We start from the raw sequence: 211,643 nt of genomic DNA on the forward strand, positions 1-211,643 counted from the left end.
CTCTCTTTCTCCCTCTCTCCCTCTCTCTCTCTTTCTCTCTCTTTCTCCCTCCTCTCTCTCTCTCTCTCTCCTCTCTCTCTCTCTCTCTCTTCATATGATGGCATTTTGAAAAGTGTGAGCCAATTAGCTCACACCTGTAGAAGGATCCATGATGCAGACTTGTCTATGTCCTCATGATCAGATTGACATTTGGGGGAAGGATGTTCTGTAGGTGACACTGGGTCACTCCATCAATGCAAGGGGCACATAAAGGTGATGCTAAGTCTGACCACTTGGTTAAAATGCTTTCTACCAGATCACTCCATCTGAACAGTGTATTTTTCCCTTGGTTGTTAATAAACGTCTTCATAGGTAGGGTGATTCCTTGAAAACTCGCAAATTCCCCGCTCCCAGTGAATGCTGAGAGGTTTGGGGAATGCTTTGATGAGCCTTAAGGAAGTATTTTGTTGGTAGTTGAAATGGCGATTTTCTAACTCTTTCATCTTCCTTCTGTTTCATTTTTATTATTGTTGTTCTAATTAGTCATACATGACAGTAGGATGCATTTTGACACATCATACATAAATGGAGTGTAACGTCTTCTGATTGTACATGATGTAGAGTTACACAGGTCATGTAATCATATATGCACACAGGGTAATAATGTCCAATTCATTCTACTATCATTCCTTCCCCCATCCCCCCTTACTCCCTCTGTCTAATCCAAAGTACCGCTATTCTTCCCTAACCTCCCCCTGCTTATTGTATATCAGAGAAAACTGCATATCAGAGAAAACATTCGGCTTTTGGTTCTTTTGGATTGACTTATTTCGCTTAGCATGATATATTCCAGCTCTATTCACTTACCATCTAAGGGCATAATTTCATTCTTCTTTAAGACTGAATAATATTCCATTGTGTATATATACCACATTTTCCTTGTCCATTCATCCATTGAAGGGCATCTAGATTGGTTCCATAGTTTAGCTATTATGAGTTGAGATGCTATAAACATTGATGTGGCTACTTCACTGTAGTATGCTGATTTTAAGTCCTTTGGATACAAACCAAGGAGTGGGATTACTGGATCAAATGGTCGTTCCATTCCAAGTTTTCTGAGGAATCTCCATACTGCTTTCCAAAGTGGTTACACCAATTTGCAAACCCACCAGCAATGTATTCCCCCCACATCCTCACCAGTTTATTGTTACTTGTCTTCTTGATTATTGCCATTCTGACTAGAATGAGACAGAATCTCAGTGTAGTTTTAATTTGCATTTCTCTAATTGCTAGAGATGCTGAACATTTTTTCATATATTTGTTGATTGTATTTCTTCTTCTGTGAAGTGTCTGTTCAGTTCCTTAGCCCATTTATTGATTGGGTAATTCATTTTCTTGGTGTTAAGTTTTTTGAGTTCTTTATATATCCTGGAGATTAATGCTGTATCTGGTAAAGAGTTTCTCCCATTCTGTAGTCTCTCTCTTCACATTATTGATTGTTTCCTTTCCTCAGAGGATGCTTTTTAGTTAGAAAATACTTGGGAATCAATCTAAAAGAAGAGGTGAAAGACCTCTACAACAAAAACAACAGCACACTAAAGAAAGGAATTGAAGAACTTAGAAATGGAAAGATCTCCCATGCTCTTGGATAGGCAGAATTAACATTGTCAAAATGGCCATACTACCAAAGTGTTATACAAATTTAATGCAATTCCTATTAAAATCCCAATGACATTCTTCATAGAAATAGAAAGAGCAATCATGAAATTCACTTGGAAAAATAAGAGACCCAGAATAACCAAAGCAATCCTCAGGAAGAAGAGTGAAGCAGGAGACATCACAATACCAGACCTTAAACTATACTCCTCAGTCATAGTAACAAAACAGCATGACATTGACACCAAAACAGACATGTAGACCAATGGTATAGACTGGAAGACACAGAGACAAACCCACATAAATACAGTTTTCTCATACTAGACAAAGGTGCCAAAAGCATTCACTGGAGAAAAGATAGCCTATTCAACAAATGGTGCTGGGAAAAATGGAACTCCATATGTAACAAGATGAAATTAAACCTCTATTTCTCACCCTGCACAAAACTCATCTCAATGTGAATCAAAGACTTAGGCACTAGAACAGAGACCCTGTGCCTAATAGAAGAAAAAGTAGCCCCAAATCTTCACCATGTCGGCTTAGGAACTGACTTCCTTAACAAGACCCCTAAAGCACAAGAAGTAAAAGCAAGAATCAATAAATGAGATGGATTGGTTGGCTCGTCTCTTTCTTTCCCTCTACTCCCCCTCTTTTTTTTTTCTACTCCCCCTCTTTAAAACACTATCACCATGTACTTACAGATGCTTTTTAAATTCAATTAAGATGCATCATCCTCATTATTATCATTGATACTTAAATTGTCCCAGATTTGGCCAACGGGAGCCCCTTCAAGCTGTGGCTGACCCTGGCCCTCGTGAGCGGCAAGCATTCTTTGCTTTCTGGGGCACTGAGCTGCTCCAGTCTCATCTGACCCCTTCTTGCCCTGGACCTGGACCTGGACCAGCCATATCTGCAACAAGCCAATTGGTTCCTTTTAGTGGAAAATGATATTTAGAATCTCAGAGCTCAACGCTGGGCCTTCTGTACAATGTTTAAGTTGCTAACCACCATGTTTAATTGCTTCATGACCCTCCCATTAGGTGGTGGGACACTACAACTTCGTACACCTTCAGTGCTGACTTTTGTGGCTCTGCAGAGGGAGCCCGAGCCTGGCTCAGGCTAGGCAAGTGCCCCGCCATTGAGCTAGGTCCCAGCCCTGTAGTACTAGGCACTTGGAAGAGAATCTTTCACTATTCAAAACAATACCCCAAAGAAAAGTTGTGTGCACGGTCTTTCTTTTGTCTTGACTTGGGAACGAGTGCCTCGGAAATGTCCTGGAGCAGGGTCGCTGGGTTGAAGGGTAGAGACACTTTCCAGACTCTGTTTCCGAATCACCTAATTGCCCTCCAGAAAGATCGTGTGAACTTACCCATCCTCCAGGAGTCTGGTTCTTAGTGAGCTCTAAGGGCAGAAGTTCTAGAATTTGAAAAAGAACAGCTTAGCAAATCAGTGGCCTGCATGGCAGCTCATGGGCTCTATATTCATGTCTTTGATAACAGGTCAGGCAGAATTTTTTCATGTTTGTCTTTGAACATGTTTATAAAATCAGGTCATTTTAACCAGAAGACTCAGCAAAAGAGGAGCTGAGAGAATCCTGTGGATATTCTCATGAGGTATAATGAACGGGAGGGGTTGGAGACAGCGAGGTCTCCCCAGCGTGGACCCTCTGAAGCAGGACACTGCTGGAGTTGTCACCTGCAGGTGAGGCTCCAAGGCCCCACAAGCCTGCAGGCACGGCAGCCCCTTCCCCCGCAGCAGGGGGCTCCCAGGGGAACACGCAGCCCTCCAGCCGCGATGCGCATGGTCACCAGCCAGAGGAAGGACAGCCCCACGGAGAACTGGACCAGGCAGCTCTCAGCCCTCAGGACCCAGAGTATAAGCCACAGCTGGTGGGACCCCACTGGACCCCACCCCAAGCTGAGTCCTTCATTCTGAGGTTTAGGATGACTGTCGGGAGGAGCAGCCTCGGGTCTCGGGGAGAGACAGACGCAGATTTCAATCAGATTGGTCGCAGTGCCAGTGAAGGTGTGCTGCAGAGAGAAAGGGACCCCGCTTCTCGAGCCATCTCCCACCAAACTCCCTCCTCACTGTTTTGTCCCCTGTCCTAGTCCGGTTGCCACCGTGGCCACCCCTAAGCCCTAAGCCCTTCCTGGCATACCACACCCACTGCAGGCCACCTCTGCCCTTCGCCAAGCTGGGTTAGAGGCCAGCCCTCTCTCCTTCCCTGGTTCTTTCATTCACACTTTATCCAAAAGTGTCCTGGTGACAAGGATACCCTTACACACAGCAGCCTCTCGCCCGCCTCGGGAGCTCACAGCTAGGGGAGTCCCCTGCGACTTCAAAACCATAGGACGGGAGACTCAAGTCAGAGGACAGGAGAAGCCACAGTGGTCTGCTCCCCAGCCAACTGCCCCTCCTCACATCGTCTGGGTCAGAGCCCCACAGCCTGGCCACACTCTGAGGACTCTGTCCTTAGTCTCAGCTGGTGCCTGCAGAATGGCCTTTCCTCCACCATATGCATGTTGACCACAGTGGCAGGATGCACATTCGGGGGATAGTGATGGACAGAGCTCAGTGAACAGCTTTCAGAGGTGGTGAGACCACCCACCCCCCCAGCCAGCACCAGAGGACAAAGTCTCTCCATGCCAGGAAGAGGTGGGAGCTTTGGGGAGCACCTTTCTCAATTCTGGGATGCGAAGAAAAATTCTGGGAACATTCACTTCCTGTACCTCTGATGCGATCCCTCGAGAGGTCCAAGGTCCAGACATGGGGTGAACTTCCGGGCTGCAGAATCCTGCTCCAAAGCAGAGCTGGTCTCATGCTCCACAGGAAATTAGAACTGCGGTCATTTTGGATAAAACCCTGTCTTCCGGGAGCTTGTGGGAATCCGTTAGCATTCAGCAAGACCTTCCCTGAAACGGGGACCTGATTAGAAGTAACAGAGGATGGAATTTCAGAGCATGAGGGCCTCTAACAACAATCTGGCCCAAATTCCTTATTTTCCAGGCCAGAAAATGGGATTTCAAAGACACGAAGCCCTGTCTTCTTGTCCTGCTGCTGGCCGCAGAGCTGAGCTGGCCCAGGATGGGGACAGCCCGAGACCCTCAGCTCAGACCCCTTTCCACACTCCAAGGAAGTCCTGCTGGCTCTGTCCCTGCAGCTCAGCCCAGGCAGGTCTGGGGTCTTGCTTCCAGGACGGGTCTGCTCAGATACCAGACGAGTCCCACATTCCTCCCTAGCGTCCCTGGAATACGCATGCCAGCTGGCAGAGAGCAATCCTGGGTCTCTGCAGCTAAATTTGATACCCTGTGACATGTCCCGGGCACATAGGGAACACGTTTGAGTTTGGGAAGCAGGTGGGGCGCCTTGCCTGAAGCCTCAGGGTAACAACTGTCAAAAACAAGTCTCTGCTCCCTGCAACCCGTTTGTTTGGCTTCCAAGCCCACGTGAGATTCATCCCTAGAGAAACAGGAAACCACACATGGGAAGCATTTTGTAATTGCTCAAAAGAAAACCACCCAGGCCAGAGCTGCTGGGGTCAGGGACACTCAGCTGGGCCGCTGGGGCTGACAGTCCTGAGGGAAACCGAGTGTCTGTGCAGCCCGGGAGCAGGTGTGAAGGGCTGATCCTCGCCCCAGCTTCCTCCAGCTCACCTGGGCCCCGGGTGCACACTCCAGCCCTAAGGCCCCTGGCCATGCCCCTCTTCTGCCCAGACCTCGGGGCTCCCCTGGTTTCAGATTGGCACCAAAGCCACCTGTGGCCTGGCCCTGGCCTCCTCCCGCTCCCCGCCTGCCTCGGCCATTCTGACCACTCTCCAACCCTGTGAGACGGCCCACCTGCCCGGGTCTCCCCTGGGCCTGGAGAGAGCCCCATCTTGGGCTCCTGAGTACCCGGTTCCAGCTCTGGGGACCTGGATGCATCACTTGACCACACGGAGCCTCACCTTCCTCCCTGTGCAGACGAAGTCTCCAGGACCACAGGTGTGGCACGGAGCCTTCTGTGGAGAAGGGTCCTGCCCCTCACAACACCCAACTCAGCTCCACTCTTAGGGTACATATTAACTCATAATCACCTTGGTGTTGTCCTTGAGCCGGTACAAGTGAGCCTCTGGGGCCTCAGTTTCTGCATGTCTACGGTGGCTTCTTCCTCGCTTTCCCTCCCTCCCTTCATTGTTTTGTGAGACAGTGTCTCACTAAGTCGCTGAGGCTGGTCCCAACTTCAGGATCCTCCTGCCCCAGGCTCCCAAGTAGCTGGGATTCCAGGCACATACCACGCCCAGCTCTTCCTCTTCTTGTAAGACACAAACCCCACCAAGAAGACCGTTACCTCAAGACCTCATCCAAACTTAAGCCCCACGGCCAAATGCCATCACTCTGGGGAGTAGGGCTTCAACGTATGCATCTGGGGAGGGCACAAGCTCTCCGTCCATAGCAGGATATAAACTGGAAAAGATGTTCAGGAAATGTAAAAATCAAAGAGATGGTCAAAAAGAAATTGGAAAAAAATCAAATGGGGGCTGGGGAGATAGCTCAGCTGGTAGAGTGCTTGCCTCGCAAGCACAAGGCCCTGAGTTCGATCCCCAGTACCGCAAAAAAAAAAAAAAAAAAAAAAAAAAAGAATCAAATGGAACTTCTAGAAATGAAAAATATAGACATTGAAATAAGATACCTAATGGAAAAAGAAACAAAAGTCCAAGAAGGGAAGGAGAAAAAAAAGAAAGAAATACAAGACAAAAGTGCATCACTGTGGGCATGTTAAAGAACAAGAAAATTCATTTAAAAAGTAGACAATTGTTATTTCTCAAAGACATGTCCCGGTGAAGTCTGCTGTTGCTTAACTTGTATAAGGACTATAAACAGTGGTCTTTGACTCGCTTCCTCTTCCCTGTACAGATCAACAAGCCATCATGGAGAGGGAATGCAAGAAAGTAGGGCAGAGGGCGAGATCAGCAACACGAGAGCACACAATGCTGCCATTCTGTGGCTCAGTGATTACTAGGTACATAGGTCCCCAGTGGTGGGTCAGCTACTTCAGACCAGGCATCTATGAGGCAAAGCCTTCAATTATGGGCAATCTAAAGGGGGCTCTGGAGAGGGCTTTAATACTACCATAGTCTAAACACAGTAAATGAATATAAACAATAATTCGAGATGCCAATGTAACATAAAAATATTTGTGACTTCCATTGGTAATAGATTCACGAGTATAAAAATGTGATTTGTTGTCTACATTATAATTAAAGAAAAGTGCTAGATTTTACAAAGAAAATAGCAATGTTGTGTTTTCCCAGTTATAGTTAATGGATTCTCTGAATTGGACCTCTCAGGGATCCAATAGTGGACCCAAGCTACTACATAAATGAAAGGGTCTAGGCCCTGGGGCCTCTCCAGAGGGAGTTGCATGAAAGGCCACCAGATGATCTCCAAAAGAAATCTTCTTCCACTAAGCCGCTGAGATTTGGAGGTTGTTTGTTCTAGCGACTAGCATTTCTTATTCTAACTAACACAGAAATCAAGCCTTGGATTCAAGAAGTCCAACAAAGCCCAAAAGGATCAAAAACAAATTTACACATATACAAATCACAATAACATTGCTTAAACACACAGACAATGAGAACATCTTCAGAGCAGCAGAGGAGGAAATAGAGACTGCTTTCCAGGAGCAACAGTAAGACTGATAGCTGACTTCTCATAAGCAATAACAGGATCTGGAAGGTAGGACATGATTACTTTTCTTATTCTGAGAAAACATAACTGTCATCCTTGAATTATACATTCAGCAAAAGCATCTGTTAAAAATAAGGATGAAATAAAGACATTTTCAGACAAAAGAAAATTGGACTTTTGAATTGAGTTGTAACAGGTTCTGGGAAAAGTTGAAGAAGGATACATCCTAGGGCCTGCCAGTAGGCTGCTCTGAGCCGTCGACTTTTGCTCAAACCTGAGAAATAGGAAGTGGAAAATGGGGACCATACTGTATCCAAACACTATTCTTTTCTGAGAATAAGTTACACAAATGACTGTAATTGTCAGCTACTGCTAGGTAACAAAACTCACACTCAAAACTTGGTTGCTTAAAACAATATTGTTACCCATGAGTCAGTAGGATGATCTGCTGGTCTGGATCAGGGTTGGCTGGTCTCAGCTGGGCTTGCTCCTGGTCTGTAGTCAGCTGGCAAGTCTGCTGGCTACCGGCTGGCCTACATGGCTCTACTCTACATCTGAGCTGGCCAGCTATCAGCTGGTGTGATGGGGGTGTCTGGGCTATGTGTCTCCCACCATCCAACAGGCTAGCTTGAACCGGTTCCCACGACGGTGCAGGGGCCAAGGGAGGAGCAACACTGCAAGACCAGGTTCAGAAATGGTGCATGATCACTCTCTCCTCATTCTGCTCCTCAAAGCAAAGTATCAGACCAGTCCAGCCTCAAGAGCTAGGGAAACAGGCTCCACCCCTTAGTGGAGAAGCTTAAAAGTCACATTAAAAAGGCAGAGAGGGAAATCCTGCATCACAGGGGCCAGTTTTTCTCGTCAGTCTATCAAAGTGACTGAAAGGAAAGAACAAGCTAGTGTGGCTCCAGAGGAAGATGTCTTGGGACAGTGACAACTCCCAGACACCAGGCCATATGCCAGGGACCTTTCATCAGATCCGTGTAACTAGCCGGTCATGTACCACTAATGGGGAAAGCAAGCAACCTGACCAAAGTCACAGAGTCAGGAGGCAACGAAGCAGACAGATGGACGCCAGGGCCAGCCCCCCACCTGCCCCCCCATGGCCTTCCTGACCTGGGCTTCAGATACTAAACCACAAACGTGGGACTAACAGTAAATAGTGCTTGTTAATGCTTGGGAGAAATAAAAGCACTACCCAGATTCAAGTCTAGAGTATCATGGAGACTCTCCCTCCAGTACCAAGTAGTGATTAAGTGTGAGCCTCTAACTCACACAAACCTGGCTCTGCCAGTTGCTTGGCAAGTCGCTGATCTTGCTGAGTCTTTGTTTTCCCATCTGCAAAATGGGGACCCATCTTGATTGCCAGGATTAGGGGAGCTGATGTATTCTGCAATGCCTGCTTCCAGCCACACACAGCAGGTGCTGGATAATGCAGTTTCCCTCCCCTGGTGTCTCCTTCTGTTCACTGGGCTGGGGGTTGGGGGCTGAAAAAGGGCCTTGGAGCAGCTTTGCCAGGCCACCCGATAAGAAGAGGGCACGCTCCGTGTCCTTAGTCATCTTATGTGGATTGCTCCTTTCTGCCAAAGCATAATTAAATCCTAGAGCAGCGAGCACAGATAATTAATGGTGAGGCTTGTTAGGCGTGACTTTGGTTAATGTCTAAGACTGTGGAAAAGCCTCGTCATGGGCAATTAGTCTTTATCGCGTAATTACGATGCTCAGTTGGCAGGAAGGGAGTGAGCAGCTTGCGGATCTGTGGTGGCAGATGGAGGGCTGTGCATCACAGGTCAGACTCAGGCCAAACAGGGACAGGAGTTCTGGGACGAGGTGGTGGCCCAACTGTCCCCCGTGCACAGAGGCCACTGACCTGCCTGCAGACGGCAGGCTTTCAGCTCTGGGAGTCAACCTCAGAGTCCCGGATGGGGCTATTTGAAGTTTGAGTTAAAAGAAAATGGAAAATGAATTATTTCAATTTTACCTCGTATTCATTTATTTGCCTTCTGAATAGGCAATGCGTTCCCAGGGTTCTAACGTTGGAATTATGAAAAGGCCAACTGTGGAAATCTCCTTCCCACCCTGATCCCCATTATGTTTATTGGAGAAAATCCAAACGTATGTTCTCTCCCCGACTTTTTTTTTTCCTTTGGTGCCAGGGATTGAACCCAGGGGTGCTTAACCACAGAGCCACATCCCCAGCCCTTTTGTGTATTTTATTTAGAGACAGGGTCTCACTGAGTTGCTTAGCGCCTCGCTGCTGCTGAGGCTGGCTTTGAACTCACGATCCTCCTACTTCAGCCTCCCGAGCTGCTGGGATTACAGGCGTGCACCCCGACACCCAGCTCTCCCCCACTTTTTTAAAAAACAAAAATTTTAGTAAAATTTTATTTATTTATTCATTTATCACAAAAAGCTTCCCTCCAGGGCAGGTGGCTACCCTGTGTGATACTACGCTGGGTGGTAAGTGTCCTCATACCTCTGTCCAGCCCCACAGAGCGCACGCAGCAAGAGTGTACCCTGTGGGTGACGCTGGTGCCCCTATAGGTCCATGGACTGTAATGAGTGGACCATTCTTTATGACCTTTTGGAACAGGCAAAGCTACAGAGGTGGTGGAAGGATCAGTGGCTGCAGGTCTGGGGAGGGATTGTGGTGGCGTGCAGGGGACCGTAGATCAGTGAAACCACTCTGTATGTAACAGGACGGACACATGTCATTTCACTGTTGTCCGGATCCCAGGAGTGAACCCGTGGGCAGTTGCTGTCAGTGGCCTCAGAGTTCCAGTGTGGAAGGTGGGCCGTGGCCATGGCTGCAGAGCATGAGTGTTCTCGATGCCCCAGAGACATACATCGAGAACTGTTACGTCGTGAAGTATGCTCTATGCATATTTTACAATTTAAAAAGAGAGAGAGACCTTGGTATAGACCTTAGGCAATGGTCGCGTAAGGACACTGGCCCGTCACTTGTAACCAATGAGCAGCCCCAGAGCAGGGCGTTCTTGGGGAATTGTGGGAAGGGGGATGGTTAGTGTGCACCTGGAACTGTCTGTACTTCCTGCTAGATTTTTGTGTAAACGCAAAATTGTTCTCAAAAAATAGTCTATTAATTTTAAAAACCCCAAAGCCTGGGTCGTGTCAAAAACCGTCTTGTGATGAGTAAACTGCAGGCTGTGTGTCTTCCCAAGGGATCTGGGCAGGCTCTTGTGCTGTGAGAGGGGTCAGCTGTGACTCATCCCCTGGGTTGGAGAAGTGACAGGTCTCCACCAGAACTGGAGGGCCGCTGTTCATCATCCTGGCGGGGAACCTCGCTCTCCAGGGCGCTCGCTGCGAGTCCCACCTCCCAGGACCAGGCAGGTCCCAGTTGGTTGGAGGCAGCGGTGCCAGGGCTGGGGGAGGCTCCTGGGTATCAGGCCAGGGTGGGGCAGAGATACAAGGAAAACCTTCCATAGCCCCGTCTCCCACCTGCCGGCAGCACCACTGGCTCCAGCCTCCAGACCTCAGCCTACTGTCTGTCAAGCGGAGACACTAATCCTCCCTTCCCCATCCTGCCGTCCAGGCCCTGCTTGGAGGGGAGGGGTGGACCAGCACAGGCTACCTGCATCCAGTGAGGAGAGCAGAGCCCAGGGAAAGTGCTGGAAAGGTCACGGCCTCTCCCACCTCCATGAGACTGATGACTGGAGAAATTTCCAGGTCGTTTAAGGTAACCTCGAACTCAATTCCGAAGAGCCTATACCCAAGGGCCCTAAGATTGAGGTTGCTTTTCCCCCCTGCTTTGTATTTATTGTTTTAAATAATTTACCATGGTTTTAAGTAATCGCACATATTACTTTAACTCACAATCACTTTAAATAATTGCCTTTGTTGTTTTATATACGTCACTGCAAAGCTGATCAATGTTCTATGTAGAACATTTAGACCAAAAGAAAGACAAAAAAGAAAGAAAGGAAGGAAGGAAGAGAAAGAAAAAGAAAATTAAGATACATGCATTCACACCACTCAAAAATACAGCTGTGGGTTTTTTGAAGTAAAACCCCTGGTTCTTTCCTCTATGGTCTTCACGTGTTTGTGAAACAAAGCTTCATCCGTGCTCACTGGGTGGTGGGCACTGTACTAGGCACTGGGAACATAATGATCAATATGACTTGGTTCCTAACCTCTGGAAGCTTAAATGGACACACCAACTCAGGTTCCCAGGCTCCCTGTCTCCCCGTCTCCCTCCCAGAGTTTGGTTTCTTGATGGTACAGAACATTAAGTCTTGGAAACCTTTTTCTCCCTCTTAATGTATTCCCAGGCCTTTCCCATGTGGTGAGACATCCTTCACATTCTAATTTCAATGGTGACAGAGTGTCCTGTTCTGTGAATGTGCCAGAGCTTATTTAACCAATCTATTGTTGCATATTTAGGGCTTCTATGAAAATCTTTCTAGCTGGATCTTTGAGCACACTCATGGTTATTTCCTTTATTTTTTTTTTATTGTGGTAACATACATATACTATTAAATTGACCATTTTCGCCATTTTTAAGTGCACAGGGGCATGGGTGTATTCAGTTTTGCAAACTTTGCCCGCCTCCGCCTCCAGAACTCTCTTCAGCTCTTGAACCTGAAACTCTGTAGCCATTAAATGCTAACTCCACACTCCCCTCCGCCCACACCCTGGGAGGCAGCATCCTGCTTTCCACTGGTCTGTGAATTTGAGACTCTAGGTGCTTCACGTCATGGGATTGCACAGTGTCTCCGGCTTGTTGTACTTAGCCCAATGTCCTCAGGGTGCATCCACATTGCAGCCTCGGTCAGAGCTAGGCCACAGGCTACTCCATCGCATGGATCTGCCACATCTGACTCGCTCATCTATGGTTAGTTCTTCAGAGTTCAGTGGCCTTACCAGGTAAAATCTGCACTGTTTCTCCCTGATTCTTCTCCAGAACTCCACCAGTTCTTTGCTCCTTTGTCAGCACTGAGCATCATGAACTTTTTAAAAAAATTTTTTCAAAACATATGATTTCAAATTTGCAGAAAGCTTGCAAGAAAAGTGCAGAGAACTCCTCACCCGTTCTCCTTCTCCAGTTCCTCCTTCACCTCCTGCCTCCATTGCACTTTTTATTTCTGAGCCTTTTTTTTTCTTTTTCCCATTGGGAAAAGCCTTTATTTTAAGAAAAAAGTTTAGTTAACAAAAGAATTAACAAGTTTCACTTAGCAAAATACACCCCAAAGGAAATCACATCAGGAGAATTATTCCTTTCTATCTCCTTTTGTGCACGGCCTGGGAGTGTCCTCTGCCCCTCTTTTGCTCCTGGATTTATCCCAGCACTTGAGTGCTCAGACTTGACCTTCCCTAGAGCTCCTGGCCTGGAGGAAGATTCAACCTGCCGACCCGGCGCTGTCTCCTCAGATCTGCCTCTGGCGAGCCTTTTGAAGCAGCACAGTTGTGTGCTCAGACCAAGGACACCCCATCTGTCCTTCCAAACTCCAGCCAGTACGAACGAGTGATTCCTGTTTGGGTTCCATGTTTCCTGCAGGATCTGACCCTCTGCCAGCCGCGGCTCTGTTCCCAAGAGGCCACCTGCTGCGTGTCAGTGGTGGTCAGTGGCCCCCAAGGTTGCTATTGATCAACGTCTGTGCAGGACGGTGCTGGCGTCCAAGGCCTGGTCTGTGTCCTGGAAAAGGGGATGTGGTGCGATGGAAAACTCCAAGGGGGACTGTCAAGCACAGGTTGGGGTCTTAGCTGCCCAGACAGCTCAGGTTGCTGCCTGGACACCACTTATTTAACCTGGATAAGTCCTTTAACATGGCTGAGCTTGGTCCCTCTCCTGGGAAGATGGAAATGCTGAATCTCATAGTCAAAGCCACCAACAGGGAAAGAGCTGCTACTGCCACCAGGACACAGTGCTATCTTTATTGTTGAGGATTGCTATTTTCTATGAAGATTTTTATTATATTCTTCTGTGTCATCATAAAGAGGAAAACATAAGAAAATAAACTTCGGTATTCAGGGTCTGACTCTTTACATTTTTTTTCTGTCTTAATTTTTTCTAATGAGGGAAAATTTAAACACATAAAGTTAGTGCAAATAGAATATCATAATTCCCAGGTAATGATCATCACTCTGGTCTCAGTCACACCCTTAAATCTACACCCCCTTCCAGATGATTACGAAAAAAACTTTAGACATCATTTGCTTTCCTCCGTAAACTCTTCAGTTTGTATCTGCAAAAGGTAAGTTTTCTTTGTTTTAACATTATCTTAATATCACACCAAAAATTAATAATGATTTCTTAATATCATGGAAATATCTATTCAATGTTTAATTGTCCTCAGTTTTGGGTACACGTGTGTTTGGTTGCCATGTGCCATGATCTGAGTGTGTTCCCCAAATTCCTTCTCTTTTTTTTTGGTACCAGGGATTGAACTTGGGGCACTTCACCACTGAGTCACATCCCTAACCCTTATTTGTATTTTATTTAGAGACAGGGTCTCACTGAGTTGCTTAGGGCCTGAGCTAAGTTGCTGAGACTGGCTTTGAACTTGTGATCCTCCTGCCTCAGCCTCCTGAGCTGCTGGGATCACAGGCGTGCCCAGTCAAATTTCCTATGTTGAAACAATCTCCAATGTGATAGGGGACTTCAGGAAGTGATTGAGTCATGAGGACAGAGCCCTCATGGATGGGATTAGTGACTTTATAAAAGAATGGGAAGGAAGTAGACTTCGTCCCTTTTACCCTCTGCTTCTGCCAAATGAGGACACAGGCCCCTCTCCTCCAGAGCATTCGGCAACAGTGCACCATCCTGGAAGCCTCACCAGACCCTTAGCCTATTGGCACCTGAACCATGGACTTTTCAGTCTCCAGAACTGCAAGAAAATAAATTTCTATTGTTTATTAATTTCCCAGTCTTGGGCATTTTGTTATAGCAATTCAAACATACTCAGACAACAAGTCTCTTAATTTCTTTTAATCCATATGTTATCTCTCCCTCATTGTTTTCTTTTGCAATCTATTGGTAGAAGAAACCAGATCAAATGATCTGAAGGATCATTTGTCTGAAGGGGGACTCAAACCCAGGTCTCTGATTGGCTAATTCTGTTTCCTGGGTGCTGAATCGGAGTGCTTATGTAACGCTGCTGTTACATAAGCATTTGTTTGAAGGACAAATGTCCTTCAAAGCGCTTTTTTGTTTGTTTGTTTTGTTTTGTTTTGCATTTTACCAGTGGTGTTTTTAGAATATAATTTAGTATTTGTCTAATTCCTGTATTTTCTACAAACTAGTAGTTAAACCACGAGTGTTTTGATAATCCAAAGAAAGACTATTACTGAAGTACTTCTCTTAGTAAATGTGAATTTCCCTTAAAGAGGGCTTGGGAGAGAATCAGAAATGATTGAGGAGACCAGGACAATAGGGATGGTGTCCACAAACCCATTGTTACTGATCCGTGGGGCAAGCACTTTGGGGTGGGTCATGGGTTCTTGTTAAGTGGAAAGGGGTGGGGGAGATGGACTGAGGTCTCAGGGCTCCTCAGGGGACAGGCTTTCTGAAGTCAGTTAGGTGCCAAGGCCTCTGAAAGGGCATCTGGTTGGCAGTTGAGCTCAGGTCAGCCTCTCCAATCCAAGAAGTGGAAGCAACTGGTCTACCTGGTAGGAGGAGGCCCCGGGTCTCTGCACAGCCCGCTGGACCCTGGAACAGGTCTTGGAGTAGAGGCTGGAAGCTGTCCTGGTTTTCAGATTTCCCAGTGGGGTTAGATCCACCTGCCTCCTGCTCACACTTACTGGACTTCTGTCCCCAAAGTCCCCACTGAATGCTGACTCCTATCTGCAGTAACACCAGGGCAGCCACAGTAGGTCTTCAGTGCACCCTTCCCAGCTCCCAGAAATGGCCGGAGTTCCTTCCCTTTTCTTCCTTTTCCTTTCCTCCTCCTCCTTTCTCTTCTCCCATCCCCAGGCTTCTCATCCTGGTTTTTGTTTTCTTTCCCTCTTTAATAATCAGTCTAGTTTTTCAGTGCACTAGAGGGAGCTGTTATTTAACGAAACCTGCAGGGCCCCAGCAGGTTAAGAAGAGCCAGGGCTCGGAGCCCTTTGGGAAGGATCGGGTTACAGCAGCGTCACATAAGCAACTCCCTCCGACTCAGCACCCAGGAAACAGGAATTAGCCAACCAGAGACCTGGGTTTGAGTCCCCCTCTGCCATCACCAGCTGCAGAGACCCCTGAGCCCCACCTGCCTTGGTGTCCTCTGGGCAGTTCCTCAGGTGGTTAGGCATGTGATTCTAAATCCCAGCTCTACCTCTCAGCTGCTGTGTAACTCGGGCAGCCACCCAGCCTCTCTGAGCTTTCCTCAGCAGCGTACCAGGGCAGCATCCCTACGTGCTCGCAGCAGAAAGCCCAGGGGACAGTACATACTCAACAGTATTATTACGCACAAGATAAGGTTGGCCTAAGGCGAAGTGTGTTCTGTTTGTGCCTGCAGCCTGGCAGGCCTTCCTGGCTTGAGAATGTCATTCTGTCCTGTGTTGACATTAGTTTTCCTAATGAGGTAACCTTCACTGACCTCCAGGTGACACAGACCTAACAAGTCCCTACAAGGTGGCTTTGCTGTTCTGCCAGAAGGACTATGTTGGGGCGGCTGCGCACACGTCTCCATGGCGACCTCTCAGGGCAGCCTTGGGTGGTCCACACTGAGAACCCCGCTGCTCCTCTCAGAACGAAGGGAAGTGAGCAGACTGCATGGCCTAAGCAGGCCCAAGTCAAAGCCCCCGCCCCAAATGTCTGAGGGACACAGGGCCCAGCTGTGGGGGCTTGGTGTGCTCCTGTGGGGGGGGGGCACGTGGAGGGGCACAACAGCAGTGACAGTGGGCGAGGCTGCAGCAAATGGACTCCGAGTGTTTTCACTAAAGTGGGAGGAAATGGAACTCTGGCGGCCTCTGCCACGCTCGCAGAAACAGTCCCTCTCCTCCGGCCTCCGGTGTGGCTGGGACGTCCTGAGCCCTCTGCTTATCCCCACAGGCCCAGGCCTCCTGGGAGACCATGCAAGGAGGGGTGTCATCCCCTGCGGGCAGCAGGATCAGGGTCCCCTGGAGCTGCTGGCTTGAGGGACCCTTGCCCTGCCTGGTGGGGTGATTCAGGAAAGTGAGCCGGGAGGATGCTCAGCTCCGCACAGTAGGATGCACTTCACCATCAGACCAGGTTAAAGGTGTGGAAAAGTTAGAGATGAGAATTCGAAGGAAAGATCAGAGGCCCGGGGATGGAATGGGAAGGAGAGGATTCAGCCATGGGGAAAGATAACACAGGCAAGGCAGTGGCTGAGAATGTTCCATCTTAGAGAAAAGATGCAAAACTTATGTTGAAGAAGCAAAGTCTTGGGCAGGACAGAAATGGTTCCCCAGTCAGACACCTTGTGGAGAAACTTCACAACCCTAAAGCAGAAGAGAAGATCTGAAAAGCTCAGAGAGAAAAGTCAATTACCTGCAAATGAACATGAACTCTCAACCACAGCCATGGGTGAGGAGGCAATGTTTTGTAGAATTATAAATACGTTGTTTGATGACATTTTGAAGTGTCCACCCAGCACATGCATCAGTTCAAGAATGAAGGCCGCTTAGAGATGAACTACGGGAAAAGAAAACCAGTCCAGGAGGAAGGAACGACTCATTCAAAGGAATCTTGAACAAATAAATTGGCAAACATGGATGAACTTATATAAATATTCACTAGAGAAAATAATCATAAAAATGATTTGAGGACATTTAAAAATAGAAACACTGATCAACAATAATGATTTAAGGTCCTTTTATGCTTTGGATGAATGAGAAATCCTGATTAACCTTAGCCTTTATTAAGTCAAGTGGATTAAAATTTTAAGAAGGAATTAGGATACATAATTTCACACCAGAAGAAAAGCAAAAGGAATAAAGAAAAACTGACCAATTCAAGACAAGATAAAGAAGAAAACTGATGAAAGAGTCAGGCAAATAGAAAACTTAAAACACAGGGTCAGGGATGAACCCCAGTGGTCACTAATCACAATAATGGTGAATGAACTAAATTCGCCACTTTCAAGGAAAGGACTGTCAGATTGGGCTTCGGAAAAACACCCCTGTCTACCGATAAGAAGAACTCAGGCTCTTAACCTCGCCCAGACCCTGACCCCAAAGTGCTTAGTGTTTGTGGTGAGTGCTTTTTTAATCATTTAAGGTGCTTTCATCATCTTCCAGTAGTCGGATAGGATTATCTCTGTTGCAGAGATGAGGAAACCAAGGCTCAGACAAATGAGGTGACATTCCCCCTTCTTCAGTTAGGACTGCGGCCTGATCTCTTCACTCCAAGGCTGGTTCTTGAAAGCCCCCCCTGCTGTTATTTCTTCTTACTTGGTTCCTGTTCAGGGGTTTCCATGGGGTCCCCAATGGCTGTACATCATCCCTTACAGTCTGTTTCAGGGACAGACGTCCATTCTGGCCTTAGGTCTGTTGACTATGCAGCAGTGCCAACTGTCTTATTTATTGCCATATTATATTTCAGATAAGAGAAGGCTCGTTTCTGTTCTTGACTTTCAAATTTTGTATTGTTATCTTTTCTCCCATGTTAACTTTAAAATATTTATGCTCAAAATTTGAAACACAGAAACTGGTATCCAATTTGATTTATTCAATATTCTCATTTTCTTTTATTTCCCTCAGTCAGTATTTTCAGACAACAGGTCTGTTTTGTGGAAATTCTGCAACACTCTTTCCTAAGGTGGTCTCTCCCACACAAAAGTCCATACCATCTTTCCACAATGTTACTTTGTCCATTCCTTTCTGAGAGTTATGACTTGTATTGTCCTAACTTTTCAAATAAGGATAGTGACTGTGGTGGGCACTGAATTGCTTGCCCACACCTCCATCTGACCTATGCAATGACAGAATTGTAATTCTTAGTTGAGTCCATTGCTACTCAACTCTCTGCAGCTATGTGAGGCCGCGTATCTAAATTCCAGCCAATGAGACGTGTGTTCTGTGGGGCTTCTGGAAAGGCTCTCCTGTGGCTGAGTGGAAGCCTGGCTTGATGGCTGGAACTCCAGCTGCCAACTTGGACCACCTAGTGAACAGAATAATGGCACTAAAAGATGTATATGTCCTAATCCTCAGAATCTATAATAGGTTAGGTACAGGGCCAAAAACAACTTTGAAGTTAAGATTAAGTTAAAGACATTGAAATGAGGAATTACATGGCTTATCAGAATGGGCCTGTTGTAATCTTAAGGGTCCCCATAAGGGAAAGAGGAAGACAGGAGAATCAGAGGGAGAAAAGGCAATGTGCAAATGAAGTTGGGACGATGAAGCCATGAGCCAAGGAATTCGGACAGCCTCCAGGAGCTGAAAAAGGTGAACAAATGGATTCCCACAGTTCTGCTGATACCCTGGAAGACCAATTTTGGACAACTGGTTTCCAGAACTGTAAGACAATAAATGTGCACTTATTTAAATGACTAAGTTGGGGGTGATTTGTTACAGCAGCCAATAAGAAACTAATACAGACCTAAGTATTAAAGTAAAAAACTAGCATGGTGAAAAACATAGAAAAGAAGTTTGTTTCCTAGTAACAATGGAGTTACCCAGGGTTTTTCTATCTCCAGACTTCTTTTGCTTAAGAGAAAAGAGAAAATTTCCTGTCTTTCAATGTAAGACATTATTTTTCAGGTCTTTTTTGTGGGGTGGAGGGTACAGGGGATTGAACTCAGGGGCACTTGACCACTGAGCCACATCCCCAGTCCTACTTTGTATTTTATTTAGAGACACGGTCTCGCTGAGTTGCTTAGCATCTTGCTGTTGTTGAGGCTGGCTTTGAACTCGTGATCCTCCTGCCTTAGCCTCCTGAGCTGGCCACAGGTCAGTTGACTATGCAGCTGGGATTACAGGCATGTGCCACTGTGCCCGGCTATTTTTCAGGCTTTGGTAATTCATAAACTTAATGCCTAAAACGATGATAGAGACCATTTCATTTTAATCTTAATTGTAGAGGAATTCCTCTAATGTTCCAATGTAAAAGATAATAAGAACATGTAATCTGAGATACTCTTTATTGTATTAAGGCAATCTCTTTATATTTTTAGTTTTTAGGGCCATTTAAAATAAAGACGAATTTTATTGGATGATTTTGGAGTAACTGTTGAGATAATCATACATCTTATATAAATTTGTACAATACTTGATGTGCTTCATTTATAGATTTCTGTTCTTGGAATAACTCCTACTTGGTTATGTCACTTTATTCTTTTAATATACAAGTGAATCTTTACTGCTGAGAATCAGGTATCACTGTGCCCAGGAGAGACCAGGGCTCTATTACTAAGGGGAAGGAGAAATTGAATATAGCTTTGTCTGCATTCAAGCCTGTCTAGTTTTTGTTCTGTATGTTTCAGACATAATCTAGGGTCCTGTTGGCTTTATAAAATCATTTGGGTGGCTCTGTATGTTTTTCTGTGTTCCAAAAGAGTGTGTATATTCCTTGGGATTTTTCATCCCTTGACTGTTTGGAAGAATTCACTGATGAAAACCATCTGACCCAGAAACCTTTTTGCTGGGAAAGGCGATCTCGTGGGCGAGCCGTTGAACCCCCTCAGCTGCACACGAATGGGCCTTGGGCCTGGAACATTCCTACCAAGAGATAAGAGACCTCATGGCCTGTGCTGGACTCTCGCTGTGGGGAAGCACCAGCCTGTCCTGCTCAGCGTGTCCTCCTGAGTCCTGTCTAAGCTCACGCACAGAGGGACACTTGGCTAGCTCCACCCCCACATCTGCCAACTGCAAGGAGGGCACAGGGCACTTCCTGCTGGGGTGTAAGGAGGGTGCTTGTGGGCCAAGGGCCTCGCGTCAGTTTCTGGGAGGTGCCACTGACTGTCTGTGGCACAGGCTGGCTTGGGTCTTCTGAGCGAGGTGCCCGACCTGGCTCCACTGTGCGCGTGCCTTAGCGACTCTCCTCCTGAGAGGCCCTGGGCGGAAGTGCCCTGCCCTCTCCCGACGTGACGGCCGGCCTCAGTGCCCGCTGTCCCCACACTTTGGTTCACAATGACTCTGCCAGCTGCTTGGCCATGGATCCACACGGGCCGGCTATGTAAGGAGTGGGCCTGGAGCCCTGACTTAGGGCGTGGGCCTTACCACTGACCGGCTGTTGGTTCTTTAGATGGTTCACCTGTGCCATGGAGGCTATCGATGCAGTTGCCACGTGCTCAGTCGAACTCTGGAACTACGTGGTGGACGAGACAGACGAGGTCCCTGCTCTCAGACCCACACCTCCAGCAGGAGAGAGGCCCCAGACAGGTAAAGGAACAGGAGCTGAAACACAAGTGGTCATTTGTCAGAAGCCAGGGGGAGATTGAATAGGCTGCTGTCCCTGGTATGGCATTGTGATGGCCGTCCTGGGACGCACTGAGCTCTGCCCGGGCACCCTCAGGCCCCTCGACCTCAGCTCCTAGGTGTCCATCCCTCTGCCCAGCGCCCTTCGCTCCCTGGGCTCAAACCTGTTTCCTTAAGGGAACTGCCTTTGGACATTGGAGCAGGAAGAACTGGGGGTCTGTCACTCGCTTGCTTGTGTGGGGCTCATAGCCACTGACCACTGCGGGAGTGAGAAAGCCCAGGTGGAGCCCAGCTGCTGACCTGGAGATGGTTTCAAGTGTACCCCAAAGGCTCACGCGCTAGAGCTTGGTCCCCAGCATGGCGGAGTTCAGCGGGTGGAGACAGGCTGCTGGGGGCGCCACCCTCAGGAGGGATCAGTGTAGTTCTCTGAGACTCCTGTTAGTTTCCACAAGAACTCGTTGTTTTGAAAGAAAACAGCGAGCCAGGTCCCTGGGTCCGTCTCCTGCTCTGCCATTGCAAAGCCAACCATGAGCCAGAAGCCAAACCCATGGGGCTGCCCCTTTCAGCCTCCAAAACGATGAACAAAATAAGCCTCTTTTCTTTGTGCATTACCCAGCCTCAGGCATTTTGCTATAGCAAAAGGAAACAGACTAATACACCTTGCTTGGGGTCCAGAGTCATCTGAGATATAATTTACTCTTTGGAGCTCCCTGTGGGGTCAGGCTGAGTCTGGGACTTGTGCTGAGATCACATGCCTGCTTGACCTCTCTGCTTCACCTGACCTGCTTTCCCTTCTCCCTTCTCGGTGTCTCCCTCCCATCTGCCCACCCAATGCTCCTTAATAAGCCACTCACCCATGAACCACCTCAGGTGGGTTTAGTGATTCTGACCTCGGGTGACCTTGGTGAGGAGATGAGTCTGGGTGAGGGACTGCATTTGGAGGAAGAGTGTGAGGGATCGGGCAGCGGGGTGGCCTGTGTCTGAGGTCAGGAGGGGCTTGCCACCCTGAGACTTGGAAGTGCGTTCTGCGTGGGAACTGGGAAGTGGGCCCCCTGCGTGGGTGGGGGCGTGGACCAAGGTCAAGGAGGAAAGGGCTCTGAAGGCTGGAACCGTGTTACATGTTTGTCCTGGAATGTCCCCCAAAGTCTCATGTGTGCAGAGCGGGGCCGTTTGGGCAGTGCTTGGATCCTGAGGGCTCTGACCTCCATTGATGGTCAAATCTATTGAGAGCTGTGTGGACCCCTGGGAGGGGGCCTCACCGAAGGAAGCAGGCCCCCGGGGGGTTCTGGAGGGCTCAGCTTCTCCCCCGCTCCACCTGCTCCTCTCCTCGGCCGGACGCTTCCGCCATGATGTTCACCCACCTCAGCGGAGCCAGGGGACCATGGGCTAAAATCATGAAGCCATGAACCCACACGACTCTTTCCTCCTCTACGTTGTTTCTCCCATATATTTTGGTCATAGCAACTAAGAACTGGCTGACACAACCAATGTGCTGAAGTTTTATTCTGCAGGTAGTGGGGAACCACAGAGGATCCTGACCGGGGGGCAGAACACGCCAGGGCAGTGCAGCCTGCTGGTCAGGCGGCCCTCTCCCCCCAGGCTCCCGCAGGGCTCCCCAGTCGTGGCAGGTGATGGGCGCCACTGGGGTTTTCAGCAGGAAAGGGATTTGACCAGGTCAGCTTTTGGAACCAGCCTTCCAGCAGTAATGCAGTCAAACACAGAGGACATCAAGATTGGGGACAGAGAGCTCATAGGGGCAGGGGTGGGGACAAGGATTCTGGCACCATGTTATGCGGGCTCACGGGGTGAGCTCGGGAGATGAGATGAGGGACTCAAGGCTGGGAGCACGGAGGGAGGGGTCTTAATCACAAAAGTGACTATACACCAGACGCAAAAGGAAGCAAAAGCGTAGGCGGGGCCAGTGTTGAACTTGAACTCTGGCAAGGAAGCGCGGCTTCCTGGGCGTCAGGGAGATAACGGGTCCCTGCCCCCACTGCCAGGAAGAACAGGGGAGGAACAGACCTCCTGGCCCCCTCGCCCTCCAGGCTGAGCCAGGAAGACGCTGAGACTTATCACCCCACAAACCAAGTCTGCTGGGCGCCCGTAGCTCTGGGTTTGGGGGAAGCACACTTTCCAGGTAGCAGAGACCCGAGCCACCAACCTTAGAGTCTTCAAGTGGCTCTAAATGGTGACAGTGTGATTCAATTTGCCACTTGACCAAGTTGCTTTCCGTTGCCTGGATCAGGGGCTGGGGCAGGAGGCAGAGCGGCTGATGTGACAAGCGTGTCTGGCCTGAGTGGCAAATTAACTAACTGCTCCTGCCCCACAGCCGCTGGCCAGCTGACATCTAGCCCCTGGTCTGTCCTCTCTCCTGGGTGCCTCTCCCTGGATGGCAGGCTGGGGTCGTGACACCACGTGGAAGGCCAGCTTGGCCTCCCCACCGTGGGAAGCCATGTCCCTGGGATCCCCTCCCCTCCTGGCTCTTCCAGGCCCTATGGACACAGCTGGGAACAAGCCCTCAACCCTCCACCTCCAGCGGAAGAGACGCCAAAGTATGAACAGGTGACGTCCAGCCAGTCGCAGGGTCATGGGGAGAGGAAGAGGCAGCAAGGAGCTGGCCTGGGTCACAAAGGTGACCAGGGGGACCTCACCAAGAAGAAATGACCAGGTGGGACCTGGGACGCTGCCTTCCAGGGAGAGGAATACTGAGGGCAGGTCTTGCACCGCGGTGGGGGGAACAGGCCCGGCACGTCTGCCCAGCAGCGTGAGGCCGGAGGGAAGAGTGGGAGATGAGGTCAGAGAGGTGACGGGAGGAGGGCTGGGACAGGCAGGCCACCTGAGTGAGGGAAGATCCCACTGGCGGGTTAAGCACGGAGAAGCAGCAGGGTCTGAGTGAAGTCCTGCAAGGCTCGCCGGGGCTGGGCGTCAAGGGGAGGCCGAGGAGGCCAGGACACCGTGGGCAGGCGGGCAGGCGGGCAGGCCTGGGTCCACGGTGGCCGTGGCGGTGGGGAGAGGCGGCTTCGGCACACCGTGGGAAGGCAGAGCCGGCAGGACCAGGAGCAGGGCGGCGTCGGGAGCGAGAGAGGTCAAGGGCGGCTGAGACCTTGGCCCGAGCACCTGGAAGGGTGGCGCTGCCGATTCTCCAGTGGGAGAGTGGCAAGGGGCCACATTTGGAGGGAAGGGAAGGAGTTTGCCATGAAGCTGATGCGACCCTCCAGGAGCCAGCACTGATGCAGGGGGCGTGAGGCTGAGGGTGGGAGACCAACCAGGAGCAGCTGCTGGGGTGGAGGAAACCAGCAGAGGGAGGGTCCTGGAAGCCACGGAAGAGTGTTTCAAGACGCGGCCAAATGTCAGCTGATGACCAAGGTTTTCCAGTAGATCTGCCGATGCGGAGGTCATGGTGACCTTGTCCAGTAGAGCGGACAGGTGGAGCCGGGAGAGTCTGCGGGAGAAAGCCAGGAGGAGCGGAGTGGGGTGGCGCAGCTCCCCCAGGAGCCCTGTGAGCCCTGGTCACCTCGGTGCGAAGGTGCTGGAGCCGGGTGGGAAAGGCCTCCGCCTCCTCCTTGCAGATCTCAGCAAGAGAGGGATGGAACCAAGTGTCCTCAGGGTGCTGAGCAGGGCGAGGCCAGGTCCCTTGGTGACTGAAGCCAGGGTAGGAATGAGACCACCCAGAGGAGGATGTAGATTGCTCAGGTAAGAGAGCCCTGGGTGGCCAACAGCCTGGGGGGAGCAGCTGCAGACGAGGGTGGGCCTTCCGGGCTTCAACCCCCAGTCCTGACACCCGACCCGCCCTGCTTCTCCTCCCTCCGTCCCCCCCTGCTGGCCTCCAGCACAGCAGGATCCCCTCCTCAGTGTCCCCCCCCCTCCCCGCTTCCCCTCGACACCCCCACCCCAGGTCCTACAGAGGGGCTCGCTGTGGGGAGGGGGCAGCCTCCCTTCCTCTTGCTGCTCCCCAGCTCTCCCCAGGTGGCCGTTGCTGCCCGCCATGGTCTGATGTCTGTGTCCCCAAGGGTCCTGTGCCGAACCTCATCACTAGGCCTTTTGAAGGTGATTAGGTGGGGGGGGGGGGTAGGTGGCGTATTAGCACCCTGACAAGAGGTCCGCCTGCTGAGGAGGAGAAGGCGTCGTGTGCCCCAGGAAGGGCCCTGCCCAGACACCCATCTGAGGACCCTTGGGCCTCCAGCCTCCAGCCTCCAGGGCTGTGGGAGGCAGGCGCAGTCTGCAGCCCCTGCCATAGCAGCCCACAGGGACCAGGATGCTGGCCATGCAGTCTCAACCCTCACTGGCCCCTCGAGCGGCTGTTTGTGGGTCCCCAAAGCTGCAATTCTCCCTGTGAAAAAAGAAATGGCCTTCCTGTCTTTGCAGGTGGAAAAAGTGACACAGGCTCATTTTTTTAAAAAAATTAAATAATAAAGTTAAAAAGGTTTTCGACCCCTTCCCAGCGAGAACCGCATCCTGCCCAAGTCCTTCCACGATGTCCGTCAGGCGCGTTTTGTTACAACACACATTTGCTCTTGTGAAATAAAAATGGCCACACGCGCTTCATGCGGTTCCGGAATCCTCTTGTTTTTCTCTTATGCCACAAGGCTGTTTCCTGTAGTGCCCCTGGGTCTCCAGTATCGTTTTCATTCCCTGCAGATCTTCTGTGGGAAGAAAGGGCCTCTCTTTCATCACACCCCTGGCGGACCTTTCCGTTCCGCACCCCCAAACCTCCCCTGCTATCATAGGTACCAGGTCCCGGCTTGTTCGTGGTAACTGCTCACACCTGGGGCTCGTAGGCCTCTCTGGTTCACATCACAAAGGAAATTGATTTTTACGTTCAAAGTCAATGGCGATTAAATGAACAATGGTTGCTAAGAAACATGCAAGCTGGACTCTGGGGGAGGCCAGAGCAAACAGCCTCCACCCCCACCCTAGCCTCCCTGCCTCTTGAGTCTTGTGCTTCCAGGCACCAGCAACCACCTCCTCACCCGCTTCACCACCCAGCTCCCGCTTCCTCCAGGCCAGCCTCCTGCCTCGACCCCCCAGGCAGGAAGCAGAAGCAAGGACGCCGCCGTCCAGGCACCCTTCCCCAGGGACTTGTGTGGCTGTACCTGGGTGGCACTGCAGAGCTGCATGTGGTAGTCCCTGTCCTGCTCGGAGCTTGACCTCCTGCACTCTCCAAGGTCAGGCCTAGGAATTGGGGCATGGAGTCTTGAGGCATGGGAGGTGAGAATCAGTGGTTTTCAACGTACTTTTGTTTCCTTCCTGCTTTGGGTTCCATGAGGAGGAAGACGCACTCCCATCAAAATAGGTGTGGGGATGGGGAAGGCCAGAAACTCTGGGGGCAAGTGGAGTCTTAAAGAGGTCCCGCTTCCCGGAGCCTGGGACTCAGGAGGCCCCTGCCATGGCAGCGTTGCCAGCAGGAGAGGAACAGAAGTCAATCACAATTCCACGCCTCTCCCTCGGGAGTGGAAGGACTGACGGACGGGACAGGAGCCCTGGACTTGGACGTTGGGAGGGCGTGGGGAAGAGCCGAGGGCCCCCCGAGGAGGCGCCCAAGAGGGGATCAGGAGACTCCTGCACCCCTGGGGAAGGGAGCGGTGACAGAGTGCAGCCCACAGCCACTTGTCTCTCCCTGTCCTTCTGTCGAGGATGGAAAGCACAGTGGAAGTCGCCAGAGATGCCCTACCCCTGCCAGCTGTGCTGGATCCCCCGGTTGCCCACTCAGCACTGGAGGCAGGCCCTGTTGGACTGAAGCCCGGGAGGCCTTTGTCGGGCCGAGCTCCTGCCCCAGGCCCCAGCAGACCAGACCTGAGCAAGATGGAGTCACTCATGCTAAATGCCATGTCACGGAACTGGAACTTCCAGAAGCAGGTAGACCCCACACAGACCCGTTTTCCCAGAAAACAGGAGATTCCGATCCACCTAAGTCAGCATAGCAAGAAAGGCTCCGGTGCTTCGACCGTGCCCAAAAAATGACCCAGCGTCAACCAGATCCTTCCTTGTTCCCGCCTTACAAAGCCCACTGTCCTGCCACGGCCGAGGGGAGCTCTCTCTGTTTAAGGGAATGCAGGACAGCCCCCCGACTCTCGCAGACAAAAGCCAGTTCAACGGGTACCTGAATCTGCTGAAGTTTGTCTCTGGACAGCATTACCACTGTCCCATCTATAGAGGCAAAAATCGAGGATCAGAATATTTTTGTCCAAGGAAATAGGGCGAGTGATGGCGGAGAGGAGTGGAGCCTTCTCTGTCCCTGTTCTTCCCTACACCACTTTCTTTAGAGCAGCTTTTAAAAGGGCCCTGGTTCCCGACATTTGCTAACTAGGGCTGGCCTGTGTGGAGTTATGGGAGACGACTTCTGAGGCCAGCAGCCCCCGATGGCTGTGGGTCATTCTCCCTGGGGGAAGCCATCTCCCTGCCAGGAGGACCCTCCGTGGCTGAAGGAGAGACCTGTGCAACGAGGAACTGGCTCTTCCTCCGACCAGCACTGATTTCCCCTTTATGTGAGGACCCCCTTGGGATGGACCCTCGGGCTCCAGGGGAGCCTTGTACTGGCCGCAGCCCTGGTCAGCACCCTCAGCAAGGCCCCCCCAGGGACCCTAAGCCACTAGGAGATCCTGGACCCAGAAACCGAGGTGATAAGTGTCAAACGTACTTTTGAATCACTATGATTTCAGACGAAGACCTGAGACTGAGACGGAGCCCAGAGGCCCTGGTGTAGTCTGAGCGCCATGAGGGTCTGGGCGATTCTGGAAACAATCTTAAAACTTAAAACAGCTTCCAGCTTGGGGCGGGTTGGTAGGAATTCCTTCAGTTAGAAAGGATGGAGACTTAAATAGAGCTTAAGCGAACAGAAGTAAGGAGGAGCGTCCAGGGCCTGGGAAGGAGGCTGTCGGACTAGGCTGGGGGCCAGGGGCTGGGGTCGGCAGGACCCGGAACAGGAACCTGCGCCTCTGGGCCCCAGAGCAGCGGGCCAGCTCACCTGGGCTCCTCCGCCTGTGCCCGCGTCTCAGGCTCCTCCTCCGCCTCGGGGCTGCGGCTGCACCCCCTTCCACATCAACTCCTCTGGGCCCTCTGGTCAGTGCCACAGTCCTGGCCACTCGCCAGGGCCAACGCTGCCCTTAGTGGTCCCAGCTTGCTGCTGCCCGTCTGGGTGGCAGCAGGGGCAGCATCAGACACCCGAGCCCCAAGCAGAAGCGTCCTCCGCTCCCGCCCTCCACCCCATCCACAGGCCCAAATCTACCCTCGCTGCCCATTCCCTCTGCCACCAGCGGCTCCAGCCATGGCCCCTCCTCTGTCCGCCAGCTGGTCTCCCTGTGGCCAGTCCTGCCCACCCCCCTGCTCCCTGTCCCCATGTGCTACCCTGACGACCTGTGGAAACAGACATCCGATTCCAGCATCCTGGGTGACACACTCGGGTCAGCCCACCTCCCAGTGACCGCCCAGGGGACCCATTCCCAGGGCCCGCTCTGCCCCAGTCCATCCCCAAGCCACGGCTCCGCCTGCGTGCAGGGCGCCAGATGCAGCCGCGTCATTACCAGTCTGTTTCTTCTGAATCAAAATCCGAAGCAAATGGCAAAATGTGAACTCGTGTTCTTTTCTCCGCTCGGAAACTATTTCATGATTTTAAAATGCATTTTCTCCATGTGGGGGAGGCGGAACAACCCTGCAAAGGAGGCACTGTCCCCGCTGTAAACCGAGGCACAGAGAGGCAGTCACTCCACCAGAGCCACACAGCTGAGAGGAGGTGGAGCCAGGATCCCACCCAGGCAGTCAGGGTCCCCCACGGGCCCTGCAGGGGCGTCTGGCCAGGCGGGGAGGCAGACCCGAGGGGTGCAGTCAGGGGTGGGCGGGAGTGGGGCTGCACAGGGCGCAGGGGCTCGGGAGGTGGTGTTTGTGGGGCACCTTCGCGGGCCAGGTCTGGGCTAGACCCTCACCTCAGTGGGTATTGGCGACAACCCCAGAAGTGGTCACGTTTGCAATTCAGGAAGTGAAGCACAGGGAGGTCACGACCTGCCCAATGTCACTCAGTTAAGAGGGTGGAAGCAGGATCTGGACTCCACTTCTGTAGGAACCCCATGCCTTTTGACTCTGGCACGCTGAGTCCCGCAGGCTCAGCTAGAGGGCCCTGAGCTCAGGACCAGGTGTCCAGGCCCTAGGCGGGGAGCACAGCGAGGACTTCATTGACCTGACCATGGTGGGCCATCCCCTCCCTTATGTTGAGTGATAGACTTCCGGTAATACAACCCACGAGGGTACCGGCTGTGGGGTCTCCTCTTCCCACTGTGGGATCCACCCGAGCCTGGTTTAGCTCGAGGTCAAGGCAGGACACGCCCTCCCAGCCGCTCTCCACATCACAACTCCGCAGTCGCTGGTGATCGCAGGAGCCCAGGGCACCTCCCCTGGTTGGGCAGCACGTGGGGCCCGGCAGCTGTGGCTCAGGTGCTGGAGGATGGTGTGCCGTGGGTGGGGGCCGATTCCCTCTCTGGAGACAACTTCCTCTCGTTTCCGCCCACCTCCAACCTCCCTTCCTAGAACCGCCCTCTTCCGTGTCCTGATTAGATGCATGGAGTTGGAGCTGCCGCTGAGCAGCAGGAAGTCTGCCCGGGACTCCAGTTAAGCGAGGAAGCCGCCTCAGGGAAGAGGGTGGGGGCCCAGGGCGGAGGAGGGCAGAGAGAAATCGTTGATGTCCCAGAACTTTCATCCCTTAGACGCCCCCAGGACAAGTTCAACCCTGCAATAAACATCCAGTGAGCACCTGCGGCATACACATCCATATTTTGGACAGGGCAGTAATCCAGACGGACGAGGTCCCTGTCCTGTCCTCCTGGGGCTGATGTCCTAGATAAACAAAAATATTCCACCAGACAGAGAAAAATGCTATGGAGAAAGTTAACATTTGAGCCATCGTCCCTGCTGGAGTTCCAGCGGTGTGAAGCCAGCTCTGTGTCCTCTCTAACTTTCCCCTGCAGGCAAAAGCCCCCTTCCCGCCTGCTTCTGCTCCTGTGTGGCCTGCTATGACTGGTGCCATCAAAGGGTGACAAGGTGAGCCCAGTGAGCGCGAGACCTGGCCGCCCAGCCCCCAGACCTGCAAAGGAGGCAGAAGAACACCACGTCGCCATCAGCCTTGCATTTGTTGGGCTCACGGTGACCGTGCGGGTGCCCTGTAGCGGTGGGGACTCCGGTCTCCTGACCCCTTAGCAGGGACTTCGCTGCCGTCCTCTCCTGGCTCTGCCGGTTCCATGGACGCTCCGGTCTGAAGCAGAGCCTGAGACAAGGACTCAGACCCAGGCAGTCTGCTTGGGAGGAAGTCCCCAGGGGCTGTCGGGAGGGAGCAAGGGTCAGGAGACCCCAAAGCAGAAAGCCACTCAGGTGTGCACTGCTGAGCCGGGCCAGGCGTGGGCAGCTGGGGCTCAACTCCGCCAGGGACCCTCTGGGGGATCATGCAAAATGCGCCTCAGAATTGCCCTGAATGACAGGGAGCCGGGGCCTGACCTCACTGACCACCCCACCCCCTGACTGAGGACTGACCCTGGGGACAGGAGCGCCCACCCTTCACTGGGGAAAGTTCTGAACGGGAAGGTTGGGCGGAGTCCCCAGCAAGCAAGAGGACCGTCCGCAAGGCTGCAGCCGATGTCAGAGGGGGCGGAGGGGACCTGAGGAGCGGGCGCCATGGCACCTCCCAGGGATGCAGAAAAGGCGCGCCTGCCAGGAGCCAGATGGGCGCCCAACACAAACAGCTCCCCGCGGCCCAGCAGAGGGGGCGACGTGGCTGGGACAGCTGCAGAGCTATTTCTTCTAACCTCCTTTCCCGATTCGGAAGGCAGTGCCTCCTCCGTGTGAAAACAGCCAGGGAAACAGAAGCCGCTGGTGCCAGTTTCCAGGCACGGGGACGGGATGGTGGCCGCCGCAGCTGCAGGGAGGGAGGCTGCTCGCTGGCTCGGCACGGCCTGCTAGGAAGCAGGAAAACGTGAATGGGACAGACAAGGACACAGAAGAGCTCCTGGCAGGCACCTGCAATCAGATGCCAGCACTCCCAGGAGATGGAAGGGCCACTGGCCTGCGGCGCCTGCAGCCTCTCTCAGGACCCCTCCCCGGTGAGAGGCCAGGAGGTCAGGCGGAAGATCCCCGCCTTGGAGGCAGAGGTCTCCGGTTCCAATCTGGATGCGCAAAGCTGGCTGCATGTCCCTAAAGTCTGATGTAGAGATGAGGACACGGCGAAGAGCCCAGCTGAAAGGAGCAGGGGTCATAGTTATCACGATCCCAGAGCTGGCTCCGGATTCCCCGGGGCCAATGAGGGGCCTGAAATCAGACGGTAAGCCACCTGCCCAGGTCTGTGCCTCCAGCATCAGACCCCAGACTTGAACCAGCCCCTCTGAGTCCCAGACCAAAGCTCCTCTGATCCCACATTTCTGGAAAAATCCCAAAGGCAGCTGTCTAGGCGCAGATACCCACAGGAAAACCCAGCCAGGATGGCATGAGCTGGTGAAGGAAGCAGGCTAAAGACAGCCTGGGGGTGACGACATGACCCAGCCTTTCCCGGAGAAGTGCAGAAGATTCCTAGGGCTTCAGACGGAACCAAGAGAAGGTCAAGGCCGAAGGGTGCCAGGGGTCATGGACTGCGGACTCTAATCCTGATTCTGCATGTCCTTGTGCTGGTCTGGGTTTTCCATGACAGGGATCTGTCTACAAAGGGTGCCTTTGGAGTCAAAGATTGTGGGAGCAACAAGTTCTGGAAGGTCAGCGAGGGTGCAGAGTCAGGGAGCTGCTCTGGAGCTGCATCCGTCAGGAAAGGGGAGCATCGCCGGGACTCCAATAAACTCTAACGAACGGAGATGGCCAGGCTGGATTTCAGCAGTGCTCCTGGACTCCTGCTGCCTCTGGACAAGAGCTGGGCTGGCCTCGCACCCTGCCCTGCTCACGAGCCGGCAGCCTTGACTTCACACCGCTGACTGTGAACCAGGGCGGGGCTGGGAGGAGGCTGGGGAGAAAGGGGTCACGTGTTTCCCCAGTACTGCGCAGAGCCTCTCTCCTGTCCTGGAGCCACTGAGTGGGACAGGATCATGGGAGGAAGACCCCACACACCTCCATTCTGAGCACTCAGATCAGTGTGGCCTGTGCCCCGGAGCCAGCTCGCGGGCTCTCACCTGTGCTCCTGTTCCTGGAGACTTTATATACAAGGCACGGAGGTGTGAAGGATTGACACTGGACTCACCCAGGGAGAGGAGCTGCGGCCTGTTGGGGGGGCAGTCTCGACCCTCAGATCTGGGTCTGTTTGCACCGCTCAGCAATCAGATGAGATGGACTCTTCCCAGCACTATTTTTTCAGTGGGCAAAACCCTTATGCTTTTTCACTGTTTCCTCATCCTGTGTCAGGGACAATAAGAGTGCCTCTCTCAAAGAGCCGTTGTGATTTGAATAGTGCCTGGCGCACACGTTCTCAGCAAATGTTAGCTGCTTTTCAGTGTTATGACCATGATATTAATGCATGCATTCAAGTACAGAGCCTGCAGCCTCCGGAGCGTCGTAGCAATGCACAGGTGTCTAGAAGGATGTGGGAGGATGACATTGAAGATTGAGACAGGCTCGATTTACACCTGCTTGGTCTAGTTATTGGGATCTGGTGTCCATGGAAACTGCCGAATATTGATACTCAAAACAGACAGCTTTTCTCTGTGCTGAGTGCAGTGAGGGATGGGAGGGGCTCTCACTCTGCCCCCCAACAAAGGTGGCAGACTTCTGGCCCACCCTGTTCCTCTCTCTCCACCAGACAGGAAATCCTTCAAGTGCAGTCAATGATTAAAGGACATTCAGCAACCAAAGGTCCAGCTGGTTGCTGGGATGCAGCAAATGCTACTCCATCTTATTTGTTGAATGAATGAGTGGACGAATGAATGAATGGATGCTGTCCAATCAACACAGGAAAAGGCAGGACTGACCCGCCGAGGAATGACCTCAGAGTCCTCTAGGAGGGCCGGGGAAGGCAGACTTGGTTATCACCTCTTGCTTTGGGCTAACACAATGCTCATGGGGCAGGACTGGGTTCTGTAAAAGCCACAGTCTAAGCAGTAAGGAGCTGGAGATTTGGGGTCAACCCCACCTGGGTGGAAATGCTGGCTCAGCTGTCACCTTGCTTTGTGAACTTCAGCAAATTCTTAATTTCTCCAGGCCTCGTTCTATGCTCTGCAGATTAAATGGCGCAGTGTGCATGAATGTGCATTTGCCACCGGGAAGGAGGCCACGCCATCTTCCCAAAGGGCTCTGGGAAACAGGAACGATAGTCAGTCCCCTCTCGCGGGGGAGTCAGAACCACTAACAGGAGAGGCCGTAGACAGTCGCGTGCTGTGTGTGAACAAGCACTCACAGGACGGCTTGAGTGGCGGAGGAGGAGGGAGAACCGGAACCTCCAGACAGCAGGGAGGGGACCAAGCAGCAGAAAGACCCCAGGAACCTGTAGGGAGTTCCATCCACAGGTCGTGCACGTGGAGCAGGACTGCCTGTCTCTGCCTGCCTCTGCTCTGTGACCTTGGGTAAGGGGCTTCAAGTCACGCGGCCCCATGTTTTGGTCACTGGTGAGGGTAATGGCAGGCCCTGCGCAGGTTGTCATGAGGGTGAAGCGGGTTCAGCCTGTAGAGCGCTCAGCCCAGTCCCCGGATGCAGTGAGTGCTCAGTGAACGCGGCTGCTCCCGTTTCTCGGCATCTTGCTCCCACGCGCCCTGTGGGTCCAGGCCTCCTGCCTCAGCTTGTCCCATCTTTTCCCAAAGTTTAGGGAGAAAATGAAATAGAAGGAGAGCACGGTGTACAGTTGACCCAGCCTGATGTGGCAGGTCGTTACCACACGTGACAGGGACCGCCGTTGTGCCCATTCCATGGTGGGGTTCCCGGCCCAGCTGCCGCCTGGACACACAGCAGCTCTGTCCATGCTCACCGGCCTCTTCCAGGATCCTGTTTCTGCTCTAACTCTAAACACTCTGCGGGTTCCCAGAGCTGGGCCCCAGCCAGGTGGGTGCTTGGGCCCAGCCTGCACCCCCACCCCTAGCCATGCCCGATTCCCACCCATCTTCCGAGCCCTCCACCCTCCACTATGACCCCTTGTCTTGGGGCACTCTCCAGGGCTGGTGGCCCTGGAAGTCTCTCCAGGAAGCTGTGAAGGGGCGAGAATCATCAGTGGGCCCTGCAACAGATAACAGCATCATTAGGTAACTGCAGTTGTCCCTTATCTCACCTCCCGGGGGAGATGCTGTAACCACGGCTTCTCTCTGCAAATTAAGCTGTTCTGCTGCGAGCTGGGCACGCGGGCTGAAGGACCGCTACCAGGGGAGAAGAGTGGAGTGGCAGGGAGATGACATCTTCGGCAGCAGGGACACCCTGTCCCCAGACCCGGGATGTGCTGACAGGCCCTGGGTGGCTCCTGGGAGCACAGCCAGCGCTTGCAGAAAGAGCACTGGATCCGGAGGAGGGAGGCGGCTCCTGCCTTGCCCTGGGCTTTGTGCAGGACAGCAGAAACCAGGGCTGCATCTCCTGGTCCCAGCTTCTTCGTGGGTCAGACGGGCACACTGGCTCTTTCTCCCAGGATGACCAAACCAACTTGAGACTGGGAGACATCTATATCTCTTATCCCTGGGTTGTGGTGGCCTTTTTGAAGAAAAAAATAAAAATCGCTTTATTGCCCTTCCTTTTCCTGTAAGGGACCTGAGGTGATCTGTGGAAATGGTTCCCTACTCTCTTGACCCAGACAACCTCACAAAACCATGCAAATCAAGAGTCCAAACCTTTGGGTTCACTTTAAGACCACCTGAGAAACTGCCCAGCCCACCAAGAGTGTGCATATCTGAAAAATCACCAAATATCTGCACGGTGTCACTTTAAAGAAGTTGTGTGTGCCATTCCAGCGTCACAAAGGCGGGGTTAGGAGGTGGGCCCAGGCCAGGCAGTGGGGCTGGACACAGGGCTGGTGGCCCAAAACAAGAGTGCTGAAGTTTTGCTGCACACGCTTGAAAGTGCAGGGAGTGTGGCTGGACCTCAGGGTTTAGATGTAGGTTTCCTGGTCACGGGGCACATCCTGGTGAGCAAAGTGTCCCCGTGTGCCACCACACTCACAGAGCTGAGGACGGATTACCCCACAGGGGAGCTCCTGCCGCACAGGGGAGGTCCTCACTGAGGAGGAACAGATTGCTCCTGAACCAGAAGAGGAGGTTGTGCAAAAGAAGAAGCCATCCCAGAAGAAACGGAGAAACAAAAACTTACAGCAGGAAGTAAATTCAACATCAAATAAATACAAATGAAAGTTTTTATAAACTGCTTTACTGACATACATTTGAACATATTTCGATTGTACAATTTGGTAAGTTTTGACGGGTGTATGCCTGTGGGAGGCCATCACCAAAATAATGAACAGATCCAAACTCTCCCCAAACTTCCTCTTGACCCTTTGTGATCCCTCCCTCCCTCCATGTGCCTCCCTCAATCTGCTTTTGGTTAGTTAATACTGTAGACTCATTTGCATGTCCCAGAATTAGAGATAAGTGGATTGATACAGAATATGCTCTTTTTGTCTGACTTCTATTCTGAGATTCAGCCGTGTTACTCTATATGTCAATAGTTCACTTTCCTTGAAGTAGTCTCCCGATATGTGGATAGATCACAACTTTCATTCTCTTACCTGCTACTATATATTTGGGTTGTTTCCACTTTGGGGATATTACAAATACCAACGCCTCAATCAACTTCCGTGTACACTGTTGAGATGTTTTCATTCCTCTTGGGTGAATACCTCGAAGTGGAATGGCAAAGTCATATCGTAGGTGTAAGTTTAATTTTTAATGACACCAACACATTGTGTTCCAAAATGACTGTACTGCTTTACATCCCCACCAGTAGAGCAGGAGTTCAAGTTCCCCCACACCTTCACAAGCAAGAGGTGCCCTTAGTCTTTCTAATTTAGCTCCTAATTTTTTAATTAACTAATTTATTTATTTATTTATTTAAATTTTTCTTTTTTGCAGTGCTGGGGATTGAACCCAGAGCCTTGGGCTTGCAAGGCAAACACTCTACCAACTGAGCTATATCCCCAGTCCAATCTTCCTCATTTAGACTTTCTAATAGGTGCATGGTGGGATTTCATTGTTTTAATTGGCATTTCCCCAAGAACTAATGATGTCAAGCAACTCTCTAATTTGTTACAGTTTTTAAGAATGTTTTAACTCTGTAAGTAACACATATCTCCTTTAGAAAATACCACTAAGCATAAAGAAAAAAAAATTTAACACCCTTAATCCCACCACTTTAAACATCTACCGTTAACATGATGTGTGTCTCTGGAAGTTGTTCACATGTGTCTGTGTGTGTGTGTGAGAACACACTCACATGAACCACAAGCATCAAGTAAAATGCCTGCACAATGTTTTGCTGTGTATACAAATTAGTTGAATTCATTGATCTCCAGCAGCTGGACATCTGCAAGTTTTCCATTTGGGGACTTTTGTAAACAACACTGCAATGAACATCTTTTGTATCCACATTAAGCATATTTGCTAAATGTCTGGGTCAGAAGACTTTTTTAAAGACTTTTAAATTCATGTTGCTGACACGTTTTGGCTACTTTTCAATCCAAGTGTGTTAGCCTGGATAAGTGACATTGATACACCTCTCCCTTCCACTCTGGACGAACAGGCCAATGCTTTTCATTCATTCATTTACTTCATCATCCTTTTTCCACATCAGCATTTGCCTCTCCCCCATCATCCTCTACTTCTTTCTCTAGGGTTGGGATGAGGGAGACCCCGGGAAGCCACCTGGCTCAGTGCCCTCCATGGTCTCTCCTGCACACCGGAAAGCAAGCCCGATGAAGAGGGGCCCTACTGTGTGGCTCATTGCCGCTTCTCCAGCACCAATGCCAGGTCAGTCACATAGACAGTGCTTGAATAAATCATTGTTGAATTAATGAAACAATCACTGAACTGTGTTCTCGCAAAGCCTCTCTGGGCAGGGAATATTAGTTCCAACCAGCAGATGAAAAGACTGAGATCAGAAGGGCTTAAGAACTATGCCAAGGCTGCAGAGATCTCAGCTCAGAGAAGGACTGGATTCCCCAGGCCCCTGTCCCAGCCTTTCCTCACTCTTCATTAGGAGGAAGACTGGTCATGCAGATCCCTGGGGTTCTCTGTGTGCATCTTTCATTCTCCCTTTCCATTACCAGAGAGGCCAGTAGGGGCAAGGTGACCTCTCCCAGTCCTGCGACTCCAGGTCAAATGTGCGTGAGACCCAGTTCTCACCTTTTGTGGAGATTCTCTGACCTCCCACGTAGGCATTTATTACTTGCTGGTATTCAGTCCTCCAGAAGGAGCCCTCTCACTGGGATCGCAGGATAAGGTGGCCAAGTTGCCTGGGAAGGTTTTCATCCACTGGTCCTGAACCACTTGTCCTGAGCTGGGAGCCAAGAGGGCTGGGAGGGGAGGGTGCTGTGACTGCTGAGCCCCTTAGTCAGGGGCGTGGCAGCACCCAAAGGCCTCTGAGGCCCTCCGAGCTGGGAGGCTCTTGCTCAGGCACAGGTCTTCTCTGGAAAAGCTGGTGTGTGCAGAATACAATTCACTGTTTACATTTGGGGTTAAATGCTTCTCGCCAAGTGATAGAGGAAGCTGAGAACTTGTTAGTCACTTTCATGTATACGGGCAGACGAACGGATGTCTGGATGTCCTTCTAAGATGGAACAGGCTGTCACAGGCAAAGCCCTCCAGGCGTTATCTGCAATTGGACCCACAAGGAACTGTCTTCTGAGTGGGATGTGAGAAAAGTCCTAGATTTTCTTGTTTGCTTTAGAGTGCTCCTGGAGATGTGGGAGACAGGCCAGGGAACCAGAAACCACCATGTCAGCAAGGAAAGGGACCTCCGAGATAATCTAGCCCCAATCTCTCCCACCATCTCTTTTGACATTATAGAAGGGGAAAGCAGACCCAGATAATTGAATTGACTTGTTCAAGGTCATCCAGTCAGTAAGAGTCAGAACTTCAATGAGGTTTACAAAATGATGCAAAGAGGCTAGTTCCGTCCTCTCCACGGAGTGAGGAGGGCCTGTGGTGGGGGCACAAACAGCTCCTCTATCCTCCAGTTCTGAGAAGTGGAAAATGACTAACTGCTGGAAATATGATAAAACTCCATGAATTAAAAACAACAAAAAAGCCACGCTTTTCCTTACCTTGTTATGACTTAAACTTTTAGAGTTTAAACAGATAGAAAAAAGGGCATAGCTTAAAATGATCTCCTGGGATCTGTCAGACAAGTCTCCAACCCCTGCCTGCGCTCCCCCGAGGGCGGGGGACGGGTGCTGTTTCAGCACCACGGACAGCAGCCCAGCAGCGGCTTTCGCGTCTCAGCGAGGCCGGCCAACCAGGCCCGCGCTCCACCACAGAGGAACGAAACCGCGGGGCGGGGCTTGAAGTACTCACCCTTACCTGAGGAGCCAGCGCGAGCATTTTCACAGGGTGACACACAGATGTAGGGCCCCAAATGGTCCCATCCCCCCTCAAATATTCCATTCGGTCCCCCACCTTGCAAAAATTCCACCATTGTTCTCATACTTGGGTTAAGCAATTTATAAATTTTTTTATTTTTTTTAATTTTTACACTCTGCATTTTGATTCACCATTCACAAATGGGGTACAAACTTTCATTTCTATGGTTGTACAAGATGTAGATTCACACCATTCGTGTAATCATACAAGTACACAGGGTCACGATGTCTGTCTCAGTCCACCATCTTCGTACCCCTGCCCCTCCCCCCTCATTTCCCTCTACTAATCTAAAGTTCCTCCATTCTTCTCTTACCCCCCCCCCCATTATGTATCATCATCCACTTATCAGGGAAAACACTTGGCCTTTGGATTGGCTTATTTCACTTAGCATGATATTCTCCAACTCCATTCATTTACCTGCAAATGCCATAATTTTATTCTTCTTTATGGCTGAATAATATTCCATTGTGTATATATACTAGAGATTCTTTATCCATTCATCTGTTGAAGGGCATCTAGGCTGGTTCCACAATCTAGCTATTGTGAACTGAGTTGCTATAAACATTGATGTGACTGCATTACTGTGGTATGCTAATAGACAGGTAGACCAATGGTACAGAATAGAAGACACAGAGACAAACCCACATAAATACAGTTACCTCATACTAGACAAAGAAACCAAAAACATACACTGGAGAAAAGATAGCCTCTTCAATAAATGGTGCTGGGAAAACTAGAAATCCATATGCAGTAAAATGAAATTAAACCTTTATCTCTCACCCTGTACAAAACTCATCTCAAAATGGATCAAGGACCTAGGAATTAGATCAGAGACCCTGCACCAAATAGAAGAAAAAGTAGGCCTGAATCTTCATCATGTAGGCTTAGGACCAGACTTCCTTACCAAGATTCCTAAAGCACAAGAAATCAAAGTAAGAATCAATAAATGGGATGGATTCAAATTAAAAAGCTTTTTCTCAGCAAAGGATACAATCTATAATGTGAAAAGAGAGCCTGCAGAGTGGGAGAAAATCTTTTCCACACACACTTTGGATAGAGCACTTATCTCCAAAATGTATAAAGAACTTACAAAACTTTACACCAAAAATACAAAGAACCCAATCAATAAATGGGGGCCAAGGAACTGGACAGACACTTTTACAGAAGAAGATATACAGGCAATTAGCAAATATATGAAAAACATACATCTCTAGTAATTAGAGAAATGCAAGTTAAAACAACCTTGAGATTTCATCTCACCCCAATCAGAATGGCTATTATCAAGAACACAAGCAATAATAGGTGTTGGCGTGGATGTGGGAAAAAGGCACACTCATACATTGCTGGTGGAGTTGCAAATTGGTGCAGCCACTCTGGAAAGCAGTGTGGAGAATCCTCAGAAAACTTGGAATGGAACCACCATTTGACCCAGTATCCCACTCCTCAGTTTATACCCAAAGAGTTAAGCAATTTTAAAAAATTAGTCCATGAATGTAGAGTCTGGACTGATTTGAAGCAGTGTCTTTCCTGCAAAAGGCTTGAAATCCAGTTGAGTAGATAAACATTTTGCAGTCACCAGTGCAAAGGGTGACAAGTAGCTGATGGGGTTAGTGGAGTGTGATGGCCAGGAGACCAGGAGAGTGGGAGGGAGAAGGTGCGCTGAGGCCCACCAAGAAACTGCCTCGGGTGGAAATTACTGAGTGGAACGGCAGAGCCCTGAAGGGTGGGGAGCAGGAGCAGAGGCACTGTGGTCAGGAGGCACGGGAAAGAGGAGGCGGGAACGTGTCCCGCCTCCAGATGCCGAAGGGAGGTGGAGGACAGTGGGGGGCCTGGGGTGACCAAGGCAGAGCGACAGGGGACAGGGGAGGGGGACAATGAGGAAAGCAGAGGAACCAGGAGGTGACTGTGGGTGTAAGCTTCCCATTTTTCTGGCAGGTGCAACTTGGCAGCCCCTCCTGTCCTTCTAGTCCCTTGGCCACTGTACCTCCACGTGATTGCTGCCCTGTCCCTCCACTTGCCTGTGTCCCCCACACTGCAGAGAGAGTGACTGATAATGCCCAATATGTGGCACCTGCTGCTGGGGTGCGGGGGTCGTGAGCACAGGGAGCCAGCGAGGAGGGCCGGACGGGGGAGGGGCAGAGGCGGTGTCGTGGGCAGGTAGATGGAGCTGAGGCGCAGGTGGGCGCCCGGACTGACCTGGGAGCAGGCTGGAGGAGGACCCCATGGAGGCCCACGTGGTCCTGGGTTCTCTGCCAGCCCTTCCAGGCTGGGGAGGAGGAGGAGGAACAGGAACCCACTGCTCAAGCTCCGAGCTGGGGACTCCAGGGGAGACTGGAAGTGCCTCAGGGGAAGAAGGCTGTCAGCCGACTGGTTCTGGCTGGCAGGGAACAAGTGACCCCAGCACTGCTCGCAGGCCTGGCCATCTCCCCGAGCACCCCTTCCAGGCCGGTCAGTTCTCCCCAGTGACCTCTCTGCCTGGGCTCCGGACTCCCAGCTGCACTGGGAAAGGGCGGGGCCTGAGGGCTGAGGGCTCTGCTACCGCCCTCCCCTCAGTGGGGACCAAGATGGGCAGCCCTCGTGCCCTAGGACCAGCATCTCCTTTCCTGGGGTCCCTGCACAGGGAGCTCAACCCAGCTGTGGGGCTTGATCACCCTGAACGTCGGTCAGCGACGTGGACTGCCCTCACCAGGGCCAGGCCGGACACCTGACAACTCCATGCCCCTTTCAGGAGCCCTCGGAGGTGCCACCATCCGGGCCCTGTCACTCGGATGCAAGTCGGATGTTTTCTCAGAAGCCAAGCACCCCGTCCTGCTGACTCTGGAGCTTGCAGGGCCTGGGTCACTGGTCAGCATAGACAAGGGTGGTGCCAGAGCCCGCAGCCGGGGCGGGAGGGAAGGGACAAGCTGTGGCGGGTGTGGGCACTCACAGTGCTGAGCTCCCAGAGGCCCAGAACTGGCTGTTCCTCCTGTTGGCACCCACGAGCGGGCTCCACGTGCCAGGCGCTCAGTGTTGGCGAGACTGGATTTTCTCGGTTAAACTCATAGAAATCACACAAGGAACCACTTTGGTCATTTTTCTAGAACAGGAAACGGGCTCAGAAAAGTGATTTTCAAGGTCACACAGGGTACTAGGCAGAGCCAGGATTTAAAACAGGCCTCCCTGGCATCAAAGGGCAGTTCTTTCCACCTCCTGAGCTGCTTCTGCTGACCAGCAAGGGCTGGGGGGACCTGGATCACCCCGAGGTCATGAAGACTCCTGCCGTGCAGGCCCTAAAAGTCTGTGGAGTTGAGGGCCTGCGGCCTGAGCAAGGGGTCCGCCTCCCCCAGAGACCTAGCTGCCCGCGCTTTCTTAGAAGCTACTTTGGCATTGCTTTGACCTGTCCCTAGGGGGTTGACCCTCCTCCTTCCCCACCATAAGGCCATGTCCAGCTGTCAAGCCGGCCACCTTCCTCTCTGCTGCCTGAACCTAACCCCCATCTCTGCACCAGGCCCGCAGCTTCCCGAGTTCCGGGCCACTTGGCGTGACGCCGGAGCTGGCCTCGCTTGGCAGTTCACCCGTGGAGCCTCTGAGGTTGGCCCCCCTGCCTTGTCCCTCTTGGTTGCAAAAGTTTCTGACGCAGGGGTGTCGCCCTAGAAAACATCATGCTCAGGGGTGGCCCTGCTGTGGGTCCCGGGGGGAATGTGGCCCTGGGGAGGGGGACAGGAGGCGGGGCACAGGGACGTCCCCCTGCCTCTCAGCAGCCCCCTGCCTCTCAGTGTGGTCCTTCTTACCTACCCACAGTACCTTGTGTCCTGAGCGAGGAGGCCTGGCAACTGCTTTGTTAGATTAAAGCAAACATCTGCTGAAGAAGAAAAGCAGAGCCTTAATTGGAGGCCCCGGGGTGTTTGCAGAGACAGATGGGCGAGGAGCTAATGAAATCGCCTCGCACTGGCCTCTGCGCAGACCTCGGCGATAAAGCCACATTGCCAGGCAACGGGGCTTTTCCACCTGGAGGCCTGATAAGGGGCTTGGCGGAGCCGCACGTTTGGAAAATATGATTTTGTGAGCTGGTTTGAGGGCGTGTTGACTCTGCTGTCCAACGGCCCAGTCCTCACTCAGATAAGCAGGTGCCACTTTTCTGGGGCACCAGCACGAGCTGTCCCCTGGGACCCCCTGGCAGGGCCTGTCCACGTGGGGCATCCCACACACAAGCCAGAGGAACAGACTGGCAGACCCTGGGGCCTGATTCTACTGAAGGGAACATGTCTGGTCACCAAAGGCAGGTGGTAGCAATGGCTTTCTCTCCTCCTCTCTGACTCTGGTCCAGGCCCCCTGGAACAGCGTGGAGTATTAGGACTGCAAGAACTAGCTGGGTCAGATGCAGCACCCCAACATCCCAAACCTCCTGGGGCTCCTCTTCTCCTAATGACTCCCTAATCTTGGCGTGACAGCCAAAGTCCTCAAGGAGGTCCCTGCGGTTTGGCATCTAGCCTAATGTTGTCTCATTGCCTGCCACCCATTGCCTGCTGTTTACTCTCTTCCAGCCGCCTCCGCCTTTTCGCTTTACCTCAAACCTGCCACAGGGCCTTTGCACTAGCTGTTCATTCTGCTGGGAATGGGCTTTCTGTATGTGTCTGCCCTGCTCTCTCCCTAGATGCCTCACTCAATTTACCGTCTCCACAAGGCCTACCTGACCACTTACACAGTGTGGCCCACAGTCCGTCACCCAGGGATTTCACAGCTCCTTACCCTACTCAGCTCTCTCCTTTTCCCACGGCAACTACCACCTTATACCCTACTATATGATGTGCTTATCGGTTATGGTTTACTGCTTGCCCTGTTTCCTTAGTCTAGAGTACCAGCTCCTAGAGGGCAGGAAGGCTGCGTCTGTCCTTCTCTCGCATACTCCAGGGAGAGAGAGCAGAGCTAAGAACACGTGGGTGCTGTCTGTTGAATATGGAAATCTCTCCCCTTCCCAGTCCTAAATGGCTTTGGTTGAACTGGTGAAGAAGAATGCACCTCTGCCAGGTAACTTCCCTAGGAAGACCTGGAGCCCCAGCACCTGGGACTTTGGAGAGAAGGTGACCTTGTCCAGGAGGGAAACCCAGGCCAGTGTCCCATGAACTTGGTTCTTGTCCCAGCCCTGCTATTAGTTTTCTGTGTGGCTCAGGACAAGGCACTGTCCATCTCCAAGTCTCTACCTCCTCTTTCGACAGGTACTACCATTCCCCCCTTATCTAATGGCAATTAGCTTTCACGTTAGGAGTCTGGGAGCCTACAGCTTGAGGTCAAATCCTGCTCTGCCCCTTCCTAGCTCTGTGGTGTTTGGCAGTTTAAGCAACATCTCTGAGCCTCCACCTCCTCATCTATGGTATGTGCCCCTTTTGCTTGTGTTGGCCACTGTGCTCTTTGCTAACTTCTGATGTCCTTGCTATCATTTGCCTCCTATGGGAAATTGTGGGAAAGTGGCTAGCAAGGGGCACTTGGCGAGCTGACCATAGCTCTGCCCCGGGAGGTCTCCCCTGACCCTAAAGCTCCCCCAACTCCTCCTGTGTTGCTGCAGCATGGCTGGTGCAAGCCCTGCCCGTTTTCCCAGCCTGGAGGATTCCGTCCTCAGCCGGTCCTTGCCTTTTGGGCCTCTACCTTGGTCAGAGGCACTGCAGCGGCCTGGCTGAAGACACGCGCTAGGTAGGCGGGGCGTCTAGAGAACCGCCCTCCAAATTGACAACGAAGAACAGTGAAGCCTCGGAGTCAGGGATGGAGGAGAAATCTGCAGGAGACCAAGAATGGATGAGGCCTCAAGGACACTGGGCCAAGGACAGGACCTTTCAAGGAGAGGGACACTGTCACCATCGCACCCAGGCACAGTCAGAGCTGGCCAGCACCTTAGCATGGGGTCCCTGAGGCACAGATTTGAGGGCATGTGGCCACAGGAGTCCCCAGAAGAGGAGTGGAGGACGGGAAGCAAGGCTCTGGTTGGCACACGTTGGCACCAGAGTGGGTGCCCTGGAGCCAGATGCCAGGAGGAACGGCTCAGTCTGTCAGGAAGCTGCCTGGAAATGGGATGAAAAAGCCATCCCCCAAACGAGGCCCCGGGTGCGGACGGCTGGGCGATGAGGAGTGAGCAGTGAACGGTGGCAGTCAGCTGATAGGTCTGCCCCCCGGAGGCCAGGACACCCATCCTGTTCCCTGCTCCCGGCCTGCCCGGCAAGAAGGCAGCCCCTCCTGCAGTCAATAGAAACTGCAATCCCTTTTGTGGTGGTGAATTAAACACTCCATGGATTTCCAGGAGCCCAGCTCAGTGGCATTAAGTACACTCGCATTATTGTGCAATGACCACCATCATCTCCAGGGCTCTGTCATCTTCAACTCTGCCCCTGTGAACTCCCATGGCCTCCACGACCCAGCCTGGGCAGCCACTGCTCCACCTGCTGCCTGAGAATCTGATCAGAGGTGACACTCTGTGATGTGCCTCCGTGTGCTTCTCACTGCTCAGATCTGGCTCCCGGACTCTCCTGGACTCTGGCGCGGGGCCTGCCAGTCTCGGGGGTCTCTTACTTGTTTATGAAACAATTAGAAATGCCGTGGAGGTTTGCGGATGAGATTGCTCTTGGTAACAGCAAAAGCAAAGTAACTGGCAGGTGCTGCCAGGGAAGTGTGTGTCACCAAGCCAGACGCCGTGAGAGCCGGAGAACACCTGCGGGAAAAGCGGTTAAATTCCAGGGCGCAGAAATTGTGGTAGACGACGATGCTGGTGACATGGGTAAATCCTTATGAGATGGGGCTCGGGAGGCGGCACCCACCTGCACACATTCATGGTGACCCCACGCCACCAGGGCACAGGGCACTAGTTCTTTCACTGGTCCCCTAGAGTCCTCTGCTGGGAACTCGAAGGAATGGAGTCGCCGCAACACAGACGGCAGAGCAGATGCTTTAGAACCACAGGCACTTGTCGCAGGTGGTGGAGCACAGGTCATTTCCCGGATCTGAGATGGAATGCGCGTCACTCTTCCGCTGGGTCCCACGGTCCTTTGTGCCCTGCTCTGTTGCTATTCCCTGAACGTGCCAGACACGTTCCTGCCTCCAGTACTTGCGAGGGTGGTTCCCTTTTCCTAGGCACAGGCTGGCCCCCTCTTGCCAACTCCAAATGTCACCTCCTAGGTGAGGCCTCTTCAGTCCACTCTGTTTAGTTGTGATCCGGTCCCTCCCCAGCACACCCTTCCCACCCCTATTTGTCCATTGCACTTTGCTTCTTTACTTACCCATTGGCTGTCTTCCTCCTCTGATGTGACCTCCACAGGGACAGGGCCTTCCTTTGTTTACTGCGGGTACAGCTGAGTGCTGTTCCAAGGTGCTGTAAGCACATAGCAGGTGCTAACTACTGTTGATAAATAAACGCATGAATGGGGTCATTTCAGTCCAGTTTCTCATTTAGGGACAGGAAATGGGCACAGGTGTGGGGACAAAGGAGGAAACAGCAGCAGAGGAGGGGCAGGAAGGAGGAGAGGCTCTGGAGGATGCCAGCCAGTGCCAAACTGTCACGCAGATGCCAGGTTCGCGGTGTCGCTGGCCTCAGGTAGTAGTTTCCAGTTTGGCATCCTAGATGAGAGCAGCAATATGGCCAGAGCGTCGAGGGTCCCAGGGCAGAAGGAAACCAACCAGAAACAGAACTTCCCACAAAACATCCAGGTTGGAGAACAGGCAAGGAGAGGTGAGCACTCTCCAGAATACAGCTGGGCGGCAGCATGAGGTGACCCCGAGGGCCTGGCCTGTGGCTGATGAGCGGATGCTACAGGGCTCCTGTTTGGGCTTGATTGTAAAAACTGGAGCCCGTGGCGCCCTCGCGACCAGCACGAAGGCTGTCCAACAGTGGCCTAGCCTAAGGACAGTGAACTCCCGGACCACTCGCCTTCCACCAAGGCACGAGACTGTCATCGCTGAATTGCGGCCACTGAGCCGGAGCGCCAGGCACTCGCCCTGGGAAAACAAAGGCGAGAACCCTTATTCAAAACCAGAAATACGCACACAATGATCAACTGCGAAGGCACAAAACTGGGATGCCACAGGAGGCCTCTCCAGGACCTCCCGAGCATCTCGGGAGCCCTGAGTCAGACCATGCCTGCAGCCGGTGAAAGCGGGAGATGCACGCCGCGCAGTCACCTCGGTGCGCAGCGGAGGGACGCGAGGCTCGGGTTCGGGAAGCGACAGCCCGTGGACGCGCAGCAAGCCGGAGGAACGGTCGACGGAGGGGCCGGCGGAGCCCTGCCGTGCCGCCTGGGTCCGCAGCCAGACCCCCGGCGCGGCGGCGGGGCAGCGAGGGGCGAGGTTGGAGGTGGAGCGAGCCGGGCCGGACCCCGGGGGTGGGAGTGGGGCGGGGGGCGGCCCGATGACGTCATTTCCGGGGTGGCGGGTATAAAAGCGGGGCGCCGGGCGCCGCTGCTGCCACTGCAGTGCTCCAGCCCGGCGCCCGAGGCTCGCGCGCCGACCGGCCAGCGGACCGACCAGCCGACCCGCCGACCGACGGACGCTCGCCGAGCCCCGCGCCCCGCCCGCCGCCGCCCGGCCCTGCCCGCGCCGCCGCCCGCTGCCATGCGCTGCGCCGCCGCCCTGGCGCTCCTGCTCTGCGCCGGGCAAGGTGAGCCCGGCTCGGGCGGGAAGGTCCCCGGGTCCCCGCGCCGCTCCTCACGCCCCCTCGGCGCGCCCAGGTTTCAGCACCACGGACAGCGCCGCCTCCTCCCGCCCGCCCCGCGGAGTGGCCTTCGCCCGGGCCCCGCGGGACGCCTGGCCTTGACCACCGCCCGCGGGACCCCCGCGCCGCCACTGCCGCCCGGGGCTCGGCCCCGCGCGCTTCCGGGCCAGCGCCGCGGCGGGCCTGGCCGGCCAAGGTCACGGGGGGAGGGGCGGGACGCGCTGCCCGGCCGCCCCTCCCCTCCTCCACCCTCCCGGCGCCCCGACTCGTGCCCCTCGCACAGCCCCTCCCCAGCGCCTTCCCCCTCGTCTCCCCGCGTCTCCCCGCCCGCTCCCGCCGCACCGCTGGCCTTCTTTCCGTGGCACTTGCCTTCCCGGCGCCCTCTCCAGAGCAGCCTCCCAGGGAAGAGCTGAGGCCCTGCAGGGCAGCCTCTGGGGGCCACCGCTGGGCAGCCCTGGGTGGGGCAGTTTTGAGGGGGCGTGCTGGGTGAGTGGGCCCCTCTGAGCCCAGTCCTTCCTGACTGGGCTCCCCTGGGCACAGGGGAGTGACCCCAGTGCGCTCTTTCTCTTCCCAGTCACTGCCCTCCCTATCAACAGCCCTATGGATAAAGGGGACACGGAGGTAAGGAGGGTTGTGGGGATGCCTGGGATGGGGAGAGAGGTTCTGGTGGACACCTCACAGCCAGTTCTTGGGCAGCTGCAGGAGCGAGCCTGGCACACAGCCAAGAGCCAGCACTGCGGCTGCTGAGCCTGGGGACAGCTCGCAAAAGAAGATATCAAAGATCGCTGGTTTCCCTGCTGTCCCACCGCAGGGACTTCCCCAGCTTTCTCTGAGTGGTACCCATGGGGTCTAGGTGCCAGGCCACTGTCCTGAGCACCTGCATCCAGCAGGCCCAACAGGGGTGGCTGGGTGGCATGGCTTGGTGGCAGTTGTCCACAGATCTGCAGGGACAGCCCTGCCTCCTGGCTCTGGGCTCCCTGTGCGCTCCCTCTCCCCCTCAGCTCCGCTAGCACCCTCCACTTCATAGGCACTCAGCCCGGTGCTCCCCAAGGGCCCCGGTGGAAAGATTCCTAAGTATGGCTCCTTCACCCAGGTCCCTGCTGGCTGGGGCCGATGGTGGAGGCCACCCAGGAAAGGGCCTTGGGGGTCACCAGTGTGGGTTCCTATGGCAGGAAGAGACACTCCACCCCAGAAACATGCTTAGAATTCATTCTCTTCTGAGCCAGGGCCATTTTTCCAGACTCTGGGACTCATCTCCACTTGAGCATCGAGAAATGTCTACTTTTCACTTCCCAGGGTCCATTTTCTTCAGAGGCTACAGTTAAAATCAAAAGTATTTCAACCTCAATGTGCCCAATTTTATTTCCCTTTTTTCCCCCAATTATATAGAAGCCAGAATTTAAACCCGTATTGCTCATTCTAGCTGTGCAACCTTGGAAAAATTCCTTAACTTCTCTGAGCTTCCCCTTTCTCTCCTTCCCCTTGAGGGGAGGTGTGTAGTGCCCAACACATGGGTCCTCAGAAAATGGGCACTGGTTTTCCTACAGCTTCCCTTTTAGACCTCCCAGTCCTCTGGGACCCCTACCCAATTCCTGTTCCCCAGAGTCTGCCCTCACAAACTGGTAGTTAACTGCTATTCCCAGTGGGAGGTCTGGGGTTGCAGGGAGATACAGGGTTCAGGCTGCTGGGCGCTGCTTGCCAGATCCCTTTTGGGGGCCCACTCGGGTCACTGTATTGTTCCAGGGGTGCAGGGTCATGAGCACCAGAGCAGCTGGTTGAGACCTGAATGTTCCTTTGGAGGTGGTGACGGCGCCCACTGTGCAGTGCTTGCGGGTGCCATCCTGCTTCCTTGGGCTGGTTGCCTTGGCATCCCGTAGACACAGCCTTCCACCCCCTCACTCCCCACCAGCGTTGCCTCATGCACGTCTGACACCTGCTTCTCCGCCCGGCTCTAGGCTGTGGAAGCAGGTCTGAGGCTGCGAGTCCACCCTGGCTAAGTGACAGTGTCTCCCACATGTGCCTCATTACCCTAGAAGGGTTGTCCGTGCTGGGAAGGCACCCTCACTCCTATTTACAAATGAGGAAACTGAGGCTCAGAGAGGTTCAGTGACTTGCCCAAGATCACACAGCCCGGATGCCATGCTACAGTTGGCACCATCATCAAAGATCGTCTAGTTATCAGATGCCTAGATTTGCACAGCATCTTGCCGGACACTGCCTTCAGGTATAGGCTGCTGTTGGCCTGGGACGGGCACTCAGATGCAGCTGATGTGTGCCCCTTATCCAGCTGGGTAGGTGGGTAGATGTACAGCCAGTGAGGCTGATAATGCCTATGTATGACAGCACCGCAGGTGTTGGGATGGAGATCTGGTCCTGTTTCCAGACAAGGGAGAGCCAGGGGAGGGCTCTGTTGCCTCCTGCAATCCAGGAAGACTTCCTGGAGGAGCGGGCCCCTTGGCATCTGCACACCCACGGCACTTCTGTAAGACAGTCTTCGAATTCCCAGAAGCTGTCCTTCACCCTTAGGGAAGCACCCTGGGACGGCAGGTACGAGTGCCCTGGCCCACCCTGGAGAGCCCGGCTGGCCTGGCCGTGCAGCTGGAGGGCCCGGCACAGGGCAAGCACCGCGGGAGGCCTTCCACCAGCACTGCCGTTGCCGTGGGCCATGATCAGGGCTGCGCCCGAGCCAGGCCTCCCCGGACCCCTGACGCCAAAGCAACGGTGCTTCTGTCCTCAGGGGCGGGGGCTGAGCCGCCCGCCTGCTCTCTTCCCAGGTGATGCGGTGCATCGTCGAGGTCATCTCCGACACCCTGTCCAAGCCCAGCCCCACGCCCGTCAGCCCCGAGTGCCTGGAGACTCTCCGAGGAGGTAGGGCTGCCTGCTGCGCTGGAGGTGGCCTGTGGCTGGGGCGGACTCCTCTTTCCACCCAGCCGTCACCCAGCGAGGACCTGCCTCGGCCAGTGCCGCGCTGGGGCCTGGGGTGCGGGCGAGGAAGAGTCACAGCCTCGGGCCTGGAGCCTGTGGGCTGCGGAGGGGACGGATGTGGTCCTTCGACTTCTGGGCAGAGTGCGGCCAGGTCCGGAGCAGCAGTCCCGTGGGCTGGGGCCCCCGCGGGCTGGGGCCCCCGTGGCCAGGGTTCTGTGCTCTCCCAGGTCGGAGCACTTCCGGCCGCGGTCTCCGCCCATGGGGCTGTGATGAAGGACGGGTTGCCGTGAGGCTGAAGGGCCCAGTCTTCCTTGCCCGGCCAGCTTTGGCCAGCTCCTGGGAGGCACCTGGAGTGTGGAGCTGGGGGCTTTAGTGGCCATCAGGAGGTGGACAGTGGAGGACAGGCATTCGGGTGGAGAGGCCTGGAGCGAGAAGCGTGTAGAGTTGCTGTGCATCCCCAGGGCCTGCCGCCCCTGGGCTGAGGTCTGCTGGGACCCTGGCTGGCCTTTCCAATGTGCTAGAACAGCGCCTGGCCCTCGGCGTGGAGGACATTGCCACAGTGTTGCCTCAAGATCCGATCTGACTGCTGCCGCCCATCTGGGTTTCCAGAGGAAATCCCTAGTGCTCGGTGAAGTGCTGACGGGCCTTTCTCTCGACTTGTTCTCTAAGCCGCTGTAACTGTGCTCCTTCTCTAGATGAGCGGATCCTCTCCATCCTGCGACACCAGAATTTACTGAAGGAGCTCCAAGACCTTGCTCTCCAAGGTACTTTGCAGCCGCGTGCCATGATTCTGGGTAGACTCCATCAGCTGAGAATCAGAAAATCCGGAGGGAGGTTGGCAAGATGCTCTGGGGCACTCACTCACTTCTTTTCAATCAGAGCAGAAAGGTAGGATCTGCTCTGACACCTGGTTCAATTTGTTACTGGCATCGTTAAAGAGATCAAGGTTCAGGGAGGTCGAGTGGCTTGTCCGGGGTCACACAGTACATAGGGACAGGCCCTAATACCCCATGACCTATGGAGTTCGACCATGTCAGGAGGTTGCTCTCGAGACTAGAATGCAGACAGCTCTCCTTCCCTCTGCAAACCGAGAAGTGACCGGTCTCGAGAGAGGAAGGGCTCTTCCCCCGCAAACTTCTGCCCCGGGGACAGTGGGGAGGTGGGAGGGCCTTGCCTGCCTCAGACTCCGTGCGCTTTGGAGCAAGGCGGGCTAAGCCGCGCCGTCCCGAGCTGGTACTGCCAGAGCAGGGGTCCTTTTCCAGGAGAGTAGGAGTCCACAGCCACCGTCAGGAACAGGTGACCGAGCCGTGGTGGGCGCCTTGTCCCTGAGGGTGTCAGAGAGGCTGGGCAGCGCGCTGGGATGGACAGTTAGGCTCTGCCACCCCGGAGGCGGCCCCTCAGGCTTGATGGAAGGCACCACTGGCCGGGCAAACTGGAAAACCTGGGTCCTGGCCCGGCAGCTCCTGGCCGACTCCCCGAGAGACTCAGTAGAGCAGGGCCACCGGCACCCCGGGCACCTACCCAGCGACTGCTTCCGGCGCGAGGGCAGGCCCTGCCTCAGGCCTGGGCTCGTGTCTGGTGGGCTGGTAGGGGCAGGAAGGCTGCTGCAGCTCGGGAGGGCCCGCTCAGGGCTCCGGGGCAGACCCGGCCGTGTGGGATCGAGAGCTCAGATCTGGGCAGGAGCGATACCCACAGCGGCCCCAAGTTCACGTGCCTCCTCTGGCTGTGCCAGCAGGTGAGGGCGCAGGGAGGAGGGCAGCGTCCTGGCTGCAGGCGGCGCTGGGCGGCCCCGGCTGTAACGGCCTGTGCTGTTAATTTGTCATCGTGGGTTCCAGGCTCGGATTTTTAGCTAAACGATACACTTAGGATTAAACATTGATTAACGTTACATTTAAGTAATGAAATTTAACGTCCTCAGAGACTCAGAGGGAAATGGGTCCTGAAATACCCGCCCCCAGGTACCCAGCACACACGGTCACTGCCAGTGACCTGGCGCAGCCTCCGCCCACCGTCCCCCCTTCCTCCAGGCCCCGTGCTGTCCTAGCGCACCTGCCTCTGCTCGGCACCCACCCGGTGTGCCCTGTGTATAGCTGCCCGAGCGAGGAAATGGCCCAGAGAGGCCGGGGACGCACACCTGCCCGGGCCAACGCTGTTCCCTGGTTCACAGCTGCCCTGGAAGTCCCCACAAGAGGAAGGGCCACTCCAGCTGCAGAGCTGGCCCAGCAGAGGGGCCAGCGCCCAGCGCCAGGCCCAGGTGTGGGGACGGTCAGGGAGGCTGTGGCAGCTGGGCCGGTGCAGGGAGAGCAGGCGCTGGTCACGGTCACAGGTGCTGACCCTGGGCTCAGTGCTGGCCTCCTCCTGGGGCCTGGAGCAAGAGAACCCAGGAGGATGATGAGCGGTCACCGCTGTCCCCTGCTGCCGGGTCCCTGAGCTTCCAGCCTGACCCCGCCCCTGCAGCCCTCTGCCCCATCGGGCCTCGCTGGCCCTGTGAGGCACAGGCAGTGCCCGCTGTCCTCTCCCAGTGCAGGGACGAATCTGCAGAGGCGGTGTGGCCCCAGATGGGCCCTTCAGCCCTGCGTGGGTCCCTCAAGGGCTCCCGCTCTGCACGGGGAGGTGGCAACCTCGGTCTCCTGGCGGCTGGGACCCAGTGGGCCTTTCGTCCTCCTCGCCCCAGGGGCCCAGGAGAGGACGCAGCAGCACAAGAAGCACCGCAGCTTCGAGGAGGAGCTCTCGGAGGTCCTGGAGAACCAGAGTGGCGAGGCCACGTCCCCAGGTCAGTGCTGGCCCCGCTGCCCAGGGGCGGGGAGGGGAGGGGCAGCAGCGATGGCCAGGTCTCCATGCCTTGGCTTCCCAAGAGCCAGGAGCTCCTCCTGCAAGCCCCGGATGGCAGCGGGGGTCCCCTTGCCCTTACCATGGGGACCGAGGTGAGCCGCACAGCGAGGGCGTGTCCCCCTGCAAAGCCCGCAGGTGCTCAAGGTGGTCCCGACTGCCCACCGCAGGGCTGGGGCTCTGGGCTGGGAGCTCTGCGGCCTGGCAGGTCGGCAGTGTCAGCTCTGGGCCTCCCAGTGGCCCCTGCAGCAGGGCCCCTGGCCCAGCCCCCGCCCTCTTGGGACTTGGTGGCTCCTTAGAATAGCCAAGTCGCAGGAGGGCGTGGGGGTGGCTGACAGTGAGGAAACCGGGTCACCGTTCTTACACCCAAGATGCCTCACGGGTCGAGGGTGTCATGGTGAGGCGGGAGCCTCAGGCCACCTGCACGGGCCGCTCTTCCCACGGGTTAGAGAAGGCCAGGTCCTCGAGTGCCGGGTCCCAGTGGCCCTGCCCCTGGGGCTGGAAGGGAGCCTACCGGTCAGCGCAGCTGCCCAGACCCTGGCCCACCTGTCAACCTGGTGCTGTGGGGTGCTGCTCCACCCCCGTCCTGGCTTCCCGGGAGTTTGGTGGCCACGGGCGCCTGCCATGGCCTGGGAGGGGGCAGAGCGTGGCATCTGGAGTGAGACCGGGCCAGCTCGTGGCCCGCAGCCGGCACCAGCACTTTCCGCTGCTCAGTTTGTTTCTGTGGCGGGAGTACCGAGCGCCCAGCACCTGGGGTCCTGGCCAAGCTCCATGGGGAGTGTGCTTGGGGTGCTTTGCTCAGCAGCGCTCATTTTAGCAGTGATGGGGTTTTTTACTGTTAAAAGCTGTCCTGAGGAGACGCTTGCAGAAATACTGAGGAACCGAGCACTCCCACAGGGTACAGAAGGCGGCCAAGCCCCATGTGGGGGGGAGAATGAAGTTGCAGTCTTGGTGCCTCTTACACAGAGAGGTTAAGTGATTTGCCCCAGATCACATAGCAGTTCAGCCAATGTCCTAATTATCATGTCAGGGTTCTTTCTTCTGGGGTCATTTTCGAGGTCTGCTGCTTTGTTTTGTTGTAGATGGACAGAATACTTCTATTTATTTATTTTTATATGGTGCTGCTGAGGATTGAACCCAGTACCTCACACGTGCTAGGCAGGTGCTTTGCCACTGAGCTACAGCCCAGCCCAGGGTCTGTTGCTTTTTGTTTGGGGTTTTATTTTTAGATTTTAGTCACATCCTGCTTTAAGAGGCAGAAATAAAAAAACACAATCGAGTTGTGCTTGGATGGAGCCCAGACGTGGAGGAGAACCCTAATCCTCGTCTGGGGCTCAGCTTCCTGGAAGCCAAGGCACGTGACACCTGGGACCTGCAGCTGGTCCTCAGGGCCTGACTTCGCCCTGTTGTTTCTGCAGAGGTGACAGAAGAACCATCCTCTAAAGATGCTGCAGAGAAAAGAAGAGATGCCACAGAAGGAACCAGGCCCCAGGCCCTCCCTGAGCCTGGGCAGGGGCACAGCCAGGCCCCTGGAGAGGAGGAGGCCCCCAGCACACAGCCACCAGCCAGCCCGGCCGGCCAAAGGCATCCAGGCCCACAGGCTGTGGGGGACAGCGAGGGCCCTGCCCAGGGTCTGGTGGACAGAGAGAAGGGCCTGAGAGCAGAACAAGGGCAGCAGACAAATCAACAACAGGAGGAGGAGGAGGCAGAGGCTGCAGAGAAGGCCGCCCCCGAGGAGGAAGGACCCACCGCAGCCTCTGACCCCCCGCTGAGCCTCAGCTACAAGGATTCCCAGAAAGACGAGAGTACGTGTGACATGTGACGGGGCCTCAGCGGGTGTGTCTGGGAGAGGGGCCGGGTGGGAGGGAACTTCAGCCTTAATCTTGTCTTCATAACAATCCTGAAAGGTGGGCGTTGCATCCATTTTGCAGATGGGCAAGTGAAGCTCAGAGAGGGACTTGCCCAAAGTCACACAGCTGACTTAAGAGTAAAAGTTGAAATTCCAGCCCCAGTGTGACTTCCATACTCCCCCCGGGGCCCCAGGGGCAACAGGGGCTTTGCAGGGGGGTGGGCAGCTCTGAGGACAGGGAGACAGGAGGACAGGTGGGAGCAGGCTGGTCTGGGGACGGCGTTGTCTCCGGTGATGGTGTGGCCGGCTTCCCGGAAGCCCTGCTGGGAGCCTGCTGGGCTGGGCTGGGCTGGGGCTGAGGGGCCAGAGGAGGAGGCAGTCTGCCCACCCGCCCTGGGGGCTCAGAGAGGGTCTTGAAAGGCACAGCATCAGGGTGGCCCTGCCCTCCAGGAAGGCCGTGGACAGGCTGAGGACCCTGGGAGGTAAGCACGTGGCCCTGACGGTGGCCCCGGCGGTCGCTGGGCAGTGGTGGACGGCATGCCCGCGTGCCCTGCTCACCCCTGTTCTCGTCCACCCCTCAGGTCCGTCTGAGGCTCTGGGGGTGGATGGAGCCCCGAAGCCGGAGGCCGAGGAGACCCGGCCCCCCGAGGGCAGGGGAGCGCGGGCGCAGCCCCCACGGCAGCAGGAGGAGGAGGAGGACCTGGTGGGGACCCCCCAAGGCCCGATCCGGGGCGGGAAGAGCGGGGAGCAGGAGCCGGAGCAGCGGCTCTCCAGGGAGTGGGAGGAGGCCACGCGGTGGAGCAAGATGGACCAGCTGGCCCGGGAGCTGACGGCCGGCAGGCGGCTGGAGGGCGAGGACGAGGAGGACGACCCCGACCCCGACCGCTCCATGAAGCTCTCCTTCCGCGCCCGGGCCTTCGGGCCCAGGGGCCCTGGCCTGCAGCTGCGCCGAGGCTGGAGGCCGACCTCCCGGGAGGACCTGCCCCTGCAGGCGCGAGGCTACCCCGAGGAGAAGAAGGAGGAGGAGGGCAGCGCCAACCGCAGGGCAGAGGTCGGTACGGGGCGGGAGCGGGGCCGCGGGGACAACCACACTCGGTCATCACTGCCCGCCCAGGGACAGGGGCCCCTTGAATCTAGACGAGGAGTGGTGCTCGGACGGGGCTCTCGGGCTGGAACGCCCTGGCCCCCGTGGGCAGCGGGGACGGTGCCACAGCAGGCAGGAGCCTTCAGAGCAGCCCGAGAGGCGCTGGGCATGGGGTCTGTGAGCAGGTCGTGGGAGTGACCAGGCCGCTGGCACTTCCAGTGGAGCAGGGGACAGAAGGGCCTGGCAAGACTGGCCTGGGGGTCCAGGCTCAGGGCACCCCGGGCCCTGAAAGCTTGGGAGGGCAGTGTAAGGGGACGCTAAGGGTCAGGTCGTGCCCTGGGAAGACAGTGCCCTTGACCTGGCCGTGTCTCAGCGCCCAGGAGGCCCTCTTCCCATGAGAGCAAGGGGCAGGCAGGGCAGCTGTCCCGGGGCCTGTGTGAAGGGGAGTGGGGAGACATGGATGTGTGCCGCAGGTCTGGCTTAGCCCTTCCTGGCTGTGTGACCGTGGGCAGGTCACTGCCTTCTCTGAGCCTCGCTGTCCACCCTCCCCTCTCTGCTCACCTCGGTGTCACGTTAGAAAACACACGTGCTTGGGAAGTCGGGCCTGCCCAGGGCCAGGGCCACTTGGATGCGGAACAGGGTGGCTCAGGGTCACAGCCGCCCAGGAGGGTGGACGCTGGGTTTCCTGGCAGCCAGGCAGTGCCACCTTGGGCTGGAGGAGACCCCGGGGTACTTGATTCAACTCAGTGCTCTGGGGACCACAAGGGACCAGAGTCCTCTCCCCACCCAGAAAAGCAGGTGTCCCTCTCTCTGGGCCTGGGTTCTGCTCTGGTAACTGGGCTGGGAGGGGCATGTGCCCATGTCCCCAGGACTGGGCAAGGGCCCCAGGAACAGCGCGTCGCCCCACCTCCAGGACAGGAGAGCAACCCCGAGCTGCAGAGCCATGTGGTGCTGGAGGTGCTGCCAGCTGCCCTTCTCCACAGGCAGAGGGCCCCAGGGTGCGGGGTGGGGCGGGGACCCCGAGCTTGTGGACAAGGCGGGGTGGGGGCCTCCTCCCAGCCAAGGGTCTTAGAAACCTCTGCACTGGCCGCCTGTGAACCCAGGGACTCGGCAGGGGGAGGACGGGAGCAGGAGGAGCACGAGTCTGTCACCAGCCCGGGCAGCTTGGTGAGGGTGTTTCAGGAGCCGGTTAAGGCGGGGTGCTGGATGGCCCCGTGGTGGGCACTCGCCCAGCGCGTGCATGGCCCTGGGTTCCGTCCCAGCACCGCAAAGAAGAACAAAGACCCTCAGCATCACAGTCACCCCCAGAGGCCACTGAAGGTCAAGGGGACTCTGGGTCCTTATTTCCAAGGCAACAGTTGTCAGTATGCCATGAACTGGGCCCAGGTGGGGCTGTAGAGTGACCTCCAAGCTGGGCCTGCCCACAGCAGCCATGACTCAGCAGGGACCTTAGATGTGCACTCCCAGGCCAGGGTCAGGAGGTGGCTTCCCTGAGCCCGGCTCCGAGTTCGAGGGTATACTGGGGGGGTGTCCTGCTGAGAGGCCTGGTGGCTTTGGGAGGCTGGGCCATAGAGCAGGGCTCGGAGGGTCCCCTGCTCCCCTGACCACCCGGCAGCCTGAGAATCAGGAATCACCTTTGCAGGTGGCTATGGGGCACCTGCCAGTGTCTAGCTCTGCCGCAGGCCCCGTGCACCCCAGGTATGGAGGCTGTGGAAGACAGACAGTGCCCAGCCTGGCCACCCCTGAGGCCATCGGCTGTGGGCTGGGCCACGGCAGGGGCGCTGGAGGGAACCAGGGGCTTCGTGGCCCACATACCCTGCAAGAACAGACTTGTGCCTGCCCGGACCACAGAGGAGGCAGGGCTGGATCAGAGGCTCCGGGCTGGGTGCAGTCAGGGCCTCTGCTGCCCGCGTGCCCGCTGGTGCACGACAGCCCTCAGGAAGGCCCCAGGGTGGTGCCATGTCCCCATGGGACAGGCGGGGCTGCAGGCAGAGCCACTGTCCAAGGCCACACAGCCGACCGGCAGGCCGGCCAGCCTGGCTGACTGTCCCACAGATGCCACCAGCACAGGCTGGCTCCCAAGTGACCCTTGGTGCTCTCTCCTAGGACCAGGAGCTGGAGAGCCTCTCGGCCATTGAGGCGGAGCTGGAGAAGGTGGCGCACCAGCTCCAGGCGCTGCGGCGGGGCTGAGACGCCAGTGGCATGGCCGGCCAGGGCCCCTGGGCACCCTGTGGTCCTGGCTGTCCGGTCCCCTCTGCAGGTCCTGCCCAGATGGCCTGGGCGCTGCTTCCAGTGGGGAGGCGGCTCCCAGCAGCCCAGGCGCAGGCCACCCTGCCGCCCACCCTCCTCTCCGCTCCCGCAGCCCTGCCTTGGCCTCTCCTGCGCAGGGCGGGCCCACCACTCCACACACAGCATCTCCTCTCTGAACACAGGCGGCTTTCTAGAAGACCCTTCCGCCCGCACGCCCCCCGGGCACAGCTGCAATAACTTCTGACCTGCCAGTGAAAGCTGAAACTCCTGACGATAATATATTCTGTACAAAATTTATCTAAGGAAAATAAAATCTGCTCTGGGCTCTTTCCTTTTTCTTTGAAATTTTTTCCCTTTCAACTCCCAATGGACATACTGGATTTGAGCAAAGGGACAGGGGGGTTTCAGTCCATCTGGGCATTTTGGGGCCACTTCTTAGCTGTGGGATCTTAGGCAAGTGGGTTTATACCTCTGGGCCTCAGTTTCCCTGTCTGTAAGATGGATCTGCTGATCTGCCTCAGACGGGGGGGGGGTGTATGGGTGAAGTGACCTGTTACTCCTGTCTTGACCACCTGGTGAGGCCAGGCTGGGACACAGCCTCTGCTTTCTGAGATGGCACCTCCAGATAGACTGGGTGCCCCAGTCACCTGTGGGGCTGGGTAGAGACCCTGACAGCCCCCAGATGGTACCTGCCACAAGCCACAGGCACCAGGCCAGCTTGGGACTTCCCGCAGCTGCAGGCCGCCCTTGTCCGAGTCCATTCCTTCCCCGCCATGGCCACTGGCCTGTCATGTGCATAGGACCCTGGGACATCTGAAGCTCTAGTGCATTTAACAGTTCACTAGAACACAGCAGGCCTTGGTCTGTTTCAAAAATGAAGAAACCGAGGCAGAGAAGGTGAGAAGCTCCCCAGAGTCACAGGCAGGGACGATGCCGCAAGCCCTGAAGCCCTGGCCGTGCAGGACTGACTGCAGGGCCATCCGGTCGCCTGTCAAAACGCGAGCACATGGCTGCCTTGGGCCGAATGGGCCTGGCATGAGGAGTTGACCAGGACGAACCCTGGCTCCGAGAAGCCCACCACCCAGCAGGGAAAGCCAGACCCTCCCCCAGCCAATGTCACCGGCTGGGACAAATGTGTGCTCAGCAGGAGGGAGCATATGCCCACGTCCTCCACTGGGGCCAGCCTGCAGGAGAGGAGGCCAGGTTCGAGCACGGTTCTACTTGACTGGCATTGGTCTTGGACAGGCATGTCACCTCTCCAGGTGGCCATTCTGGGGCTGAGACCCCTGGTCTGTGCACATCAGGTGAGACCAGGCCAGTGAGGTGATGCTCAGGTGGGGTGACGGGAACTTTCAGCAACCTTGGCAGGGGCCTGCCTGGTGCTTTCCTGCTGGGGCTGGGATGGCCACACATCCAGGGGAGGCTCAGAGGCATAACTCACACCCACGGGGACCCCAGCAGCCCCCTCCCTGCCTGTGCTGCAGCATGCTGGCCCTGGGACCCCAGGGGGCCAGCTGGGATTTTTCCCCTGGTACTGGGACTGAACCCAGGGGGGCTTTCCCCTGAGCTACACCCCTAGTCTTTTTTATTTTGAGGCAGGCTCTTGCTAAGTTGCTGAGGCTGGCCTTGAACTTGTGATCCTCCTGCCTCAGTCTGAGCACTGGGATTACAGGTACAGCACTGTGGCCAGTGCTGGGTGAGATCAGGGAGTCAAGTTCTTGGTCCAGTCTGAACAGGAGGGTTTGGTGGTGAGAACTCCGGTTTTGGCCTCAGGTTCCAGGGAGCATCCCCAGTCCGATCATTAAGTGAAGAGCTCATCAGGCCTGCCTGGGCTCTCAGAGCCTCGGTCTCCTCATCTGTAATATGGGGATAACACCTGCCACCTCCTTACCAGATTGCGCCCAGGGCTGGAGGGGATGGTCACCATGAACCCGAAAAACAGTCCTATGTGGCATGCGTTGTCGGGGGGCAGCTCAGGAAGCCAGCCGCCCACTGCTGCTGCTGCCCATCCCCAGGCACAGAGGCCTGCCCTCCACACGCTGCTGCTGTTCTGTGTTCATTCCTTCACATGTTGCAGAGCCCCCCGCCCGGCCATGATCACAGAATGTCACACGCAGCACTAGCTCTGTTCCTAGGCCATCAGCAGTCAAAACACACACTACCCAGATTAGCTGGTAAAGAGAGAACATGGGGACTCCTTGTCCCCAGAATAACCATCCTAAGGACCAGCCACCTGCGTCACCATCACACAGAGCAAACGTGCCAGAGCCAGGAGGCAGAAGCCTGGTTATATAGAGCACCGCACCCGCTCTGTGTTGGGACGTCACAGACCAACCCGGGCCCTGCCTGGGATTCTGGTAGGGTTGCTTGTGAACAGTTGGGTTGGAGCGAAAGCAGAGGTCACATGGCATGGGTGGGGGCACTACGGGCGACACCTGGTGAAACCCGGCCTGAGCAGCTTGTACAGAGTGTGCTAGAGAGGCATGACCCTGCACACCTGCAGGGTGCTCGGCCCCTCCAGAGGCCAGGTCACAGATGTCCTGGCAGTGAAGAGAAAATGCAAGGGTTTCTGGAAAGGCCCTGGGTGGATAAGAACCCAAGCCGCAGAGGCCATGCTGCCAGCGGGAACCAGCTCCCCTCTGTGCAGAACGTGGGGAGTCGCCCCACGTCCACACTGGGATGGCTGTGGAAAGAAGCAGAGGCACAGACCCCGATCATGAGGGAGGACCGGAAGTCACATCACACTGGCAGGGCAGACGGGTACGTCTGCAGCAGGCGTGGGCAGGCGGCCCCAGAGGTGGGGACCTAGAGCCCCCAGTGGACGAGGGTCGTGCGCTGGTCCACCCAGGGTAGCCCACAAGGAGCTTGCTCCTTCAGGACCCGGCGCCCAGCTCCAGGGCTCTGGAGTCCCAGGGCCAGCGTGCTGTGGCAAGGCAGGGAGGGGAGCTGCTGGGGTCCCACAGGGTCAATGATCAGGGAAGACCCAAAGCCCAGGGACATCAGTGAAGCCATCCAAGGGCTCTCTGTGGCCAGTGGCCAGCAGGAATGCCCGAGTCAAAGATGTCTTCCAGGTCGAAGGGACACAGGCTCCCTTGGTCTCAGAGTGGCCGTCTAGCTGGCACTGGTCACTCTCTGCAGTTGTCCAGAAAACCAGCTTCCCGTGAGGGTTTCCAACCTGCCGTGAAGCCCCCTTGGTGGCCTCTGAGGACTGCTCCTTCAAGGTCATTTTCTCTTTCACTGCTAGGATTACAGACATGGGCAGGCCAGTACCAGATGCCCCACAGAAACCCTTGAGGCCTCAGTGGTGTGACACTGGGGACCGATCAGCCCTACCCACTGCGCACTGCAAAGCCACACTTCCAGGACACTAGGGGTGAAGACCCTGATCCAGGACAGACTCCTCTGCTCCCCTGGTGGGGACAGACACCAGCAGATGGCACTTGGGGTACAATGTGTATGAAGTCATGTTGCTCTACAAAGTATCCTCGGCCACAGCTGGACCCAAGGCCTCTGGTCCCGGGAACCCAAAGCAGACTGTGCAGGTGACCCTCTGAAACCACCCGAGGCTCAGCCAAATTGTGGTCCTGCCACTTGCTCCTGCTGCCCCTCAGCAGCCCTGTTCCCTGACCACCAAGATGGGATGCCTCAGTGCCAACATGATGGCCAAATGGGCAACAGAAACATGGGCACGGGCCAGCCTCCCCCGGGACGCGGGCAGGGCTGACTGTCTGCTTAGCAGGTCTTCCGGTGGGCTCAGTGCCTTCGGCAGACTGTTCCAGGGGACAGGCTGCCACAGCTAACTTGCCTCAGAGGGCCCGTCTCCCTGACACCCACCCCCAAGGTCAAGGCCAGCGAGTCCTCAGGGACACCAACTGGGGGAAGCACCCTGGGACCAACAAAGGTCAGCAAGCACACAGGGCATTTGGAGGACAGGGACTCCCGTCCTGGCTGCTGAGCCCCTCAAGGGGTGGCAGGGGCCCCATCACCACCCACAGTGCCTGTCCATGAACCCATGGTTGCCAATGGCATCCACCAGCCTGGATGGGCTGGTCCTGTCCTGTCCCCAACAGCTGCCGGGCAGTCACGGGACCAGCTCCACTGGGAAACCTCTGTCCCGGTCATCACCGCGAGGCTGGTGGAAAGGTCACGTGGCCAGAAGGCAGTTCCCGGGTACCTAGCCCTGGACCCTGCCGCGTGTGACCCGGGCTCGCCAAGCAGGAGGAACGGAGGTGCCAGGCCACACTGCATGCGGCTGCTCTCCAGGCCCTGCCCGAGGCGAGGCCAGGCGGGTGACAGAACAGGAGCCACACTGCAGGAATGCGGGTTGATCTCAGTAGTTTATTCTGGAGACAAAGCAGTGCAAGAGGCTGCCCCGCGTCCCCATGCCCCGGGCTCAGGGTCAGGCCCAGGAGGGTGACGAGCAGGCATCCATCAGGGTCAACACTCAGGTCCTGTAAACGCGGCCAGTCCTGGGCCGTTCTTTCCAAGGAGGCCAGGCAGTCCTGGTGGCTTCCGGCCCTGGTGCTGGCCCAGTTCCTCCTTGTCCAGAGGAGGACCCCACCCCGAGTGCCCGGCTCAGCGGCTCTGCGGGGCCTTCCGAGGCTCCCTCCAGTGTCCTCCGTCCCACTGGGCCGCGCAGGACAGCTCGGCGGCCTTTTCTCTTTCCGAGTGAACTGCATTTCGCAAGATCACACTGGGCGGGTCCCTCACCTGGCCTGTGCCCTCGGGGGCCCCTCCTGCAGACTTGGGGTCAGTGAGTGGTCAGCCTGCTGTGGCAAGTGGGTCTGGGCAGGTGTGGTGTCTGGCGGCTGGCTTGGTGCCTGCCGTGCACGGGAGTGAACCAGGGGCAGCCTTCTCTCACCGGAAGAGGGACCTGCTGGCCGTGGTTCCCAGCGGAGGCGCCCGCTGTCCTCCAGGTGTTGGGGAGAAGCAGGTTGCCCCACAGGCAGGGCACTGGGCACCAGCCAGCTGCCCTTCTCTGGACCTGACTGCCCTCTAGAGACCAGGGGAGGCTGGGAGGAGACTGGGAGAGTGGTCCAGGGAGGGCAGTGGCAGGTGGGAGCCACGGAGGGCCTGGGGGCCCAGGGAACAGTGAAGAGTGGCAGCAGCCAGGGTCTGGGCCTCGGCCCACAGGAAGCTTCCTCTCCCCGTGGGCAGGGCCGGGGCCTCACAGCCTTCTCGAGGAGCCGCTGTCCCTTGGCTTTGGGGAGGGAGGGGTCAGCAGCTCCCCTGGGGGGTCGGCCTGGAAGGGCCAAGGTGGGCAGAAAGGGTCAGGTCTGGGGCATGGGTGGACCTGGCAGAAGGGGAACCGTCCTCGGCGCTCTCTGCTCAGCCGTGGACAGCCCGGGGGAGCGGGCCTCCCTCCAGGGTCCAGGAGCCTGGTCCACAGCAGCCATGGGGACAGACGACAGACGTGCACACACTCCTGGCACCACCACCCACACGCACACACACCCACACTCAGACCTAGTGTTGAGACGCGCTGTGTAAACTGGGGAGGTCACAGGCAGGAAGCAGGCAGTCCCTGTCCCCGAGGCTGGGCCACTGTTCCCTCCATCTCCCCACCCCTCGTTTAGACCACGACGCCAGAAATCAGGTCAAAAATTAAAAAAGGAAGCATCAGATCCTCGGGAACTCCTAGTAGCGTCCGTTGGGAGCCGACGGCCCAGCGGTGTGCTCGCGCCTCGCGCCGCCCTGGGTCCAGGCTCCGTGGCTACTGTGAGGAGGCCTTGGTGGCCAGGGAGGCCACGCAGTGCTGCTGGAAGCTGGGCGAGACGCCCGCGGTGCAGCCGAGTCTCTGCTGCGGCAGCTTGGTGGCGCCGCCCGCGCTGGCCTCGGCCTCTGCCGTCCAGGGCGCGTCCTGGCCCAGCACGCTGCCGCAGCAGCCCGCGCTGGCGCCGCACGTCCACTCGCCCGCCAGGCTGCCTGCCTGCTCTGCTGGGAGCCTGCTGTGCCTCAGCGGGACCACGTCCCCCGTGGCAGTGCCCGTGCTCTGGCCCTGCAGGACGGTGGCGATGTGGTTCAGGAGGTCCGAGAAGAACTCGCTCACGCCCTCGTAGCCTGGGATGGGGAGAGACAGCAGGGGTCAGCGGGTGCGGGGGGCAGGGGCAGGCCCTGACCCCGAGAAGCAGCGAGCGCCACTGACTAAGCACCTGTCCACCCCCTGCCATGGTGTGGACAGGGCCCCCTGCAGTGTGCAGAGGTGTGGCCCCAGTTAGGAGAGGTGGTGGGACCTTTAAGGGGTGGGGCCTGGCGGGAGGCCTTTTGGTCACGGAGGGGGTGGGGGATGCCCTGGAAAGGGGTATTGGGACCCAGCACCTCTTCCCTGCACTCTCTTTTCCAGGCTTCCTTTGCCAGGTGCTCCCCGCCCATGATGTGCTGCTTTGCCACAGGCCCAAAGCCACAGGGCCAGCTGAGCAGGGACTGAAACCGCCAAAACTGAGAGCCAAAACAAACCCTTCCTCTTTTTCCTTTTTTTTTTTTTTGTGGTACTGAGGATTGACCCCAGGGGCACTCTACCACCACGCTACATTCCCAGCCCGTTGTATTTTTTATTTTGAGACAAGGATGCCCACCATAGAAACAAAAATGGCAAGGTTGGCCTGGAACTTGCAAGTCCTCCTTCCTGGGTCTCTTGAGTAGTGGGGTACAGGTAGGAGCCACCATGCCCAGCAACCCTTACTCTTTTCATTATCTCACTTATTTTGTTATAGTCACGGAAAGATGATGGACACACCCCCCTGAGGTGGTAAGACGTACGGATGGGGTGGCAATACCAAAGCCGCTTCCCCGAAGGACGCACAGCCTCCGTGGGGTGTGCCTGACCCTGCCTCAGGCCTGACTCCTGCCACTGCATCTGTCCTGAGCCTCAGCGTCCTCAGCTGTCCTCTGAGAGGACACCACCGCTCCTACTAGAGGCTTCTACGGGCATCACCCAGAGGGGCTGGAACGTGGGTGGCGTCTGCCCCAGAGCAGCCACAACCCACACTGAAAGTGTTCCTTTTTCACCCTAAAACACAGGGCGGCCCCGCACGCTGCTCTGAGTCTCGGCACTCGGGGAGACTCCAGGACCATGAACTGCCTGTGTCTGCCTGGGTGATGCTCCCCAACCAGAGGCCAGCGGGGCAGCAGCGTCCTCGGGAGCCTCAGCAGGTTCCGACCGGGTGAGGGCTCCCGAGGCCACCACACGGCTCAGATGTGCCCCTTGTGGGGGCCTCCGCCCGCCTGGGCCGACGTGGAAGGGCGAACGGGCCGCAGCCCGGGGCCGTGGCAGGCAGGCAACGCCTTGCGAGGGGTCGCAGCGTGCCAGCCTGGGGTCAGGGCGCTGCCCTCCCTGCAGAAGCTGCCACCGCCGCCGACCGCGCCCTGCCGAGGCCACGGGGCACTGGCACAAGCTCTGGATGGCATTCCCAGCCACTGTCACAGCTGGGGGCAAAGCTGGGACAGGGCACCGTGCCACCTCTCACAGAGAAACTCCAGGGGCTCCTCCGTGTCCAGGCAGCCGGGGAGCAGGGAGGCCACACGGCGGGTGTGCAGGGCCTCCGGGACCATCGCCTTCACAGACCTGCCCCGCTTGACAGAGGAAACGTGGGACTGCTAACCACAGTTAGCAGGTGAGGCGTCCCTGCCAGTGTTCAGAGGGCACGCACGCAGTGCTGGCCACGCGACTCTCAGTTCCTGTCCCTCGGCCTGCTGCATCTTTGCAGCCTCCATTTTATAGAGGAAGACACTGAGGCTCAGAGAGGTCCAGAGTCACAAAGCTCCTCAGAGGCACAGCTGAGACCTGAGCTAGGCCCTCTGGTCCTGTGTCTTAGAATACTGCATGGTGCTGGGAGGCCCCACAGGACTGGGTGCCCCGTTGGCCCTGAGGCTAGGGGCGAAGGGCAGGGCAGACCTGGGTCTGAGATGCCCAGGCTTGTGGGCCTAGCTGTTGGGAGCCTGAGTAGGAACAAGGGAGACCCTCTGTCAGGCCTCCAGGGAATCCAGGAGGCTGTTCCTCAGCAACCACTCTGCTTTCGTCCCCAGACTAGGCCCAGAGGCCCCAGGGGAGCCAGCAGGGGTGGGGTGGGGTGCAGAGGCGCTGCCTCCTTGGAGGCCTACAGATGAGCAGGCGGCGGGGTGGGCTGACACAAGCAGGGGCAGACGGGTGGCAAGGAGCAGACAGCTCCACATGGGTGCTGGGCACACCCGTGGCCTCTGTCCTGCAGGGTGGGAGGCTGGTCCCACTTGCAAGGAGCAGACGGGCAGCGACCAGGTGGCCTGAACCGCCAGATTGTGCAGGCAGAGCCTGGACTTGAACCCAGGGCTGGGCTCCAAGAGGCAGGAAGTCTCGTGGTCAGAGTGCAGGCTCAGGGCTGCCGGCCCCGCCCTGGCCCACCACTTAGGGACCTTGTGACCTTGGACGAGTCTCTCAGTGCCTGGCCTCATCCTCCTTGGTAAAAGGTGATCACAGCAGTCCCCCCGGGCAGGCAGCGGGAGGAGCAGACTGGCTGCCGCCTGCCTCCACAGGGGCCTGGCTCGAGGTGGCCTCTGGCAGGGCTGCTACTGCCCCTGAGGTCCTGAAGTTACCTCCCCTGGGGTGCAGCCTACCCAGGGCCACACCCCTGCCTGGCCCCAAGGCTGCGCGCAGAGCCATCTCCCAGACACCAACTCCCCCAGGCCCAGGCCTGCGGGGCCGCCTCCTGCTCCAGGGCCACCCTCAGGAGCAGACTCCACCAGCCTCTGCCGGGTGTGGCCTCCACCCTCCTGCAGTCCTAGGGCCCCGCCCCCCACCCAGCCATGCTGGGGTGGCCCTTCTCTTGGCTCCCCTGGAAGACGCCTCCCTGTCCACGCTGGCTCAGCGGCTGTCCCCTGGACACAGCAGGCTCTCAGGGAAGCCTCCCACGCTTCCTCCTGAAGCCCCACGGTGTGGCCTTCCCTCCCACCCTGCCCGGGCTCCGCGCCCCCGTGGTGCCACCACACCCCTGCCTTGCTCCTCATTCCCAGGCCCTCTGGCTGCACCCCCAGCTCCCCAGCTCCCTCCCTCTTGCTCCAGTTGACCCCAAGGCTCTGCCCAGGGTGACCGACACAGACCTTAGATGCTGCTCCCAAGTGAGACCCAGAGTCCTCGCCCCGCCGCAGCAGGCTGCTGCCCTCTGACCCGTTTGCTGCCGTCCTGTGCCCTCAGACACGGGGCCCCAGAGGACACAGCCTGGGACCCCACTCCACCCCTGGTGGGTCTGCTCTGGTGTCCCTGCTTCACAGAGGCACCACCAGCCACCCCACGCCTCCGGCCCCCGCCCTCCCAATTACGGCATCGCCTAAGGCTGGACCAGGGGGCCCCAGGCACCCGGACAGCGACAGCTGGGCGACAGGAGTCGTGGCCTCCGAGCCCGTTTCCTGAGGGAACAGCAGTGCTGCCTGGAGCAGCCCCTGTGCCCAGGCGGAGCACGGCGTCTCCGCCATCACCAGGATGCTGCCTGGTACCACAGCGCGGAGCTGGAGGCCAGGAAGGAGGCTGGCGTCTCCTCCCACGAGGCGCTACAGAGGCAGCAGGGAGGAGAAGGGCCAGCGGGCTGGGGCCACGCCTGAGGCCCCAGCTGCTCAGGAGCCTGGGCTGGGAGAGCGTGCGGCCTGTGGGGGGACAGGTGGAACCAGAATGGACGCCACCTCTAACTCCGTGCGAGGGTGGCCTGGGTGAGCACAGTCCGGCTGTGTGACCCTGGACTAGGTCTTCCCTTGGGGCCACCACGCTGTCCCTACATGCAACTGTGGGGAGCTGTGGCCCCTTCAAAGTCCTTGAGCCCCTGAGTCTGGAAGGGCTCCAGGGCTGGACTTATCTGGCGGCTCAGGTCAGCTGGTGAGAGGGCGCGTGAGCCACCGCCTGTGCCCAGTCCTCCCACGCAGGACGCCCGCCGTGGGGAGCCCTTCCTCGGGTGCGGCAGAGGGGTCAGAGGCAGGGCAGCACCTGCCCAGGCCCCGGTCAGCGCCGCTCCTCTGCCATCACCCGCAGATGCTGGACCAGACTGCTGGCGGCCGGGCACCAGCCTGCCCGCTGCTCACCTGGGAAGGCGTTGATGTCGATGACCGCGTGCTGCCCCGTCTGGTTGTTGATGATGATGTCAATGCCGAAGAGCGACACGCCCAGCGCCTGGCGCAGTGCCCGGGACAGCTCCCGGATGACCTCGTCGCTCGGCCGCTCGAACACACCCTCGATCTTGTCCAGCTGTGTGTGACACAGGACAGACCAGGGTGAGGAGGTGGCACAAGGCCCTGCCGCCCTTCACACCCACCGCAGCAAGCAGCAGGCCAGCACCGTCCACATCCTGCTGCGAGCTGGGCAGGTGCTGGGTGCTGCGCACCGTCTTGCTGCTTGCCGGCTGGAGACTGAGGTCATTTTACATCCGGGGAAACCGGGGCTCAGAGAGGGTCAGGACTGGTCCATGGTCACACAGCTTGAAAGCACAGGGAAGGATGTGGACCTGTTTTTTAAGACTCTAAAACCCACGTCTTTTAGCAGGGAAGAAGGTAGAGGGCCACTGTGAACCCAGAAGACATCCGGGTGCAGAGACCACTGGATCCTGACCTTGAAGGCAGGGAGGATTTGGGTCCTTGGGCAGGATGGGAAGGGGGAGGGACACCTGGGGAGGGCGGGAGGTAAGAAGCTGCGGGAGCTGCCAGGATGCTGGCGTGCAGTCAGGGCAGAGGCCGGGAGTCCTCCACACCTGCGAGCTCCTCTGTAGACTCGGCCCAGAGTCGAGGGTTCTGGGACCGGGTCTTGTTACGGAAGGGCGGGCAGCATGTCGATCTTGACTTTCTGGCCTGCGGCTACAGGGGGGTGTTTCCCGCCTCTCTCCCTTCCCCCTTCCCTGGGGGCTGCTCAAGGCTGCTCCCACTTCATGCCCGGGGTCCAAGTGTGGCTTTTGGGAAAGCTTCCAGGGGTGAGTGGGCTGTCTCGGTTCCCAGTTCTCCTGCCCTTGACCGCCCGGGCGCTGCTCATGTTCTGCTCTATTCCCAGGGACCTGGGACAGGCACGCAGCCTTCTGTGCTCAAGCTCGGCCCAGCAGGAGCCTCCGTGCACAGGAGGGCTTCTGGAGCCAGGGACTCAGAGCCAGGGACTGGATGTGAATCCTGCGATGACCTGCTAGCTCTGTGGACTTGGAGAAAAGCTCTTGGTCTCTCTGAGTCTCAGTTTACTCTTCTGTAAAATGGAACCAATGGAGCCTCCATCCTAGACTTGCTGGGAGGGAAGAGGTGGGTGGTAAGCAGGGACACCATGGGCCTGGCTGGCAGGAGGCTATCTGATTCAGGGCAGGGACTGCCTGGGGTGACTTCAGGCAGCTGAACGGGGCTCAGCTACTGCCCATGAGATACTGGAGTTCTGGGGTTGCAGGCTCAGAGGCCGAAGAGGAAGGGGTGCAGACGCAAGTACATTTGGGCCAGAGAGAGAAACATGGAATTCGCAGCCGGCCCGGCAATTCTGCTCCTGGGGACCCCCCAAGGGCTGCAAACCAGGGCTCGGGCCCTGTGCACCAAGGTCCACTGCAGCTTCCTCTGCCAGGCTGCGAAGCCACCCACCAGCATTGGCAGGCGAGGCGGGACACATGCCACGGGTGTGGGTGCCACTAACCCCGTTCATCTACAGAGGGATACGATTCTGACACCTACGATACATGTGAACTTTGAAAACGTCACACTAAGAGGAAGAAGACATGGAAAGCTCCTGTTACATGATTCCGTTTGTGTAAGATGTCCAGGAGGGGACAGGAGTCAGAGCAGCAGTGGAGGAACGGGGAGTGGGGCTCATGGTCCAGGGGATGGGAAAGTTCTGGAAGGAAGCAGAGGTGCGCTGTGGTTGGGCCACACTGTGAACCTACCAGTTGCACTGGATTTCTCTTTAAAAGTTAATTTTATCCGTGCAACCTCATCTCGATGTTTTTAAAAAGTGAGGCTGGGTTAGAGGGATGAGCATAGAGCCCTGGCCACCAAGACAAATGGCCTTTGGCCCTGAAGCGGACAGTAGGGAACTTCCAGACATGCACCGAGCAGGGACGGAGGCCACACCGTCCGCGTCATGCGGTTCATGCCACTCCTGCCGGCTCTGCAGGGCAGAACAGCAGGCCCATCCTGCCCACGACCCCAGTGCCCTGGGGAAATTCTCCTTAGTGGCAGCGGCAGCCTGGCTCAGCGGGGTGCTCAGCACCTGCCTGAGCTCCTTGGGCCACTCGCAGTCAGAGGTTGAGTCCGAGGAGGAGCTCAGCTGCTGGTCCCACAGCCCAGCGTCCTCACCAAGTCAGAGACCCAGGTGGACCCCTGGGACTGCCCTGGCTGCACCTGGGAAGCGGGTATTGAGAACGCCTCCACCTGGGATTCGGGCGAGGACCAAGGGTGACGTGGAGGCGGGGCCGGGTGGCAGGCGGCCTGTCTCACTCTGCGTCTCATGACGCGCTGTTTATAAAGGCACTCGCCCGGCTCAGCTAGGAGCCTCAGAAATCCTTTGAGGATTTGACATTTGATTATCCAAAACCAAAGAGCCAGCCTGTGACAAGGTAAGGGTGTGCGGGTCCTGCCTGGGATTGAACGCAGACCACCCAAGGCGGCTCTGCCAACAGAGGGCAGGAGCAGGGAAGGTGCCCTGTGGGTGCCCCGGGTCCAGCCCCGCTTGGCCGACACTGAGAACTGACTGCACAGCTGGCCGTGGACACCTCTCCTCCAGCAGTGGGAGGAAAGCCCAGATGTCCCCTGGGGCAGGACGAGGAGACTGAGGCGCAAAGAGGCGACAAGCCCCGGCAAAGCAATGCTTTCTTTCCTCCTGGGGTGCCAGGAACTCTGGGCCCTGTGCAAGCTGGGCCAGCGCCCCATCATGAGCTGTGCCCCGAGGTCCAGGCTCCTAAGGACACCCTACCAGGGCTCTGGAAGTAGGAGGGGCCCGGGCCCAGGGCGGATGGAGCTACCTCCCATCAAGGGCCTCCTGGGGTAGGAGGTGGGGCTCCGAGGTCAGTGTGGGTCACTGCAGGGCACTCTTGGGAGGCCGAGGGGAGGCCAAGGTGGGGCTGGCAGAGCCCCAGGTGGCACGGGGCAGGACTGGTCAGGGCATGTTCTGAACACCATTTCTGGGAATGGAGCTGACCCAGACGGCCTGTGGGCGGCCAGGAGAGGCGACGGCCCTTCAGGGAGGCCATGCTGCCTGTGTTGTCTCTTTTTTTCTTCAGAGCGTTAGTTCTGGAAGATTCCTGACTAGCAGTTATGAGCTAAGGTGGAGGCAGGGACCACCACAGGCCTCAGAGGCGGGGGCCATGCTGTGACTCCAGGCTGATCCCTTCCCATTTCTCAGATGAGGAAACTGAGGTCCACTGCCAGTAAGGGTTATTCAAGAAGGTGACTTCCAGGGGCCACTGTGCACACAGCCCTCGGTGTCCCCTGGCATTGGTGAACAGTGTGAGGGCACTGGGAGGGACAGCTTCTAGGGAAGTCTGCGTGTGCCCGGGCTGGCCAAGGTGCCGAGACGCCCAGCAGGTAGGAAGCCCTGAAGCTGCTGGAACCTGGAGGGAGCAAAGCTTCCCTGCACAGAGCACCCACTTACGCCTGCAGTGACACAGCCCTGCCCCGTGCGTCTGGTACCTGGGGGACAGTTAGAGGTCCTGAGGGACACTGCTGTCTCTCTAGGTCCCTGTCCACACCAGAAACAAATGACAGCTGGACAGGCTGCCCAGGTTTGGGGGCCGGGAGCATGAGGCCAGGGCGAGTCCCCAGGGTCAGCTGTGGCTGCTGGTGGTGAGCCCAGCCCTGAAGAGGGAGGAGGACGGGAGAAAGCGAAGGACACCCAAATGGACGCTCCCGCGGGGGAAGGGACCCAGCAAGGCTCGAGTGCAGCGGCTGTGAGAGCAAAGCTGCTGCCACTAGCCCCCTGTGCCTGTGGTGACCTCCGTCTGCTTCAGAACAGTGCTCAGTGGTCATTAGAGTGGAAGGAGGTCCTGGGTTCCTGGAAGACCCCGCTTTGGAAGCAGACCTGGGGTCAAATCCCAGCTCTCCTGGCGTGAACCAGTCTGCGAACCTGGCAAGTTCCTGAGCCTGTCCCAGTTGCCTGTCCCACCCCGGCGAGGCTGCACGGAGGCTGCTGGGCAGCCAGCTGGAGCCTGACACGTGGTCATCCTCACTGAACACCAGCCGCAATGTTTGCTGCCATGGCTTCAGGCGTGGGGGTCACACGCCACCCTAGCTATGCAGAAGCACACGGCAGGCGAGGGACGGCCACGAGTGCCTGCCTCGGAGCCTGTGGGGGTGCTCACGGTCCTTCCACCCGGGCCCCGCGTGTTCACCGCAACGTGCACACGGCTGTGATGCCCGCCAGCACAAGGGCGGGAGGCAGGCAGGGCAGGAGGGACTCAGGAACTGGCCTGCGCCCTGGCGTGGGGACAGGGGCCTCCCACAATGCCCAGCCCTGCCACAGCGCAGCTGGAGACCCCATGGCCAACAGCACCCCCACGCCCAGGCCTGGGTGAAGGCAGCCTCATGCCAGACCACCACGGAGGTGATACGTACCTCCGTGAGGACGGATGAGGACTCCGGCTTCGACACGTTGTGGCTGTTGAAGAAGATGGACTCTCGGTCTGAAAGAGCAGACAGGAGCGAGGGTCAGAGCCTGGGGTTGTGATTCTGCCACCTGACACCAGGGGGCAGCACCACCCCAGCCAACGCCAGGGAGTCTTGGGCTCCAGGCCCAGCAGCAGGGCCCTGGCTCTGGGGAGCTGGGCACCCTCTCCACATAAAGCTGCACCAGGGATGGACGCGGTCCAGTCAGGGCCTCAGTTTCATTTCCCACACAAAGTGACTGGTTTGCTGGGCCACATCCACCACCATCTCGTGGTGGCACGCCTGGTTTCCCTAACACCTAAGGGTGCTGCAGAATCATCACCAAAAGGGCGCCGGGAGGAAAGGGGGCTGAGGAGGCGGGACAAGCCATGCACCGAGGTCGGAGGCCTCTCTCGCCCGTGGAACGCTTACAGAGGAACGGCCGGGCTGCCTCTGCCACGTGAGAGCTTAAAATACAAAGGTTCTGCTGTTTTCCAACTATTTAGGGCAAAACCAAAACCAGAACATGGGCTTCCACAGGACCCATCCAAGAAGCTGCTCAGAATGACCTGCTCACCATGAAACCCGCTTCGCCACATCCAGCTCGCCAGTCCGTGGGTGTCCGTCACCATCAGACCCACCCCTAACGCCCACTGGACCCCGGCAGCAGACCAGTCTCGGGGACGCTGAACCCAACACACTGACGGTGCGATCGTTCACCCCAAATGTAAATGTCCTTAGGAGTAACCAAGGTCACCCTGAGGACCTGCAAGTTCGGCTGGCCAGCCAGAAACGTTCTCAGGCACTTGGAAGCGCAGGCACATCAAGGCAAGAATCACAAAACCAGGAGCCCAGGGCTGGGTTCTGGCAAAGCTGTCACAATCTCGTCACCTCCCCCACCCCAAGAACGGGCAAGACCACATGAGCTAGGAGCCCCTAAGGGGCCTAGCCCTGCTCGAGTCCTTCCAGGGTGAGGCACAATGGCAGGCCCTGGGACCCAGGCCCCTAAGCTGAAGGACAGGAAGGGACCGGCTGAGGGCCTGTGTGCCAGGGTGGGGGGCCTGCCCTGGCTGCCGCGACCCCACCAGCTCTGGGACTCTGCGGCGCCACAGCGATCATGCAGAGGAAGTGATTGGGGCAGAGGCCAAGCAGGCAGGCGCTGAGAGGTACCTGGCATCCTTCCCGCTAGTGGGGCACAGAGGCCCCTGGCCACCCCGGTGTGCCCGACAGTCCTCCCGCTACTCCGACCGGAGCCAGTCCAGACAGGGGGCACGAGAGACGGTCCTGGGGAGGAGCCTGAGGAAAATAAACACCCTGCGGGACTCTGCCACGCAGGCCCGCCAGTCCACTCCCAGCACCAGGAGCCGCGGAGTGGCAAAGCCCAAGGGCCAGGGGCTGGAGCTGCTGCCAGCCTGGAGGCACTGCCGTCTCCTCATCCTATAGCTCCAAGCTCAGGGCACCTTCCCACCTGTACCCCTGCAGGTCCCCAGGGGCAGAGCAGGCCTTGGGGGAGGAGGTGGACGCAGCCAAATCCAGAGAGGCTGGGAAGCCTGTAGAAGCTGTGAGGACAGGTGCAGAGGACACCGGGCTGCCCCAGGGGCCGGCCACGCCCCCGGAGCTGGACAAACTGTGTCCCCCAGTGGCTCCTTGTGGCAAGACCAAACACATGGGATCTCAAAGGGGGTCCCCCACACACTGCCACTTCTGGCCTGGGGTGCTCTGGTCAGAGGAAGACTAGGCAGGGAAGCCAGCGATGCCCCAGGTCCAGCACCTCTCCACATGCAGCTGAGGCAGGGGGGCGGGCGGGAGGGAGGGAGGGAGAGCAGCTTCCAGCCACTGCCTGTCACCAAGAGACCATGGGAACCTGTGGGGACTCGGGTGGGTCAGAGGGGTCTGAACTCCAGGACAGAGCCCTGGCACCCAGTTCCTTGGGCATTTTTAAGACAACCTCTGTTAGGGGGACAGGGCCAGGGCCTTGCTGCCAGAAGCCCCTTGAATTTGGAGGCCCCAGCCAGTCTGTTCCTAGACTAGTCCAAAGGACACACGGCATGAGTGAAGGGCCCCCTCAGCTCCCTGCAGGGTAGGAAGGCCAACAGGACTGGTCTTGTTCTCAACGTGCAGATCCAAAAGAGGAAGAGTAAATGACCAGAGTAGCTCCTCCCAGACTCCGGCGACTGGGGAGCAGCCCTGAGCTGGGTCACACTGTCTTCAGCTCCTTCGCTGTTTCCTGTCTTTCCTGGGAAGTGCATGTCACGCCGCTGTGGGTGGCAACTCGAGTCAACTTCCAGTTGCCATTAAATGCCACCTCTGCAGAGGTTCCTGCGCCTACTGCACCTTTTCCAAGACACTCCCCTTGCTGGGTGGTGTCCCAGAGCCCCTCATCTCAGGTGACCACGGACTCCGGTCACTCTTTCCTGTGTGCTCCCTCCCACTGGAATACATACTCAGGGAGGCAAGAAGCCTGTCTGACGAGGCTCTGGCTGGACCCCCAGCGCCTGCACAGGTTGGCCCATGGCGGCTCAATAAGAGCAGCATTGCAACGACTCTTCAGAGGCTCTGAGTGGAGGCCAGGCCACCTGCATCTGCACAAGGAGTTTCCCTGGAGCACAGCCCCGCCCACTCATTTACATATCTCTACAGCAGCTCTCATCTTGCGACAGCAGCAGTTAAGTAATGGGGACAGCACTGGAGATATTCACTCTGGGGACTCCAGCAGGAAAAGTTTGTAGACCCTGCCCTACATGGTAGGAGTACCACTCTTGTTCCCTCAGGGAGAGGCCCAGGATGGAGAGCATAACAGGGCCCCTGCACAGGGCTGTGTCCTCAGGGTCAAGCTAAAGGACGAGATAAGCCCACTGCACAGGGAGAGGGCACAAAGAGAGCTGCCCCACAGCAGCCCCGCGTGGGGAAGAGAATGTGACCGAGGAACATGGTGCGTGCCTCGTGTTCCTGGTGGCCAGTGTCAACTCTCCATAAGAGCTCACTTTGGTTCCACTCCAGGTTATCTGCAGGATGCTGTGGGCTGTGTACGTCACACACCTGATTTTGGAGATGTTGACATGTGAAAACCAAAAATGTACCTGAGAATCAAAAGCAAATGTCAGCTATGGAGACGAGTCCTCGTCTTTTCCAACAGGACCAGAACAACCTGCAGCAAGGAGCCCACCTCTCGGCCTGGACAGGAAGCTATAGGACCTGCCACCCGGGTGGTGGGAACCAGACTGGGTGGGTGCTGCAAAGGGGCCAGACCCCCAAACTACCTTTCAACAGTCCATCGTACAAGGCTGCAGTCACTTAGCCTAACACCCCCAAAGAGGCCTGAATGTGAGCGCCAGGCCCCATCCACTTCCCTGGCACCCCGAGACAGCAGAAGAGTCGGAGGGGGCACGCTGGAAGTCACTGGGTTTTCCCGTGTGTGTCTTTACCGTTTGGCTCAGGTTTGCATCTCATGGCGAACAGCATTTCCCGGCCGAGACACAGCCACGCGGAGGGACACACAGAGAGGAGGCAGCCTCAACCTCAGGGACCCTCGCTCTGAGGAGGGAACTGGGCCAGCACTTACAACCAGGTAGGAAAACGCCAGCAGACACACTTTTGTGAGGATAAGAAAGGAGACCTGGCAGTAAATTTCTTTTAGAAATGAAGTGATTTGGGTGAAAAAAAAAAAAAAAAAAGGCAAGAGAAACAGGAGAGAGCGCTGTTTGCGTGTGGTTCTGCGGGTGAACCCAGGGCCACAAGCGTGCTAACAAGTGCTCTCCCACTGAGCTACAGTCCCAGACCTAACTATTCGTAAGTTAATAGTCACACATTTTTCATAGACTCAAAGTGTATATTTTTAAAAATCAGGAAAATGCTACAGACACTGTGTAAGACGTCAGCCTCTTCAGGTCCCACGTGGAAGAATGTCTCTTAGTGGACGTGTTCACTGACCTCCCAACCCAGACCATCCCCTTGTCCCAGGGTGGGTGCTGGACTGGCATCAGGAGGGGGCTGTCCCGAACCCTGGCTGGGAAGAGCGCTGGGACTCGGGAGGGAGAGGAAGACACTGCACACTGCTCAAGTGTCCACTCTGTTAATGAAAGGGAAAAAAAGTGACCCCAGAGAAGAAGAGCTGGAGGGGGTGATGGGCAGCTGCTCGGGAAGACCAGAGGTGGGTGACAGGCAGCCAGGCCGGCCCTCAGGAAGCCTGGGCAGGCTGGCACCCCTCCTGCGGACAACTCCCTTGAGAGAGAAACGTGCAGTGTGCTTGAATAGCTGCGCTGGGCAAGCAACGTCCTCCTAGGAGCCCCTGGAAGGCTCTGCTTATTCTGAAGGCTCCACTGTGATTCTGGAACTCACCTGAGAGAGGCCTTCAGACCAACAGAACATGCCTTACGGCAGCCCTGATGCCTACAGGTTTTTAACTCTGTGCCAGGTGCCAGGCCTGGAAGGAGGTGAGGGCTGAGGGAGCCTCAGTGGAGTCTTGAGGCTTCTCCTGGAGGCTGCCACAGGGGCCCCGCAGGACAGCAGCAGCATGCTAACGCCACCAAGGGATGCTGAGGACCCACATGCATCGACTCAAAGCACGCTAGCTGACCAGGTGTGCACCTGTGCAGCCTGGTGCCACGTGTGGGGTGTGTGTGTGTGTGTGTGTGTGACTGTCCCAGGACTTGCCCAACACCCTGCACTGGGAATCCTCAGGACCCGGCAGGTGTGGCCTGCTAAAAGGCACCGATTCTCCTGGGCAGCTGCAGAAGCAGCTGTGACTGGGGCAATGGAGACCGGAGTTGGGGGAGGTGGAGGACCAGTTGGTGCTCCGCCCCTGTGCTTCCCTGAGGGGCTGCAGGAGTCAGCTGGTCATGCCTGCCCCAGCACCTTCCTCCCCAGCTCATCACTGTGGGCTCCAGGAAATGACATGGGCACACAGGGGCTTCCTGGAGCTGATGGTGGCCCTGGGGGCCCCACAGTGGCCTGCTGAAACAGGGGTCTCCTGTTGGCGCTCCAAGATCCCTTTAACCACCTGCTGCACACAACTCTGAGCCTCAGGCCATCTCTTCAGCCTCCAGAAGTCACATGGGTGGCAGGGGAAGTGGGAGGAGAGCCAGCTGGTGCCCATCCCAGCCGTGCCCACACGAGCAGAGGAGCGGTTACCTGACGTGCCCGCAGAGAAGTTCTTGAGTGAGGGTCTCTGCACCACCGTGTAGGACTCGCCCACCACGAACACCTTGTACAGCACGGCATTGTGGTTGATGAAGTTCTGGACCACACATGGGGGCTGGATGGCACTCAGGCCCTCCTGGTTGAACACGATGGCCATCTGGGGAGACAGGGCACACGGGCCGCATCAGCGCCCCACCCTCCTGCTGTGAAAAGGACCATGCATCCCCTTCCGGGTCCTGGGGTATGAGGACTCTCTAAGAAGAGTCTCAAGCCAGGGACGCGGATGGAGAGTGATGTGGGCAGACGGCTGCAGACCAGTTCCCTCCAGCAGGAGTCGGGATCCTGCACGCACTGAGCTGCTGCAGAGCACGATCCCCAAGAACATTCCTCACACTACAGCCCAGGGAATGGGACCCCGCGTCATATGCCGCTCAACCCTTCTGAGATCCTGGAGGCTCTTCCATGAAGAACCAGGACAGGGAGGCGGGGCACAGGCTGTGGATGAGGAGCTGAGGACCTGGTCCAAGCTGGCCTGTTGAGCACCCATGGCAAGCTCCTGTTCTAGCACCCACGTGTCACCTGGTGTAACCCTCACGTCACCATCCCCGTCACAGATGAAACAGCAGGGTCTGTGATCTGCTGGAGGCTGACAGCCTGGAATGGAATCAGGTGTGCCCAGCACGGGCCAGCATGGGCCACATAGGGCTCCAGAAACAGGCATGTCTGGGTCCCAGTGCCCGCCTCCCCTGGGGCGATCATGCCTGGTTGAGGACATGGCAGGGGTGGTGGCAAGGGCAGAGGGGCTACAGACATCCTCTCAGCTCTGATGGAGGCCAGGTCTGCAGGGGCCTAAGGGGTCTGTCTCCTCTAAGGACCATGGGGCCCACTTGAGCCAGCCACCTGTGCTGGGTCACAGCTAATCCCTCCACCCACAGGTCCCTAGGAGGAGGCGGTGGCAGCTGCTGGTCAGGGAGCCCAGGGCCTGGACAGCCGGCCACCTCAACAGCTGTCACCCCTGCGTGCCTGGTGCTCAGCTGGGCAGGACAGAAGTAGAAATCCAGACCACCTGGGAAAACCAAAGTGCACGTGTGTGTTGGGGTGGGGCAAGGACGTCTCCTGAGCCTTGGGACCACAGTGACAGGGCTGGCAGCCCTGGAGCTAGCTGGGCCCGAGGCCCCGGCACTTTGGGGTGGGCAGAGGCAGGGCCTTCACTCTGTGTGAGGACCGGTTTAAAAACAAGCCCAGTGGGCTGGGGTTATGGCTCAGTGGCAGAGCGCTCGCCCAGCATGCGTGAGGTACTGGGTTCAATCCTCAGCACCACGTGAAAATAAAATAAAGATACTGTGTCCACCTACAACTAAAAATATGTATTAAAAAAAAAAAAAAAAACAAGCCCCCAACCCCCAGAAGTTCTATGAACACACAATGAGTACAGTGCTTTGGCCAAACCAGCCCCCTCATGGTCGAGTGAGGGGCTGGGAGATTCGGAGCTGAGGCGTGGGCAGCTGGGATGCCGCAGCAACCCCGCCAGAGAGCCCGCCCATCACGTGCACTGTGGGATCCTGCATCCTGGCACCCCTGGATGACGGGAGGCAGGTGCCCACTGGCCCATCCTGTGCAGGGCATCCATGCCTGAGGGAGTGACCCTCTGAGGCCAACTGGCCCCAGGCAGAGTCCCACTGCACACACATGGTCTCCAAATGCTGACGACAGGTGGACACTGCTGGTCGTGGACCGGGACAGCACCTGGGATGGGGGCCGGGGCTTCCCTGCGGGTGAGGCCCCACAGCTGGTGGTGAGACCTGCGTGACCATCAGGGCCTGCCCCGAGGAGCCCACCTGGATGCAGATCTGCCCCCAGGCGCTGGTTCCACATCAGCTTCCTAACAAGCCCCTTGGGCCAGGTCATGGCAGGCCCTGCAGTAACCTGCATCCTTTGAGGTCGCTGGGAAGTCCCCCTGCGTAAACGCAGGACAGACACTCAAGGCACCGTCATTTGCCCAGCCTCACAGCTGGCAGCGCACAGCCCAGCAGTGGTGGTGGATCCCTGTGATCTCGAGGCTGGAGCCGGGAGCCCCGTGTCAGGAGTGGCTGCTCCCCACCCAGGGACCTGCCCTGACGTGGGCTGGTCCACCCACACAGTCAGACTTGTGGGTGCACTGAGGCCTGAGGACCTGCCGACAGAGGGCCATCCCTGGCCTGCTGCATGCAGGTGCCCAGGCGGGCCATGCATGGAAAAGCGATGCCCAGAGGAGGCTCCTGGTCTGAGGACACAACTGACCTTTGCAGCAGGCGAAAATCTCCTTCCCACGGGCAGAGCCAGCCCCCTCATGGCACGTCCCCCACTGACACTGTTTATAGACATATCCCCATAAATATCTCCCAGAAACAAGGAGCCCGATATAAATCCAGAAAGGTCGCTGCTGCCAGGGCTTCCATTTTTAGTCATGCTGGTGGGGAACACGCTGGTGACAGGTCTTCCCTGCAGGCCCACTCTGCACATCCCGGCAACTGCCTGAGGGAAGGCCCAGGCTGGGTTGTGCCCAAGGCCTGAAGATGGCATCCCCTGTGGTTCCCGAGGCTGGGAGGGCAGCAGAGACCTCGGGAGCCCTGCCCGCTGCCTGGTCCTCTCGCCCCAGTACCCAGCCACTCACTGCCATGCCTGCCCCACAGGCACTCACTGTCTCCCTCAGGGGCAGGAGGAGGAGTAGCCTGCGCACCTGTCCCCTGGCACCTGTGGGAGGCTGGATACAAGTGCACAGGGGAGGAAGGACGGCTGGCGAGCTGACAGGCATGGCCTCCTCCTCAGCACCCGCCGCATCCAGCAGCATCCACAGACCCTGGTGGGCAGAGACAGCCTTCCTGGCCCAGTGCCTGGCGCTGTGGACCAGAGGACATGCAGCTGGGGACAGGTAAGGCTGGATGTGACTTCTCTGGGCTCCCCTGGGGACAGCATGGTCCTCCGCTTGGGAACTGAAGCCCTGAACCCCGAGGGCATCTGAAGGGTCGGGCCTGGGTGAGGTCTGGGCGGGGCCTCGCCTTGGGATCAGCACCCTCTGGGTGCTCCCCACTCATGCACGAGGGCCACCTACGACAGTGAGAAGCCAGGAGCAGCCTCACCAGAACCCGGTCCTGCGCCACTTGCATCCGGGGCCCGCAGCCCCACAGCTGTGAGAGTCAGGGCCCATGTGTGAGCTGCCAGCCTGGGTGGCATTCTGCCATGGCAGCCCCAGCACGTTAAGCCAGGCTCCCAAGGACAGGCAACCCTGACACGCTCCCAGCCTCAGATGCAGCAGGTGGAAGGAGGTTGGAAGCGTCCCGCGAAGCTGCGGTGTCTTGTTTCCTCCACGCAACTCCAGCGGAGCCTGGAGGGAGCTGCAGACCAAGAGGCCATGGCCACGAGCTTGGCAGGGTCCCAGCGAGGCCCACTGGGTGACGGGACCAGGGTGGCAGGTGCAGGGAGGTGGGGACGGGGACGGTCAAGACTTCACTCACCTCGTGGGAGTTGGTGCCGTGAGCCACTCTGGTCTTGCAGACTGCGGGTTGGAGAGGAAAGCAGAGAGCAATCAGTGGGCCCCGAAGCCTGACGGCAGGCGCAGGGCACCGCCCCGGGGACCCTCCAAACTCCTGGACAGACGCCACCAGGACAAACATCTGGGCCGTACCCTGAGGCCCCTGGGGCTGTGCCCTTGGCAGGCAAGGCCTCGGCCCCTTCGCAATCCAAATCCTGCAGGGCCCAGAAGACCCAGCCGCCCACGGCTGCAGGCCAAGCCCAGCGGGATACGTACTGAAGGGGAAAGCCAGGCCGTTCTTCTCCAGCAGCCTCACGGTGTCATCCCCGCACAGGCTGGTGAGCTCCATGAAGGGCGGCGAGCAGATCCTGTCATCTAGGGCAGAGGGGGAGGTCAGCGCCCGCCTCCAGGGCCGCCCGGACGCCCGCCCTGCTCCCCAGCCCGACAGCCCCTGGGCTCTGCGGTCCCGTGTGTGTGCGTGAGACAGGAACAGCAGCATGTCCTCACCTACGTTTTCCAACGATATTCTGTAACTTAAAAATGCTTACATGCTAACCGGGAAATCTGAAGAGCACAGAAAAGCAAAGCACACACGTTGCTACGACCTCGCTGCCCTCCGTCGAAGTCCCCTTCCCCAAAAAGGCCATGAGCCCCCGAGGTGGGCCACCCCATGCCTCTGGCACAGGGGCTGGGAAAGACTGCGCATTAGCAGGGCAGGGTGCCCTGCCCCCCCAAACTCCAAAGCCAAATCCAGAGCAAATCAGCCGAGCGCTGTCCCCAGAGCTGCTGCTCCCTGGATGGCCAGGTCAGCACACTGAGCCACTCAACAGGAACTCATGGACCTCGGCAGTGATGCAAGAGCCACGTGAGAAGGCTTCCCACCTCGGTGTCTCCCCTGCCGGGCCAAGTCTGGACTCCCTGCAGGAGCTCCTCTGGGGGCCCTGGGAGGGTGGCTGGTGGCCAGCATTGGCCAGGCCCCAAAGGGGTGGTCAGGCCCATGGCCCAGAAAAAGAGGCCCAGGGGTGGTTGTTGCCCGAGGTCACAGGACAGTCAACCAAAGAGCCAGGACAAGGAGCCAGGCCTACCTGGCAGCCTGGCAGAAGAGAGGTGAAGTCGGGGAGATGGGGGTCCTGGTGCTCACTGCCAACACGACCCAACGAGGCCTGCATCCACCCCACCCGGAGTGAAGGACGGGGCCGCAGGCCCTTCCAGCTGTGCAGGAGGCTCGCCACCCCCGCTCCGCTGCAGGGCGCACGCTCGCTGAGTACACCGCAGGATCCGCAAGGGGCAGGCATGAGACGGGAGCTCGCCGGGCCTGGCGGGGCCTGGCGCCAACTCTGGCCAGGTTGTGGCCCAGCTGCTCCTCTAGGAGCTGCCAGGTCCAGAGGTCAACTCCAATAAGAGCTTCCAGACCCCCCACCGGAGCTTCCGAGCAGGCACATCAGTTTGGATTCTGGCCTCTCGGATGTCACTGCTGTCCCCACCCCACCTTTCATAGGCCACTGATGATCGTCCACATGGGTCCACTGCCCTTGTTCCACACGGCCACACTGCTCAAAGACTCTCTGAGGACGCACCACTGTCACCCGCTTTCCAGACGAGGAAGCGGGCACCACGGAGATGCTCCCGCGTGGAGCTACCAGCCAGCGAGAGGTGCTGCCTGAGGGCACGCTGGGCCATCTGGCTCCAGCCTGCCTGCTGACCACAGGCTGGGGCGCAGGGTGTTGCTGCTCAACGGCAGTGCCGACGTGGCCGCTCTGGCACGTGGAAAGCACAGAGGCGGCCGCTGCCGTCCAGCCCTAGCCCAGGGTCTCACTGTCCACGGTTCCGCCACCTGCAGCCAAGGCTCTGGGGGCGCAGGAGCTTCAGACGCGCCTCGAGAGCAGGGTGAGGGACTCTCCAGCCTGCTGCCAGGGGCAACCGACTCAGCCTGCATCCAGCACGACACCACAGTCACGGCACGGTTACCAGATCGCTGCCCTGGAGCGCAGGTTTGTGTTCAAGTAACCCTTGTTTTACTTATTAATGGCCCGAAGTGCAAGAGCAGGGACGCAGGCATGGTCCTATCTTGTTATAAGCTTGCTGCCTGAACCTTTCTTCAGTGCTGGGCACTGACCAAGGCCTCCTGCATGGCGGGCAGGCAAGCGCTCCGTCACTCAGCCACGCCCCCATCATAGGGACGTACATATAGGAAAAACACAGCCAGGGAGGGGCGTGGCACCAGCGGAAGTTCCAGGCTCCCACTGGGGGTCTGGGCACGCATCCCCCCTGGACAAGGGGGCTGCTGGAATGGAGGACGAAAACCCCAGGTAATCTCAGGATGCAGAAAAGCATCTGATAAACCTAATACCCTTTCTCAGTAAGACACTCAACAAAGTGGAAAAGAAGGGGTTCCATCATCCTAAGAAAGGGCATCCTCGAAACCCACACTTTGAAATAAGATCACATTCACCAGTGAAGGTCTGGGCATCTCCCCCTAGGATCAGGAAAGAGACAAGGATATTTGTTCCGGCCACTTCCAGTCAACACCTTGCTGCAGGTTCTAGCCAGGCCCACGAGGCAAGAAAAATGAAATAAAAAAGCATCAAGATTGAAAAGAAAGAAGTAAAACTATGTCCATCTGCAGATATTAAGATATGTACACAGAAAATCCCAAGGAACACACACACACGCACACACTCTCCAAGGGTTGCTGGAGCTAATAATAAACAAATTCACCAATGCTGCAGGATACAAGGTCAATACAGGAAAAATAACTGTATTTCTATACCCAACAATGAACACGCCAAATGTGACATTAAGAAAATAATTCAATTTTACAAAAAAACATCACAAAGAACAAAATATTTAGGAATAATTTAAAAATGAGTACAAAACAAACTCTGAAAACTACAAAATATCACTGAAGGAAATTAAAGAACACTTCAATAAGTGGAAAAACACACTAGGTTCATGAATAGGAGAGTAAACATTATTAAGTTAGCGATTTTTTGATCTGTGAACTCATTATAAGATCCATCAAACTACCAACTCTTTTCGTTTTCTCAGAAATTAACAAGCAGATCCTAAAATTCACATTAAAATGCAAGGGACCCAGAACAGTCCAATACACCATGGGGCTAGGGTGTAGTTCACTGGTGGAGTCCGTGACCGCCCTCGAAAACAAAGAAACAAATGAAACTTACTACAAAGCTACGGTCATCGACCCAATACATCACGAGCGCGAGGAGAGACATGCAGATCCATGGAACAGAATGAAGAATCGGGAAGAAAATCCATTCGCTTGTGCTCAATGGGTTTTCTATACATTGTCAAAAGAATTCAATAAGGGAAAATTAGTCTTTTCCACAAATGGTGCTAGTACCACTGGCTATCCACATGCAAAAGACTGGAATTGCAATCCTACCTCACATCACATACAAAGTAATTCAGAATGGATCATGAACTCATATAAGAGCTAAACTCTAAACTACAAAACCCTTAGAGGAAAACATCAGTGTGAATCGTGACCTTGGATTGGGCAGAGGCTTCTTAGATACAGTACTAAAAGCACAAAGAACTAAAGCCAAAGCAGATCAAACGGATACCATCAAAATAAAACACTCATGCTTCAAGGTGTACTACAAAGAAAGTGAAAGGAAACCCAAAGAATGGGAGAAATATTCTCAAATCATATATCAGGTACTGGACTAGTATTCAAAATATATAAAGAACAATTAAAACTAAACAATAAAAAAGAACCCAATTTTAAAATGGGCAAAGGATTTAAATAAGACAGTTCTCAAAATAAGACATAAAAATGGACAATAAGTCCATGAAAAGATGCCCAACTTCCTTCACCATCAGGGAAATGCAAATCAAACCACAAGGAGACACCGTGTCACACACACCCAAAGGGTAGAAACGAAAAAAACAGCAACACGTGTTGACGATGTGGAAGAATCAAACCCTCGTGCATTGCTGGTGGCGATGTAAGCGATGCAGCCACTTTGGAGACGTCTGGCAAGACCTCGAGCAGCTAAACAGAGTTACCTCAGGAGCCCCAGCAATCCCTCTCCTAGGAATGTGAATTATGTCCATTAAAAAAACAGTCAGTAGTGCCACCCACTGAGTGCTCTCCAAGGGACAGTGAGCTAAATAAAAGCTTTACCTTCCAGTAAACCTGCGGAGTCCTGTCCCCACTCATGTTGAGTCCATGGTGAAGTCAGCGAAGGGATGGTCCCCCCAGGGATGACGGGTTCAGACGGACGAAACATTCCCAGTGAACCGGCGGCGCCAGCACTAGTCTCTTACTGGACATGTGGTTTGCAAATATTGCCCCCATCCTGCGCCTTGTGCTTCCGTCACAGTACTCTTTGAAGCACAAAAGGTTTCTATGCGTCAGACTCACCTAGCCCTCTGAAACCTTGTACAACATGGCAGCCTGGGGCCACGCAGGCCAGGACGGGGGGCACATCCACAGTCACGCTCTTACTTGTGTATCCTAATCTGCAGCTGCATGCCGGTTGGGGCTGAACCTGGCCCCTCCCATGGCCCGGAGGGACTCATGTGCCAAGCTGAGGCCCAGGGAACCAGTCTAGGGTGAAGGCAGCCCAGAACCCACAGAGCCGATGCAGGGGAGCAACTGTCCCTTCCTGGGCTGCACACCACGTGGTACCACTGGTACGACTGACCACATCGGTGCTGCCCGCAAGCCATCCTGCCTGCCGTGAACTCACCGGTGACTTGGAAACACCTGCTGCTCTTAGGTAGCCACCACACCACCAACAGTGCTCAGGGCACTCCTGGACTCCGAGCTGTGACAATACGTAAACGTGCCACCCCTCCCTGCAGGGGGCTCATTCCAGACCAAGGAGCTGGAAACCAAACCAAATAAAGACGAGAAACATGCCCCTGGATGAGCCGCCAGGGAAGCGTGAAGTGCAGGAGGGGAGCGCTGGGCTGGCAGCGGAGGTGGGTGCGCAGCGTGGCCTGGCTGAGCAGGGGCGGGGGTGGAGGACGGCCCAAGGCCACGCGTCTGGGGAAGCAACCCGCGCCAAGGCCCAGCGTGCCGCTGCAGGACACACGCCCGGACCCAGCCCCTGCCATGGGTACAGCAGGTAGGCACAGCGGCTGCTCAGCTCAGCGGCAGGCTGGAGAGGGAACCAGGCCCCACAGCATTGAGTGGCAGCCTTGGCTATTGTCACTGGCTGGGGAGGGGGTGTGTGCAACCACCTTGTGCCAGCTGACACACAGCAGGGCCCACATGAGGGACGGGGACGCAAGAAGCTTCTCAGCTCTTCCAGGGGAAGCTCAGGACAGCCCCGCCAGCTGCCCTTCTCCCACGCGGCGACAGGGTAGATGCTTTGGGTGAGTGAGCACTGGGAGTCCGCGAGGCTATTTCTGGTCCCTGGAAGGCCGCTGCTATTGCTTATTTATCTGTCATCTGTATTTCTGGATGGGCGCTGGGAAGAGGCTTTTTTTGGTTGGAGTGGGCTGTTTTCTTCCGAGGGCTGTGCCATCAGCCCCTGGGAAACCACACGCGCCTGCCTTCCCGCCTGTCTTCCCTCTCTGCTGCCCAGGCAAGCCGCGAAGCCGGAGGGGGCAAGCCCAACCACAAGCCTTCACAAGTCCAGCCAGGGAAGGAAAAGGGGCTCAAGGCCACCCTCGAGTTCCCAGTGGGGCCAGGAGCAGCACTGGCATCCGGTCACACATTACTGTCCTGTCCACTCTGTGGGTGACATGTTTCTCATGACAGCAGCAGCTGCTACAGCACTCGTAAAAAAACAGGACCAATGACAACAGCTGGGCACAAGGGATGCGGCCTGCACTCAGGGGTGCAAGCCGCACAACAGGGTGGCTCTGAGGCCGGTCCGCCTCACTGACCCTAGGACAAGCCACTCACCACATGGAACGGTTGGTTGCGACTCCACAGGGCTGAGTTTCGCTCTCCCTGCTGTGGGATGGTTGTTGGGGCTGGCACACGGCAGGCTGGGGACACCCAGGAGAGCAGGCAGTCGGGACTGGCTGGCATCCAGGTCGGGTCCTGGGTCTGCCACGTGCCCAGGGCTGAGGGCTGCATCCTCAAACTCACTTGTTGGTTTTCTTACTAAGTGAATTTCCCCCACTTCTGTTTTCAGTGTCACCTGTTTCTGCTGAGGTCCTGCATCTCCTGGCTGCTTGACTGGCGGCAGCACTTCCCGATGAGACAAGTGCTCTCCAGCAGGACTCTCCGGCCTGGCTTGCTGACTCCCGTCCACAGCTAGGCTCCCAGAAGTGAGTTTCAGGGTCCTCAGGAATTGAGATGTCAGTGGTTCTTGTCCCCAAAAGGACTGAAGGGCTCTGCTGAGGTGCCAGCAACCAACAGTTATGACCATGCCTTCCTTGGCCTGCTGGTCCTGTGCTCAGAGAGTTGGGCAGTGCTTTCCCCGAGAGAGGAGGGTGAGCGGCATGGAGAACAAGTCCATCCCCTACGTAGGGTCACTCTGGGGTCAGCTGGAGGACAATAAGGCCAGGCAGGGCACTCAGGGGCAGGCAAGTGCTTAACAGTGAGCAAAGTCCTGCACTCAGACCCAGGGACCTGGGTGCGTGTTCTGCAGCTTCCCGGTCCTGGGCAGGCCTGGCAGCCTCTCAGTTCCTGACTGAAGAAGGCCGTGGCAGTGAGACAGTCCTGTCCGTCTGCCCGAGATGCTGTGCTAATCGATCAAAAGTGTCGTGGAATCTATGAAATGCCAGACAGAAAAGCAGAACTCTCAGGGGTGACAGGAGAGCTCGGTACTACTGTCTGTTCACACCCTTCTGGAGGACACAGCAAAGGAGGCTCTGGGCCCCCAGTTGCTACCAGGAGCGAGGCCAGCAGGAGCAGAAGGGTCCCTGCAGGAGCAGGAGGGCAGGTGATGTGGGACTCCAGCCAGCAGCATGAGGCTTTCCGCCCCAGAAGAGCAGCTGGCCAGGGCTCAGGCGCCACTACACCTGCACTGGAGGCCCACGAGGGCTGCGGAGGTGGCGCCCGACAGCCTGGTGAGGACACAGGATCTACAGGGACCCCCCAGCCTCGGCCAGGGAGCTGCTGACCCACTAGGTAGGACCGACAGAAGGCAGGCCCGTGAAGGCAGAGGGCTGGCAGATCAAATTTACAGCTGCGCCTTTAGCAAACGAGTGAGGGAGGCAGACACCAGCCTGCGCCCCGTCTCCTGGTCTGGAGCAGGAGGTCCACGTTAAAACTCAGGTTCCCACGGGGCACAGGGCAAGCTGGCAGAGTGCCGCAGTCGCAGTCCCCCAGACCGGGCTTGGTTCTGCTTTCCGGGGCCACTCCCCATTCCCAGGGCCCTCTCTGTATGGCAGGAAGTGGCCTTATTCACAAGGGGGAGGTGAGATCCCCATGGGGCAGCAGGCACAGGAATGGGGGGGCGGGATGGGGAACGCAACAGGATGCAGGTTCTCACCAAATCCCTCGAAGCAAGAGCTGAGGCAAAAGCAGCCCTGCCTTCCTGGCCCTGGAGCCTGTGTGTGCTGATCCCTCAGCCCTCGGGCCCTTTATGCTGGCCCCTTTGTGGCCTAGGACACTTCTGCTCTGAGAACCCCTTTCCTGCTTGCCTGGGAGCAGCCCCCTCCCCAGCTCATCTTGTGACCATTGATGCCTTGGCATCCGCCACCCAATGGAAGGTCCTCCAGGTCCACAGGGGACCAGGGTGCCCAGATTTGATCGTGACACTTTACAGCCAATGTGTGGCCCTGGCCGAATCGCTTCCCTTCCCCGTGTATCAGTTTCCTCGCTTTGAGGTGACAGCGAGGGAACCAGGTCCAGAGGGCCGCAGTTAAGAGAACGCATTTCCAAATCGAGGAAAAGTCTAGATTATGGAAATAACACACGTCCACATCTCGCCCTGTTTGCTTCAGACTGTATTTAATAAGAAACGAGCTGTTAAGGTCAGGGCCAAACCCTCCCACCCAGCATGGAGGGCCTGCCGGGCATCCTCGGGGCAGCCGCCTCCCCTGGGGGCTGAGGACCGCCCTGTTTATGTGCTGGCACCTGGTAAGTGCGCACCAGGGGCCACCTGCACAGGCATCGCCACCAGGGCTGCCACGGAAGTGGCAGAAGTGAGGAGTGCAGGAAGCTCCGGAAGCAGGTCAGATGCCAGCTACACACCACAGGACAGGGCCACCGGGCGATCCAGCACCGACAGCCCGACCCAGGGAGACTGCCTGGAGCAGCTGTCACAGCAGAGAGCCACAGACCCAAAACGAGCAGAGACGACGGGCTCACCAAGGCTCAGAACCAGCCCAGTCATGGCCGCTCGTGCCACTGGCCGGGCTCCCAGTGCTCTCTGGCCTGACTCCTCTCCTTGTCCATAAAATGGGACAATAACGCTACCTGCCCCAGGCTGCTGCAGAGACGAGCGAGCCACACTCATGAAGGGCATTTGGAAACAGAGCCAGCCTGTTGCTGAGGACACACACCCTCCGGGGGGCAGTGGAGTGCCCAGCCTGCACAGCGTCCACGCCTTTGGCCTGCTTTCCTGGAACTCCGATGGCACCAACACTGGCCCCAGCACTGGGGTTTCTCCCCAGATGTCCCCAAGTGTCCCTGGAGTTCCTAGAGCCAGGAAGCCCCTCCCAGGGGCCCTCACCCTTAATCATCTCTCTACACAGGCCCCTCACCCCCAAACACAGGATCCCTGGCATCCAGCCCCTTCCCCACCATCTGACTAACCCGGGCTGCAGGGTCCTGGCTGACCTTCCCAAAGCTCTGACTGCAGCGGTGGTTCCAGCTCAAGGACTGTGTCTAGGTCCCGAGAGAAACTGAAGGTCTCTCCAGGCCTCCCTAACCTGCCCCAGGTACCTTCCCACAGCGGGTGAGCCAGGCCTCCCAAGTTTACATCAAAGTCCCAATTCCTCAGAAAGGACTGCATTAGGAGAAAGGGTCTTTAATTAATTAATTAAGGTGAGATGAGGCCACTGGAGTTCAGCAGGATAGGACTAGTGTCCTTGTAAGTGGAGACAGGACACAGACACACAGTGGGAGACTCGGGGAGAAAGGGGCCGTCTGCAGCAGAGGAGAGTGCCGGAGGAAACAGCCCTGCCCGCACCGCGATCTCGGACTTCCGGCCTCCAGGACCGACGGGAAATTTCTGCTGATGACGACCCTCCCCTGTAGCAGTTTCCCAGCCACGTCCTGGCTCCAGGCAAAGCAGGCTCCTTGCTCTTCAAGCATCCCCAGCTTGAAGGCTCTCCCCAGAGAGCAGGCTGGCTGTGATGCCACCTCCCTAAGGCACTGGCCTGGTACCTCCTGCCGATGGGCACACCCTTCCCCTCTTCCTGCACTGCCACCGTGCGGGGTTCCTTCTCTCTTGTACCCTATTAGATGCTCACGTGTCTGGGTTCTGATTCAGTGACCAGGTAGTTAGTACGCTCCTTGGGGACAAGAAGGCAGACCCCAGCCTGGGCCAGCTCTCTGACAGGTGTGACAATAAACTGACGACAGAACTCAATCTGTGAGCGCTGGAAACAGAAGCGCCAGCTGGTGCAACCAACAAAGGAAGAAAGGAGATGGTCTACAGCCTCACCTGGCCACCATGGGGTGCTGTTGGCCTGGAACAGCCCTGGGGACAGTAGCGGGAGGATTGGCAGCCACCTGGCAGGCCCATCTGTGAGCTCAAGTGCTCAGGACTCATTTAGGGCCCTGTGTCCAAAGTCTTCCCTCTGCTTTCAGACGGCAGAAGCCACGTACTCTTCAGTCCTGGACAGGAAAGACACTGCTTGGGGTAGACTACCCTTCAACACAACGGCAGCTCCAAAAACCACCAGGATGGCTTTTGTGGTGACAGTAATGATGGCAGCCACCCAGCAATCAAGTCAAGTCACGGGTGTGTGGGTGGGAAATGTCACAGGCCTGAGCCAGGCGGGGAGGCCAGTGAAGGCCTCGAGAGGGAAATGAGACAGCACAATTGGCCCCATCTGAAAGGGCTTCCAGGACAAGTGAGGGGCCATCCTATCCCTACCACCCCAGTCCAATGCCCCATCCACCTGGTGAAGGGCACTGGGCATCCAGTCACAGTAACCATGAGCCCTTCCCCATGGGTGCTCACTGCCTCCGACCCACCCTCCTGACCTGCAGAGACCCTGACTGCCTGCACTCCGCACCCCTCTGCACCCAGTTTACGGCAAGTGACTCAGCTCTCCCTGCAGCCCCAGGGCCCCTGCAGGCAGGGTCCAGCAGGCCCTCAGCATGCTAGGATTTTAACAGGATATGTCCCCAGAAAAGCAGGAACAGCTGAGTGGCAGAGGCATTACCCTGTGTATCTACAGGCCCGTTAACATTCCTGGATGAGATAAAATGGAAATAGCATGTTTTGTTTTGTTTAAGACATTGAAAGTCCCAAGCCCTGAAGCTGGCATGCCCTGGAGGAACGGACTCTTAGAAACCACGGAGTCTGCTGCAGCTCCGGGTTGGCTCCCAGGAGCTGCAGATTGCCACCCATTGCCACCCCCACCCCAGACCCACGGAGGATAAGGCAGCAGCCCCATCAAGGGCAGGAAAGGCTCAAGTACTAAGCGCCAGGTCAAGCCTGGACCCGCGGTCCCATAACCTCTGGTCTGTTTCCCCACCTGCAGGGGAGGGTCCACAAGAGCAGCCCCAACAGGGGCTGCTGTGAAGACAGCTCAGTGCATGTCAGCTACACACTGAGCATGTGTGTAACACAGAAAGCCCGAGGCAAGGCTTCGCTGCTACGGTCAGGCGGAGCTCGGCTTGCCTCCTGCACTCCCTGAGGTCTACCCTGCAGCCCCCTGGACCTATGAGGGGCCAGAGGCTACTCAGGAGCTGGCACTGCCTGTGAGTGTAGAGGATAACTAAGGCTGAAATGATCTCAGGCAACCCCAAGGGGTAGGGATGGGAAAGGCCCTGGCTGTGCCACCCAGGCTCTGAGAAGCTCATACAGAGCTGGCAGGTTCTCAGGACCAAAGGCAAATGGCCCCTGGGGAACCCGGTCACTAGAGGCAGCTGGAGCACCCACTTTCCAGGCAGGACTGGGTGCTGCTCACCGCCCCGGTCACCCAGAACATCTGAGGGCCTGAGACCTGGCAAGGCCACACGAGACTGGGGGTGTTGGGAAGACCGGGGCTGCTCCTGAGAGGTCTCCAACCATGTACAACAGTGGTGACCCCATAGCCTCAGCCCAGAGGCCAGGCCTTGTGTTCCCACCTCAGACTCAGCCCGGGCAGAGGGGACGCGCCCCTGCAGCAGGCAAGGGAGCGGTCCAGTCTGTACTAAGCCACCTGCTCCACACTCCTCCATGGCTCCCTCTGCCCTGGGAGACTCCTCACAGCCTTCAGGTCCCAGGATAGGGGACCTGCCTGCACCACCAGCCCTCCTCCATGCCCATCGCAGTTCCCAGACGTACCACATGAGCTACGCTCAGGGTCTCAGCGGAGTTCCCACCACTGGAGGCTGGCTCAGTGCCCTGGCACCTGGTCACCCCTGTCATAAGGGCTACTTGGCACCTGTCTCCCTGACGCTCCTGGGAGGCTTGCTCGCTGCTGTATGCCGGGGCCAGGCACCAAGCTCAGAACACAGGCAGGGTGATGGGAACCTGTGCCAGCTCGACCGGGCCACAGGATGCCCGCGGGGGAAACCTTGTTCTGGGTGAGATAAGCATCAGAACGAGCAGGCTGAGAAAAGCCTACCACCCCCGCAGCATGCTGGGCCTCGTCCCGCCATCTGAAGGCACGACTGGAAGGCAAGGTGGGTGAAGGAGAATTCCTCTCGGCCTCCGCTTTCCAGCTAGGACCTAGGCCTCCCGGTCCACGGAGTGCCGGACTTGACTGGAGCTGTGACCCACTCTCCTGGTTCTCCACTCTCCAGCTGGAAAATCCTGGGGCTCTCAGTCGCCCCAAGAGCCAATTTCCATTTCTTCCAGTGAGGTGGACTCAAACTCCTGAGAGCCGTGGGGAGAACCAGGACATGGCCTCGGGAGGCAGGGACAGAAGGGGAGCTCTTTCCTGGGACACATGCCCTGGGCCCTGAGCCATGGAGCTAGCAGCCTGTGAGACTGCAGGGCAGAGCTGCCTGGCTGAGCCCAGCCAAGCCCCAGGTTTGTCAGCAAAATAAACACCTGTTCTTGTCTTAAGCCATTGTTCTGGCCTTCTCAGTCACAGACCAGCGGGACAGAGGCTGACGGAATGACGTGTGTGGGGCACGTTACACAGCGCGGGCAGGGCGCAATGCCAACTGCGACCAGACAGTCCTGTGCCAAATGCTGGAGGGCATCAGCTCCCCGGGTCCTTGTTGAAAAGCCATAGGGTAGATTATATAACCTCTGCCTGGCACGTGAGGAAGCCGAGGCCTTTAAGATCAAAGCCGACAACAGGAGGCAGAGTGGGAAGGGAAGCTCACTCCTCCCCACTGATCCTTCCCAGGAAGAACACAGCCTGGAAGGCTCCCATCCCCTCCTCAGAGACCCAGAGACGCGGGTGTCCAGCCAGCTGTGCTGTGGCCCCTGGCACCTGGCTGCTCCACCCTGCTGGGGTGAGTGTCCCCCCCCTGAGAAACCTCCTTCACCTCCCCAGGCCTCAGTTTCCCGGTCTGTGAATGGGAGGGGCGGTCCTAGGTGACTGAGGATCAGTGCTTGCAACGGAAGCAGAGGTGGCGTAGAGGACCTGTCAGAGTCCTCCTTCCTGCCCATCACAGACGCTGTCGCTGTGGAGAGCCTGTGCTACCCTGCTGGCACGATGGCCAGGCTCTGTGTGTGGAGGACCTCACCCTCTGGCTACACTGCTGACCTCAGAGCCAGGAGATGAGCTGGGGCTGGCGTGGCCACAGGAAACTTCGCTGGGTCACAGTGTCGGCCATGTGGGAGGAAAGAGTGGGGGCGCCTACAGGCGCCGACAGTCAGCGAGGATGGGACCTCAGTCCCACAACTACCAAACTGAATTCTGCCCACAAGAACGTGGCTGGAGTGGATTCTCGGGGGCCTCCAGGTCAGCACCCGCCTGGCTGGCCCCTGGTTTCCGCCCACGACCCTCTGGGAACACAAGTGCGGGGAGGGAACTTCTGGCCTCGCCAATGGTGCCATGAGAAGTGGGCTGTTGTGGCCACGCAGCCAGTCACTTGTTATGCAGCAACAGGGAACCAGTGTAGCCGCTATCGCGCATTTCCAAGGGGGAAATGTAACGGCTATTTGAAGCTTGGGACGGGCCCTGGGTCCCTGCTGCCTTCAGGTGAGCTTCCTGGGGACACACTGGAGGCAGGGGACCAGCCTGCAATGGGGGTGGGGTGATTCTGGGGAGGGACTGAGGGAAACAGTGCCATGAGGGACACTTCCCAGCAGGGCAGGCATGGCAAGGTGGGTGGCGCCTGCTGTGGTCAGCCGGGTGAGCGGTTTTCCTCCCGACTGACCAAGTTAGTGATCCATCTCATCTTGTGCGGCCAGACAGCCACTTGCACCTGGAATGTTCAACGCCCAGGAGCGGAGGAGCCAGACACTGGCCAGGCAGAGGCAGACATTCCTGAGCTGACTGGCTGCTGGAAGTGCGGGTTAGCTCCATGGCAGCTGTTCCCAGTGATTCAGTCTCTGCTGGACCCCGGGCCAGGCTCGCTGACCCCACTCAGCTTCAACTCCCAAAACGTAGCAGACTTTTTGTTTTCAAGACATTTAAAAAATAACATTTGGAGTGCTTTCTGGCATAGCATGTCCTAAAAGCAGGACAGAAAACGTGCGCCTGGCCCCACGTGAGGATGAGGCTGCACTGATCAAACTCCCTTTTTTTTTTAACAATGGGACAATTTCCTTCACACAGAAAGGGCTCTAATCAATCAATAAGAAAAAACCAACAACAGAGCAGAGATGGGCAAACACCATGAAAAGATTCACTCTTAGAAGAAACATGAATAAACACAGGAAAGAGCAATTGTACCAGTAACGACAAACTAAGACGAGTTTGAACCATGAGCCCCCAGGCGACTGGCCCAATCAGGAGGAGAGCGTGTTCGAACTTTTGGAAGGGCAATCCAGCGAGATCTGCCGACATGAGCAATGTTTAGAATTTTTGAATGAGAAATTCCACTTCTAGGGATTAATTCCACAGAAATATACAGAAGTCTGTTTACTATAGGCTGGTCCTTTGGGGGAAAAAAAAAAAAACAAATCCAAACAAACCTGGAATAATGCTATGAGCCCAAATAATTGACTAAATTATATTCCACTCACTCATATGCTGAAATATTATGTTGCCATCAAAAATAGGCAAAGCTCATCTCCCTCATCTTTATGCGCTGACATGGAAAGCAGTCAAGATGAAATACTGAGGGGGATACAAACTGTACTAGAAACATGTGACCTGACCCTGCTTCTATTTATTTTTTCAAATGCACATATATTTCTGCCAAGTACCAGAAGGACGGATTACCAAAGTGAACAGCAGCTGCCTCTGAAGATCCGAGAGTCCCAAGCAGTAAGGGTCCTATAAGCTAAGGATACGATCGAAGGGAAGTTGTGTCCACTGTTTGGGGAGTGCACCAGAGGCACTGCAAAAGGAGGTGGGGACCCCGTGCAGACTGGATAGTCTTTTTTTAATAGTTTTATTTATTTATTTCTATGTGGTGCTGAGGATCGAACCCAATGCCTCACGCGTGCGAGGCAAGCTCTGCCCCTGAGCCACAACCCAGCCCACTTCACTGATTCCAGGGCCGTTTCTTCCCATTTCCTCAGTTGGGATGTCTCAGAATCAGTGGCAGGTCACAACCCACTTACTTGCTGGGATATGAAGCATCAGTGCCTCCGACAGCTGGTGGCAGAACTCGGAGTGCCTGCTGGCACACTGAAGCCTCGGGGAAGCCCAGGAGCAAGCCACGGGGACCCGTGCACGGCCAGCACACCCGTCCCGGTCTGTGGTTCCCTCTGTGGATGAGCTCGTGCTGGGGCTCCCTGAGGTGCCACCGGTGCCTTAAGGTGGCTGTGGAGCTGCAAGCTTCCTGTCACTTTCCAATTCAGTGTAACGACCACTTGGCAAAGGTGGTGGTGGCGAATGCCCTGGCCAGCGCCCTGGATGGGCGCTGCAACGCTGGGCGCGGCGCCTGCAAAATGGCTCTCGCGAGGTACCCGCCAGCTCCAGGTGGGGTGTTGGGAGCACACAGCGGGAAGCCTGGCAGGCCGCAGCCAAAGGATCGCTGTCTGGCAGACAGGCGCGTACCACCACGGATGGGCGTGCCGGGGGCTCGGCACCTCAGGGTGGCGTGGTGCAGACCAGCGCCAGGACCCCGAAAGCACCGGAGACACCCAAATGGAGGGGTACTCTGTAAGATGAATGGGTGGGCTCTTCCTAGGTGTCAAGGTCACAACAGACAACCAGAGGGCCCCGGCACACTGTCCCCCAGAACGGCCGTCCACTGAGGAGTCCCTGTGGCATGAGGAAGGGCCAGCCACCACCGTCATCCGCCCCGGTTCACAGATCAGAAGTGGAGGCTGCATGCGGTCCAACGACTTCCCCAGCGAGAGAGCTGGGCCGGCTGGGAGGGCGCCGGGTGCCCCTGCACCGCTCTGGGCTCTGTCCCACCTTGAAAGACAGGAGAGGAGCAGCGGAGCTGGGCCCCGGGCACCCAGCAACCCGCAGCCGCAGCCCAGGGCCGCGCTCACACTCAGGACGAAGCTCGTCTGTCAGAGGCTCTCGCCAGCCCACCAGCAAGCAGGTCAGGGTCCATCTGCCCAGCTCACATCTCAGGGAGAGACATGGAAACTCTCACCCCGGAGCTGGGAGACTCTGTGCAAGGCAGGGAGGGGGCAGTCCTCAGAAATGTCCCTCAGGAGGGGCTGGTCCTATGAGGGAAAGGAATTTGGGGAGAGGGAGCTAGAAGTCAGCCCACAGCCTGGTGGGATCTCCGGGGGAGTCCCCCCAGGGGGTGTCTGTGGCCAAGAGAAAATGGGCTGGCACGGGGCAGGCCCCAGCAGCCACTGGTGTCAGCAGTGGGCAGGGGGCCTGGCAGGTCTCTGGGGGGAGGAGGAGGGTACCTCATCTGGAAGCCGATGAGCTGGGCGGGGCTGGGAGGAGGCCGTGGGAGGGGCTCCCGCCATGCTGGAGGGCCCGTCTGCACGGTCCTGAGTCAAGGCTGAGCTTTCCACGAACAAAGAGAATGCTCTCCCAAGAATGGACCTGTGGTTCCCTGGGGCTCCCAACCGATGGCCAGGAGAGCTCACCTCCTTCCTGGGACTCTCCTGGGGGCCCAAGACTCGTGTGCCAGGTACGCCAAATAGGCTCTGCCCGGGCCCTGCTGGCGGGCTAGACCCAAAGGCCTGCATGGGAAAAGCCAAGCTCAGGCTTCACGAGAGGACATAGAAGGGAGGCCACCAGAGTGGGGCAGGAGGTCTACCCATCTCCCTCCAGGAAGCCCCATCTTCCTTTTCAGCTAGGTCATGGTAGGTGGACACCAGGACTAGGTCCCTGGGCAGACCTGTGGGCCTGGTGGGGAGCGGGTGGTCTGGGGCCTGTGGACAGGTGGCAGGGCAGGCCTCGGGATCTGCTCCCAGTCGCCTGGAGCAGGGCCAGCAGGGCGGATGCATTCGGGGTTCCCGGGCTGAGTGAGTCAGCAGGGCGGGGCAGGGAGACGGAGACTCCCCACGGGCAGGATGCCTGGGCGGCAGTGGATGTCCCCTGGCTCCAGGCCCATGCGGCAGGTGCGGCCTCTGACCTGGAGCTGGGACAGAAGCAGCCCTACCCAGGGGTTGGCAGAGAGTGGGGAGAGAAGCAGCTGCTAACTAGACAATGGTGACGATGACGAGGAAAGCAGGCGGCTCTGGCACCCTAAGGGTCCGGCATCTCCTCTGAAAGGGGGACACCTGCTGTGTTGGGGGGCCGGGCTGGGGCTGGGCCTGGCCCCAGGGCTCACAGCCCACTTCACCCTCCCCTCAGCTCTCCGAGGGAGGACACTGACCGGCCCCTGAGGTGACAGGGTTCACGTGGGCCCTGGCGCGGCTGGATGCCTCTTAATGCTGGTGTGGCACCAGCCTGGCCTCGGGGGGAGCAGGGCTGCCCTGGGGGCCGTGCTCCTGGGCCCACAGGGAGCCAGCAGGGAGCGAGCACCTCCTGCTCTGCAGACCCGGGCCTCCGCCTGCACCTGGGGCCAGACTGGGTGGTGGAAGGCGGCCAGTGTGCAAATGAGGAGAGTGCTCAGCCCAAGGGCCCTGGCTCACGGGACCCACCTGCTCTGGGTCCTGTCCCAGCCTGGCCCCACCTCGCCGTCCCTCACCCCAGAGCCCTGACGGGGCACACTACTCCCTCAGTCGGCCCTGCAGCTGAGGTCTGAGCCCAGGTCCGCTAGTGCACATGATGTGCTGCTGCCCTCAAAAGAACAGACGGGATTCTGTTCCAATGACCACGTGGGGCAGAGGCCTGGACTACGCAGCAGAGCAGTGAGTGGGTGCCACTCCTGGATACCAGAGCAATGCCAGCTGGCAGGGCCTGTGACACGAGAGCCCGGGGGCCACTCGCCCACGGGGGGCCGTGCGCCAGGGCATCGGTCTCTGCCTCAGACCCTGCCAGTCAGTCGCTGGGCCCGGGAGGCAGTCACATGCAGGTGAGGAGCTGCGCTCAGGGACCACCGGCTCCCATCGAGGACCCTGGCCCGGTGGCTGCGGGACCATAAGCAGCTTCAGCTCAATGCCCTCAGTGCTCATCTCTAAAAGGGCAGGAGAGTGCACACCTCCCACGGCCCTGCCTGCTCAGTGGCTGCCTGAGAGCTGCAGGGGGCTCAGAGGAGCCCTGCGAAATGGGGCGGAGGACGGTGGGGCCCGGTGTTACTCCAGCCCCTCCTCCCAGCCCCCCGCAGTTCACCCAGGTGGACAGCCAGCCTCAGTGTGAGCCACGCACAGCCCACGACAGACACCAAGGCCAGGGCTCTCGGGATCATTTCTCCTGCTCTAAGGTGCGTTCTTTCTTTTCTTCTGTCTAAACCGTTCAACTTCCACCAGCTTCCAAACCACTTCCCAGTTGAACTCTGATTAAACTCTCATAAAACCACAGGCAGCAAAGCTTGATCTGTGCTGTGCACTGCCCCCGCCTCCCCACCCCACCAGGAGGACTGGCATCCAGGACAGGCCATCTGCCACCTCCAGAGCTCATGTGTGAGAGATTCTGGGAGCAGAACAGAGAGCTGTCCCTCACCTTGAAGTCACCAGAGTGCAGAAGGAGCTCTCAAGTCATTGCCCGTGGCCCGAGACCCTCACATCTGCTATCCCTAGGGACAGGACACAAATTCTTGCCATCCAATTATGGTTCAAGTGCCTTTTACGCACAGCTTTGGTCACTTGGTGCAGCTAGAATCTTGCCCACAGTTGCTCAGCCTGGCGTGGCAGGGCCAGCCTTGGCCTCGTGGGTGTTGTCTCTGGATCCTGGCCCCATGTGGCCAAGTGGGCTGCCCCAGCATGAACTGGCCTCCAAAACACGCAAGGCAAGCCATGGCCTGTCATCAGCCTCCTCCCTTGGTCTGAATCGCATTCAGGCTGGGCACTGCCTGTGTCTTTGCTGATAGGCTGTGGATGAGGGATGGGTGTGAGGTGGGCCCAGGTGTCCCCAGGTGGCTGCCTCCCCGCAGCAGTCATCTGAGGGAGCTCTAGGCAAGTCAATGGAAGACTACTGACCTCATGGTCTCAAGCTGCTACATGGAGGGGACTGTGCTGAGGTCACAGGCTAAGGCCACACTCCTGGCTAGCCAGAGGAGGAACGGTCATTCCAAATTCCATTCACCCATGGGAAAAGTGGGTTCACAATGCAGGAACCCACATCTTGGACAACTATGTGGCAGACCTCTACTGTATCCTCAAAATTCAATCTCATGCTTCTTCCGTGGTGAAATTCCAAAATTTCAGCTGAAAATGTAGAGCAAGGATTACATTTCCTAACTTAGCATGTGACTGATTCTGTGCAATGCCTCAGAAAAGGAACATAATGTTGCAGCTTCTAGAACCTTCCTTAAGAGATAACTAGGGCTCACTCCCTTTTGCTTCCTCTCCATCTTAACATCTAGATCGTGGATGTGATGGACGGAGGTTTAGCCACCCTCATGGACCATGGAAGCAGTACGGGTCCCCACTGTTGCACGCCAATGCTGGGCAGGCTTCCTCTGGGCCTTTACCTAAGAGAGGAAGGAAGTTCTATCTCATTTAAGCCACCGTCTTTTAGGTCTCTGCTATTGCAGCCACTTGCATGCTGAGTGGGTGGCTTGAAGCTGGCAGATCTGAGGCAGAGAAAGGGCCCTGCTTCCTCTCCTGGCTTTGAGTCATAGGAAGAGCTCTGGGCATATGGCACTGGGATGGCAATGACCACACACAGGCTGCCAGGTAATCACACAGGTGAGGCCAGGGATGCTGAAGGGAGAAAGACATCTGCCTGCTATCCCTGGTGACCCTCCCCATGTGCATGGCAGAGTCAGGGCCCCGGTCTTCTCCAAGCAGCCCTGCAGCACCCACGCTCTCTCTTCCCCACAGCCTGGGTTCTCTGAAACAGGGAGTGCTGCCTCTGCCTGGGGTGCCAACAGCTTGGGAAGACGCGCCACGCCCTTCTCCAACACAAAAGTGGTGTCACTGGGATGGTTATAATTATCTGAGGGAACTTCAAGAGCAATTAAGGTCACTTACAGTATGCCTAAAAGGGCCGCATGCCTCCAGGAACAGCAGGGAGCAGGGCACAGGAGTGCCAGGGACACCTCCCCCAGGAAGGCCCTGCTCTGCCAAGGGTAGGAGCAGGTCCAGCAGAGACCCCGCCAGAGTGCTGGTCCGCTGGTAGGCAGGAGGGCGCTCCAGAAAGCCCCAGCTTCTGGTCACCCTCCTGGAAGAACACAAGCCAGGTTCAGCACACACGGTAAGGAAAATCCAGGGTGCAGTGTTCACAGCCCCTGCCCACGGGTCCTGCTGGATTAGCCCTCTATGGACGACCCTCGCAGCTGGCCCACCTATGGTTCCCGAGCAGACCGCATCTGGGGTTGAGGGCTTTGGGTTCAGCAGAACTGCCTCCATTGGGTGCTCTGCCCACAGAGGTCTGTCACCAGCCCCTCAAGCCTGTGGCTGGGTCCAGGCCACTGTCCAATGTCCCAGATCCAGCCACAGGAAATGGCTGTTAAAAGCTTCTCCAGCCATGTCTGCACTGATCTGTTTAAAACCTCATCTCTCACTCACCAGCTCAAGCATCTGCAATGGCTGCCCAAGAACGAGGTCCCTAGCTGCAACCTCTGGTTCAACTGTCAGTTCCCCACAAGGGGCCCAGGGTCAGCTCTTCTCCCTCTGTCCACCACACTGCCCAGCCTGCAGGCCCACGTTGGCATGGTCCCAGTCCTTGACCACCAAGGCCCCCACCCATCACAGTCCTGCTCCATCGGCACCTGGGGAGAAAGTTCCCCAAAGGAACGGAGCCCCATTTCATTCTGGATGTGAGTCAACTGAGTCTGTCTCACCTCCACCCCAGTACAGACTCCCAGGACACGGTCAGGTCTCCATCTCTGACTCCATGAAACAAGAACCCCACAGCCAGAGAGTGAGTTTTGGCCAGAAGGCCTCAGGACTGTCCTAACAATCGGCTTGAGGGGGGCTCAGGCTTCGGGAGCCCTTTTGTCACTGGGGCCCTTGCTGAGCCTCAGTGGGCAGACTAATTCACACAGAAGTGCAGGCCAGCAGCCTGAGTGCCCCCCCACTGCTACTACCCTGTCTCAGACGGGGGCCAAGGGCAGCGAGCAAAGCGGGACCAGGGACAAAGTGGAGTTAGGAGAAGAGGGACCTCACTCACCCCTGAGAGGAACTGCAGATAGAGGCTGCCCAGGCCTGGAGAAGCCAAGCTCAGGGGCCCTGCTAGGAGTGCCCCAGGCCCCAAGACTTTTTGGAGTCAGCTTTCCCATGGGGCTCAGGGAAGGTCCAAGGAGCAACCACTGAGCCCAGGGGAGGCAGCGTCACCTGGGTCTTGGCCCCCCTCCCTTAGCAAATCACAGCTGGGGTGGCTGCCCTCTGAGACAAGCCCTGAGCAGACCTCTCCTCAGTCTCCACCCCTCACTGGAGGACACTGCCACCTATGCCCAGGCTCCACCCTGCAGCCGGCGGGAGTTTTCCACTGCAATGCTCACAAATTCCAACATGATTCTTTACCGTCCCAGGAGAGACCAAATTCCAGAGCCAAGCAAGCACGTGGGGCTCCCCACTGCCACCCTCCCAAGTTGCCACTTGGTATGCTCTTTTCTGTGCTGCAGTCCAGCCTCAACACCAGGCTCCTGCTACTTGACCGCACTGTGCACACTTGTGGCCCAGGTCCTGGCTCACCCTCCCTGTCCACACCCCATTCCTGTCCTGCTTTGCAACTCGTGAAAATCTGTCTTAGGCTCTAAGACATAACCCAGGTACCTGGGCCCTGCCACTGTAGCAGAAGCAGAGACCGAAGCATTCCCAGGTGACCCCACAGGCCACACAGCAAGCCAAGTCTCCACAGACGCCATCCGTCATCCTAACCTCGGACCCTAGGATTGAACCACTTATCCACGTTTTCCAGAACACAGGTAGGGTCAGGCCAAGGGACTTGTCCAAGAAATCAGAGCCAGCTGAAGCCCAGCCTGGGGCCCAGCTTCACTCAGTCTCCCTCCAAAGCCTGCATGTTACTCCAAAAGTCCCTCGTGACACCGTCCCCAAACTGCCCCCCAGCCCATCACGTCTACAGGCTACTCGTGGACATCAGAGGTGCCACAGACTGTCACCTGCCCCCTCTAGCGTGGCCGTTTCATGTCAGATGCTCTTCTTCTGTGTCTTCACCCAGTGTCCAATAATCACGTCTTCCAGAGAGAGGCTGATTTCCTCTCCAAAACCAACCTCCCTCTTGGTTTCCAGAGTCATCCAGGAAAGGAAAGTACTCCAGAGCCAGGGAAGCGAGGCTGCGGGCATGCTGGGGTGCCCTGCCTGTTTGGGGGCCCCAGGGACTCTCCGCATGCTACACATCAGGCGTGAGTGACAGGCACCCAGGAATGGAGCTTCCAGACCCCTTCAAGGACACTGGGTCCTTTCTGGGCATGCCCTTAGAGAACCGAGGATCACAGCACCCTCTAGCCACGGACAGGAGGAAGGAGCTGGAGAGCCTGGCTAGAGGCTGGCCCCTACCAGGTGACGACAGTGCCTGCTAAGCACTCAGCACCTGCTATGGGTGGGATATGGTTTGTGCCCTCAACTCCCACCAAAGGTACATGTGATGGAGGCTTGGTCCCCGGAGTGGCAGTTTGAGAGGTAGTGACCTTTAAGATGGAGGGCCTACAGGAGTCCTTAGGTCACCGGGGTGTGAGCTAGTCCTCCTGTCACCCCTGGGTAATTCTTGTGCGAGGGTTATTATGAAAGGAGCAAGCCTGACCCAACTCAGTTCTTCCTGCTCCTGGTTCAAGACGTTACCACCTGCTTGCTCCTGCCCACTGTCACCATTGTTACCTACCATGAAGTGACACAGCCAAGCCAGAACCTGTAACATGCTGGTTAGACTTTTCAGTCTCCAAGACTGTGAAAATAAACTTCTTTACTTTTATAAAGTAAAATACCTGTCTCAGGTATTTTGTTACAGTAATAGAAATCTAACTTCTACAGCTTCCATGACTTGTGTGAAATGGGCAGGCCCACCAAAGAGCACTGAAAGAGACAACATAAGGAGGACGCCAACCCCACAGCCACAGTGCATAGCCAGCAAATGCCACCCCCACAGTCCCGTGACAGTCCCCTCACAGACAAGCTGTCTCCAGTCCTGTGAACCACACTGTGCCTGCTGGTCCCACCATCATGGGACACAACCAGGTCAGAGCTCAAGGCAGCCAAGGCACAATCAAGGTCTGTGTGGCTGTGGACAGGGGACCACCTCTTCCGATGCCAGGAAGAGTCCTTACGTAGCCCCAAGATCAGGCAAAGCACTTTTCCTTAAAAATTAAACAGAAGTCCCAGCAGGGAACACAGCCCAGAAGAGAGAACTTTTTCTTCAGAAAGTCCCTTGCATGCAGACACAGCGCTTTAAGAGGCAGTCTGGGCTTCTCTGGAGCTGCTCTGCTCCCTGTGGGGTGGGGATGGGAGACGGGTCCTTGGGGACAAAAGCCTGCAGCTGGAGAAGCTCCACGCCCTGGAGGGAGGCTCCCACCCAGGAGAACAGAGTGTCCCCATGAGGTCTGGCAGCCTGTTACATGTCTCCATGTGCTTGGTTAAGGCCCCTCATTTCTGTTCGAATCCTTGGCCAGGTTGCATAACTCCATGGCCCTGGACTCCTGCTCCCTGATCACAGCATTAAGTGAACTCCAAGGGTTCAAAACTGCACAACAGAACCCCCTCACAGTGGCCAGAGCCTTTCCCAAATAGCACCCTGAGTGAAAGCAGGAGAGGAAGGACCTCCCCAGAATGACCACACCTGGGGAATCAATGCTTCCTGTGCCAAGTGCTTAAAAAGACGCGAACCTTCCCCTCCCACGCAATGGCCACCTGTAGCCACAGAGGAGGGCTGTGTGCCACAGATGCTGAGCACACATGTCTGTACCTTTCATGTAGGCCTCAATCTTCCGGATGAGCTCGTAGGACTTGGAGCGGTCAAGCAGGGTCCTGATGGCAGGGAGGGGGTCCAGGACAATGGTCTCAGGGTGGGCATCGATGTACTCCTGAAAGGAAAGGGGACTCCTGGTTAGAGAGGAGGCTGGGGCTGACACAGGGAGCCCGGTGTGAGTCCACCCACCCCCGGCCCCAGCTTGTCCCTCCTCATATTACATGACTTTGGTTTGACCAATCAGTGCATCACAGCTTGGGGCTGCTGGCTCAGGAGAGAACGGACAACCCTGAACCTACCCAATCAGAGGCAGGCTCAGGGGTTTTGCTGGGAATGCTGGGACAAGAATGTTTTCAGCTTTGGGGAGAAGGGGGACATGTGGAGACTGGGCAGCTGTGAGCACTCACCATGGGAACCGAAGGCAAGACCTGTTTGAGGCCTAAGCTCAGAAAACAGTGGAGGATAGAAGAGCAACCAGGTCTGATTAGTCTGATCCCTGGATAAAGCCTCACCTAAAGCCAGATCTGCTCCCCGTGCTGATTTACTCCACAGGAAAGCCAGCCCAGCACTGAGACAGGGCCACGGGGAAAGAGAAGGGATGCCAGCATTCATGAGAAACTGTGGGGAAGCGTGATGGACAGAAATATGCCCCAGGGTGGTACTCACCACTCAGAGACTTCCCTCAATACCTACTGCCTTTGTGGTGGCACTATGGAAATGCAAGAGTAACTGACAAAAATCTCTCCCTCTCTGGCTCTTTAACGCCTTTGATTCTGAAGACATCACAGAATGCTGGAAACGATCAAGGGTCTTGGAAAAGGCTGGGCTTGGAGGAAGTCCATTTCCCCTGTGGTGGGTTGAACAGTACCCCAAATACATGTTCTAGTCCTAGCCCTCTGGGACCTGTGAATGGGGCCTTGTTTGGAAACAGTCTCCAGACATGATCAAGTTGGGATGTGGTCACAACTGCACATGGTGGCCCTGACCCCTGGCTTCCTTAAAAATAAGTGGAGAAAAATCGGGAGAGAGAAAGGCCACGTGAAGACAGACGGCTGGAGTGACGTGGGCCTGTGTTAAGGAGTGCCAAGGAATGCCCACAAGCACCCGGAGAGGAGTGGACAGGCCCCTCAGAGCCTCGGGACAGACAGTGTGGCAGCCTCGGAGCCCAAAGCCCCCGCACACAGTGCTTGGTCACGCCACACCAGCTCACTTTGCCCCCTGCCGCCCCGCCTCTCTTGGGTCCTCCCCGCAGCCCACATACCAGCCTGAAGGGTCAGCAAAGATCAGATGGGAAAGGTCAGGTCCCTCTTTACTGGTAAATCTTACCAACAAAGAGCAAGATCCACTTGGGATTTTTTTCCCCGTGAACCCTTTTGGTTCCCAGTAATCACTGTGAGAGCACCTGACTCAAAAGACAGCTCCGCGCCAGAGGAGCGGTTCACGGGCTGTCTTCTGTCCTCTTCTCAGGATGCTACAACTCCCTCGGGCCTCGGTGGTGGCCAAGGTTCTGCCTGGGAGGCCTGGCGTTCGTCTCCCCTTGCTTTTGGGTTCCTCAGCAAACCCATGCCGCAGACCCACGTGCAGAACACGAGCTGCTTCCACTGCTTCCTCCTCCCCAGAGACACCCTCAGCAGGTCAACTGGGCCACCGGCCAGCTGCTCAGACAAGGCAGGCCAGGCAGCTGACGTGGGATGTCCACGTCCCACCAACATGGGGTACGGGGACAAGCTGAGCAGCGTCCTAGGGAGGGATTTACCCAGAGCTGCCCTCAGGTCTCCCTCCTGACAGCCTCGTCCTTGCCCAAGGGCCTGCAAAGGAGCCCCCGCCTCGCCTCTGGCTTCTCAGGGCACCTATCGCTCTGGGCACCATCCTTCCTCAGTAAGCTCTTTAACCAGGTCTCAGCTTCCACAAGAAGCCTGTCACTTATGAGACATACCTTATTAACCCTGATAACACCCGAATGTGAAAAGGCTGTCCCCTCAGCCAGCCTGGCAGTGCCCGCAGTGCCAGGCATCGTGCAGGCTACCGCGGACACACAGCTGGGTGAAAGTCTTCCACGCTCGGCACCCACTGGCTCTGTGATCCTGGCCAACAAGGTCATGTTCTGGCCAGGACCTGGAAGCATGCAGTGGCCCGTCCCCCAGGAGCACATTGCCAGGAGCCAGAGACACAGGTTCCCAGTGCTGGCCCCTCTGGGAGCGACTCTGGGCAGGCTGCTGGGCTCCTCAGGCCTCTATTCCTCACAGTGACATGAGAAGTTACTGCAGATGACCTGGGAGGTTCTTGTAAAGATGACTGGAGCGGGGAGAGCCTCTCACTGGAGGAACCCCAGGAACAGGGTCCTGAGTGAGCTCTGAGGCTTCGGGCTGCTCTGGAGCGGGAGGGATAGTCACCTGCTGGAGGTATCGCGGGTGACAGTAGCGTCACACACGTACTTGCCACCCTGCTCCACCTGTGGGGCAGTATCAGAAGCTCACCATGCTGAGACAGCTTGGTCCTCCCCCAGGACGCTGTGAACAGGCAGGCGAATGCCCTCCCCCACAAAGAGCCCCAGAGGAGTGTCCGCCAGCTGCTGAGAAACAGCGCTGCCGCTGGCCCCACGTCATGCACAGGGTGGTGACCTTTCGAGATTCAAGAGAGAACCCAGCACAGGATTTAAGCTGGACTGAGTGGGGAAAAGGGTCGCATGAAACCAGAGGGAAAATATCTGCCAAGCAAGCGCCCGTAGCTCTGGACCTCGCATGAAAGCATCAGGCTAAGGAACCCTCCCGTGCCACCCCTCCCCGAGGCCCGGAAGGCAAGAGGCTTCTCGATGGCCTGCCTGGCCTCGGTGGACTCTCTCCCAGGCTCTTCGGTTTGTCCATTGTACTGAAGGCCCCATGCATTTTTCACAAGCCTCTTAGAATTACCAAACAAATTGCTGGAAGAAAAGGCCCAAACCGTTTCCATGGCAAATGGTAAACAAGCTCCTCCAGCGCCAGCCTGCCAAGGAATCCCGGAGAGGCTCCTGGACGCGGAAGCGCGGCCCTTCACAGGCATGCGCGGCCTGGCCCGGCAGGACCAGGAGGGGCAGTGGAGGACGACTGTTGGAGGGGACAAGCGGGCAGAGTCCAGCCAGGTGCCCCCAGACTGCAAGGTCCTGGGGCCTGAGGTGCGATGCCAACACGGGCACGGGGTCTCCGTGGGGCTGGAGGGTCAGGCTTCCCTGCGGAGAATCAGAGCCAAGTGAGGGCCGAGAGGAACATCAGAGAAGCCCTCCTCTGTGGTCCTTGTGGGCAGGAAGTGAGGAGGGCATGGAATGCAGGCTTTATTCTCATCTAACAGAAGATGCTGTCAAAGTCCGGAGTTCAAATCCTGCCTCTGCCACTTTGTCTGGGAACAAGATGATGAAGGAAAGACTCTGAGACACCTTAGGTAAGCATGAATCCAGATAAAGCCACCGCACGCAGCACTGTGGGTGCTGAGGACTCACGAACGTGGAAGGAGTGGGTGGACACAGGATTCTCGTGGTTCTGCAACACATGAATTCTTAGAGCCACACCTAAGCAGCAAACGGAAGGGCAGGCCAGCTCTGCCCTAGGGACGGGAAACCTGGCTGTCCTGGCCTGTGCCAACCTCCTGCTGATTCCTGGAGCACACACAATCCCAGCCCCAAGCAGTCCAGACTGTGCCCTCCAGGGACAACCTGACCAGGCAGAAGAGTCCCCCAACCCCCCAAGTCTACCATATGGGCAGGAAAGGTACTTGCTGCGGGTGTTTGCCCTCCAGATTCTTGGGCGCAGGGCATGGAGGGAGAAGCAGGCAAGTGCAGAAGGAAGGGGCCTGAACCCAAGCTGCCAGGCTGAGTGGTCACTGGCGCCTCACAACACACTCTCCTCACCCACTTCCGCCCCTTTTATAATATGAAGTCTGCAAAAGCTGGGCAAAGGTCAACGAGGTCCTCCCTTCTTCTACCCCACACCCCTGGTTGTGCCAAAGTGGATTTGAGCACCAACATTATCTTTCTAGAAGGAACAAGAGGCAGCTACCCAGACGGGAAGCACAAAAGGACAACAATTATGGTAAAAATAATCATGATGATAATCATTAATAACAACTTAAAAACAAAAGCAGCTGGAACTTATGCAGGACTTGCTATGTGCACCATGCTGGACAAAATGGTTTTTGAGCACCATTTCTTTTAATATAAAAATCCTATGATTAAGAGCTAAAACTATAAAACTCTTGGAAAAAAAACAATGGCAACGATCTTCGTGACCTTGAATTAATCAATATTTTCTGAGATACTATTCTAAAAGCACAAGCAAGAGAAGGAACAACTGGACAACCAGACATCACCAGAACAGAAGCTTCTGTGAGTCAAAGGTCTGACATTGACCAGCAGGACTTGTGTGTGGCCTTGCCTGGCCTGCAGCTGGACACAACTTGAAGTCCCTGCAGGTCTTGAAGCTCCTCATACACCTGTGGGTCCCTCGACAGCACTGTGAGAGGGACAGCATGTCTCCCCGCTTCTCTCAGCACCCTGAGATGCTGACAGGTTTTGGCAGGAGACAAGATCCCCAGCTGTGATTCTGCTCAGCCCTACTGCCCACTCCCTTTCGCCAGTGGCAAGTTCCATCTTACATTCGTGATCCTGAAGCAGAAAGCCTGCCCCTGGGGCTTTGCCCTGAGGGCCCGGAAGGTTCAAGCAACCTCCATCAGAGCTGGGAAGCTCTCCTCTGGTGGAAGGGTAAGCTGGGATGCAGGAAAGGGTCACCTCCCTTCTCTGCTGAGTGCAGGGCAGTACTGCCAGGAGTAGACATGCAAAGGAGCTGGGGCCACCACCCTCCCCACCAGTCATTCTGGGTCTCCCTAAGCTTGGGCCTCATCTGTGAAATGGAGACTGCAATAGTTCATACCTTCCAGAAACTTAATGAGATGTAATTCACATGCCATGCAATTTACCCACTTAAAGTTTACAATTCCAGGGCTTTTGGCATTTTAACAGAGTTGTGCAATAATCAGCACAATTTAGAACATTTTTATTATCTCAAAAAGAAACTCCACACCCTCTTGCTATCAGTTTCAACGTCTGCATTCCTCCCAGCCCCGGAAACCATGGATCTACTTTCTGTCTCTATAGGTTGGCCTATTCTGGGCAATTCCTATAAATGGAATCAAAATACGTGGTCTTTTGTGACTGGCTTCTTTTGCTTTCAGATGCTTTCAAGATTCATTCATGCTGCACACAAAAAAGATCAACATCTCATTCCTCCTTATGACCACACATTTTACGCCATGAACGCACCACATTTTGTTTATCCATTCATCACTTGAAAGAAATGTGGCTGATTTCCACTTTTGGGTTATATGGAATAACTCTGCTGTAAGCAGCATCCGTAAGGGTGTGTGCAGACTGCTGCTCACTTCCTGTGAGGATCCAGTGGACCACAGAACAGCCCCTCAGGTGTGGACGTCTCGTGTGATCTTGATAATCCACCGTGGGGACAAGTACAGCACCACTCCTGGTTTCCGAGGGGCAGGCACTCAAAATGGTGCATCTGACCCTCAGAGCAACCCTGTGGTCTCACTTACTCCCATTTTACAAATTAAGAAACCAAGTCCCTGGTAAGGCGAAGTGACTGGTTCAAGGTCAAACACAGACAGCTGGGGTTTTGCCAGGATTCAAAATCAACCATGAGACATCAAGCTGAGGCCTCTGCGGTGCATCTCATCACCCACAGAAACAGGTAATGTGGCTGAGGTGCTTTTAAACCCCAGGAAGACCAAGGGCTGTTTGAAACCCAAGTGCTGAAGAACTCTGTCCACAACTAGGTCAGGCAGGTCTGCACCAGCAGACGCAGGACTGAAGCAGGGGCCAGCGGAGGGAGGAGGAGAAAGAGGAAGATAGAGCTGCCCAGAGGTCTCCTCTGCAGAGGTCTCCAGGTGGCTGCCCTGGGAGAGGTCACATCTCTGGGGCACCCATGTGGCAGCTGGCACAAGCTCACACAAGCGAGCCTGCCCTACTGCATACAGGGAGCTCCCTCTCTCCAGCGGCAGCAAAGGTGTCACGCACAGGGCCATGAGCTTAGTGCCAGACTGCTGGCCCTCTGCAGGCACGCTGCTTAGGGATATGAAGGCTGCAGCAGGTCACAGGGAAACTGAAGGAGAAATACAGGATTGGAGGCAAGTCTCAAGAGAATCCTGCCAGCCAGCAGTGATGCGGTTGGAAGCCACTGAAGATCAAGGATTTGAGAGCTTCGAGTATGTTGGAGGGAGCCTGTATGGTGACCAGCTTCCTTCCTTCCTCCAGGCAGTGGGGAGGGAGCTGGCAGCCGGAGGCCAAGGAAGGGTTTCCCTCCCGCCAATCTGTCCAGCTAGCTCCATGATCACCTGGTTCCAGAGCAAAGGTGAGGCTGTGACATGCCTCTAAACTACAGATGCTCACACTGCAGCAGACAAGACCCCATCCTCCTGGGAACAGATTCTGCAGCCAACCGTTTGCATTCCAAATGGAAGCAGAGTTCCTCCCAGTCAAGCCTCGGATGAGATGCAACCCTGGCTGGCACCTGGAGTGACCTTGGAGCAGAAAGCAGCAGCTGGACTATGCCAGCGTGTCTGGCCTGCAGAGACCATAAGACGATACACATGTGCCCTTTCAGCTGCCACATTTGAGGTCACTTGTTTCCCAGCAAAGGAGACCAACACAGAGCCTGGCTGCTGATTCTGTGCCATGCAGGGCCATGCAGAAGGCAGAAAACGCAGTGGTTCTGACAGGCTTCTCAAACTGAGGTACTGCCAAGTCCTGACAGTTTTAAAAAAAGGGAAGAAAGAAGCGAGCGGAGCAGAGCAGGGAGCCTTGAGTGGTTCTGGGGCCCCTGCTCAGCACTACCCAACCTGGGGCCGTACACAGCGGGTCTGGCTGGTGAAACCCACCACGCTCATTTAGAGAGCTACACACTTTTCATGTGTATACTATACTTCAGTAAAAACTTTTCTAAGGAAGCCCTGACCTAAACGGCACAGACTGTGTGCCAGGCCTGCTCTGCAGTGTGGCCCACACCCAGCCCCACCAGATCCCCACACAAGGCACTGCGCAAGCTGAGGCCAGACACGGGCTGAAATCCTGGAGCAGCTACTGTGCTTCCGAAAGCCACTTAGCACTTCCCTCGGTTTCCCATCTCCTACGAGGTGAGAATACTCACAACATCCTTTCTGCCTCTTACGTTCCAGGTGGTGTGATTCTGCAATGTGATGAACAAATAACAAAAAGCTCTTGGGCCCCTGAGTTGGGTCAGGCTGGAACCCTGCGGGAGACAGGGCCATGGTCTTCAGACCAGGCCAGGCATATGCCCCACAGGGAGGGCGGCAGCAAGCAGACCAACACACCCCGAGGACAGGCCAGAGCTCTGCCAGGGACGGCAGCCCGGCCACTAGCCCCGGCATGACCATCCCTGGGCTGTCCGTCCCGCATCTCTGTTCCCTGGCTTGGCTCCTGGCCGGCTGGGGCCCTTCCTCACGCCCTACTTCCTAACTTTCCTACGATAGCTCCTGGGCAGAGCCGAGATTCCCCATCGCACGCTCAGCCTCAGCCAACCTCAGCTGTATTCTGGAGAGATCTCTCTTTCCTGAGCCCTCTGCCTGAGGTCTCCAGAGCACACAGACCAGCCTGTGTGTGTGAGCACATGTAAATGTGAGCATGTGAGTGTGCATGGTGTGCAGGGGGTGAGCGTGCCTGTGAACATGCAACGGTGTGACGGAGGAGGCTGCTGAGTAGCTGAGTGGCAGCTGTACCGGGGTGCAGGCGGCGGGTGGTACAGGGTCAGGAGAGTTGACACTGGGTTGAAGGAACTAATCTGGTCATTAGCATTGGAGGGGGAGGAAGTTTCCTGAGGCCACTGTTTCTGAACCACAGAGGGTGATAGTCATGGGCCTGGAGGAGAAAGAGCATTCCAAGCAGAAGGAACAGACAGCTAAAGCAGAGGCCTGGGGAGAGGAACGCAGCATACCCAGAGACCTGCAGGGACCTCACAGCTGGGGTGGACATGGGTCTAAAGGGAAGGTTAAGTTAAGGCCAAGGGCAAGAGAAACAGTTGGAGACAGACCTACCCGAGAGCCTGGACTTGGTCCTAAAGCAATAGGGTCTTTGGCTACAGGATGACAGGGACAGCTCTGAATTACAAAGTGACCAGTCCAACAGTCCGCAAGGCCATGGGATGGAACTTGGAACAGACGAGGTCTTGGCAGCGTGTCAGGCCAGGGCTGCCTTACCAGCACGTGTGCTGGGCTTCACTGCTCAGGGAGGACTGACGGGCTGCCTTGACCTCACGCACTATCCCGCCTCTGATTTGGTACAGCCGGCGAAAAGAACACTGCAATCTCTCCCAGGACGATTTGCTTCTCGGCCCCTCATTAACCCTATGAGCTCAGGCTGCAGCGGTCAGACCCCCATGGCATGGGGTGCAGAACAGAAGGGCCAGCCTGGATGTGGGAGCACCGGTCAGGAGCAAGGTGGCCCAGACAAGCTGATGAGGCCAGCACCGCCCTTTCTGGGCCTTCAGTGTCCAGAGGTACAACCAACAGGCAAGAGGAGAGACTGTAGGATCCTGGCCCTCCCCCACACCCCAACACGTGGCAACTCCTGGCCAAAATAAGCTGTTCAGCAAGCAGACGGAGTAAGCGGCACAGGGGAGGCAGGCGCAGAGCCCACGCAGGTTCTGTGCAGGGAAACCTGGCCTCAGCCAAAACTGAATGCGCACACTCGGCACTTCCGTCCCTGGGGGTTCGCCCTGTGAATGACTCACGTGTTGCCAGGTGGTCACCATGGTGTGCTTCTAAAATGTGACCAGAGTCATGCTAAGTGCTCATTGGCAGAGGCCTGGTTGAAACGAAGAGGCAGCTGCCAGGGCCAAAACTTGGTCACAGGGGGTCTGCATGGCAAAGGGAGACCGTATTTGGTCCCCAGAAGCCTTGAGAAGGCTCATGGCCCCTGGAGCCAACAGCTGTCCAGAGGGGAACAGGTTGGCTGGGCAGCAGGACAGGAGGGGGACCCCAATTAGAAAAGTGTTCCACATCCACAAGTCACCCAACACAGGGCTGCCGAGACCACAAAGAAGAAACAGGGGAATCACCTCTAAGGAGCCCGTGAGAATCAGGGCCTGTGCAGACTCAGCTGGAAACAGGTGCGAGGGATGCTGGGGCGCCTAAGAAGAGCAGGGGCCATCTCTGTGGAAGCCCGCAGCAGCGGTCACCGTCCAGGTGGCAGGGAGAACTGCATTAGAGTAAAGGACTCAAAAAGGCCCTGGGGAGGGTGGAAAAGCAGGCCCTGCCTCCAGAATGAATGCCACCAGCAGGTGGAGAGGGACCCCACTCCAGAGGGGGAAGGTGCAGAGAGCAGGCAAGGCGGGCTGGGGTCTGAACACCCAGGAAGGCCATAGGGCCTCCTGGGCACAGGCACCACCAGTCCAAAGGAAAAGGCCAGCCTAAACTGCCACCGAGGTCACCACCCAAGTGGCTTGAGGCATCGCCATGTCACACACCCCTCAGTCACCTGCGAGCTGTGTGGGCTTGGACTGGGAGAAACAGGGGCTGTTCAGCGAGAGGCTGCTATTCAAGAGCTGGAGAAAAGTCCAGGAAAAACGCTGCTCCCGCTGAAAACCAGCCCCGTGAGCACCAGGGGAGGCTGGGCGGGAAGTGAAGGCTATTATTTTGGTCAGCAGATCCCTCTCCAGCTCCCAGGCTTCCAGTGAAAACAATACCTCCCTTCTGCCCCCAACCCCAGCCCTGAACTTATAAGCTGCTCCCACCCTCTCCAGCGGGAGGTGGGCAAGGCGCAGGCCTGGGCTGTTCCCCTGACCAATGTTGAGTGCCCTGTCCCAATACAGAGCACAGCTCTGATCAGGTCCTCCAGACGGTTAGGAGACAGAGGCCACACGCAGCCTGCAGAGTCTGCAAGGGCCCTGGTGCAGGTCTGGTGTGGGCCTAGGGGTGGTGTGGCCTTGCAGAATGGAGGGCCAGGCTGGTTGCTCACTCATGGACCACAGGCTGTCAGTGCTGCTGTCAGGGCTGCAAGGGTCTTGGTGGTCACCCAGCCACTGTCTCAACAAACAGCTGTGCCAGGTGAAGGAGACAGGAAAGGGCAGCCTAGTCCAGGGTCACACTGAGCAGGCCCCACAGCAGCAGAACTTCCCTCTCTACATATTCCCATGCTCGGGGAAGCCTGGACAGCCCCACCCACCCCCCAGACCCTCAGCAGAGGCAGAAGCTCCTGCCTGCCCCGCCCTGGTCCACAGCTCACATCTGCCAGTTCCCCACAGATGCCTCCTGGTGGCCACAGGCTCCCCTGCCCTATTCGCCCAGGGCTTGGGCCAGTTCACAAGCAGAACACACAGCCAGACCTCAGGGTTTCCCCGCTGGAGTCTGCAGTAGAAGAGTCCCTGGAATCATGTGCAGTCTGCAGTGGTGCTGCTGAGCTCTGGGACAGCCAGGGGTCACTCAGGCCCGAGGGCCAGGCTCAGCACCTCTGCACACAGCCACCCAGACCTCCAGTTCCCAGTAGGCTCCGGCTGATGAGACAGAGATCTACTGCGGCCAGCAGCGGCTGGAGCTGCAGACAGGAGCGTCTGCTGCCCTCCCCAGACCTCCTCTAGCCAGCAGCGGCAAGCTCCAAGGAAGGAGGCATCCTGCCACCAATCCCTGCCAGGGCCGGAGGTTTCTTCCTCCTCAGAGGCTAGAAACTAGAAAATGGCACTTTGTGGCTCAATCAGGAATATCGGAGAGAGGACATGCCATGATGTCACTTGTCCTCAAAGAGCAGCCCACAGCTCCCCAGACACCACAGTACAGTGTCAGTCTGGTCCCTGCCTGCCCTCCAACCCATGTGGACACCCTCCCTTAGCCTCTACACTCAGCCACACCAGGCCTTCCAGACTCTGGTCTCTGTGCCTTGTCCCCCATATGCTGCCCACTACACATGCTCCTAGTCTCCCCTTACAGGCCAAGCTCTGTCCTGTCTTTTCAGGTCTCAGCTCAAGTGTCGGCTCCTCAGGGAGAATCAGTGATGAGAACCTCCCACTGCCACAACCCTTGACTTGTTTCCTCCAAGTTCTTAACATAACTGAGGCTGTGTTATTTCTCTTCGGTACACTTGTGTTTGGTCTACATCGTTCCTGTCCCCAACAAACATGCACACACACACCAACACACATGTGTTCACACGTGAATACAACTCCATGAAGTCAGGGGCTACGTTCACCTGATCTGTCTACTGTTGCATCTGCAATGTCTTGTGACTCCTGGCACACAGAGCCTCAGTTAAGATCTGCGGAATGAACAACTGGATGGACCTAACAGTCACTTGATGAATGATCTCGCCAACCTATGGGGAGACTGGCAGCAGCGGGTGTGGAGGCCTGAAGCAGGGAGCAGAGACCCACTTGCACAGATGTGCAGTGGGAGGCTCAGAGGACATCCTCATGCCTCACCTGTCAGTCCTCAGAGGACCGAGGTTAGCAGAGCACCAGAATGTAGTTTACCCGGCCAGCTGTACTCTTGGCTTGAGGTGGCAATGTGCCTCATTACATGAAGTTCAAGGAAACCACACTGGGCTCCATTGTAGCACAGAGCTCACACAGGCAGCATAGAAACAAGCCAGGAAGTCACGTCCCCGACACAACCCAGGAAGAAAATGGAAAACAGGGTGCCCTTTCTGCTGCCAGTGTTAAGGATGAAAAGAAGCCTAGGAGACTGCAGTCCTCTTGGGCTAAGATCCCACGGCTGAAGACTGGACAACAGACCCGCGGGGCCTCGGTGTGCATCCTTGTGACTGGAGCAAGTCCCTGGCCCACCTGAGCTCTCAGGGTTGCTGGAGTCCTCCCTCAAGAAGCACAGAGGTGCTCAACCAGGGGTGCTGGCCAACATCCGCAGCAGCTGGAGCCATTTTTTGTCATCACAACAGAGGCATAGGGCAAGGGTACTGCTAGTTTCCAGTGGGGAGAAGCCATAGAAGTCAGCAGGTCACCAAACATCCTGGATTGCACAGGGCAGGCCCTAACAGCACAGAATTACCCAGCTGAAGATGTTAACAGCGCAAGACTGAGAAACCTGAAAACAACGTGCATAAAAGTTCTTTCTACAACTTCGGGAAATGTACTGTTAATAAACATTTGTATTCCTAAGTTCAACATGCCCTGAGCTGTTTTTAAAAACACTGTCCACACACAGAGGGGCCCTGGTCAGCATGCTGGGTCAGGGTGAGACTTCGGGGCACCCTCTCCAGCCATCAGCCACCTGGGCTGTACCAAAATCAGCCCCTCCCTGGGAAGTAATGCAGTGGCAGGTCTGCCTGGGGTCCACATGGGAAAATACCTGCAGCCAGTTGGGGGCACTAAATGGTCCCACCTTCTGCAGCAGAAAGAGCCATTCCCAGGCTCCGCCCACCTGGCTGGGCCTCAGCACACAATGGGCAGATTGTGTGGCCCTCTCCACCATCCGAGGAATGGCCTTGTGACCCAGGGCAGCAGGCTTCTCAAGACTGACCTTGCAGTCACCCCAGGACAGGGATCTTTCTCTGCCTCCCATGACACCTGACAGTCAACATTTCGTCACTGCATAACACCAGCCAGGTCAGAGGTGATTCCAGATGACAACCTCTTCCTCAGAAGAATCACTGACCTGCAAGCCAGCTACGGGGAGTGGTCCCTCAGCTGCTGGCCCAAGGCGGAGTGGGCCACATGGTAGACACTCCATCAAGGTTTCCCACTGCTCTGCAGTGACAACCCACACCCTCCACTGAGACCCACAGCTATGATGCCACCATCCCATAGGCAAACCAACAGAAACCTACTTAGACCTGGGTGTTCTATAACACCTGGAGGCTCAGTTGTCACCTTCCTAACCAGAACAACAGACTGTCTCCCCTCCCTGTCCCCTTCCCCAGGAAACAGCACCCCGCGGGCTTAGCGAGGTCCTCAGTCCCTTGCAGCGGGGAGGTCCTGCTCCACAGAGGCTGTAGGCACTCTTGGCCAGGAGGGAGGGGTGGCCAGGTGGGGTAGGAGTCCCCGACCCCACCGGTCAGAAACTTAGAGCTTCACCTCCTTCCTGACCTGCCACCGAGACCTTCCAGGGGCTGCTCAGACCCAAGTCCCAGACACCATGGCCATGAGTCTCAAGCTAGAAATGGGGCAGCACTGGGTGTCAGGAGCTGCCTCCTCCTGCAGCAAAGCCGGGTCTCGCCTGACCCACGGGCAGGAAGTGCCCGAAGGCCGTGCCCTCCACCACTCCCGAGGAAGCCCGTCCTGCAGGGAGGCGCCGCAGGCTCCTGCCCTTGCCCTGCCCCACCCCTTCCTGTCCCCTGGCTGGTGGCAATACCGAGGCTGCTTCTTTCAGGTAAACACTGGTAAGAACCAAGTGGCCAGGTGCATGAGCAATTCCTGCACCCCTGGGAGGCGAGGGACCCCTTCCAGGCCCATTTCACAAACAAATGAACACAGCCAGGGATCTGAGAGGGAGTGGGACCCTGTCCTGTCACTGCGGTTAAGAAAGGGGACACTCAGGATCATGGGACACAGGTGCTGCTGGACCACAAGGCAGGCGCTCCGGCTCCATCTTCAACATGAGGCACGGCCGGCTATGGGGTCCCTGCCTGCAGAGCTCCTCCTGTATGGCAGCTCCCCTCCCAGGTGGGTCCTGTCTCCACCAGGTACACCTGCTCTTATCACAGCCATCCTGCCCCAACTCTCCTGCAGGACAGAGGCCAAGCTCCACAGTTCTGGCCCTGCTGGGACGTCCCCATGCACACCTGATGGGCAGCACCATGTCCCTGTCTGCTCCCAGTCACCCACCAGGGCCACAACCCCCATCCCAGCCCACCAAGTGCCCTGCACAAGGCTCACCAGCCCAAGGCCAGCACCCTGCTGCACTTCTGTGTCCCCCGAAGCCCATGCGCTGAAGGCTCAGTTCCTGGTGCAGCAGTGCTCCAAGGAGGAGCCCTTGGGAGTGGCTGGGTTGGGAGGGTGTGGCCTTCGGCAAGCCTCTCCACTGGGGGGTTCAGGCCGGTGCGTGGTGACTCCTGGGAGAGGCTGTTACAAACCAACATGCTGCTCTCCCTTCCTGGCGACAACAAGGCAAGAAGCTCTGCTCCACCGCATGCTCCCTGCCACAATGTCTTGCCTCCTCGCAGGACCAGAATCAAGAGCCAAGTGACCATGGACAGGCACCTCTGAGCCTGTGAGCCAAAACAAACCTTTCCTCCTCGAAGTCGCTTTTCTCACATTTTGTGGCAGCAAGGGGAAGCCGACACATTCATGCGCCAGGTACCAGGTACCGAGGTGGCAACAGGCATGCCAAGTGCTGTGAGCGGGTGCAACCCCTGCCCAGTGAGGGACCCATGACAGTGCAGGAGGAGGAATGTGAACTTGCAAATGGCATGAAGGAAAGGCTCGTGAAGTCAGGAGGGACAAGGACAGGAGCCGTGTCAATGACAAGGGAAGACACCCCTCGGGAAGGGGCACCTGGGTGAAGGAACCCCTGTGCAAAGACACTGGGTGGGAAGGACAGGCTCCACAGCTGCCATGGCAGGGCCAGCACGGCAAGCTAGAGCAAGGAGGGACGTAGGGAGGCTTGTGGCCAGGCCGTTCAGGCCCACAGGCCACGGTAACCAGCCTGAGCTTTGGTGACACAACAGGCCAGTCCATACTGTGACAAGAGGAGGATGGTAGTTAGGAGGCTCCCCTGGAAGATGCCTTAGGCCAGGGCTCCAGGAACACTGGGGACAACAAACATCCGTCCCTCCAGCTGAGCACAACAGGGCCAGAGGTCTCTGTCTGGACTCAACCTCCTTCCCCAGGTTCTTGCCAGGAAAACTCCAGGAAGATCCACAGGCCCCACGGATCACAGTCACCATAACGACCCTTCTCGGGCAGTTCTGGGGCTGGAAGACGCAGAAAAGGAGGGGCAGCCTCCGAGCCTGTGGCCACCCCGGCAAGTGATGCTGGGAGGGACAGTGAGGAGAAGGTTCCTGCTGCCCCCCTGAGAAAGCTGCTGGAGAAGCCAGGAGGCCCCTGGGGTATGGCCAGCCCCACTCACCCATGTGGACAGGACCCCAGAGGGACCTTTGCCCAGCTCTGCACACTGATAACCAACTCTCAGGCACAGTCACGGAGGCAACAGGCTGTGGCTTCACATGAACCATGGAGCAGAAAAACAACTGAATCATCCCCGTGACTGTCCAAGCCAAGCCATCGTGAGACTAATCAAAAAAGGGAAAAAAAAAAAAAAAAAACCCAGATTGGGATGTTTCCATAACAGCGAGCTTTACGACCTGCTGCAGCACACCAGCCTGTATGTGATAACCAGGACCAGGCCCTCCACCCGCCTACCTGCGCACCAGAAAGAACAGTCTCGGCTCACACCTCCTGCCTCAGGGACCAGGGGTTTACGGAAGCATCCCACAGCGGAAGGCTCCACAGTTGTCAGGACTGTCTCAGAAACTTCGTCCTTGGCACACAGTCCTAAGCCCTTACCCAGGGACCTGGACTCTGCCTGGGAAGAAGGCCCTTCAGGCAGAGTATCCAGGACAGGCGGAGAGGGCTGCTTTGCAAACCCCCACTGGGGTCTACCTCCCACTCTGAAGTCCACATGCTCTGACTGTGGCATCCCACAAACCACACCAGAACCCCTCATTCATGTCTCCAGAAAGAACATTCAAGCAGACTCTGAAAACGAAGGGCATGGTCAAGGTCGCGGGTCAGCCACAGAGTTCATGTGGCTTGGCTCTGAACCTGCACCTCTCCTGTTGAGGGCGGGGGACAGTGGGTCAGCAGTGACAGCACTGTGCCTAGGCTGCAGGAAGCCTCCTCTGTACCCTGGCCCTGGAGCTCCTGGGCTCTCTACATCAGCTGCTGGCTCCTCTCCTCAGTACCCTCTGGAAAGCCCGGGGTGTACTCTCTTCCTCAAAGGATTGTTCTCCTCACAAAGGAGGAAACTTCCTGGTCTTATCAGATATCTGGCTTCACTGAAACCCACGCTGCAAGGAAAATTTACCCTAGAAATACTAGGGCTGGAAGGTTTGCATGAGGTCACTACCCCTGGGTGGGGCCAGCAGGGTGTGTGCCCTGGAAGGGACAGACTTGGAGACCCAGCGAACCCCCACTGTACCGGGTGGCTGGCAGCCTTAAGCCTCACATCCACGTCACCCTGATACGTGTCCTCACTCTGCCCACGGCAGGTATGCAGGAGGGCAGCTCTCACCACTGTTGGCAGTCACCTGCACTGGGCTGAGAGTTCCAGAGCGTCCAGGGCAGCAAGGACAGAGCAGCTGTTCCATGACCCTGGGCCCTGGCCCTGGCCCTTACAGAAAGGTGGTACCTACCAAAGTAACAGTGGTGTCGTCATGGGAGCTACAGCAGCAGGAAGGGCCACAAGCTCTCAGCAAGTACCAGGCACCTTCACACAGGCCGCTCACTGCCCAACCCAGGAAGGAGGAGCCACCAGTACCTCATTATAATGACGAGGACACCAAGGCAGGGGGCGCCACCCAGGCAGAGAGTCCAGAGTCTGGCATGGAGTCTAGCAGGTGGGGGAGAGCAGGGTCCAGCCACTCGCCACTTTCTACCTATGGAGACTTGAGAAGCCACCCGACCTTCCTGCACCTGTTCCACACTTACACCAGGAATGACAGCAGCTTATTGCTCAACGAGCAAATCTGTTAACAGGTACGACTGCTTCAGAACGGGGCCTGGTGCACCGTGGCTGCTCTGAAATGTTTCCTGCCATCATAACTGCTATGGTGACGCACTGCCCAGCCTTGCCAAATGGAGCTGCTCGGCAGGATTCCTGCTCGACCAGCATCCTTCAGTGGGATTCAGCAGAAATCCCTGTCCCAAAGGTCTGTGCAGCTACCAGGCTCAGCTGTGCTGCCCAAAGACTGTTACCTGAGGCAGCACTGGCACAAGAACTGACACCTGGAGGCCTCCTGGAGACAGCTCTGGGACAAGGAAGACCCTGCTTCACTGGCCACCAGCTGGGGCTACACCCAGGATGCTGACGGGGACCAGGACTCAGGAGGTGGCAGAAAAGCCACCCCTGCAGGAATGCACAGCCAGTCCCTGAAAAAGCCAGGACTGAACCCTGGCTCTGCCCGGTCCCTGTGGGTGCACTACACATGCTTCCGCGCCCCAGCCTCCGGCTGTGCAGCTCAGCTGGAGGCTCCTGCACTGAGGGGCTGCGGAGAGTGCATGGCCTCAGCCCAGCCCCACCAGAGGACCGGGGCTGGACAAGCAGTGGCTGAGCTGGCAAACGCAAGCTGTCCTGTTCGCGCCTTCACCCAGCGTGTGGAAGAGCTCATGGAGCACGGCAGGACCTCTCGGGCACAAGGTGGGCTATGCCCGAGGTGGGCTGCGCCCAGTGTGGCTTCACCTGACCAACAGGAGGAGCAGAAAGAAGAAAAGCAAGAAACTCACACATAAGACAACTGAGGCTCCGCAGGTCACCCAGGACCATGACCACACCTTTCCCACGGATTCAGCCCTAGGAGAGGACAGGAGTCCAGCACACAGCAAGGACGCCAGACTGCTGGCCGAGTAGAGGCCCTGGAGGCAAGACAAACCCTCCCCCTGTCTGCCACCCCCAGGCATGGGAGGCTGGGAGCAGCTGCCACCGTGTGCCCATCACTCCCAGGTGGGAAGGAGACTCTGCGGCAGGGAGCAGCCAAAGCAGCGGGTGGGAGCCACAGGAAGCGAGGGACGCTGAGGCCACTGACCCTGAACACGTGGAAGAGAAGAATACTGTCAGCAGGCGGCTACTATGTGACAAGAGCCCCTTTGTCCCTTGAGAAAGAAACGATGTCACCTCTCCAATTATCGCATAGGAAAAGTGCTAGCTCAGGCGCCCGTGCTCCAGGACTGGACGCCCACTGTTTCAACACGTTTATGGACAACATGACTTTGTTTCTTGTGACCCCCGAGCCACTTTCTAGAGGAAAGAATCACATCTGTCCACAAAAAAGGAGGCTGCTAAGGAAATGGGTGGGGAGCAGGGAACCGCTGAGGGGTCTCAGGAGGCACCCGAGTCGTGCTCCTCTGGGAGCACACAGGGCCAGTGACGAGCAGAGAGGGGCTCTCCTCCAGGGCAGGACTTGGCACAAAGGCCCTGGAGGCCTCCTTGCTCCCAGCGCAGCCAAGTGGGGGCAGTGTGCCTGGGAGGTGTGCAGGCCACGCCTGGACTCAAGCACTCTGGCAGCAGCCATGTCTACACAGGCAGGGGGCGGCAGGGGGCCAGCCACGCCTGGTGTCAGTCTCCACATTCTACCAGGCCCATGAGACCAAGGCCTCATTCACAGGGAAGTACCTGCCCATGAAACCACATCTGGCCAGTGCCAGTCACTTCCACGGATGTCACACCCATGGCTGCTTCGGCTCTCAGATTGCCAGGACATTCCTGGGCCTCCCTCGGCCTCCTGTGGTCCCACGGCTGCAGGGCACCGGCCTCACTCACCTGGAACCTGTGCACCAGCTCCAGGGACTGGCTGTCGTTCTGGTCCGCTTCAAGGATGACATCAGTCAGCTTGTGGATGATGACGTCCAGGGGACCCTGCTCCTCGATCGGCCGGCTGAGGTTCAGCTGTGGTGGGACACAGACAGAAACTTCAGCACCGGAGACCACTGCACCCTACTGCCCACCCCAGGCACACGCCAGAGAGGACGAAGGTCCTAAGGGGCCACGGCCAGGACGAGAGACGCCTGCAGCCCCACAACTCGTCTCTCCTGCTAATTCCGGAGGGCAGCCTCCAAGGTGGCGCTTCTGGTCCCCAAGCCCCATAGCACCCAGGGACAGAAAAGACACAGAGCCCAGTGAGGCTGTGCAATGGCCGTCCAGAGAAAACACTGAACACATCTCTTCTGCCAATGACCTAGAGACACCAGGGCTCAGAGAGGTTCAGTACGATGACAAGTCAGACAGCAGATCTGAACCTGGATCTAAGTGGATATTCCTTCCACAAAACTACAAAAACTCTCAGCAGAGCTGGGTGGTCTCGGAAGATCTCAGAGTCCCTGTCTCAACTACCCAGCAGCTACCCGCCACACACTGACCTGGCTCAGCCTGACCCGCAGAGGTGTGTGGGCTGCCTGGAAGTCCAGTGCCGCTCACCCTGCTCCCCTGGGAATGTGTTTATTTTTCCAAAGAGGACTAGGGGTTGGGAAGATCAGGCCCCAAGGGAGCCAGAGCTGGGGGCGGACAGCCAGCATCACCTGCCAACAGCCAGGAGCACCTGCCATCAGGCTTCCTGACATGCCAGATGTCTGCTGCAGGCACATGGCCACTACCACCTGCAAGGCCAGTCCCTTGGAGGCAGTGGCGCCAGCCCGGCACCTGGCTGACCCCCCGCATGGCCTCAGAAGAGGCCAGAGGAGGCCACAAGCCCCGCCCCTGCCCTTGTCCCCACCCCCAAGTGCAGCTCCCTCCAGGATGCAGGCTGAATCAAAAGACAGCCAAGGATAGTCATTCCAAGCAGGCACCACGCGCACGGCTTACGGGTTTGTTCCAGTTTATTTCCAGCCACTCCGAGAAACGATTTCACAGTGAGGAGAGCGAGGAGCAGCCTAAACACCTGCCTAGGTCAGGGAAGGAGGGGTGGTGCTGCTGGCAGCCAAACTGGAACCACAAGGGGTGCCTGACGTTCAGTCCCCCTCCCCACCCACCATCTGCTCTGTGCCCTGTGCCGGCCATGCACTGGCCCTGTCCTCAAGCCGCCACCTGGCTCCTGGTCCTCTGGCCAAGTGAGGGCACCAGGACACCAGAGAATGCAGGAGAGGAAAGAGGTCAGGTGTCCACCTCTCCGTCCCCACATGCCACCTCCAGATGCGCTCCTGGCTGTAGTCACAGTTCCTCTCCCACAACAGTCACCATCGCTTTGGCGCCAAGGAACGCTTGTTCTCCTTGCAGTCCCCTCAGCCCTGCTTCACCTGGCCACACACAGTCCCTCTGTGTCCCCTACATTAGCTGCAGAATGGGCAGTTCTTTCCTGACGTCCTCGACTCTGCTTTTTAATCTTCGGCAGGAAGGATGTTGAGGGCTCACCCTGACGTAGGGACACCCCAACGTCCTGACGTAGGACCACCCATGGTGAGGAGCCCACGTACCCACAAACATGGCAGGACTGGACAGTCGCTGTCTCCTCAGGCTCCTAGACCAGGAGGGGAAGGGGCTGGACCGAATGTCTTCTGAGACTCGGGCACACACTGGTCAGCACAGCAAGGCCACCTTCCCAGACCAGGACACAAGCACAGGAAGGAAAAATGGCCAACCCAGCCAGGCAGCTGGACACAGACAGATGCCGCGCAGCAAAGCCATGTGCCAGTCCCTGCCATGCCACCAGTGATCATCCGCAGGCCTCGGTCTCCCCCTTGGGAAAAAGGGGACTACAAGGGCCTTCCTGGCTCTGTGCACAGATCCACAGGACAGTCCCTTGATCCCTCCCCTCAGAACACCTGGATCTGAAGGAAGGTGGGGAAGCCAGTGGGACAAGCTAGGAGAGAGGGGTGCACAGGGCACCAAGAGGCCCACCCACCTCTGCCGCGCTCCACTGTGACGGACATAAGAGGCCAGTACTCTCAGACCCAGGAAGCCACAGACAGAGAAGTGGGTCACTCAAGTGATGCTGGCACGCACCCTGGGCCTGTCCCCACGCTGCAAGGAGACAGGTCCGTGTATGAGGAACCGGGGGGCCCTGACGACTGGGGAAGGAGGTGGACAGAGGGACACCCTGGCATCACCCTGAGGCCGGTAGACCTGACGACCACGGGCTGTTTGGAAAATAAGCTCTTGGCATTCCTGGCTGCTCGGCTGAAGGTAAACAGTCGAGTCCTGGAAGCCGGCCACCTTCCTTTGTGTATTTTCCGAGCATTTTTATGCCAGCGCAGCCCTTTCAGGGGAACAGCAGCTCAGGACACGCATGGGCCTGGCCCCTCCCCAGCGTGTCGGCCTCCTGCAGGGGCACGGTGGGGCTCCGGTGGCTCTAAAGACTTCTGTGCCGTGTTCCCTCAAGTGACTGGACGTGCTACGATCACCCCACTCGAGTCTGTTCCCTTGAAAATGCCTCCAGAGCTTAAATCTCTCCCCACTGGCTGAAAAGGAGGAACCAGATCTCCAGAACAGCCTGGTGGGAGAGGGGGCAGCTCTGCAGGCCAAGGACGCTGCAGCAGAGGGACCCTGAGGAGAGGGGACTCCACAGAGGAGGCACAGTCAGGAGGGGACTCAGAGGGTGCCTCTGAAGAGGGACACAGAGGCCGGTCTCCCAGATGGGTGGGGTGAGGCCAGGCCTAAGAGAACGGGGCAGGTGGTCGGCTGCTTTTCTGACGACACCCTGCCCTCAGGGAAGCAAGCTTCCCAGGAACTTCCTGCTCTCCTCTGCAGAAGGGTCTGTCCCTCTCGGTGTAGTGAGAGTGTCTGGATGACCGGGGCCCCACTGAGGCCAGAGGAAGTCTGGCTTTCGCTTCCAAGTCACGCCATCGTGTGAGGCCCACGCTGGACACCGGACAGTGTGGTGCTGGGGAGAACAAGGGGCCACTGTCTCCTTCAGCAACAAGGTCAGCGAGGTTCACCGGAGGGGGCAGGGCCTGCAAAGCCCAGTGGCCCAAGAGTCACCTCTGACTTTTAAAATGACTAACCTAATCTTTCTCCTCCTGGTAATTAGGCCAGCGACACCCTGACATGCTCGCCTCCCCAGGACCGGAGATCCACCTGGCCCTGCTGCCTCTCAGCTGGGGAAGGCTGATTAACGTCTTCCGCCTCAGTTTCCCCACTCGTAAAATGAGGAAAACACTAACTCCTCCCTACACCTCACGGGGCAAGCGGGAGTCCCAGAGCAGAAGTTCAATCCTTTACACTTCTCCACTCACCCCGCTCTCAACAGGAAGACCTAAAGACTCCTGCCTCACTGTGTCCCCGGGACCCTTGGCCATCCCTAAAGGGCGGCACCATGACTTCCAATCACACAGCGCTGGACTCGGGCCGTGGTCTCCCGCCCCACGCTGCAAGCTGCTCGTCGCCTCTGGCTTCGGAGTCCTTCACTGTGAAGCACCTGGCACCCCAGGACCACGGAACCTGCCACTTCCTGTAGAGGCCTGAAGGACCCCGAGGCACACAGAGCTGCAACAGAGCCACAGTGGGAGAGAGACAGAGGGCAGGGAACCTCAGCAGCCCATCTTGAACGCAGCCGGCCTTGCTGGTCCCTGCGCACCAGGGGCCCTGCCATTCTCACACTGGTCTGCGCCAGAGCCATGAGAGAGGCAGGGCGTGGGTGAATGCTCTGTTGGGCTCTCAGCTTCACGCTCACAGTGACAGAACCTCGCCCGGGAGTGCCGCCCACTCAGGAAATGCCAGCCACCATGCTTCCCTCTCCTCGGTATTCCCCCTCTCATGGGCCAGCGGGAGCCTCCCTGGCAACGTGTCACTGGAAGCTCAACACAGGCCAAACCTGGATTCTGCAACGGCTGGTCCTGGTACTGCCTCATGGTAGAGTCCCCAAAATGCTGCCACAGCAGACCTCTCCGTGGTGGTCAACAATGACAACTAACCTTGACGAAGGTCATCCTGGGCTACGTGCTGGCCGACAAGCGCCAACAATATGGAGTGCAGATGAGGTTATCCAGCCACAAGAGTTTAGGGACACACCCAAGGGCATGGGGTTGCAGCACCATGGAAACCGAGATCTCTCCTGCCAAAGCCAGACAAGTACCCTCCACTCCAGAGGCCCCGGGTGCCTGGGCTTTCCTTCAGCCCCCTTCCCCCAAGCTCCTCTGTGGAGTGAATTTTCAACTCTGACCTCAAATGCAAGCCCTGCATCAAAAGTGCTGCCCCAGCCAAGGAAGAGACAAGTGGCCCGGAGAGGCGAGAGGACACCGGTCTGCTCCATGCCTCCATGTCCTCCTGAGCAGCTGAGGATCGGGATGGTTTGGCCACGAAGTTGGTGTCACAAGCCGAAGCAGGTCCCTTGGGCCGGAGAGGTTGCGTCTGGGCTCCCCACAGATTCCAAAAGGGAGCAGGCCCAGAGGGGTCAGCGCTGGCATGTGTCTCTCCGTGGGCCTGGTTCCAAAGGAAGGCCAGGCAAGGACGGAGGTTTTCCTCGGCAGGCAACTCTCTCTTAGGGAGCTCCCGTGCCCCTCGGCAAGGTCAGGAGCTGGAGCTCATCTGGCCACCAAGACCTGCCAGCAGGCTGGACCAAGGATGCAGCTGGTCATCCCAGCCTCAGCCTAGGACCAGGGCAGGAAGCTGTGGAATGTGCTCCTTGACCCAGTTCCCAGTCTCTCAGAAACAGTTTTCCAATTACTAGGTAACGGGAAGAATGACAACCTGCTTACGGCACAGGAGTGGACATTTCCCCTCTGCAAGACAAGGGGCAAGGCAACTAAATGGCCAGATGACAATGCCTGGTAGTTCCAATGTCCTGGGAAGCTGCGAGCAACTTTATTTCAAAGAGCCACCCAGCAAGCATGCTCCACAAGAGCAGCACTGACCCTGCATTCTCAGGAGCTCAGAAAGCCCCGGACTGCGCGCGGTGCTAGGGTTGCAGAGCAAGTTAAAAGATAAACACCCCACACCCTCTGGCCCAGAAAGCCCGCTCCTGGACGCTGGCCTAAGGAAAGGATGTGCAGGTGAGCTAGCTTCTGGACCAGGGAACTTCTCAGAGGCCAAGATGATAAGAGGGAACACAAATAAAGACCTATGCTAGGACGGGACAGCTGGGCAGTGATGGGCTTGCCCACCACAAGGGGCTATGTGAGAGCCACCTAAAGGACAGCGAAGGGGTCTCGGTGGACGAGGTCTTGTGCCTGTATTACAACCACGTGAAAAAGCGTTTGCCATGGGAAACACCAGAGAGGAAGCACGAAACGTCAGAGAAGGGCAACAGGGACAGCAGCCCTTCTCTGGGCACATGGGGCACTGTCCCTACTGGAGCCTGGGTAACTGGCTATGACTAGCTCTAGCCAGCACCCTGTCACTTCCAGGGCAGAGCACTTAATGGCAAGTGTGAGGGCCTCTGGGGCTCTCTCCTTCCCCATCCTGGCCCAGTGACCTTGGAGAAGGCTACTTGGGAGCAGCAGAGTGGCCCTGTGCACTGTGGCCCTATGCACTGAGTGAGCAGTGCCTCAAGGGCTTAAGTGACCAGAACCTTGGGGTCGCCTGTGACACAGCTGCCTCGTCTGTCCTACCCAGACAGGTAGTTCTCAACCCCAAGGTTGTCCTCTCATTCGCTGGGAAAATATAAGTAGGGAAGGGATGGGAAATAGGGAGAAAAGGACACGCCTGCAAATGGCCCCGCTGGGCGCTGGGTCTTGCTGGGTTTTATTTCCTTTTTTCTTTTATTTTTTAATTATAGTATCTGGATGAGACAGAGGAACAGGGATTTACCCTGTGAGGGGGAGATTACTTGTCTGATCCCTGAGGATCAGAAGGCAGAAACCTTGAACACAGCCACACCACGGACCTGGCTGTCCTCCAGCATCCAGCAAAAATGGGTCCCTTGATCCCAAGCGCTGCGGCCAAGCGGGCTGCTTCATCTTTGTTACTGTTCACTGTGGTGCCCTTGGGCCCGAGACGGACAGGAAGCAAGCCCTCCCTCCGTCGCCAGACCCATCTCTTCCTGTCCTGAGGGGAAAGCACAAGTCACGGGCTGGCAAAGAAAAAAGGGAAGGAGCAGGAAGGGGACTGGCAGGTCCAGACTGCGTGGCAGGGAGTCAAAGGCACCAGATCTGAGGCACTGTGAGTGTGCGTGCCTGTGAGTGCGTGTGCACAGGCGTGGGGAAGGAGCAGGTCCCACCGATGGATCTGAGCCAGGAGCAAGTTCACAGGGTCCTCCTGCCCTCCACACTCCCATCTCCATGGAACACCAACTTCCTTGTTCCTGAGCTTCCCCAGGCACAGCATGGCCTCCTCCCAGGGCAGAGGGGTGCCAGGGATCAGAGGGCAGAGGCTGGGTCCAGCTGTGGAGGCATCCCTCACCTCCAATAAGCCTGTTCCCCACCTGCAAAGTGAGGGTAAAAAAAATCCTCCCTACAGTCACCACCAGCATGTGACAAGGGGTGGGGGTCAATCAACACTGTACTACAGAGCTGAGCCCACTGAACCCAGGTCAGCAAACAGGAATTTCTTCTGTGATCATGTGAGGCTGGATTTTTCTCCAGCTTCAATTTGTCTGTCTTGCCTGGTGTGGCCCTCTGCCAGCACGGTCCTAATGAATCTCTCCACCAGAGCGACCATAACCTGAGCATATACAGGGTACTGAACTGGGCAGCTTAGACACGTATTTCACCTCATCTTCACGCCCTCAAGAGGCTGGGGGTATTGTGTCTACTACAGACGAGGCAAGGAAGGTCCAGGAGGGAAACAACCAAGCTAAGGCTGTGCGACCAGTCAGTAAGAGAAGTGCCTCCATGCCCGGGTCCCTGTGCTCCAGGACACGGGGTCCTAAGCCCTCTGCTTTCTTCAGGAAGGGAAGGGGTTGACAGTACAGCTGACCAGATGCCTCCTATAGAGACAGGCAGCTACAGTGTGGTCCAAGGCATGGTCTGCCAGGGCCAGAGGCAGGGGTACGTTTGCCTGGACACAGGTCCCCAATCAATCCTGCCCACAGCTCAAGGAGAAACAGGGAGGGTCTGAGCCCCAGTTGGAGGGATAGAAGCTTTCAACCAGGAGGCCATCTCTGAAAACTCCCAGGGAAGGATAGCTGGGCATGTCGGGGTTTGGAACCCGAGTCAGTCCATCCTGCTGGTAGCTGACACACAAGGCATTGTTTATAGTCACTAAAATTAATAAATCAAGTCCATGAAGAAGGAACAGATTGAATCACTTATGGAAAACCCTGGAAAGTGATATGTAAGAAGGAGCCGCCCCAGGGCAGTGTGCGAGGGTGTCTCTGTCCTGCCTGGGCCTGCACAGAGCATCTCATGTGTTCCCAAGGCCTGTGTGGCAGCCTTCCTGGGGAGGGGAGGCGGAGCCTGAGGGGCAGGGAGAGGGGCCGCCCATGAAATGTCTTGCTTCTTTACAACTTACACCTTGCAGGTGAGCGGCATGTGGAAGAGGACCTGGGTTCTATGTGCACTGGCACCTACTGCACACCAGGCACAGCTCCAGGCACACCACATGTCATACTTCACTGGACCTACAGTGGACTGTGAGGAAGGGCATCTCTGCCCAGGGGCCCCAGGAAGTAGTGGCCATAAGATTCTGGTTTTGGAACCAGGAACGATGGAGGAGGGCAGGCAGTCGTGGGCATGCCTGGGTCCTCAGTCAGCAACTTGTGATGACAGCCAAACCCACATCCTCACGTGTATCGGGAGGGAGCCATGACACCAGCACCAGCACTGGACCAGAGGGCAGGTGGAGCCTCAGCAGTGATCCTGGCCCAGCGCAGGCCTTGGGCAGCTGGGCCTTGCGCAGGGCATGAGCACTTTCCTGCAGTTTCTCTGCACCACACTGGCCACAGTTCCTGGGAGAGTCCCCACCTCCAATGCCAAATGGAAACTGCCTTTCAGGTTCAGGGGCCCAGGTGCCATGGCAGGAACCACTCCACTGAGAAGAGCTAACTGATTCGGTGTCCTAGTCCAGTGGGCCTGAGCCACCCAGCCCGGCCAACCCTGTGCCCGGTGAGCTGCAGGAGAGTTCTCTTGGCCTGCACCTCTGTGCCCTGGTCAAGGCCAGGACTGTGTCCTATTCCTCCTGGTGGCCCAGCATGGCCTGGCATAGTGCCGAGTTGTGCCAGGGGCCAGTTAACAAGCACTGAACTGGTTTCCTGAGGCTGCATAGACACACACCATCCACCACCTATCTACCTACCCAACCACCCCCGAGCAAACATGAAGGCTGAGAGCGATTAGGTAACTCACAGAAGGTCACTGCCAAGAAGAGGCAGGCCCAGACGTCTTCTGATGACAGATCCTCACCCACTCCTCCCTAATGGCCATCGCCTTGATCGCCCTCAGCACAGCGCCATTCCATCTGCCCCTAGGTCTGCATACCCTGTGCTGGGCTTGGGAAGGGGCACTTCACGGGCTGCTGGAGAAGAGCCCAATCAACAAATTCTGCAAGTCCCAAGTGGCTCCAGGAATAACTTACAGACATCCTGGGCCTGGAAAGGGAAGAGAAGTTCAGGAGTTTCTGGGCCACAGGGCAAACAAGTACTGGAGCTGCCCCGTCCCAGCCCAGGACATGAGCCTTGCAGAGATGTGGCCACAGGGGACCTGAGAGGCCCAGAGGCAGTTGTGCTGTCAGTCATACCAGCAGGCCATCGTCCCTGGGACTAGAGATGCCACAGTTCTGACAAGGACCACAACAGAGGCAGAGGAAGGAGCCACTATACACTTGGTCACCAGTACAGCTTCCCAGGCTGTCATGTGCCCCCCAAGAAGACCATGAACGTCTGGAGGGACCCTGCCACTCAGTATGTGTCTAGAGCTAAGCAAACAGATGGGACAAGTCACCAGACAAGGACCCCTTTAGGCCTAAGAGTGGGCAAGGAGGACAACAGAGGCAGCAAGTGACAGTCCCCAACAGATGGGCTCCCTTGCCACCTCTGACAGTTCCAGAGCTGAACGTGTGATGAAGCTGCCACCCTTCCAGACGCCCCTGCCCTCCTCGCCCGCCTCCCATGGGGGCTCCCAGTGAGGACTGACCAGCCCGAATCCCAGTGTCCCTCCCCAAGGGACAACAGACAGTGCTGCAACTGGCACCCACAGCAGCTTCGCACAAGCCACACGCTCCCTGCCTGGCTGATGTGGCGACCACGGGCGGGGGCAGAGCCCTCAGGGGCACTGCAGTGGGCGCATTCACACTCAGCAGAGCAGAACGTGCAGGAGCAGGGGGCGCCGTCCCCCTTGACACCAAGCCCATGGCACAGCAACCTCCTTCACCTGGACCTGAGATTTAAATCCGAGAGACCGCTGCTGCCTCCGCCGCTGCCCACTGAGACTTCGGTTTGCTTTCTGCTCCAGAGGCCCTTCTTGCTCCTTTGCTCATTTATTCATTCGTTGGTTCAGTCGGTGACTTCTGGGAGTGTTGTGACACTCCAGGGAAGGTGACAGGGACCGCAGACGAGGACATACAGTAACATCAGGGGGCTGCTGACATCAACGTAACAATGGAGTAGGTACTGAGTGGCAGGGCAGGGCACTGGCCATGGGCCACCAGAGGCCTGTGCGGCATGAACTTGGCTTCCTGAGAACCAGGCGTCAGTCCCAAACTCCACGGACTCACAGCGTGACTATCTGCAAATTCAGTTCCTGCAGGTGTGACTAGCAGAGATGAGGAGGAGGGTGGACCCCTAAGCCCACGTGCCTGGTGTCCTTGTTAAAAGGGGAGACCGGGACGATACCCAGAGCAGGACCGTGCCAAGGTGAAGGTGGAGCGTGGGATGACACGTCCACCAAGAAGGCGGGCCAAAGACGCCAGCAGAGCCCCTGTGCCACAGGGCAGGCTGGCAGCAGAGTGTCCCTCACAGCCTCGGGAGAAAGCAGCACCGCCCACACGTGACCTCAGACCCCCTTCTCCTGAACTGGACACCGTGCTGTTGAAGCCCCTGGTACGTGGTACTTGGTTACATCTGCCCCAGCAAACAAGTGCCAAGACCTCTCTAAGGAGACATCTGAGCTAAGACCTGGCTAGAGGGAGCCAGAGAGACCTGGGGACATGCTCTGAACTGGGAGGAAAGCCAGTGCAGCCAGTGGGCACCCCGGGAGCAGTACAGGGGCCAAGGTGGGTCAGGGGATGCGGGGAGGGGATGCGGGTTTGGCAGAGCCTTGAACTACAGGCCTAGAAGTCACTGTTCCCAGTGTAGGAAGAAGCCCCGAGGGCTCCCAGCAGGGCAGAAGGGGTTCTTGGCTCCCTTTGAAGAGACCATTCTGGAAGCTGAACACCCTGAGACATGAGACCGGCACCTTGTGTGACGGGGCAGCGATCTCTCTCACGGCCCCGCGGAACATACGGCTTGGATAAGAACTTCAACATCCACAATGCTCTGAAGAGAGCACAGGCTGTGGGACCTGGCACTGACCCGTAGTGTGACAGGGGCCACCATCCTCCGTGTCTGCAGCCTGGGTCTAGGCTTTAAACACGAGGGTCCCAGGCCACACTGAGGCCTCTGGGTCTGGCTACAAGAACTGGTGGTCTGAGAAAGCTGCCACTCCCAGCTAGATCCCCAGATCCCCACTTCATGTCCCAAACCTCCTTCCCAACCCCGCCCACCCTGGCTCCAGGCCTGGGAGTGACCGATTTTGTGCTGACAAGGGAAAACCTCCCAGTGTCTCAATGTTGCCTTTATCTCCATGTTCCTCCCAGCATGGCAACTGGCAGGCCCACCAAAAGGGGCTAAGAATTCTCCAAGCCCAAAATACTCTCTGCGCGTCCTCTTCAACAATCAGGAAGGAACATTTTGAGTCAAATGTCTATAAAGCCTGCATACATTCTTTTTTAAGACCCAAAGTAGGATTCTTTCTATATTCCTTTCTTTCCAACCCAAAGACAGACTCCTTAGGGCAGTTTCCAATCTGGAACTGGATATAATGCTAAAATTTTATTTTTTAATATTCCATGAAAAAGAGAAGTGCAGCCTGGAACCACCCGTGAAACCCTAGGAGTGCCGGCGTGGCAGGAGTACACCGCAGGTGCCTCGGCCTCTTCAGCACCCTCCCGCCGGCTAGAGATGGCAGCACCAGAACCTGCCCTACTGCTTGCCAGAACCCGGAGAAAAAAGCAGCTCACAGACACCCAAAGACCCACCCACCACACCTGACACACTGCCAGGAAAAGTCCCCCTGGGCCACGCATACGCCATGCTGGGAGACAGCCTGGAACACCCAAATATCTTCCAGGCACCCACGTCCTGGAGGACACATGCTGACCCAGCTCCGGCCGTGGCCTTGCCAAGTCGCTACAGTTCACGAAGGGCAGTGGTCGTCTGCAGACTGCGCTCGCTCTACGGCTCTGAGAGCTGCCTGGGAGCTCCGGCCCGCATCAGGGACATGCCAGTCCTTCTCTGAAGGCCTTCAGCAAAGGCCTCAGAGGCAACATCTCCCTGGACAGTCATGAGCCTCTGAGAAGAACCTGACAGAAGAACCTCACGGAGAGCAGGTCACACGCACCCTGTGTGGGCACGAGGTGGGTGCGGGACTGGGCTTTGCCAGGTCTCCAAATGAAAGCCATGCATTCAGACTTGCTGGGTTCCAGATTCTGCTAGAGGCTGCAACTACCAGTCATTTATTATCACCGCAATCCCAGAGGTGAGAGTAGGACCCTGGGTCCTTTCACCAAGCCTGGAGCAGGAGGGTCATGGCAAGTTAAACCACCTGTGCCACAGAGCTTCTCCTCAGGGACTCTGAAGCAGCAGCAGCTGGGCCTGTGAGCCTTGGCTCTGGAGCCGGGCAATCTGCAGGGCTGCCCCGAGCGCACACAGGAAACTTCTTCATCAGACCCCGCCTCCCTCCCGCATTCCCAAGCAGTGGCCGGGTCCAGAGAACACTGAACTGCAGGACTGTGCAGGAGCACAGGAGCCAAGGGGCCAGGGTGGAGGTGGGGCTTCCTGCTGGGAGCTGGAGAGTGAGGCCACCTCAGAACCAGATGACGAACCATGCAAGAGGCCCAGGCCAGACAGGACAAATGTCCAAGGAACAGGGGGTGGCCTGCAGGGATAGGCGAGAGGAAGCGAAGCAGGAGGCTCTTGGGCAGCCTCGACAGGCAGGTCTGAAATGAGGGCAGTAATGGGGAGGGAAGAGGCAGAAGGCCCAGCACCTGCGTGGCTGGGAGCTGTGGACAGGTGGGGGACACGGTGGGGGACACAGTGGGGAGGGGCACTCACAGGACCTATGCCAGGCAAGGGGTGGGGGTGGGGCGCTGGCCTGCAGCCTCTCTCCAGAATCAGGAACAGGCGAGAGCGAATGGGCTCTGGTGCTGGGGTCCCAGCCCTGCTGGAATGTGAGGCGCTTCCAGTGGCTGCCCACCTCCTGCCTCCCTCAGCATCCTGCCCCAGCATGGTGACCCAACGGGGAGGTGCTTTCAGTCACACAGCACCTGCAGCAACCTGTGGTTCCCACAGCAACCACCCTCCTGGTCCCTGAAGGAGCAGGAAGTTTCGAGAAAGTCCACCACAAACAAGAGCAAAGCTGCTGTTCTTCAGGATGCAAAGAGGATTCAGCTTCTGGCCTAGAAACGCCTTGACCCCTCTGAGGATCCTGCGGCCTCCTCGGGGGCAGGTGCAGTTCACACCTGTACCCCATGCCCACACTTCTCAGGAGCCCTCCCAGAAGCAGGCCATCTGTGTGGGGCTCTGTGACCCGTGTCCCCTGGAAGGCAGTCATCCCCTGGGAGCCCTGGGACCTCGCACCTCACACAGGAAGTGGGACCTCAGGGAGTGCAAAAGCCTGGCTGAGGGACACGTGAAAACCCACCGGAAGGGTCAAGGGAGAAACCAGGATGAGAACCGAGAAGAGAACTCCAGGCAGGATGTGTAAGCCATGCTGGCGGTGGAGAAGTGGGCACAGCTCCAGCACGCCACAGGCAGTGGACAGAGCCAGGGCCCAGGGGCCTGCAGCCTGAGTACAGCTTCTCTGTGGGGCTCAGGCCTCTGTGGTTCCCTCCATCCCAAGGTCCCAACCCTCCTCCCGCCCACTGCCGTCCAGTCCACAGGTAGTACTGATGGCCCAGCCTCAGTCATGGCAGCCAGTGCCCGGGCATGTGCGCCTCTCTCTGCGTCCATTCTTCCTCCACTGGGCTCTGGAGTATCCAGGACAGTGGTCTGCTCTTCACTGCCCAGCATCCCCTTTGAAACAAACTGGTGGACCCGGGTGGGCTCTCCCTTCACTAGGCTCCCATCTGGGAGACCTTGGCCACATCACGTCCCAGTCATTCACACCCAGAAACCAGTGCTTAGTATCCACCTAACGCACACCAGGCAACAGGGAGGGCAGCTGGGGCAGTGAGACCAGAGAAAAGAGAGGCCCTCCCAGGGTGTGGTGGGGACACAAGGGCAGGGAGCTATTCAAGATGCAAGGCAAGTCCCCTCCGAGGAGGGGGCCGGTGAGCGGAGTCTGCCTGGAGTCTGCCACTCAGAAGTCCACCATGGGTAGGAAACCACACAATATACCATTCAGGCCCCGGGGGGCACTATGGGTGCACTGCCAACACACCGTGGGAAGGAACAGATGTCGCCAGATGGCCAAAGAGGCAGCACGGCCTATGAAGCAGGCAGGGACTCAGGGCCCCAGATGCCTGCACAGCTGCTCCTGACACTGGTGAACGGGCAGCAGCGGTCCACGAGGCACTGCCGGTGAGGTCCAGGGAGCAACACCACAGACGACAGAGACACGCCCAGAAGCACTGGCACATTCGCCTAGCCCCGCTGGGAAGCAGGACTCAGCCAACGCCAGGCAGCTGGCGCCAGAGCCTCCCCTTCAGTAACTGGTCCCGTTGCTTCCTACGGAGCCAGCAGACATGGGCCCAGGAAGGTCAGCACCCTGAGCGAGGCCCGTCCATAAGGATCTGAGGCCCAGGGCTGCAGACAGACACCTAGAGGAGCTGGGAGAAGGGTCATGTGGTGCCAAGGGGCTGCCTCGTCCCAGTTTGGCTCCAGCACTCGGATCACCAATTGAAGTTTTCTCGTTCCCAAGGAGCACCCCTAGAGGGATGGAAACGGCTGGTGGTGAGGAGCTCACGAAGTCCAAGGCCACCCCTGCCCAGGAAAGAGCTGCAGATAGCAGCTGTGGAGTCAAAGGAGACTGCACCTCCCGAGGGTCCCACAGTCAGCCACCATGGGAGCCACAGGGAACAGTGGACACAACCAATCACTGTCCCTGCCCTACTGGGAGTGGCTGCTCCTGCCCCAGGGAGGCCTGCAGAGGTGCAGTGAACTGGAATGTCCAAAGGGCACGTGGTCAGGCCACAGAGGCCGCCCCTCCGCCACAGCATGTGGAGAACTTCAGTTGTCTCACCGAGGTTCAAGGTAAAGCCACCGAGAGCACAGACAGAAACATGCCTTGGGTCCCCAAAATCCACGGCTCCTTCCACACACTCCCAGCCACCACCAAGCAACAAAGCATAACCTTCTTCAAGAACTAGCCTCGCGACCCTTGCCAATGGCTGGTGGCATCTCCCCACAGCTCCCACCAAGTCCCAACAGCTTTCTGAGATCTCACTTCACTTGCAACTCGTGGGCTCCGCCCCTGGGGCAGGGGCTCTCCCCAAAAACGTGGCCCTGTGCTCTCAGCTCTGGGGTCACTACTGACAGCTCACCGCCTGCTCTCCCACCCAGTACCACGAGCAGAGCAGGGCAGAGGCAGGGGCAGATGCTGGGAGAAACCTCCTGGGGGGTGCTGAGAGACACTGGCAGAGGCCAAGGCAAAGGTGCCTCGAGGGACCAAAAGGGACCTGCCTGCTGACAGTGTGTGGGAGCCCCTGACCACAGTGCCTCATGACTGCTGGGGTGCCAGGAAAGCCACAAACACACAACTCCTCCTGCAGGGTCCCCTCCTTTCCTCTAGGGTAGTGTCCCACTAGTTAGGGCTATTCTCAGAGAGGTCTGCACAGACAGACAACTGGACAAGGGGGCCCCTGCAGGGCTGTCCCCTGCTCCCTGGGTGGCTTCTGCTCTGGGTCTGGCCACTCCTAATCCCTAAGGCTGCACAGGAAGCCCCTGTGAGTCCGAGCAGACCTCCCGGCCCCAGGACAAAGTCATCCCCAACCCTTGCAGAGTTAACTGGACAGTGCTGACAAGGAAGGCCAGGGCCAGCACTTCCTAGACCAGGATGTCAGACCCCACCACATGCCTCCCCGGCAGTGCACACACACACATCTGCCCTTCATTGACAAAGGGCCAAGCTTACACTGACTTCTAATCAAAGTTCAAAGTTGACCAAAGAGTATTAAAAACATTTTGAGACCTGCGAAGGCTGGGCCTCACTTGGGAAGGAAATGGCAACCCCTGGCTGAAGGCAAAGGAGGCTCCAGGGTCCAACCTGATAGCACCCCCTGGGCCCACCCAGACGCCCACCTTCAAGGTCCGCCCGTCCTCACTGCACAACAGGATGCCCAAGGTCCAGATGGACTCAAGAACATCCAGCCTCAGACAGGGGCCCAGAGAGCTCCAAATGGAGCAAAGGTACTCAGTTCCCGCACACACGACCACCCATGGCTGCCCTAGCTGGCCTGGAGGTCAGACCTGGACCCTCCTCCCATGGAGCTGGAAAGAGTCCAGATGTGAACACAAAGAAATGCAGCTTTTAAAAATGCAGGTTTTTAAAATGGGTCGATTGCCCAATGGGTAGGGATGTTTGCACTCCCAGCAACCTACACACTTCTCTTTTCCGTGCTGGGGATGGAACCAGGGCCTTGCACATGTGGGGCGAGTGCTCTGCCACTCGGCTCCAGCTCAGCCCCACACCAGACAAATTTAAGTCGATCTCAGAGATGACCCAAAACATTTTGCCATATACCCCCCAATTTTTAAATACATATTTTTCCAAAATTGGAATTATGCCATGCAAACAAATTTGGAAACTACTTTTAAATTAACATGCTTCAATGATGATATCCCTGTGGCATTAGGTATTCTTCTAAAGCACTATCACTGGAAGGTCAATAAAGCATAATTTATTGCACCAAATCCCCACCATTTAACCTTTGGCTGCTCCAAATTGTACAATTACAAATCACCCGGGAAGAAGGATGCAGTAACCCATATACAATGTTCTCAGAAGGGAGAGGGGCGTGGGATCTGATGAGGTTGGCAGAGTGCTCTGCAGACCAAGCAGGATGTGCCAGGAACCCAGCCACATGGCACCAGGGGAAAGGGCACTTCAGGGCATGCCAGAAAATAACTATTCCTAAATCTGAACCCACTTCTCGCTCAATTGCTAATTTTCGGAACTGAGCCTGAAGATGTCTCCATGTAAATTCCTGGGACCACCCCAGGAACCTGCGGCCCCTCCTGTGGCTCCTTGAAGCTCTCTCTGCTCTCATGGGGTGTCCCCTGCCTCCCCTTCCCCTGCCAAGTCAAGCCAGAGTGCTGAGGCCAGGCTCCAGCCCGCTCTCATGGCTGCCCTGCCCGCCCACCTGCCCCTGCTCACGCCCCACCTCCCTGCTCTGCCCAGGCTGTCTCCTCTGCCTGCCTGAGCCCAAGGAGGCCACGCAGCTACACAGGGCAAATGCAGCTGGCGGTGGCCACGGCCTCGGCAATCTCATTACAATGTGCAGAGTGGCTCCTGATCCCAGGGACACAGGAGGCACAACCATACCTCACAGGTCTCGGGAGAAGCCAGAGGCCCTCGGCTTCTTGGCTTCTCCGGTGAGTCAGCCTGCATGCTCCCGGCCCCTGGCAGTTTCTGTGCACCGATGCAGGGTGGGTGGGAAGAGACCAATGGCCCTCTCCCTTCTCGCTTCTCCAGGACTACCAGAGTGATCTCGCCACCCTCCCGGCTCTCCACGGGGCCTCCTGCTGCTGCCTGAGCCGGGAATGCTGACCACTTACACGTGCCTGGAGCCCACAGCCCTGCCACCCGGGAGCGCCTCACCCCTGACTCAAGACAACCAGAAAGATCCCAGTGCGTCATCTGTGAACTCGGGCAATGTCCTGCTCCTTTTCGGCTCAACCGCCTTACATTATGACTACATTTACACACGTCTGGCAGGCTGGCTATGTTTGTCATTTTCTGGGAGGAAAGGTTAGCCCTGGGATTCAGACCAGGGGGCTGAGGGCTCACAGGTCCACGTGAGGGCAGACAGGGATGAGCCAGGCCCCAGGCTGTGGCTTCAGGAAGCAGGGTTGCTTCTTCCTGCACAGATGGAGCTTGGGCCCAGGGTCCTCCTGGAGTACAAGGGCAAGGCAGGGCAGGGCGAGCGGGGACAGGAACAGGGAGAGGAGGTGCCTCTAGGTCTCTGGCCACCAGGCCCTCCCCACCACTGACAGAAAGAGTTCCAGGTCTCTGACTAGAGCACAAGGTATCTGCCCACCACTCCTGCCCGGGGACATGCCCCACACACACTAGGGACACCAAAGACCTCAAGTCCCCAGCACCAATGTTGGCTCACACCTCAGCGTCTGCTGTGGCCTCCTCTTCCTTATCCTCCACTGAGCGCCCAGCCTTCTCTGAAGGCCATTCAAATGATCCAAACACTCCCTCATCGGGAAGCCACCCAGCACCCCTTGGGCAGGAAGTGGCTCTGTGCCCACCCTGGACGGCTGCCATTCTCACTCCCCATGACTGTCGTCCTCCAGGTCAGGCCAACCAAGTGGGAAAGAGCCAAGCTTGGGAGGCAGGAGAACTGGCCATGCAGTCCTGCCCGGGGGTGGCTGGCCAGCCTTGGGGAAGGGGTGAGACGCTTGCACTCACTGAGGCTGCGCATCCCACCTGACGAGATGTCCTCTGGATGAGGTAAGAGGACATCCGGCATGCACAGCTCCAAGCAGAAGCTCCACAGGAGCACTCCCCGTCCCCAGTCACGGCAGGCACGCGGGCTTACCGGTCTGACCTAACCCCGGGGCAGCAGCACACAGCATGTGGTGGGCGCCACTCGCTCGCCTTCACTGCAGGCCAGGCTCTGTCCTCCCAAAGGCCCTAGTGTCATTTATATTTGACTTTGAGGCACAAGATTCAACGAAGCCACCAGGCCAGGGCCAGGCTGCAGCTGGCAAGCTGGGGTTTGGATGAGGTGGGCACAGACTCTGTGAAGGAGTGAACGGGGTGTGAATGGAGCCCTACGGAGTGGGTCCCATGCTCTCTCCACAGATCTTTGTCTCATCCCCTCCCTCTGGGTACTTTCTCCTACAAAGTACCTGCAAAGGCCTCCTCCTCCAGGAATTCTTCCTCGGCCCTCCCTGCGGCACAGGCAGCAATGCTCTCTCCCTCCCAGGTTGCTGTGCGTCCCTCCCTGCCATCTGCATTGTTACTGTGGGTCCTGGGATGTCAGCACCAGAAACCACTTGGGGCTGACCAGAGCAGCCGATGGCCTCAAAGGCCACTGTGCAGTCAGAAAATGTGGGAATCCAGGAAAGCCCCACTCAGAAACCAGGTCCCCATGACAAAGGCTATCTGCCAGCAGCACACAAAGGTGGGCCCACCATCCAGCCCACACCCAAGCACAGTGCTCCCTGCCCCACGGGGCCCCTGCCTCTGCTGCAGAGCCATCATGACCAGCAGGCTCTGCAGGGTGAGGACAGGGCAAGGTCCTGTGTCCACCCTCCAACTCCAAATGGAAGAGTATCCTCAGATGTAAACTGGGAGGAGTCAGATGCTGGGAACTCCCAAACACAGCCAACCTCTACTGCCGCTCCTGATGGCCCTCCATCACAATTTTCTGGGGGCAAGGACCCCGTCTCCCATAGCCTTGTCTTCCAAGGAGGCAAACACCCCGGGACCACCTACAAAATGGCAATATCACACACCTGTCACATGCAGGCACTCTGCTCAGCCTCGGAGACTTCGCAGGCATCTCCCACAGGGAAGGACAGTTAAGGGCTAGCTTCTGGAGTCTGAATGAGTGCCCTGGACATCAGCAGCATGTCCAAGGTGCAAACCCAGGTGGCGCAGACTCTGCTGCCCCAGTCCTGGTGAGTGCTCAGCTGACAGCCACTCTGCTCACCTGTGGCTAAGAACACATATGAGATCCCCTTCTCAGCCGAGCAGCTCCAATCCTGACCCCTCTGGGCCCTGATGCTGGAGGTGAGCTCATTTTGAGGTCACCAAAAACTCCTTGACTCACAGCCATTTGCCAACAGGATTTGCCTGAGGCTGAGATTTCACCCATTTTGAGGGTGTTAATCAGACACTATGACCAGGGACAAAGCCAGGAACTGGGAGAAGGGTGAGCTGGGCCCCAACAGGACTTTAAGGCACAGACCTAGAACTCAGGCCTGTGGTTGGTCTGTATCTCCTGCTGGCGAGCAGCCAGGCATTGGGGCCCATGGGTAACCCCGGTTCTGGTTGCAGGAAGGCTGGGGAGCTCAGGAATAAAGGAAGGCACTAGTGGGGAGGGGGTCAGACAGCAGAAGGAAATAAAAGCTTCAGTCCTTCCCAAGTGCGGTCTTTCTTGTCCCGCCACTGCCAGCTCCCTGTCACAGGTCATGCCTTCAGGGAAGCGGCAGACACTCTTGACACTGGCACGAAAGAGTTGACCTGGGATTGGTCAAGTGGACCATTGGGGGGTTCGGGGCACAAAAGAGGTATAAAGTGTAAAGCTGGGGCTAGAGAAGTAAAAAAATTAAAAATCTCCCAAGTCGGGTGGGTGGTAAGTTGCGTAAGGCAGGAGGATCACCGAGTTGGAGGACGTCCTGTCCGAGTTAGGGAGAACCTGTCTCAAAAAAAGTAAAGCAACTTGCCCAAGATCACGTGGCCAGGGGTGGGGGCAGGCAGATTCATGAAGGCAGGAAAAGCCCACAGGGAAGCAGAAAAGAGCAGGGGTGGAGATCGCCACACCTGCATGTTTCTGGGGTCCTGCTCAGGACACTGAATCCACACATGGGTCTCTGCACTGCCCACTCTTTCCTTGGGGGCTATTTCCAACACGAAATCCCACACGTTCCTGGCAAACAGGTAAAATGCCATCCTGGGTCCAGAACAGCCCCTCCCATGTGGCTCCCTTGCCTGGAAGAACAAGGTGCCCCAAGCAGGAAAGTACACCCCGCCTGGGTGGCCTCAGCCCACCACAGGCTAATGCTCATCTGTGGCTGGATGAAAACCATGGCCTTGAGCCTGAGGTGCCTGCTGCAGGACACACCAAGGTTCCAGAGGTCACACCCAAGCCACGAGCTCCCCTTGACCTCGGTGGCAGCAGGGCTGGTATCCTGCCTGGGCCTCTGTGGGAGCTCACTCATGGCCACCTGCTCACCCCTCCCTGTTACCTTCTGATGGCCCCAACATGCACCCTGCCACAGTCCTGCTTCAACTTTGGTCCTGAGCCATTCACAGACTCAAAGTCCACTAATCCACACACCATCCCAACTCCAAGTACTGGGCAAAAAGAGCCTTCTCCCCTCAATTCTGGGGTCCTCAACTCCAATCGCCCTTGTGAATGGCCAACCAGCTGCTCACTGCTCTCCTCCTCTGTCCCACCTCCCTGGGAGCCAGAGGCAGCAGAGGAATAGGGGGCACAAGGGGGTGCGTAGGAGCCAAGGGAGAGCAACAAGCTGAAATGCCCAGAGGAGACACAGGTCATGAGGCAGGCTGGCTCGAGAAATGGAATGGCAGAACAGGGCGCCTGGCTTGAGTACTGGTAACTAATTCAAAGAACAGAAGGAGAAAAGCAAGTTGCCTGTGGGCCCGGATGTATCTGAGTCACCAGCTGATCCGACCCCTTGCACACAGAGGGGAAGCTGAGGTCTGGCCAAAAGGAAGGGGAAGGTGACTAAGGCCAGGCCAAGCTGGTGATTACGGAGAAGGCCCAGCATAAAATGAACCCGAGCCTAAGCCAGGCACGCCCCCCTGCCTTAGCTGCCTGTCAGTGAGGATCAGCAGCTGATGGAAACACTGGGGCTCGATTATCAGGGACTGGAGGGAGCCACAGGACTCTGCAGATAAAGGACTGAGAGGGGCCGGGTCATTCATAGCAGTAACTGACCAATGCCATGACTGACCACCACCCACCCAGGTGGGACCAAGGATCTTGAAGGAAGAGAAGGACGGTGGCCCAGGGCACACCAGCTCTGCAGGTTGGGGAGAGCAGTGCAGCCTGTCTGCAGGCCTGGCCAGAGGGGGTCCCTCTAGCATTGAGGTAGGTGAAAGAGGTAGGGAGAAAGAGGAAGAGGAAGGGACACACTGACACTGTGACAGACTGGGTCTAGACCCAGGGGCCTGCAGGGGGAGGCTCCAGGGCTCTAGACAGCATGCGGGCAGGGACATGGGGCAGGCTCCAGGGCTGCAGACAGCATGCAGGCAGGGACATTTAAGGCCCTCCCCTGGTAAGATCCACCCTGAAAGGCAGCCAGTCCACGTGCCCGCAGCCTGAGGGGAAGGCCTCGGCCACAGTTCCAAGTGTGGCGCACAGAGGGCACCCTTTTCCTGCACGCACAGGCTCCTCTCAGGAGGAAGCAGAGGCCAGTTACCTCTCTGGGCAAACCTCAAGACCCTCTGTCCTGGCCAGTCCCAGTTGGTGGCAATCTGCCTCTGGCAGCTCCTCACAGGCCAGCCCAGGTGGCCAGTCAGGTACCCAAGGTGACCAGATCAGCAAGGCCTTTGAGTTCAACCCTGCTGGTGACGCCAAAGTGCACCCCTGCAGATGAGGAGGCTGAAGCGTGCTGTGCCTCTGCCCCGATGAGGCTCTGCCACCAGTGGGCAGAGCAGGAAGGCTGGTGGAAAGGGGAGGTGGCCTCCTCAGTGCACAAGGGCACTTCAAAACCAGCAGGACCCGGGTTTGCAGTCACAGGAGTGATCAGAGGACCAGAAGTTAAGATTGAGCTGCACTCTCCAGATAGACATTTCTGCTGTTTCAGAACTAATTTCAGAATCCAGGTTCTAGTCTGGGAAAGACCCAATCCACCTTGAATAAGAGCTGCCAAAATACCTTCCCTGCAAGTGTTCTTCCCACTCAAAACCCTTCCAGGGCTCCCCACTGCCCTTAAATGAGCACCTGCACAGCCGCCTCAGCCTCCCTCCAGGCATGTGCTCCTGCCTCCCGAAGCAGCGCAGGGCGTCCTCCAGTCAGTCGCTGCTGTGGCGAGGCTGGCCCCAGGCCTCAACGGGTAGCACGCACAGCACCTCCCTGATCCCTGCCCCACCGCCAGGCTGTTTCTACCAAACCCTGTCCGATCTGAAGTGATCCCGCTCTTTCTCTCAGCGCCCGGGCATCTCGATCGCACCTGCCAGGCCGACCACGAGCTCCCGCTGAGACCTGCCTGTGGCCCGTGCTCAGGGTCTCAGACATGCACAAACCTGGTGACAGCAAACCAGTGGGGACCCTGCAACAACTGAAGTTGCTCTTTCCATTCTGCAGAGAACACCGTGGTCCTGAGGAATAGTCTTAACTCAGCTCCGTCTGGAGTGTGGGGTCAGCCCTGACGGTCTCCCCTCCCACGGGTCTCTTCATATGCTCTAGATAAAAGGGAACTGTGACCATATCCCTGTCATAAAGGAGGTAAGAGCAGAATGCAGGAAGTGGTGAACACAGGACGCGAGTCGGTGCACAGACCTGCCTGGGCACGAGGGCCCCAGGCCCTTCTGCTGAGGGCCAGGTGGGCAAGAGAAAAACCAAGCACACAAACCCATCTCCAAATGAGAGGTCAGTTGGAAAGCAAGGGGCAGAGCCAGGGAATGGGTAGTTTTCCATTTCTCCATGGATGGAACACCAGTGACCTTCTCCTGCCCCATGGTATTACTACCGCCTCCCACGGCAGTTAAAACCCTGCTGATAAAGAACAGCCAGTGAGGTGCCTTCTCGTCCAAGCTGCAGGACTACACCACCCACCCAGCCCACGGCCATCACTATGCTGGGAACACCTGAAGGATGGACGGGCCAGAGTCGCGTGTGCAGTGACAAGCTGCCTTGTCTCCTTGTCAGCCCAGCGAGCAGCAAGCAGGACAGCCACAGAGGAGAGAATGGGACCACTGGACCACTTGCACGCTGAGAGGCTGGGCCCGTGGGCCACTCGGTGCTGGTGAAGCCCTCGTGGGCTGCTCTGCAGCTGTTGTCTTGGGCCTGGCCACAGCGTGGTTCCCTCTAAGGATCTTTCTCCCCCACTTCTAAGCTGCACAAGGGCTGGGAATTGACACACACTCACTCCAGAGGCAGGTGATGCAGGACTAGCCAAGGAAAGTGTCCCCTCTCCCAGTACAGGGTGACTGGGGCAGAGACCTGCGACCCAGCCAGCCAGTGACGTCCTCACCCCTGGTACCTGAGAATGTGACCCTTTTGGAAACAGGGTCCTGATGTCATCAAGCCAGGATGAGATCATCAGAGTGGGCCCTAATTGAGGTGTCCTTGAAAGAAGACAAGTCACATGAAGACAGAGGCAGAGCCGGGAAGATGCTGCCACAGGCCTTGGAACATTGGGACTATCAGAAACTGGAGGAGGCAAGGAAGGACCAGATATTGGAGGATATGGCGTCTACACACTGATTTCAACTCCCAAGAACTGAGAATAAATGTCTATTCTTTAAAGCCACCTGATTGGTGGTAACATGTTACAGCAGTTCCAGGAAACTAGTATGATGGACGTGAGCTGAGCCAGACCAGATAGAGCCAAGGAGAAGCAGCCAGCCCAGGGCCTCGGCTGGATCTCGCTCAGAGACACTTGCTTCCTGTGGGGCTCTGAAGTTGAGGGCTGGTATGTCTGGCTACCATCCTCATGACTTGGCAGAAGACCAAAGTAGCTTTCCCAAGGACCCTGAAATGGAGTATTTCTGATGACATCAACTTTTGAATCTTCAGTGGCCTGAAACCTGTCAGACTATCTGTGGACCTTCAAGACTTGCATGCCAATAAAGTCTATCTATTGCCATTTCCTTAAGTTTCTTCATTCATTCATGCTGAAAATCTGCTACTTACAACCTTAAGAGCCTTCTGGTTTTCTCAGAGGGTATGATTTGTTTTTTAACATAACACATGTCCAAATGAACACAGAGCCCAGTAGTTACCCCTCAGTTCTAGACTGCTTCCACCAACAGTAATGGGACTCGAAGCACGGAGCCCTCTCTGGCAAGCAGCTTCACTCGTCCGAGTTGTTTCAGTGATGGCCGTCCTTCTCACAAAGGTACATTTGATTTTTGGATAACAAACAAGACACAGTTCCACCAAGCTCAGGATGGTGAGTGAAGATGTGTTTGACTTCAAGTGCTGACTAAAAATGGGTTCGATCATAAAAACAAAGTTTGGAGCGATGGGGGCTCCTGGGTGTTGCAACAGTTTGATGTCATCAAGAAACCAGGCTCTTTTTGCATTTCTACTCTGCAGTACTTGCCATGGGTGACCTCTGTCCTCGTGCCTGTCCACTCATGCTCACAACATGGCTGCCACTGCTCCCACACCCCCACAGGGTATCTGGAAGGCAGGAAGAAGGGGACGGGGCCAAACAGCTATCTTTCCGTAAGAGAGGAGCACTTTTTCCCTTACATCTCACTGATCAGAAATGCACAGAATAGGCACCCTTAGCTGCAAGGGAGGCTGGAGTGCAAGTATCTGGGACACCCCAACGCCACCCAAAGCAAAAGGGACGCACGGAAGCTGGAGAGTGAAGACACACTTGAAGACAACTTCGCAGATATTAAAGAATAAGGAGTCCCCTGCCCCTTGAAAGCCCTGAAAATCCACTTGGGCGGCTTCTAAGTTGGCCTGGCATAAAGTCAATAAGCTCACCAGAGTCCTGCATCAGAGGAGGCCTCCTCTGTGCCAGGTGACTTGAGGGGCCTGTGGAGGAGTAGGTGGGGCTCGGACGACAGAGCCTGAGAGCGAGTGCAGGAAGCTGGGCCAGGCAGCCCAAGGGAGACAGAGAGGCCGAGGAAATGCCCGCAAGGGTCTGAGGTGGACACGGGGTGCCGAGGTGGACCAGCACAGCAGGTACAGAGGCCTGGACAAGGCGTGGCTGGCACCTGCTGGAGTTCTCGCTGGGGAGTGGCTGTGGAGTGGCCACACAGGAACAGCCTTGTGAAGCCCTGCCCAGAGCTAAGGTCCAACCTACAGACCAGGGAAAGCAGAAGGGGAGGGCAGGGCAGTGAAACAGAGCAGCCGCCAGGCAGGTGGGCACAGGAGGGTGGGCCCCAAGGCAGGGCACAACCAGAGAGGGCTGGGGACTGCGGCAGCTGACGGAGGGTGGAGGTGGATCATCCAGGAACCTCAGGACCCAGGAAGGGACGTGGGGTGACGTGGAGGGACAGAGGCGCCGGCTGGCTACATCTGTGAGACTGGCAAGGAGGCGCTGCGTGAGGCCCCGGAGAGCAGGCAAGCAGCCTGCTGGAGGGCGAGGTGGTGTTGCTCACGGATCAGCCTGACGGTGCCAAAACGTCCTAGGTCTACTGCCCCCAGCTCTGGACTGGGTTTCACCCAGTCACAAGGACCTTGGGAGGAGCAGCCACGGCCGGGCTGGTGGAGTCCACACGGGGCGGCCCGCTCCAGAAAGTGGTGGTCCTGCTGGCTCGGCCGCCCGCGGCTTGCGCCTGTCAGCGCCTTCCCCCTGCACCACATCCAGGCAGCGCGGGTGGGACAGCTCCTCCCACTCCCACGTGCTCAGGAAAGCGCCACACGGCTGCACACGGGCAACGTGTTCTAAAGCCCCATGCCCAAGGGGCTCCTAGGGCACCCAGTGAGAAACTTCAGTCCTTTCTGAGACAGCAGAGGAACGGAGGCCGAGCCTGGGCTCCAGGACACGAGCCACCGGTGTGCAGCCGCTCAGACCCCATCCCATCACCTGTAAGGTCTGCCGTGGCTCCTGAGCCCCTCCTCTCGCAGCCCCACTTCTGCCTCCTCTTTCTTTCTTTCACTCAACCAGAAATCAAAGTCCAGGAAGTTGGGAGGTTTGGCAACAATAATTTTTAAGAGACAGGATCAGGTGGGGACTATCTAGAGACCTGGGAGCCGAGTCACCAGAACCCACTGCAGGCCTGCCACGACCTGCAGTCCCCAGGAAGGGCACGCCCACGCTGTCTTGGGAGGGCGTGGGTCATGCCACCAGCCATCCCATCAGCAGAACAAGAACAGCAGGAGTTTCTTCGTGGGAGGTTCAAATGCTAGAGCCCAGAAGGTGCTGAAAGAGACTCCAAGTCTACCCAGGACAGTCTGTCTTCCCACCAGACTGGAAGCTCCTTACCAACTGGGTCGCGGGGATTTTGCTCAGCTCTGTCCAGGGCTGATGCACGATGGGCCCACCAGTCCCCCAGTGATGGCAATACTCCACTCCCCAGGGCCTGGCAGCCAAGTGCTGCACACCTGGTAGGTAAACAGCACTCTTCATACACACAGGACCTCGAACTCCCCAGGCAGAGAGGAAGTGGGCATTGCAGGACTCTGTCCCCCACACCAGAGGCTAGCAAGCTCTCTCTGACCACAGATGTCTTTCTTGACAGGAAATCTAATATGGAGATCTAGATCAAACAGATCAAAACAGCTGCTCAGGCTGAAGGGAGCCTATTGCGAGCAGGGTCAGTCATCCCCCTTCAAAAAGCAGGCGCCCCTCGAGGAGACCCCGGGTACCTTGTGGAGCCAGGTCAGAGATTACTGTGCCATCCCTCCCTGCCAACCCCAATCCAAGGGTGTGGAAACCACCCTCTTCCCACTGGAAAGCTCTGGCCACTGTCACAGCTAGAAGGTGCTCACTTCGACACCTTGGGGCAGAGAAATGTCAAGAACCACCATCTAGTTCACGAACTGCCATGAGGGACTCTGGCACACTGCACCCCTGAGAGCAGCAGTGTCTTGGCTCTTCTGTAGCCAGTGTGCTGAGGGGAGGCCATGGGGCGGGCTCTGAGCAGAAAGCACAGAGTCCTGGTGCAAATCCCAGATCTTCACTCGTTTGTGGCTAGTTGACCTTTCTGAACTTCAGTCTCCACAGCCAAAAGGTGGGATAATCAATCGTCCCTACATCTTGTCGGACTGACTTTGGGTTTATATGAGGGATTTTTTTCAAGTGCTTCATAAACCACTCCCAAATGTTAGTTATATTTACATTGATTTTATTGCTGGGCTCCCAGGAGGCCAAGCATAGCAGGCTCAGCTTCTACTCAACGTCTTTCATGATAGATGCCAGGCATCCAGGACAGACTCAGCCTGAAGAACAGGCTGCTTCTCCCACAAGGATCTCTGGGTCCTGGGCTCTGTACAAGATCCAGGACTTGATGGCAGGCCAGGGCTGACACCCCCACCCAGGGAGGCTGGTCTAGCTTGCCTTACCCTGGGGGTAGCTGCTGTGGGGGTGGGAGGGCAGAGACAGCCTGAGAGGGCCTCAGTGGGCTGGAAGTTCACCCCTGAGCCTTACGTGGCCTCCTGGATCACTGCACTCAATATGATATGGTATGGTTTCTCCCAAACCAGGCTGCCAGGCTGGGGAGGCAGGAAACAGCCCTGCACCTCCCACAGCCAGGTTCAGTTCCCCAGTGACAGCAGGCAGCGTGAGCTGGGAAAGGGGTCGGCACAACCGCCAGCTGCCCCAGAGTTGCTGGAAGATGCTCTGGTGGCCTCTATGGGAGGACACCAGGCCCGCCACATCTTTGGCCACCAGTGTTTAAAACCAGTGGTTCTCAGATGGAGGCACTCAGCCCAAGAGCATCGACGTCACCTGGAACAGGAGAGGGGTGCACATTCCCAGCCCCTCACACCTACTGGTCCCGAGACTAGAGACACACTCCCAGGGGTTCCGGTGCACACTCAAGTGTGACGGCCAGGGCTCCAATCCAGTCGCTCTCCCTCTGGCTGCACGTCAATCAGAATCACCGGGAGCTCCAGGGCACCCAACGCTCAGGACCCACCTGGAGACCCGCACTGAAACTCGTGGCATTCCGTCAGCACTTCCTTACAAGGACTTTTAAAGGAATAGGTGCAGCACAGAGGATTCCTGGGGCACTGGAAATGCAGTGTGATCCCACAATGGTGGATATGTGCCATCAGACACCCCTCCCAGCCCAAAGGACAACCCCAAGAGTGAGCCCTAATGTAAACCGTGGCCTCTGGGTGGTGACAATGTGGCCATGCCCGTGCATCAGGTGAAACAGATGGACAGCTCTGGAGGAGATGCTGGCCCTGGGGGAGTCCGTGCATGCGTGTGCAGCACATGATGGGGACTATATGTGCCTTCTAATTTTGCTATGAAACAAAAACTTCTCTAAAAAATACATTATTTAAAAAGAAAATCTCCCCGTGGATTATATCCAGGTGGCCTGGGGAACCATGCTGTGCTTAGGAGGCAGACAGGCCACCAGGCTTCAGAGGCAGTCGGAAAAACCACCCGGGACCAGAGTCATCAGGGAAACTCCAGTGGGGAAGTCCTGCTGGTGACTGGAGGAGACATGGTGGAAGGAAGTGGAAGGATAAAGCCTGAAAGCACTTCCTTACCCCAACGATGCTTCCCACATCCCTGTCATGCAGCTGAACACCCCCAGCATGCACTGAAGGCACCTGCTGGCCTGGGACCCTCGCTGCCTGGTGTCACAGTCTCCCCTTCCTAGGGAGTGCATCTGCTCTGACTTCGTTTTCCTCATCTGTAAGTGGAGGGTACTGCAGGGCCTACACACAGCCTGGCACAGGTAAACACACAACAAACAAGGCTATTATAGAGCCTGGTAGAGACAAGTCCACACACTGACTGCCCTGAAAGTGACATCCAGACAAGATGGCTTCGTCACCTGCCAGCCTCATCTCTGGCTCGGAGGCCAGATTTAAAGCACAAGAGGAAATCCTGCGTCTCTGTGCTCTGAACAGTCCCTCTGCTTGCAAGATGAGCTAGAGCCACCAGGACGTGAACCTAAGTGCCTACTCCAAACCAGACACCGGGCCATGAGCTGGGGTGCAGAACTGGTACCCACCCTCCTTGACCACAGGGAGAGTCCAGGCAGCTGGAGGGTAAGGACATGCTCGGAGCTGCTGGCTGCCCCAAGGAGCCTGTGCCCCTCCTGGGGAGGGGCGCCTCAGGAGGAGGGGCACCAGGGCTTGAGAGCCAGTGCCCCAGAGAACCAACGGCACAGAAAACAGCACGCCCTCTGCCTCCCGCTGCTTTTATGCCTTTTATTTTTTATAAATCTTTTACCGAAGTGAAGTCTACGATAAGAAAGTAAGTGGACGGCTTGGCATCTTCACAACTGCCTCCAGTGGACGCAGGCAGGCTCCCTCCCACTAGCGCCCTGTCCCCAGGTGCCCTCTGGCCTGCCTTCTCCAGAGCACAGACCTGCCTGTTCACGACCGTCCCCTGCATGGAATCACACACCACTACACCCTCGGGTCCGGCTTCTCTGCCTGTGTGTGTATGGGACTTGGCCATGCCTTGCACTGGGCGGCCGCTGGCTCGTTTTCACTGCCGCTGATGTACCCACCCTGCGGGCGGGTTTCTGAGGCAGTCACTGTCTTGCTAGAAGATGGCAGAGGGGCTGCTTCACCAGGCCGTGCCCCAGACGCCCCTGTGCCAGGTGAACTGCAGACAGGCTCGGGGGCTCTGGGCCAGGGGCCTACTCTTCTCACAGGTGCACAGCCGGTGCACCTGTCGGTCCCAGACCACACTGGAGCCGCAAGGGCCTGGGGCAGAATCAGGAGACACGGCTGTGCACCCCTCAGGAGAGGGACCAACCGGAAACCGGACCAGCGTCTCACACAGCTCAGCCACCCAAGGCCAGCTCCTGGGTAGCAGTCCTTGTTCTTCACACAGAGCACCAATTCCAGAACCTTCCACACAGCCTCAGAGCCCCAGACCCAGGAGTCGCCACGGCAACAGCCCACAAATACCAAGAGCCCAAGCCTTGGTGTCATAAACAACCCTGACAGATTCAACAAATATAAATGTACTACAGCAATTTGTGGGATATTTATGAGAAATTAAAAATTCAACTTGGACAATAAACAACCCATTTCAGAATCTGCTCCACTTAAAGTTAAATAAACTGCATGCGAGCATTTTTGGAGCATGATGTTGCAAGGCTAAAAACGGGCCTCGCCAGGATGCCTCCCGCTCCTCCAGCGCTGGCGTGCTGGGGCGAGCGTCAGGCCGCAGGGCCGCACAGACCCGGAGCGCCTGCACCTCAACTGCAGTGCCCACCCGGGCAAGGGGGCAAGCATGAGGAGCGCAGTCGACACTCAGCTTGGCAGTCAACCGCCTGGAGCACACTAGCCCAAGGCCACACAGCTAGACAAGGTCATTTACAAGATGCCACCAAGGTCAGCCTGACTCCAAATCCCCCACGCAAACAGGCGCAGGCAGCCACGTGTATGTTCACAGAGCACAAAAATAGTGCAACCAAGGGAGGTCGGATGTGGGGAGCTGGCCGAATTCTCTGGAAGTCTGTTCTACTGAAAGATCATCAGAAGAGCTTGCTTCAAGCAGCTCAGCAAATACTCACACAAGCACTCGGCACCCGCGGTGATGGGAGGGCTCAGATCCTTCCGTTCTGCAGTAAGAACACAGCAAGATGAAAGGCTAAGAAAGGAGACAGACAAGGAGACAGCAGCAGGAGATTCCAATTCCCCATCCCTGCCCTGCCTTGAAGAGTCAGATTCACAGAGTAAGAGCGAGACGGGACCCAAGAGATGCTGTCAGCCATTTCACAGAGAAGGAAGCAAAGCCTGGCCCAAGCGGCCCAAAGCCACAGGAGGCACAGCAGAGTCGGCAGGAACCAGGGCTCCTGAAGCCCAACCCAAGGCCTACAGGGACAACAGCCCGGGCCCAATGGTCTGACCCACAGCTGAGTAGCACACACAGGACATGCCCAACAGGTGATCAATCTCACTATACTTGGCAACTGCAAGCAACTCAGACTCAGAGCTCTGAAAGGACCACCCACCAGCAGGTGCCCTCTGCAGTCCTGAAGAGGCAGAGGGGAGGCAGGAGCCTGTCCTTCTCCTCGGGTCTTCTAAAGCAGCCCTTTAGGGCTGTCTGTCTCCTGGAGCCAGACAGAGGAGGCTGGAGACATGGTCATCTTGGAGTCCCCAGAAGACAGCAAAGGGCCGGGGTGGGTGCCTAGCAACACAAGGAATGAAGGGCTCAGTCAAAAGGGCCCTGCCCAGCAAGCCAGTTGACTCCCTCAAAGGATCAATCGCAAATAACCAAGTGAATGGAAATGGGCTGGAGCAGCAGTCACAGGGGCATCTTGGAGGCCACAAAGGGAGGCTATGACACCAAGGACCCTGGGTCCCCTCCTGACAGAGGCCACAGGATGCATTCATGCTCAGCCCTGAGGCGCACAGGATCACAGGGATGGAGGAGGCCCCAGTCACTGCCCGCTGACTCCACCCCAGGTCCTGCTGCGGCTCTGGGAGGCTGACCTCCATGGAATGCATCGCTCATGACTCTGGGCTTCCAGTTGCACTGGGTCAGTGGTGGGCACTGGCAGGAGACCAGAGGGTGGCAGAGAGAGCATTTGGGATATTTATTCCTTCTCCCTCCGTGCTGGGCAGCAGTCACAGCTCACCATGACTACAACTGCCTCCTGGCAGCCCTGCCACTGTCACAGAGCTCCATGCCACCTTCCTTCCCTTATCAGCCTGAGGAACAGTGACAGATCCCACAGCTGCTAGGCTTGGGCCTCTGCTCCCCCTGCTCCCTCAGCCCCGCCTTCACTCACAAATGCCCCCCACATGAGTTCCTTCCCCAGAACCATCTCAGAGCCCTGCTTCCCACTGGGTTCCTGGCTGAAATGAAGGAGGGACAAAGTCTGGGCCACCAAAGAAGGGGACAGACTTGAGCTGGAGAGACGAGAACAGACCGGCAGGCAGAGCAGGGAAGGCATGGACCCTCTCTCCAGCAGGGAGGGCAGGCTGAAGCACAGGGCGGGTGACGACAGGGCATCCCAAGTCTGGAGGACCGACTCCCGTGCCTCCCTTGCCCCCTGGGACCAGCTCCCTCCCCAGGAAGTGTACACCAATGAGCTGCAGAAACGGTACAGAGCGCGTCACAGACCTGCCCCCACGACACGAGGACTGGGTGCTCACTGCAATACCTCTGGTAACAGTGACAACAGAGCCTTGGCCAGCACCCACCCAGAGGACCAAGTGATTGCAGCCACTACCAGAAAACTCATGCAGCCTGGAGAAAAGCGGCCCGAGCGCACACCTAACAAAGGGACACGCTCGGGGCAGCTACAGACCTCAACAAGGTCACAATTTGTTTAAAATCAAAATAAACTTTGTTTAAACATCAGTGATCAGCCGGCTTCCATGCTCGAAGAACATGTGTGGTCACTATCGCTCCCCTAGGCAGTAAGGAAACGCAATTCACTCCCACGAGCCACACAGGTTCTGGACCCTCCAGAAAGACATTTCAAACTCCCTTCCAGAGGGTCAAAAAATCAGCTGGACACAGGCCAGGTTCCAGTAGGCCAGGTGCTACAGTGCTCTGTGCTGTCCCAAGAAACAGCACGGGTCCCCACTGGCCCAGCTGGAGGGTCTCACTGGCCGTGCTCAGGGCCAAGGCCTGGCCTACTGTACCTTGAGGCATTTCATCTTTTCCCCTGAACAAACTGGACGGGTGGGGTCCTGGTCCTCCTTGAAGAGAAGACACTGAGGCCCAGACGGCAAAACAGCTGTGTGCCCTGTGCCCATAGCAGGCCTAGGGAGCCAGCTCTGCCATGGCCGGCTGCCTCAGCTAGGGGCGTGCCACCTTGATCAAGTGCAGTCAGTGTGTGCCCAGTGCCCCCCAGCATCCCCCAGCCCTCCCCTGCCATATTCCTAGGCTCTTTGCTCAGACCCAAAGGCACCCCCATCCATCCAGGTTCCTGCAGAGCCTGTCAAAACAGCCTGAATCACATGGTCACTTGGCAAGGCCTACAGCAAAATATTGCCCAGACAGGGAAGAGAGTGAGCCCAAGACTTCCTCTGCCAGGACACCCGGCCCATCTGGCCCCACCCACACGAGACGGAAGACACACGGAGTCAAGGCCAAACTCCTGCCCAGTTAGGAGGGTGGGCTTCCCAAAACTGGAGTTCTCTCAGAGGGAGAAAACCAGTGAGCTGCCGAAAGCCTCCCCCTAAGCTCTCCTGGCCTCAGACTCACTCCTCTCCAGCAAGGAGGCTCCGGGAGCAGAGCCTTCCTACCTGCCCTCGCCTCACCTGGTGTCAGCCTTGCCACCATCTGGTCAACGGGCCTTGGAGAGGCAGTGCCACTTGCTCAGGGCTGCACAGCTGCAAGGGCAGAGCTGGCGCGAGCACTGAGTCATGAGACCGCACCCAAGTAGGCAGTCTTCAGAAGAGAGGGGGCACTGACCTTGCCCTGCTCAACCCGGAACCCAGTGCCAACCGTGCTGCTGGCTCAGGGGTGAAGACAAGTCCACCTGGGGAGCCTCCGTCCTCCCACCTGGCAAGTGGGGACACTATCACTGGCCCCCGGGAAGGCAAGGCACAAACAGGCACTACCACTGCTGCCACCTGGGCTGGGTCACAGAAGCCCAGCTGAAAGGCACCAAATGCACTGTGGACGTGTCTCCTCCCAACCCAGGAGACTCCAGGCTCTCTCCTTGCAGAGACCCAGGATACCTAAATGCTCCCCCAGGACACCTGATCAAAGTGCCCACCGAGTCCCTGCACCCCATTCCCATGGGGTCACTGAGAGCCTCCAAGTGGATTTGAGGAGTGCTGGCTGAGCCCCACACCAGCCAGCCCTAGGACCCAGCGGCAGGGCTGGGCACCAGCAAGCCATCTCCTTATAGGGTATGCTCCAGGGCCACTCTATAAAGCTCAAAAAGAGAAAGTCTCAGATTGACAGGGATGCTGGAAAACAGGCCTGCGAAGAGCAGCACCAGAGCAACTGGGTCCCTGAAAGGGCTGTCTGTCTGCAGCTCACACAAGAACATCTGAGGCCTCGGGAAAAGGACGGGTTGCTTGGTTCCCAGGGGAGTTCTCCAGTCAGGAGGTGGAGAAAGGGGAGGGAGCAAGAAAGGCAGAGCCAAGTTAACAACTCTGGATTCATAAGGAAAAGCCATGAAATCGCGTGCCCAGGACTCCCGACACCCCCCCAGGCCAACGATGAGCAGCACACGGTGGCTTGGGGGAGTGGGTATTTATGGGGTAGGACCAAGGTCAGCACCCTCAGCATGTATGCCTTCACCCCAGCATGGTTGAACTCAAGGAGACCCAGACAGAGGGAGAAACAAGATCAGCCTGAATGCACCCACCCAGGACAAACCCTGCTCCAACCCCAGACGGTGCTGCAGGTCAACAGCAGCCACCCCTGCAGACAGCAGAGAGCTCAGGGCTGCCAAACCTAGACCTCACGCCACCACCGCAGAATCATCCCTGGCGGGCCTGCTTCAAGCCAACCGGAGACACAGTGCATCACAGACCTCCCGACCTCTTTCCCCACGAGAGCGACTCCCACAAGAGATCCTCTCCGTGTGGCTCGCTTCTGCCCATTACTTAACCACACCACGCCTCATTTAGATCCTATCTTCCATGGGCCACTGGCAATGACAAGGATGGTGACGGTGGCACTAGCAAACGCTGTAGACCACACTCTCCGCCTGCTGACTGCCGGTGGGTCAGCTATGACCCAGGTGTGGTAGAAGCCATGCACCAAGGGACTTCTAAGGAGGCCACCTGTGATTGTTTAGATCTGAAATGGCCCCCAAAAGCTCAAGTGTTGAGGGCTTGGTCTCCAGAAGAGCACCGTTGAGAGTGGGCCACAGGGAGGGGGCTCTGACCCCACCGACGGACTGACCGGCTCACGCACTCAGCCAGGGGGCTTGGGAAGTGAGCGCTGTTATAAAAGCACCTGGCTCGCGCTGCTGCCCAGAGCTGACGGTCCTCCTCCACTGCCTTCTTCCTCATGGCAGGTCTAAAGCAACTGGGCCAGCGACCCTGAACTCAGTCCTCCAAAACCACCAGCCAAAACAAACCTCTTCTCCTTTAAGTTGATTTTCTCAGATGTTGTCACAGCGACCAAAAGCTAACGTGCCACTGAATGAGAACAGACTCAGACGCCAGGGGCTGAGGTGCCCGACTCCCTGGCAGCCTTCCCCCTGCCTGGAAAGTGCTCATGCACGATGGCTGAAGCCCAGCACCAGGAACAGCAAGGTGGACTTCCCTTCAAAAGGCCAGAGTGCAGGGTGGGGACGCAGCCCCAGCAGAAGAGCCCTCACAACTCTGTGGAGCCCACCGAGCCCTGCACTGCCCGCATCCAGCACCTCCGGCAGGAGAGAAAGACGCGGCGTGTTTTATTTCGGCCGCTGTTATTTCCAGTTGACTCCTGGCAGATGAATACGAATCCTGCCACTCTGCGAGTGAGGGTGGTGCCACAGTGAGCTGCAGAATGGAAGCGGGCCAGGCAGAACGACAAGGGGGCGACGGCCAGGAGAGCCCAGCCCGAAGTACGATGCCCCTGCAAGAGACTCGGGGAAGATGTGGCCAGGCCGCCAGTCTGCTTCTACTACCATTCTTCTTTTCATCCCGGTCAAAACAAAGATCTCCTACTTCAGACATTGACAAGGTTCTTCAACATTTCAGGAAGAAAGGTTCAATCCTCTCTGTGGTTTTTATTGGGCCTCCTGAGGACTCAGCACGCTTCCTCACCATGGTAACTGGTCTCATTTCCCCACATGCACTGGCTGCCAGGAAGCTCAGAACCCCGAGGCACTCCCGCAGCAGAAGCAAGGGAACCGCTTCGGTTCCTTGGTTTTGACCTACTTGCATTTTACTCAATCTCCTCAGAGGAACGAGGCAGAAAGTAAAGCATACACAACACCAAAAAGCAAGGAACATCCCTAGACCATAAGAACAAAGGAAGCGACTCATTCCATCTTCCCAGGACAGTCAAATGGCAAATTACCTAACAAGCTAGCGCCTCATAAGAACAAAGAAAGAGGTCTCTGGTTCACGAGTACAGTGAGGCCCTCTGTCATTCCCGGCTCCACAGCCATGATTCAACCAACCTCAGATGGAAAACATCCGACACACACCTCCACCTGTACTGATCACGTGCTGACTTTCTTCCTGTGGTTGTTTCCCCTGCTGCATGGGCACTGTTGGAGGAACTCTAAGTATCCTAGAGATGATTTAAAGTACACAGGAGGGCACGTGCAGGTCACAGACAGACCCTGAGGATTCTACATGAGGGACCTGAGCATCTGAGAAATTTGGCACCCAGAGGGGTTCCTGGAACCAATGCCCCAGGGATACCAAGGAATGGGCCACTGAAAGTGGCACTAGGAGACACATCAACCTGCTGCTGAGAAAGAAATCCAAGCTCTCTGCCCGGCCCAGTGCATAGCACCACTTCCAAGCACAGGTGGAAGATCTTCACCAGACACAAAAATGTGATGACTCCACTCCCCCATTAATCGTGCCGTCATGTTACATGTTCTCATCTCAGTTTCAAAAGCACTAAAAGTTGTTTAAATACAAAACCAGAGAGAAGGAAAAGAATGGGCTAGTACAGGCATAGAAAAAAACAAAAGCTCACAGCAGATGCTTTGGGGAGTGGGATGATGGGAAACTTCTCCAATTCATGTATTTCTGTAATACTCAAAGATTTCTGTAATACTCAAAGATTTCTTGGTAAGATGTTTCTAAGTGTGGGAATGTACAATGGGCTGCCAAGGTCCCCAGAAGAACGAGACATGGCCTGTGGCCCAAGGAGCATACAGAGAAGGGCAGGGAAGCCCTGCAGTGTGCAGTGACACCACGAGACCCTGCCTGCCTGGTAAGTGGGGTGCGCAGGGGACGTGGGGGGCCACACCACAGGGAGCTTACCAGGCCTGGGGGAAAGGGATCCCAGAAGGCTTAGGAGCTAGTGACTGTGAGCCTGGTTTGGGCAGATCGATGAGGGTCCTGCGATTGGAACACTAGGAGGAACGTGCAGGATGCAGGAACAGGCCCTGGGGACGCTAGGGCTCTGTACTGAGTCCCTGGAGGGTGCCTGTGCAGGTGAGGCCTGGGCTGAGGCCCCTGGAACAGGAATCACTACTAAGGACTTCACGGGGCCCTCCGAGGATCAGGTCACGGCCCTGCAGCCTGGCCTGCAGCCACACAGTGGCGAGCTGGGGCTGTTTGAGAAACAGCACTTGGCAGCCAGCAGTAGAGTGAGACCAAGACACCTGGGCAAAGGAACTGCAGGGAAGCACTGGCGTCGGGACATGAAAGCCAGGGTGGGAGTGGCAGTTAAGAGGGACCCGAAGCCACGACGCTGAGGAAACTAGCCGGCACAGAGGGATGTACACCCTGGTCCCTGCACACGTGGACCCTGAGAGAGCTGAACTCCCAGCAGAGAGGGCAGAATGTGGCTACAGCCAGGGCAGGGCTGCTGAGCCATGGGGCGACAGGAGGAGTGAGTCTGAGCTCTACCGTGTGACAGGGTTACCGGTCAATGATAACGTACATGTCAAAGTAACCAGGGAGGGGCTGGAGCACTTGCCTGGCACATGGAAGGCACTGGGTTCGATCCTCGGCACCACATGAAATAAATAAAAATAAAACAAAGGTACTGTGCACATCTACAACTGAAAAAATTTCTGAAAGTAACTAGGTAAACTTCAAACGTCCCACCACGTAAAATCAGAGGTTAAAGAGGTGACACATGTTAATTACCTTCATTTAATCACTACGCATTGTATACGCACATTAAAATATCACACTATATTCCATATGTGTATATTATTATATGTCAACTAAAAATAACACAGACTTTTAAGGGCTGGCGGTATAGCTCAGTGCCAGAGCATCCACCCCACATCTATGAGGCGCTGGGTTGGAACCTGGCACTATGAAAAAGAAAAAATAAACCACAAAAAACGGAATTATCAAAAAAATCAACTGTTCAAGGAATGGACTGGGAGCCAGCGTGATGGGCTGGAATGGCAGCTCTACCCATTGCCTGCTGTGAGGGCCAGGACAGGGACTCCCTGACTCCGTTTCCTCATCTGTAAAGTGGGCGTGACAACAAACACAATATCTGTAAAGAGAAGGAGAGTAGCTCTCTGGACCCCTGTGAGGATTAAATCAGTCAATATAGCCTGGAGAGGGTCCCAAAATACAGCAAGGCCATCTTCACACCTGCTGGGGTCCCACCCACTGTCACAATGACCACTCCTAAGAAGGCCGCTAACAGCCATGCCGGAGGCCCAGAGCTCAGCACGGACCTGCAGAGCATCGCCCTCCACGCGCCCAGAGGCAGGAATCAGACCAGAAGCAGCCCCCTCACCTGGCAGCCCCACCCCTCCTCCCAAATGACCCAGCCAAGGGTCAAGATCAAGAGTCAGTCCTTATCTTTCAGAGACACATTCAGAAACATTCACAGGTAAACTGACAGAATGCTGAGACAGACCTCACGGGAACCCAGTGGGAGCCAGGTTCTCCCTGCAGCTGTCCCGGCCATGTGTGGACACACAGAGCTTTGGAAGGGCACATGGGCCATCAGACTAAGCTCTCCTGACTGGTATGTCATGTGACTTTTCATAATAGAAACCTTTTCAAATAATCCTGAATAAGCCCTCGAGAGCCCAGCAGCCTGGCTCCCACCCAGCTCCTCCTCCTCCCACCCATGCAACCTTGGACAAACTATTCACCCTTGGTTTCAACTTCCAGGTACCTAGCAGGGCGATGACAACAGTACACACCTAACCAGACCATCACAGGGAATACGTGAATAAGCATGGCCGAGGCTGGTGCGCTCAGTGGAGGTCGCCCACCATTACTGGGGCGTGTGCAGAGTGGGGCCACACCACCCTGAGGAAGGGAGAGCCTGATGTGCAAGCCTTATGCTGCCTGCACATCCTGGGTCCCCCAACCTCCTGCTTTTAGCACGAGCCAGGCATGGAGAGAACCGCAGTGAACACTGGTCTGAGACCCAGCCTAGCAGGCACTGTGGGTGGAAGTCACAGAGACAACATCTGCAAGCCCCTGGGTACCATCATATTGCAAGGGCTCAGTGCCTTAAACTCAGCAAAGTCGCTCCTAGAAATCCATCCAAAGTGAATATCCAAGGTATAATTTAGGTCCACAAAGATGAAGGACTAAGGATATCCCTGGCAGCACTGTCAGTGACGGTAGGTCGGAAATAACTTAGAACGGAGGCTCTGGGGCACAGAAATGGTTGCAGGTGCTGGGAGTCCAGGATGGTGGGAATGGAGGCCCGCACTGTAGCTGTCACTACAAGGTGTTTCAACAGCCCGAGCAAAGGTTCCTCCACCCCCACATGCAGGTCGGAAAACTAGAGACACACCACACGTAACAAAAGCATGTTTTATGTAAAGATGGAAGAAAAGGCCAGAGGAAAATACTAAATAAATGCTTTAATGTCTACCTCTTAGGCCTGTCTTACTTCCCAAGATTTCAAGAATTACACATTACTTCCTGAGCTCAAGAACAATCCAGAGTTACTTTGAACAAACACAGACCCTCAGGGCCTGCCACATCCTGGGCGCGGCAACAGCTCAGCCCTTTGTCCATGTCCAGCAAACAGAGCACACACCAGGCAGAACCTGCTGTCCTGCAGACTAGGAAGTTCTGGCCTCAGAAGCCCATGCTGACCGGCAGCTCCAGGTAGGAGAGGGCAGGCTCTGCGGGGAAGCAAAGAGGTATCACAGGTAAGACTGCACCTAAGCTGGAGAGGAGCGGCCAATGCCTAAGCCAACACAGCTGAAGGAAATGCACGTCTCCATTTCTGCCCATGACTGTCATGGCTTCAAGCCCAGCTGGGCATGAAGCACCACCCAGGGCCTTCACATCAACACACTTCTCAGAATCCCAGTTTTGGTCCTGTACTGTCCCCAAGAGGTGCTCCTCAGTCCAGACAGGCCCACCTGCTGAGGAACCCAGGACCTGCCCCCGACCTCCCTGCTGGGGTGTGTCCAGCTCACCAGCTCACAGAGAGCATGACGTGGGAGGCTGGAGGGCCACGCTTGGGTGACTACCCTCTGGACAACTATTTCCCTGTATTCCTTCCTCTGCCTTTTTTTTCTCCCCCTTTTTTTGGTTTTATATCAAGTGCTTGCCTGGCACACTCCAAGGAAGCTGTGAACTTTTCTGAAGGCCAACCAGGAGTCTGGGGTCTGGGGAAGATGAAGTCCCAGCTCAGCACAGCAGGTGGGGCAGGCCTGGGTTCTGGTTTCGTGACCATTCTGTTGCCCAGACATGGGAAGCAGGAACTTTCTTTCATAAGGATTTGCTCCCGTTGGCTCAGCACATCAGAGGCCGGGAAGGGCTGTGCCAGGACGGAGACGCCCCCACACACCATCCCTAACAGGAAGCCTGAAAGGCCCAGGAGTGAACAGGCTGACGGGAGGGAACCCCGCAGGGCCCACCCTCGGCGGCCGCTCTCCAGCACTGCCCACGCCGTCTCCCAGAATGTGATGTTTTTAATAGCTACAAAAACCGATAGGAGCAGACGCTGATTTATAGAACTCCCCCACCCGTGTGTCAGTATCATAAAAAAATACTATGGAGAGCGTGTGCACACATAAATTTGTCTGTTAACTATGTATCCTAAGTAAATGAGAGTGAAAATCATTTTCTATGTTTAGAAAAAAAAATTCTGCACTTCAAGTTTTCTTTAAAAAATAGTCTTTAAAAAAAAAAGTACTGAACTCAAGTCTGTAATAATTAGAAACTCAAAAGCAATCCACGCGTGGTGTGGAGGCCTCCAACAGTGACAACCCTCCTCAGCTCACCAGCTCGACGTGAGCCGCCTCTGCTGCCTCATGCACCACACTCGTAACAGGGAATGAGGGAAGTCACCTAATACTCACTCAGGACCTGTCAGGTCTCTCGAGGCCCTTGTGCTGAATGGCATCCCCACCTTAAACATGAGGAAAATGAGGTCACACAGCCAGAAAACAGACCATCAGAAACTCAAGCCCAGGCCCAGGGCTCCCAGGGTCAGCCCAGGACAATCTTACGTCCATTACTGGCCTTTATCACCATTTGGAAACCTCCCAACCCTTTGGCAATCTTTCCTGTGATGTGGTCTGCTGAGGGTCACTCTGGCTCAGGTGGCCCTCATAAAGCCCCTGCTCCTGGGCAGCGGCCACGTGTCTGCTTCCAGGCGTAAGGATGCCAGGCCGACGAGGGCACCCAACAGTCCCTCAGCCCTGGAGGGACCCACGTTCCCACCCCTTCCAGCCTGGTCTCTTGTCAACCTCCTCAGGCCCAAGGGCCCAGACCATCAAAAGCACTGGCCACCAACAGACCCCTGTCCCGGCCTCAGAGCGTGGTGTGCTGTGCTCCAGCTCCTCACCATTCTGACACCTACCTACCCACTGACACCTCCATCACTGCTGAAAGGCACAGCCTTCCCCAGAGGCCCACTGCCACTGCCGTGCCCAGTCCCACCCACCCACAGCACAGATGAGCCTGCCCTGCCCAATGGGCTGCCCGGGAGCTCAGGGAGGTCCTCACTGTGGCTCCCCAGCCTCAGAGGCCTAGCACCATCAGGGCCTCTACGTCAGCCCTGGACACAGGGCCTTCCTCAGAGGTGTCTGCCTGCCTGTCTCTTTCTCAGTCTTGCTTTTCTCCCTGGACTGACTATCCCCATGCACCAAGAACAGTAGCATTTCAACCAAGGGGCAGTTCTGGAGGGACTGTGACAGAAAGGGCTGCCATCACCTCTCCCTCTTGCAAGTGGGGAAACTAACTTACTTCCCCGTCTGCTTGAGAAAGAGCGGCTGCTCCAAGACGGGGATCCATGAGGTCTGAACTCTCAGGGAATCTGGAAGGAGGACAGGAAATCTAACTCAGCTACTGTGCTTCTCACACTTGAGGCTCACTCTCGCATTTTAAAATAAAACCCCAAGCCCTCTCATGCTAATGGGATCTCCTTCCCTGATCCTTTACAATAACTGGGGGAGGCAGCCCAGGAACACACTGGGGCGGTGAGGATACAGCACACTCTCCCAAGGGCTCTGGCCAGAGGCAGGCTGGGCCATGGGAGAACTGGCCCCACTGAGGTGGGCTGCCCTAGAAAGGGGCAGTAGAGCTCAAGGCGGAAACCAACTTCTGAGCTTTCCCCACAGATCAGGCCAGAGTGGAAAATGCCGGAGTCCTGCGAGGCAGATGCAGGCCCCAGGCCACCACCCAACCTGCCCAGAGATGTTTTCTCCAACAAAGACGTACTGGCTGAAAAGGCAGCGACCGCCAGACCACACCCAGCTCTTGGACACTGTAGCAGCCCGTTGCTGTAGAAGCTCAAAGGCCCAGGGAGTGAGTCAAGACCTGGGCCTGCAGGTTTGGACTGTCCTCTCAGGCAGCTCAGGCGGAGTCTCAGATGGATAAGACTCATCACCACTCGCCAGCTTCCTCCTCCAGGGAGCCCTCCTGACTGGCCAGGCTGGGTGTGGGCCCTCATCTGTGCCTAACCCATGTCCTCACCCACCTGACCACTGACAGTCCACTGCAGACTTCACAAGAGAGCTGAAGGGACTGGCTAGGCCTGTGTGAGTGCCTAGCACCTACAGCCTGGCCCATGGCAGGTGCCCAGAGAGGCTGCTGCACCACTGCTTGGAGAAGAGCTGGCCTGCCCTCTGACCCTGACCATGAGGGGCTCTCCCCTCAATGGCTGAGTGAGACTGCACTTGGAACAGTGCAGTTAGGGACCTGTGTGTCCAGCTTCCTCATTAGAGCACAAGGCAGGAAATGGAGGCAAACAGGTACTCGCAGCCCTCACTGTCATGACAGATGGCTCCTCAGGACACAGGACGAGGGAAGTCACATCCCACAGTCCTTGCCACACTTCCCCTTTGTCCTCCAGCTCCAGCCCCACACTAGACCCAAAGCAGGGCTGCTCCCTCCAGCCGCCTGGGTCCGGGTCACTGCAGCCCTCCTGTGAGCAGCAGGGCAGGGGATGCATGCCCTTCATCATCCTCACCACGTGGCCTGGCAGGCCTGGCTGAGGAAGGCCAGCAGCCCCCAGATGAGTCCACTGCCTCAGAAATCAGGGGGTCTTGGTGGGTGCATGAGGCTGGCCTGGCCTACAGAGGTCTCTCGATGGCCTGAGAGCCAGGTCCACTCTCAGAGGAGGTATCTGGTCCTGAGAAGCAAATGGCCTTCAAACCAAGCTGCCCAAAATGAGTGCCTAAAACAATGTCTCTGTTTGTACGTTTTAGAGTTGACATCTAAAATTTCTCATCCTAAGTTTAAATACTTGCAGAGGATGTAATTTCCAACATACTGTAAATATTAACATTTTAAACTAAAACTGTTACTATTTCTCTTTTAAATGGATCCAGTGGAATCTAAATACCACAGTGATCTGAGATCCACCATCATCTATTTTAAAATTATATAACCAAGCTCTCCTTGACACCTGGAAATCTCACCACGTTCCTTTTTCTCCCTGGACTCTATTCCCAGCCCACTTTCCGTTGGGATGTTTATGTGATCACGGCACACGCCAGGAAGGCTTCTGCTGATTATTCCACCACTGAGCCTAAGCCTACCTATGTACAGATGATGTTACTTTTCTTCATTTTTCATATGACCATAAGGCTCTTTAGTGTCAAAATGTTTCTTCTTATTACAATTAATACTGGCACACAAATGAAAAACATGAACATTCAACACTGTACAGAGGAGAGGCACAGAAAGCGTGACTTTGCTGGAAACACATCCCTGAGAAGGTGAATGGGACCTCACAGTCATCTCGTCTCCACAGGTGAATGTCACCTACAGCTGAGATGAAACGAGGCCCACCAATTCTGTCTTCATTTTTCAGTTCTTATGGATATGCGTTAAAATCACTTACTCAAAAAAGAAAAACGGAAAGAAATCTGCCATAGCAAATTCTTTGGATTCCTTTAGCATTATATGCCAAGAATTGTAGACTCTCTTATCAAACATCTTTGTTCTCAATGCTGCACTGTCTGGACCCAGGGGCCGCGTGTGCTAGGCAAGCACTGTACTACCCAGCAGCACCCCAGACCTCCAAAATCACTTGTGATGTGCTATCGGTTGACAACCCGATCAGTTCCTCTTCCAGTTTCGTTACCAGCACGGAACTGGAGCCACCTCCTGCCCAGGGCTACGATGATGACTGGAGGGCTCCTGCAGTCCCACCCTGGGTCCAGGTCTGCCTGTGGACGCAAGAGCGTGGCTCTGCAGACCACCAGCTCCTGAGAGCCGGGTTCAGTGCTAACTCTGTTACTCAGATGAACTGAGTCCTCACAACGATCCTGGGCACAGACAGTAGGGTTTATCTCCATTTTACAGCTGCACAGACTGACACAGAGTCTTTAAGCAACTGGTCCCAAGTCACATGGCCAGGGACCTAAACCTGAGTGGTCTTGTTCCTCACCACTCTGAACACTGTCCCTGGAGAGAGGAAGAGGAACAATGTGGAAGGGGAAGCAGGGGTGACAGGAAAGGCATTTACAAGCTCTTTCCCCAGCACATAGCTGTGGGGAGCAGCACCTGAGGAGGCCGAACATCCGTAGGAGGTACCTCCACCTGGGAAGGCTAAACACAAAGCTCCTTTAAAGTAAATGGCTTCGATGCCTGGCACACTGGAGTCCCCATAAATGTTAAACACTGGTACGGTTGCTCTTGCCATTAAACAGCAGGAAGAGGAACAACTCCCATGACCTGGACCAATACCGCAGACCTTACCAGGCTTTCAGCCATGGGTCCTGACCCGGTCCCAACATCCTTTCAGATGTAGCCAAAGGCAGTAAGCATTTAGACGGAGCAGACTGCTAACATGTAGAGGAGACCCACCTGCCTAGAGACAAAGAGGCCCACACCAAGCCCCAACTCTGCCACCAACCAGCTGAATGTCCCAAGAGGTCACATCATCCTGAGTTTCAGTTTCCTCATCTCTACAGGGGATGCACCACTGCCCACTCACTGGGTGGCTGTTCAGACTGGGAAAGTGGACCTGACATAGCAGGTGTGGGGGTGGCTGGTGCAAAGTCACCCTCACCCTCACCAACACTTGAACCAGGGGCCCAGCGCAGGGACCTGGTGCACAGAGTCCGTCGAAGCCCATCTAATTTTGAAAAACCAGACAGGTGGCATGGCTTATGATTTTTGCAAAGCCTTTCCGAAAGTCTTAAAATGTAAAAGTTCTCTAAACACTCAGAGATGCCAGAAGGAGGTGAGGGAGAGGCTTTACTCTGGGTTTTATTTTTAGATGCCAGAGTGGAAAGCGTCCCATTTGGCTTCACTCTGCTCCCCAGTCACCACTTCCTTCCCCGAGACATCATCAAAGGAATAGCAGACACATCTTGAAAGACTTCAGAGCCCCTCCTCCGCCCGCCTAGCACATTCTGCCTCTAGTCTCTCGTTCCACCCACAACTGAGCAGGAAAGGTGAGGCCCCGGTTGTGCCCCAGGTTGCCTCTCACATCCTATGTGGTGGTGTTGCAGTTTGGGATCATGTGAATGGAAGGGTCTGGAGGAGGAGCGCCTCTCTTCCTCTGTCAAGTAGGGAGAACACAGGACCTCACTTCCTCCAGGAACCACTTCCAGCAGCGATCCCCTCCTGAGCCCTTATCAGTGCTGCAGCAGACCACAGGGAGGCCCCAAGACTGTCCCTTGCACATTGAGCACCAAGTACCACCAAGGGTTCCTTGGTGGGTATGATGATATCTGCAAAGGGTTTTCAAGCTAGCCATCAGACAGGACTAAAGCCGCTCTTTCCTGCTGCTGCCAAGGTGCGCAGAGGCAGGGTCTCGGGTTGGTTTAAGATTCAGCTTCACCTATAACCCACCACCGTGGCCAAGGAAGGAATTGCTGCTGAATGGGTAACGGACATCAAAACTGCCTTCACAAGAGGTGCTGAAGACCACCCTCATCCACGATGACCTGGCACATGGAATTCACAAAGCTGCCAAAGCCTTAGACAGGCGCCAGGCCCATCTCTGTATTTGCATCCAACTGTAATGAGCTATGTCTGCTGAGTGGGAGGAGGCCCTATGTGCTGAGCACCAAACCAACCTGATTAAGGTCGATGACAAGACACTAGGAGAATGGGTAGGCCTCTGTAAAACTGACCGAGAAGACAAGCCCCGTAAAATGGTAGGCTGTAGTTGTGTAGAGGTTAAGGACTATGGCAAAGAATCTCAGGCCAAGGATGTCATCAAAGAGTACTTCAAATCCAAGAAATGAGCAAATCAATTTTTGTTCACAAAAAAAAAAAGTAAGGAAGGAAGAAAGAAAAGGAGAGGAAAGAAAAGAAAAAAGGGAGGGCTAAAGCATCCTGGAGAAGAAATGGTCCACCCCCACCTCCTCTGCCCACACTTGGGTCCAATTGCAGGTACTATCCCCAACCCTTGTCCTCACCCACAAACAGTGAGAAGCCCCAGGCAGCAGAGAAGGCCCTGAGGCATACCTCTTGGCCATTCCAGAAATGGACAGAGAAATCAAGGTCCACAGGAAAGTTCAGTGCCAGTCATGCAACTGTACAAAGCCAAGATAAGCCTTCATGAACAGCTGACCAGAGGCTTGCAGAAACTATCTCCCCACCCTAAAGCAAACCTCAGCCTTCTGGTGACAAGACAAGCCTCACACCACCAGCAGGAAGTCAGGAGGTGATGCGGCACCCTTCACTCGGGCTGTGGACAGCACCACCACTGCCCACTCTGTCCCGAAGCAGAGACAGCTGCAGGGCCTCTGCTGACCTGGCCAGGAATGGGGCAGTCATTCCCTGTGGGCCTCCTGAAGCCAACCAAGGCAGCCTCTGAGAGTTCCCCAGCAAGCTTTCTGGAAGTTTCTTACAGGGGGTCCTGCCAGGGGGCCCAGCTCTTCATCAGCTCTGATCTGGTTCCCAGACTGGCTGGCCCTCTCTGCAGGGACCATGGTCTCAGTACCACCCGGTGCAGGCATGCCTGTGGTTGCAATGCCACACCTGCCCCTCACTGCGGTCTGCAGGTATCTGTGGTCAATGGACGACAACGCCCCCTTTCCATCCCTCACGAGTCGTGACCACAGCAGCAAGCAGCACTGCCAGCAAGCACCCCAGGCTTCGCCCACCCCAGGCTCTGCTCTGACAGAGCAACCTCTGGCTTTCCTGAGACGGCTGCTGTCGGAGCCTGTGTATCTGTCTCCTGCCCTGGGAGAGCGAGCGTCTCCATCCATCTGTCCTCCCCTCTTCCTCCCTCCCTTCTCCTTCACCCTTCCTTCTCCCTCCATTCGTTCTTCTCCATCATCTATTCCATCCACCCTTCCTTCCTTTGCCAGCCAATGAGCTCCTGACCCAAGTCCACTTGGAACTGAGGCAGCACAAGGGACAGAACAACCAGATGCCTGCCTGGGTGGCTACTGTCCCCTTGGGTTTCCCACCCCCAACAAGCAGACACAGTAACTCTGTGCAGCAGCAGCCACCAGCCACCGTGCCCAGCCTAGGGAGGAAACAGCATCGCATCCTCAGGGGAAAGTTACAAACCAGAGGCGTGTGACGAGAGGGTCGAGGGCCAAGCACCCAGACTCCTACGGAGTTGGGCAAGGTGAGCACTAGAAGGTCACGCTACCTGGAAAGCAGTCGGAGTGCAGTCTGTACTCACCTGCACCACCTCTATCCCTCGCTTCCTGTGGAGAAAAACAAAGAAAACGCAAGTTACTACAGCAGGCAGGAAGCCTCCTTTCCAGAATGTTCACTACAGCTAAAGGCAGGACCTCACTAAGAGCTTCCTGGGGAGATTGGGCACCGGCCTCCCACACTACCCTAGATGGCAGAGTTTCTGAAGCCTCATGGCCACTGCGACCTAGAAGAGAGGGTGGCTCCCAGGAAGCTGTCTGCCGTCCCATAAGGAATAACAGCAAATGTCCTCTCTCTGACCCAGGGGCCAGGTTTCTTCAGTGGCTCCAGCCTGGGTGGCCCCAAGACTCTCCCACCACCAAATTCACCACGGATGCCTGCGTCTCTGCTCAGCTCAACCCCCACCGGTGGCTCCCCCTGCCTTCCAGCCTCAGGCTGAACACCTTGGCCTGGCGCCCAGTCTGCCACAACCTGCCACGTCCAACCGAGAACACTCACACATGGGAAGCCACAGGGCCCTGACCCCAGCCCCTTCTCAGGCCTACACCAATGTGTCTCTAGTGCAGCCATCTCTGGCTCCACTGACTCCCAGCCCATCCCTTGGCCTGGTTCACGCACGCCACTCCTAGTCTAAACCTCATATCCTCCCAACTTCTCCCTCTCTCTCCCACACAGTCCCAGGTCACTATTTGTCCCCACATATGCCTGACTTGGTCTACCCATTAAGAGCCTGGGTCTGGGCCTGCCCAGAGCACAGAGCCCTCGTCCTCGCCCCCACCCACGTTTCCTTCCACAAGCACAGCCAGGGCCCTGCTGTGTGGAACAGCACAGTGTCATCCCTTGCCCAGGTGGGCACTTCCTCTTAGAGCCACCTCAGATGGAGGCTGGCCCAAATCCTTCCCTAGAACCCTCCCCAACCCACCCAGCAACACTCCCACAGATGGCGGTCCATGCTGCCGCTCTCCCAGCCCTCTGTGCAACAGCAAGGACCACCATCACCCAGCAGTGCCCTGGGCAGGGTCACCAGAAGCCACAGGGACCAAGACAGCCTGAAATGGCATGCTGTGTGCCTTCTGCTGGGAAGACATCAGGGCCTCTGACAGATGCTCCGAGAAGCCTGGGACCAGGCAACAGGAACTAGAGTTGACTCACCAAGCTCCTCAAAGCAGAGATGATGCCAACTTTAAAAACTACGTGTGCCCCATGCCTAACTCTGGTGCCTGCCTGGCACATACATGCTCACGAACAGCTGCCGGTAAGTGAAGGTATAAGTACGGGAAAACTTAGCTCCTGGACCCAGCCCGGTCCAGCACTCAGAGGGCACAACAAATGACCTCTGGGAAAATCCTGCTGCCATCCAGATAATCCTAGCGCGTGGCTCTCATCTCCACCAAGCCAGCTGCAGTCATTTCCAATCAGTCCGCATTTTACATCATCCCAGCCCTTAAAAAAATTTTTTTTAAAAAGGTCCCTAACTTTGAAAACAGATGGAACACAAAAAAATAAGAAAGCAACAACAAAAAAAAAGCAATCAAGAGAAAAGGTAGGCTGAACTCAAAAGGGGCTGAGCTCCCAGGGGCCCCACAGCTCCACCAGCTCAGAGCTCCTGGAAGAGGACAAATTGGGACTTGTGGGCTCCTTTCAGTCCACTTCAGGTCATACACACCTGAACCATTCCTGCTGGCTGACCCCTGAGGGAGGACACAGGACGAGGAAGCAGCAGCAGTTCAGGCGACTGAGGAAGCCAGGAGCTGGCCCCAGAGCAGGTCTGCCCCACCTGCAATCACAGCCAGGTGTAGCACAGGTGGGCATGGCACCCAGAGGCCCAGCTCCGCCTCCAGGGTCGCATTGTAAAGGGGTGAACAGGGGACACCAGCAGACATCCACGTCCCCTCTGGCAGTGAGCCCCAAACACTACACCACCTCTTCTTGGGAAACAACTCGTCAGGGCTCATTCCTTCATTGGAAACTTCTGAAGAGCAAAGGTACCAGCAACCTCAAAACCCCCAGGAGCAGGCTCCTGAAATCCTGCCATAAACGAAAGTTCAGAAAGAGAACTGTGAAACCAAAGGGCAAGATGGAAAAGGGAGGGACGTGGGGAACAGAGAGGCAGTGATGAGCTGCTCCCTCTTGAAGACCCCAACCCCACCCTCCCCCCGTCACCCTAGACACACTCAGTACGTGAAATACTGCAGACTCTGGGATCTTGCTGCCAATCCGTCTGTGATTGCAAAAGACTGGTAGCAAACTACATGCCCCCAAGAGGTTCCACTTAAAAACCACATGCCTGAAAGAGTAGTATGAAGCGGTAGAAAGAACAAGGAAGCTCTCCCCTGGCCCAGGAGGACTTACCTTGGCCACGTGAAAAATGCAAAACCCTGTGTGCTGTACACAGCCATCTGCATGAAGAACAACAGCCAGGACGAGAGTGTGTGCTTACGTGTAAGCAGAACAACTCTAAAACAACTACAGGAAAATGAGCACAGGTGGCCACTGGGCGAGGGCAAGGGCAGTGGGGGACAGGGTGGAGAAGATGACGTCCTTTTCACTGTGTCCCTGAATTCTGGCAATGTGCCTACAATATATTCTCAAACTCTAGAGAAAGATTTCTTAGCTATCTTTTAAATCACAGGTAAACCCCTAGGTGCCAGCAGGTGTCTGGCATCGAGACGCCTGGCGAAGGCACGAATCCATCCATCAACTGAAGGACGAGCTAAGCAGAGGAGCTTGGGATTTAGGAGGAAGGCCTCCACAGACCACTCTCAGAGGAGCTGGGCAGCACCCACTGCAGGTGGACACTGGGCACAGGCTCCAGTCCCATGAGACAACTGCGTCCTGGGAACACACCAGAAGGGCACACGCTGCAGTGGGCTGGTGCCAGAAAGTGGCATGCAGACTTTCCTTTCCACTTTGCAGTGTTTTCTGTTTTCTACAAAAGCCACTTATGTTACTTCCAAGACTCCAGAAAGAGAGTAGCAATGGGAGTTAAAGTTTAGTAATTAAGATCTTTACTAAAACCCAGCGCACCTGGTCCCTCGGTTTTCTCAGGCCAGGATGTGCTGCCACCCACCCCGGTGCTCTTCCCTGTGACATGGGGATAGTCCTAGCACCCATCCCATGAGGCTCTGGGAGACCAGGAGTTCAGGCCCAGTGCACTGCCTGGCCATAGCGGGGACAGAGACTTTGTTACTTTTGCTATGCCATGCCCCCGCCCTCCTGCCCCTCCACTACCCACATGATTCTGAGTGGCTGCACCCCCACTGCAGGAGGCCCTGTCACCCAAGCCCAGCCAGTCCTGGTCCTCCTCAGGACAGGTCCTGGGGGACTATTGGCAACCAAGAGGCTCTGCCTCTAAGTGGCTGGAAACTAGACCAGAGACCAAACCAGGAGAAACAGCCAAGAGGGACCTAAGGAAGGGCAGAGCTCTCTTCCTGGAGTTTCAGGACCTGCACCTGCAGATATCTGCTTAAACTAGTTTAGGGTGAGTTTCTGTCACTGGAGGCTGATACTTCCTAAAGATGACAAAAATTATCCTGAATGACCTGGTGTAGTCCAGTGAAGAGGAACAGAAGTAGAAGTAGAAAGAGTGATGTGGGTTTGGAAAGGTGTCCACAGTGCCATGCCTCAAGGCCCTGAAAGCCCTGCTGCATGGCCGCTGGCCGCAGCAGCCAGAAGGTCAATGCAAGACACCCTGGGATGATGCAGTCCATCACACACAGCCTGCCTTGCAGCCCAGTAGGACACAAGGGCGCAGGGCCTGTGAACATCAGCACCAGCACCGGTGGCACTGCTGAGCTGAGCTGGGTCCCCGCTTGCACGTGTTCTAGCCCAGGATGGTGAACAAGGAGAGAAAGGCCAGGTGACAGCCAAGAGAGTTCCTGATACTCAGAGACAGTCACCGAAGAATAGAGAAGTTTGTCCAAAAAGGATCCCACAGGTTCAAGAACTGCTTTCCAGTCACATGCAAGGTCAGGGCCATTGTCTTCCTCCTAGGCACAGCTCAGGACTGGCCACTGCAAGCCCAGCTGCCACTGCAAAGGGCACCCACAGGATGACCCAGCTGCACACAAGGGAGGGTCACCCAGGCCTCCCAGGAGCCATCTCACAACAGGAGAAACCTACTGGAATGGCTGAGCCCTCCCCATGGGTAAGGAAAGCAGCTGCAGGCACCCCACCCACAGTAACGACCACTGGAGAAGTTAGGGTGTGCCTGCGAAAGCAGGGTGCCAGGCACCTCCCCACCCAAGCAATGTGTAACACGGCTTGATGACTGAGATTTCAGGCACCTGGAATAATAGGGCCCTTTAGCACTCCGAGGTACCAGGCACATGGGCAACAGTCCCAAGTTACCTCCCCACCATTCCCTGCCTGCAAAGGGCAGGGTCCCCCTCTGCATGCCGCCCAGAGTCTGCAATGTCTCCCCAGGACTTGGGGTTCCTGATAGGTGACAGGGCCTCCTCCCTCACCCGGAGTGCAGAGAGAATGCCATCCCACATCACCCCCACCCCTCAAGGTCAGCTTCTCGGGAGCAGCCTTCCTAGGTCTCCACACTCAGAGCCCCAGCGCTGAGCACAGAGCAGGGCACTCCCTGGCTCCCAGCACCGCCCTCCGAAGTTCACTGCCCAGAGGAAACACCAATGGTGACCTCTGATACACTCAGTGCCGCTGCACAGCACCCGCTGCAGCCCACCACAGGGCCAGACACAGTCACAACACTTGCTCTGGTCAATCACGTGTGAACAGAGGTGGCACTTCCAGGAAGCAGCACTCAAGGGCCAGTACAAGGCCCTTCATCCAGTCCTCAGTCTCGCAGCAGGGCGGGAGCCAAAGGTGCACCAGCCACCAAAGCCAGCCAGACCTACCACCTGGAAACAACCGTGGCTGAGCATCAAAGCCAGGCTGGGATCCAGAAAGAAACTAACGATTAGGAGGACCTTCAGCCAGCACTGGTTCTCAACAGGGGCAATCTGCTCCCCCAGGGACATTTAGGGAGGTTTGAAGACATCCTTTTTTTTTTTTTTTTTTTTTTTTATATTTAGTTGTAGATGCACACAATACTTTTGTTTCTTTTATTTATTTTTATGTGGTGATGAGGATCAAACCCAGTGCTCACACGAGCTAGGCAAGCGCTCTACCACTGAGCCACAACCCAGCTCCTGAAGACGTTCTTGATTGCTGCAAATTGGGGTGAATATTGCAGGCAACTAGTGTGTGGAGAACGCACAGGACAGAACCCTAAAAACAACATCATGTGGCCTAAAATGGCAACAGTGCTGAGGCTAAGAGGGCACAATACGGAGCTGCTGTGGACCAGACCACAGCCCTGGGGAGTCGGCAGATCCACAGGGACTTGTAGCAAGTTTGATCAAGCCTCGCTGTTTCAGACCTGGGGGGACATCTGCCACTGCAGCCTAACCTGGCCTGGTCTGACTATCAAGTGCCCCTCAGCGAACAGGGCTTGTGCCTGTCTATATCCCCAAAGTCTGAGCTCACCATATGTGGGCATGTGGAGATGCAGCCTATGAGGTGCGAGAGAGAAGGCAGCACCAGGCCTTCCTCTCAACCCCCCGCAGGAGGAATCCACTTCTCCAAAAACACCAGGTCCATGCCTCTGCACAAGCAGTTCCCTCCACTGAAGTATCTGTCCCCACCTAGCAAACTCTCTAGGCCACCCAAACAGATCAGCTGCAACACCATCCTCACCAAGAGGCCCCTTTCCGCCCTGTCCCCTGGCCTCAGCCATCCCACGCTGTAGATGCTACAGATGGGTGCTGTACTCAGCTGCAGACAGTGACCCCCAAGGGCAGAGACTGGTCTTTATTTCAGCTCCCCAGCTGCACAGCTGGACCTGCAGGTGCTCCCTCCGGCCTCCCAGTGCTGAGCTCAGCCCAGAGCCGCCCCGCCTGCCTGCTCCCCCATGGCATCCTGCTTCCCTGGCCGATTATTTTGTAATTTGGATTCTTCTCCTACTATCAGTGCCAGAAACTGAAATGACCCAACATAAAGACAACATATGAACAGAATTTTAAAGCCAATCCAAACATTTCAATTGTTTGGACAGCTCCAGAGTAGAACCAGATAAACAGGAAGCTGCCATATGTCTTTTATGAGGGGAGGGTCCTTCCCTTGATTGGACAGACACCCCCAACCTTAACTGAAGACCCTACCCATGCTCAGCGCCCCACCAGAGGGAGGTAGGCTGGCCCCACAGCACAGGGTCCCCTCAGTGCAGCCTGAGTCAGGACCATCCCTCAGACCTAGACAGGCCCACAGGGAGGGCCCCAAGAAGCGGCTGTTGGAGCCCAGCATGGGTGAGGGCAGCCAGTGACTCCCCTCCTGGGCCTCCTGGAGAGGTAGACAGGCCATGGGGGAATCCCAACCCTTGGTTTTCAGGAAGGAGTCACAGGTGGGACTGGGGCGGGTTACAGGCTCCCCAGTATATCAAGTGCTGCTGGTCCAAGCCAAAAGCAAACATGAAGTCTGCCCCTTAACAGTGAAGACACATCTGCTTTCCAATATAAAAATTCTCTACCTGAAATCGTTTTGGGTCTCACGGGTGTTTAATTTCTCCTTCCCCTAATTAGGGATGGTCCCTGGAGAAGGAGGCCAGGGGCGCTTGACAGCAGGTTCCAGGCCTCCCCCGCCCACTCCAACAGCCCGCCCAGGTGCAGACACAGCCTGCTCTGTTCTCAGCACTCTCTTAATCCCAAGAATGTCGTCGGCTTTAATCTCAGCCTGGCAAGGTAAGCTTCTGCAGGCAGAGAGAACGCCCTGAGTCAGCGTTTCCTCCCTGGGACTCCCGGGAAGGAGAAACCTGCCCCCGAGGCTGCGCCCAGACACTGAGCTCCTGCGCCCCTGCTGCTGCCAACAACGCCCACAGCGCAGGGTGCCCCTGCCTGAGTTCCAAGGCCCCTAGAGGACTTGCCAGCCCTAAGGGTTAGGGCTCTCTACCCTGCTGCTGTGCCGCCAACCACAGGCACAGAGATGTTTCCCTGTCTGAATTTCATCAGACATTTGCTGGGCTCCTCTGTGGAATCCTGGGCTGGCCCAGGTGCACAGGTCCCCCAGACCACAAGTCCTACCTAGAGATGCTGGAGGCCACGGGGGAGGAGGGGGAGGGACAAGCTGTGTGCTAGTGTGTAGTGCCACGGGCCCTGAATACAGCCAACATGGGGCAGCAGGAGGCAGGGGCCCAGGTTCAAAGGAGCACTGCTGGGGTGCAGCTGCAGGCAGAGGCGGGAGAAGCCAGGGCGTGACCAGGAGGCCTGCAAGTGCCACGAGGCGGGGCAAAGGCCAGGTCGCAGGCACTGAGGTTTCCTGGGCCCCTCTCAGCACCTGCCCCAGTTGGTATCAATCAAAGCAAAGGTGAGAGTCAGCCCTGCTGCGACCTCAGAAAGTTCAAACCAAGCACCCCGTCTAAATACTTCCCTCTCGGACATGCATGCACAGCAGGCAGGAAGGCCGTTTCGAGGAATGCAGGAGCCACCTTGTCCCGTAGTCACAATAAGGCAGGGAGCCAAGAAGCCTGACCTGACACCCACATGGCCACACGCACTCTGACCTTGACCCAGTGCTGCCCCCTGGGCCCTATAACAGGCAACGTGTACCAACGCTGCACGCACCTGCTGCCGCTGTCCCGGGTCACCACAAGCAGAGCACTACGACACTGCTGTCTCTTCCGTCTTGGTTCCAGTTTGAAGAGGTTGTGAGCGGCCTTCCTTTTGGTGGCCCTGGGGAGCATCCATTCTAGAGGCCCCCGCAGTCCTTGACTGCTGGCTACGTCACTCCGATTGGCCTTTGCATGCACTGCAGCATCTCTTGCTCCCTCTCATCAGGACCTGGGCGAGTGCACAGGGCCACCTCCCCATCTCAAGACCCCCATCAATCACCTCCGTGTCACACTGTGCCCTCTTACCCGTTACACAGGTGCTGAGGGCTGGAACCTGTCTGCCTTTGGTAGGGACTGGCAAGGGCCTTGTTCTGTGACCACAGTGCCAAGACTCCTACAAACCTGTCACTCCCTCTAGGTGTTCACACGTGGGAAAGGGACAGATGAGGATCTGCCAAGGAGTTCACAGGGCCTCAACGGCCACTGAGGAGGCTGGCACTCAGTCTCACATTGGTGTCTGCAGGGTTCCAGAGGGTGCTGGGTATGACCGGACACTGTCGCAGGGGACCTTGATGGTAAACAGCAGGGAAGAGGCACCATGGGTCAGGGAGGAGGGTGGGGACTGGGCGATGGATGCCTAGGGCCCCATGCCCAGGAGCGCTGGCTGTATATTGGAGAGAGGGGTGAAAATCCTGATCCTTAGGTCATCCCGAAGTCTAGGAGAGATAGCCAGGCCAATCACACCCAATCCCAAGGTCACCTGGACCTACTGAAGGGCACCTCCCTTAGCCAAGCCAAGTGCTCTGAGCAAGAACAGACTCCACACGCAAGCCTGAGCCTGAGCCCCTGGACTGAGCCCGGGGCCCAGCACTCAGGCCCAGCAAGGCCAGCAGGGGCCTGTCCAAGTCCCCATTTATAGGCAACAGGCAGCACTTACTTCATCTGATGACCCTGAGCCTTTCAAATTCATGGGAGGATTCCTAGGGCCTGAGTGTGACCCAGACAAACACAGGCTGACACCAATAATGCCGAGCTCCCTCATTCCCACCCGCTCTCTTCTCCCCAAACCAGGCAGGAGAAAGGACGAAGGAGGTGGACCTGGGGTGCCCAGAGCACAGGCACTGCACGAGCACCCTGCTCACGTTTAGCTTCCACGGCAGCATCAGGGGCATGACTGTCCCATTTTCCTGGTGGGGAGATTCAGAGCAATAAAGAATCCTGCCAAGACTCTCAGCAAGAAGAACCACAACCCAAATTCAGGCCTATCAGTCAGCAAAGGCCTGTGAGTTCCAGGGTACTGCATGACTGCCCTGCGGAAGCGGGAGCCCTGTGTGGTGGGGGCGCACCAGGTCTGCGGGGGTGCGCCCTCTGGATCTCTCGGAGAGGAACTCTTCTGGACAAAGCTGCCTCTCCTCCCTCACCCACCACTGCCCCAAGTGCAGGCTGAAATCCTTCCCTGGATCCGGGGTCCCCACAGGCCAGGGAGATGGGTGCCACTGCCATGGGTCCCCAGGAGCTGAAAGCAGCCCTTGAAAGGCCTGAAGATAAAGGGCTCCAGGGCATTTCCTACGGGGAATGTATGGCCTCAGGCATCCAGTACCACTAGGCTGTGCCCTGTGCTGTCTGAGGCCCAGTAGCAAGGAGTCTGGATCCCTGTTCCTCCCCTCCCATAGGTTGCCAGCTCCTTCTGACGAGAACATCAGACTCTGCAAGCAGAAGGGACCCTTCCGACGAAGCAGAAGGGACTTGGAAGCAGACTGAGCTAAACCTCAGGAAGAGGCTGCCAGCTCCCAGGGGAAGACTGTCAAGACAAGCAGTGAACGCCCCATGATGAGAGGCATCCAAGCAGACTTCGGATGCCCAGATCGTGGAGAGGAATCTGTGCATAAGGTGGCAGAGATAACATCTCTGAAGTCTCACTCCAATAAGAGAAATCGGCGGGATCACAGGACTGCAGCCAATGAAAATGCATGGCCAGCCAGGCCTCCAGAGGCGGTGAAGATGAACCTGGGCCTCAGAGGACCCCACTGCCAAGAGTCAAGGGTCCAGGGCCAGCTCCAAGCAGGTGGGCACATGCCCCAGTCTTGAAGCTTTGCCAGGCTCTGCAGCTGGGAGTCATGGCAACGACCCAAACAGCTGAAATAATCCCTCAGAGTCCCACATGGAGGGTCACAGTAGCAAACAAGCCAGGGCCAAGAGCCTGGTCCCTGGGCAGAAGTAGAAAATACCAAAAAGAGGAATATCTAATTCCCATCAGAAGAGAAAAGAGAAAACCGTACAAAAGTGCTGACAAGAGGCACAGACCTGCCCCGAGGCCGCCAGGGGTCTCTCTGCTGTGCCTGCACACTGCCCTCCAGTCAGGGACCTTCTAAGTTGAAAACAAGACTCAGCTCACCATCCCTGCCCAGTCCTGCCCTCCTGAGGCTTCCCCTGCCACTGGCACTCTGACCCTGCAAGAGGTGCCCACCTCCCACCAGGCAGTCCCGCCCTGCCTGCTCCTCCCACACTTGGCTTTGCACCCTGACCCACAGCTGCTTCCTTCACACCTCCAGCCACTTGGCCATGCTGATCCCTAGCCCACCATCCTCGCTTGACACTGAGGCCTCTTCCAGGAATGGCCCCCTGCAAGGGGACAGGACAAGAGAAGGGCCAAGGAGGGCCAGAAGGGCATCAGCCTGGGACCTGGAGACCAGGAGGGGCATGTTCCCCTGACCTGGGCTTTCCCCTGCCCCAGGTCTGTGCCACCCTCACCCTGCTTCCCTGACCCAAGAGCCAGTGCGTGTGCAGCAGCGACTCCAGCTGTCAGGACAAGAACTGAAGAGAAGGGAACGAACCCAGGTCCCCGCGGGCGAGGTCAAGGTTGGCCAAGGTCCTCCTAAACTAACTCTTCACAGTGACCGGCTGAGCCACCTTCTGACCCAAGGCATGCTTTCATTTGTTTCATGCATGCTTCTCAAGCACCTACTATGTGCAGGCACAGCTTCACTGCTAAGGTTCCTGTCCTCAAGTTCACAGCACAGAGGGGAGGGTAACAAGGGAACAACTGAAACAAGGACACAGTGTGGAACAGTCTGGAAGGTCTGCAGGAGAGGCTGAGGCAGAGGGCAGGGCTGCACCAAGGTATCAGAGGACAGGAGGTAAGGAGCAGTGGGGATGGCGTATGTAAAAGCTGAGAAAGAGCTTAGAACTGAGAAAAGATCCCAGTGGCTGGGTTATGTGGGGAGGGACAGGAGGGACAATGCAGGGCCTGAGGGGTGAAATTGCCTTGGCCCAGAAATTCACCCGTGCTTAAGTTCACCTGAACTGAGTTTACTGTCATTTGCACTCATCACAAGAGTCCTGGTCACTCCAACATCCCAGACTGAAATGACATATTCCAACATCTTCTCCACCAACCTGAGCCTCCTATCTTGAAAGCAGAATCTACCACCCATCCTGTAGCCCACGTCTGAGTCTAGTTAGCCTCGTCCTACATATCTCCTGTCCCTGTCCCCTGCAGTCACCACAGAAAGGGTTCACTGGGGCATCCTGTCAGTCAAGGGCTGGTGGTCCCTCTCCCAGGCTGGAAGGAAAGGCAGGAAGAGAAAAGCAGATGCCTCTCAGCTAAGGAAGGAAGGAGAATCCCCAACCAACACTGGCAGGCTGATTGCATATAATTGTGAAGGAAAAATGTTCTTTAAAATTAGCTTCCCAAATGCAGATATAATTCCAAGTGTCCCTTGCAGTGTGATTACAGCGGCAGTCCAACAAATGTTTTACCATCAGTACAGATTGCTCAGGCCCCTGCAGGCAACAAGTAACGGAGCCAACAAAGGCGCCAGGGCCAGACAGCTCGAGAGAAGAGCTTCCAGCTGCCTGGGCAGCACCAGCCGGGGGCCCAGCCTCGCTCCTGCACGTCTGGCTCAGGGCTCCTCCAGGAAGATGCCAGGCATGCCTTCCTTCTCCCATACGTTCTTTTTTAGTTTTAGGATCTTTGGCATTCAGACTCAAGAGCAGCCAGCGAGTAACAAGGGCAGCCTCACTGTGCACCCCCTGGGGCCGACCTCCAGGTCGCAGTTTCCCATCTGTCAATGGGCACTGCTGGAGGACTGAATGGTGACTGACAGAGTCCAAGATGGTCGCCCCAGTCCAACCCTCCCCCACCAAGTACCCAAGGCCTGCAAGTGGAAGTTGAAGCCCAGAGGCCACTGGGGCCATTCAGCTAGCTGAGGAAGAGCAGGGTTCAAACCCAGCTCGGCCCAAGTCCAAATTCACACTCAACACGTGGCTCCTTATTGGGCTCCAGGAACAATGAGAAAGGTGCCACTCAGGGCTTCTCGGGTCACCACCCCTGGGAAAAGCCAATGGACCAGGGCACACTCTGGCCTCAGCTACAGCTCACCCACCTGACCTCAGCACATGGCCCTCTTGGGACTCTAGAGCAGGGCCTTCATTTTAAAATGTCACAGGTGCTAGCTGGGCTGCTGGCCTTCATTCCTCCCCTCTCCTCTGGGGATAACTTCTGGCTCTGGTCCTCTCCCTACGGTCCTCCATTTTCTACAGAGAACCAAGGCTCAGAACTGAAGGGCTTTAGGAAAGTCAGGGGGAAACTGAGAGATTGTCAAAGGCATCCAGGAGCCATCCACTGGCACCCCCGATCTCACCAGCACCCGCGGAAGGTCCACCACAGCCCCATACAGGAGGAAAAATCAAGGTTTGGAGAGGTAAAGGAATAGGCTCATGGTCCCCAATGAGGGACTAGAGGGCCATGACTTTCCACCCAGGCCACCTGGCCCCCAGACACAACGCCCTGACTTGGTACCACTGAGGCCTGGGACAGCAAGCCAGGTGCCCTGAATCCAAGGTCACGTAGAGCCCACAGGCACACTGCCACCAGTGTACGTTCCAGCCAGGACAGTAAGCCAGTCAACAAGCTGGCCAGACCAGCCACCTGGACACAACTGAGGCTCGGTCTAACAAAGGCAGGCTGGAACCAGGAGGAAACTTCAGCCAGCGCTGGTTCTCAGCTGACCGACTCCTCCAGAGGACACCTGGCAATTTTTCTGGCACATGTTTGATGGTCACAGGGTAGTCCTGGCATCCAGTGGGCAGAGGCCAGGGATGCTGCCGGGCACAGCTAGAGAGCAGAGCCTGCGGGGAAACCCTGCCGAAGCAGGGTGTGCCACGGTCCTGGTTGAAGCCAGCCAGACCAGCGAGCTCCCTTTTCCATGACAAACAGGGCCCTCTGACCCCAGCCCCCTGCCCTGGGCATGCTCAGCCCTCAAGAGCCAGGACAGCCAGGGGACAGGGCAGAGAAGTGTGCACCCCTGCCTGCACTAAACTCCCACCAGCCAGAGTCCCACCCTTCCTGCCAGGGCACATGCCTCCCAAGATCCCCAGACCACAGCAATCTCCCCACAAAGGAGCGCAGCAGACCTGGCCCCAACACCAGCCCCCGCCTTTCTGACTGCTGCTTCTCTGGGTCCTCATGACCACCCTGCAGTTGACCCACCACAGTCATCACCATCTGTCCCACACGAATGGCAGCTTGTCGAAGTGAGATTCTGTTCCCATCTTTCCTCAGAGCCAGGTACAGTGCACTCAGTGCCCCCTCACCAACCCAGGAAGAACAACGAACACCAGAGAGGCAGGGAGAGCTGGCTGTGGGCACCCTCGGCCCTACCAGCCAGGCTGACTCCAGCCTCTGAAACAACCACTCTCAGCCTCGTGAGGAGGAAGGCAATGTCAACTCCTTTTGCCAGGGAGGACCAAGGGCCCCAACCCCACTCTCTGCCCCCACACGGCTTCACCTGTGTGGTCAGCCTTGGCGTCAAGCCCTCCTCTCTCTCGGCCCACCCTTGGGGGCAGCGGGTTCTCCACATAGCATCTCCTGGGGGCCTTGCAAACACACAAACTCCAGGCCTGTGACGAAGCTCCCAATGTCTCAAAAGCATGGTTGCCCTGGACCACACCCTGAATATCAAGGTCCTGCGCATCCTCGGATCAGGCCATCGGTTCGTGTCTGCTTCCTTTGCACTATCTAGGCCGCCACTGCCTGGCCTGCAGTGGCCTCCCCACCGCATCCCCCACCTGCCGCTTCTGGTCGCCCTCGAGCACGCCGCGCTACGGGGCTGGATGGCCTGTGGCCCTCAGGGCCAGGCCTCAACTCCCCCAGTTAATGATGGGCGATGGAGCCTGTGCAACAAGGACTCGCCCAGCGCTTGGCCATGGTCACCACGTGGTCCACCACAGAGGAACACCACACAACAGCTCTACTGAGGAAATACAGGAGATGGTCCAGAAGAAGGCCACAAGCAGCCAACGGCAGAAAACTGGGGTCTGGAAGCGATGCCACGCCCAGCAGCAGGAGGAGGAGCACAAGGACAGCAGGAGCGAATCCCGGTGGGAGGCTCGCCCTAGCTCCCCAGCGAACCAGGACTCTCCCAGTTTTAATGTTCTAGGATGCAGAGGCTACAGTGTTCCAACTCCTCCTCTTTCTGCTGAGGAAAGGGGAGGTGGGGTGCCACATAGGTAACCTAGGTCCCAAACCAGGAACAAAACTCCCCACCACAAGAGGCAGGGATGCACACCAAGTCCCCGTGGTCCATCACCAACGTGAGACTCCCCTCCTTAAACAGAGGCCAAGTTCCCAGAGGATCAAAACAAAGAGCACTGGGCTTGACTTGAGCACAGAGTAGGAATAGATTCAGGAACATTTTCTGAATGACAGACATTTACTTCTTATAGAGCTCACTCAAGAATGAGTACCCAGAGGACCCCAAAGTGAGGACCTCATTTTCCACCCTCTACTAGGCCCAGCACAGCACCAGCTGGGTACCTGTCGGACACTGACTCAGGAAGGGTCTACAGGTTGTCTGGCACAGGGACAAATCACATGTACTTGTGTAGAGAAATGCCCCCATGTGTGACCCCCTCCCTGCATTCGCCCTTTGTGATGACTCTGCCACTCCCCCAAGAAGTGAAGTTTACTTCCTCTCACCTTAAATATGGGCTGGCTCTGGGTCTTATTGCAGCCAATAGACCATGAGGGAGTGTTATGGTTTGGATGGAAGGTGTTCCCCAAAAGCTCAAGTGTGAGACACTGCAAGAACACTCAGAGGTAAAGTGACTGGGTTCTGAGAACTTTAAAATACACTCAGTGGACTAATCCCCTGATGGGATTAACTGAGTGCTAACTGGAGGTGGGTAGGGTGTGCCTGGAGACGGTGGGTCACTGGGGGCCTGCCTTTGGGGTATATATTCTGTATCTGGAGAGTGCTTCCTGATCATCATGTGAGCTGCTTCCCTCTGCCACACTCTTCCACCGTGATGTTTGGCCTCACCTCAAACCCCAAGGAATGAAGTTGTCTGTCCATGGACTGAGACCTCTGAAACCATGAGCCCCCAAATAAGCTTTTCCCCCACTAAAATTATTCTTGCAGGTCTTTTAATCACAGCAGCAAACAGGCTGACTAAAACAAGAAAAGACTAGGCTTCAGGAGGTCTTGGAAATGCCCAGTGACTCTCAGGCCCTGGCCTCCTGGAGAGGAACAAGCCCAGGCAGCCTGGAGGAGGACAAGGCACATGAGCAGGTCATCATCACCACAATAACCAAAAGCCAAGCCCCAGCATCAGAGTCCGCTTATCATCATACAGCTGACCGGACACGGATGGAGCCCAGCCAAGCCCAGAACCACGCAGATGAGCCCAGTTTGGAAACGGGAGCCCAAAAAATGGTGGCCGCTTAAAGTCACCAGGTTTCAGGATGGCTTGTTACGCAATAAGAACCTGTAAAAACGCTTACTGAACACACTGGAATCAGAAAAGAAGACATTTACATTCAAAGATGTCCAACGCAATGTCATCTACACCAAGAAAACATGAAATAACCTACATATTCAATAAGACTATGCTCAACATATCGGAGCACAGATGTTAAACAGACCTGTCCTACAGAAACTAGAAGTAATCCCTCTCTATTGTACTTTATTCTCAAGTGTGATAATGCCCTTTTTTTTTTAATTTTTTTTACATTTCCTTAGCTTTTAAAGATCACACTAAAGCCTGTATGAAATTAGGTATTTGGAATTCACAGGGGAAGTAAATAAAACAGCAGTCATAAGTTAACAGTGGCTAACACTTGGTATCAAGGAGCGGCTGTGGTGCTATTAGTCTTTCTTTTGTATATGTTAAATTTTTTTTCATAATAAAAAGAATCAAAATTAAACTTAAGATGAACTTTCCCTGAGGCTGGGAGCTCAACTCACTGGCAGAGCAAGTGCTTAGGGTGTGCAAGGGCCTGGGTTCAATCCTAGCACCTAAAAAACATTCTAAAGTCTATAAACACAGAGTGTTTACACTACACTGCTATGTGCCAAAAGCAGAAACCGAAATGCTACATGTACAATGACTTCAACCCTGTGACAGTTAGATACAAGAGGGAAGAGAGTCTACAAAAAGGAAATGTGCCTGGGTGCGGGTGGAGGAACGATCTGTCTTTTCAAATTTTTCTTCCGTGATGTTGAACTGTCTTTGCAGAGTACAGAACACTTCAGGGAAAACATGACACCCTTTTGTTCCTTCACGAGGCACAGCACAAGCCAGGGGCTGGCTGGGGGCCCTTCCCAGAAGCACCGTGGCTCAGAGGCACTGCTGGAACTGGGGGGGTAGCTGAGGAAATGGGACCTTGCTGGAAGTAGAGAGGACCTCACCCGCCCTCCGCAGCCACAGTTTCTCGCCCCGGCTGGCAGGAAGGCAGGGAGGAGATACTGTCCAAGACAGGTCCTTGCTGGTGTAAGGACCCACAGCCCTCCCTTTGACCAGCTGGGAGATCAGTAGTGATCACCAGCTCTAAAACACATCTTCAGCTAGGGGCAAACGAGGTAAGAGGGAAATTGATAACCAGACCATCCACACGGGCTAGAAACCATCCCCATCAAGCCGACCCTCATCTCCTGGGATCCCTCAGACCTCCTCCCACGCCTGCCCGAGTTCGGTCACTTCCCGGGCGCTAGGCTGGCTGAGCACTCCTGACAGCCTCCTCCAGCACAGCACCTGTACTGGGGGTCGCTCACACTAAGGGCAGGAGGCACAGGGACCCGTATATGCCGAAGCCCCCTCCCAGGCTCAAGGGCATGAGCCACGTGCTACTGAATTCCTCCAAACTGTCTGGATGATGTGGACTGAATGACTGTGTCCCCCCAAAACTCAGTTTGAAGCCCTAATACCCAGAGTGATGGTATTTGGAGGTGGGGTTTTGGGGAGGTAATTAGGGTCAGATGCAGTCAGGAGGGTGGAGCACCCCCATGATGAGATCAGTGTCCTTAGGAGAATAAATCTCCTTGCAATGATGTGAGGACACATTAAGAAGCCAGGAAGAATCTTCACCAGGAGTCAAATCCGCCACCTTGATCTCAGACTTCAGCTCCCAGAACTGTAGGACCTGAACATGCACGGCATATGTTACGGCAGCCCAAGCCAAGACAAGGGGACAGGGCGACCACAAGTTTGGGGGCAGGCCTAGCATCCAAAAGGAGACTGACAAGGGGTCTGAATGACCCTGAGGTTGTAGGAGAACAGCAAAGTAAAGCTACATTCACATGCTCTTTCCTAGCCAGTGACAGCTCAAAGTCATTGACAATATGGAATCATCTATAAACTCTGTTAAAAGAAAGCATAGGAGAGCCAAGGGCCACCACATACACGCAGAGCATACTCTTGCCTGTAAAAAGAAAGCGTGGGTCTGTGAACACACAAGAAGGTAGCGACACAATGCCTCTGGGGACTGGGCTGGTGTGAGGACACCTACTTTTCACTACATGCCCTTGATGTGATGTGCTTTGCAATCATGCTCCGTTTTTGTTTTTTGTTTTTTTGTTTTGTTTTTTTTTTTTTTGGTGCTAAGGATTGAACCCAGGTCTCATTTATGCTAGGCAAACACTATACCACTGAGCAATATCCCCAGCCCCTCAGTAAGTTGTCCAGTGCTATTCACAAATTGGTCATCAGCCTGCCCGAGACTTCTGCAATTTCATGGGCCAAGCCTCCCAACTTCTCTGTTTGTTTTCCAGTGCTGTTGTCATCAGCAGATAAACAGAAGACCCCCTCCTCGCAGTCCACATAATGGACCCAGGCACTTCCCTGTGGTCTTTCCACTGTCCACTAGGCAGTCCTACCAGCTTAATGGAAGTGACGGGCAGCAAATCCACTTCCCAGGGCCCCTCAGCTTGACCCTCAAATGTGACCATCAGTGCAGGCCCACAAGCTGAATGCAGAGCTGGGACTGAGCTCTCCAACCCCAGTCCCTGCTCTTGGACAGCTCCTAAAGGCCCAAGAGGCTACTCTGGGGAGGACAAAGGTCAGGACTGCCCTGCTGTTCATGGTGGCCACAACAAAGGGGAAGGCTTAGAGCAGTCCTTCCTTCCAGAGCTGTCCCACCAGCACTGCCTCTGCCCAGCTGCCCCTGACACGGCCATCACTAAAGAGATTCAAGTCTCAGAATCTGGACTAACAGGCAGAGGCACCCCACAGAGGCCAGGCAAGCCTCAGGCAGGAGGCCCTGAGCAGCTTCTCCTCACTCCTCCCACTGGCTCCAGAAAGGAACCCTGAGAGACCCAAAGCCCTGGCCAGGCCAACCACCCTGAGCCTCCTCCCAGCCTCTGGTTAACTCCCTTTGCCTGGGCCCTCATAACTGCGGCCCTGAGGATTGGAACAGCCCGGGCTACTGACCAGCAGCCACCCACTGGCCACTGCCTCCCTCTTCCAGTGGAAGCAATCTCAGGGGGTCCTCCCCACAGTTCCCACCAGGCCCATCCAGCTGCGGGAGGGCCAGGGTCAGGCTGTGCACATGACTGCAGCTGAGTCCTGGACCTGTCAGTGGCCCTCCCTGGACCAGCACTCCCTCTGGCTCCAAGAACCCCCAATCGATCAGCCACAGATGCTCCTGGCTCACAGAACCCTCAGCATCCTGGCAGAAAGAGATCTCTGCTCTTCCTGAGTGGGGACAGGGCCAAGCAGCAACAGGCTAATTGTGTTTACATAACAGGAGACTGTTTCACTCCAAAACACTTCAGTGTCAAAGCACCAAGGTTCCCCACAGGGACAGCAGGGCAGAAGACATCACCCTTCACCCTGAGCTCCAGGGCAGCCTATCCCCAGGCCCTGTAAAATGCCACCCCCCAAGGCAATGGGGGGCAGCACTTTCTCCAGGATGCCCACTTGGCTGGCCTCTGGGCCCAAGAGCCTCAGAATCTGCCTGTGCTGGCCTGGTCATGGCAATAAGCCAGAACTGGGTTTATTTGGGGAGAAAGGTAAAGCCGGGGGCCCCAAGTTCAGCTCTGACTTGTGGGGGCACTCTCCCCTTTCCTCTTGGGAACAGTGTCCTGGCCCTAGACAATACGTGCATACCCTCAGGCCCCCACCCTGGTCTCTGCAATCCCTGTAAAGAGCTAAAAGCCAGTAGAGAGTAGTCCCTGCCTCCTCCCTGACCCCCACCAGCTACTGGAACCAGAACCAGGAAGTCCCTCCACCTCTCCTGGCTGCCACATTCACCCTGCTTCCTCCAGGAACAGTTCCCAGCTTCCCTCTGGGCACCCACCTTGCCCCACACCCAGGCCACGCAGTAGGGAATGTGCCCCAGTGCTCAGCACTCCCCAGGCCCGGCCACATGTTCAGAGCCAGGCACTGGGTCAGACTGACAAATCAGGATGAGTCCAGGCCCCTGGGCACCTCGGGCCTGAGGGTACAGGCTTGGAGCCAACTCACCCAGTCCTGAATCTCAGCTCTGCCACCCACGAGCTGTGGGAACCCTGGCAAGTCTGGTTAGGAAAGTGAAGCCAAGGTGGAAGAGAACAAACAGGAGAGCACAGACACAGGTCCTGAGGGCCAGCACCTGAATCCATCTGTGTCTGAAGCCAGAGCTCTCCAAGGATTTAGCACTGACAGGAGTCAATCCATTGCCCTTTATTACAAGATCCATGTGGCTCTTAGTCTCTGTCATAACCCACCACCCATGGCTTGCAGGAATCAGCCACACTTGCCACTCAGCTGGTTAACCTCACCCTGACAACTCGCCACATCTGCTGGTTAGAGGAGAGGGAAAAGACAGGGCACAGCATGGACCGGGTCTGCAGTCCTCCACAAGGTCTCATTCTCTGGGCAATCCCAGTCCGCTGCTGATGCAGGGGCACCAGAGCTGGCCACATCCCAAAGGATACCCTAGGGAAGGTGACAATCTTCCCTACTCCCCCATCCTTCCCAGAGAGCATCCCAAATGCAAAGAATTCCCAGCAAGGTTAAAGGAAAGACCGTGGCAGGAGGGTGGGTACCGACCGCCCAGACCCACTGACCAAAACAACTTCCACCTCTTAAATCTCGCAGCACAGGGACAACTGTGCAGTCTCGCCACAGGCCCCTGGGCCAGCTCCCCAAGCTCTCCCAAGCACAGGAAGCACATACCTCACCAGCAGGGGCAACCCCCCTCCATTTACAGGCCAGAAACTGCCACCCCACCTGCCAGCTTCAGCCCACTGCGAGGCAGCAAGGGTGCTGGGCACCCAAATCTCCTTGAGCACAGCCCATGGCCTGCCTGCACAGGGTCAAAGTGAGGAACGGGGGTGGGAAACAGAACTCCGTTCACACTGGACCTCCATGCCACTACCCACGCCGCTCCAGGCCTTTCCTGGGATAGCCAGTATCCCCTTTTCTTTTCAAGGATCCTGTAACAAAAGTGAGGACTTTTAAAGTCAGCTTTAGGGTCGCAAGGCCAGGTTCAAATCTAAGCCGCCCTGCAGGCTCTACAGCTTGGGGCTGACAGCACAGTCCTCCAGAGTCACTGTTCTACTCCTGTGAGGATGCAGGGCACAGAGGAAATTCCACCCTGCAGAGAGAAGCCAACAGGCCCCCCACTTTATTCTCATGAAGAAACCCTGAGCCCAGGGTCCTGACAGGACCACTCTAGAAGACTCACCAGCTGTCCCCGACCCAGGAGCTCTGGGCACAGAGCAGGCAGTCACTGGGTGAGCACGGGAAGGAATGAGTGGGGTGCCTTTCAAAAGATACTGGGCCCTTTCCAGATCCCTTGATGGGGGTGCAGAAGCCCAGGAACTAGCAGTAGGAAAAGTGGCCCAGTGTGGGTGCCCCAGAGTGGGGACCGGATGTTTCCTCACCTCCGCAGACAGCCCTGGCTGCTAGATGGAAATAGGGTGTAAGCAGAAACGAAAGTGAAACCACCCAGAGCGTCCTCCTTGCACCCCTGCACCCGCCTACCTCACCCCAGCCCTCCTGGGGAGTAGCTGAGCTGCTCAGTGGTACTGGAAGACACCCCAAAAAAGACTGCAGGGGGGGACTACCTGCTGCCCTGAGCTGGGCTCCACCAGAGATGCCCGGGCCCCAGGCCCACACCTGGAAGGGAAGGAGGGCAAGGGATCCCGTTGCTGACCAGGCACCTGCTCAGCTCACAGTCCCAGGGGGTACGCTGCCCCGATGTTACAGTGGAGGAGCAGAGGCTAGGGAGGCGGACCACCTGCCCAGGCATCTCAGCCAGTTGGCCAAGTCTCAAGCTGAGTTTACCGCCATCTCGGCTACCCACCACCCCTCTGGGTCCTAAAAAAAGAACCTTTGATTTTCTTCTGAACATGGGTACCATTAGCTTAGTGGCTGGGTGTGAACCCACCTGGCAGGCAGGAGACAGCATAGTTTCAGGAATCAGTCAGCCCCAAGGATAAATCCTGGCTCTGACACTCACAGTGCGTCACTTTACTGCTCCCTGAGCCTTAGTTCTCATCTAGCAAATGCACACACGCTACCCATCTTGGGGAGTATGTTTCCAATCTACAATCATGCCCGGCCCACAGTGCATTCTCTGTACCTTCTGAGATCTGGCACAAGCCACTGATGGATAAAGGAACAGAGGGGAAGTAAAGGAGCCCTCCTAGACCCAGCAGTCACCTAACAAGCCCCACATCCCTCAGTCCCAGCTTGGGTCCTCCCCAGGGCACAGGCAGGCAGCAGCCCAGGAGTCCATGATGTCCACAGCACAAACTGCAGAGGACAACACCTCAGGTTGCACCAGCACCTCTTCCAGTCCAGGCCTGAAATCCAGGTCAAATCTGGACAGGCTGGTCCCAGGAAGGTTTCACATGCAAAACGAGCTCCTTTCAAGCCTCTAGATCCACCTTTCAATACTCTAGAGCAAACCAGAAGCCAGAGGCAAGAAATCTTAACGGTAGGGAGAAGGGATTTCTCAAAAGGCAGCTACCAGCAGGCGGAGCTGGGCAGTAAGTATGCCCTGCCTTGCCTGGCCAGGGGCTCCATCCAGGGACTCCCAAGTGCTGGGGAGACAGCCAGGAATCCACACTGCTCACCAGGAGCTCTCAGGACAGAAGACCTGCCTGGAAAGTTCTGCAACACCCTCCTGGAGAGTCCCTGTTCTAGAAGGCTGTAGCGTTGGTTCGGCCTTGTTGAACTCAGTGCTTCCCATGCCTGACAGTTATGGAGTGAGGTCGAGTGACACACTTAAGAAATGACAGTCTGAGTTTCCCAGAAGCATCTTCAGGGCACTCCACAAAGAGACCACAGTGCCCTTCCCTACCGAGCTTCATGTCTGAGGAGAGCTGGACATGAGGACATGCCTCTCTCACCAGTGCCCCTGGTGCCTTCTGTTGGCCAGTGGCAGACAAGTGACTGCCAAGGAGAACAAGCATCAGCTGGGGGCATCTGCCCCGCCCCCACCACAGGGCACTGAGGCCTACCCTGGCTCTGGGAAATGTCAGCTGACCTGGGCCCACCCAGCCCACCCAAGGCCCAGAGCTGCTGATTCCCCGAACACAACTGCTAGACTAAGGCTAGACTAACACACAGGGCGTGTGCATTGTCTGGTCCTCAGCCTCCAGAGCACAGCTGCAGCTCCTTCAGGAGGAGGAAGGTCGCAGGGCCTCCTCCACACTGTCAGGCAACAGGCTCAGCAGGGACACCCTCATGCCTCCTTCGACCACCAGTCTGCAGTTACACCCAGAGCTGCATGTCCTTCCCTAGGTGGCTGCCCTGAGTGCATGTGGAACTCAGGACTCAGGACCAAGGCAGCTACACAGTGGACACCACCCACCCTGTGGGTCCTTCAGTTCCTACAGGGAGCTCTCAGTCCCTCTCATTAAATGTCACCTCCTCAGAATGATAAGTGGCGGCAGCAGCCCCGCCACAGTTCTCTAGTTTGCGGGCTTCCTGGTTCTGCTTGCACCGTGAGCGTGTCCAGCACCTCTGGGGCAGCTTTACACTCCTCTCCCAGGTTCCGGAGGCAGAGGCGAGCACCCAGCACGGGGCACGCAGGCAGATGCTGCGAAGCTGCTGAGTAGCCCCCACCCTGCTCCCCCACCCCCGTCCTGGGCTTCCCTCCTGGCCCAGAGAACTCAGAGTCATAAGTGGCTTTGGCTGAGCCACAGGGACATGGAAAAGGCTTCCAAAACACCAGGACAAACTTTTCAGCTCCTACGTGCACTGATGTAGACACTGGGGTTTCAGCAATAAATAAAACTGCTCAAGTCTCTACCTTCATGGAACCTACTCTTTAAAAGGGAAACAGACTGAACACAACAAAGAGCAAACCCGGCAGCTGGAGGTCCCTAAGCTTTACCGAAGCTTCAACTTGAGAAAAAGGAGGAAAAATAAAAGACATCTCCAGAAGCCACCACTAAGAGGGTCTCTGGCCTGACTGTGCATACTGATTCACCCTCCAGGGGCAGCTGGTGGCTTAGCAGAGTCCACGAGGTAGGCTCTGCTGGCCGGCCTGCCCTGGGACACCCCAAGGTTAGCAAAGAAGGGCACCCAGCCTTCATGGGCCTGGGGGAGCCAGGATCTGGAGCTGCCTCCCAGAAGTTCCTCAAATTTCCAGCCAGTAACAATCCTGCCAAACCCTAAAAGTGAGGGGTGAAGGAGGGTCACAAGGACTGTCACAACCCTCAGACTAGCACTATGACGGCCTTCAGAGCCAGCCTATGAAGCCCTGCTGGGGAGTCACAGCCACAAAGGCTACTTTCTGAGGAGCCCCACAGCAAGACGACAAGGTCCAGATGAGATTCAAACAGCCCAACGGAACGGCCCAGCCTGCTCCAACGTGCACCCCGCATCCCACCTCCAGAGGAGGCTCTAGTCAGCAGGGGTAGGAACACTGCTCCTAGAGCAGGGGAACCCTGCCAGGTCCCTCTGTATGACGCTGGATCAGCCACTCCACCTTGCCAGGCCTGGGTTTCCCAGCCAGGACTGCAGCACCTTCTAAAGCAAGGCCGCACCACTTCAAGCCAGCTCTCCAAGACTGGGGTAGGTCCAATTCATGCAGGAAGAGGTAAGGGGCTCAGTCGGTGGCTCTGCCAGTGAAGGAGGAAGCATCCCCTCGGAAGTGAGCTTACCAGCTGAACACAAAATACAAATGGGGACAGAAACCCTACTTATGTCCAACCGTTCAGGAGCTGTACTTATGAGGCACTTCACTAGGATTTTATTGGATGCCCCAAACCTGCTAGCCCACTGGGAAAAATAACTAGTGGAGGAAGAGCAGTCCAATGGTTAGGGACAGAGGCACCCAGCCTGCCATGTCAGTAAGCCCAGCTGTGCCTGGTGCCTCGTCAGGCCCAAAAATGTGAACTCCTACATCTCACTACCAGAAGAGAAACGTAAGCACACACCTGTACTTAATCACAAACAGAAGGGGCATTTTCAGAGAGCCCAACACAGACTCTCCAACCTCCACACTTAGAAAGATGACAGTATCACCTTGCAACCAAATAATTTTCTCAGCTTCCCCACCCATAAAATAGGCGAGGGTATAAGCCCGTGGGGGTAGAAGTGGGCACCGTAAGATTCAGATAGACCATTCGTTAAAGGAAAATAGAACCATCACGCAGGGTGGGCCCCTCCTTGGCCAAGCCTGTTGACCTGAGGTTCAAGCCCACAAACCCCACACCCCAGTAGCATGATCAGCTAACATTAACAGACCTCAGGGCCACTCACAAACTATCAAATCCAAGAACAACACTAAATGGGTGTCACATGGATGGTCAGCTGCAGAGCCTGGCCTGAAACCTTTGCAGCCTCATCAAAGACATCCTGCATCCAGACTGGTATTTGCTCTGACAACAGGTCCAGTCCGCTCCCTAGGAGGCTGGCAGGAAAGGTTTATTTGCAAGGTTGAACTATGGATATTCCCCATGTACCACTGCAAAGGAAACCGAAGTCAGAACCTCCTCCCACCTCCACGCCTCCGAGATGGTGGCAAATCCTGCCATGAAAATCAACCAATAAATACCAACCCAGACCGGCATCACTGAATCCTGGAAAAGATCCTCCTTCCTCCCTCTGCAGAATCTCCTGGACGAGTTCCAGCCCAGAGTGCTAAGCCATCCTGGAACACAGTGACCTCAGGATGGCTCTAATTTAAAGGAAGAAACAGGGACTGGATTATAGCTCAGTGGAAGCGTGCTTGCCTAGCCTGTGCAAGGCCCGGGGTTCAATTCCTAGCACTGCCAAAAAGAAGAAGAAACGTAGGATCTGAGGGAAAGGGATAAGCCCAACCCTACTCTCCCTGGCACGCTATAGAGAGATGGTTGACAACAATCCCCCAGCCCTGTGAAGGCAGAGGCTCCCCCGGTGTACCCCAACCCACTGCCTAACACCAAGCCTGGAATCTAGAAGGCTTTCAGTAAACATGAGCATCAACGAACTCCGCAGTGCCTTCTGGGAACTGTATGAATGGGTCCCCAGCGGGAAAGGACAAAAAGACAATGTGGTCTGAGACGGCTCCCTGAGCATGCATCCCAAAAGCAGGGTTGGCCCAGCTCACTCTGAGTGCTCTGAAGACAAGAACTTCGCAGGCATTCTCCTGCTTTGAGCCTCCACCAGGCTGGGCCTCTGCTGGCAAGGGTACACCTAATAAACAAGGAGGCCGCACTCTAGTAGCAAGGCTCCAGCCTGAGTTCAGGGAAGCCTTGACAGGTCGTGCCAGGCCCTTCTGCTTCCTAAGCCTCAATTTCTCATCTCTCCATCCCTGGCTGCTGCTAGGACGAGATGAGGTACTTAGAAGCAACTCATTAAAAATCAGCTGCCGTTATAGTAAAGACAGATGATGTTCACCCACACGGTATACCAAAGGGCTTCACGATGCCATGTGCCTCTGTCACAACCCCCTGCAGCTCCCACCTGCTGAAAAGGAGCTGGTAGAGAGGCACAGAAAGCATGAACGAAAGGAACCCAGGCCAGCCAGCATTACCCAAAGGGGCACCAAGGGAACAAAACAAACACAGAAGCTCCCTAAAATCTCCAATCTGTCCAACTCACAGCTTTACCCCCCGCTGCTCCTTGAGGCCTCTTCTAAGCATCTTGAAAAAGCCACAGAGAGAGGGTGTGAGGGAGCTACAACGTGGCTCCTGCCTAGGAACTGGGAGGCAGACGGGAGGGGAAAATGAACTCAACCAGAGCCATGTCCTTGTGTCCCCACCGAGAGGGGAAGACACAGAGGAGGAACAGGAACAAACAGTACCACTGAAAACAAGCTGATTCAAAGGCTCATCTGCTGGCTGGCCAGAGGCCCCATCCTATCAGGCCTCACATCTGAAAGGACTGGCCCTTGTACCTGCTTAATGCAGGTGGGGAACTTCCCAGGACTTGGTTCAACCACCTACTGATGCCACCTACAGGCCCACTGACCCCTGGGAGAACAGGGCACTACACTTTCCGAGGGCACAACTCAGTCTTGCAAGGAAAGTGTCCCTAGGGAAAAAACAGCAGTAACTGGACCCCTGGGAAGAAAACAAGGGCACCTTCTGTTAGAAGTGCCCAGAAAAAAGGCTTTGCTCTCTGAGCACATCCCAAGGTCACCGGGCTGGACTCAGTGCAGAAGGCAAAGGAAAAGAGCAGAAGTATGGAGCCGCCCACTCTGGTGCCCATTTCCCCATCTGTTAATCAAGAATGGATGAGAAGATCTCTTCCTATCTTGATAAGGTTTTTATAAGGCCTGACACTGAACTACATAGCTAATCCCAGTCCAGTCCAGCAACCCTCTCTGGTGAGGGTACTGCCCCCAAACCTTCGGAGCAACATCAAGTCACCTCCAACATGGACTTTTCAGTACAGAATTCACCGACAACTGATCATCCATCAATACAGAAGAGTTGAACCCCCAGATTCCAATTGATGAAAACGCGACAACCGTTCACACTGGCACATGGACATTCACACCGACCAGAACAGCAAAGGCCCAGGTCACCATCCCAACAGTTGGAAAATTTTGCAGCCAGCACAGAAATGTGGCCACCAGAGGGCACTGCCCTGGAAGTGGAAGAAGAAACAAAAACTCTTTTTGGTGTTTTCTTTTCCTTCTTAAGTTTACCGGACAAAACATCTAAAGCTTTGGTAATGAAAATAGAGTGGGCTTCCTGGGGTTCTAGAATGGCCCAGAGGCCTTTGCCTTCTTTTTGAAGTCAATATTTGGGCAAAGGAAAGCAACCAGACCTTGAACTCAATAGCTCTTCTACAAAAATTAACACTCTACTCCTGATTTTCCCCAGAACAGTTGACCACCTGAAAGTCCTGAACCCCTACCCCTTCAAAGGCAGGGAGGCCCCAAAGGGCAAGCCTGAAGATCTGGCATGAGGTCCCAGCACTGAGTCAGCCAGGACTCTTTTGCTAGAGTCTGCTAATTGCTGGGTAAAACCTACCAATCCCAGGACAAATCGCAAGCTTTGGTTACAGAGAGTGACACAACGGCTATCAGTAAAAAAGGTGCAAAGTGTTAACTGGGATCTCCCAAGTCTTATGTGACGGCAGGGGGAGCTCTGGTGCCCCACATCACAACTGGACTTCGAGAAAATGCCACAGGGGCTTCTCCACATTTCTTCACTGTGTAGGGCACCCTTTTCACAAGAGTGTGTATCTGGGGTGCAATCTTCCAATGTCCTTTTTCAATGTTCCTGAAGCCCTACACCTCATCATCAAAGCTCTGGCTGTGAGTTCCTCCTGATTTCCTTGCAAATTCCTAGGGCCACTCTGCATGCCTTGCGCGCCATGAAAATCCTGCTCTCTCCCAGTGAAGCCTGCTTGGGAGAGGCAGCCAAACCCAACCCCGAACCAAGGGGGCAGAACCAGGGGCTGTAGGGAGAAAGTGCCTGCGCGACTTGCACGGAACACAAGAGCAGCAGGCCCTGGGGACAGCAGTGAGGAGCACACAGGTGCTGCCAGGGCTGCCAGCATGTGCCAGCTCAGACAGCCCCTTGCCCTGCACACCAAGGATAAAGAAACACAACTGTTTCATTGTCCACGATGTCTGGGGACTCAACAGGGTCAAAAATGCAACTGGGGCCATTTTCAAAAATCAAATGTACCAAGTGGAGACACTGCGTAACAAAGGTTTCCACCTGGAGTTTGCAAAAGGCTTGGGGCACTGGAGCCTCCCGAGCTTTCATTGAGATGGGGATTTAACAGTATTTCAGGGGTAAAGCCACAGTGTGGAGCAAGACAAGGCATACCTGACCCAAGACTCCATACTTCTGCAATTTACCAAGAATGTAATCCACTGAACGCCCGGTTTCCACCACTGAGCATGATAGGAGGAGGGTACCCGGCAGATGGCAGAAGGCCATGCTTTTACACAGCACCTTCTATGCACCAGCCACTCCTAAGCCAAGGGACCCCACCCCTCTAGCTGGTCGGTACCCCTTCTCTGACACGTGGCCTAGAATCACCACCCTGGCCAATTTGCAAGGCTGCTGTGAGGCTCTAATGAGACAGCAAATCACCACATCCAAGCCAAGTACTGCTGCTCGCTTCAATGGGACTCAACCGGGTGATATGCAATGACAGCTCCAGGAAGCTGAGCACACGCGGGGCACGTAGTAGGTGGCCCATAAACGTTGGTGCCCTTCTCCAGTACGGAGAAGGTGACCAAGGAAGACAAACCCGTCTGTCCAAAAGTACCCTCAAACCCCTGGGTGACAGCGCGGACCCCCGGATTGCCCAGGTCCCTCCGCCAGCCTCCAGTCGCGCTCCCAGCGAGGCTGGGGGCTTCGGGTCGGGGGCACAGTGCACCTGAAAGCCCCGGTCCGAGCCATCGCCTCTACTGGCCACCGCTCCCCTCCGACCTGCCGGCGGCCCCACAGCCACCTGGCTACGCGCACGCAGCCTCCGCGCTCACCGCTCCTTCCCGTTTAGCTCTCGCCTCCCCAGCGGCCACGGAGGCTGAGCCGGGCTGAGGCCGGGGGTCCCCGGCGCCGAGCCGCGTCCCTCCTTACCTGCACAGCTCGGCGAAGGCCTGGAAATTGAGCTTCTTGATCTTCTTCTCGCTCAGCCAGTAGCCCACTCTCTTCCCTTTGAGAAAGGTCTGCATCTTCCTCCTCGGGCGGGGAGCCTGGGTCCGGAGGAAATCGCCCACAGGCCGAGTCCGGGGCCGGCGCGCGCCGCGAGCGTGCGGGCACCTCCTCCCGGCGGCGGGGACGCGGAACGGGCTCCGGCGCGCAGTTCTGCCGGGAGGGGCGGCGGGGCGGGGCGGCCCGCGAGGGCGGCGCTCAGCGCGGCGCGCCACTGGCTGGGCCGGCGGGTGGCCCGCCCGCGACGCGCCCGCCCGCCCCCGCCGCCCGCGGGGCTCGCCGCCCGCCGCCTGCCCGCGGGCTGCGCCGGGCCGGCCGCGGAGGGGAGGGGCCGGGCCTGGGCGACGCCGCCCCGCCCGCCCGCGCCTCCCTCCCGCCGCGCGGGCCGGAGCAAGACGCCCTCCCGCGGCGGCGGCGGGCTGCGCGCCGCCCGAGCTTGTCCTCCCCGCCCGCGCCGCGTTCGGCCGCTCCGAGCCGGGCGCCGCTCCTTCCGAGACCCGGCGGGGCGCACGCGGCTGCCAGCGGTCTTCACCCGCCGCCGCCGCGTCCTCGCGCTCAGCCCGCCGCGAAGCCGGCGCCGACGCCCGCGCTGCCCGGCCGGCCGCTGCCGGAGCCCGCCGGGCAGCGCGCGGAGGAAGCGCGGGCGGCCGCCAGGGGGCAGCGCCGCCGCCTCTTAAAGGCGCAGCGCCCGCCCGCGTAGCTGTTGGGCGCTTGTTTGTGTCGCGGGTGGAGGCGAGGGCGGCGTTTGGGTTGGCCCCGGCGGAGTGCTCGGACCTGTGAAATGAGCGAGGGGGTCATGGCGGGGCGCTCTGCGCCTGTCCTGTGGGGGTGGCCGGCCCTGAGCTTCGCTCCTCGCCGGCATCCTGTAAGCGGCGTTCAGCCCCCAGGCGATGCGTGGCAACTGCAGCGGGCGCTGTAACGCTGAATGAGAGCTCCCATCCCCAGAGGAAGCTACCCGGCCCAGGCTTAGGACGTTAACCACCCGGCGACCGCCCCGGGTCCGCAGGGAGGCCAGGATGAGCCCAACATCCCAGGAGGCCCTCCCTCGGCGGGGCGAGGGGTGGTGTCTGCCTCCGCACCTGGATTCGTTGACCCCCACCCGCCTCCCAGGCCCTGTGGGTACTACCCAGCGTCCCTGCCCGCAGAGACCTCCTGGTGTGGGGGGGAAAGATGTCCAGGCAGGAAAACTGGGTTCCTGTGGGGAGCTCAGGAAACTCTCCGAAGAGACATTTGAACTGGTCTTGGAAAATAAGGAAGATTATTCAGGCCTGAGAACAAGAAAAGCTAGAATTGAGGAAGGAGAAATGAAAGAACCAAGTTGTTAGGGCGATGACGGACTTGACTAAACTTGAGCCAGTCTCCTCCGGATTCCTCTTTCTGCCCAGGCCCTGACCTTGGCCTCTGTCCTTGAGCCCCTTAGTCGTTTTATTTAGCAGGAATCCTGCTGAGTCAGGAAAATCTGCCACCTTTGGTATCAGATCACCCTTGCCTGCCTGCAGTAAGAATCCTGTCAAGTCACTTTAGGCAGAATCCCCAGAGCCTTGAGGTTTCTGCTTAGTAATTTTCCATGCACCGACCCCCTACTCTGTTCCTGGACTATAAATTCCCACTTTTCCTTGTAGTGGGAGTGGCGCCAAGTCTCGCCCCTGATGTAACACCCCGTTGGAGTAGTCCACTTTGTAAATAAAGTCTTCCTTGCTGTCTTTAATAAGTGTCTTTATTTTTTCTTTAGCAGGGGAGGAAAAGGATGGGGTGGGAAGTAGGCAAGGGTGGGAGACAGGTCCCCGGTGGGCCGGCGAGGAGGGTCTTTGCATCCTAGGCTGTGGGGGACCTAGAAGGGAAGGGGTGCTAGCTAGCATCAAGGGTCAGCACTGCACCTTAGAGAAGCTGCTCCCCAGAGCTCATGGCAAGGACACCCTCTGGCTGTGGCAGGAAACAAAAAGGGGACCAACAATCACTGACTGTCAAAGTCAATAGCAGAAGATCCCTGAACAGAGACACAGCCTGCAAGTGCCCTGCGTTCTTGGGCAGAGAGACAGTCATGCAGTTGGGTGCTCCAGGAGGCTTCCTGGAGTCCCTTTGCTCCAACAGACACAGGGAGCCCAGCGTATCACAGCATTGGGGTACAGAGATGAGTAAGACTGAGGTCCCAGGAAAAGGGATAGAGCCACTGACTAGAAACATGATAACTGTAGAGAAACTCAAGGGAGAAGGCAGTCTGTTCTGTCGACCAGCGGGGACTGTGGCACTGAGGACCCGGTAGGAATTCAGGAAGGAGAGCCACTCCAGGCAAAGGGAAGGACAGGTGCAAAGGTTCCAAGAATGAAGGGCCAGAACCCTGTGACTCATGTGGCCTTGGAAGATGGACTAAGGAGGGAGCAAGGGCCAGGGGGATTTGGGAAGGACACAGGAGAGGGGGGCAGGGTGCACATGCATGTAGTCACCTCCCAGAACTTCTCTGGGTATCCTCATCTATCAAACGGGGATAAAATGCTCCCACACGGTTGATGAGAACTGGCCTGAGGGCCCAGGGAATCTTCAGGGTTCCAGAAAGCTCTTCACTAAGGCCCAGCTCCAGGCTCCAAATTCTTCCCCTGGTTACAGCCTGCCAAACCCCAGCGGCAACACAGCCCTCTTCCTCGTGGCCTGAGTTGTGACCAGACGAGGCTTGCCCCTCTGGGACTTCCACAGACTTCCACCCACTCCACCTTATCCGGGAGCACACATTGGCTATGTGACCTTGCAGAGCACAGAGCCCCCTAGGGACCTCAGATCCCCCGTCCAACTTCATAAGGTAATCCCTGCTCCACAAGAGCACTTCAAAATAGGAACGGCCAGCAGCTGTGCCATCTACGGTGGGCCGCGTTATGAGGGTGTGCCCGGGAACTGGGGAGAGTGTCAGAGTAGTGGTGTCTCTCACAGGGACAGGAAGAAACACCTCTGGCTTCCAAAGACCTGGCCTAGGCGTCCTAGTCCAGCTCTTCTCAGGCTCTTTGAGTCACGGACGCCTCTGAGCCCCACGTAGGAGAGAGGCTGCTTACTTGGAAGAATTACAGCGAGGATTCGACCGGTGGTGTAGGTACCACAGGGAGGAGACATTCGAGCAAAAATGTGACAAGGTGAGCGAGTGAGTCAAGCCAATGTTTCTGGGCTACAAACCCAACCCTCCGGTGGGGGAATAGCACATGCCCTGAGGTAGGTTTGGGCCTCGTGTTGACAAGCGACAGCAAGTAAACCAGACCAGCTGGAGCAGAAGGAGGAAGGCAGAAGTGTCTGGAGGGAAGGCCTGAGAGAATGGCCGGGTCCCGCAGGCCTGTGGACCTCATCCTCTGACTGAGGAGGGAACCCCTCGGAAGAGCGTGGGGCCTTGACCAGTCTTACCAGGATCACCTGCTGCTGGTTCAGGAGCCCCTGACTGGAGAGCAAGAATGGAGGGGGCTGTGGCTCAGTGGAGGAGCTCTTGCCTAGCATGTGTGACTCACCGGGCTCGATTCTCAGCACCACATACAAATACAGGTCCATCAACAACTAGAAAAAATATTTCAGACAGACATTATTACCCTATATACATGTATGAAAAAAAATTAAAAATAACAGACTAGGGGAGAGAGACCACCCGCGAGGCATGGCAGCAATCAGGTCAGCAGCGATGGTGGCTGAGTCCAGGCGGTAGCGTGAAGGTGCTGAGGCGGGTTCAGACTGTGCAAAGAGCCCAGAGGAAGAGCCACAGTGAATTGCCGGGGGTGACCATGGAAGGGAGGGCGAGGGAAGGCATGCGTCCGAGGTTCCTGGCTGAGCAACAGCTGAGCGGGGCAAGACAGAGGAGGTACGGGCTTGGGGGCTCGAGTCAGGAGATCTGTGCAGGACAGGTTAGGTTAGAGGCTTCTGCCAGGTAACCAGCAGAGAAGGGCTGCCAGGGAAGCAACCGGATAAGAGGCTGGAGTTCAGGACGGTGACTCAGGCTAGAGATAAAATCGGCCGTCGTCAGTGTAGAGATGTTACTGAGAGCCATAAGACTGGATGAGATCACCTGGGACACGAAGGGAGGCGGGGGGGGGGGGGGGTCAAGGATGGAGCCAAGGGGCGTGACTGTTCATAGGTCAGGGAGGACCAGAGGAACCAGCCACAGAGAAGAACAGAAGCCCGCAGAACATATAGGCACAGTCTAAGAAGCCAAAGGAGGGGAGCATTTCTAGGAGAAAGGGGCAGTCCAGTGGGTGGAACAAAGTCAGAACTAATGGGTGGCCTTGGATCTGATGACAGGGAGGTCATTGGTGGCCTTTCAAAGAGCAGATAGGAAAGTGTCTCTCAAGAAAAGGCAAGTGTAATAGGGGGTGGCTGATGGCCTCTGCATAAAAAAATATGCAGTGATATGTTTGTGTGAACAGAGACTATCTCATCTCTGAAAAGATGCACAGGATGCATCAACCAGTTGCTACTGGGGAGAAAAACTGGGAAAGGAGTTATCTGGGGTGAGAGGAGACTCATTTTTTCATTACATGTTCGCTGGTCTATAAAAATATTTTTCATCAAGCATATACTACTTTTTCAAGTTAAAAATAGTTTTAGCAGGACTGGGGAGATCGCTCAGTTGGTAGAGTGCTTGCCTCACAAGCACAAGGCCCTGGGTTCAATCCCCAGAACTGCAAAAAAAGATTTTTTTTAAATAGTTTTAACAAGGAAAAAACACATGGCTGTTATGAAATGGGAAAAATATGTGATGTCCAAGAACAGCCAGGTCCAGTTGAAAGGGCTGTTGGCAGGAAGGGAAACCTCCGAAGCACCTGCGTGGGTTATCTTATCCTAAATGGATGAGAAAAATATTTTTCCAGTAAAAAATAACATCTTCCCACCTGGCATGATAGCACTTACCTATAATTCCAGCAACTAGGGAAGCTAAAGCAGAAGGATGGCAAGTTTGAGGGCAGCCCAGGCAACTTAGCAAGACCCTGTCTTAAAAATGAAAAGATCTGGGGACGTGGCTTGGTGGCAGCACACTGCAAGGCCCTGGGTTGGAGCCCCAGCACTAGGGGAAAAAAGAGGGGAGGGAGCTGAAGACACAGCTCTGTGGTAAAGCACCCCTGGGCTCAATCCCTGGTACACGCACACAAAATTCCACTGGAACTAATTAGCATTTTCTTACTTTAAAACATTACAAATGATTCCTTACCATTATCTAAAACATAATTTATGCTTGCTGTAGTTTGGATATGGCTTGAGTATGTCCCTCAAAATTTCACAAGCTGGAAGCTTGGTCCCTAGTGTGGCAGTTTGAGGTGGTGGAACCTTTAAGATGTAGGGCCTGGTGGAAGGTTATTAGATCTCAGAATCTCCCTTGCTTCCTGTCTCACCATGTGATCATTCCCTCTCACACAAGCTCCCATCATTATATCATCTACCATGTTGTGATGTAGCCTAGAGGCCCTCACCAGAGCCAAGCAGAAGCCAGGTCTATGTTCTTGTACCTCCAATAATATGAGCTAAATAAACCTCTTTTCTTATAAAATATCCGGCCTTGGGTATTTTGTTACAGCAATGGAAAATGGATTAATACAATATTCAAATATCCCTAATTGCCCCTAAAAGCTCCCTTTACAACTAGTTCATCCAGCCCATATCCATACCTGGCCCCTGGATGGTATCTGATTAGAGATGTCACCTGACCTCTTCTGATCTAGACCATTTTCCCTCTTGAAAGAGATTGAATTGATTATCCCACAGAAGCTCTAACTTTCTGATTTGTCTCATTACCTCTTCTTTTCTTTCTTTCTTTCCTATTTTTTTTTTTTTTCAGTACTGGGGTTTAAACCCAGGAGCACTTTACCACTGAGTCACATCCCCAGCAATTTTTAATATTTTATTTAGAGACAGGGTCTTACTGAGTTCCTTAGGGCATCCCTAAGTTGCTGAGATTGGCTTTGAACTCACATTCCTCCTGACTCAGCCTCCCAATATGCTGGGATTACAGGCATGCGCCACCACACCCAGCTATTGCTTCTTCATAGTGCCATTTAGCTTGTTCCTCTATCCCAAACATTTGTTATAAACTAGAAGTTGGATCTCAAGTCTTGGTTAGAGTCAAGTTAAAAGCTTCTGACTCGCTGGGCACCGTGGTGCACACCTGTAATTCCAGTGACTTGGGAGGCTGAGGCAGGAGGATTATGAGTTCAAAGCCAGCTTCAGCAACTTAGTGAGGCGCTAAGTAACTCAGCCAGACCTGTCTCTAAATAAAATATTTTTTCTATAAAGGCCTTGGAATGTGGCTCAGTAGTTAAGCACCCCTGGGTTCAGTCCCTGATATTAAAAAAAAAAAAAAAAAAAGCTTCTGGCTCAAATATATTATAAACAGTGTCTTATATGCCAGGAAATATATAAGGTCTAGTTTTATAAATACCTGTACATGTGTATCCAGCCACACATCTGTATCTCTATATCCCAAATCAAGATAGAGAACACTCCTATCTCCCTAGCTAGCTCCTGCCCTCTCCTAGATAGTAGCCCCACACCAAGGAAACTTCTGTTCTGACTTCAAAAAGTCACCTCTCTTGGGACTGGGGCTGTAGCTCAGTGGCAGAGCACTTGCCTAGCATATGTGAGGTACTGGGTTCAATCCTTAGCACCGCATAAAAATAAACAGAAAATAAGGGAAAAATAAAAGTCACCTCTCCTCAAAGATCACAGGCTACTTTTGCCTGCTCCCATACTTCAAACAAATGAAATCGTGCAGCCTGAACTCTCTCCCTCAGTGTCACCTGGGAGAAACGGCCACATCGCACGTGTCGAGTTCTCTCCCCTAATATTGTCTTATTTCATTATATGAATGTGCCGCAATTTCATTGTGCATGTCCTTGCTGATAGAAACCTCCTACTGACTTTAACACCAAGTAACAATCTTACCTACATCAGTCATTTCCTTGGATGTGGCAAAACTGATCAGACACTCAAGTTGGCTGATCCTAGGAAAAAGTGGGCTGGGAGAGTCTGGAGGTCTGCAGGGAAGAGACGACTCCCTTCAAGAGCTGTGCCTCTAGAGAAGAGCTGTGCGTTCTGCTTTTCAGAGAGCTCCTAAGCCCACAGCTTTGTAGACTTGTACAGCCACCTTGCTGGCCCAGCTGAAAGTGACTGGGCATGGTGGCAGCAGGGTGGGGCTGGCCTCTCCTGCCGGGCTTCCCTGCCATGCCTGTTACAGTGGGGAGAGGCAGAGGGAGGTCAAGGACCGGGCTTCTCCTCTCAAGACCTCAGGAGGAGAGAGGTGAGGAGGTGCTCCAAGGGAAGGCAGTGCAGGTGAGTTTCGACACGACACGAGCTAGCTCCAGCCACTGCCCTTTGTACAGGCCAATAAACCTGGAGGAGGGAGAAGCCTGCGGCTGCCAGCCCCGCCTGCCCTGGGCAAGACCTGGCTCCGGGCAGAGCCTCTCTCGGCAATGCCGGCTCAGCTGGCATCTCTGCATGCACGCCCGAAGCCAAAGCGGGGAAAAGGCCACGAGGAGGCCAGGATGTGGGGACCCGTCCCCATGCAGCCTCCTTCTGAGATATGTTCCCCTCCCAAGGCCTGGGAAATGTCCCTCTCGAAAGCCATCATTTCCCTCCACGCCAAACATTTAGTGACATTCCTTTAGTCCTCTGGCACTCAGAAAACATAGCTATTGACTCACTATATTAAGAAATGCCATCTACAGCCCACCCCTGGCCAGCCCACAGGCCCCAGTGACGTCCACCCTCTGGGTCATGGGGAAAGAGGCCCCTGGTGGCCTCTTGGATCCTAAATTGCTTTTCCTGGCACATTCCCACCCTCTGGGCTCTGCCAGACAGACAGCTGCTGTGGGACCTCACTTTACAAGAAATCTAGATTAAAAAAAGAAAAAGCTCGCAGCACACGCCCTTCGCGGTCCGTGTCCACCAGCACCGCCTGGGGTCTGAACAGGATTCTGACTGCGGCTGTGCCACTCAAACATCACGTTCAAGCTCCAGATGATGCAGAGAGGGACACACACCTGCACGCTACCTGAGAGCACATGTCTTTAACGGACAGGAGCGCACAGACGGTTGGGGGATCTTGTTAAACCACAGCGTAGCTCAGTGGTAGACGGTGCGCTTAGCATGCACAAGTCCCTGGGTTCGATCCTCAGCACCACAAAAACTGCAGGTTCTGAATCAAGAATACAAGCAGTAAGAAGTGTTGGCGAGGATGTGGGGAAAAGACACACTCATACATCGCTGGTGGGACTGCCAATGGTGCAGCCACTTTGGAAAGCAGTGTGGAGATTCCTCAGAAAACCTGGAATGGAACCACCATTTGACCCAGCTATCCCACTCCTCGGTTTATACACAAAGGACTTAAAATCAGCGTATTACAGTGATGCAACCACATCAATGTTTATAGCAGCTCAACTCAATAGCTAAACTATGGAGCCAACCAAGATGCCCTTCGATAGATGAATGAATTGCGATACATTTACATAATGGAATATTACTGAGCCATAAAGAAGAATAAAATTATGGCATTAGCAGGTAAATGGATGGAGTTGGAGAATATCATGCTAAGTAAAATAAGCCAATCCCAAAAAACCAAAGGCTGAATGTTTTCTCTGATAAGTGGATGATGATACCTAATGGGGAGTAGGGGACAGGTAAGGGAAGAATGGAGGAATGTTGGATTATGTAAAGGGAAATGAGGGGAGGGGAGGGGGAAGGAGGAAAGATGGTGGAATGAGACAAACATCATCACCCTCTGTATATATATGATTACATGAATGGTGTGACTCTACATTGTGTACAACCAGAGAAATGAAATGTGGTACTCCAATCAATCAAAATGCATTCTGCTGTCATGTATAACTACATAGAACCAACAATTTTAAAAAACTCTATATTAAAAAACAACTGCAGATTCTGACCCAGCAGGATTCAGGCAGAGCCTGAGACTATTTCTCAGCAAAGTGCTAGAAGTTATGGCTGCACATTAGATCACTGAGCAGTCTTAGGAAGCAGCCTTCCGTCCGGCCCCACCCCAGACCTGCTGAATCAGAATCCTTGTTGGTGGGGCGCTTGGAGGAACAGTTGGACCCCCCGAAATAAACAAGAAACAGCAGCACCTTGCATGCACCAGGGATGAAAATGTGCAATGAAGTGAAGGACACAGTTCTAAAGCCCTCTGTATCAACCTGAAGAATCACAAGAAGGAAAAGTGTCCCCCTAGGCCTTTGGGGACACAGGGAAATTGAGAACTCTTGCCCTGTACCGATGTGGGGGGAAATGAATCATGAAATTATCATCGTCATCATTTATAATCAGGCACTCAATATTCTTTTTTTTTTTTTAATTTTTAAAAATTGTTTTGTTTTAGTTACGGATGGACAATTCCTTTATTTTTATTTTTATGGGGTGCTGACGATTGAACCCAGGGCCTCGTGCATGCTAGGCGAGCACTCTCCCACTGAGCCACAACCCCAGCCCCACTCAATATTCTTTACAGTTAAAAAAGAAAAATACTGTCTACCGTGCATGCATTTATGAAGCTCCGCTAGTGCACAGCCAGCCTCCCCCCATACAGTCCTCCTGATGACCCTGTGTTTCCTCCCATTTTCCAGCCTAGGCCAGTGAGGGCTGAAAGGATAAGGAACACCCTGCCCAGCCAAGGTCACGGTAAGGGACCGGTGCTGAGTGGTCACAGTAAAGGCAGGAGTGACTGTAGGGCCCAGGCCATACACCTGGGAAAAGCAAACCACAGGCGGGCCAAACCCTACCCTCTACAGATCTGTGTGCGAACCTCAAGCTAGGGGTGTTTTCACATTTTTAAAAGGTTGGGGAAAATCTAAAGAGGAAAAAGAATTTGTAACAAGTGAAAATGCTACAAAACTATTTCAGCATCCCGGACTCAAGCCCTGTTATACCAACAACACCGGTTCCTTTAGGTTCTGTCTCTGACTTCGCAGCCACAGGGGCAGAGTGGAGAAGCTGTGACAGAGGTGGCGGCCGGCAGAGCATGACATCGTGACCGTCTGGCTCTTGCCGGCATAGATCTGCTGACCGCTGCTCTAAACGCTCTCTGTGCTCATAGACTCTCTACTTTTCCTTTTTGGCACTTCAGTGAGTATCCTGTTCTTCCTCTGAAACTCTGCTAAGGTGGAATATGTGTAAAATTGCTTTTTACAGGGCGGTGATCCAAACAGTCACTTGTCTGATATTTCTGGTAGACGGATTCAAGGCCACTGCTGCAAATGTACAGGGCATCCAGATGTGTGGTACCTGAAAACATTTACAACAAAAGGAGGCCTCGGGGGGCCCCTTTCTTGTAGATGTGGCAGCCTCCAGTATCCCCGTAGCCTGGACTTGAAACAGGCAAGCAGCTAAGAAAATCAATGACATAAAGAGGTTGAGGTGTCCCCAGCCCTGTGTTCCTGTCAGGTGTTTGGAGGATAGCTGAGGTATCAGCTTGCAAATTTCTTTCTTTCTTTTTCCCTTTTTTTTTTTTTTTTTTTTTTTTTTTTTTTTTTTTGGTACCAGAGATTGAACTCAGGGGCACTCGACCACTGAGCCACATCCCCAGCCCCAGCCCTATTTTGTATTTTATTTAGAGACAGGATCTCACTGAGTTGCTTAGGGCTTCCCTTTTGCTGAGGTTGGCTTGAACTCGAGATCCTCCTGCCTCAGCCTCCCAAGTCACTGGGATTATAGGTGTGCGCCACTGTGACCAGCTGTAAATTTCTTTTGAAACCAATTACACACTCTAGATGAACAAAGAAGAAACAGGCACAGTCTTTGGTTTCAAGAAGTTCATGGTCTACTGGAAAGATCAGGCAAATGTGCGCAGAGCCACATGAGGCCATGGGGACTGGGCATCTTGGAAGACTCCCTGGAGGAGGTGTGTTGGAGAGAAGCATCAGCAGTGGCTACATTAAAACACTGTAACCCTAAGACTCCAAAGGCTGCCTTTACCTTTCTCAGCTTCCTGTCCCACCGATCTCAGCGGCAGGCCTTGGCAACTAAGAGGCATTTATTGAATATCATTTTTTTAATTCTTTGGACGTTGAGAGACTAACAGGGTTGGTTTTTATGAGACAACCTTGGGTGGATCCTGAATTCTACCTGGCTATCTGGGAAGAAAGGAAGTTATTCTGGAAAACGTTCCAGTTTTGCCTTTTTTGTTTGTTTGTTTAATACTGACCTCGATACACAGTATTGAAGGGTTTGGGGGGAAAAAAGACTAAAAGAAAAAAATCGCCAGGTGCATTGGCTCACACCTATAATCCCAGTGGCTGGGGAGGCTGAAGCTGAGGCAGGAGGGTTGCAAGTTCAAAGCCAGCCTTTAGCGAGCAATTTAGCGAGGTCCTAAGCAACTCTATGTAAAACATAAAAATATAAAAAAGGGCTGAGGATGTGACTCAGTAGTAAAGCGCTCCAGGTTCAATCCCTGGTACCAAAAAAATAAAAAATAAAAATAAAAAATCACCCAACCTATCACAGTTAACATTTATTTCCTTCTCATGGCTTTCCTACAAAAGGTAACGCTTTAAATTTTGAACCCAGCTTTCCTCTCTTTCATCAGACCTTAGCGACCCTCTGATTCTCAACAGCTTTAATAATCATTAGCTTCAATGACAGCCTAATACTCCACCTACCAATTAGTTATGCCATCAACTCACTTGTCCCCTGATACTGAGTCCCCGGGGTTCTTCCAGAGTTATTGCGAGGCACTGGAGTTGAAAGGACTGAACGGTTCACCCAGTACAGCACTGTCACATGAGTGCTAGCAATGGCTGTAGACGGCGCTGGATGCGCCTCTTTATCCACAACGCTTACCTGTGGCCGTCCTTGGAAATGACTCCTCCTGTGTGAATAACAGGGTCAAACTCCAAGTCCCAGGTAGCATCCAAAGAATGAGGGTAACTTCAACTTCCTGGGTAGTTTCTGCTCTGCAATGCCTCTTCAACAGCAGCCATTTCAGTTCTGGCTGTTCTTTAGTGCAAAAGGGTCTGTTTTCATATGTAAATTAATTACATAATGAAGCCCTGGATTACTGGCCCAATGTCCTGCTTCCCAAGGTTTTCACTCCCTCAAAGACACCCGTCAGTCAGCTTAGGTCGTTGGCCATATTCATATGTAGCCCAGACGGTTGCAAAAGGAAAGACAGAAGGCCCTTTAAATTTGAATCTCTCATAAGCAATGAATAATTCTTAAGTATAAGTACATCCCAAATGGACTGTGGAGTATACACGCACTAAAAAAAGAAAATTGTTATTTATGGAAAATTCTGGGTCTTCTATATCTTATCTA

The 211,643-nt window shown here is 56.2% G+C and overlaps 2 protein-coding genes and 1 pseudogene across 4 annotated transcripts; 2 read left to right on the plus strand and 1 right to left on the minus strand.

Moving 5' to 3' along the window:
* Positions 1-46,180: 46,180 nt before the first annotated feature.
* Chga (chromogranin A) lies at positions 46,181-58,034 on the plus strand. Of its 2 annotated transcripts, XM_047536051.1 has the most exons (9): positions 46,181-46,421; positions 46,541-46,724; positions 47,353-47,399; positions 49,553-49,646; positions 50,399-50,467; positions 52,378-52,476; positions 53,951-54,337; positions 54,963-55,432; positions 57,572-58,034. In XM_047536051.1, the coding sequence occupies exons 2-9, from the start codon at positions 46,679-46,681 to the stop codon at positions 57,653-57,655; spliced, it is 1,296 nt and encodes a 431-aa protein (XP_047392007.1). In that variant the 5' UTR covers positions 46,181-46,421; positions 46,541-46,678; the 3' UTR covers positions 57,656-58,034. The 2 variants fall into 2 exon arrangements, with proteins under 2 accessions (XP_047392007.1, XP_047392015.1); XM_047536059.1 differs by lacking the exon at positions 46,181-46,421 and having other exon boundaries at positions 46,476-46,724.
* Positions 58,035-62,039: 4,005 nt separating this feature from the next.
* On the minus strand, positions 62,040-199,620 carry Itpk1 (inositol-tetrakisphosphate 1-kinase). Of its 2 annotated transcripts, XM_047540209.1 has the most exons (11): positions 199,293-199,620; positions 170,458-170,482; positions 122,883-123,008; positions 104,409-104,526; positions 81,192-81,290; positions 80,899-80,939; positions 77,396-77,561; positions 73,436-73,561; positions 72,236-72,303; positions 67,757-67,919; positions 62,040-63,775 (listed from the first exon to the last, which is right to left on the minus strand). In XM_047540209.1, exons 1-11 carry the CDS (start codon positions 199,385-199,387, stop codon positions 63,429-63,431), a joined length of 1,374 nt encoding a protein of 457 aa, XP_047396165.1. In that variant the 5' UTR covers positions 199,388-199,620; the 3' UTR covers positions 62,040-63,428. The 2 variants fall into 2 exon arrangements, with proteins under 2 accessions (XP_047396165.1, XP_047396166.1); XM_047540210.1 differs by lacking the exon at positions 73,436-73,561 and having other exon boundaries at positions 199,293-199,617.
* LOC124974256 (40S ribosomal protein S12-like) lies at positions 168,661-169,063 on the plus strand (annotated as a pseudogene).
* Positions 199,621-211,643: the final 12,023 nt, after the last annotated feature.

The sequence above is a fragment of the Sciurus carolinensis genome, chromosome 2 (genome assembly GCF_902686445.1).
Source record: "Sciurus carolinensis chromosome 2, mSciCar1.2, whole genome shotgun sequence".
NCBI lineage: Eukaryota > Metazoa > Chordata > Mammalia > Rodentia > Sciuridae > Sciurus > Sciurus carolinensis.

What these genes read in the sequence shown, in the direction of transcription:
- Chga (XM_047536051.1), top strand. Translation starts at nt 46,679, where the DNA reads ATGCGCTGCGCCGCCGCCCTGGCGCTCCTGCTCTGCGCCGGGCAAG. An exon ending in TGGATAAAGGGGACACGGAG is followed by an intron (nt 47,400 to 49,552) that starts GTAAGGAGGGTT and finishes CTCTCTTCCCAG; the next exon opens with GTGATGCGGTGCATCGTCGA. An exon ending in TGGCGAGGCCACGTCCCCAG is followed by an intron (nt 52,477 to 53,950) that starts GTCAGTGCTGGC and finishes TTGTTTCTGCAG; the next exon opens with AGGTGACAGAAGAACCATCC.
- Itpk1 (XM_047540209.1), bottom strand. Translation starts at nt 199,387, where the DNA reads ATGCAGACCTTTCTCAAAGGGAAGAGAGTGGGCTACTGGCTGAGCGAG. An exon ending in GAGGGATAGAGGTGGTGCAG is followed by an intron (nt 123,009 to 170,457) that starts GTGAGTACAGAC and finishes GTCCCACCACAG; the next exon opens with CTGAACCTCAGCCGGCCGAT. An exon ending in CGACATCAACGCCTTCCCAG is followed by an intron (nt 63,776 to 67,756) that starts GTGAGCAGCGGG and finishes TCCCCATCCCAG; the next exon opens with GCTACGAGGGCGTGAGCGAG.